This window comes from Carcharhinus amblyrhynchos, chromosome 3, assembly GCF_965287045.1.
Source record: "Carcharhinus amblyrhynchos chromosome 3, sCarAmb.v2.hapA, whole genome shotgun sequence".
In the NCBI taxonomy this organism is placed as follows: Eukaryota; Metazoa; Chordata; class Chondrichthyes; order Carcharhiniformes; family Carcharhinidae; genus Carcharhinus; species Carcharhinus amblyrhynchos.
Genome location: NC_137326.1, coordinates 14,949,466 through 15,201,243, shown reverse-complemented (window position 1 = coordinate 15,201,243; position 251,778 = coordinate 14,949,466). Strand labels below are relative to the sequence as shown.

The 251,778-nt window shown below is 41.5% G+C and overlaps 3 protein-coding genes across 10 annotated transcripts in view; 2 read left to right on the top strand and 1 right to left on the bottom strand.

Annotated features, from left to right (window-relative positions):
* The window catches only part of LOC145336014 (putative peptidyl-tRNA hydrolase 2), an 18,543-nt gene extending 15,280 nt beyond the window's left edge, over nucleotides 1-3,263 (top strand). For both annotated transcript variants that reach the window (XM_080181716.1, XM_080181715.1), the window contains exons 6-7: nucleotides 1,352-1,466; nucleotides 2,331-3,263. In XM_080181716.1, the coding sequence (XP_080037842.1) occupies nucleotides 1,352-1,466; nucleotides 2,331-2,417 (202 nt within the window). In that variant the 3' untranslated portion in view covers nucleotides 2,418-3,263. The remainder of the gene's footprint in view (nucleotides 1-1,351; nucleotides 1,467-2,330) is intronic.
* A 5,406-nt stretch (nucleotides 3,264-8,669) lies between these two features.
* On the top strand, nucleotides 8,670-149,574 carry setd5 (SET domain containing 5). 7 transcript variants are annotated; one of them, XM_080181687.1, is made up of 28 exons: nucleotides 8,670-9,099; nucleotides 33,632-33,716; nucleotides 34,060-34,082; nucleotides 50,890-50,946; nucleotides 51,870-51,968; nucleotides 55,769-55,947; nucleotides 72,833-72,938; nucleotides 76,449-76,660; nucleotides 77,128-77,186; nucleotides 80,590-80,777; nucleotides 85,817-85,855; nucleotides 87,910-88,152; nucleotides 88,611-88,759; nucleotides 89,370-89,487; nucleotides 92,707-92,816; nucleotides 93,761-94,010; nucleotides 97,685-97,780; nucleotides 101,520-101,765; nucleotides 105,861-106,169; nucleotides 108,259-108,501; nucleotides 110,612-110,753; nucleotides 112,749-112,999; nucleotides 119,568-119,624; nucleotides 128,650-129,207; nucleotides 134,338-134,681; nucleotides 137,894-138,069; nucleotides 141,322-141,431; nucleotides 147,717-149,574. In XM_080181687.1, the coding sequence occupies exons 6-28, from the start codon at nucleotides 55,877-55,879 to the stop codon at nucleotides 148,359-148,361; spliced, it is 4,722 nt and encodes a 1,573-aa protein (XP_080037813.1). In that variant the 5' UTR covers nucleotides 8,670-9,099; nucleotides 33,632-33,716; nucleotides 34,060-34,082; nucleotides 50,890-50,946; nucleotides 51,870-51,968; nucleotides 55,769-55,876; the 3' UTR covers nucleotides 148,362-149,574. The 7 variants fall into 7 exon arrangements, with proteins under 7 accessions (XP_080037813.1, XP_080037834.1, XP_080037828.1 ...); XM_080181708.1 differs by lacking the exon at nucleotides 33,632-33,716; XM_080181702.1 differs by lacking the exons at nucleotides 33,632-33,716; nucleotides 34,060-34,082.
* Nucleotides 149,575-170,790: 21,216 nt separating this feature from the next.
* Nucleotides 170,791-177,212, bottom strand: LOC145341340 (SCO-spondin-like). Its single transcript, XM_080186256.1, has 3 exons — nucleotides 176,891-177,212; nucleotides 173,381-173,480; nucleotides 170,791-171,115 (listed from the first exon to the last, which is right to left on the bottom strand). Exons 1-3 carry the CDS (start codon nucleotides 177,003-177,005, stop codon nucleotides 170,995-170,997), a joined length of 336 nt encoding a protein of 111 aa, XP_080042382.1. The 5' UTR covers nucleotides 177,006-177,212; the 3' UTR covers nucleotides 170,791-170,994.
* Between the last annotated feature and the right edge of the window lie 74,566 nt (nucleotides 177,213-251,778).

Sequence of the window (251,778 nt, the reverse complement as noted above, 5' to 3'; positions counted from 1 at the left end):
CAGAGAGAAGCAGTTGTTTTTCCCTTTCCCGCTTGTAATTTTGAGTATAGCTATATTTCAGTGACCTGTTAACTGCCTCAAACTGAAGGGATGTTATTGCTTTATTGTCATTTTCTTTGCTTGCAAGGAAGGAAATCTGATTTACTAACACTATGATATGTTGATATCACTGCATCAACCACACAAATATAGCTTGCTTTCTAGCAATGGGAGTGATGCGTGAGTGGGACATGAGGTTATTGAAAAGTAGGAAATCTAACTTTCTCCATAGTTAGAGGCCTAATAAAATTGCATTGTCAGACATTATACATGTCAAAACTATGTTCCTGAAATTTCACTAGTGTGATTATGCAGAATTGTTTTTCTTCTGAAAGAGAATTTTACCCCAATTGTTTTGAAATAAATACTGCTGAAGTATCTTTACATTTTTGAGAGATGCCCTGGAGCTGCAGAAAACAAAAAATTGACCTCACACTTGTCTGCTGGGCTTGTTTATATCCTAATTGCTCGATAGTAAATTGAGACAATGTGAATAGTATAACATATGGGGACTTAGAACTTTATTTTCTTCTTGAGGTTTTTCTTTACACTCAAGTGATGTTTATTCTTTCCACGGATGGCTATATAAGCCAGAACTTGAATTTTGTTTTGCTCTATGCTCTGTGTATAAAATGAACGAGTGAAGACATAAAAGTAAAGTTTATTTATTAGTCACAAGGCTTACATTAACACTGCAATGAAGTTACTGTGAAATTCCCCTAGTTGCTATACTCTGGTGCCTACTTGGGTCAATGCACCTAACCAGTATGTCTTTCAGATTGTGGGAGAAAACCAGAGCACCCAGGGGAAACCTTGGGGAGAATGTGCACACTCTGCACAGTGACCCAAGCTGGGAATCAAACTCTGGTCTGTGGTGCTGTGAGGCAACAGTGCTGATCACTGTGTCACTGTGCCACCCTATAAAAAAGGAGCTTGACATTCGCCAAAAGGCCCAGGACACACTGCCATGCTTGACTCTAGCCAAAAGGCTAAGGATGCACTACCACGCTTGATCATAAACAAATTGCCGAGATGCGATCTGACATATTGGCTTTAGTATTACTGAAAATAGTAGGAAAGGAACAAAAGTATATAAGTGACTATCATTGCATCTGGACAAAATTTATTTTTCCTTTCCAGGTCAATTCCTTTCAAGGCTATGGGCCAAATGCTGGCAAGTGGGATTAGGTGGGCAGATCAGGACCTTTCATGCATCGCTGCAGACTCAATGGGCGAAAGGGCCTCTTCCGCACTGTAGTATTCTGTGACTCTTGCTTTTAGCTCCTTGTATCAGTTTGTTCTGTTTTCCCAGAGGTAAGAAGATTGTGTTGAAGGGGCAGAATGTTGAACACATCTTGGAGTTACAAGAACAGGCTTGTCGATTGAAGCTACCAAACTATCTGGTAAAGGATGCTGGAAAAACCCAGGTAAACAATTTTGTTTCTTTCATTGGGTTATACGGTAAACCTTCTCCCCATTTGGAATCATAAATGTTAATTTTAGGGTTATACACAGAAATTTCTCAGTGAGTTATTCTGTCATTTCTAATACATAATGCAGAATGTTTCCTTGTGCTAGTGGCTCTCCATGTCACCCAAGTGGCTATTCTAGATTTATGGGTTTGGACAGGAAATGTGGGATGCTGACTTAACCATAGGTTGCAAAAGAGCTCAGCTCCTGTATAAACATAAAGCATCCAGAGGGTCATCAGCAATTAGGTAGGATCTGTGGCTTGCCGCTCTAAAATTCTGGGAAATTAGATAGTAAATGCGGGGCTGCATGACAAATTCCAACTACTTCAGTATAAACCTGGAACGTTGCTGATCACTGTATCTCCGTACTGCATCACACACTGATCAATCACTGTAGACACCAACTACTGAACCAGACAGACCCCAATAAGTTTTAAATTTGATTACCAGCCTTATTGTGAAATAATGGATTTCAACTAGGGTGGCTGTTACTTATGGTACAGATATCATAGGATTCGAGAGAGGAATTCAGCAAAAGTTATTTTGGCTATCCTACAACCTCTGCTAAAGTTTGCTTCTGTAGTCTGAGTAAGTCCAGAGTTAAGGCTCAGCTGTGACATTTTTTCTGCCAGTGAAAAAGCCTGCTGATACTTACTATCTAGGCAAATATAAAAAAAGGTCACTCTGATGAGATACCAGAAAGATTTGGGACACTAAAATCCTAGTTTATTTGGGAAGGGAGAAAATTGTAAGTAGAAAGCATTTTTAGCACCTTGGCATAAACCTACAACTAATAATTTTCTTGTTTTCTCAAATCAGATTGCAGCTGGATCACGCACAGTCCTGGCAATTATGGGTGAGGAGACACTAGTCAATCAAGTTACTGGAAATCTTCAGCTCTTGTGACACAAGCAACCAGTATTAGCTTTTATAAAGGAGTTAACTGTTGGAAGCAGTAATGAACTAAAATATACAGTATGACATGCACTGGATGCCTACTGGGTATAAATATACCAAATTTGTGCTGACATACAATTGTATTTCTGATTTTAAGTATTTTTATTACTGCTGTGTTTGCTTCAAATTTCAAAGGTTAAAATGCTACCTCCCCAACAACATGGTAATGACTATCAGTTTAATGATGATCTGTCTGTCTGAATGTGCATCAGTCCTTGACAAGATGTCCAATGGAATGCCACATGGGGCCAAGGCACATTTGTAAGTGACGGAGAAGAAGCTGACTGGGATTGTCCTTTAACAGCAGTCAATAACAGATTAATGTTACAGCTTTCCAGTCATCTGCATATATGATCTTCACGATCCCTTCATGCTGGAACTGGATGTATTATGAGCAGTAGTCCAAAGATGTGTGAGAAGAAATGAATTGTATAAAATGACCCAAATGAAAAGCTTTCTCCCAAAATATAGACACTTGAGTCCAAATTCTGCTTATCTGGGAGAGTAAGCATGAAATGCAGTGTTTATTGACCAATGGCTATATTCTGTAGTCCAGTTATTACACGAATTAGCTGTGCCATTCAGGTCAGATTCTTAAATTCTGCCATGAGATATTGTCTGATGAGATTGGCCAAGAATTGAATGTATGCATCAGAAATCAGATTAGAGCTGAAGCCATTATTTGATACTGACAAGTTCAATAATATAACTTTGTATTAGATTTATTTCTTTGAAACTATGTACTTGACAAAGTGTAAGTTACAAATTAAAGCCTATTTGAGTGGTTTTACTTCATTAACCTGTACTTTGTTCTGATGGGGAAGACACTTACAAGAGATGAGAATGCAGGCAATGCCATATTATGACTTGTTTTACACGTTTGCTTATCACAAATCATTGGGGCAGAGATTGGATTATCTGTGCCAGTTCTTTGAAATTTTAGGCAAAATTTCCAACTGCACTGGTCCAAGCAGCTGTGCTCCAACCCAGTGGGGTTAAGTTGCAACTTTGGGAGCAGCTACAAGTCATTCATCATTTTCACAACTTTGAGACTGGTAAAGTACTAATCTAAATACTTTGAAACCATTTTGGAATCCTACTCAGATCAAATAGCAGAAAAAGGATGATTTTGGTAATAACTTGTCACTTTGTAGCAGTGGTATCCATTGCATGATTAAGTACTGATTTAAAGGAGAGATTCCATGACATTCAAGTAAAACTGCTTTAGGAGCTTGCCTGCAGTTTCTCACAGCCAGATCTCAATTTTGTCACTGCAGCTAAGATAAATCAGTGAGTAAAATATGAAATTAAATGGCTTCATCTAGTAAAATGAATAAAAAATTGTGATTAATTCAAGCCACGTTGCTAGGAGTGACTAAAGCATCTACTTACCTCTGTTAGAAAATTGTGTAGCATTGTTGGGAAGAAAATGCAACTGAGGGGCGTTTGTGGTATTCTTTTTATCTTAAGTTTGAATCAACAAGGAAGTCCTTGTTGCAAACAAGAGCTTTATGATTGAATAATGTAAAGCTGTCTGTACTCTGATACTTTTATCTTTGATGCAGCATGTGACTGTTTAATACTACGAGGGAACATGTACTGGCAAGAACTAAACCTAGGACTGGCTGGTGTGAACTGGTCTTGCACCTGGAATTGCATTTACTTGTGTGTTTATGCAATAACTGTGGTGTTCTGTACCTTTTGTTAGTGGCGATTTTTCTTGCCTCGCTATTGTACGTTAATAAGAGTAATACTTTTACCACAAATAACGTTTCTAATGGAAACAATATCAGTGGAAGGATCTGCTGGCCATGTCTATTCATGTTTGGGCAGTCTTCTGTGACTCAAAGCTCTAAAGCTCGGTTGCCATGGCACTATTGTGGAGTTCAGACTCAGCTATTGTGCTCCAGTGTCGTGCAAAGCTCGACAACGTGAAGCTGGCAAAACTGGCTGCACTGTGCGCTGCAGTCCTAACACACATTGCATCTTCGGACTCTTCTCACAATCATATTGAGAGATTGGAACAGAGAACCATTTTTTTTTCTGCAGATGAGAATGGGATGGGCATGGCGGTGAAATCTGATAGTCCAGACAACACCCTGCATTTTCAGAATCCCAAGAGTGGAGTATCTTGCTATTTCTTGCGGTTTGATGCACCTACAAAGAAGGGAGATGAGAATCTTAGCATTAAATTGTATTTGGCTGTACACATTTAAATAGAGATTGTATGTCTACTTTTCATTAAGTCTGCAAAACCAATTTCTGAGAGAATTGATAAAACAGTACTGGGAGAAATTCCAAATATGTAGCATTGTTTGAAAAACAATGCCGCAAGAAACGACTCCTATAAGAAAAAACGTAAGGAGAGAGGATAGAATGGTTAACTATCAAATCAACTTTTTTTTTAGATGTAGTATATTCCAATCGTTATTAGTTGATTTGCTACATAATCATTGCTTTACTATTTAAAAGTCACATAGCCAGGAAATTGCAAAACACATTGCAACATCAGGGGAGTGGTAAGAACGGAATTTGATTTTCCCATTCTCAGCCTTTAGAACGTATCATCAGCCAACTAGCTCATAGAATCCTACAGTGCAGAAAGAGGCCCTTCGGCCCACCAAGTCTGCACCAACCACAATCCCACCCAGGCCCTACCCCCATATCCCTACATATTTTACTTGCTAATCCGTTTAACCTAAGCATCCTAGTACTCTAAGGGCAATTTTAACATGGCCAAGCAACCTAACCCGCACATCTGTGGACTGTGGGAGGAAACCCACGCAGACACGAGGAGAACGTACAAACTCTACACAGACTAGGATTTCAAGCTTGCGATATCCAAACGATTCCAAGTTCCATAGTGTGTCGGGAGACCTATGCTTCAAGAGGGTGTAAATGCGAACCGAATAAAGGCAGAACAACAAATTCTTGATGTCTGATATCACTTTCAGTTCCTTATGAAGACGTTTGGTGTGAAACTAGAAAGAAAGCGTAATGGTCAGTTTAAAAAAAACACGATTCATTTTTAGACTGAGGTTTACAGCATGGAAACAGGCCCTTCTGCCCAACTTGTCTATGCCGCCCTTTGTTTTAAACCCCAAAGCTAGTCCTAATTGCATTTAGAGTCAAAGTTATTAGCTAAAATCTATAAATGATTTTATTGAAAAGTCATTTAGGACACAGGAGGCTATTTGCGTCATCGAGAAAACATTTTGCATTAAAACATTTTTACATGTGATCAATCAGCTATTCTGGCTTTTGAGTATCCTGCCTCAACTTTGGTCGGCATTGCTTCAATATTACCGCAGTGAAGTTATATTTTGCCAAGAGAATTCCATGTTTTTGAAGTCATTGGGTCAGATGAATTACAAAACGTGTGAAAGAACTTCTTGGTAATTTTTGGTGCCAATTTCTGTAGCATCATGGGGCCTATTTGCAACTTTTTTTTACAATGTGGAACAGTCGTATCTATTATGTTTTCCAGTACTCATAAGACAGCAAATGATTACTGGAAATAGAATGATACACCAATGCATTGGGAACATTAATTTGTAAAAGACAACAATGAGTTCATTGCAATAGCAAATTCGTCTTTGAGGTCTGCTACTGTCTGCGGAATACACTGCTGTAGTTATATGCCATTCTAGAGAAGCAAGTGGGACTTTAAACATACAATTTTCAGTGAACGTCTATTTCTCCTAAGAATTGGATCTATAGCTCACGTAAATGGTTAAACTATTTATTTTCCTTTAAGATTCTATAAAATCAAATTACTGGTTTGATACTACATTATTCTAAGCAAGCTTACAGTACGTAAATGTTGTGGGATATCGTGGTTAGCCCATTTGTAATGGTGCGACTACCATAAAATCTTCTTTCTCCAAGTTGTCTAGATAATAAAAGCAGTAAATTCTAGGAACTCAGCAAGACTGGCAGCAGCTGGACTGAATCTTTCATTAGCACTTCCTCTTTGTGAAGGCTGGGGACCAGGTAAGTTGCCAACCACTGATTAAAAAATATTCCTCCTGTAAGAAAAGTTACACTGAAAGATCATAAACATTAACTTTCCTTCTCCACAGATGCTGCTAGACATTTCCAGCGTTCATTTTGCTTTTGTACTTCGACAATAATTTGGTAACCGGTATTGTTCTGAGCCTAAGAACTTTAGGTTTGAAGTTTATTAGTGTCACAAGTAGGCTTATATTAACACTGCAATGAAGTTATTGTAAAAATCCCCTAGTCGCCACGCTCTGGTGTTTGTTCAAGTACATTGAGGGAAAATTTAGTATGCCCAATGCATCTATCCGGCACGTTTTTGGACTGTGGGCGGAAACCCATGCAGACTCAGGGAGAACATGCAGCCTACACACAGCCTTAAAGTAACTGTTTTCCGAAATAACTTGATTTCCATCTTCCGGATTTGAAAGCTTGGAGCTCAATCTAATTTAAAATCAAAGTATAGTTCCTAAATTCTGGAGGTTTCTGCTCCTTCTGCCACGAATGGGGTCAGCCAGCCATCCAACTGCTCGTATCAACTCACGTATTCTTCCTGTAGCAAAACGCACAACCAGTATGGAAAAAAATCCTGAGGTAACAAATAAGGAGTGAAGCTGAGCTCAGTCTAATGGAATAATCTTCTCGGGAGACTATCAAACGCACTTTTCCCCTAATTTCTATCTTTATCCGCGCCCAGTATCTTTTCCCAATTTATTCTTTTGCTAACCCTGTCCCTTTATTATGCAGTAGGTTGAATAATAGGGGAGTACATATATTGCATGCGTGCCAGAGAACTTGAGACTAGACCCAGTGGATTTTCAGAGAAGTGACAAAGAATCAATCACGTAACCGGAAGGCTGACTGAAGAGCATGTTGTTTTGGCAGATGAGGGGGAAGGGAGGTTGCTGGAAGCCTGGCTTTGGGTTTTTTTTTGGAAGGCGGGGGGGTGGGGAAGGGAGGTTGTTGGCAGCCGCGCTTTTGGGTGTTGGTCAAAAATTAGATCACTCGATGAATGAACCAAGCGGACATGACGAACTTCTGGAACCTTCTCTCTTCCACCCCCCCCCCCCAAACCTCACTGAAAGAGAAAAAAGAAACCACCCAAGTTTGACCCTCATTTTGTTTTTTTTAAAAAAAGGTTACGAACTAAAATAATCCAGCACGGAGGGAAAAAAACCCTTACAGACCAGATAGAAACAACGGTAGCGGCTCAGGTTCCTTCTCGAAAGATCGACCTGAGGTGGGGCGCCCGCCATTTTGTCCGGGAAAAATAAGAGATTAAAAAACGTTCAGCCCGCGCTTATCAACCGATTTCTCGACGCTAATCCGACATAATATGCATGATTTCAGAAGTGCATTTTTTTAATCGAACCTTTTCAGTACCATGCAAAAAAAAGCCAACAAAGCGCCGTGAAATCTGCGGTCCGCGCTACCACAAAGCGATATCGATCAGGTTTTTTATTTTATTTTTCTCAAAATAAGTTTGACAATCCACAACAAATAAAAGCGCTCAAAAAATTCCGTCGGTGACTTGAGAGAGACAAAAAAAAGGTTTTGTTTCGGTTACGGAAAAATCCACCAGACAGACGTGTCGTTAACCATGTCCTTCCCGCCGCACTCCCTCGCCGTCTCTGTGTCGTGGCTCAGCTTCCACACTAGCCCCACCACTCGAACAAGCTGCACCTCCCCCCCTCCTCGGAGAAAAGACAGGCGTGGCCTGATTGACAGGCCGGCTACCCCTTGACTGACATTTCGTTTAACCAATCGGAGCGGCAAGGGGGCAACCTGGGCGGGGAATCGATTTCGAATGTGCCAATGGAGGTGGAAGGAGGGGGAGGGACCCGTCTGGGTCTGGAAGCTCCGCCTCCCCTTCCCCGCCACCCACACACACACACACACACATTCCTGGGCGGGAGGGGGAGGGGAAGGTAACCCCGCCCACCATGACCAGCCCCTGCGCCTCCACACACACACACTCTCCTCTCCCGGGGAACAGGGATGCTAGCCACGCCCACGCGGGCAACCCCTGCGCGCGGGCATGGTGAACCCCGTGTCTTTTGTCAGGGCGGCCCGCCATTTCCCAGCGTCTTGGAGGTGGGGGAGGGGCAGCAGCGGTGGCGGCGGCGGCGAAGGAGGAGGCGCTCAGACTGTGGGGCCAGTGCTGCTGAGCAGGAGACGGCCCAGTTGCAAACAGAGTCAATTGTCACCCTTACACCCAATGTTTACCTGAGGAGGAGGAGGGAGGGGGTGAAGAAAAGTCCCAAAATAACAACAGACCTTACCCTGCCTGTCTTCCCATCGGGCCACTTTTTTTTTTGGAAACTCTATTTGGTAATTCGTGAGCTTTATCAACAAAACTCCCCTTTTCTGCCAGCACAACCCTCTCCTCCCCCCCACCCATCCTTTTTGCTTTTCCCCACCCCTTGCAACGTCAGGCTCGGTCGATGTGCTCAGGAAAGCCCTAGGCTCTGTTTTAGGCCTGGTTTGATGTTTTTTTTGAGGAAAAGTAAGCAACACACAAAAAAAATAAACACACAAGAAAAGAGTGGGAGTGAGAGAGAGGAAAAAAAAGGATCACTAGAAGAGGGGAGAAGGCAGCCCTATTCAGAAACGATTATTGAGAGAAAAACCGGTGAGTTTTCCTGTTTATAATCGGGTTGCCAGGGAGTTTTGATGGTTTTATTGGTGTTGGTGATGGTGTTTACATGATGAACACTGCGCACTTTGAAAACCTGGGATCATTTATAAACCGATTTTCAAGCATCCCTTTTCCATATGCACCTTTGGATAATTGCATTTGAGAGATGAGCAAGTAGGCAAATATGTGGGATTTCTGTAGACCTCTTCCACCTCATGTAACTTGTTCATCTCTGGCATTTTCTTCATTAGAATAACATGACAAGGAAAAAAATCTAGAGAGGTCGGGCCCCATGGTAGCACTGCAGCTGGGAGGCATTATCCAATCCTTGAGTTGGTGCTCAGCTATTTCTCTCTCCCTCAAAAAATCATCTGCATTCAACGTCCTTGATTACCATAATGCTAAAAAAAGTCTAAGCACTATGTCAAAGTATTATGATGCAAATATATATACAGAATTAGCTAAGCATTTTTCAACACATTGGATCACCATGAAAACATTTTTGAAGTTATGTTGTATCACAGTCATTAGAAAATGAGATGGAATCTTGGATTTTGCTATTCTATAATGCCCAAATATGATTCTGGCATACAATTGTTGGTCTCCAGCTTGCAAAATCAATGATGCTCCAGTAGGAAAGTGGCAGTTATGAAGATTTCCGCACGTAGGTTTTGTTGTGTTTGGGGCATCTATAGGAATCGATTATTATTGATTGTTTTGAAGGTATTAAGCAAAATTTATTTTACGAAAATCTTGGTGAAAAAATGTAGCTCAAGAGGACTTGGCCTCTACCACATGGTCCAGGGATGAATTGTGTTGTAGCTGTTGTTATTTGCTTTAGTCTGCCTAGGTTAAATTTCATTGCAGAGCTTCACGATGAATTCAAAGTTAGTTTTCGCTGGGATTCATCACAGGCTTTAAGAAGCCATATTGGGACGATAGCACATATGTTTGGTTGTGGAGAAAATGAAAGTGCTTTCGTTGACCTAGGCGGATGAGATCTCAGATCATAAATTCATAGCCTGAGTTTTAATGGAATTGAAATGTTTTAATATTTAGTACCAGAACATTTTCTGTTTATTCGTCCAACTTCTAAAACTTATAACATTATGTTTTAATTAGTAAGCACCCTTTATTTTTGTTTATCCCTATAAGTTTGGGAATTATTAACCCTTTAAAACTAAACAAAAACTTCACCCGAGAATCATAGTAACATTATAAATGTAATTTATGATGTGATGATAGTCCTATACCTTCCTTTATACCTATGTTTCTATGAGGCTTCACAATAAATTGCTGTAAATTCATCGCTTCACCGCATCACCAGGAAGCCAGATCTTGTGTCTTAAAAGAACGATCTCCAGACCAATAAGCTAGATTGCCAGCCCTAACTTTGTATCTAAAATACTGCTTTAAGCACAGATTTGTTTTAAGTAGTGAATTGCATAATAACTTCATTTTCTTCCCGTGTAAAATAATCCTGATAATCCATACCCCTAAACTCTGACCCAGTTATTTACCCTTAAATCTGCACAGAGGTAACTTGTGCTGTGGGTGTGTGTGTGTGTGTGTGTGAGCGAGAAGGGGTGGGGGGAAGGGTTGGTAGTCTGCTCTTACTGTGTGTTGGTTTTGTCTGAAGGTTTTTTAAGGTTGGTCTTCGAATGGTTATTTGAAAGTTATTTGATTTTAATATCGAATGTTTGGACATTCTTTCAGTAATAATCGAAAGGTAAGAATGTGGATTAACACGAGAGATTTAACGTGGAACCGTGCTTATTTTTACAGTGAATATCATCAAGATCTGTCAAAGATTTCGATTAATTCTGTTTTTTGTGCATTAACTTCCAAAGCTATATCTAATGTATTGTTTTATTTAAAGTAATTTAATCCATATTAGCTGTCGGGAATGCATAAAATCGATAATCAGGACTTTGCGTTTAGTCACAGAATTCAAAAAGACAGAAAACAGGTTAATGTTGTGATCTTATGGTAGAACTAGTTTTAAGTTCGGGAGATTCCTGCTTTGTACTGGGACAAGCTTGCTAAATTCGGCGTTAGCGGAAATTGAGTCTGAGGCTTTGAAGTTGGGGCAAGGCCCGGTATGTCTGGGAAGCCAGGAGTGCACTTCAGGGGCCTCACTCAGATATTTGGCGCGGAACTGTCGATACAACTCTTGGATTGGTCTTCTGTTTCCTTGGATAAGGGTGGTAAAAGTGGTTTTGTTGCGTTTATTTTGCTATATAGAGGTCAGTGGTGAATTCTCCCATATTGTATTTTTAATGAGAAAGGGGGGGAGGGGTAGAGCGACCACGTACTGCATACTGAAATAGAAATGCTCCCTATATTGAATAAAATAATTTGTCTGCTTCTGGTGCATTTTAACTGTCTTGGAACTACATTGAAGTTTTAAGATGACTAAACTGAAACTGGTGATTAATTTTCATAAGGACGAGTCCGAGAATTCCTGTACAAGAGGAGTGGGGGAGGGGACTGATTTTTAAATCCAGCTTCATCAGTCCCAGCTCTTCGATGGATCCAAACACTGGCTTTATCAAAAATGTTTTTATTTGCTGATTGAAGATTTTGAGAAGGGGGGATTTTAAAGACGTAAATGATTCATACTTTTGGAGTTAAATGATCTTTTAAAATAGCTACTCTATGGTTTGCACTCTAAGGCTTTTCCAACCTGGATTGTGAAGCCAGAAGCTTTCAATCCGAGCAAGATTGCGAGATTTAGTATTAAGGTTCCTGTTCGATACGAGCAATGATACAGATCGTTCAGAGTCCCTAATGGATCAAAAGCTAATATCAATCATTTGTTGTTCCACATTTATGATTTGGATAAATGATTTACGTTTTGGTCAGAATTATTACAAACCTCGCTGTTCATTCGCTTCTTGATTTTTTTTTCAAAATTGTTGAACGTTCGTGAAATTTTAGCCTTTTTGATCCTGAACTAAGTTTAGAAAATGAATTGGAAGATAGATTGGGGTCTGATATGACTCAGTTAGATACTGTAAGCTTTAAAATTATAAATTGCACGTGTAAACATTTTGTAAACCAGCGATTGATCATTTATTAGTGATGTATTACATTATGGAAGATGAGAAAGTGCAAAAGAGACTCAAGTGAATGGCTTTGTGGCTACGGGACAATCCCTGTAGTTACTTCAATTGTGTTGCAATTTAGGATGTGGGGGAGGGGAAGCAGCGCCTGTGTAGAATGCCACTTCATTGATACACTGTAGTGAAGGTTGCGATGCATTTCTTCCAGTCACGGGTTCAATTTGCTCTCGGGACTAAAATATTTTGGCAGATTTGCATAGTTTAGGCAATGTTTTACAGTGGTAGGAAATCGATTTGAATGTGTAATTAATCACTATTGGTGAAATATTTTGAATGTGTTTCTGATCAGATTTCCTTTGTGGGTTGTTAACGCTTAAAGTGAACGTGTGAAGTTCTATGTTTATATATATATCTATATACACACACTAAAGAAAATAATATATTTTAACAAAGTTCCACAAGTAAATAGCTGCGTGGAGGAAACTGACTAATGCCTTCAGTGAAATTTGATCTTGCATAAAGTTCCCAAGAATATTAATGAATAGGCAGATGGTCGAGCTGTATTCGTCTGAGCGAAGACTTTGTTTGAATTTTGGGCACGCCAGTAAAAAATGTTGCATCTCCCAAACATCAAACCTGATAGAAAAATACATCTTCGCCATTTCAATGTGGAACAATGCAGTAAAATGACACAGTGCAAATTAAACGTTAGTTTTTTTTTAATTTGAACGTTAGTGAGCAGATTGTCGCATTGAACCCGAGGAAGTGGCTTTATGCATTTTGGGAGATGCGATTCGCAGATCAAGGCAGATTGCATAGCAGATATATTCTGAACGAAAAGCATTTCATTTTTATGCAAAAAGGGCAAGAGATTATAATGGGTCGTCGTTTTAAAACGATAGGCTACCAGATACATATGTTTTTGTGGGGCAACGATTCATTATCGGTAGCGGCCTACATCAAGCCTGGGGCTGGACTCGTGGATTACCCCAGCTTGGGTTACGCGGATGTTGGCTATCGAAGTTTATACAATTTGCGCCAATATTTCCATTAAGAGAACAGTTAAATGTTATAGATTTTGTTTGAAATCAGCATTATACAAGGTGGTTATACTGTTAAGGTCTTGCCTTTTATGATTAAGTTTTGTGACGGTTTCATTATAGGCTAAACATTGAAGAGTGAGAACTGGATATTACACAACATCATTGTACTGTAATAAACCCTAGTAGGCCTGTTGTGAAAATGGCTGCTGTTGCCTGTGATCTGGCTGCATAGGTGGCTTCTCTGTCCTGCAGCTGGCCTTCATTAAGTAAAGGACTTTGCTAAGAACCTTTTTTTTCTTGCAATGTCTACTTGCATGGTTGTATGGTATTTTTGAAATAAAATATGTAGATTTAGGAGGAATAGTTTCCTGGCTGTAAAGTTTTTTAAATTAAGTAGTATTGGTCAAGAAACTCAATATTACCTTGTACCTTATTAATTGCATTTTATTGGGGATGGATCGGAGGTTGAGGAGTTACGTGCTGCAAGTGCTTTCATTCTCCTAAGTGTGAATATTGTGTGCAAATCCAAACAGTAGTTACTTTGAGATTCGAAATAGTGAAGCCTTTTGTCTGCATGGAACGGAGTTTGGTGGAGGGAAAGGGAGGGGGTACAAAACAAATGGAAATTAAATATTCTGAAATTATACTGCAGTGTTATCCCCACAGCTGGCTCTTAATTGCTTTTTCATATTGTAATAACTGAAATTGCAGCAAAAGGATAATTACTGTTGTGGATCGTTTTTCCTTATGCGTGGAGCATTTCCGATTGACTGCTAATTTAATGGATAAAGTCTGGGGCGCAGTTTGAAAGGCTAGCAACGTTTGCTCAGAGGCAGGGCCAGTACCTCCACAACTGATATGTAACCTAAACACAAGGCAGCCATTTTCCTAATTTCAAATCACAAAAGATCACTACGAGATTACCTTTTTATTGCAAATAAGACGCACACTCTATATAAACTTTGTATAATTTTAATTGTAGGGTTAAACTTAAAAAATATTGTTAGTAAATTATTGACTATCGCGCTTAATAAACATGATAGTACTCATGGAAATGTTTCTAATGGGAAATCATTTTGACTCCCTGGGCAGTAGTTTGAGAAATGACTTTGTAATGGGTTGAAAGACATTTCGTATGAGTTTAGTCTTGTATCATGGCATGCTGACAGACCGCAGTTGTTATAATGTTAGGTAATTGGTTCAAGTTGCATTTCCTTCATTTCTCTACACGCATTTATGGCGAGATATGCGAACGAAGTTCTTTGGCCCCGTTTTCTTCAGGAGTTGCAGTGATTGCAATACGGATTACCCTTTTAGCAAGCAATGGACAGCTTACCTTTTTATTTTTTATTTTACACGTTTCAATAAACGTAAAAAGAAAGCAATAACCTTCCATAGCGAAATCATACAGGCTTCATTTTCTGATTAGGGGATTCTGGCAGATAATTTTGAAACATATCTTGTTTAAACATGGGTTCGACTGATACTGGCAGACCGGAAATCGTTGTTGGAACACTTGGAAGGCTTACTCCACGTATTCAAATAAGATCCGCAAACCTCTCCTTTTTTGGAGAACTTTCTACCCGACGATGTTTGTCTCGGTCAGACGTTTCGGGACCCATCTGTTGTAAAGTGTATAAGAGTACCTTTAAAATCGCAGTCTTTATAAAAAGTCGCTCCCTGGCTGCCCTCTTGCAGCTGGGAGAGTCATTTTAAGGTTTGTTGTCAGAGGTGCGTGTGTCTCCTATGGCGGATTGCCCGCCACCGCCCACCATTCGTGCTTGTCCAATATATTTGATAGAACTACCTTACCCGATGTGTCTCAGGCATTTTGAGAAACGAAGCTGACACGGTCAGAGGGGTAAAGAGGAGGAGGAGGAGGGGGGAACAGAAGAAGCTGCGGGGGGGACGAAGAGAAAACTCCTCCATTTCCAAGGCCTGCTAAATTAAATCGGCATGTCTCGAATATCACTGGCTGCTATCCTATAATGTATCTAATTAGCTACAAGAATAGGGAGATATTCAAAGGACAACAGGGGGGAAAGCTCTGGGCAGCCATGAATCAGGGACGCCATTTTTGACAGGGAAGCGTGCACGTACCCAGAATAGTTACAAAAAATAAAATCCGGTCTGACATTTTTTTAAGAGTGAGTGGGGGAAGGGAGGAGAGTGGGTGGTAGTGAACGCTGTTAATGCTTTGGATTTGCCAGTGCGATTGCAAGTCTAATGTGACATTGCAACCAAGGAAAGGAATGCAGGGCGTGCGATTGCTCAAACAGCCTGTGCCTCGAGGTGGATTAATGTGCTCCAAGAGATTGCATCATCCCCGCTCCCACTGGGCCTCTCAAACCTTTTCCAGCTGTAAAGTAGCCAAAAATAAACCAATTATGAAACTGCACAAACACAGGCTGCTGATTCTATTGTAAGCTTCTTGCAGCACGTAACAATGCATAAAGGAGTCGTTGCAGTCAGTGGTGCCCCCTCCACCCATAACTTATTATTTTTATACATTTTTCTTTTAAGAAGCCATCACTTTAAACAGTGGTCAGATTTATCTGCATATAAAATATTTGCCAGGAACCAATTAAAGATATACCGAGGTATCACTTGTGTGTAATTCACACTGATGCAGTTAGGGTGAATGCGCATTCACACGCTATCTATTGAAGTCGAAAGGAATCGCTCCAGTTTGCAGAGACAATGCTTTTGTCTCTTGCACTTCCCAAACACAGGCGGAGTTGGTGGAGAATCATTAACACACTGACAGCATTATGTTAGCGTGGTGACGTTCCGACACATGCGCACACAGCAGCAGTTAATTTTGTTACCATTAAAAAGTATTTCTTAAATCCTTCCTGAGAGGGAGGGAGTAACAATGTGTGGGTGGGGGAGGGGAAATATTTTTTAAAAAATTTTGCATGCCTTGAAATGCAGAAAACCATATTTATGCAGCATGGTTTGACATCGTTTGAAGCTCCAAGTGTGGAGATTGTTGTCATTGACTCTGTAGGGCCTTTTTCAGCATGGAAACCACTTAAAGCATGCCGTTGTGAGTACATCCTGAAAGGGTGCTGCGAAGTGTTAAAAATAAAATGAATTGCTAAAAAAAAAGTTCCTTTCATCTCTGCCATTGTGCACTATCTGCACTGCTAAAATGAGTGGCAGTTAGGATGCTTTCAGGCCCCTCCAGTTGCACTGTAAATGACAACTGCGAGATTGGAGAGGGCTCCAACTTGAATCAGCCTGTAGTTAAAAAAAATTCTGTTCCCCTGTTGTAGAATGTGCTAAGTTTGGAATTTAACACGGAACAGGTTTAGCTGTTTAAGGGTATTTATTTAACAACTAGTTTATTTACAGTACATAGTGGGTCACAAGGAAGGTACAACTCCCAACCAGGCTGCCTGTCTGCTAACTAGGATGTCTAGCGTATTACTGCCTGATGTCATTGCAACATCGTTATGTACTCAGATTACTCGCATAGCCATTCAGTTAGCCGTTTCTACTACATCTCCCCCCCTCCAAAAAAAATTAAACTATTTAGATTATATTTGTCACAGTCTTTATAGTGCCGAAGGAATCATTTATCTGATCGGATCTGCACTGGTTCTCCAAAAGAGCATTACATCTACTCCCGCCGCACCCCCGCCCCGCCTTATCCCTGTAAACTTGTACATTATTTTCAAATAGCAACTCAATTCCCTTTTGAATATTTCGATCAACCTACCTCCTCTCAGAAAGTCTGTTCCAGACTCCAACCACCCTCTGGGTGAAAAAAATCATTCCTCCCATCACTTTTACTCCTTTTGCCAATTATTTTGAATTTATGCCCTCCAGCTCTTGACACACTCTTGAGAGGGAACAGTTTCTCACTATTTAATGAATTCATGCTGGCTTTCCTTAATTATCCAGCACTTATTTAAGTGGCTATTAATTTTGCCTCAAATTATAGTTTCCAGAAGTTTCCCCACGGTTGAAGTCAAGCTGACTGGTCTGTAGTTGCTGGCTTTATCTTTGTACCCCTTTTTGCACAAGGGGGTAGAACATTTGTAATTCTTCAGTCCTCTGGTACCACTTGTATCTAAGGAAGACTGGAGAATTATCACTAGAGCCTCTGCAGTTTCCTCCCTCACTTCCTCAGTATGCTTGACTGCATCTCCGCTTGTCCTGGTACCTTGTCTATTTTAAGTAAAGAAAGCCTTTCTAACAGCACCTTCTCCAATTGTAAATTGTTCCAAGTATATCAATTAGCTTCACTCTCACTTTGGCCTGGGTGACATCTTCTTCCTTTGTAAAGCCAGATGTAAAATACTTGTTTAATATCTCTGCTGTATCTCCTCACTCCAAATGCAAGTCCCCCTTTTTATCAAAAGTTGGCCCTACTGTTTTATGCCCTTTTATTATTTAAATATTTATGGAAGACTTTGGAATTCCCTTTTATTTGAGTTGTTTTTGAACCATTTACACTAACCCCCTCCCCCATTCTGCAGCTTTAGGTTGAGTCTTAGGGGCACCATCACCATTCTTCCCAAGTGTTTCTTGGTGACTGCTGCGTGGGGTCGGAGATCTGGCATTAGGTTCTGGAGTGGGTCAACATGTCTAGTATTTTGACTATCTTCAGTCCACATCTCGTGAAAGTTGAAACCTTGCGGTCTGGTGGGTGTGAAGCTGATGAGGGCTTGTCTGTTACTTTGGACTATACTAATGGTATCTAGGTAAAATATCAGTGTGGGTGCTCTGCAGTAGTGAGAATGATGCCTTTGGTCTTTTGGTCTCCGATCCAGATTTGCTTGCCTAGACTTAAAGGTGGCAGAGCTTTCACTTTTTGTCTGGTATTGTACCATTGGTTTGTTTTCACCTGAGGTTTAATTCCTTCACTTGTGTTATGGCCAGTGGAGGTGACGTGAAGCTGCAGGTTCTAAAGTAATAGAGGGTATAACACCCTCACAGGCACGAACTGGTTCTCTGGAAGCAGAGAAATATATTTGTTTTTCAACTTCTCCAACCCTTGAAGTTTCACATCATGTCTTCCAACAGTGATCTCTGTAATACTCTGAGGCTTGGAAGGATAGTGATTGTTGTTGCACTGCTGACATTGCTGCCTGTTTCCAGTAATGCTGTTGCCGAGATGCCTGACAAAACATCATGCCCTCCCAGAATCGCGGTTGTCTTGGACTGTGTTCGTCATATAGCACCGACAATGGCCTAATGGACTGCTACCATGTTGCACAATGTGCTAAGTCTGGATTATAACAAGGAAGAGCTGTGGGTGTACCAGGGTCTTTACTTAAAAATTAGTTTGTTTATGCTGTCTCAAGTATATACGGAGTGGGTCACAGGAAAGAGACATCTCTCCTCGGAATTGCCTATCTGCTGCCTGGAGCTTATAGCACATAGCTAGCTGCCTGATGTTGGTGCTACATCATCATGTACATCATAGATTTGTATATTGATTCTGTTTTCCCAGTGGAAGTATTTTACTTTCTTGCTAATTGTCTTTTAGTGTTTTCAACAATTTCTGTTTTTGCAATTGTCAAAAATGGAAAAATTATATAACTTTGTCCACATAAAAATCACTTGCTTGTTTTTAATCAAAAATCTTGCAGTATGGTGTATGGTAAACCTGTATCAACTGCTGGTTTGCTGCCAGCTGAACTATTGTGTCCAGTGCTGGATGCCACACTTTAAGAAGCATGAAAACATTAGACAGGGTGCAGAAAAGTTTCACAAGAATGGTTTCAGGGATGAGCAACTTCAGTTGCATAGATACATTGGGAGAGGATGTTCAAAATCATACAGGAACTGGACAGAATGTATAGGGAGAAACTGCTCCAATGGTGAAGGGTTCAGAGCTAGAGGACATAAATTTAAAGTGATTAGCAAAAGAAGCAATGATGGCATGAGGAAAAATGTTTACCCATTGAGCGGTTAGGATTTGGGCAACACTTCCATGGTGGATGCATATTTCAGTCAAGACCTTCAAAAAAGATATAGCCAATTATCTGAAGATAAGACCACAGGGAAAAAAGAGGTGGGGGGAATGGCACTTTGGCATGGACACTCGCACCCAAATGACTTCCTCTTGTGCTGCAACTATTCTATAATAATAGATTGGCAAAGTTGAAAAGAAAGTACGATAAGAAAATAAATTTGGGTCTTGTTTGCAGCACTCAGCCTAGGTTTCAAAATCTGTACTTTGTAGCTGTAAGGAAGACAGACCGACACAAAAAAGGTCATTGATTTGAGGACCTGGAAAGGAATGAGACTGTGGTAATGCTGGGATTTGTCTTCATTGCAAAATATGACTCAGAGAAGGAATGAAAACTTATTGCACTAGTGAAGCTTCAAAGGAACGAGAGAGAAAGGATACATTGGCATTGGAGGGGGTGCAGAGGAGATTCACTAGGTTGATCCTGGAATTGAGAGAGTTGATTACAAGGAGAGACTGAGTAGACTGGGGCTATATTCCTTGGAATTCAGAAGAATGAGGGGAGATCTTATCGAAACATATAAGATTATGAATGGAATAGATAAGATAGAAGCAGGGAAGTTGTTTCCACTGGCAGGTAAAACTAGAACTAGGGGACGTTGACTCAAAATAAGGGGAAGCTGATTTAGGACTGAGTTGAGGAGTAACTTCACCCAAACGGTTGTGAATCTGTGGAATTCCCTGCCCAGTGAAGCAGTTGAGACTATCTCATTGAATGTTTTTAAGGCAAGGATAGATAAATTTTTGAACAGAAAAGGAATTAAGTGTTATGGTGAGAGGGTGGGTAAGCGAAGCTGATTCCACAGAAAAATCAGCCATGATCTTATTGAATAGTGGAGCAGGCTCGAGGGGCCAGATGGCCTACTCCTGTTCCTAGTTATTATGTTCTTATGAGAGAGGGAATTTCAATGGGGTACTGGTCATCGAATTTAAAAAAAGCAAAGATTTTGACAGAGGTTAGAAGCTAGAAATTGGAGAAGGATCCTCCGTTAGCTGATATCTACTTACTCCCTTTCCGTGAGCATGAGATAGATGTTGCAATAGTTTCCAGCCCCTGCTGGAGTAATATTCAGCAGTTGTTCTGTGGCTCCATATTGCATTATAAGTTAATATAGTTTGGAATAATTGTGGTTAGAGTTAGTTTCAGAATTTAAAAACCTCTGTACTTTTATGTGTTACTCATATGATTCCTGGTGATGTAAGTTATTTGGGCATTGCTGTAGCTTTAAGAAAATGTGTCACTACATCGAATGGACTAAGATGCTTCAAGTTTTATACTTCAATTATCTCTCATTCTTCTAAATTCCAGAGAATATAGCCCAATTTACTCAGGGTCTCATCATAAGATAACCCTTAGATCCTAGAGACCAGTTTTGTGAATCTTCGCAGTACCGTCCCCAATGCAAGCATATCCTTTCTTAAATATGTAAAATAAAATTGCACACAGGACTTTTGAAGCGGCCTTACCAAAAGTCTGTGCAACTGTAGCAAGACTTCTTTCTCCTTGTACTTCAATCCTCTTGCAATAAGGGCAGCATGCCATTTGCCTTCCTAATTGGTTGCTGCGCCTGCATCTAACATTCTGTGTTCCTTTTACCAGCACACCCAAATCTCTAATCATCAACACTTAGAATTTTCTCACCTTTTAAACTATATTCTGCATTTTTTTCTTGTCACCAAAGTGAATACTTCATATTTCCTCCTATTGTATTCCATCTGCAGTTTTGATACCCAATCATTTAACCTATATCACTTTGCAGCCTCTTTGTGTCCTCCGCACAGCTTATCTTTCCACTTAGCTTGGTATCATCAGCAAACATGGATACATTATTCGCTGTCACTTCATCTAAGTCATAATATAGATTGTAAATAGCTGAGGCCCAGCACTGATCCTTGTGGCACTCCACTGATCACTGCTTGGCAACTTCGAAAAGCCCAGTAAATGTACCCAGTCTCTGTTTTTTACTGGTTCGTCGATTCATTAGTTATTACACTCTGATGGTATGTGTGGATTTAAAATTAGTAAACTTCTGAACACAGAACATCTTTTTATGTTCTATTTTTCATACAAAATGTTTTAAATGTGTTGGATACAGTTTGATAGGTTTGCAGAAGTCTTTGTAGTCATACATTAACTGTAAGATTTGTAGAACGATTTAGAAATATGCATTAAAGGTTACAAGTTGTCTCTACGCTTGCTGATACACAGGTCTCTGTCCAACACTTGACTGATGCTGGATGTGGATCATAATTCTCTTTCATCACTGTTTAGGTACTGCACTTTTTCCACAAGAAAATACAGCTGTTAAATTACTTCTCTTCAAACAAATTGTTCCATTGGTTGCTGTCAAGAGAACTCTGGAGCACAACTGAAAGTCTTTACTCTATTTGTTTGTGTCATGTGATATACAGGCCTTGTGCAGCCTGAAGATAAATCTGATTGACTCACTGGCAGTTTCTATGTGGATAGCTTCAATGTGGGGTCCTGAGGTTTGCTGCCTGTACTTCATCCAGTTCACTTCAGATTGCAGCTGGCTACATATGACATTTCTGATATTAGTGTGAACTCGCATAGTACAAAAGCAGCTTGAAATTTCAGCCCACAGCCTTGCTGAGAAGACCTGTTCATTATATCATAGAATCTGTACAGTGCAGAAGGAGGCCATTTGAGTCTGTACCACCTTTCCAGAAGAGCATCTTACCCAGGCCCAACCTCCTGCCCCATCTCCATAACCCCATAATCATCCAACCAACACATTTTTGGGCTCTATAAGAGGCAACTCAGCATGGGCAATCCACCTAACCCTGTACATTTTTGGAGTGTGGGAAGAAACCAGAGCACCTGGGGGAAATTCTACACACATGTGGAGAATGTGCAAACACCACACAGATAGTCACTCAGTGCTGGAATTGAACCTGTGTCCCTGATGCTATGAGACAGCAATGCTAACCAGTGTACCACCATGCTACCCATGTACTATATATGTGTATTAAAACTGGATTTTTGGCAGTTTTAGTGAATTCAGTAACTTTGCATTGCAGTTGCTGTGGTATATGTGAGATCAGGTATTAGCTACACAAGTAGTTTTCTGAAGTTCATATAAATGTAGTTACAGTGAAATCTCAGATGACTCAAAATTTGGTTATTTCAAAGTCATCAATGATTCCAGCTGACAGAATAGCAAACCCAATGTTTTGCCAGCTCCACGCTGGTAACTCCGTATTGTCCAAACTTGTCTAAGTTTGTCATATGACTGTGTCGATTATTCAGGGTGGAGTCAGACCACACAAGCTCAAAATCCTAGAGTGCTGTGCATGACATTTGAAATTAATGTTTCCCTGTGAAAGGACATGCAAAGCCTTCAAGTATGGCTAAATCAGAAATTGGTTCCATTAAGAACAAGGAGGAACAGGCTGAGGCCAACCAGTCTAATGAGGAGGCACTTTTCATTCATCTGTGGGCATGGAAATTTCAGTAGAGAGAATCATGGAAACTTATGAGATGGATGATGCTGTATGCTGCAGGACAGGAAAGATAGATGACGTAGGTGCAGTGCATTTTTCAACTGTGATGTCAGAGGAGGCTGATGACCCTGATGAGTCCACAAATGTCTGAGCAGAAGAAGATTAGAGTTTTTCCAGAGTTAACTACTGACATTTTTCAATGCAAAACTTTGTTTTTTGACAAGGTTAGGCCATTGTAAGGCATGAACAAGTTGAATAAGGATTTTTTGCACATCTACCACTTCACTGTGTTTTCTTTTGGCATTTAAACCTGTTGGTTTTGACACAGACCATGTTTGTGGGCATATTGGATTACATAGAGATACACTCATATGGGAATGAGGTCTCCTTAGCTATCAAGAAGCTCCGCTTAACATGAGTTTGTGGACGGATCCTTGAGAATTTGACTCAGAAGGAGTTATTTTATGATGGGTGTGTAGTTGTGTGGTGCTAGAGGAAACTGTGAGGTTAATGGGTAAATCAAAAATTTTCCTGGTCCTCCACGTGATAGTTAACCCTGGATTTGAACATATGCAGCTAGGGATGGAGTTCTGCTGTTGATGATGTATAAAATAATATTGCAGCCCCCCGTCATTAATCAATATTTTTTACTCACATTTGTATTTTTCAACACAAACTGGGTACTTTGCTCCTCCATCCATCTTGGTCATGTCTTTTGACTATTTTAGATGATGGATTTGCCATAGAAGGGTATCTTCTATTACTGGTTAACTTTGTGTTGAGTTCAGTGGAGCCACATGTTACGTAGCGAGCCATTTGGCCGAAGTCCATGCCTGTACTTGAGCTCCTTGAACAATTGAAACCTTCTCCCATCTGTCCTCATTCAAATCTACCATTGTAACTCAACAATTTATTTACTTTTCCCTCATTTGCATGTCTAGCTTCCCCAGTTATACAGTTTGCTTCAACCACTCCCTGTACGTTGCAGCTTGCTAAACCATATTAGTTAATTCCATCATTGGTTGTAGATATTGGGGAACATTGAAGTTCAGTGACAAAGAGGTTTCAACTCTTATTTATTTTTTCAGCAATATCTGCCATTACTTGTTTATTATTTACCAAACCAAGGAGCTGCATGTGTATAACAGAAGTTATCTTATTACCATTGTTAGGAGCAGAGACTTGACAAAACTGAAGGTGTACAGAATTTTGTAACCTCGCCTTAGGAGATGATTAATTATTTTACAAATTTTTAAGAGCTTGCCGCTCTTTATATTGAATATTTCACAATTTCTACAATCCAGATCAGCTGTACTAGTCACTATATCACATTAGTTTGCTGAATTTTTTTTGATCTTGTTAATTTTAAATCGTTTCATTCCCAAAATGTCAAATAGTTGTGTATATGTAAAGTAAAAGCAGCATAAATAGAAATCTTATGCAGCATTATTCTGACTAGAAGTTTTCAAATTGTGTGTTGATGAAAGTTTAACCCTACCTTTAACATTCAGATGAGGAAAGACCTAGTGTTTTATTACCACTGTGCTTATATCAGAGTTTCAGGTGAACAGCAAGTGTACAATTTCATTTGACCATCTTCATATGGTGTTAAGTAACATAATTGGAAATCAATCAAAATATCAGATTGGATACTTATTTCTTGTTTTCTCTTTTCTCTTAATATATTACAATGTACAGATGAGGAAGAGTTAGGGAAGTGTCTGGTGTTGGTACATATCCTTTCAGTGTTTAGCATGCAAGATAATTTCTATATTGAAGGCTCATCCCAATGGTATGTTCTCCCTTGTAGGGAGCATGTCTGTGAGCATTTACCAGGAACACTTATCTGAATTTCACCAGGATTTACTTTGCCAAACTGTCTTTCGACCAGCTGCTGGATTGCTGCAGCAGTCATCATTTCTAAAAATAGGGTCGTATACTTTGCCTTAGAGAGGATGCATTGGGTTTCATTTTATTTTGCTGGTAAATGGAAACATTACTTTGTGGAAGGCTCTGAAGTCCCCGAAGTAAAATGTGAATTGATTGTTCACTATATATCGTTTAGCTGCGATTTTAAATATTATTTTACTCTTTGAAGTATTGGAATCAGTTGGTATGTTTTAAATTCTGCTTGGGCCTCAGTTTAGTATGAATTTATTCTTCAAATTTTAGATATGATTTCTCCCTTCCCCTTCAAAATATGTTACCCTTTTTACATCACCATCGGTACAATTGAGTGTGTGGCAAACAAAATATGGTGTGAAATTTGTGTCTCTGTGCTGTTGCTTTAAGCTATCTGTTAGAGATGTAGGAGAGTGGAAAGGATTTTTTTGTGGTACCTAGTGAGGATTAGGTGTAGCATGGCCTGGCATTTTGCTTTGTGGGACATTGCTTAGCATCAAGCTAATGCCTTGATCAAATTCACCTAACAATTAAATGACTGACCATTAATTTGAAGTGCACAATATTGCTTTGAGTATGGAAAACTGAAAGTGATCTCTGGCTACCTGTAGCATGGCTGGTATCTTTTAAAATGAATGAATTTCATTCATTGTTACGGAAGTCATTGTAAGTAGGTCGGTCACACATGTCCAATGCAAAGCCTCAGTTTTTCAATAAAATAATATATACCAATTGTGCTTTTATACCTGCCCTAATGGTTAGCAAACTGTTGGAAAATAATGTTTAATGGAATTGCCTCGGTTGATTAAACTACCTCTTATTAACATTTTTTTCTAAAGGGTATGACCTGTTTGTTTTCCATTTGTACCAATTGCCTGGGTGGCATGGGGGCATAATGGTTAGCATTGCTGCCAGACAGCACACAGGGACCCTGGTTTGATTCCCAGCTTGGGCTACTGTCTATTGGAATTTACACGTTCTTCCTGTGTCTGCTTGGTTAGGTGCATTGGCTATACTAAATTCTCCCCCATTGTACCCAAACAAGTACTGGAGTGTGGTGACTAAGGGACTTTTCTCAGTAACTTCATTGCATGTAAGCCTACTTGTGACACTAATAAATACATAAATTTTAAACTTTAAAAAGCATTGACCGATTTCAGATATTGTTTATTGAATAGATGCACATACATGCACACACACAACACAACTCTTAAGAGAAATTTATAATTGCTTTGAGAAATTTTCACTGAAGAGTTTAAACTACGAGAAGTTTAGAGTAGCAAAAACAAACCTGTGGCTCATAAAAAGTAAAATCTTTGTTCTCTTTCAAGTGGGTCAATTTCAGGAGCTTCCATATCCAAAAGCATCAACAGTAACGCCATTTCATATTAAGCTTGAAATCCTGAAGAAGGTCTCTATGAGGATGCCTTCAAAAGTAGAATAGCTAAGCAGCCTTCATTAATTAAAATGGGAACGCAGCCAGTAACAATCAAAAATTGAATAAATTGGTTTAAATCATATAATATGGGCCACATCAGTTAACTTATTGTATTCTTGGGATGGGGTGGGAAAGTAGAAGAGCTTGTTTTTCATACCGAGGAACCTAGGGTTGGCAGTAAAATACAGACATTTGTTTCATGCAAACAAAAATACATACCAGTGGTATCCATTTGGGTACAATTATCGTTATGTAACAGGTATATAGATTTGCTATATAATTCCAGTTATCTGAGAAAATAGTCATCAGCTGGATGCAAAGTGCATAGACCACAAGTAATTTAGGAAGTGGGCATAATTCATGACTTGGTTTGCTTTTGTCTTCACGGACACTTGTTGTTATCACAAGGGCTCCCTATGTGAAGATTTGACACAGGTTGTCCTTGTCCAGTTCAAAGTTTTTTTAAAAGTGTTCCATCTACAACTTAGTTTATGTTCTGAAGTACCAGAGAAGATAGATTATTTATATGCCTATCTTTTATCCATTCTTCACGCTGGTTAGTTAGCAAGGAAAAGTCTAAGGAGTCAGTTAATGAGGAAAAGTCTAAAGAATTAAGAAATGTTGGCCGTACTGGATGTCTTGAGGAGAGACGCGCTATTGGTGAGTGTATTCACCCAATTTTGTCAATGCATTTCAATGATAAAAACATGGAGACATTTCCAATTCATGTTCTGGTATACATAATCTAAAAGATTTTCCTAGTTTTGTACTTTTGCTGCTCAGCGTTAAATGTTGAACTTTATGTTGCGGTGGAAAAATGTTTCTTTCAATTTCTAAGGCCTTTTGCAATTGGAGGCTGCTTAGATGCTCACCAGTGAGTCCGAGGGGTCCCATGTGAAGTCTCAAATAGGGGCTATATGGTAGTGGGGATGGGTTGTGCTGTGATCAGGGGCACAACCTTTTCTGAGGTCAGTTGTAATGATGGCTGATATTAGATATATTCTGTCAACACTGGTTGACTTGTCAAAGTGACCATTCTTAATATGGGATCCTAGGGCATCAATGTCAGCCGCTTATACAGCCCATTGATCATTGTGGCTAAGCCTTCACTTATCCACATGCAAATTTTGATCTGGAGTCAGAAAATTAATCGAAAATTTGACCAATTACCTGCTCCCTAACTGGGAGGAGTATTGCTCTGTTCTGTTGTCATAGAGCCATTTCTGGCACAGAAGGAGGCCAGTTGATCTATTGAGCCCATGCTGGCTGTATGAAACAATTCAGTCAGTCCTGTTCCCCTGCTGTACCCTGGGAACCCGTTAAGCTTTATTTTTCAAGTGCCCATCCAATTTCCTTTTGAAATCATTGATTGTTTTTTCTCAGCCTCGTGGGCAGTGAGTTCCAGACCATTACCACTTTCTCCAATAAAAAGTTCATGGTCACAGTCCCCTTGCATCTCTTACCCAAAATCTTTAATATCTTTCCCCAAGTCTTTGTACCATCAACTAAAGGAAACAGCTTTTCCTTATCTACTTTATCCAAACCTGTCGTATCCTTGTATCAATCAAATCTCCCCTCAATTTCCTTTGATCCAAGAACAACCCCAGCTTCAGCCTAACTTTGAAGTTAAAATCCCCCATCTCTTGAATCAGTCAAGTAAATTTCTTGTGCAATTTGTTCAAGAACCCATGCATTCTTCCTAAAGTGTAATAACTAGAATTGAATACAATACTCTAGTTGTAACCTAACCAGAACTTTATATAAAGTTTCAGCATAACTTCTGTATTTTTTTACCCAGTGCCGTTTTTATGAAGCCCAAGATCCCGTGCGGTTCATGAGCCACTCTCTCAGTATGGCCTACCAGCTTCAAAGATCAATGCACACGCACCCACAGCTCCCTCTTTTCTTACAGTAGGGAAACAGATGACATCGGCAAAGCATACCACGTGACTCAAAATGTTCCCAGATGCTTCATGTGCGACAAATCATTATGATGTTAAACCAAGGTGCTGTTTGTCTAAAACGTACCATAGCAATTATTTTGAGTAGTGCAGGGAATTTTTGTATTTCCCTGCCTAACATTCATTGCACAACTGTCAATACTCAAACAGAATAGCTGGTCATTCATTTCGTTGACATTTGTGAGGCCTTCCTGTGCTGGAGATGACTGCCATATTCCACAGTGAAAGTGCTTCAAAAATGATCCTATAACATGACTGTATTGGAGTCACGATGAATACTTGTGAGAGCAGTTGATTGTGGGGAGCAGAGAATACTGAGTTGGATACCCCAGGGTACAATGTTGGGACAAGTATTATTTCTAATTTCTGTAAATGACTTGGATTAATCTGATTGGATTTACTATTGTCACATGTTTTTGTATACAGTGAAAAGTATTGTTTCTTGCATGCCATATAGACAAAGCGCCCCATTCATAGAGTACATTGGGGAGAAGGAAAGGAGAGGGTGCAGAATGTAGTGTTACAGTCATAGCTAGGGTATAGAGAAAGATCAACTTAATATAAGGTAGGTCCATTCAGAAGTCTGATGGCAGCAGGGAAGAAGCTGTTCTTGAGTTGCCTGGTATGTGATCTCAGACTTCTCCCGATGGAAGAAGGTGGAAGAAAGGATGACGGGTGCGCAGAGTCCTTAATTATGCTGTCTGTTTTTCCAAGACAGTGGGAAGTATCGACAGAATCAGTGATTGGGAGGCTGGTTTGCATGATGGACCGGGCTACATTCACAGTCTTTTGTAGTTTCTTGTGGTCTTGGTTAGAGCAGGAGCTGTGCTACATCCAGAAAGGATGCTTTCTATAGTGCATCTGTAAAAATTGCTGAGTCAAACTTTATGAAAATTGATCAAATTTGCAGCAGGTACCAAACAAGAACATGTTGTGGTTTTAGAGAAGACAGCTCATAAAATGAAGTATCAGTTGAACAAAATATATACATCAACAACAATGGCAGAGAAGCATCATATGCACAGGTACTTCATTGCAGTGTTAATGCAAGCCGACTTGTGACACAAATAAAATTAACTTAAACTAGAAAGCAAAAATGGGAGAAACACATAATCAGTGATTGATGTTGAGCTAACTATGGAACAGAGATACCTAGAGGACTAAGATATAGGCAAAACTATACTTTGAGTATAGTGGTGAGAGACTGCATTCAAAAAAGTACTTCACTGGCTGTAAAGTGCTTCAAGAGGTCCTGTGGTTGTGAAAGGTTCAAAACAAATGAAGTTCCCTTATAAAAGGGTGATGTTTCAGCTCCAAGGCTGTGCATTGAAAAGCCATGAAGTTGAACCCTATTGTCAGTAATTGACTTAACCAATACCTCTAACGCAGATTATTTGGTCATTAAGACATTATTGCTTTTGGGAGCCTGCTGTGCACAAATTGGCTGTCGCATTTCTGACATTACAACAACGAATACACTTCAAAAGTACTTCATTGGCTGTTAGTTGTTTTAGAATATCCTGAGGTCGTGAAAGCTGTAAATGCAAAGTCTTTTTTCACTTGAGACCGTGACTGCTACTATTTAAATACAAATCTGTTCTACTTTTATCTTACTTTGTAGTGCAATAACTATTGTTGAATAGATGGCACACCAACATTGTGCACAGTGATTCCAGAAAGAGCAATGAGATTAGTTCAGTTCACCTGTTTTTGGTGGTGGTGGTTGAGCGAAGAATATTGACAATGCTTGGGAAACCACCTCATCTTTGAATAGTACTGTGGAATCATTAGCATTCCCAGAACTGACACATGGGCCCTACATATTGTGCCTCATACAGGGGATAATGCCCTTGGGTACAGTGCTCAGTTTAAATTGCATGAAGTGTCAACCCAGTTATGAGCTTTGCCCCTTCTGAGGTAAACAGTATATAGATTCAACCTATAACCTGGAGAAGGTTCATTTAGACTTGAAACATTAACTCTATTTCTCTCTCAACAAATGCTGCCAGACCTGCTGAGTCTATCTAGTTTCTCTGTTCTTACAACCTATAACCTCTCTTGTAGGTAGTCTGGTGCTGCTCGCTGTCTGTACCAGCAGATTCCTGGGGAAGTCCCTGTTGATTTTAATAATTGTTTAAATATTATTGTTAGGTACTGATGAAAACTGTCAGGGCGGTGAATTATTAATGATAATCAGGGATGATTCAGCACCAACCATGCATCTCATTCAACATCCTTTAAATAGGATCACATAGAATCCCTGGTGCAGAAGGAGCGATTGGGCCCATCCAGCTTGCACCGACAACAAGCCCACCAGGCCCTATCCCCGCAACCCCACGTGTTTACCCTGCTTAGCTCCCTGACTCTAAGGGGCAATTTAGCATGGCCAATCTGCCTAACCCACACATCTTTGGAATGTGGGAGGAAACAAGCATCCAAAAGAAATCCATGCAGACACAGGGAGAAAATGCAAACTCAGAACAGGCAGTGACCCAAGCCTGGAATCGAACTCGGGTCCCTGGCACTGTGAGGCAGCACTGCTAACCACTGCGCCACCGTGCCACCCCTGTTAGGTAAAGAATTTTTCTCAGAGAGGGTGTTTTCTGATGCTAAAGCCTTCAGATGTCGAGCAATATGCACGATTTAACCCAAAGCACCCAGCAAACATTCCACTTTCGAAATGAAAAATGACTTGCATGTATCTGAGCCTTTCAGAACCTCGACTTCCTAATCTGTTTTCCATCCAATCAGCTTCTTTTTGACACGAATCATCAATAAGAAATCTGACAGCCAATTTGTATACACCAGATTGTCACCAACAGCATTGTGATAATGTGATTGAAGCATCTCTGAAGAGGTCAAACGTTCAATTCATAGTCCCTGTCCTGTGATGACCAAAATGGAGAAGATTCATTTGGAAGACGCCAAACATATTGAGAGACTTAGGGTGGGATTTTATGGCTGTGTTTGCCCCGAAAATCCTGCCTGAGGTCAATGGACCTTTCCATGCTCCGCCTCACCTGTTCTGATGCCCATAGCGGACAGAATGGGAAAATTCACCCCTTAGTCGGAAATAAGCAGTATTAAAGTTGAGTCTTTGGAAACAACACACTAACCTCTAAACAACTCAACTGCCATACTCTTCAAGTACCTCCTTCCCTACATATGGCAGAGTCTGCAGATTGTGCAGTGGTTTATCAACCATTTCAGAAGCCATTGAATAGTAATGAAAACAGTTTATTCATGATCCTGAGAGACTGCCTAAGAATGACCAGATAATTTGTTCTTCAATGGTGTTGATTGAGAAATAAATATTGGCTAGTATAGTGGAGGGAATTTGCCTGCTCTCCTTCAGAATAGCACCAATGGATTTTTAATGCCCACCTTGGAAAGCAGGTGGTTTAATATGGTGGTTAATATGGTGGTGTTTGAAAAACAGCACCTCTCTTGGCACTATCTGGAGTTTCAGCCTAGACCTTGTGATCCAATCTGTGTGGGAGACTTGAACCCACAGCCTTGCGATTCAGGAGCAAGAGTATGACTGACTGAACTATGGTTGACACCTAAAAATAGGTAATCCTTTTCACAGAGTTGCTACAGACATTGTTTATCTATTATTACCAAATTAGACTTATCCAAATAGCTGATACATTTCTGCAATAGGGCAAACTACATTTGAAATTTAATTTTCGTAAGTAGTTATCCTTAAGTGAGTACATTATATTACTGATATCGTGAAATAAGATTTTTGCAGGTAAAGGTGAGACTTCTTGTGGCCAAAGTGGCACCAATACATTTTCAGAGTTTGTGTTCCAATGGCAAATAGTTCTTTATATTGCTCAATTCTGTAGTTAAATTTATTAATTCCAAATTACTCCCTGAATTAATGTGAAAAAACCCCATAAACCAGTTTAATTTGGAATATAGTGACTTAAGTGTTTTATTTGGTTATCCTTGGAGAAATTTCCTGTATGTGGGTGATTGGGATCATAGCATGATAGTCAGTTAAATGGGCATGCTATGGTCCAGTCACAGGTAACTGCATTTAGAGTGATCAGTGATAGACAGGTTTGGCTTCAGTAATTGTACTGCAACAAAATGTACAAAAAACAGTCTTAATATCTGTACCGGGTTGTACAGATATAAAATAGTTTTGTTTATGAGGAGAGTAACACTAAAGTGACGCAAACGTCACTGGTGGAGGAGAGAATAATAGTCGTTGTTAATGGTGGTTCAATTTTGGACCTCGTGTTGTGGAAAATTCTGAGTGCTGAAGTGGGGGCACCAGTTTCTTTTGGGTTGCATGGTGGCACAGTGGTTAGTACTGTTGCCTCACAGTGCTAAGGATCCGGGTTCGAATCCAGCTCCATTCACTCTCTGTGCGGAATTGGCACGTTCTCCCTGTGTCTGTGTGGTTTTCCTTTGAATGCTCCAGTTTCCTCCTACAGTCCAAAAGACTTGTTGGTTAGGTGCATTGGCCAGGCTAAATTCTCCCTCAGTGTACCCGAACAGGCACCAGAGTATGGCAACTAGGGGATTTTCACAGTAACTTCATTGCAGCGTTAATGTAAGCTTACTTATGACACCGATAAATAAACTTCAAATTTGCTTTTCACCTAGCAGCATGCTAATTATGCATTCTGAGATTTGCTGTGGAACCATGGGAGTAATAAGCAAAGGACCCTAGACAAAAGAAACACTCGGGGCATTTTACAGCTGAGATGAGTGTTTGAAAGCAAAGTATTTGTCTTAGAACAGGAATTTGCCATAGCTAACGATTTAAGAAATGTACTGAATGCTATCTGTATTTAATTTTCTACTAAATTATAGAACCTGCACAATTTCATCACTTGTCTTAAACTATTGAAAAACTAATCTTTCAATAAGAATATTTCAAATTCATTGATCCAGCAGAAACTTCTAAGTTGCAGTTTCCCAATAGGCATTACATAAGGAAAATAATTTGGTTCTGGTAAGCTCTTGGGAGCGTTCTGAAAATGGATCATTAAACTGTATTTTGCATTAACTCCCAGGCTGCGATGGCAACTACTTCCCATGAAGCTGATTACACTTGTTCCAATTATAAAATTCAGTCAGAAATCTACTCAGTTTTAGGTTTCTAAATGTGGCCTGATCAACAATGCTGTCAGCTTCAAGTTAACTACAGCATTAATGTTTTTGGTCACTGCCATTGACTGAGGGTGAGAGGACACACTTTGCAATATTTTCAGGTAGCGCGAATTGTTATTGGCTGTTCTACTGCAAGTTCACACCAGAGTCTTCAGCACTAAAATCTAAGCTGGCATTTTGCTGCAGAATTGGCTGGGGTGGGGAGTGGGGGGGTGGGGGTGGGAGGGTAGTGGTGGTGGTGATGGTGATGGTGAAAGAGATACACTGTTGGAGGTGCTGACTTGAGATGAGGTGTTAAACTGAGGACCTATCCACTCTGGTAAATGTTTTGAAGACAAGCAGGGAAGTTATGTCTATTCTTCTGTGCAATATTCGTCCCTCAATCAACATCAGGAAAACAGGTTCTCTTGTCATTATCTCATTACTGTTTGTGGGAGCTTGCAGCAGGGACTGTACTTCAGGAGTTATAAAGCACTCAGGGACATCTTGATGTAATGAAATGTGTTATCTAAATGCAAGTCTTTTGTTACTTCTAGCAAAGTACTTGTTTTCTTGTACTACGAAAAGAGCCCCACACTGACAACACAGCTTTTTTGAACTATATGGGAGGCATCCAGGATGGTAAGTAAAGGGAATTTCCAGTAACTAAGAATATACTGAGACAGCAATAGTGTTCTCTAGCTTGGATCTATGCAGGATACAACTTTGGATAATATTTGAAAATGGGAGTCCTGCTGTATTAATAAATACTATGAAACAGATGGGTTCAGATCATTTATAAAGTTTGCAGCTTAATAAAGCCTTATTGGATGGAGAAAGCTTGGTTTTGGGGCCTACATTTCTAAGCATTAGTTGGTTTGTCTGGATTCTTCACAGATGGGGAATCAGATATAATTGTAATTTATGTTTTGATTGTTTGGCTCTTGAAAGCACAGCTGAACCAAACTTTGCTTTCTTCCTCCAGGGGCAGAAACTCGCTGGCATATGGTAAGGTTTCAACTCTCAGGAGTTAACAATTCAATGTCTTGGTGTTAGGCCTACAGCTATATCTCTGTTATTGTGTGGAATGTCATCTATTTATTCCTATTTAAATAGTGTCTTCAAATCAACAATGTTTTTCAGAATTTGTGTGCCAATTATTTCAACCTTTATTCCTCCTCAAGTGTGGGATTTGGTCTGTACCATATAGTATTTAAGTTGGTAAAAAGCTAAATGGTTATTCTTTATCAAATTCCCATCTGCGGTTTGAACCTTGCTGTGAACAAGGTAATGTGTAAATGACCTATGTTTACACTCATATCCACACATAAAATTACTGAAATTTATGGCTACTTTACCTTGGTTGGCTTGTACTTGGGTAACCTGTTTTATTGGAAATATTATCAGTTTAATTTATCTCAAGGTCACAATAATGAAATTTCGTTGCTACACATGTTTTCTGTTGAGAAGATGCAGGCAGTATCTTCTCCATGCATTTTAGCTTTCCTCATAGAACAGTTTTAAGGAATTATATGCTTTTTAGCCTAACCCATCAGTAGATAAAGTCTAGTGTATTGGATAATAGGATTCTTGCTAGCAAGGAATAGTAGAAAAGGTGAGGCCATTTTAACAACTTCGGGAGCCTGTATTCAGCTGGGGATTTCTAGCATAAAATGACACAAGTATGGCAGCTACCTGGAATACCATAGGGCTTTTACTGTCTTGATTTCACAATTTTGGCTGACGAGTACTTCAGTGTTACAAAACTGCAAACTGGTCACAACCTCCTTCAGTATCCCAATCCATATTCTGCATTACCCTGTTATAGGCTTGTTTCTGGATCAAATTAAAATATGTTAGATTACCTACTGTTGCCTGTTGCCTGTGGCCTGGCCTATTTCCACACCTCGAGGGCCCCTCAATTCCTTTTAGATCTTATGCTGTATTTAAAACTTCAGATTGATGGAGAGATTATTGATGAGCAGTCTGAAACTAGGGAGAATAGCTTTAAGAATAATAGGTCTCCCTTTTGAGATGGAGATGAGGATTTTTTTTCTCTCTCAGTGGCTTGTTAACATGTGGAATTCTCTTCCCCAGAAAGTGGTGGGGGTTGGATCATTGAATTTATTCAAAGCGAGTTAAATTATTTTTTTGATAGACAAGGGAGTCAGGAGCAAACAAGGAAATGGAATTGCAACCATAAATAGATCAGCTACGATATTATCGAATGTTAGAGTTGGATTGAAGAGCCAAATGGCCTATCCTTGCCCTTAGGTTTTGTTGGTTCAAGGTGCCTGTCCTTATTTGATGATTCTACTTTCTCATTTAAGAACATAAGAACATAAGAAATAGGAGCAGGAGTAGGCCATCTAGCCCTTCGAGCCTGCCCCGCCATTCAATAAGATCATGGCTGATCTGTCGTGGCTCAGTTCCACTTTCCCGCCCTCTCCCCATAACCCTTAATCCCCTCTCTTATTAGAAACTGAAGTTACATAAATAAGAAAATTAATTCGATGCATAACCTGGGATCCCAGAACCTTGGGCAGGGTGTGTGATGTTATCAGATTTCTGTCCAGCATCAAAACTACTTCAGAAAATGTTGGAAATTCTTAGCAGATCCAACAGCAATCTGAGGAGAGAGAACAGAGCTAATGTTACACATCTGGATGAACCTTCAAAACATTAGCTCTGTTCTCTCTCCACAGCTGCTGTCAGACTTGCTGAGATTTTCCAGCATTTTCTGTTTCTGTTTCAGATTCCAGCATCCATAGTATTTTGCTTTTATCAAAACTATTTATTTGACTAAACAGATGTTATTTTTGTTGCTGTTTCCAGTGTAAAAAGAGGCATTTTCTGGAATCATAGCATTGTTTCCTTTGGTTTGTTGACATTGTGATAGGGCAGAGCATCTTCGGGAGTGTCAATATTGACAAGATTGTCAAAAACAAAAGTTTTGAAATTATTCATCTGAAGATAATAGAACCACTTCTATCTAATTAATAAAACAATAGTAGTTTGAGTTAGTGTAGATGAGAAGGATGTTGTGGTGTACCTTCTCTGGTGAGGCAAAAAAAACTGCATTAGTCATCTGACCTTCATTTGTGGATTTGTGCTCTTATCCAAGGCGTAGCCACTCTTGCCATTGACCTATCTTCTGTGGTCACCTTTTGTAAGCTATTGTCACGATAATGGTTCAATTCAAAGCTAATACATTTTATCAGTTGATTGAGTTCCTACTGCTGATTATTTCCTGCTAATCTGTGGCAGTGATTGTGAAGTGTTAATTGACTAATGCTGGTAAAATAGAAACATGATGTGGAGATGCTGGCATTGGACTGGGGTAAACACAGTAAGAAGTCTCTCAACACCAGATTAAAGTCCAACAGGTTTATTTGAAAGTAAATGCCACAAGCTTTCGGAACACTGTTCCCTCTGAATAGCAGATTAGATGTAAAGACTCGCATTCTAATCAGTATTCTGTGAACTGTGTGTGTCTTTATATGACCCGTTTCTGATCAGAACTCTCCACTCACCTGACGAAGGAACAGCGTTCCGAAAGCTTATGGTGTTTACTATCAAATAAACCTGTTGGACTTTAACCTGGTGTTGTGAGATTTCTTACTCAGATCGAAACATACCAGGAGGGGTCTTTCTGTACCATTGTGTTGTGGCTTCTCCCTGACTTGAACTTTTTGTTAAAATGGACCAGCTTACAGACACATTTTTGTAAAATCAAAACATTGGCTCTATTCTCTCTCCACACATGCTGTTAAACCTGTTGAGATTTTCCAGCATTTTCTGTTTTTGTTTTACATAATTTTGTATATGTTCAGCATGTGCACTGATTAGGTTACTGAACTGAAACTATAATGTTATGGCGGCTGATATTCACGCTTCAAACTTGTAGAAAAGTTGTAGAGTTGGAATGTGATTAAGAGTAATTTTATTTATGGAATGCATTATAATTGACCAAGGAACAGAATAAAATATTTAAAATTTGTGACAATTTGCACTGTTTTAGCTTTAAATTGGAACTCGGGTAAAAATAGGATTTGTGTCTAAGCTATCCAATTTAATGTAGACTTTAAGGCATGCATCTAAAAATGGTTTAGAATTCCTGGGCGCTTATGTTTGTAGGAAATTGTTATCTGATACCTAATTCAGGCAAGCTATGTAGTGCTCAAGTAAATTGTTGTTGGAAGGCTGACCAGCCTGTTCGGCTTATTAAACTTCGTCAGCATGCCACGAGAATTGTAATTGTTCCCATTTGCTAAACCACTTGCTTGATGGGTACAGTGACCTTGTGTAGACAAGCAAGTGAAGCTTACAATGCTGTGTGCCATCACCTCAACTGATTTAAAGGCTCACCTGTTGCTTTCCATGTGTTTAGACACCTAGGTGATCTGAAGAAAAGTGTCTAAGTCATATTATGGTGTATACTCGTCAGGAATAAGTAAATTTCTTGAGTAGCTTTTAATACAACTTACTTAACTGGAAACATTTATGTGCTATTTGCATTGCGCACATATTGCTATTTCTAGAAGTTTAATCAGTTTTTTTTACTTGCAGGACTAAAAATATTTATGAATGGGGATCTCATTTACTGCTTTTTTAAAAACTGCATTAATATAGTGCATTGTTCATACTCAGGACAACTCGAAGCACTTTATAGCCAGTGAATACCCAGTCAGTCTTTATCCTTTGCGCTATCCATGTCCATTTCTCTCAAATGCCCATCCAGCTTTCTTTTGAAATTATTAATGGTCTCCATTTCTGTCACCCTGCTAGGCAGAATGTTCCAGGTCATGACTACCTGCTGTGTTCAAAATAAATTCTTCTTGACATAGTCCCTGCGTCTCTTGCACAAAACGTTAAAACTGTGTCCCCAATCAAGATTTGTAGTGCAAAATAATTATGATCAAAATTAAAATTCTCTGTCTGAAGCCATTATGTTGATTAGGGGATGAAAAAGTGCACTTATATAATGGGTATCAAGGATCAAGTCTCTGAACTATACCGCTACATTTGCCGTACCATAAATCACTGCAGTTATGCCTGTGATTGTGAAAGCCATTTTGCAAAGAAGAAGGAGGTGAAGGAATTTGAACTACATTTTACAATTTTAAAGGGGATACAGGAACAGAGAGCGGGGGGTCACAAACACAAACTGTCGGAAATGCTGAACAAGTTGCTAAAAACTCCTCTGCACAGACTATAAAAACAAGGAAGTTGTGCTAAACCTGTATAAATCACTGGTTAGACCTTAGCTGGAGTATTATGTTCAGTTTTGGGCATTATGCTTTGGGAAGGCTTTGGAGAAGATGTAGAGAAGATTGAATTGAATGGGTTCCAGGAATGAAGGACTTGAGTTTTAATGAAATACTGGTGAAGGTGGGGTTGTTCTGCTTAGAGCTGAGAGATTAAAGTACAAGTACCAGACAATGACCATTTTCAACAAGACGGGATCAAATATTATCCCTTGACATTCAATGCCATCACCATCACTGAATCCTCTATTATCGACATCCTGAGAGCTTCTGTTGATCAGAAACAGAATTGGACTAGACATATGAATACTGTGGCTAAAAGCAGGTCCTGCAGTAAGTGACTCACCTGCTGACTCCCCAAAGCTTGTCCATCATTTTACCAGGCACAAGTCCGGAGTGTAATGGAATACTCGCCAGTTGCTTGGATGAATGCAGCTCCAACATCATTGCAGAAGCTGGACACCATTTAGAACAAAGCAGCCCACTTGATTGCTACCCTTGCACAAACGTTCAACCCCCCCACCACTGATGAATGGTGGCAGCTACATGTACCATCTACAAGATGCATTGCAGGAACTCAACAATTCTCCTAATACAGCACCTTCCAAGCCCAAGACCACTACCATCTAGAAGGACAAAGACAGCAGACACATGGGAACACCACCATCTGAAAGATTCCCTCCCAGCCAATCACCATCGTGATTTGGAAATACATTACTGTTCCTTCACTGTTGCTGGGTTGGAACTCCTTCCCTAACAGCCTTGTATGTACCTACACCCCAGGGACTGCAGTGATTTAAGAAGGCAGCTCATCACCTCCTTCTCAAGGGCAACTGGGGGTGGGCAATAAATGCTGGGCCGACCAGTGATGCCCACAGGCTGGAATGCATTCTTAAAAAGGGGGCTTGAGACTATAATCTTCCAACTCAGTTGCAAGTGTTCCCATAGTAGTCAGGCTGACAGGCATTTGTAGTTCAGGTAAAGTGTTAAATCGAGTGCCATAGGATATAACAATAGTGTGATACAATCTGAAGAAAAGCAAGGAGTATTCTGTTCTGGGCAACCCAACATCATTAACAGATTATCTGACCGTTATGACATTGTTGTTTGTGGATTATATTAGGTGCAATTTGACTATTGTGTTTCCCTCTTTTATAACAGTGAGCAAATTTTAAGAGTATCAAACCTTTTGGATACATTAAGCCCATGGAGGTGTTGTAAAACCCAGAAATCACTTGGTGAAGGATAATACGGGAGTCTGTCTACTTCATATTTAGAGTGAAATATTACAAGCTTATCTCTCCCAATTCAATCACACATTTTCACTAAGCGCCTCCTTACTGTATATGAAGTCAAGTGAAACCCCTATTTATTCTTCCATGGGATGTGGGTGTCATTGACAAAGCCAGCATTTGGTGCCCATTCCTAATTGCCCTTGAACTGAATTGCTTGCTAGGCCATTTTAGAGGGTAGTTGAGAGTCAGTCACATTGCTGGAGTCACATGAAGATCAGATCAGGTATGGACCTCAGATTTATTTACCTAAAGGCCAGTAGTGAGCTTGGTGGGTTTTTAATAACAGTCAGTGATAGCTGTCATGGTTACCATTATTGACACTTCTTTAATATTCCAGATTTTTAAAAAAATTATTTAAATTCCACCAGCTACCAGAGTGAGATTTGAACCCATGTTCCTAAACTTGGGCCTTTCCATTCCAAAACCAATTACAATAAATCTAAAAAACTGAGGGAAAAATTAAAGTGGCAGCTCCTTAAAGGGATATGACTTAAACAAAAATACTCCAGTGATATTATCACTATGCCACCATCTGCCCCCTAATTAATGCCTTCCGCCTCTATATCATGAAATCTCTACAGTGCAGAAGAGCCATTCAGACAGAGTATCTTTATTGTGGCTAATCCATCCTGTATGTACATCTGTCCTCCCACACTCCAGATATGTGTGGGTTAGGCGGATTGGCCATGCTAAATTGCCCCTTTGTGTCTGGGAGACTGGCTAGGGTAAATGTGTGGGGTTATGGGGATAGGGGCTAGGTGAGATTGTGGTCGGTGCAGACTCAGTGGGCTGAAAGGCCTCCTGCACTGGAAGATTCTATGAGCTTAGGACACTAAAGGACAACTTAACATGGTCAATCCATGTACTTTGCACATCTTTGGATATAATTAGACACAATTGATGGATAACTATTAGAAGGTGCTGAAACATAGAAGCCCTTATCCTTTTCCTATCCATCTCTTTCCTCTCTCTCCAACCCTACACCAGGGAATTGCAGAAACATGGGGTTTTGCTTGAGGTTCAATGGTTTCTTAAGGTTAATCATCAAATCTTTTATAAATGTCTCAATTAAATCATTTGTTAGCTACGTTAACAGGAAGCAAAACACATGCTCCATTTTTGCACTTTCAAAGTATATTTAGGCTATATGGTCACTGATTGTTTTAAAAATTATTAAGTCTCATTGATTTGACAAGACCTGAGCTTGATCGCCAGGATACCCTGAATTTTTACCTGTTAGAACTGACAGGAGCTGAGTCAATTTTTCAAAAAGAAAATTTACCCTTTGGCAAGTTGACATTGCCATGATTAAGCATGCTCATTCTTAATATATAGGAGTATTAATGGCACTGTTGGCATACCAATACATCACATGGACTGTAGCAGTTCAAGGTGGCAGCTTCTCAAGGACCATTAGGGTTAGACAATAAATGCTGGCCTAGCCTATGATGTCCATATTCCATGAATGAATGAATAAATAAAAAGGGTTGAAATAGCAGTGGATCATTAATAGCATCTCTGCAGTTTGGACATAGAGTATTCAATATTCATTACTTTAAGGAAAACAACAACACAAAATCATATGTTGTACACAATAATCTAAAACTATCTGATTAGTGAATATGAACAGGCAAATTATTACCATGTTTAACTGACACAAATGATTGATTGTGTTCCAGGTTGCATTTTCCTTCCCAATCGCTTTCTCAGTATGAACCAGACTTTATGAAAATGTTTCCAACCCATAGGTGAGGTTAAAACTCTCCATCCTATCTATCACCAAGACTCCCACAACATTACTACTTCCAATATTTCAGCCCCTCCATGCCTCCAAAAATAACAATGCTTTGATTTCTTCTGCAGTTAATTTCATTAATGTCCTCCTTTGTGACCTTTCATGTTCTATTCTCTGTGTACCAAATTCTTGTTAAGTTCTGCTGGCTCTTGGCTTCATGTCCTAGCACACACATTCAAAATCCTGATCTTCCAATCCATTGTGGCCTTGTCCAAAGCAATCTTGTATCCTTCATGGTGAATTCAGTTCTCCTGTGCTGCAGACTGTGACAATTTGTGCATTTCCCCCCCATTCTGTTCACCATATTTGTAATGGCAAAATCTTTGGCCTCCTTGACTCTATGGAATTTCCTGCACAAGCCTCTCTCGCCTGCTGTAAACCTTCTCAAAAAACATTTCCTTGAACGAGCTTTCCTTGTACCCCTTCTGAATCATTCATTCCACTCCCCAGTTTATCCTGTTTACCTTGATCTTTGTGAAGTGCTTGGCATAATTCGCATATTAATAGCATTAGATTATTCACATGCTGTCTGTTCTGAAACAATGACGAGACACAGTCTCGATGATACATTTCCAAAGATGTGTGGGTTAGGTGGATTTGGATTGGCCATGCTAAATTGCCCTTTTGTGTTGGGGGACTAGCTAGGGTAAATGCATGGGGTTATGGGGATAGGGCCTGGGTGGGATTATGCTCGGTGCAGACTCGATTGTCCCAATGGTGGCCTCCTGCACTGTAGGATTCTATGATTCTGTGACGTTACAAAAATACCATATCATATTATTCAGTAGGGTAAAAATGATTGCAGAAGATATATTCTTGTTTGTAGCATTTGGGGCTTGGAGCTGGAACCCTCTTTCCTTTAAATTTTTGTCATCCTGAGACTAATGACGTTGGTGTTCAAAAAAATTACAATTCAGCAAGTCACCATTTTGGACCCTTGGCCAAATTACAATTTTTAAATTCAAGGCTAGGTGGTGATTGTTGGCAGGCTATTTAGTTATTTGATTTGATTTATTATTGTCACATGTATTATTAGTATACAGTGAAAGGTATTGTTTCTTGTACCCTATACAGACAAAGCATACTATACATACAGAGGGAAAGGAGAGAGTGCAGAATGTAATATTATAGTCATAACTAGGGTGTAGAGAAAGATCAACTTAATGCGACGTAAGTCCATTCAGAAGTCTGATGGCAACACAGAAGAAGCTGTTTTTGACTCAGTTGGTATGTGTCCTCAGACTTTTGTATCTTTTTCCCGATGGAAGAAGATAGAACAGAGTATGTCTAGTATGCGGGGGCTTTTGATTATGCTGGCTGCTTTTCTGAGGCAGCAGGAAGTATAGACAGTGTCAATAGATGGGAGGCTAGTTTGACTAATGGACTGGGTTTAGTTCATGACCCCTTGTAGTTTATTATGGCTATAGAGCGGGAGCCATACCAAGCTGTGTTATAACCAGAAAGAACGTTTTCTGTGGTGCATCTGTAGAAGTTGGTTAGAGTTGTAGCAGACGTGCCAAATTTCCTTAGTCTCCTGAGAAAGTAGAGGTGTTAGTGGGCTTTCTTAACTGTAGCACCCGTATGGAGGGACCAGGACAGGTTGTTGGTGATCTGGACACCTAAAAACCTGAAGCTCTCGACCATTTCTACTTAACTCTTATTGATGTAAACAGGAGCATGCCCTCCGCTACGCTTCCTGAAGCTGATGACTATTTTCTTTTTGTTGACATTGAGGGAGAGATTATTGTCATTGCTCCAATTCACCAGATTCTCTATCTCTTTATTGTATTGTGTCTCATCATTGTTTGAGATCTGACCCACAATAGTTTGGCCACAACCCAAACTTGAAAATCGAGTTGGAGAATTTGGCCATTAAGGCAGAGGTGTATAGGAAGTATCGTAAAGAGCTAAGGGCACACACAGCCTTGCAGAGCACTGTTGTTGAGGATGATCACAGAGGAGGTGTTGTTGCTTATCTTTATTGATTGTGGCCTGTGGGTTAGGAAGTTCAGAATCCTGTTGCAAAGGGAGGAGCCGAGCCCCAGGCCACATAGTTTGGAGATGAGTCTCGTGGAAATAATGGTGTTAAAGGCTGAGCTATAGTCTATGAATAGGAGTCTGATATAGGTGTCTTTGTTATCTAGGTGTTCCAGGGTTGAGTGTAGGGCCAGGGAGATGGCATTTGCTGTGGACCTGTTGCATCAATAGGTCAAACTCTGCACGGTTTCAATTGAACCTTAGGCTTTGAGGTTGCATGGCCTAGTTGTAGTCTACATGTATCAAATAGCCTACTAAGAATTTCTTTGCTGGGTTCTAACAAAACAAATTTTGGACTCGTTGCTTTTGAGCTGAAAGCAGTGATGTTTAAAGTTCCATCAAATTGCGAAGGGACTACCTTAAAGAAGTTAAAGCTTCTTGTAACATCTATGAGCTATTAAACGTAATGATTCCATGTGCAGTTTGAGAGCAGGATCTAGTGGTGGAACATCATACACATCAGTGTTTCCATTTTGAACAAGCGTCACTCTTCACCTTTCACTTTATGACTGGGCTGTTTTGTAAGGCAATCTTTATAACCATATAGGGATAATAAATTGTATTTTTGATGGTATCTTCTTTTTGAGCATTGTCCCAGTTAAAATTATCACTAAGCTATTTGGTTGTGTGTTAGTACAGTAGCTAATTTTCAATGATGGTACATTATTGATTTGACAAAAATAATTTATCATTTTATGGTCCTGATCCAAGACAGTTCATAATCTTGATGTCCTATTTGGCCCTCAGCTTCTAACTCAAGATCCTCTCCTTGTCAGTGCCCACTTTTCTAACATCTCCTTAGTCCCCTCAGCTCATCTGCTGAATCCATATCTGTGCCTTTGTTACCCCTGGACTTGACTATTCCATTGCTCTACTGGCTGGATTCCAAGTTTCCACCCATCATAAACGAGCTTATCCTTAATTCTGCAACTAGCATCCTAACTCACAACAAGTCCTGTTGATCTATGACCGCTGTGCTCGCTGATCTATTTTGCACCTGCTTCAGCAACACATCAAAATTTAAACTTGTCATCCTTGTTTTCAAATCCCTCTTTGTCTTGCCTGCTCCCCATTTCTGTAACCTCCCTTTGCCCTTCAAACTTTGTATATATCCACACTCCTCCAACTCTGCCATCTGTAGCATCTCTGGTTATCTTTGTTCCAGTAATTATGGCTATGCCTTCAACTGCTTATATTTTAAGCTCTGAATTCCCCGCTTATTCCTATAAACAGGGGTCACAGTCTGAGGATTCGGGGTAGACCATTTAGGACAGAGATGGGGAGACATTTCTTTACCCAAAGAGTGGTGAGTCTATGGAATTCATTCCCACAGGAAATAGTTGATGCCAAAATATTGAATATATTTGAGAGGCGGCTAGATACAGCACTTGGGCTGAATGAGATCAAAGGTTGTGGGGAGAAAGCAGGGTTAGGTTATTGAGTTGGACAGTGATAGATGGCAGAACAGGTTCGAAGGGCCAAATGGCCACCTCCTGATCCTATCTTCTATGTTTGCTCTCCACTTCTCTACCTGTTTTTCTCCTCATTTAAGACATATCTCCGTATGTGGCTCAAATTTTGGTGTCAAATTTTGTTTCATAAAGCTCCTATGAAGCAGCTTGAGGTGCTTTAGTATGTTAGAGGCGTTACATAAATGCAAGTTGTTGTTGGTATTTTGTGGTGGTGTGGGAGTGAGTGGAGGAGAAAATTAACTAAGTGGTCCTGTTCTGCTGGAGGAACAGGTGGTTGGTTGTGTTTTTGTGGTTATAATGATCAAAATGCAAGGTTAACGATTGATATCTATTGGAATAGAGGAGTTCCCAGAGGATTTTGAAACTATATTGCCATTCTCTGTTTTTGGCTCACATACTGAAACTGTTGCTCGGATACTGCTATTCTTTGCCTCAGTTCCATTCAATCTGTATTTTGTTGCACTTTCATTCCAATGTTACATAATAGGCGCTCTTTCTTCTTATTCAGCCATTAAACATTTAGAATAGATTCTTTTCCCAACTGCCGCCATTCTGTTTTAACGTTCTGACATTGCCCCATCGTCATCATTACCTTGCCACAGTCGTTATGAAGTGCATCTGAAGGGAAATTCTAAGTTTCTACTGTCAGTTTATCTATATCTCTGCGGCAGAGAGACCTCAAAGTACTTTCTGCTAAGCTGCTCCTTTGACCTGTGTATCACTGCTTGTAACAGTGGACCTGAAAAGAGCTTGCTGTTGAACTGTGCCTTTCTCATCTGTACCATTGTGCCTGCATAATTCCATACTATGCATATTAAATAAGGAATTTGCTTGAAAATGTTACTTCTACAACGTGATGTAGAGCAATATTTTGATATTGAATGTCAAGGCTTGTGGATTTTAAAATCAATGTACTGCAGTAGGATCTGGACCAGAAGTAGCAGCTGTTGTTTTGTCACAATCGTACGTGATGAGCATAAGGTTTGTAGATTAGATCTGAGATTAAAAGGGGCTGTGTAAGTGAGAGCCATAAAGATCAACCCCTCTATAAACTGGTGCTAGTCCAGTGTGCGTGTTAGAGACAGCATTTAGAAGCGTGTGCACATAGTCAGAAAATTGTTAACTTGGTAAGAAAGCGGTAGGTGATATGATTTACAAATTTATCAAACAGGTTTCAGAATTGAATGACCAGATCGATGCCTCCAGCTCCTCTTTCTGTCATAGTTTGATTTGCCCATGGAGGCTCCTCTGTTCACTCCACTTGAAGGCTGTCAATCATTTCCGTAACAGAAGTAGTGATAGTGAAGCATTTTTCTGGAGGCTTATTTTTACTCTTGCTGGATTTCCGACAGTCTTTGATAAACTGTTCAGTGCGCTAGTTCAGTAGTGCCCCACCTGGTTATGTTTCCTGTTATGGTTTACTGTCTCTGTAATATGTTTTGCCACCTGATTCTCAGTGCAGATTGTTTTGCTTGATATTTCAGTATTTTGTGAAATTAGTTCTTTTATGACTATAAAAATGTTAGCTTTGCAAGAACATGGAGCAGGGGTTGACTATTTGGCCCCGCATGCCTATCCCACCATTCAATAAGACCAAGGCTGATCTAATCCACTTTCCTGTCTGCCCTGCATAACCCTTTGCTCCCTTGTTAATTAAAAATCGATTTAACTCGGCCTTCAATGTATTCAGCGACCTAGACTCCACGGCTCCCTGGGGAAGAGAATTCCACAGACTAACAACCTTCTGAGAGAAAGAAAAATCTCCTCATTTCAGTCTTTAATGCGAGACTCCTAATTTTTAAACTTAGTTCTAGCCTTGCCTATAAAGGGAAACATCCTCTCAGCATCCAATCTATTAAGACTCCTTAGAATTTATATGTTTCAATAAGATCGCCTCTCATTCTTCTAAACTTCATTGGATACATACTCAACCTCTTCAGCCTAAGAATCAGTCAAGTGAACCTTCTCTGAACTGCTTCTTATATATTCAGTCGTGGGACATGGGTGTCACTGGCTTGCCAGAATTTTTTTGCCCATCCCTAGTTGCCCTTGGAGGGCAGTTGAGAGTCAACAACACTGCTGTGGCTCTGGAGTCACACACAGGTCAGGCAAGAAAGGCAGCTTTCTTTCCCTGATGGACGTTAGCGAACCAGATGGGTTTTTCCGACAATTGTCAATGGTTTCATAGTCACCAGTGCATTCCGAATTCCAGGTATTTTTTAATGAATTCAAATTCCACCATCTGCCATGAGGGGATTCGAACCCAGCTCCTCAGAATATTAGCTGAGTTTCTGGGTTAATGGGTTAGTGACAATACCACTAGGCCATCACCTCCTTTCTGATGCAGTTATATCCTTAAGTAAGGCAACCAAAGTACTCCAGATGTAGTCTTAACAATTTCTATTTTCCGCTTCAACAAAATATATATTTGAAGAGTTTAAGCTAAAGGGAATAAGTACTTAAAATTAAGATTAATATATGTAATATAAAAACTGAATGTCACCCTTCTTTTGGGCAAGGAATAATAGAATGGTCCCAAAACAGAAGGAGACCATTCAGCCTGTTGCTGAGCAAGAGCAGCTCAAATCGATCAGAATCTTTTTAATTTGTCTTCTGTTAAGAAGCACATAGCCTTCTGTGTCTCACATCCAACGCCGGAATCTCCATATCTCACTTTGCAACACATTTCATACAACTATTGTGAAATAAGTGAAGGATTTTTCAATTTCTTATAAATCCTTCCTTGATTGTTCATTCTATAAACTATTCAATATCTTTGTGCAAATCCTCTAAGAAGCAGATTGTTGTTATCTCCAAAATGAAAGTTTGCCTTGGTGGATAATGCTTTTGTCATTCAGTAACCCTCTCTGCAACCCAAAGGCACTGATGCAAACACCGAAGCTTCTGCTGTCATCAGCTTGCTGAATGCAAACTAGAGATTTTGGGATTTTCCTGATGTGTATGACCACGAAAGTCAGTGATGAATTTATCTGTTGAACTTTGTTGGATGAACTGATCCTGTGTTTCTTTCATCTGAAGTGACCCTCAGGACATTCTGAGCTACATTTTGGAATGGCTGGAATTCTTCAACCTCACTCACAACTGAGATTCTCTAGTCCTGCTGCTGTGAATGGAGTTTTGGCTCAGAGATGAACTTTTTCTTCTCGGCGGCAGCAGCGGCAGTATAAGACCAGAGAATTCTGGCAATAGCTTTGGTCTCCAAATTCAATGGAGGAAATTCCTGCTCATCCAATACTGAATGTCTTGACAATTGTCTTGTGCTGGCTGAATTGCATTGACTCCCAGTCAAGTCGTGCCTTGATGATGTATAGCCTGTATCAATTTCTAGAAAACCACTCATCACAATTTGGAACTGACCAGACTTATTCTTGCTAACCTAATAGTTGAAGAAACATTTATTTCAAGCTTGGGAGTGAAGATGCTTGTAGAATCCTAACCCATATATGGTTTCAATTTGTAGTTGTAATGTATTTGAAGTTAGGGTATCAAGTCCTCCATCTTTGGATGTGACCTTGGGCATTGGCTATGTTTGTTCACAAAAGAACAATTCATGCATAAGAACTAGGATCCGTGCTGATGGATCTTAAATGAACCTCTGTAGTTTTCTGGCCAATTCATAATCTCATGGCTGTGACAGAACATTCTTGAGGTAGTAACTTTCTGTGCATATTTTTAATGAAGTAATCAATTTTTTAAATGATTTTATATACCATTAGAATTGCCTAGGATTGAAGAAGTGCCACTGTGACAATGCTCTTTTCAAAGTGGGTTGAAGAATGAAATTCTGGGTCTGTCTGCTGTTTGCAGCTGACTGATTTTAAAAAGAACAAGAATTGGATACTAAATTCTTAACTTAGAAGGTCCTGACCCATTGCCTCCACAGTGTTGCTCTATCGGTACGCAATGTGTGTGTGTGTGTGTGTGGTGGAGTTCAATTCACTTAAAAACCTTTCTGACATCAGGAAATAGCTGTTCTTGTATAGGAAATTATGGATATGAACCTGGGTTATGTTACATGGAAATATTCAGTGCACCACCAGACCTGGAAAGATGAAAGCATGTATTAAAGAAGTGCAGTATACATTGCCAAGTTTAGTTGGAAACGTTAGCTGTCTTTTTCTTTTGGTCAGGATTCTATTGATCCACATTCATATGGCACAGAAAGAGACCATTTGGCCCCTTCTCTCTCTGCCAGGTCTTTGCAAGATCACCCAATTAGTCCTCTCTGCTATTTGATCAAAAGTACAGTCATGAATTATTAAACAAAATATATGTTTGTAAATGTTATTGTTAAACTCACCCCACCAAATGGTGTCCTGTGGATCAGGCTTAGTAAGTTTCTGTATGAAACATGGAGGGGTTACCACTCCAACTTGCTATTAGACAGATGGAAAAAAAAGACTTGGCTAAATCATTTACAAGTCTGCAGTTCAGAGGTGTACTGAAAATTAATCTGACAGTTGTAAGGATTTGTCTGTCAGTGTTTTCCTATATTTTTGTGTGGGTTCTCACCAATAGAGTTTTGGTTGTGCAGTTTCTGACTAAAGCTTGGTGCTAAATCCATGTATGAGGGTTTCAACAGCAGATGAACTGAGGTGGGGCAGAGTCAGAGCATGCTACAGAGCAGAAATGGATGGGTCTTAGTGGTAGTATGGGTGTGTGGTTGGAAGCTCATCTTAGTGTGAAATGTGGCACACTTTAGTTCAGCCTCAAATAGTTGCCATGGAGCAAGATGAAGTCAGTAGTTGGGGAATGGTGTTTGTGGAGAACACCAAACACAATGGGATTCTCTGGTCTGACTGCAGTGAATGGAGTTTTGGCTGAATGCCAAATCCTCTGTTCTCGTAGGCAGCAGTGGCAGGGCTTACAAGATCAGAGAATTCTGGCCAATAGCTTTGGTCTTCCCCATATTTAGTGGAGGAAATTCCTGCTCGTCCACATTATTGAACTTCTGACAATCACACTTGACTTCCATTCTCACTTTAAAATTCTCACTCTTATTTTTAACTCTCACCATGTCATCACTCCTTCCCCACTTCTGTGATTTCCTCCAGCCCAACAACCCTTTCAGGTATCTGTTTCTCAAACTCTAGTCTCTTGAGTATATCCAGTTTTAGTTGGTCTGCCATCTGCCATCACCTGCCAAGGCCATAAGTCCAAAATTGTTCTCTCCCTTTCTTTAAGTTGCTCTTTAAATATTGACCTTTTTCATTTAAGTTTTTGGTCATCTGCTCTTTTACCTCGTGCTGTGGCTCAGTGTCAAATTTTGTCCCATGACACTCCTACAAAGCAGCTCTATAAGTTTTATTTTACTAAAGGTGTAAGTATGAGTTGTTATAATTTATTAAGGGTTTTGGTCCCTACTGGTAAAGCAAAGTCTCATTTTTCTTGAATTATTTGTAGACGAGGAGCTGTGGATAATTAAATTTTCTGGGTAATTGAGCAGAAACTAGATAATGAATGCACCTGTGCATCCACGTAGGTGGGAAGCTGATCAGTCTGCTCACAGATTTACAGGCCAGGAGATGGAAAATAGAACTCCTTCAGATGTGACAAGTATGACAGCTTGCACTGTAAAATAAATGAAACAGCTGCTGCTTTGGTTTTTTTCTGCTCACATCAGCTTGGAAGATTCCACTTCCTATTGATTATAAGGTAGATGAGTTTGTACTTCCCTTTACCTGAAACCAAAAATTTCTGTGTGAAATGAAGCGACAAAAATATTTTTGATCAGTTGTTTTCATTGATTAAATAAAACATTCTGTGGAAGGGCATGTGATACAACTGTAGTGCCAATTTTTTTAATGCAGTTGAGAAAAGTGTGCATTGTTTTGACTGAATTAAACCCATATCCTTTTAAAGAGCATAAATTGATTTTATTTACTTTGCTATTTGCAAGTGATTAGGCTAATGTCCTCTCTCAACTAGGCTGGTTTCGTTGATCTCCATCCTCCCCCAGGACAATATACAGTGACAGATGTGCTGGTGAGTTGGTTGTGTTGGTTTCTTACAGCCTGTCAACATAGAGATGCAATAAGCGGATGGGATGTGTGGGTAGTATCTTGAAGGCTAAGCTGCTATTTAATCGAGGCAAAATGATGGATCTGGACATGTTCCAGGAATGGCTCCACTCTGAGAGTTAGTTGTAAGCACTATCCAAACTGTTGAACTCCATCACTTGCATTTTGACTTGCTTTTATGTTTTCTATACATTATTCCAAACAATGTAGATAATTAAATGTTGTAATTTAATACCATTCAATGTGATAGTGGTTTGTTCAAACAAAATTAATTATTTAAACGTGTAGAATGTATTTTTAAACTAAAAATGGTGCTTCCTGTAATTTTGGAGGAGTTATTTCCCTGGTCGTCTTTAGTGCATCCCTTTCCCCAACAACTTGCAGGGATTTAAAATTTTTACTTCCTCATTCTCCCAACTGAGAGGGATTGCAGGCAACTATTCACACAGCTTTGTAATTAATTGCTAGATGGTGTGTGAGAGAATTTTAAGGTACAGTAACCTTTCCCCCCACCTTCCTCCCTTACTATTTTCTGATTACCTGACTGAAGGATTGAGACCTGTGTGGGAGTTGAAGTCATAAACTTGAGTTAAGCTTACAGCCTCAGGCCCCCAAATCTTGGAACATATTGGCTGATAGCCACACCACAAGACCTCTGAGCATTTTACCAGTGTCTGTAGAATACTGCTGTTTTTTACCATCTGTAACTGATGTTGCAGCTTCCTCTAGTGGCAGAAATATGTAATATTTCTTATTCAATTGACTTCCCATATGTTAACATTTTTACTGTAGGTGCTTTCCCTGGACCGGTGGAATTGCAAGTTCTATTTTTTGGTTACCTGCTAATACGCTTAATAAACAGCAGCTCATTTCAATTATGTTTTCCAGACAGTATACGTTACCTACCAAACAGCAGTGACTACATTTCAAAATAACTCATTGGTTGTGAAGCGTTTTGGGATGTTCAGAGGACATGAAAGGCAATATGTAAATTAAAATTCTTTTTTTCTTTGCCTAGCTATTAAAAGAATCAAGTATGCATGACTACAGTACTGTTACTGATCCTGCGATAGCTTCTCCTAACTTACGCACATTTGTTACATCTGCAGACCTTCCAGGATCTATTTTTGCACTTGCTCCGCTCCCGCCTCAATTGCTCATCCACATTTTGTTTGTCAGCAACACCATCCAAAAACTCATCAACGCCTGTCTTGACAAGTCCACTACCTTTGCTCATGTCTGACATCTAGTATCAGATAAGCAGACATTTATTTCAGTTAAATATTGGGAAGATCACAGCCATCATTACCAGCCTGTAGGCCCACCATAAGATCTATTCACTAGTTGCCAATTCCACCACCGCCCCTTCCCCTGGTCACTATCAGAGGTGGCACAAAACTGTTACAACTCTCTATTTGATCCAGACCCGAGCTTCTGACAAATTCTTCACCACTCCTTCTGCTTTCCTGCCTCGACAGTTCTATTCCTGAAACTCCTAAGCATGCTTTTGTTAACTCCAGACTCGAATGTTCTAGTATTGTCACAGTTGGCCACCAGTCTTCCATGATCTTGAGCTTATCAAAAACTCTGCTGCCCGTATCCTAACTCATTCATCAATCAACCTCTGTAATCACTGACCTACATTGATTCCTGGTCTGTAAGTATTTTGATTTTAATCATCTCACTCTTTTGTTCACGTCTTTCCTTGGTCCCGCCCCTCAGTATCTCTGTGACGCCTTACAGCTGTATAATCCTCCAAGAACTCTGTTCCTTCATTTCTGGCCTGTTATGCATCCTGAACTTCCTTTGCAGCACTGTTAACAGCTGCGTAGGGCCAAAACTCTGGAATTCCCTCTCTAAGCCTCTATATATATCTCTCTCTGTCCTCTAAGACACTCCTTAAAACCTACCCTTTAAGCAAGCAATCGGCCATCTCACTTGACACTGTCAAATTTCTTTGTGAGCGTGCTTCTATGAAGCACCTTGGAACATTTCACTATATAAATGCGGGTTGTGATTTGTTGCGTGATGTGAGTTGATCAATGAAAATTTGACCAATTGGCATTCAGTTTCCCAATATTTAAATTAATGTATATTTAAAAACAAACTATACCATATTAGGAGGTATTTGATTCTGAGGAGGCAGCTTAGAAACTAGAAAATTTATTGGACTAAATAAATAAGATGGCTGTAACAGTGTAAAGTGCAGAAAAAAGGATGAAATAAATAGGAGAAAAATAATTTGTGTTTATGAGGCTTATGTTCAGGATCCCACAAAACATTTTGCATCTAATTATTTACCTTCCAGGTGTTGCAGCATTCCATTTACCCATGGCAAGCTCCAGTGTATAGAAAAATAGATGAATGATGCATTAATTAATATTTTAATGGTTTTGGTTGTGGCAAGAAATGTTGACCAGGACACTGAGACCTCTCTGGTTTTCTTTAAATAGTACTACAAATTTTTTTTTACACTGATGCAAACAGACAGGTGTACTCCATGAGTAGTGTTGATCTAGCTGAGGATTAAGTTAAAAGACTGTGGATGCTCACCACAGTCAGTCACTCCAGTACGTTATGAGGAACAACATTCGAAACACTAACTGGAATGTTGAAGTATATAAAACAATCAGAGTAATAGAAGTAATATTTGATTTTCTGTTCAGCTACACTTTGCTGTACTATCCCCATATCCTTTAATTCCCACCCATTTCCAAAAAGCTATTGATCTCTCTCTTGAATATACTTGATGCTTGAGCATCCTCATCTCTACTCAGTAGACAATTTCAAAGATTCATATCCCTTTGAATGAAGAAATAGGTCCTCATCTCAGCTGTACATGACTGATCCCTTATACTGCGACTGTGATCCCTAGTTGTAGGTTGCCCGGCTAGGGAAAACACCATAGCAACATCTACCCTGTTAAGCCCTTTCAGCATTTTATATACTTCAGTGCAATCAACTCTTATTCTTCTAAACTCTAGGAAATAGAGGCCTACTGTGTGCAATCCCCTCATCACAGGTGTCAAATTAAGTAGCCTTTACTGCACTCTGTCAAAGGCGAGTATGTGCTTCTTGAAGTAAAAGAGACTAAAACTGTATCCACTACTCCAGGTGTAGGCTTGAAGGAAATCATATTTACTCTTATACACCAATTCCTTTGTAATAAATGTGAACATGCCATGTGTTAAAACTATAAAATGCCCTGTCATGCTTTGAATATTGCATTCAGTTCTGGCCACTCAGTGAAAAACATTCAAGTCACGGAGACATTTTACAGAAGATTAGAGACATTTTGAGCATGTACCTGATTCCTGTGGGGTTGGGCTTGGTGGGGGAGTAGTGAGGAATGGCATTTCAGCCTTGAAAGAGATGCCTGAGGAGTTGACCTGACAGTCATAGCAAAAATCGCATAGAAAAGACAAATCTGGAAAACTGCCACAAACCTAAAACATGAGATTTGGACAGAGGAGGACAAGTTCAAACTAGTAAAAGACAAATTTCAGATTTTGTGAAGGAGTTCATGACATCAAAGTATGATCAACACATAAGAGTTATCAAGGCAAAAATCTTTGAATCTTTTGAGAAGTTATGTCAACATCCAAAGATGTGTGGGTTAGGTTGATTGAACATGCTAAATTAACCATTAGTATCCCAGAATGTGATAGGTTAGAGGGATTAGCCGGGTAACTAAGCGGGGATAGGGCCTGGCTGGGATTATTGTCGGTGCAGACTCGATGGGCCAAATGGCTTCCTTCTGCACTGTACGGTTTCGATGATTCTATGATAATAAGAACTTTCACACAGTTTCTGGTCAGAGTGGTTACGTTTCTTGACTTAAATAAGCAAAATAATGATGTAAAATGAATTGTTTTTTTATCACAAACATAAAAATTTAATCAATGGTGTATGTTTGTGCATACACTTGTGTTGAGTAGAGAAATTGGAGAACTTCATGTTTCTTAAGCTGTTTTCTGCTTAGACTGTATTTGGTCACCACAGTTGCCTCATAGTACAAATATTGGGGTAACATCATTCATTTGTTACATACTCCTGGCTTTAAATACTTCATTAGTTTAGAAAGATCTTTAACGCATCACAAAGTACCACGTTTGGCCATTTAACAGCTATAAGAAAATTGTGTGGGATTATTTTGAGGGAATGATTGGTGAAAAATTTAATTTGCTCCGCTTGCATCAAGTTAAAGTCTATAAATTGACATTTGTGCTGCAAACACTTGAAACTTACACAACCATTTGATTTGTTTCTAAAATTTTAGATAACACATTGTTCAGGGTATCTTAGCAACAGAAAACTGTATGTAAAACAATAAAACCTGCTCTACACAGTAGTCCACTTTGATATATTGAGCATTGTTGATAGACAAGCCATTGTAACCACTGTTATGTTACTACATCAGTTATGGTGTTTCTCAGTGCACCAGCTAACAGTAGAACACGCACTATCTGTGATGCTGTCTGTGTAAGAGAACTGGACAAACTCTTCTTGCTCCAAAATTTATATTTAGATTTTCAAAGACTCTTTGTAAATCAGCTATGAAAGTGTGAAAGCTGAAATATGGAGTGCTACAATATGGCTGTATGCTATTTGTAATTAATGTTGTAGTTGTGTTTGTGGCATTGTTATTTTGCTCAAAAATGCTCATTGGCGTTAACTTGCACACCTCACTGTACAGTGCCTGAATAACGTGACTGAGAATTTGATCTGTGTAAAATCTTTAATTTATATTAATTTAACTTTGTTTTCAATCTCCCTCTCTTTTGCAGTTTCCCTCATGTCCATGATCTACACACAACACTGTGGCTGCTGGGCCTCGGTGTGGTCAGGCACTGTGCTTCGGACTCCGTGATAAACACAACTTGGTGTTGGACGTCATGAGCATAGTAATTCCACTGGGAGTTACTACACCAGATACTTCATACTCTGATATGGCTGCTGGTTCAGAGTGAGTACTATACAGACATCAGGGGATGCTAGTTTTGGTGGGGTGGGTGGTTTGAAGGGGGTGGTGGGGAAATTGTTTTTTTGTTGTGAGTGAAGAGATGAATATTTGCCAATGGATGCACTTTAAAGCAGTACCTTCAGGTAGGCCCTCCAGTAGCACTATATTTAAGACCCTGAAGAACATATTATGGGACTTTAAACTGGAATATTTCTTTTCATGCAGATTGAAATGTTTTCTATAACCACCATGATGTTTTACTTGTGTTGTTGTACCACGTAAATCAAATAATTTGTAATACATGTTATTTGATTTCTCTTAACTTCTGCTTTTCCCCATTGACCAACCTTCTTCCCACAACCCAAAGCAGCCTTTCCTGCTTAACTTATGTAGTTACTGGTTATCTGAATATTTACCTATTTAAAGGTATTGAAAGTTGGCAGCTGAATAACACAGCATGCTTTAGGCCCAAAACTATCGTTAGCAGCACTACAATAAGTCAACCAGTATATATTAGAAGTAATAGTGCAAACATGCAGTATACTATCCAGAACCAACTCTGCTCTCACCAGCCTTCCCTCCTGGCCTCAACAACAAGAGCAGCTCTGCCTGTTGCAGATGCTGTACTTTGGCATACCCTAATGACAGGAACCTAACCTCTAATATTGCTGTTCAACCAGAACGTTTTGTACACTTCAACATCCTACTTCATCCAAGTGGTGCACTCCATTCCCAAGTCCGATTTCCTGCATAGTTGCATAAACCCTTTCCCATGTCCCATTCCTTGTCCAACTAATTTACATGCTGACCCATATCTTGGCTTTCTCTTTAATTAAAACAAATGAGATCTACTAGCATACATTTCTTTACAGCTAAATTGTATGTACAGTACCGTTTTATTCACTATAAAGGAAGATTGGCAGTTAGAATCCGAAGTTGTAATATATTGGTTTGGGGGGGGAAGCAGTACATAATAATCAGCGAGAGGTTTCCTTGCCCATGTTTGACTGATGTCATGAGACTTCCTGAGTCAGTGTTGAGGGCCATTCCCAATGGGCTGCGTACACTGTGCTGTCAGCTCTGCTGGGTCTGTCCTGCTAGTGGACAGGACACCTCCAAGGTTGGTGATGGTGAGCTCTGGTATATTATCTGTAAGTTATGATTCCCTGAGTATGACAATATCAGCCTGTTGCTTAACCAGTCCATGAGACAGCTCCCCAATATTGGCATAAGCCTCCAGTTGTTAGTGAGGACGACATTACAGGGCCACCAGGGCTGAATTTGCCATTGTTTCCAGTATCCGATTTGATGGTTAGATGTCCATTCAGTTTCATTCCTTATTGATTTTAGTGGTTTGTTACAACTGAGTGGCATTTAAGAGTCAACCACATTGCTCTGAGTCTGGAGTCACATATAGGCCAGACCACGTAAGGATGACAGATTTACTTCCCTAAAGGACATTAGTGAACCAAATAGATTACTATGCCAATCATTTTTGGATTATTAGGTGAAAATACCACTACGCCACTGCCTCCCCACAGTGATGGAAAGAACAATGTTAGCAAGTGGCATATGCTCAGCAATAACGTGGTCACTGATGCTCAGTAGGGTGCCGCTAGGCCACTCGGCTCCTAACTTCAATACAGCATTGGTTCAAACCTGGAAAAAGAGCTGAACTCTAGAAGTGAGGCGAAAGTGACTGCTTTTGACATCAAGGCAGCATTTGATTGAGTGTGGTATCAAGGAACCTGAGTAAAACTGGAATCAGTGGGAATTGGGGAAAATTCTCTGCTGGTTGGAATCATACCAAATGTTTATGGTTGTCGGAAAATGTTTATGGTTGTTGGAGGTTAATCACCTAAGTTCCAGGGCGTTGCTGCAGGAGTTCCTCAGGATTATGTCCTAGGTACAACCATCTGCAGCTGCTTCATTAATGAACTTCCTTCCATCATGAGGTCAGAAGAAGGGAAGTTCGCTGATGATTGCACAATGTTCAGCACCATTCCTGACTCCTCAGATACTGAAGCAGTCTGTTTTCAAATGCAGCAAGCCCTGGGCAGTATCCAGGCTGGGACTGACAAGTGGCAAGTAACATCCACACCACACAAATGCCAGGCAATCTAAACAAGAGAGAATCTAACCATCGTCCCATGATGTTCAATGACGTTGCCATCGCTGAATCGTCCCCTATCAACATACCTTTGACCAGAAACTGAACTGGACTGACCATAGAAATACTGTGACTACAAGAGGAGCTCAGAAGCCAGAAATCTTGCAGCAAGTAATTCATCTCGAGATTCCACAAAGCCTGTCCACCACCTACAAGGCACAAGTCAGGATGGAATACTCTGCACTTACCTGGATGAGTGCTCCAACAACACACTCAAGAAGCTCAACACCATCTAGGACAAAGCAGCCTGCCTGATTGGCACCCCTTCCACAAACTTTCACTCCCTTCACCATTGACGCACAGTGGCAGCAGTGTGTACCATCTGCAAGATGCATGGCAGGAACTTACCAAAGCTCCTGAAACAGCACCTTCCAAACCCATGAACACTACCAACTAAAAGGAAATGGGCAGCAGACACATGGGAATACCACCATCTGGAATTTCCCCTCCGAGCCTCTCACCATCCTGACTTGGAAATATATTGCCGTTCTTTCACCATCACTGGGTCAGAATCTTGGAACTCCCTCCTAACAGCACTGTGAGTGTACCTACACCACATGGACTGCAGTGGTTCAAGAATGCAACTGGACAGTTAACCACGTGGAGGCATAATGGTTAGCACTGCTGCCTCACAGCGCCAGGGACCTGGGTTCAGTTCCTGGCTTGGGTCACTGTCTGTGCAGAGTCTGCACGCTCTCCCCATGTGGGTTTCCTCCGGGTGCTCCGGTTTCCTCCCAAGTTCGAAAGACTTGCTGGTTAGGTGGATTAGCAATGCTAAGTTCTCCCTCAGTGTACCTAAACAGTCGCCGGAGTATAGTAACGTCATTGCAATATTAATGTAAACCCACTTGTGACACTAATAAATAAACCTTAAATACCACCTTCTCTAGGGGAATTAGGGATGGGCAATAAATGCTGACCCAGCAAGTAATGTCCACACCATGAATAGATAAAAGGAAAAGTAATATAACTGTTCAAAACTAGATGCTATGCTTAAACCTATGAAAAACATCTGTACATCTGAACCTTTCCCTCATCTTTCATCTTTTATATTCAGCTTTTGTGTGAACAGAAGGTTTTTGAACACACATTCTTTCCCTCAAAAATTATAGGTTGCTTAAGAAATTAATGCATTTTTCCCTGTGCAACCTGAATCTGAAAATAACCCAACTGATGACATGTAAAGATGCTAGCTGTAAAGGTCCTTCCTGATGGGAAGCAGTAATGACCACCAGCAAAAGGTTTGAATTGCATAAAAAGGTTTGCAGCTTGTCAACAATAATCAGCATTGCTGCCTCACAGAGTCAGGGACCTGGGTTCAATTCTGTCCTCTGGTGACTGTCTGTGTGGAGTTTACATGTTCTCCCCATGTCTGCTTGGGTTTCCTTCAGATGCTCTGGTTTCCTCCTACAGTCTGAAGATGTGTGGGTTAGGTTGATTGGCCATGCTAAATTGCCCCTTGGTGTCAGAGGATTAGCAGGGTAAATATGTGGAGTTACATGGAAAGGGCCTGGTTGGGATTGTTGTGGGTGCGGGCTGGATGGGCGAAATGGTCTCCTGCACTCTAGGGATTCTGTGATTCTTATCTTGGAAAAACTCTCCCACCAAGCAGAACCAAAATTAAAATTCTCATCACCTTGTCAACTATTTTGAATTTCCTCCAAGTAGAAAATGAAAACTTGGCTGTTGATCACCTTGTATTAAAACAATTTGGTATGGCTGTTTTAGGTGGGAGAGAATATTGCTATAGTTACAATAACTGAAGTCTGTGTTTCTTCTCAGCTTAATTTTTCCCCCAGTGATCCTGACTACACCCTCTTTAGTAAATACAAACAGCGCTCAGATATTGGTGGGTATGGCACATCCTTTTGTATTCACTGTGGCAAACTCTGTACCTGAAGTAATATGATCATTTCATCCCCAATTATTATTGGTTGTATTCAAATGTATTATCAAGTGCTTCAAAGAAAGGAGTGGCTGTTCTCACTGCAAAGTAAATATGCCAGGATCTTGTTTAGTTTGGGGGAAATAGTTTTAACTTGAATCAGTACTAAAGATACACAAGTCTGAGCTCACATACCAACCAACTCAAGAACAGCTCCTTCCCTGCTGCTGTTTTGAACGGACTTACCTTGCATTAAGTTGATCTTTCTCTACACACTAGCTATGACTGTCACACTACATTCTGCACTCTCTCGTTTCCTTCTGTATAAATGGTATGTTTTGTCTGCGTAGCACGCAAGAAACAATAGTTTTCACTGTATGTTAATACATGTGACAATAATAAATCAAAAAGTTTAGATCAGTTTGCTTTTAATCAGGAACTTGGACTAAGTTGGTATAAGGTGACCAATTACAGTCAGTGTCAAGTGCTTGCATGTGAGAGATGTATAAGAATGGTGCTCTGGCTACATTATTCAGCAGTCAGTCTCATTGGCTTCAGTATTTTGTATTTGGGGTGATGAGTGGTGTTTGTATTTGGGGTACTGAGTTGACAATCTTGATTTTCTAGTACTCAGTTAGTTTGTACTCTGCTACCCAAGGGTTGCTTGGCCAGGCTTGTTATTTTGCCTTTGCGTGCAAAACCTTGGCAGAGTTCCTGACTCTCATCTGGTGCCCTTTCATCTGGAGAGCAGTGTTTGAAATCTCTGTTTTTGGACTTTTCCTCACATATGTGCATTATCCAAAAATGCTTTCTGGAAACTTTTCAGTGAATTTTATGTTGACTGTTATGGTGTTGTGCAACTTATAGAATCACAAGATCTTTAGAGCATAGAAGAAGACCATTTGACGTATTGTTTCTGTGCTGGCTGTCTGAAGGAGCAACTCATCTATTGCCTTCTCCATGTTGCCCTGTGCATTAGAAGCATGGGAAATAGGAACACAGATATGTTATTTGGTCCTTTGGGCCTGCTGCGCTATTCAGTATGATCATGGCTGATCCTCCATCTCAATGCCATACTCCTGCTCTCTCTCCATATTGTTAACGTCTTTAGTGTCTAGAAATCTGTTTCCTTCTTAAATATATTCAATGACTTGGCTTCAGTTTTCTGCAGTAGAGAATTGCACAGGCTCACCTCCCTTTAAGTAAGAAATTTATCCTCCTTCCTCTCCTAAATGGTCTATCCTATTTCCTGAGACTATGACCCCATGTTCTAGACCCTCCAGCCAGAAGGCAACATTTCTGCATCCGGTCTGTCCATCCCTATCAGAAGTTTATACGTTTCAATGAGATTCACCCCCCGCCCCCTCATTCTTCTAAATTCCAATGAATACAGGCTTAGTCGACTGAAATCTCTCCTCATTCAACAATTCTGCCATCTCGGGAAAGTCTGGTGAACCTTCACTGCACTGCCTCTAGGTAAGGAGTTCAAAACTGCAGAGTACTCCAGGTGTGGTTTCTCCAAGACCTTGTATGGTTGCAGTAAGACATCCTTGCCTCTGTACTCAAATCCTCTTGCGATGTTTTTCAGATAATCATCCAATTCCCTCTTGAATGTCTCATTGAATTTGTCTCTACCATACTCCCAGGCAGTGCATTCCAGATGCTAACCACACACTGTGTGAAAATGGTTTTCCTCATGTTACCATTGCTTCTTTTGTCAATTTCCTTAAATCCGCAATCTTAACTCTTGTATACAAATATCTGCATTTTTGTTTGAAAGAAGAATGCCATATTTTTGCATGGGGCTGATGGGATAGAATTAACAAGAATATTTACTTTGTGTTGGTATGTCTTTTGCGTAAGTAGACCCTGTGACAATGTACATGAAACAATAGGAGGCAAGTTTGCAACATTTATTTGAACTGTTAATTATTGCTCCCTTTTGATGGTGCTCCTCAGTCTGCTTTGAGGCATGCTATACAGTAGGTATATGAGAGGGGCTATTACCAGGTCAGAAACTGTGCTATTGTAGAACAATACGTTGAATCGTGCTCGAGTTCAGCTTCAGGGACCTGTCGTCTTTTCTGTAATCACCTGCCTGAGTCCTAAAAGCACTCTGGGGACAATTGCAATTCTTGAGGAAATCTTGTGAGAGGGAGAAACATAAGATTAGGATCGGCTCAGACAACAGCCTGGAGTGGGAGAGGAAGACTGGGGGAGGGTGGGGAAGGTGGGGGGGTGGTGCCTGCTTGTTGTTTCATTTTAGAAAATCAGCTAATATGCATTAGTCAGGCTGAGTAATAGCTTTGGACTCCAGGAATTGACGCAAGAGAATTTTGGCTGTTAATCCCATCTGATTAATTATGCCAGGCTTGGGTCTTGTCCATTAATTCCCTGCCACAGGGGAATCTACCATTTCTTTGTTGATGACAACAAACCTCATTTAAATAACAGTATCTGCGTGGCTGTAATAATTAAATGCTGGGCACTTGATGGACTGTTGTACATCTGCGCAGATTAGATAGAACGGTGCCTGAGACTCTTCTAAACATTGGAGAGCACAAGCTCAACTTATTCAGGCTCCCATCATAAGGCAGTTCTCTCATCCAGCAACTAATCTAGTGAAGTTTTGCTGTACTGCTTCCAATAACTCCATGAATCCTTATCTTCTATATTAACCTTTTGTGTGGCACTATATTGAAAACCTTTTGGAAGTCCAAGTGTGCCACATCTACTGGCTCCCCTTTATCTATTCTGCTAGCCGCATCCTCAAAAATCAAATAAAGTTGTCAGATACGATTTCCCTTCATAAACTCCAGGTTTATTGTCTGATCATAATATGATTTCCTAAGTGCATTGGTTAAGATTCGTTAATAGATTCCAGTAATTTTGTAACAATTTGATGTCAGTTCTGTAATTTCATGTTTTTTTATTTTTCTTGAATAGCAGTCTGACATTTGTTAACTTCCTATTTATTGAGATTGTTCTAGAATCTAGGGAATTTTGGAAACCATAACCAGTGCATCCACTATCTATCTCTGCAGCTACCTCTTTTGAAATCCTAGGCTGTATGCCATGAGGCATTGGGGATTTGTTGGCATTTTAATTTCTTAAGCTTCTTATAGAATTTCTACAGTGCAGAAGGAAGCCATTTAGCCTATCAGCCTTGCACCGACAACAATCCCACCCAGACTCTACCTCCATAATCCCATATATTTACCCTGCTAATCCCTTTAATATTAAGGGTCAATTTAATATGACCAATCAACCTAACCCACACACTTTTGGAGTGTGGGAGGAAACCCATGCAGATGGGGGGGGAGAACATGCAAACTCCACGCAGACAGTGACCCAGGGCCGGAATTGAACATAGGTCCCTGGCATTGTGAGGCAGCAGTGCTAACCGCTGTGCCACTGATATTAATTACTTTAAGTTTGTCACTTTAATTCATCCTTTGGTTTTCCTTTGTTCTGGTATGCAATTGTGTCTTCCACTGTGAAGACAGACACAAAATATTTGTCAAAATCTCACCATTTCCACATTCCCCATGACAATGTCTTCTGCCTTCTTCGAAGTTACCAGTGTTACTTTGGCTATGTTTTTCCTTTTTATCTGCTTATGAAAACAGATTGTAAAAGTTTTTCCATTCTTAACTAGATTATCCTGTTATACCTTTTCCCTCTTAGTGGACATTTTGGTGACCCTTTGCTGGTTTCTAAAACTTTTCAATCATTAAACTTACTTACAACTCATCAGGTCTATACCTGGCTTCTCTGGTGCTAATTAGTCAAACCCATTCCTTTGCTCTATCCCAGTAGCACTGCAAGTTATTTTTCTTCAAGTTGCTTACTTTGCAATTTATTCTGCGCAACATAGTGAGCCTCTTTCACGATGATCTTTTGTTCTTTTAATGGAATGTATTTTTGTTGAACATTTTGGATCATTTCTTCAAATATTTCCCACTGTTTACTTATCTCCACATCTTTTAGTTTATTCAGTCAGCCTTAACCAGCTCTCACCTTATATATGCAAGTGGCCTTTTCTAAATTTAAGATACTTGTTTTTGACTGTAATGTGCCTCTTTCAAACTTAATATGGAATTCAGTTGTATGAAGAACCTCAATGTTTTGTTTGCTTTTATGTTCTTACTTTCAAAGAATTATTTAACCTTAATTCTCCTGCCAAAATGCTCTACCAGGCACCAATCAATATTGAAATTTGTTTCCATCTTCATGCTTATTCTGCAAGATTATTAAACTTTATTATAATTTATTGTAATCTTCATCGGTTCCAATTTGGTGTTTGTTGTAAATTTTGAAATTATACCTGTCTCTCGAGCCCAAATCACTTTTGCAAATGACAAACAATATTAGCCCTAATATTGATACTTTGTAACACCACCACGATGATGGTCAAGAGCTTCAAGTTCCTAGGTGTTCAGATCACCAACAACCTGTCCTGATCCCTGTATGCCGACACTATAGTTAAGAAAGTCCACCAATGTCTCTACTTTCTCAGAAGGCTAAGGAAATTCAGCATGTCCACTACGACTCACCAATTTTTACAGATGCACCATCGAAAGCATCCTTTCCAGATGTATCACAACTTGGTATGGCTCCTGCTCTGACCCAAGACCGCAAGAAACTACAAAGGATTGTGAACGTAGCCCTGTCCATCACGCAAAGCAGCCTTCCATCTATTGACTCCTGCTGCCAGGGGAAAGGAGCCAACATAATCAAGGAGCCCACGCACCCCGGGCATACTCTCTTCCTCTTCCTTCTGTCAGAAAAAGATTCAAAAGTCTGAAAACACGTACCGGCCGACTTGAACAAGTTCTCCCCTGCTGCCACCGGACTTCTGAATGGCCCTGTCATATATTAAGCTGATCTTTCTCTTTACACTACTGTATCTGTGATACTATACTGCAACTTATCATTTCCTTCTCCCCTATGTACTCTGGATGGTATGTTTTGTCTCTACAGCATGCAGGAAACAATATTTTTCAATCTATCCCAATGCATGTGACAATAATAAATAAAATTGAATCAAATTCCACCTTTGCCCATCCTGATTAACCATCTGTAATCTCAACTCTTTTTTGCTACTTATTCCCTGGCTCCGTGTGCTCTGAACATAGTCATGAATCTGCTAGGCAATATGTTAGTGAAGAACTTTTGGAAATAAGCGCTAATTGAAGGCCTCTTGAAGATCCAAGTATATTGCATGTACTATTTACTATTTGCTCTTTCTGATATTACCTCATAGTTTCAATAAAATCGTTCTTGTATGATTTTACCTTTTGAAATCTGTTCTCATGTCTTATATATTGTAATTTTAAAATTGACTGGTAAGGCAGCAATCATTATTGACCAATGAAAAGCCTATGCATTTTTGTATTTAGTCATTCAAGGGATGTGGGCGTCACTGGCTAGGTCAGTATGTGTCTGAGCACTAGTGCCCCAGAGGCTTAGCCTTTCATGCCAGTTCACTGCTGACAGCTGTTGTCTCCTGGATCAAGATCTTCCCAGTGGGACAGGTGAGCATGCATTGCCAATATGCCTCTCATTGGATGGCCATCTTGCAATTTTTTGCCTCTCCCTCAAGTTGTGTGTCCCCTTTTCCTGCAAGGAAAGTCATGAATGCAAGTGAGAAGAGCAGTATTTGTGGATGGTGGTGGTGAGGAATGAGTATGCCATAGCACAAGATGAGAGTGACGATTGGCTGTCAAGATGATCGTAGATGTCCCTAGGAAGAATGGAATGAGTACAGTTGCATGGTGTGTAGTTCTGAGGAGTGTCAGGAGAATGCTGAGCAAGTCAGAGGGGGATCGGGCACCTGTAAGTGTTATGCTACTCACCATTCCCACTTCCCTGAGGTCCTTGATCCACTTGTGCACTTGTTTGCAGGCTGGAGGGTCTATACTCCTGCTGATTTCCTTGGCCTCTTCATGCACATTTACTCGATTTGAGAGGGTTGTGACTTCCTGCCATCCTTGGGGGAATATAAGCTCACTTCAGTCTTTCAGATCCTGCAGCAGGGCCTCCAGAGATGAATGAGGTTCCCAGGGAGATCGGGAGCATGGGGATAGTCTTTCCAGTAACCCCTCCCTGTGGTTCCTGCAACCTCGGGCATCCATATGTAGTTCCGCCATTCTGGACTTTTCAATGGGAAATTTTTCCTTTGACAGATTTGGTGTTTCACCCAAGCCAACCTCGCTGATTGGGCAGGAAACCTGGAAGCAGAAAGCTAATGCTGGCGCTCAGTTAAAGAACCATAATTAAGCCCACAGCAGATTCCAGCGGGTTCCTGACCTGCCATATGTTCCTCTGCTTCAACTTGGACTATCGTTTGAAAACTCTGCCCTTTGAGTTTGTATTTTGTGAGATTTGATACTGGAATTTAGATCGATTTGTGTTGGTGAGTATCTGCTCCTGTAACTAATACTTTGCTGAAGGCAAGTCCATTAGGCAGACACACTGGTTGTTATTACAACATGAATTGTCCAGATAAGACCCAGAGCTTCATGTTTTCACTATTCCTATAAAAAGTCTTTTGACAAATCGTGTTAGATAAGATCCTATTATAGGGCTTGGCAACCTTGTGACTGGAGCTTCTTTTTTTGACAATTTCTGTAAATTAGTGTGATACAGAACAAAATCAAATTTTACACTTCTCTCTTCCTACTGTGCCTGCCAGTGAAAGCCAGATCAAGAGCTAGGGGGAACAGGCGAGCAAGTGGAATTGAGACCAGGATAACGTCAGCCTTGATCATGTTAAATGGTGGAGCGGGGTCAAGGGCTCAATTGCCTATTCCCACTCCTAATTCCTATAACTGGGCTTTTTACTTTACTGGAGTTTTTATGCATTTTTGATCATGGAACTAGATTCTCACAAGATGTTGGTGACATTGGTGGAATGGTATTAATCTATAAACTCATGGTCCCCACAAAAGAGATAAATAAGATCCAAGCTGACAAGATGCGGCCTTGCACCCTATTTTGCGCTTGATCTTAGTGCAGGGGCTGAGAAATTGCTGTAATTACTGGAGATGGGGCAAAAGATTTGTGCACAACAAGGTCTGAGACAGGTGAATCTTACTTTGTTTCAGTGACATAGACTGAGGGCTAAATATCATTCAGGACATTGAACTCCCCTATTCGTTTTCAAATGTGCTTCTGGATATTGTACTTCCACCTGAGAGGCCAGGCCAGATCTTTAACATCTCAAATGTTGTACCTCCGATGGTGCAGCGTGCCCCCAGTACTGCAGTGGAATGAGCTGCGATTTTATGTTCATGTCCTGGAGCGGCATTTGACCCACAACCTTCTTCCTGACTCTAAGATGCAAGGATGTACGTGAAGAAATAGTGAATAATCGTTTTCCTTCAACTCTGTTTATAATTTATAATAACATAATGCTTAGTTAATGGATGGCACAGTGGTTAGCATTGCTACCTCGCAGCGTCAGGGACCCAGTTTCAATTCTGGCTTTGGGTGACTGTGTGGAGTTTGCACATTCTCCCTGTGTCCACATGGGTTTCCTCTGGGTGCTCCGATTTATTTCCACAGTTGAACGGTTTGCGGGTCAGGTTGGTTGGCCATGCTAAATTGTTAGGTGTCAGGGAGATTAGTGGGGTAAGTACGTAGAGTTACGGGAATAGGAACTGGGTGGGATTGTTGTTGGTGCAGACTCAATGGGCCAAATGGTCTCCTTCTGCACTGTACGGATTCTATGAATTCACATGAAACAAAACCTGTGTCGTTCTCAGATGTTTTAATTTGTCAGATTGCCCTGCCCTGTTCTGGTGCACCTGATGATCCAGGCTAACAAATGAGTTGCTGCCACCTACTGGCAGAGTGAAAGATACATCATTTGAATAGAAGTATTCTTAATTTCCAGATTGATCTGATATTTCTGCCCAACACCTATAAAATTGAGTTAGCTGGTTTATGGGTAAACAACCTGGCTGATTGTGACCTGAATCTGACTAGCAGTACACTGTTCTGATTACAGAATAGCATGAAAGGGGAATTTCACAGTAACTTCATTGCAGTGTTAACGTAAGCCCTACTTGTGACTAATAAATAAACTTTAAAAAAAAGAATGGTCAGAAAACATGGAATATCCACATTTAAAGAGTCTTAACTTGTGCATGTAAACTGTAGGAAATACATTAATGCAGTGTGTTCTTTTATGAAGAACACACAGCATTAATACTTAACTTTGGTCTTTCTTCTGTACAGTCCCTGGTGAAAAGAATGATTAACTCCCTAAATAGCCAGGAGAATAAATGCCTAGGGCTTAAAATGGATGAGGAAGGATCAAAGGGTTTGTCTTGGCTGAGTTTGCACTTAGGTGACAGTTGCTTTTTAGACAATACATTTTTGTAAAGATTTCTTCCCTATTTGAAATACCTCACCTGAAATTGGGAACTTGCCACATGGACAATCACAGACACATGAGGGAATAATTCAGATGGCATGAGGGAAGGTTAAACCTATGCTCACCTGACAGTTAGAAGTCAGCCTCGTAGGAGGAATTTTTTGCTAAAGTCTCCCATGAAGACCTGAATTAACCTGTTGAATAAGCCTGGTGGGCAACATTGAACTTCATGTTTTACATGTCAAAGTTTTACATAGATGCCATGTTCAAGGCAGATGCCTGCCATATATTTATATTTAATGGGGAAATCTGAGTTTTGATGCAGCAAAGTTGAAGAATTACTGGAGGTTGGGGTATGAGAACACTCGCCTAAATCCAGCACTCAGTGTTGTCAAGCAGGGCTGCAATCAGTCGCTGCTAAATTTCCACACATCATTGGCCAGCCCATCTGTCAGCATGGTATAATATCAGTTTAGATTATAGTTAGCTGCAGTTTGTATTTACATAGTGCCATTAACACAGTATAATGTCATGACGTGCATCATGTAGAGTGGTGCCTTAATGGAGGAGAGAGGAGCAAAAATGTTTTGGGTGGGATTCCAAATCTTGGGGCTTAGCCTTCTAAAGGTATGACTGCCAATGGATGGCAAAATGAAATTGTGAGTACTGATGAGACCAAAGTTAGAAGAATGCAAAGTTTTTGTAGGACGTTACCAGAGAAGGAGGTGCAAGATCATGTGTGCAGTTCTACTCACCATATTACAGGAAAGGCATAATTGTTCTGGAGGGAGTACAGAGGAGATTTACAAGAATATTGCCAAGGCTTGAAAATTGCAGCTCTGAGGAAAGATTGGATAGGCTCGTTCCTTAGAACAGAGGAGACTAAGTTAGATAGAGTGGACAGGAAAGACCTGTTTCCCCGAGCTGAGGGGTCAATTACCAGAAGACATAGATTTAAGGTAGTTGTTAGAAGGATTAAAGGGGACATGAGGAAAATACTTTTCACCAAGAGAGTGGTGGGTATTTGGAAATCACTGTCTGAACTGGTAGTTGAGACTGAAATGCTCAACTCATTTCAACACTTCAGGATCTGCACCCAAAGTGCTGTAACTTGCAAGCTTATAGACCGAATGTTGGAAAGTGAGACTAAAACAAGCAGCTTGTTCCTTTTTCTCTGATTTTTATGGCAGACATCATGGGCCGAATGACTTACATAACTTTTGATAATTTTTATATGGTTTTGTGGAGAGATTTTTAACATAAGGATGAGAATTTCAAATTTATGGGTTACTTGATCAGGATCCAAGGTGGTTAGCAAGCACAGAGATGATGAGTGAAAGGCAGATAGTGCACGTCAGGATACAGGCAACAGACCTTTGGGTGAGTTCAAATTTGTAGAAGGTGGAGGACTTGCCAGGAGAACATTAAACTAATGGAATCTGGAGCAAACAGAAACATTCAGCAGTAGATGGGATGGAATAGGTGCAAAGATGGGCAAGATTAAGGAAACTGAAACAGGCAGTCTTGGTGAAGCAAAGATTATGGGATGTAGCTCAGGGTCAAATTGGATTGATAATATTGTAGAAAGTTTTTTTCAGAATTAGACAGTAGTCAGGGATGGGGTATGGAATTGTTAGCTTGGGAGCAACATTTGGGATGGGTGGAAAGGGTCAGTGAAAGACATTTTCTGTCTTTGTTTGGGTAAGTATTTGGTATCCAGTCGTGGATATCAGGTAAACAGCGTGACAAATTAGATGCAGTGGAGTGAACAAGAGAAACGTTGACTGGGATAGAGCTCCTGTTGTCAAATAAATGTGGAATCCCATGATATGCTTTCAGATGCTGCCACCAGGAGGGGGTATGGTACGGGGGGGGGGGGGGGGGGGGGGGGCAGCGTGTAAACAAGAAATAGGATTAAGACATCAGTGTATTCACCTAGCTAAGTAAATACTAGGAAGTCCTGTAATGATGCTTAGACTTGATGTTTAAGCTTAAACTCCTCCAAATACCCTTGCCTGCATGGTTGGAGGGAGTGGGGTTATTGAACATTGGCTGGAATTTTACCACCTGCCCGCCACAGGAATCGGAGCAGGCGAGGGGCAGACAATGGGAAGAGCCATTGACCTTGGTTGGCATTTTACGTTTTTGGAATGAGCGATGCCGTAAAATTCCACCCATTGCGTTTTGACATATTTTGCCTAACTTCTTGGACTTGGGTAAAATGGGGTCCGATACAGGGGAGAGGATAGGTTGTGACTTCGTATCAGATGAACATTAACTCTACCTGATTCCAGCATCCGCAGTATTTTGCCTTTATAAACTCTGTATGTATTATTCAGTAGATTATTTTGGAGACCATTAGACTGAGTGAATGGTTTCCGCAAATGTCAGATAGGTAAAAAGCCTAGCCTTCTTCTTAGTTCTTGTGAACTTGCACTTAATAGAGTTGAGCTGTCAGCTTCTGCTTTGATGTGTTGCAACTTGTGTATGTGCAGAATTTGTGTTCTACTCTTGGGATTCATATTGTAATGTGTATAGGGAGGGAAAGAGGTTTGTTTTCTGTTTAAATTAGGTTGCTTTTAGTGGTGGTTACTAATGGGTCGCACATTCAACATGCAGAAGCAGCAGCTTTCCAGTGTTACTGTTTTCTGTAATCTGAGTTGTGGGGTGAATGAGGATTAAAAGCACGTGAAAAGGTTCATTGAAACAGGACATTGTGATCAGGAAGAAAAATGCCACATTTTATTTTGTTGTTGGTGACCTCTGCTGGTGTGATATAGAATAGAATTTTTCCAGTATATGACATTGTGGAGAGTATTCTTGTTTCTGCCTTTCTGTGTACGTAACAGGAGAGGGGAGTGTGATGCCACTGTACATTTAAGAAGTTTTTTTTTAAATCATGGTGTCTGCAGTTTGTCAGTCAGCCTTCGTTGTAGTACTGGCTGCCTGCTTTTATTGCTGCTTAAACGTTTTAAATGGAGTTTTGTTTACTTTTACTCTGGGAGTTTATGACATTTTCATATGTTTGGGGAAGAACGATTGACAGGCTGGATGACAAGAGTTCTTACTTTCAGTTTTGGGCTGCTGGCTGCTATTTTAGTTAGAAGGTATTTTACTTCAGGCTGGATGCAGTGTTCTGTCTCTTTCTCCCTGATGTTTTGGAGAGGAGTTCTGACTTCAAGTTTGTCTGTGTGTGTCAAGAAAGCTGCAGAACCCAGCCAAGGGACCAAGTTCCAGCATCATGTGAGCATTCTTTTTTCAGTGCTAAACCTGTGGTAGATATTTGTTTATTGGATTTGTTTGATTGGAACAGAATTATCCATTAGTGTTTATACAGTGTCATTTTTTTCTCTTGTTTGTAATTTGCATTAGCTATTGTTATATGTCAGCTGTACTTCCAAATAAACTTTGATAAAATCTGCCTAGTGGGTCATTTGAATCATACCTGAAGTGAAGCATCTCATGCTTACCCTAGTCAAATTCAAAGTGCAAAACTAATGATCCAGTATTTCATAATTATCCAGTATTTTACATTTCATAAAATACTTTGAAGTTTCTGACCTGGATTATGACAGGAGTATTGAAAGTCTGTAATAATATTTGACTGTCAGCCTGCTCCCCGTTACAGTGAAAATATGTGTATTTTTGTTGTTCCCTTCAAAACCTCAGAATGTCAGAAAGCACTTTAAAGTCGTTAAAGTACTTTGAAGTGTAGTTATTGTTGTAGGAAAACTATGGCAATGAAACAGATACTGTGTTATTAGCAATGTTGGTTGATTGATCAATATTGACCAAGAGACAGAGGAAACCTTCCCTGTTTTTCTTTGACTAGTGCTATGGATTAATTTCACATTCACCTAAATTAACTTTTCTTTAATGTCTCATTTACAAGATGGTATATCTGATGCACTGAAATGTGAGTCTAGATTGTTCTCAAGTCTACAACCTTTGAATGCTAACACTGAGGCAGGAGAAATATTTTAACATATAAGTAAGGGGTATAGTAGCATAGTGGTTATGTTACTGGACTAGTAAGCCTGAGCTAATGATCAGAAGGTGAGTTTACATCCCACCACTATTGGAAATTTAAAATAATTGAATCCAATTAGTTTTGAATAAAAAAGCTAGCCACAGCATTAGTGTGTGGTAAAATAAAATCCATTTGGTTCACTAATGTCCTTTAGGGAAGGAAATCTGCCATTCTTACCCAGTCCGACCCACACCGATGGTTGACTCTGAGCTATTGTCTGAAATTGCTAGAAACCTGCTCAGTTGTATTCAAGAAGGTGACTTAATTACCACCTTGAGGGCAGTTAGGCTTGGGAAAATAAGTGCCAATCTTATTAGCTGGAGGAAAACTCCATTTGATGTCCATAGGATTAAGTATTGGTAAGAAAAATGAAACTTCATGAGAGTTGTAAGCAAATTGTTTTTTGAATTTTTTTTGTAGCCCAGAGTCGGTGGAAGCTAGTCCTGCAGTTGCTGAGAAGAACAGCTACCCAAATCACAACTATGGGAGTGCACAACATCACGGGTATAGAGGTCTGCCATATGCAGTAAGTATACAAGTTCTATTTCACTCAACACTATGTATATCCTGTCTGGTTGTGCTAACAAATTGTAATTGATTCGATAAAAAGAAAAAATTTTTCAGATGCATGAAAGTACATCGCTTCTCAAACAGCCAGGTGAATATTTATGTTCCAGAGCTCGACATGTGAAGTAGTAGGGGTGTGAATTGGGAAAAGGTAGTAAATGAGATTACAAAATACTTAAAAGGGAGGAAATGAGAAGTAGGAATTAAGGGGAAATGAGGAGTAGGAGTTAAGGGGAGCATCTCAGACTGGTTAGTATTGGGTTGCAGTGTCCCACAGGATTCTGCTTTGTTTAAGTTCATTTAATAGTGTAACAAGTAGGCTTATATTAATTAACATTGCAATGAAGTTACAGTGAATATCCCCTAGTCCCCACACTCCAGCGCCTGTTTGTGTACAGTGAGGGAGAATTTAGCATGGCCAATGCACCTAACCATAATGTCTTTCAGACTGTGGAAAGAAACCAGAGTACCCAGAGGAAACCCACACAGACCTGGGGAGAACATGCAGACTCCGCACAGACAGTGACCCAAGCCGGGAATCAAACCCAGGTCCCTGGCACTGTGAGGTAGCAGGACTAACCACTGTGCCACCATGCCGCCCAATTAGTATGGGCCCTATGTGCATGGAAACTTTAATGCAAGTGCTCATGTCATGCAACCCAGGAACCAGAGGAACTAAGAAATCAGAATTGATTTAAAAACTGGAATTGGCTAATAAGTTGTGTAACTTTGGGGATGAATAATGAGCAAATAGTTGAGGGAATTATAGCTGATTAACATTAGGGAGAACAATTGCAGAAACTAAACTAAGGATCCATCTGTAAAATTATTCAGTCTAAAATACAGCATTGTGATGAATAGTGGTCATGGTTGTATTGGGGATTAACCAAAGAAAGATATTTGAATTTTAGTTAGCGATAAATTTAATGAAAAGCGAATCTCTATTTAGGTTAGCATCTAAAAACCTGGTTTAATTATTTTGTAATTCAGGATTTGCTGCTTTTTTTCCTGAGGAACATACCCAATGAATTTATTGCATTACACCAAATACCTTGCCATTTGAACCAAAGCACAGTTGTAATATTGTAATCACTTAGGAAAGCATCAAAATCTCACACTATCTGTATCCCACACACTTGTTTTTTTTTTCAGGAGTACATTAATATAGATGTCGTTAATATAGATATGGTACACTAATATAGATACAGTGCAAGTATTTGCACCTTATATTTAATATTTCAAGTCACAGAAGGATATAACGTAAAAGAACACTATTTGGCCCATTGTGCTTCTGGCAGTTTTTTGAATGGACTTTTCAATCGTCCAACTCCCTGCTCTTTCCCCATACCATCAGGTAATGTATTTTTCTTTTTAAGGATTTATCCTGTTCCATTTTGCAGAAGAGTAGGTGCAATCAACTGGGCCAAGCTTGAATTGCATCTTATAATCCTTAGTAATAAAAGAATGATCGAAGGGAAGTGGCTGTATCTATACTGACATTTATTATATCACCCTGTTTAATGCTAGGTATTCCATGTGTCTTTCAGTAGTTCATTTCGATCTTCGTTTAATGTGTAAATTTTAAGGAACTGTGAGGGGGAAGAAACATTGAGGTGTGTTAGTGGTACCAAGTTGAAGAGCATGAAATCATACCGAATGGAATTGTTGGACATATTTTCTTTGAAATTCACTAAGAAAGTAGACCTTTGTGCTCTTTCCTTAAGTGCACATCCTGCCCTAACCCATCCCATTTCTTGCAGAGAAATTGGTAAAGATGCAGAAAAAGAACAGTAATTCTTGTCCTGTTTTCTGAGCTATTTGGTATGATACATAATAATAACAGCAAAATACTGTGGGTGCTAGAATCTGAAACAAAAATAGAACCTGCTGGAAACTCAGCAGGTCTGATAGCATTTGTGGAGAGAGAATAGAGTCAGATCTTCCTGACCCGCAGAGGCCACATAAATAGCACAAGATCAGGAAGGCACTATAAATTGGAATTTGCAGTCAAAAACCCTAAATGGTTTACTTTCCTGTCTTCATTCCTGCTCTTTATTGGAAAATGAAAATCCAGCCCTCTTACTGTCTACAGATGCTGTCAGATCTGCAAAATATTCCCAGCCTTTTCTGTTATAGTAAAATTATTTACTTGTCACTGGCTATGTCTATGTAACAGTGCTATTGTGCCACAAGCAGTTGACTGATTTCTAGTCCACTATGTTTTACACCTTCAGGATCTGTTTTTATTAGTTCCATACTTGGGACAATAATAAAAACATTCCTAATTGCTACTGAAAATGTACTGTGCTGCATAGTTTTGATGGCTGCTTTTGTCATGAAACAAAATGCTTTTACTCGTATCTGAAGATTATGCTTGCATCTCAAGACCCCAGAACGCTTTGTACCTGATCATGCAGTTTTGGTTTTGTTAAAGGAAGGATAGCTGTGGGTCTTAATTTTTTCCAGCTAAAGTACTATATTCATATGAAGATGAGTCTATATCACATTCAAGATCATTTTAATGCTGCATTCCAAACATTTCATCTGTACAATCTGTTAGCTTTTATAACTAGTCAACTCTAGCATACTTGGTAATGAGGCACCTGCAAGTTTTACCACAGGATAATTTCCGACTGGTGAGTTTTCCTCTTGGCTGAGATACTATTTTCAGGAATACTTGGGGAGTAGTTTAAATATTTTCACATGTCTCTTAGCATCAAATTACAAACAAGCCATTGCACTTATTGTTGAGTCATTGCCTACTCTCAGGAGGTATAAGGGAATAGGGGCCCAAATAAGCAGTTCCTTTAAGCTTGTAGGGAATAGAAATCTCAAAGGAAAAAATTAAAAACAGGTGCTGTGTTGTAGTTAGAACTGGAAATACTTGGGAATGAAGAGTAATTCAGTCAAGCTGCTTTCAGAGTTGCTGATTGTTAACTGTGTAAAGTGTAGATGTAACTTCCTTTCAAGGGATGGAGTTTGATTGTAATATATTGAACCTATCTTCCTATCCAACTTCAGCAGACCAAGACAGAACCTGCTGTACTTTACCATCTAATTTGGAACCACAAAATTCTTCGATTCAAATCAAGGAATATTTCAAACTAGTCTTCAAAGTGAAGACTAGTTACAGGGAGTGAAATCTTTCCCAACCTCAGTGTTGGATTACTCTGCACTCTGGATAAAACAGTTGACCTTAGAAATGGTTAATGTGAAGTTCTAAGTTTGATAGTTGTTTCTTAAATGAGTGAGGAAATGTCAACACGCGTTGTAAAGAAAATTGCAAATGATTGTATATTGACTAATATTTGCAAATAAGAAATTGGTTAATATTGTTGCTGTAATAAGATTTTTTATTCACTGAAATAAAAAGCCAACTGTTGAAAACTAGTTGTCTCAATGCTTCTTCATGTATTTTTAAAATCTGTGTCACTATGTGTCCTCATGGTCTTTATTATTGTGTTCTAAGGACCACAACTATGGTGCTCCACCACCTCCAACACCCCCAGCCTCACCACCTCCACAGACCATCATTGCCCGAGTAGAGTTGAATAGACTACGTTGCCAGCGATATGATGATAATTCTGAGGATAGTGAAAGTTCGTCTGAGGATGAGAACATTCCCTGGTGTCATTGTAGCTTAACTCAGGATGGTTTTATTATCGCTTGTGAGAACTGCAGGTATGAAGTGGCACTGAATGTTGAGGGTTTGTTTTTGTAGGGGTGGGGATATATCATTGGTTTGGCATAAACTGCATGGTGTTAATTCGCTGATGGGACACCTCCCTATAAAGAAGATTATCAGTAAAAGCCAGTTTGACTGCAGTTTCGTTAGTGTTTGCAATTAGTTGTTTTACGTTTGCAAACAGTATTCAGCATGATCCATGGAATATGTTCAGGGTTATTTTTGGTTTTTAAAAAAATCTTTTAAAAATCCCTAAATTGTAGTACTACTTAATGAAAAATCATGGTAGTACTAAATGGCCATTTTTTTTTCAATTTACTTTTACGTGGTAAAGTAGGACTAGATTTCTGAACAGTCTGCCCTAATCCTTTGAGAGGAGCTGAATCAATATCGGTTTAAATTCTTCATTACACATTTGGTCCTCAGTAATTCATTGTGTTGTAATCTGTGTTGATATTCACAGGGGACTGGATAGGCGGAAGGTCATCAGACTCCAGCGCAGGAAGCAGGAGAATGTGTCTGGTAAGGGGAAAAATTTTGCAGACATTTCTTTCTGTTTTCATTTTATTATTAGCTACAATGGAGTACAATTATGGTGATTTGTCAGTAATGTTAATGTCTTTTCACTGCTGCTGTATTTGGATTTTTATTTTGAAAGACGGTTAGTAATCTCTAAAAGACTTGCTAGGAAGTATTGCTGGGGCACCATTGTGTGATAAAAGTTGAGCTAAATCAGTGGATCTTAGCAATAGTGTCAAGCCTTTGCACTGCTGAGGGTATTTAACTCTTTCACAATAACCATTACAATCATACATTTTATTAAAAATAATTTGTTCCCATTCCAAGCAATTTTATACAGTTCTGAAGCTTATTGAATATATTCTTTTTTTCCAATATTTAACTGTTGTTCATCTCTAAAGCTTGTTTCTCTGTCACAATTGTTAATTGTTCAATTTGGATGACATCACAGATGAGCAAAAATGCAAAATGCATTGATTCACCCTGTAAACTGTGGCACCTTTCAAAAAAAAGGTTGATAAAGACTAACGAATAAACACTCCACTAAGTTTAGTGTCGCACATGCTACAAGATCTCGAGCTTGAGATCCTCTCCGTGTGATTATAGCTGATCTCAAGAAGGACAACAGTCGGGGCATTATTGTTGCCCTTGATGTCCTTGAGCAGGAAAGGATTACAAATTAGCCAGTGCAGTTGTAGATATGCATGAGCTCTAAAGTTGGAGTCCACAATGGACATCTGAAGTTAGAGACAGCAGATTGCAAGGTAATTGAAAATAAGGAGTGTATCTCTTAATCTGTAAATTGAGGGATACAAATCTAAAACATATCCAGAGATAATGTAAAGCACTAAAATATTCAAGTATTGTAATATATAAATTTTTGTACTGATTGATGGTTTTCAAAAATCCAAAAATGTTTCTACTTTGATTGCATTTAATAAGTGAAGAAAAGGAAATTAAACACATGCAATAGTTCCTGGGTGCCTGAACTCCTGTAACTTCAAAAGGAAGCATGATGGTTGAAATAGTACCAGGAACAACTTTGGTTGTTTGGCTAATCCATTTCAATATTGGGAAAGGGTTGAAATGGACTTGTAAAATCAGGAGCAGTTGGATTAGATTGGAACAGTTGAGAGGCATGATCAAGCGATTGAAATGAGGGTAATTTTCAGTGAATTCAGACTGACAACGTATTTGCTTTGTTACTCGTGAAATTGGAAGCCCCAGAATTGGAGTGTTGGGTGTGTTATCTGTGTATTGCCTTGCCTTCAGTTATTTTGTGGAATAAATCCATAAGATATGTATTCTCCCTTCTACTTTAGGACAGATAACGCCATTGCAATTAGAGTGAAGGTATAACTGATTAATGTGCACTTGAGGCCAAAAGCGCAAATTAAAGTTGTCGGAATTAAAAGGGATTCATACTTAATACCCAGTGGTTACAGCAAGCCCTTTTTGGGACACAATGGAGATCAACACATTCCAATGTCGAGGCATTAATTTACAGTTTTAAACAGATCCATCCATACAGTCAGGTTTCTGCCCTGCCAGAGTCCTGAAACAGCTCTTATCAGTCACAAGTAACATCCTATGTAATTGTGACAAAGGTAAACTACCCCTCCGCATCTTTCTCAATCTATCTGCAGCCTTTGACATGAACCGACCACAGCACTTTTCTCCAACACCACTCCACTATCATCCAACTGGGTGGAACTGCTGTCGCCTGTTTTTGTTCTTATCTATTTAATTGTAACCAGAGTATCACTTGCAGTGGCTTCTCTTCACACCCCTGCACTACAACATCTGGTGTCTCGCTGCGTCCTTATCATCCCTCCCCCCCTTCCTATTTTTCAGCTGCACGCAACCCCCTGGAGACATTGTCTAACTGCATATCTGACATTCAATACTGGATGAGCAGAAGTTTCCCCAGTTAAGTATTGGGAAGAGTGAAACCATTGATTTTGGACCTTGCACCAAATTCCATCTGCTAAGTAGTCCAAGTATTTTTAATCTTGGTATCATACATGATCTCGGGCTGAGCCTCTGACCACATAGTTGCGCCATCACGAGGACCTTGTTTCCAAATGCCTCCTACCTATTTCTGTAGTCTCCTCCAATGGCACAACCCTCCAGAATATCTGTGCACATCATCAGTATCCGTACCTTCAGTCGTAGAGACCCTAAGCTCTGAAACTCCTTCGTTACATCACTCCAAGTCTCTACTTCATTTTCCTCTTTTAAGATCTTCCTTAACACTGAGGTCTTTTATAATGCTCATGTGGAGTGCCTTAGGATGTTTTATTATGTTAAGATTCAATACAAAGTTAAGTAGTTGATAAGCTACAGAACAGAGAAACATGTATAATCTTACTTCTTATTCAGCTTCTTTAGATAAATTGGTGTTAGGCTCATGCCAGCGTTATGTCCATTCGTACAAATCAATATGTTTTCTCCTTGTTTTTCTGCTCTGTGTTGTTGATTGAAATCCTCATTCATTTATTCTCCAAAGTACCTTATTCCCCAAAGTACTGGTAATCAAAGTACTAGTGGGTGGCATGGTGGCACAGTTAGCGCTATTACCTCAGAGCGCCAGAGATCCGAGTTCAATTCCTGTCTGTGCAGATTCTGCACGTTCTCCCCATGTCTCTGTGGGTTTCCTTTGGGTGCTCTGATTTCTCCCCATAGTCTGAAAAACATGCTGGTTAGGTGCATTGGCCAAGCTAAATTCTCCCTTAGTGCACCTGAACAGGTGTTGGACTATGGCAATTAGGGGATTTTCACATTAACTTCATTACAGTGTTAATGTTACAACGTTATGGTTCAGGTCAGAAAATCCAAAGTGTTTTATAAAGCCCGCCTTGATCATAAACTTTGCATCTTGAATTTGGCTAGGATAAACATGATAGGCTTCCCTTCAGTCATGATTCAAATCACCCATTAGGGAGCTTTTGTCAAACAAAGTTTATTGAAGAATATAGTTAACATATAAATTTTCTCACATCATGTAATAGGCATAATTTTTTCATAACAGATATTCTCAACTGTGCATTTTTCAGCTCTCCACAGTTTGGTTTACATTTACTTTTGCTCTTGGTAAAACAATTGGCAAACCACAATTTATTCTTACACATATTGTTGTTAATACTTGATATTGAAATAGAGAAAAGAAAGTTTATTATATCTGCTTATCCAGGGAACTTTTGCATTTGTGACAGCTGATTTAACTCACTGATACAATGTCTGTCTTGTCCTGTTGCTGCATTGTATTATTGAATATTTGGGGGATAATTTTCTTTGAGTCCCTTCATGTCCGGTTAAGGCAATGAGGCAGACAAATTTCCCAGGAAATTCACTCGATTTACTTAACTCCATGCTGAGTGAATTCACCTTTTCCCTGAACTCACAGGTGGAGATAGCAGCGCAACTGAGAGCGGGGACGAGGAAGTCTCGCCCTCAACAGTGTCATACACCGCAACACAACACACACCCACCAGCATTACGCTCACAGTCAACCGAGTGAAGAGAACAAAGGCAAAGAAGAGAAAGAGAAGCACGGAGAAAGCAAGAAATGCCCCCAAAGCCAAAAAAATAAAGGTAGGTATTTCAAAAAGAACTTCTCTGCCTGGAGTGCAAATTCAAAGTTTTGGGAGAGTTTTATTTTTCTAAGGCTTCAAAATAGTTATTATTGCAACTTGAACATTTGAAAATGGAATACATAACTTCAGAGCAGCACAAGATGTAATTTTTATATTTACTTGAAGCATAAGTTTTTAAATTGACATTATGGAAATGTAATGTTGTGGCTATAACAGAGACCTGGCTCAGAGAAGGGCAGGAATGTGTATTAAACATTCTTGGAATCAAAGTGTTCAAGAAAGATAGGAAATGGGGGCGCAGGGGTGGCAATATTGATGGAAGAAAACATTGCTGGAGGAAAAAGGGATGAGCCAGAGGAGTCAAGGACCAAATCTATTTAACTATAGGTAAGGATCAAAAATGGTATACTATTGCTCATTGTAGTCTACAAGCCACAAACAAGTGCTTAAGCCGCAAAGGAACAAATTTGCAAGGAAATTATATGAATTGTAATTAGATGAAATGGGGGAAATTCGATGAAATGGGGGAGACCCCCTCCCCCATTATAACTATCTGAATATAGTCTGGGATAATAATGATATGAAGGGCAGAGAGGGGCAAGAGTTCCTAGAGTAAGTTCAGGAAAATTTTCTGCAGGATATTTTCAGTCTGATGAGAAAAGTTCTTGAGAATGTGGCAGGCCAAGTGGGATCAAGCATCAGTAGGGGAACATTTAAGGAACAATAATCATTGTGTCATAAGTTTTAGGTTGGCTCATGGAAAAGGATGAGGAGCAATTCAGAGTTAAGAGTAATTAACTAGGGAAAGCCAGCTTCATTGAGGCAAGAGTGGATCTGCACCAGGTAGACTGGAATAAAACGTTAGCAGAAAAACTACCTAAACAACGGGCTACTGTCAAAAAATAAATGGTTTGGACACAGTCAAGATATACATTCTCAAAAGGGAAAGGTGGAGCAAACAAATCCAGAGCTCTTTAGATGAAAAAGGCAATAGAAATTAAGATAAGGGAAAAAAAAGATACATGTGACAGATGTCTTAAGGGGATGCAGGGGCAGAGGGACCTGGATGTATAGTGCTTAGATCATTGAAGGCGTTGGGACAGGTGGAGAAAGCAGTTAAAGCATATAGCATCCTGAGCTTTATTAGAAACATAGAAAATAAGAGTGGGAGTAGGCCATTCGACCCTTTGGTGCTGCTCTGCCATTCAGTATATCATGGCAGATCCTCGAGAGGGTCATTGAGTACAAGAGCAAAGAGGTTATGCAAAACTTAGACAAGACACTAGACCTCAACTGTACTATTGTGCAGAGTTCCAGGCACCACATGATAGGAATCATGCAAATGCATTGGAGAGGGTGCAGGGGATATTTACAAGAGTGGTTCCAGGGATGAGAAACATCAGTTATGAGGATAGATTGGGACTTTCAGAGAAGGTGGCTAAGAGGAGATTTGATAGAGATGCTCAAAATTTTGAGGGCACTGGCCAACATAAATAGGGATATATTGTTCCTGCTTGTAAAAGCATCAAGAACAAGGGGACATAGAATTAAAGTGATTGGCTGCCTCCTGCACTATAATGATTCTATGAATAGGCCAAGAATGGATGTCACCCAAAGAAATTGGAATCAAAGGTTGGCAGGCTAAATTGTAAAATGGCTGCCTTTAAAGAAGAGAGAGTTCGTGTCAGTTGAGGTATATTCCATGAAGGGGAAAAGTAGAGCAAGCAAAACCATAACACCCTGGACAGCAGAAGTATAGGGATTAAGATGAAGAAGAAAAGTCTGCTCATGAGAGGTGGATAATACAACAGAGAATAGGTTGAATATAGAAGATTAAAAGGTTAATCAAAAAAAGCAAGGAAGAGATTCAAAGGTAGTATGAAAAGGGCAGCTAACACAAAAGGGAATCCAACAGCCAATCACGTGCATAGAAGTAGTAAGAGGGTGTTAAAAGGAGGAGTGGGACTAAAACATGGAGGCGGGGGCATGGCTGAGGTAATAAATGAATACTTTGTATCTGTCTTTACCAAAGAAGAAGATGCTGGCAGGTCATGTTAATAGAGGATTTAATTCGGATGCTAGAAGGGCTTAGATTGATAAAATGGAGGTAATGGATAGACTGTCTGTACTTAAAGCTGAGAAGGCAGGAATGGATGAAATGCATCTGAGAATACTGAGGAAATTGAGAGTGGAAATTGCAGAAGCATTGGCCATAATATTCCAAGGTTCCTTAGATTCAGGAATGGTCCCACAATTGAAGAATGCAAAATGTTACACCTTTGTTCAAAAAAAAAGGTGGAAAGTTAACCCCGGCAACCTCAGGCCAGTCTAACCTCAATAGTGAGAAAACATTGAGAAATGATTATTTGGGACAAAATTAATCCACTTGGGCAAATGCATGAGTTAATGAAAGCCATTAAGGGTAAATTATGTTCAACTAACTTCTTTGATGAGGTTAATGCTGTTGACGTGTGTATGGCTTCTTCAACCACACCTTCCAAACTTGCAACCTCTACTACCTGACCATTTCTTCACTGTCACTGGGTCAAAATGCTGGAACTCCCCAATATATCTTTGGGTGTTTCCCACAGCACATGGACTGCAGCGGTTCAAGAAGGCAGCACGCCACCACCGTCTCAATGAGGAATGGACAATAAATGCTGGCATAGCCAGCAATGCTCGCATCCCACGAACAGATAAAGTACATGGATTTTTAAAAGGCATTTGATAAAGAGCAACAAAGTTAGAGCTCACGAATAAAGGGGATAGTAGAAATATGAATACTAAATTCAGAGTGACAGAAACAGAGAGAAATGGTTACTGGGTATGTTTGGGACTGGAGGAAGATTTATAGTGTGGAGTTCCTCAGAGGACGGTGTTACGATCCTTGCTCTTTATTATATATAGACCTAGATCTTGATGTGCACGACATCATTTCCAAATTTGCTGACAGTACAAAACTTGGAACTGTTATGAATTGTGAGGAGGATAGTGTTGAATTTTAAAAGGAACGTAGACAGGTTGGTGAAATGGTCCAATAAATGACAGATGAAATATGAAGTGATTAATTTAGGAAGAATGTAGAGAGGCAATATAAATTGAAGGAGCAGGGGGTCCTTTTTTAAAATTCATTCAAGGAATGCAGGTGTCACTGGCTGAGCCAGCATTTGTTGCCCTTCTCTAATTGCCCTTCAACTGGGTGATTGCTAGAGTATTTAATAGTTAACTACATTACGGTGAATCTGGAGTCACATGTAGGCCAGACCATGTATGGATGGCAGATTTTCTTACCTAAGGGACATTAGTGAACTAGAGTTTTACACCAGTGAACAGATTTTTTTTGTTGAATTAAAATTTCACTGTCTGCCATGATAGGATTTGACATGGGTCCCCAGATTATTGCCCTTGTCTCTGGGTTGTTAGTCCAGTGACAGTGCCACTATGCCTGGTATCGGAGGGTATAGATATATAAATCATTGAAGTTGGCCTGAAAGTTTGAGTGCCTCTAATAAAGCATACAGCATCCGCGGCTTTATTAATAGGCCATACGAATACAAAAACAAGAAAGTTGCGTTAAACTTATATAAAACACAGGCCTGGTCTCACAGTATTGACTGTGTCCAATTCTGGACACCCCACTTCAGGTAGGATATGAAAATAATAGTGAGAGTGCAGAAAAGATTCACAAGATGATTCTCAAGATGAGGAACATCTGTTATGTGGATAGATTGGAGAAGTTGGAGCAGTTTCCTTGGAGAAGAGAAGCTTGAAAAGAGATTTGATAGTGGTATTCAAAAGTTATGAGGGTTCTGCTTAGCGTGGATAGGGAAAAATGTTTTCCTTACTAGTGGAAGAATCAGTAGCAAGAGGGTACAGATTTAAGGTAATTGGCAAAAGGAGCAGTGACAACATGAGGAAATCTTTTCCATGCATTGAATGGTTAGGATCTTTAATACATTGCATGAAAGGAATTCAAGAGAATATTGGATTATTACCTGAAAAGGAAGAATTCACTAGGTGAATTGCCCCTTAGAGAGCCTGCACAGACACAACAGATGAACGGCTTCCTCCTGTGATTCTGCCTGTAGAGCCCTTGACAGTTCCCAAGGAGATTCCAGGGGATTGGCAAGATTTTGTGCAGCTGGGGCCAAGCCTGCTGTGTTTCACAATTCTGTGTTCTGTGTTTTGTTCTATATCTGATGACTGATTAGCATGTAATTTTTGTAACTGTATGCTGACAAAGGAACATGTCTGTAATGATAGCTTTTCCTTTAAAAGCTGATGATATTTTTACAAGTGGAGGCAAGGTGTCTGCTCTGTGTCAGATTTGCATGGGATTTCCCCCCGTGTAGCAACATTTGAAAATTCATCACTTACAAAGCAAATTTGGAACATTAAATTTAATTGAAGATTGCAGGATGCATTGTCAGCAGATTTCCCTTCTACCGTGTGGTGGAGAGAAATACCTATTCTAGGTTTGCCATAATAAATTGTATCTGCATATACTGGGCAGGGAAGATTGGTGGTGTGGACAGGGTGGGGTGGGGGTTTGTTTGGGATGTTATTTTCAGCAGATTTTCCCTGCAGATTGAAGACATGAAGTAAATGATTATTCTGCCTCTTCTTCCAGGTACCATTGTAGAAAACACAATTCACTGGAGCATACCAGAAACAAAGCTTTGGTATATAGTTATTTTGTTAAATTCCATTAAGAAGCTGTTTAAGAGAACTTGCTTTGTTCACTCTCGATTTTATCTAAAAGTGGTTATGATTATTTCTCCGTGAAGGAGCTTGTACCCTATAAATGCAGTTATCTTTATATCTCCATGGCGAATTTAGTTGGGAGAGGAGTTGAGGCCTAATGTGGATGAACTCCCATGAAAACATAGGTTCTTGGTTGATTCCCCAAGGTTTGCTTTTATTTTGAAAAGCATTCCTGGGTTTGAGAGGCTTAAATTACATTGGATAATTAACGAGCACAAGCAGAGCTGATTAAGTGGTTCCACAATAATTTTTCTATGATTTTGTTGTTTGTAGGCCTTTCGAGAAGGATCCAGAAGATCCATGAGGATGAAGGTATGGGTTGAGAGAGAGTTTTACATTTATTTCAAAATGGCCAATCTTGGCTAAGTAAAAGTTTCTGCTGTAATTTTCAGATTTGGGATTGAGGGCAGGATTTTCTAGCCACACTCGTCCCAAGGCAGTGGTCCTTTGCGTGGCCTGTGTCCTGCCCGCTACGATTACCGTGGTGCACGGGACGGGAAGATTCCACCCAGCATCTCCATTCGAGCTCTTCTGGGCTGGAACTTCCATTCGTTGCTATTGCACACAGTTCTTAAATTGCTGGTTGATCTGTAAATATCTAATTTGCAGAGTTTTCTTTTGTTGGCTTCAGATGTAACATCCTTTCTTCCAAAATTCCATTTAGCCACTGACAGTCCCCTCTGTCCCAAGCTTTGATAGGCCATGACAGTCCTTTGTTGCTTTTTAATTAGATTGAAGCGGTTGTCCAAATCTACAGCGAAGTCCTATTTTGTTTTCGAAAGCCTTTCTAAATGTGAGTTGATCTGTAATTATACTTTCTCCTTTTTGTTTCGCAAAAGGTCTATACTCCATCAATAATTAAACACATCATCTTCTTCAGGCTTCACAACAGTACAAGCTCAGAATCTTCAGTCTTTGTTTCATTTCATAATCAACAGACTTTTAAAGCCTAAAGCTTTGAGGTTAATCATTACTTATTGGTTGACTTATTTTATTTTTCTTCAAACTCTCCCAAAATTGTTTTTTCCATGTATTTTTAATTTGATTTTTTTGAGAACTTTTCAACAAAATACTGATAATGTTAGAATGCCCAGTGAGTGGGCAGATCCTGTGCTGCTTGGCTTTTGCCAAGACAGGTTTTGAGCCAGCCGCTCAGAGATGTATAAAAATGACTTGTCTGCCTGCTTTCTTCCTGTCACTGGGGGCGTTAAATGAAGTGGGAAGCTTGCCTGAGCTCAGTTGCTTCATTGACTTATGTGGGTGAGATCAGACTGTGGGAATCACAAGTCTGACTTCTAGTTCCTTCACTTCCTTGCGCAGTGTTTATTATTGATACAGTCTTGGTTATTGATGCAATGTTCACCCAAGTCCCAAATGTTTGGAATCTTAAACATGAATGTGTAAATGCAAGCACATCTGCCAAGCACAAGATTCAAAATGGAATGATTGATATTGGACAAGCAGATTTATAAATCTTTTTATAAAGGTTTAGCTGTTCCAAACAAAATAATTTATATTGAACATCAACAGTTTGGTCATAGCCATTATTTTTAATTTTCTGTCTTGAAAAATTTGAGGTGCTGAAATAAAAAAGATAAAGAGATTTGATTAAAAAGCTTGGACAGAATGAACGAAGAACTGTTTCCTCCAATTAAGGAGTCAGTGAGAAAGGCCTTCAAATTAAAATTGTCATTAAGACAATGAGCAGAGAAATTGGGGGAAAAATATTTATGTAGAGTTTACACAGCTGAAAACTATATCAAAAGGGTAATTGAAGCTGAGATTTGCATTTCCTTCAGAGAAAATTGGATAGAAATTTAATGAAGAGGATGACGTAAGTTTATGAGGAGCAAGAAGAGATAGGCTGTTGGGTTAATTATGGATTATTCTAGCAAAGAGCTGGCAAGGACACAGTGAGAAAGTTGGTATATACTGTGCTGTAAACTTTGGTGGTTTAACCTTGTTCCTTCGGTCAGAAATCAGATCAGTTGAGGCTGGTAGACTTTTCCGTAATAGACCAGGGGCTGGATTCCCCAACCTCCCTTGCAGCTGGGATTCTCCCGTCCCGCTGGAGTGAACGGAGATATGGTAGGGCATGAATAGTCGGAGAATTCCAGCCCAGGTTTCCTTCAAGAAGTATTCCATGTTGCACTGTAGAGTGGAAATGTTCACATTGGGATGGGGGAGGGGAATTTAACATTATCATTTTTCTGAGAAACTCTACTCGCACTCTAAGTGGAGTAATATTCTGGAACCAGATGCAAAAATACTGGGAGAGTTTGAAGGACCTACATTATTGTTGACAATGATCTTTCCATTTGGGAAGCAGACTTAGTTTGTTCAATGTTGCTGATTTTTACATTTAGAACTCATTATCAGAGGCTCACGCGTTGGATGAAAATACAGCAGAGGGTTGGGAGAACCGGATACGCCTTTGGACCGATCAGTACGAGGAATCCTTTGCAAATCAATACAGTGCGGATGTACAGAACCTTTTAGAATTGTATCGGTTAACCATGAAAGACTCTGTGGGAAAAAATGTGGTGCTGGACACTATTAATAAAACTGAACTGGCCTGTAACAACACAATTCTTGGCTCTCAGATGCAGGTAAGTGGTAATATCTCAATTGTGTTCAATTATATGCAGGTGGATGGCATCAATTGGTGAACACAAATAAACAGACACTTACTAAAACTTTGGGGTGGTTTTGTTAGAAGGTGTATGCTTCACTGTAAAGAAATATAAAATAGGAAAGATTGGCTCCAATTGCATCTGTTATCAACAACCTTTCTGGAATAGAACAGTCAGAATTAACTTAAATTATCTACTGCCAATTCAGGAGTATAGTCAAGAGTGGATCTACTAGATAGTTCTCATGTGCTGTGCGTTTTAACCTGTAATGCTGTCTTTAATTTTCTAAACTAAAATGTAGCTATTTAGTCTATTTAAAGTTATTTTTTTCTCAGTTATACCTTATGTTGTAAAGTCAATTAAACCAGCAGGCTAGTCCACATTAGTAGTAAAATAGTAGCCTTTTTATCTATGTATTTTCTTCCTGTTGATAGCTGCAGCTTGGTAAAGTCACAAGAGTTCAGCGGCATCGCAAAATTTTGCGAGCAGCTAGAGACCTAACACCGGACATACTTATTATTGAATATCGTGGTAAAGTGATGCTAAGGCAGCAGTTTGAAGTTAATGGACATTTCTTTAAAAGGTAGGATTGCGTTGAGTCTGAGCCTCTGGTTGCTCCAATAATGGTAACTTTTGTGGTTTTTGACCTTCCCAAAATGGAGCCACTTTTGAGGATGTCAAGGCAATTTAAGCTAAAAAGAAGTTTCTTTCTGAGGTCAAGTGTGAACCACATCCCCACAACTCACTGGTCATGTTGATAGCACTATAGTGGCTAATGCACTACGTAATATGATTTATTCTCTGGCCTGTGTTGATTAATTTTTCAGTAAGAGGAATGAAAATGCATTATGCTTAGCTTTAGTACTTTGATTAATTCTGCATCTTGCTCCTGATCTTCATGTGGTTGACACTGTGAATGTGTTGATGCTGGATCAGACTAGAATCATAGAATCCTTGCAGTGCAGAAAGAGGCCAGTTGGTTCAGTGAGCTTGCACTGACAACAAACTCACCTGGACCCATCCCCGTAACCCCACATATTTACCCTGCTAACCTCCCTGCTTAACTGCTGAGTTTTCTCAACAGTTCTTGGTTTTAATGCATTTATTGAGCACACGTGAAGGACTTCTGGTTTGGTAAAATAACTTCCAATTCAGAGTTAAGGAATCTTATTTGTCACCTTCGTGCATTACAGACCCTATCCCTTTGTGCTCTTCTACTCAAAATTCAATGAAGTGGAGATGTGCGTTGATGCTAGAACGTTTGGGAATGATGCACGGTTTATTAGGAGGTCCTGTGCTCCCAATGCAGAGGTCAGTTTTTTCTAATTTTAAGTGTGTTTCTACCAGTTCAACTGTATATATTATGATAATTAATTGAAATAATTTTTCAAGAAGTGATTAAAAATTAACTATGCCTATCATGGTGCTGTGATTGTGAATAAAAATGTTCATTTGCATTGCTATACAAATACCTTCTTAAATATACACATTGTTGTCATGTGTTACTGTTTATTCACAATATTTGCAGGGCTATATATTAAGACGTTAAATTATGAGGCAACCCGATATAAAGATTATTTTGCCCATAATCGATCTACTGGACCAAATTGAATACTTCTAAAATAATAATGTTAGCATTTAATGAATATATTAATTTATTATCTGAATGAATTGAATCCCTAAAACCCATTTATTGAGTTGAGAAAAAATAAGAATTCTTTGACTTGACTACTGAGAATGGATGTTACTGTTGTCAATTTAATGGGGCAAATTTGGCTAGAATCAGCACAGAATGAACACCTCATATAGTGGTTAAAGTACAGAATAAAGATAACCAATATCAATTTATGTACAGTGTTGGCAATTTGCACTCGACCTGACTCCACAATATTGTCATGATATCCCGAACAGATGCCAAAAAGCCATTCGCACGTTTTTCACTAATGTAACTCTGAGAATTTTCTAGTTTATTTGGACAATTAGTTATAGAAGCATAGGTCTTTAAATAGACAGCTTTGACATTAGTATCAGAATGATTAAGTTAAAAATTCTTTGCTGTGATGTGGAGCAGACTTCCTGACCTAAGCACCTTGCTGTCTTTCCTTGCTTCCCCAAAATGCGAGACAATGAAGCAGCTATGTTCTGTACCTACAAAAATATACCTCTTCCCACTTCTTGTTTGGGTTTCCCTCTGCCTCAGAAAAGCAGCCAGTATAATCAAGGACCCCATGCACCCCGAACATACTCTCTTCCACTTCTTCCACCAGAAAAAAGATACAAAAGTCTGAGATCACTTACCAACTTACTCAAGAACAGCTTCTTCCCCGCTGCCATCAAACTTTTGAATGGGCCTACCTTAAATTAAGCTGATCTTTCTCAACACCCTGGTGATGATTATAACACCCTCTCCTTTCCTTCTTCCCTATGTTCTCAATGTACGGTATGCTTTGTTTGCATAGTGCTGTATCACTGTATCCCAATACATGTGACAAAAATAAATCAAATTCTCTTTCTCGGTTCCCCCCTGGAAAACTTGAGTAGACTTTGCAAGTGCCACTGTGTCTGCTGGAGGAGACAGAAGAATAGGCCACAATTTTCCTTTAGAATTGAGCTTGTCCCTTTGACAGCACAGCCAATGATTTCCTATAAAGGATGTCAACTGATGTAGTAGGAGATCTGTACTAGTCCATGGGAGTGTTACAGGTTTTGAGCCTGCAGGTCTTTGGTATGGTAATGTTAGTCACATTCATAAGCAATATGAGTGTTATAGACTCTTGACAGTTGCCATATCCCCAGCATCTATATGCAGTATCTTGTACGATTGGGCCGAAGGGCCTGTTTCCATACTGCATATCTCTTTGACTCTAATTCGAGATGAAATATATGTTGACCTTGCCAGGGACACCCACTTCCTATTAAAAAAAAGTATTTTTCAAAAAGTATGTCCTGGGGTGTAACAGAAAGAACCTCCAGCAATCCAAACTGATATTGTAGCTTTCATGTTTGATAAAACATGCTTTGCCAATGTTTCTGATGGCAGACTGAAATCCTGTAGTTAGATGGGGCCTGCTGCACATTTTAAGCTATTTTGTTTTGCAGACAACAAACCTGAATAACAGATGAAAAACATCTTGGTTTAATTAACTCAATGGAAGAAAACATTAAGCAAAACAATCTTCTTTAGCAGTCTTGATTAACTTTTCATGAGCAACCTTTGAATGGATCAGCTCAGGGCTTGAGATGAATAAATTTGCACTTTTGCTAAGGCCAGGCTTTCTCCCCAGACCTAATTAGTTGGTTGGCTGAATGCTCCATGTCTCTTTTTCACATAGTTTTGAGTGTTTACAAGAAGTAGGAGTGCAGGACCTGCAATTCCTTCTCCATTCAGTAGGCTGCTCAAGTCGAAACAATTAACCCCACCTTTTGAAAGCATATTCACGGCAGATGTTTTATACTGAGCTCACACATATAGAAACATCCCCACATTAGGTGCCAATGTTCACTGGAATCTCTAAATCTCAATGTGTACTGTTATATGTATCTAACCCTTTAACAGCCTCATTTAATTCAGTGTTGGCATTTTTATCATAAATTGTTCTAAGATTCTGCAGAAACAGCATAATCAGAATGCCAAAATCATCAAAGTAAGATCTTTTCAAATCTGCTGCATTTGGTTGAAGTTAAAAGCAAATTACTGTGGATGCTGGAATCTGAAACCAAAAAAAGAAATGCTGGAAAATCTCAGTGGGTCTGGCAGCATCTATAAGGAGAGAAGAAAGCTGACATTTCGAGTCCAGATGACTCTTTCGTTGAAGTTGATTGGTTTTATATCTGTGTCACAGAATAAGCCAAGAAATCTGCTCGTGTTTACATTATACATTCCTCTTTTATTTCTGAATCCTTTTTCTAAACGCAAAAGCATTTATTTTGTGGCTGTCTTTCCATAATTAAGAGGCTATAATTCCTGAATTATCCTTGCTGCTTCTTTTGTTCCTTCCCAGTGCATCAGTGTCTTTCCTTCCAGTAAACTTTCCATAAATTCCTAGATGTGCAACATTTCTTTCAATATTAAAATAGTATGTTTTGAAATAAATATTACCTTCACCATTAAAGTTACTCTGATGTCCTTCCCTAACTGTTTCACCCTCGTTATTTAGGTTTACTTGAAATACAATTTTACTAAGTTGTAAAATACAAAAGTTTATAATTTTTGATTGTATATTTTTGCCCCTGCATTTGGGTTCATTTGCTGTAAGATACTGTTCTTAACTAGTGTTAACTAGTGTTCTTAACAGATTGTACATTTTTTTAATGCTGCAGTCACATAAATTTTGTTAGTGTTCCTTTCAGCTAGAATTAGAGCCCTTATTTATATTGTCCTATGTTGGCAACCCTTTGGCACAATTCTGCTAGCTAAAAAAAGACTGTACAAAACCGCGATGGCAGCAAGTGAGATAAATTGGGTTTGACCTATTTAAGAATCATAAAAGAAAAAGAAGCTAGCTACAACTTGCATACTATTTCCCCTAGGTTCGGCACATGATCGCTGATGGGATGATCCACCTTTGTATATACGCCATCACAAACATCCCAAAGGACAGTGAGGTGACCATTGGCTTTGACTATGAATACAGCAGCTGGTAAGTCAGATCATCTTTCTTACAGGAGTTCTCAAGATACATGATACTTTTTTTTCTGAACCAACCACTGTTGTAGAACAAAAACTTAGTGGTTACATTTTTGCCTTTTTAGCAGGTCTAGCTAATGATGGCTGGTGCAAATAGGGGTTCAAGACTACATTATTTAAATCAAATAAGGGAAAGGTTGGATTGGATGGGCAAGGGGTGGGATAGGCAGGACACAAGGCAAGAGGGCTAGGGGAAGGAAAAAGGAAACACTTAGAATCTTCTCTGTGAGGGACAGAGAATTTGGCAGGCTGGAGAGGGACTGGGACAAGGAAGAATAGATGTGTGAAAATCTTTCTGGGTGGGGATAACTCTAAAGTTTTGGTTAAATTGTTAGGGATTGTTCAATGGCCAAAAAAGAGATGCAGGGGATTGGGGTCAAAGAGGTAATGATGATTCTTTGTTGGTACCTGCTGGTCTCAAATGTACTGGCCCTGGACTTCCTCAGATCTACTTGACCATCTAAATTCTGCAAACCTTCCTGGAGCTAGGAATTCTCTCTTGGATGGGAAGTATTCTCGGGCAGGGTGAATATTCATTTGAATGTCTGCATGCTTTGACTAGTGCATTTCATTACCTGCAAGCAGTACACCTGTTTTTACATGGTGTAAACTGAATATGTTGAATGTCCAAGGCAGCAGAACAGCTGCTATTTGAGAGCAGGATGAGTTAGCAATCAGAGTTAGTACTTAGTTGGCATCTCTTGATTTACACAGGAGCTCTTTTACACCTTCACATGCAAATAGGAGTCGCGTACTCTTCCTGTGCGTTTCACATCTTTGTCAACTTATGCAAATGAGGAAAGCTGGTTGAATATACTGTCTAGTCAGGAATTTTAATATCAGAATGAAACTGAAAGGCTTCATTTAACAAAGTTTGTATTATTCACTTCATTGCAGTAAATATAAAGTAGACTGTGCCTGCCACAAGGGGAACCAGAATTGTCCAGTACAGAAACATAACCAGGGATCAATGGAGCCCCCAGTAGGTGCGGAGACGCGACGGAGAAAAGCCAGGCGGAAAGAATGGGAGATGGAGTCAGAGATCAATCAGGCCTCTGATGAAAACAGCAACCAGCAACAAGAGGAGCCAGCAGAACCCAAAGACCAACCAGAGTTATCTGCACAAAACCCAGCAAGTGACAGTGAGGTATGCATGCACACACATTAAGACAACTTCCATACTAGAGTTTACTCCAAATACATGTGAAACATTTGATTTGTTAGTTTATATCTTTGCCTACTTGTACCCTGCATCCAAGTCATAGAATCCCTACAGTGCAGAAGGAGACCATTCAGCCCATCAAGTTTACACCGACCACAATCCCACCCAATCCACATAACCACACATAATTACCCTGCTAATTCCCATGACACTAAGGGGCAGCTTAGCACGGTGAGTCAGCCTAACTCATGCATCTGTGGACTGAGAGAGGAAACTGGAAACCGAGAGGAAACCCACACTAACACAGGGAGAATGTGCAAACTTCACACAGACAGTGGTCTGAGCCTGCAGTTGGCGCTGTGAGGCAGCAGTGCTAACCATTGTGCCACCGTGCCGCTCAGTGGTAAACTAAATCATGTTTTTTTACTTCAATTAAAAGAGCAATGAGAGTGGCCAGGGCAGTATAATATACCATCAATGTTAGAAAGAGTGAAAGGTATTTTTACACAAAGATAAAATATTTTGATAAAGGCAAGAAATTCAAAACATTAAAGTACAATAAATTTAATGTACATAAGTTTTATGATTATCACAGAATCCTGTTTCAAAATTGGAACGTAATTTGGGTGGCATGGTGGCACAGTGGTTAGCATGGCTACCTCACAGTGCCAGGGACCTGGGTTCAATTCCAGCCTCGGGTGACTGTCTGTGTGGAGTTTGCATGTTCTCCCCGTGTCTGCGTGGGTTTCCTCCGGGTACTTTGGTTTCCTCCCACACTCCAAAGATGTGCAGGTTAGGTTGATTGACCATGCTAAATTGGGTCTTAGATTCAGGGTGACTAGCAGGATGAATATGTGGGGTTACGGGGATGGTGCCTGGGTGGAATTGTTATTGGTGCAGACTTAATGGGCCGAATGGCTTCCTCCTGCACTGTAGCGATTCTGTGAATAACATTCTCATATTTTCAGCTTACAGTTGTTTTGAACTAAACATCCTATCATTTCCCTCAGGAGGAGGCATCACATAAATACATTGCTTGTATCAATGGTCCACTCAGCTAATGTATATACATAATAAAAATAAAACTAGATTATAATCCATTTTTGTTAAAATTAGTTGATGTCCTACTCTCTCCACTGACCATGGAAGGCTTCAAGTGCACCTGTGAACACTGCATCATCTATCCTGGATCAGTTGGGCGTTATAAGGTTGCAAATGAGAGGCAAGTAGTCTGAGCAAAATTGCCCACAAATCCATAAGGCTGTTCTCCAATCTGCCTGCCCCTTGTGCACCGAAAATCAGGAGCATTGGATTAAAATTCAACTAAAAGCTGGGGAGCAGTCCTCTTAAATAATGAAAGAAGGCCTGCAACTTCTGACATTGCTATTAAACGTTGAGCTCAACAATAGACAAGGAGTCTGGATATCTGGAAAGTGGACAGCAAGATGCTTTGCCAATCCAAGTCTGGAGGAAAATGAGTGAAAGAAAATAGAGCAAGTGCAGCAATAAATGATTGGACGTCCCTTCATGCAGAATGGAATTCCCTCTCTGAGAAGGCTGAAGTTGTAACCTGATTCCTGAGGAACATTTTGGGATCTTATTCCATTCAAATTGTATAACTCCAAGTGTTTGAGCCTTGGCACTCCAAATTCAGGGCTGTGTTTAGCACTTGAATGATTTTGGTTCTACATTCAGGCAGCTAATACCTCGAGAAATGTGGAAATGTGCAACCTGGACGTGATTGCCTAACTATTCTCCCTGACTTAGAGACCAAGAGCCCATCGCCCCCTTCCATCCCAGAAGAAGTCAATTAAGTGATTTGGATCTTAGCAATAAATTCAGTGGGAGGGATCAATGTGACAAATCTCAATATAGTGGTTGCAAGTTGATTTATGACCAGCACCCCATTTGAATTTGCTTGTCAGGGCAACCCTTCTGTATTTTTCCATGGCAAAGTAATAAAACCCTTTACAAAAACGTGTAATATGATGTTCATAGAATCTTAGAATTCTACAGTGCAGAAAGAGGCCCTTTGGCCCATTGAGTCTGCACTAACTACAATCCCACCCAGACCCTATCCCCATAACCTGTAGCATTTACCCTAGCTTGTCCCCTGACACTAAGGGGCAATTTAGCATGGCCAATCAGCCTAACCCGTACATCTTTGGACTGTGGGAGGAAACTGGAGCACCCAGAGAAAACTCACAGAGACGGGGAGAATGTGCAAACTCCACACAGACAGTGACCCAAGCCAGGAATCGAATACAGGTCCCTGGTGCTATGTTGCAGTAGTGCTAACCATTATGCCATAGTGCTGCCCCCACTATGTTGCAATAACTGTGTTACCCCAGTCATAACCTTAATTATGTCTTTATGAATTTATTTGAATATCTATTGCCCCTCATGCATCTAAAATACAATGGCAGAATTTTCTGCATCATTAGTTGTTGTAACCAACTTTGCCGCACTGCACAGTATACTGTTCCAATCTGATGCATCAAAAGGTCGCATTTCTATCAAGCAAAGATTGAAAGAAAGCTGTTATCCTTATCCATCATTTTTTAACCCTGCTTTGTTCAGTTAGTGAGAATTGTTTTTATTTTGCATTTTTCAGCAACTCCTGTGATATTCCATACCAACTCAAAAAAAATTTGCCAAACAGTGGGTCTGGATGAAGGCATGTTGCTCAATGTTGAAACACCTTCAGAATGATTGAACTAACATTCAACATTTACAGCAAATTTAAATAAAAATCCAACAATACCAATAGGGTGACATGATGGCACAGTGGTTAGCACTGAAGCCTCACAGCGCCAGGGACCTGGGTTCGATTTCTGGCTTGGGTCACTGTCTGTGTGGAGTTTGCACATTCTCCTTGTGTCTGCATGAGTTTCCTCTGGGTTCTCCGGTTTCCTCCCACAGTCCAAAGATGTGCGAATTAGGTGGATTGGCTATGCTAAATTGCCCCTTAGCGTCGGGGGACTAGCTAAGGTAAATGCATAGAGTTATGGGGATAGGGGACCTGGTGGGACTTGGCAGACTTGATGGACCGAATGGCCTCCTTCTGCACTATAGGGCTTCTAGGATCCTACCACATATCTGAATAATATTGGAATCACAGTATTTATGGATTCAACGTCAGAAAAATCTGATCAGTCTGATTAATTATGCAGAAATTGGTCGTATAAGTCTGATCATAGATCAGATTTATGGGCATGTGTACCCTGTGGAGGGAAATAGCAAAATCTGTTGTTTTATCCTGAGTGTTAGAGTACACGGTGCAAGAGTTTGCAACAGAAAGTAGTTTTTCTGGGGTTTCAAAAGAATGCGTAACTTAATAGCAATACATTTTAAAATTAGTCTTCACTTGTCTAAGTGTGAGCAATTACATTGATTTTGTTCTTTCATCTGCTATTGGTGAGATAAGGAAATAGTTGGCTTCAAGTAAAGCTTAATTTTGCAGGTGGTTGAAATGTTTTATGATGTCACAAGGAAGGGCTGTGACATAAGTGACGTCATTATGGGCATTAAAATATTAGTTTCTGTTTCACAGGTGGCATTGAGCGACATCATGTCAATGCTGCCATTGTGGTGCTGTCATAGCCATAGTTTTTACATACAACACTACTCACTGTATTGACTTCATTTTCTTTAAACAGGAAGGGCCCGGGGAAGGAGAGCGAATAAAAGTAGAAGAAGAAAACGAGGAGTCGGAAATGGATGAACAGCTCCGTGCATTAGCACAAAGTAAACTGGTAAGGGACAGAATCATAATGTGGAGGTGAAGATTTTCTTAGCTGCTAGATGTCATGTACATTGTTAGTACAAACTTAGCAGTCCAATGCAGCAGAACAAGGAAAAACAGGCATGGGGAGGAAAATAGTGCCCTTGTGTTGTGAAGCCATGTGTGAGAAAAGTGTTGGAAGTCATGACGCTTTCCCAAATATGATAGTCAACAGCCGTGGGGAAAGAAAGATCAGAGTGCCTGTACAGAGAGATGCATTTGGGAGAGAGAAAAATGGATGTATACAGTGGAGACAGTCATTGAATGGAGGAAGAGGAAAATAGATGTATTTGCATGGGGAAGCAACTTATCAATAGGAAAAACAGCGAAAACCAAAGGTGATGATCCCTAACGTTACTGGAAAAGTTTTCTGTGAGGACTGTCCTTTTGAATAGCTTCAGCAGGTTCGCAGAGCAGGTTAATGAGTGGATGTCTTTACTCAGCTGAAACAATGTCTGGGGGAAGGGAGTAGAGCACTTGCAAAAGGCAATGCTGTTTGGGAGAGAACCACAAAGTACCAATAGATGAGGGATCTTACCCTCTTTATATGTATATACATTATGTATCCATGTTGGCACTGACAATGGGATATGCATGTTCCTGCAGTAAGCTGGTTAGATGGTTATTTTTATCAGTGGGTCAATTTCAAAATATATTTTAATACTGGTTGTTAGTGAATTGGTCTCAGCTAAGTAAGCAAAACAGGGCTGTCATCCAAATTGCCACTAATCTACCAAATAGAACTGATGCTTATTTTTCCAACTCATTGGAAAACCCAGAACCTTACAGCTTGGGTAAAGATGATCTGATGAACCCATTTCTCTTTTTATTTGTTCTTAACATATGTGCCACACAGGGGCTATATTAATTACTTATTCCTAGTTGTCTTGAGGAAGTGGTCACTTCAGAGACATTAAAAATCTGCCATGTATTGTTAGACTTGAGTTGTGCCCTTTTTCTCTAAAGGATGTGATTGTGATGATGCATAAGCTTTCATGGTTATTTGTTTCCCCTGATCTTAAACCATACAAAGCCAGATATTTTGAATTTGGTTTCACTGCTACTGAACCTTTGAACTCGCAGTCTATTGATGTGCAAGTCCAGAACCACAGCATCATGCTGCAATACCATGGTTGTATTCAGCAAGCAGTGTCATCTCTCCTTGCCTACTCCCTTTTTAATCCCTCACTTGTATTTAACATAATCCAGCCCAGCTCTTCTTTATTCATGTTGTGTGTGGCTTGCATAATAATTCAGTCCATTCTGCTCTTGCCAATAGAACCTTGAACTGCTGTTAGCATGGAATAACACTTCCTTCTGCTGCATGAATGGATGACACATGATTGTCTGTTTGAGAAGTAAATACATCTTGCCACTCTGTTATTATACTGTTACATTGCAATCATGTTGTACTTTTCCAAGTGATTATTAATTGTCCCCACAGGATCTCATTCTAGTTTCTAGCTGAACTTATCTGCTTAGTTCAGAGGCAAAATAATGCAGATATGGAAAATCCAGAAATACTCAACAGATCAGGAGACAAGTAGGTTTTGAAATAGATCTGTCTAGTTGCTGATTTTCTTTCCAGAGAACTCTCTTTCCCAGTTAAGGACATTTTAAAAAAAAGTTGAGTTTTGATAGCGTAGATAGAAACTTTTCCCACAGACAGGAGGGCTGGTAACCAAAGGACATAGGTTTAAGGTAATTGGCAAAAATCCAAGGAGTAGATCTTTTGTTTTGCAGCGTGTTATGATTTGGAATGCATCACGTGAAAGGGTGCAATAGTAACTTTCAAAAGGAAATTGAATCTTTGCTTGTTAAAGAGAAATTTGTAGGATGATGGGGCAAGGACAAGGAAGTTAAGCTGATTAATTGGCAGGACACAATGAACCTGACCAGCTGCCTTCAGTGCTGTATGATTCTATGAATTTATTTTCTATTCCTCTCATAGATTTCCTCGTGACAGTCATTATTCCCTACAGTGAACCTATGAGTAGCTAACCTATTGTTAAATCTCAACTGATTGCCTCTCCGTTCCATCCTTTGGGAAAGCATCTTCTACTGATAGTGTGACTAAAGTTGGAAACTCACCAAATGGGGAATTGCCCTCCAAGGTCTATTCAACTCTATTCTGGCAAAGGTATTAATTAGGTTCAGTAATATCAGGCAGGATAGGTACAGATCATTAAAGCATCATTAGTTCCTTTGTAAACTTGTGTGTTGTATCTAAACCCGAGGAAGATTAACAATTACATCTCAACTCCTGTGTACAGGAGTGATTTGCTTGGGGCAAGCAGCATCTGTTCAATATTGTGTATATGAAGATGTGTTACATTCCAACAGGGTACATCAGTATATAATAAAATTGGAGTGATATACCTTTAAAACTGATTACCATATATGCTGATCTGATGCATCCTGTAACACAAACAATATATAAAAGATTGATAGCTATTGCTTGGTCAAAATACTCTTCTGTCATTTCACACCATGAAAATTCAGAACCGGTGTCATGATTTAAACATCCCTCTTGGTGATATAGCAGTGCTGTAAAGTTGCACATTGTTGTGCCAACACAAGATCCAATCTGCATGTATTAATTCAATAAGTGAAAGTGTACTGAAGGATGTAATGCACAAGGATCGAGCAACTAACCAGTGTAGTTTTTAATTCCAGTTTATGGTTTATTTGAATGGTACAGCTTTATAAGATACTGTCAACAACCAGTGTATTCCTCATATGTTAGGTTAGGGTTTTTAACCAGGCTGATTTGAAATGCCTGTTTGATGACCATTCCTTTTTTGCATGGTCTTCCTACATTTGACCCTATCACCATTTCCTTTCCCATCCGTCTTAATAAAAACTGCTCTGACCATACAACCTTGTGCTTGTAACTTTTACTGTACATGTCAAGTGAGAAACGTTTAATTTTTGATGAATTTGAACATGATAGTTTCAAGAGAGCTCATCAAGATCACAAGAGCTCATCTAGGTTGCAAAATCCAACAGAGAGCCCAGAATTCGATCTCCAGTACAATCTTGTATCTCCTAAAATCTTGAAGTACTGAGAATTTGATCTGGATGGAGAATTTACCAGCTGAGAGCACCATGTTGGACAGAACACAGAGTGCTTGCCACCTGGAAGCGCCAGTGTGGAAGGAACACAATGCGCTTGCCACTTGGGAGTGCCGGTGTCGATGGATATGGCGCATTAACCTCTTGAGAACCTGCATGGAAAAAAGAGGGAGCTTTACTCCTCAGAAGCTTGTCGTTGTTTGGAATTAGCACAGTATTACTGTTTAAAGTCTGAAATATACCATCCTTTAGGCCAGCTAAACAAAATAAACCCAGCAGTTCAGTGGGTGTGCATGCTGTTTCAGGTTGGGAGGGGGAGGAAATATTTTTACCTGCTTTGAGAGTACTTTGTCTTTGTTGCAGCCACGGTAACTAGTATTGATCTAGACAAATGTAGTGGCATAGTGATCGAAAGTAATAACAAAAGGGAAGTAGAAAGGATGCAGAGTATTGTAGCAGTAATCTCGGGTGCTCATGATGGTTCTATCAAGATAAACAGTTTGACCTGTAGGAACCGAACAGTATATTTGTCCATGGAGAGGTATGGGAAGAAATAAGTTGTTGAGGGTAAGATTTTGATCCTCAGAGTGGTTTGTTTATGCTTTTTTGTTTTCTTTGACGCTCATTGTTCACAGTCGCGGGAGCAACGGAAGATGGAAGCCATCATGCAGGTATTTGAGAACTTAGAGAAGAGAAAGAAAAGGCGTGAACAGGTGGTTGAGCGTGGTGCTAGTCAGCCTGGTGTCGATGTCAACCCGGAGACCCCAACCACAGATGTGGAAGAGGTGAAACTGGAGCCTGCAGCAGAAGAACCGCCGCCCAGTGGGGCAAAAACGCCACAGCTTGCTGGGGTAAACACACGGCGAACTTCACAGCTAGGGGTAAGCAGAGAATTTAAACGGCAAGTGGGCAAAGAAGCATGAGAAAACCTATTAGTGTTGCTGCTGCAACATTGAGCAGAGAAGGTTAGGAATTTCTTGGTGCTAATTGTCTAGCCGTGAAGTTCTGTGCTTCCGTGAGTATGGGTTTTGCTCAGATACCTGCAGTTTGGGAGTGGACAAGGTAACTTTGCTCCATGATCTGTGGTTTGGAGTTTAGCCTATTGAAATTGAAGATGCTTGGTAAGATGATCAGTGGGCCTTGCTTCTCATCTTTTCACCAGAGGTAAGGCAGTAATTTCATCATCAGTCTAATCCATACTGAAAGGGAGTGAAACCTTTTGTCAAGCTATCATGATGTGACATGTTTCTTGCAACAAATTCTTGAGGGAAAAGGAAATGGCTGAGGAAACATGCCACTTCCCTGTGGAAAAATATATTTCTTCATCTCACATCTTGCACCCTCTGCTAGATTTGAGCTGGCACCTGGTGGAAAATGGCCCAATGTATGCTCACTTCACGGTGTAAGGATAATTGTTTGAAAAATGGCCAACAAAACGAGAGTATCTGTTTAATTAAAACAAACATCCAAAATAAAATAACTTGGAGAAATTTGCTACCTGCTTCACATTCAGGGAAACTTTCTGATTAATGTTTAAAGTGCAATTCCAAACCTTTCAATACCATGTAGTGGATACGATGGCCTACTGGTATTATTGCTAGACTATTAATCCAGCAACTCAGCTAACGTTCTGGGGAACCGAGTTCAAATCCCTCCACGTCAGATGGTGAAATTTGAATTCAATTAAAAAATATATCTGGAATTAAGAATCTACTGATGACCTGAAACCATTGTCGATTGTTGGAAAAACCTATCTGGTTCACTAATGTCCTTTAGGGAAGGAAATCTGCCATCCTTTCCCTGTTTGACCTACACATGATTCCAGAGCCACAGCAAAATGGTTACTCTGAACTGCCCTCCAAGGGCAACTAGGGATGGGCAACAAATGCTGGCCAGCCAACAATGCCCATATCCCACAAATTAATTTAAAAAAAAATCAAAAGGGTCAAGCAGAGATCTACTTGAGTTATGTTTGTAGCTGGTGATATTCAGCACTATTTAGAAATTAGGGGTTGTCCTTTCAGGACAAATGAGTTTTTTTTCTCTGAGGGTTGTGTGATTTTGGAACTCTCCCTCAGAAGCTGGCAGAGGCAGTAAATATTTTTAAGACAGAGTAGATTGATTCTTGCTAGGTAAGGGAATCAAACATTTTAGGGGGCTGATGGGAATGTGGAATTTGAAACAGAACAAAATCAGCTATGAGCTTATTGAATGGTGGTGCAGGCTCTAGAGGCTGAATAGCCTACTTTCTGCTCCTATTTCATATGCTCATAAATCGAGGGAATACAGTTCAAATCCACTACATCTTTTCTAACGTGGCAATACCACTATCTCAGAAATCACACTAGGGCAGTCCCTCAAAAGCAAGTATACATATAATTCCACAATGGTACACTTGAGAGTTTTTTCCCGCCTGTTTGATGCTGTATAACTACAAAGCTGAAAAAGAATAACTTTTTATTCAGAGCTTCCCTCTCACTGAGGAGGCTCCAAAGCAATTTGCATCCAGCATCCTGCTTTGAAAACTCTGCTCACATTGCGACAGCTGTGGCAAGGCACACCTCAACAGCTCGGACAGTGCACAACAGTTCAACTGTGTACCAGGTTTTCTTGAAATCCACCTGTTAGTTATGAGATGCAGTTTACAGGCAAACTGACTAATGGACAAAACCATTACCTCCACCCACCCTCCTTGAAGGATGTAAAAGTGGAAGTTTATTATGAATGAAGTAATCATTGAGAGTCTTTGTGCTGTAGCTGTTCATCTTGAAAGGCAGTTCAAAAGCAAATTTGATTTTTGACTTTGACAGCTTACAGTTGAAAATTTGATTGCATATTTGTCACTAGTAATGCAGACAAATTATTTTTCAGAATTTAACTTTTGCTATTTGCATACAGGACTTCAAAAAGAAAAAGTTTAAAGTAGCATTTGGTTTGTGCAGTATCCATTAACTGCCACTGGAGGTAGCTGTTGCATGTTTCTAAAGGATATACTGCATAATGCTGGTTGACAGCAGCTTATAACCTCTGTTTTAGGATTGATTTTAAGTCTCAGCATCTGTGAAGATGATGTGTTTGATCTTTTGCATTAACAACACCAGTACTCCTGCATTAACATACACTCATAGTGGGGGGGGGGGGATCTAAGTTTACTTGCACCTACTAAAGAAACTGGATAAAATGAAAAGGTTTTATAACATCTGTTGAGAGTGATCTACATCTGGGCAAACAACTTGTGAGATTACACAACAAAAAACACCAGCTAGGAATCCACCCCACAACTCCCTCCCCCCAGCCTGTCCTGAACTGTAAAACTTGTAATAAAAGCAAAATACTGCAGATGGTGGAAACCTGAAATAAGAACAAAATGATGGATAAACTCAGCAGATCTGGCACATCTGTGGAGAGAGAAACACAGATAATGTTTTGAGTCCATTTGACCCTTCTACACTGTGGACTCAAAACATTCACTGTTTATCACTGAGGGCCAGAATGGGATTTGTGGTGGCAAGATCTCACCCTGCTGGTGACGTAACTGATGAATCACCATCAATTTGAATACATTTAAATGTTCTTTACTGGCATACATGGTGCCATTGCTTCCAGGTTGTCAGCATTTTCTGCCCTGCTGGCAGGAATCACTATTGCTTCCCAAAAATGGAAACCAGTCTTGATGATCTCTCCGGGGGCTCGGAAGTGAGTATGGTTCCCTGGGTAGTAAAGTTCATGGCTGAGCAGTGCCCTGGTTCAGCCAGGTTAGCAGTGCCAGGAGCGAGGCCACCAGAGAACCCCATTGGGCTGATCCAAATATTGATGGGGGGAGGGTTCCTCTTGTCTCCCAGGGTCCCGATATTTGTGTGGGGGTGAGTGTCCTTTACTTTGCCTTGCTGCAAGAATGCTGGTGCAAAACACAACCCCCCCGCTTCTTTTTGACAAAATGTCTGAAAACCTGAGTGAAAATCTTGTCTGTTTCTGGGGAGAAACATGCCAGTTTTCAGTCAGAACCTGACATTTTGCCAGCTTTAAAGAAACTTTCCTTCGTCTTCATGTTCTCCCAGATGAGGGATATTTGGAGTAGAGTTTTAAAGTTTATTCATTAGTCAAAGTAAGGTTTACATTAACATTGCAATGAAGTTACTGTGAAATTCCCCTAGTCGCCATATTCCACCGCCGGTTCAGGTCAGTGCACCTAACCAGCATGTCTTTCAGGCTGTGGGAGAAAACTGGAGCACCTGGAGGAAACCCATGCAGTCACGTGGAAAACTTGCAAACTCCATATCGACAGTAACCCAAGCCGGGAATGGAACCTGGATCCCTGGCGCTGTGAGGCAGTGGTGTTAACCACTGTGTGCTCATTTGTGCAAAAGAACTAGTTGATGTGTCCAACAGACAGGTTCCTGGTCAGCTGTACTTCTATTCCCTGTATCATCCATCTTAGACCCTTTTGAATACAATTGTAAACTGCGAAAAAATAATGGGATTTCAATTTATGTTGATTGTTTTCTTCCCTGAATCCCATTTATCTGTGTTGGCTTCAAATCCAAATCTCAGAAATGAGGTTATTATTTCTTGGTTAGCTTACACTAAATTAGCATTTGAACTTTGGCCACATAACACAATAAATTGAACTGGTTCGGACAAAAGCAGTTTAGGGAACATTGAGTCTGTGTTCCTAATTTACTGCAGTGCAATAGGGAAGAAATAAATGAGATGATGTGACTTAACCGGACTGTTCTTCGATTGGTGGTGTGGGCCTGGATAAGGTGCTGTTTCAGAGAGACAGTGTAGACTCGATGGGTTGAATGGCCTCTTTCTGCATTGTAGGGATTCCATGCTTGGCAGTAATTGGTACAGTATCTAGATTCAACAATTTCAGTTTTTTAAATGAGATTGATTAGAGGTTAATTTTTGGATTATAGAATGTACACAGTTTACTTGAAGAATCTTTGTTTAATGATCTCACGTCTTTAACATAGGAGCAAGTCCCAGAGAAGCCTGCTAAACCTCCTGCATCAAAACCAACAAAGCCCAGACCCAAAAATCGGTTCTCACGCTATCGCTCCAGTTCAGCACAGCGACTACGTCGACAGCGGCAAGCAAGCAGCCAGTCAGAACCAGCACCAGTTGTAGCAGTCGAGGAGGGAGCAACAGGGGCTGTTGTGACAGACTCCACATCTACGGAAGGCGTGGCAAGTGTAGGAACCCCAGGAGTTGAGATTACATCAGGATCTATAATTGCCTCCCAACCAAATCGAACCAACCTCAAATATCCTAAAACTAAAAGGGTAAGTGTGCGCGTAAATGTGACCTGGCTGATCTTCCTTTACTATCACTGATACAAGAAATCTAAACTGGACTGCTTGATCATGATGTGAGAGACCACAGAGATTCATGGTTTCCAGATATAGAGAAAACTACATTCCCTCGTTTCTGACAGTTACACGCGTTTAAATGAATCACAAAGCACTGCCACCACCCCCAAAACCTATTGTGTTACAACAGCAAATATCTATTATTTGGTCCAAGAACTCTTCATTGTGAGCCCAGTGAGCCTGGCATTGAAGAAATTTGATTACCAAATTGATTTGTAGCAATTATATGGGACTTATCTGAATGGTATTTATTTAATCATCTGATAAGCATTAATACCTAAGCTCTGTCATAGTGTTTTACTATGAGTGCAGACAATTGTCTTTGTGTTGGATGGAGTTTTTAAGGGTTCTGAAGGGGTTATTGTTGTAAATTCTCCTTCAACTTTCTTGTATTTTACTATGACCCTGGATCCTTGGTGGAGACTATAGTAACTAGTGGAATCCCAGTCTTGGGTGTAAGTTTCCAACTTTCCTGACATTTCCTGGTGGTGAGGCCTACATTAAACAATGTGGCCTCTGTATTGTTATGATGGAAGATGTGTTACTTTTTCTCACCCTTAAGAAACATTGGTGCCACAGGTTCTTTCTGTTTTAAATTCACTTAAACTTGCAGCATTTCTTTAATCCTAGCTGTTACTGAAGAATTCCTTCATGTTAGTTATTGGAGTTTTAAAAAGTTTTCCCCTTAGCAATAGCACCCAGTGGGCTGGCTAAATAGGCTGAGGATTGGACTTCCACCTCTCAGTGGACAGGGTTATGGAGGACAGACAGAGTAGGGTGGTTCCAATGCAGATAGCTTACCCCTGATAGATGTTCTCACTCAATGTCCTCCGCTCCACTTGCTTTTTAAGACCCTTTTCAAGAATCAGGGTGGCACGGTAGCACAGTGGTTAGCACTGCTGCTTCACAGCTCCAGGGTCCTGGGTTCGGTTCCCAGCTCAGGTCACTGTCTGTGTGGAGTTTGCACATTCTCCTCGTGTCTGTGTGGGTTTCCTCCAGGTGCTCCAGTTTCCTCCCTCAGTCCAAAGATGTGCGGGTTAGGTTAATTGGCCATCCTAAGAAATTGCCCCTTAGTGTCTAGGGATGCGTAGGTGAGAGGGATTAGTGGGTGTAGTATGTAGGGATATGGGGAAGGGCCTGGGTGGGATTGTGTTCGGTGCAGACTTGATGGGCCGAAGGCCTCTTTCTGCACTGTCTGGTTCTAACCCCATTCAAAAATGGCCTTCACACATTGGCCAGCATTTTATGGCAGTGGAGGTGTTTGTAGAATCCATACAGTGCAGAAGGAGGCCACTTGGCTCATCAAGTCTGCACCAACAGCAATCCCACCCATGCTTTAACCCCATAACCCCACATTTTCACCCTGCTAATCCCTCTGACACTGAGGGGCAATATAGCATGGCCAATCAGCCTAACCCACACATCATTGGAGTGTGGGAGAAAACCCACGCAGACATAGGGAGAACGTGCAGACTCCACACAGATGGTCACCCAGGTCCCTCCTGCTGTGAGACAGCAGTGCTAACCACTGTGCCACCGTGCAGTCGATTGAGGCCCTTAATTGCCAATTAATTGGCTAGTTAAGGCCTCAATAGGCCAAAGGGCTGGCAGCCTAGGGGGTCACTGCTTCCCTCCACGTGGGGAATAGGTAAGGGATTGGTGGGAAGGAAGTAGGCTGGATAAATCTATCTCACTGGAAACAGCAAGATGCAGAATCCATCGCCATGTAAATCTCTATCGAGTGAAATCTTATAATCCTTTCTTATAGGTTACTACAAAAAGTTAAGAAAGTTGATGATCTTAAGGCTAACAAAACTTCCTTATATTTAACTGGAATCAGATGCTTTTTAGATACTTAATTAGATTTAATTTCATAATTCAGTGCCTGTCAGTTTAAATATAATGGTGACAGGATTTATGGCACAATCTGGGCAAGCCAGGAACTTAAACATTTGCATGGAATTGCTGTGACTTGCTAACTTTTTCCCATCTTTTGGTTCAGTATTTGGTTACAGAGTGGTTAAATGACAAGATTGAACGATCGGACTGCCCATATGACCGACCATTACGCATCACAACAGATCCGACTGTGTTGGCAACAACACTGAACATGCTGCCAGGCCTGAGCCACAGCCCCCACATTTGCACAACCCCTAAACACTACATCCGCTTTGGTTCTCCCTTCACCCCTGAAAGGCGGAGACAGAGAGTTGTGTGCGACGGCAACTATGGATCTTGCAAAAAGGTAAGCATGTACGCCATCTTTGCATCTTACACAACTTACAAACATAGAATGTTCGGGAAGAAGGTTATTTGCTCACTTGTGAGCACACTGGAAACTTAACATGGGACCTGTTGTGCCACATGAAGTGTATTATCAGGGAGCTTTATAAATGTTTGATATGAAGTTAACATACTAGATGTTAGATTATAAATCTTTGAAGATTAGTTACTCATAAACTGCAGGCCAGTGGAAAAACATTGTATTCCGGGATCCTTCGTGGCATCACTGGGTATTTGAACCAATTATCTTGGCCTTCACTTGTCCTGGTAACGTGCCAGGATGGGTCAGTTTTCTCTTCTTTTATAGAATTCCAGAGTTGCCATCCAACTTTTCGTTGCAATTTTCGCTTCTTCTCCCAGTGCCCAAATTGAGTAAGCAGGTCGTAATACTTTCTGGTGGAACTTATCATCCACAGATCCGGGAGATGTAGGATCACAAATGGGGGAATTCGTTCGAATGTCTGAAGCCTTGTAGGGGTTTGGATGAGCATGTGGTGTCCACCATATTCACTCAAGGCCTTTAATGGCGAGTGGGCACCACAGGACACTAGCTGTCCTATTGATGAAGATCGCGCAAGTTAGTCAACATTTTCCACATGTTCATTAAATATCAATGGTTAAAGGGTTGGGAGAGACTTCACTCAGTTTGTAATTTTCTGCTGGGCTATTGCAAATCTATCAATAGAAAATTAACTAGAACTAAATACAGTCATTCACATGATGCAAAATGTTTCATTTTAAAAGAGGAGTTCTCATTTGGTTCAACATTTTTAAATTAAGATCTGGTTGGATTTACAGTGACCCATCTTTAAATTTCTTTGCTTGTGAGTTAGAGGTCAAGATTGCCACAACAGGATGGGGAGCTCCCTAAGAAATGGTATTAACTTTTGAAGATTGCAGTGTAAAATTAGAGACCTGTGAAATAAACGTGGATATCATGTTGCCTTTCTTCGTCGCTAACAGAGTGTTTGACATCATCATAAATCCAATACTGGTTCATCATACTACTCATCAGGCCCTTTGAAAAGGCTTGGCATTGTCAGGTTCTGAAGAAATATGTTAACAAATGAATTTGTTTGCCAGCTTGTGTGATGGAATCTCACCCCTGCAATTTTTGTTTTGTATGATTATCAATGACTGGTATAGAGCCGTAAGAGGACAATCTTACCAAAAAGATTTTAAGTGCCAAATGAGCATGAAAGTGGGAGAGCTCCAGACCCATTTTGTAAATCTTATGACACTTTGAAAGAAAATGAGGCAAAGTTTGATTCTCACCAGTAGGGGGAGTGGATGGAGTCTGTTCAGCCGAGAAGCTAGCTGCTGACTGCCATTGCACATGCTTCTGTTCTCTCCCCACTCCATTCAACCCCAGGATGATCGCTGCGATCCCTGATTGTGAATTGTGCAGCTCCCTATGCACTGCCTCCCTACAGACCCCACCCTCTTCAGGTCCCAACCCATCCCCTTAGGCCCTGACCGGTGGGCACTGGCCGCCCCTGCCTCCAGACTCTCAATGGCCTGTGGTTGCACCAGCGAGTCCATCACATCACATCCCCATTGGTGGGGGACCACACTTGATTCTCATTAGTGAGGACCTCCTCCAGTGACGCTGTTAAGGCATGTGAGCCCAAACGATTGCATCCCAGGCTCACTAATAGTGTTCATATAACCTTATAAATACATAAATTACATAATGCTGATTACGATGGCGATTCAGTGCCGGTGTCATTGCGAGACTTACTAGCTCACAAAGCCAATCAACTGGCGTGACGAGCCAGTATGATCGCCCTATAGAGTTTTACAGCATGGAGAGAGGTCCTTTGGACCACCGTGATGTGCTTTCAATTTTATTTATATTTCTGTGTGGTGCATGTATCTTAATAATGCCATGTTCACACAGAAAGTAGTGTGATAGAAATGTGCAGAGTTAGAACATAGAACACTACAGCACAAACAGGCCCTTCGGCCCACTAGTTGCGCCGATCACTTGTATACCTACTAAGCCATAGACCTATCTAATAGAACATAGTTGTTAATCTATGTTGAATAATTAATCTGTTAATTCTCTTCAGCGGTGGATAAAACAGGCAATGGATGAAGCTATGGTACAAACTCCCCATGAACCAGATAAAGAACAAGAAACACCACCCTTATACCAAAGCAGTGACAGCAACAATGTTCCTGACATACCTGACAGTGTCGTTGCTTCTACAGGTAGGTGGAAAATATAACTATTTTTTCACCATATAGCGCAAAGCCAGTCAGCATACATTCCACACAGTTCAGGCATCTAATTGTCAATATGCCTATCTGCCTGTTGTTTCCAGAAGATACAAATAAGTATCCAAGGAAGACCTCTTTATGATTTTTCCTTCTTCACTTGCAAAGAAAAGGTTGAAATTAAGAACTGTATGGTGGACCAAGGTGTGACCCCAGACCAACATCACAACCATCAAATAGTCATTCTTTATATGCCAATCAGTTATTATTGGCAAAGCTATCTGATTACATTAGGCATTAAAACAATATGGAGGCCATTCTCTCCAAAAAATTCTAAGTGTCAAATTCGTGTGGAAACAAGTAAATCACGCTTTTTTTTCAGCAGAAAATTTTCAAAATGAATCTCCCACAGTGTGCACTGGTGACTGCACTAGCGTGAATCACTCCAAAAGCTGGAGGCAGGGTCTATTTGTGCTGAGCGGGCCACTGCTGATCCTCTTTTAAATATTGCCCACAGTTCTATGTAGTCAATATTTTTAATCAGTTGATCTCCCTAGACTCCATCCTGATTGCCTCAAAGTTCAATTTTATTCCTAATCTATATTTCTCGATCATTATCTTAAACATTACTCTATCATGATCACTACTTCCTAGATGTTCTGTCACACTTAACTTATTTATTTTAGTTTATTTCTCATTGCTAGCAGAGCTTATTCTCTTGTTAGAATTCTTACGTATTAGGTCAGATAGAGTCTTGAATTCACTGTAAATACTCTACTTCCATGATAATTCTGTGTTTGTATCATTTCATATATTTTGCCTACATATTGTTCCTTCCACTTCCTTTTACTTATTTGGTGTTCTGTAGTGTGAGCAATTCCTTCCTATGCATTGTCTTAATTTAAATGGGTTCTGTGTTGTTATATTTTTCATGATACAGCTATCCTGTTGTTTCTGATGAACAGTATTATTTCAAAATCCTTGTTTCAACTCCAAATGTAAGAAATCCAGCGATATCTGGATATGTTGAAGCGCCCATGATAGGTCAGATTGCGAACATGGGATAAACGCAACTAGTCGCTCGTACTGAATCAAATGGGTCCTTCTGTTTTTACTAACTTGTCTGAATAATATTCATCCAATTTAATATTGATCAAAACATTGAATTAGTATTATTAAAATATTAATTAATTAAATATTAATTATTAAAATATTAATGGGTGGCATGAAAGCACAGTGGTTAGCACTGCTGCCTCTCAGCTCCAGGGATCTGGGTTCAAATCCCAGCTTGGGTCACTGTCTGTGTGGAGTTTGCACGTTCTCCCCATGTCTGCGTGGGTTTCCTCTGGGTGCTCCCGTTTCCTCCCACACTCCAAAGGTGCATTTGCTAAATTTATGGGATGCGTAGATTAGAGGGATCAGTGGGGTAAATATCTGGGGTTACAGGAATAGAGCCTAGGTGGGATTGTGGTCAGTGCAGACTTGATAAACCAAATGGTCTTGTTCTGTACTCTATGGTTTCTATGTAAAGGGCATCATTTTGAAAATTACTGAGGTCAACTTAGAATAGCAACATTTAAGAAGCATTTGGATGGGATGGATGAGAAAGGATTAGAGGAGAATGGGCCAAATGGGGGCAGTTAGGACTAGCTGGGAGGGCACCATGGTCAGCATGGACCAGTTGGGTCAAAGGGCCTGTTTCCATGCTGTATTTCTCAATGACTCTATATCTTTGTAAACCTCTATCCAAAACACAATAGAACAGAGTCTGATTTTCCTTTAATAAGCAGGCAAGTGACAAGCATGTTAATCTGTATTCTATATATCTGGAAAAATACACTGGATCTTTATAGAAATAACTCAGAACCATTGATAGACCCTGCACTGGAAAAACAGATTCTGCTGTCTTAAAATGTTCACAGGCTACTTAACTTGTTTAAAATGTACCTGTTTGCAGTTTGATTGTTTGATAACTTCTCTGTATTGTAGAGTTGATAGCGCCTCTGAAGAAGCGAAAGGCCCGGTATCTGTCAAACGTGAGTGTGGCTGATTTGCCTGGGCCTTGTAGTCCACTATCAGCGCCTGCATCTGTCACAGATACGGTTATGTCCAGTCCAACGGTAATGACGCCTTGCACCTTGTTTCCTGGAGAAGAGGAGAAGAAAAATGGATATAACGTAGTTTACTCTCCCCTTCACTCCCATGCTGCTAGCCGATGTAATACCCCACTACAGTTTGAGGTAAATATATCTATAAAGGGACTGTTTTCTACGCTTACAATGCAAATTAATTTTTTGGTGTATCTCAGTAAATAAAACAGTTCAACTTTTTAAAAATTCGTTCATGAGACATTGATGTCACTGGCTAAGCCAGCATTTGTTGTCCATTCCTAACTGCCCTTGAACTGAGTGGTTTGCTAGGCCATCTCAGGGGACATTTAAGAGTCCACCACATTGCAGCGGGTCTGGAGTCATATGTAGGCCAGACCAGGTAAGGGTAACAGATTTCCTTCCCGGAAGGCCATTAGTGAACCAGATAGGTTTTTACTACAATCAACAATGGGTTCATGGTCTTTATTGGACTTATAATTCCAGGTTCTTGTTGAATTCAAATTTCACCATCTGCCAGAATGGGATTCAAATCCTGAACCCCAGAGGATCACCTTGGGTCTCTGGGTTACTAGCACAGTGACAATATCACTTCACCACTGCCTCTCCTTGTTTGACAAAATTATGCAGTTTTGGAAAATAATTTATATGTAAGTAGGTGGACCAAGGTTTAATGCTAGCTGAACAAACATACACTTTGACACCAGCAAAACCTACCTCTTTGCTTTCAAAATAGAAGATCTTTAATATATTGATTCTTACTGTTTTTTTTTTAATTGGATTGCTCAGGCATGAGAAGAGTTATTTGTTTCAAAATGAAGATTAATTTTGATGTGCCAATAGTTTCAAAGCCTAGAGATCGTATGTTATATATAGTTATGCAATACATTCATACATTGCATGAATGTATTTGTCTTAGAACTGAGCTAGCACTATGACAGCAAACATTTGTGTTTCGATTTGTGTCTGGGGCGAAGCATGTATACATGCAATTGCGGTAGCACTCCCAAGCACTTGGGCACTAATAGTGCAAAACAAATGTGTCTTTGTCTTTTAGCTATGTTCTTAATCTTGACAACAGTAAACACCTGTCTTAATTAATTAACAGTTTAGTTGCACCTGACAAATGCATTGCAGAGAGGCAAGTTGATCATAAACAACAAAACAACCTTTTGGATTATTTGTCTTAATTTAATGTTAAATGGCTAACAGTCAAAATGAATTGAGTCAAATAAGGGAGAAAAAAAATCAAATGTTTTGCTGCCCTTTATCTTATAATGTGTGTCTAAATATAGGAGTTTAACCATTGGAACAGTTTTTAAATACTTTAATGTCAACAAGAATGTCCTGACGATGTTGGAATTTTTAGGTGTTAGACATTAAATTCTAAAACGCACTGGGGACAGATTTCAGTTTTTCTTTATTGATAACATTGGTTTGTAATTTTTTTGACAATAGTAAATAACAAATATTTCCCCTGTTGTTTCATTCAGGGTATGGTTAAATCTATAAACTGCATAGATTATTTAAAATAAACTCAAAATGTTAAGCTGTCAAGACTGTGTGACATGTTTCTAAGATTTAAAAAGCTGCAGTTGCTTTCCCAACAAAATCACACATCCGTGCAGTTTCCTTTTAACTGCACATCTGCCATCCCCTCCCTGTGTCCCACCTCTAATTCTTCCCCCTCCCAAGAAAAAGCTGTGCCCCAAAGTTCAACCAGTGTTCAAAGTTTTACTGACTGACATAGATTTGGCTATTAAAGATGAATGCGAGTCTTCTGAAGTATGAATTCTAAATTGCACCAATAAAAGGAAATGGCGATCGACTAAACCTTCCGTTCACTTTAGTATTGGAAGTATACAACGTTAGCATTACTCTTGCATAATAATACAAACGTTTATATTTTTTGTAATGCAGTTGTTGTATCTTTACTCCATGTATCAGGATCTTTGGAGGTAAACAAGAAATGAGAGTGGAAAAGACTTAGAAGTCAGTTTGACAAAACCTGTTGTGTGCTTGCAATGTATTTCTTCAATTTGATTAATCTTTCAGAATTTCTTCTCCAACCTAGTCCCAATTTACCTTTTGACACGCCATTTGCTCCCACCTGCATGCCTGGTGGTCCAAAGGCATAGAATCACTTACCTAGTCGATTAATTTACTTCAATGTCTCCCTGTGGGGAGGAAGCTCAAAGCTTCATTCGACATGTCTCCAGTTGATGTGACCAAGATCTGAGATGCCGTGTGTGTAGGATTACAGGTGTGATTGCATGTTACTTGCTCTGCTGCTGTTTCAAGTCACGTGGCCACCTCAATTACCAGAAGATTTTCAGCCAGCTCCTAATATGTATGAGAATAATTTTCTATCAATATCTTGACAATCAACATTATAAGCTGGCATATAGAAAAGGAACAAAGAACAGTTTTTAGTGTAAAGTAACGCTGAACTATACCTTAAAACGGAAGTGTTTTATTATTTCAGAAATGCTACTGTTCTCATCTAATATTAATGGCTTTTTGATCCACTGTATGATTTTTAGAATTTAAGTTTTCATTTTTGTTCAATGAACATAACAGCTCCCCAATTATAATCTGACATTAAAGCTGTTAGGAGCTATTTCCTAATTTCTAACCATTACACACTAACTGACATTTCAAATTCTGGCACAGTGGAAGAGGTCTCTGAGAATATAGTTCAAGATGCAAGGAAGCTGATAATCAGTATATGAAAAATTAAGATAGTTCTCAGTTTGAGTGATCATCTTCTCCATATTCTCATAGGAAGAAAGAACTTCTGCTGAGTAAGTCCTTTCGCATCCTCAGCACAACTCAATGTTTGTGCTACATGTCTAATGAATGGGTTTTAAGCAGGTTTATGCAGGCGAATGTGGTAACCAGTTTGTACACAAAATATTACAAATGTTCATGTTAATCAGTCTCAGTGGTTTTTGTTGAAGCATAGGTGTTGACCTCTGCAGATGTTGCTTTGAGAGCTATTATATCTACCTAAAGAGGTGAAGGAGGTCTTGGTTTTAATGCATCCTCTGAAAGATAACCTGTCATTTCCTCAGTCCAATACTGCGTCATGCTACACTGCCTGTATTTGCCTGCAGTGGCTTGAACATACTAAGTTCTGACTTGAAGACAAGAATGCTTGGCTGAGGTGTGGCCAGAGGCCTATCAATTGTGCTCTTCCAATCCTTAGTGTTTTGTAATAAACTAAAGAAGAACTCTGCATCCACAAAGTAATTCTCCAATGTTGAGCTGTAGCCTAAAAGTGGAATGTACTCTCAAAAATTAATTGGAAATTATAGGGTCATTATGTTCTTAAACCTTCCCCCTTTTTTAGTAAAGCAAATTGTAACAATCTGTTGGTACGTAAGGCATGATAGAAAATTGGCAGCAAATGTTACTTTCTGATCTCAGTGACAGGGAGCTGTGGCCAGTTATCCTCCCATACTGGATAGACCCTGCCAATTTCAAATATCTCCCAAGCAATTTGTGACAAATGCCATTGGCAAAAGCCTGAGAATAGAAATGATCCAATTTCTCCCTTTTATCTTTTGAAGATGTTGATTTCTTGCCAAAATATATTTTCGCTTGTGCATCATTCATTTGTGAGCTTTGGCATTACAGTTCTGTTCAGGATATCTAGCAATGAAAGAGGGAAAAGCAGTCAGGTTTCCCACCCATGATTGCTATGCAGTGAGCCAAGAAGTCTGCTAGTACTCACTATCTAGGTTCACACACTACAGTGTGCTTCTGATACAGCATGAGCCACCCATGTTCTTAGGGGAAGATTTGCATAAAATGAACCCCAGAATTCATGTCATCAAAATCTTTCAAATTCAATGTAGTAATTAACTTTGTAAGATGATGTAGAATAGTTAGATTAATTCCATGTAAAATGTCATTGGCTGTTGATGTGCTCTAAGAGTCTCAATTCCAGAAATCAATGCAAAACTGTTCTTGGGTTTGCCACTAATTAGTACTTGAGTGTTTGGTGCTTAGAATGTTCAGTTTTTAATATTTGGCATATTAAAATTTGCAGTCTGGTGGGCTCTAATCTGAAGGAGCTACTGTCTTCATTAACTAATGTTAAGAGTTGTTTTTTCTAAGCAACACATAATGAGGAGATGATCACTGCAGGTAGGCTTTTTTCTCCTTTAGGATGTCATTCCTCATTCCGATAGCACAGGTCATGTGTTATCTCTCCACTAATGGCTTTTGATTTCCAGGTTGCCAGTTGCGGCTATTCCTATTTCTGGCATGAACCACCGAACATGATTTTCCATCACGTCCCTATTAAGGTTTACTCAATGTGCCCCCAACTTTGTTACAGCCTCTAATTTTAATGACAGTACATAATATATTTATGGTATATGTAACACACATCATGTATTTAATAGTTATGTGTGTATTTTTCTGAGAGGTTCTAATACAATGCTTCCTCAGTTCACAGTTTCATTTTGCTTTGAAAAAGTTTGAGTTTAAAAAAAAGGTGTCAAACTTGTGGAGTTTGTACTTTGCAACTGGTTTCAGAGAATTTTGGTTTAAACTTTTCTTGACAGTGTAACTCAATTATTTCCATTTGCTGAGTAGACCCTTGATCTTTGTTGATATTTCAATTTTGAAAATTGTTCCATAGGGTATATTTGCTTAGGTTCTCACATGGGCCAACCAAAACACTTTACAAACTTAACTAATATTCTTGCATCGTGTGGGTTTTTATCATAAATCAGTTAGTGTTAACAGAACATTCTAAGCTTCATAAATCAAAATGACCTTCAAAATACCCTTTTAATAGTGCAATGAGGTCAAAATAAAGAGAACATACAAGACCAATTGAACTAGTTTGGAACACTTTGTCTTATTATTACTTAAGTTTTTGCTATGTTTGTACGTGCAATGTTTGCGTTAAATACTTTTATTCTGCAGTTTGAGAAAGATGAAGCAATAGGTTAGTACCTGGAACATCCTGGCAGGAAGATAGCGTTCAATTTCTATAACATGTATATTGGACTAGAATGGATCTTAATATTCAAGTGCACCTCATCTTGAAAACATTATCCCATCTGCTGAAAAGTTTATTGGGGAAGAATGTTGAAAGATCAAATGTTTCTCAGATCTGTGCCTCCTTTTAGAAATTAATTGCATTCTTCAAGGAGCAGAGCTATGTGGATATTAAAAGTTCCAGCATTTGTCTTTACAATGTTGCCTCTCCCAGTTCCATTTGATATTGCTTCTTGTTTTTTCAAATACTATAAGCATCAATTTGAATTAGTTCTGAACTAATAAAGGGTGCACTCTTGAGGCTGGAAAACATTTTGTAAATGTGTTACTGCATTGCAGAGTGAGCCAGCCAAAACACATCACTAATGGCTGTAAAAAGAATGGTATGATTGAAATGGTAACAGGTCTTATTTTACAGAATATGTTTATAATTGCCTCAGACAACTCTTAAGACAAATGAGGCACGTTATAGTGATGTCTGAGCCTGAGAAAAATTCTTGGCATTGTGGCTTTCCCAGTATATTACCGAGCCTGGGAACATATGGCTTTAATCTGGCAATTGTGCACATCCAGCTTCTGACTTGCTTGCCACAACAGACTCTATGGGGTCTGCATATTGACACATTGCCATTTTTAATCTTCTAATGCTTCCTCATAGACCAAGAAACACTTCAGTTTAGTTTTGCATTGTCATTTTATTTTAATAAAGCCTAACATTAAGCCACAAGTTATTGTTTTATTCTTGTTGTGCTTTGGTTTACAAACAAACATGGAGAAAAGGGTTTTATTTTGAGCTGTAATGGAAAAGGAATAAAATGAAGCAGTATCTTCCTCATTAAGCTGCAGCATGGGAGAGTTGAACTTGATTACCGATGGTTATTTAAGTTTTGTTTTCTACTAAAGTACACACTTGCATGATGATTTGGATCGTGCCATTTTGACCAGCTGCCCTAATTATTTTGTTGAGAGGCTGTTTTCACGGCTGTTGTCTTTATCCCTTGAGCTCTAAATTCTGTCTTTAAGCTTGTGTGTTTGTGCTCAATGCCCTATATGTCAACTCTCGCCATCTTTTTGGTTGCTCCACTATATATAGTAAATTGCTGTTGTCAAATCATATCTTGGCACAGTAGTGGATCAGCAACTGCAAGTCTACCAACTACTGTGATGTATGGAAGTGAGTATAGAGGATGTGGAGTCAAGCCCTTCAGGCTTGGGCACCAGTCACAACTCTACTTTCGTAACCTCTGAAATGAATTGTTGTTTTTATAATTCCTTCACCAGGAGGGAAGGGTCAGCTGAGGAAAACTGGCTGATCTTTTTGTTTGGGGAACAGTGTGAGAAAAAGGACTTAATAAGAAATAATATTCATGAATGTTCAGATTGTAAATCATTTTTAACTGATCTAGCATTTGATTTTTAAATGGGAGTGTTTTAGATTCTAAAAATTGGTCCTTTTTAGAATTTAGCTGTGTAGTGCAAATTGTCAAATCGTACAGTCACTGGTATAATTATTTGTGCATTTAACATTATCTAGTCATTTGAATTTGTATAAAATACAATTTTTTTCCCCTTGAGTTTGTTTGTAACTAAATCAGTTTTACAATAAAAGACTGTGGCTTTCTCTTGCTTTTGCTTACCCAACTTGTGAGTAGAGTTCTAATAACATGCTTTTCCCTTCTCTTAGAACATTTCCTCTCCTGAGAGTTCCCCAGTGCATAGGCCTGAGCCGTTTTCACCGGAGGTAGTTATCCCAGTATCTCACTTAGATTAGAAAAGCTGAAATAAGCCTTGTGACATCTTTCTCTCTCTGTTTTTCTGTGATTCCTACCCTGTCTTTTTACTGCATGATTCTCATTGTGATCCATCCAGTTGAATTTATGCATGTCTGATTTAAGTCATTAATCTTGCCAAAATTTGATTCAGAATTGAGAACAAAATAGCAAGAATCCCCGTTGGGGGTTGAGGGGGAAGAGAGAGAGAGAGAGAGAGAGAGAGAGTGAGACAAGGTTTGGAGTCACGAATCTGTCTGTGTATCTGATGAGGAAACAAAGCAAACCCATCCAAACTTAAAATAGGGATTATGAAACCAGAGTATAAAATAGCTTTTGGCAAAATTATTATACAAATTGACTAGACATTACATTTGATAAGGGTTAGTCAAGCCTTTGAAATTGTTACAACATGGTTCTTATCAATACTTCTGGCCTGTTGGATTCATTAGAAGTTTCTCATAAAGATTTATCTCTTGATTTATGCCCTGTTACAGGGTCTCTTGTTCATATTGAAAGAAAAATTTGGAATGGAATTTTAAAAACATAATCATTCATTGCTGTTGAAAAACTTATGCTGGAACTCCTGAATTTCCTGAAATGACCCTCAGTGTAGGCCAAGTATGGCTGTAGTAGTTCTGATACTGGTAAAATCCACTGCAAACAATTATTTCCACCTCAGTTGAATTTAACTTATGGAATTATTTATTGAAGCTTCATTAAAACAAATTCTATTTCATTATGTTTTGTCCTGTATCTCCTCCACTCATGGTTGATTAGCTTCAGTTGGCTAAGATGAGAGGTCACACGACACCAGGTTATAGACCAACAGGTTTACTTGAAATCACAAAAGGAGCACCGCTGCAAAAGCTTGTGATTTCAAATAAACCTGTTGGACTATAACCTGGTGTCGTGCGACCTCTCATCCTGTTCACCCCAGTTCAACACCGGCATCTCCACATCACTTGGCTAAGATATCTCACTGATATTTCACTATATCACAGCAATTTTCAGATGTCGTGTGAAAATGACATATGTAGTCATCTACATATTGAATCATCCAGAATCTCAGGACCTTTACAGTGAAGATGTTGAGGCTATTCCACCCATTAAGTCTGCACTAACTTTCTGAAAGCGCAATCTATATAGTCCCACTCACCTGCCTTATCCCATAAGAATTTCCTGCTTATGTCTCACAATACATAAATATGATTTGATGGTACATGCAAGAGAAAAGAAATGACCAGGTTTAATTAGAAATTGTTTTTAATGCCTCACTCCTGAAATTAAGTTTCCATGTGTTATACAAGTAGGAATATTCCTGATGATTGCCATGATGAGGTTTTATAGCTCCTTTTTGTAAAATGTAGTAGCCTGATATAATATGATAGTTTGCACCATGGAGGTCAACTCTGTTAACCATCACCTGGTGTGGCTCAGGGACCCTGCTCTCTGTCATATTTGCTGTCAGGGAAGATTATGGGCTGAGAAGGCACACTGTTCACAGGCCCCTGATTTCTCTGGGCTATACCCTTGGCCAGCTCTTTCAGCTCCCTTCTACATAGTCTGCCTCCAAAGATCATAGCCAACAGCGACCATCTCTGAAATCAGTGTCAATTTCTGTTATCCTTCATATCTTTCTTGCAGTTGTCTTATACTGGAGGAATGTACAGAAGGTCTCTGCCCTTCATGGGAACATAGGTCTCATCTTCGGTGAAGAGCAGCAGTAAGCCATTTGGCACTTCAAGCCTGATCCACCATTCAGTAAGATCATGGCTGATACTGGTTGTGATCTCAACTGCACTTTCCTGCCTGACCCAGTAACCCTTGACACCCTCATCTATCAAAAATCTGACTTTGCTTTGAATAAACTCAGCCTCCACTGCTCCCTGGGAGAAAGAATTCCTCATACTAACAGCCCCCTGAGAAAAAAGGTTTCTTCTCAACTCAGCTTTAAAAGGGAGGCCTTTTCTTAAACTGCCCTACTTCTAGTCTCCCCATGAGTGGAAATTTATTCCTGATATCTATCCTGTCAAGTCCCCCAAGAATCTTGAGATCATCTCTGTAAACTTCAATGAAAATGGGCCCAACTTGTTCAACTTTTCTTCATTGGATAAGCCCTTCATCCCAGGAATGAGTCAAGTGAACTTTCTCTGAACTACTTCTAATGCAGTTATATACTTTCTCAAATAAAGAGACCAGAACTATATAAACTATTCCAGATGAAATTTTTTCAGAGGTCTGAGAGTGTCTGGAACGAGTAGCCAGAGGTAGTAGTAGAGGTGGGTATAATTTTGTCTTTTTAAAAGCATTTGGACAGTTACATGGGTAAGATTGGTATAGAGGCTACGGGCCAAACGAGGGCAATTGGAACTAGCCTAATGGGGAAAACTGGGCGGCATGGACAAGTTGGACCAAAGTGCCTGTTTCCATTCTATAAACCTCAATGACAATGACTATATGGTCTTACCAATGCCCTGTATGTTACAGTAAAACTTCCCTACTTTTATATCCCATTCCGTTTGCAGTAAACACCAGCATTACGTTTGCCTTCCTAATCACTTGTTGTACCTGCATACTAACTTTGTGATTCATGTTCCAAAACTTCTCTGTACCACCGAGTTCTGCAATTCTCTTCATTTAAATAGTAAGCCACTTTTCCATTCACCCTGTCAAAATAAACAAGTTCACATTTTCCCACATTATACTTCCTCTGCCAATATCCCTTTGCAGCCTCCCTACTTCCTCTTGACAACCTAACTTTGGGCTTACCTTGGTGTCATCAGCAAATTTAGCTACCATACATTTGCTCCCTTCATCTAAATCGCTGGTGGTAGATTGTAAATGGCATGTGGCACTTCGCTAATTACACTTTGCCGACCCAAAAACTACCCATTTATCCCCACTCTCTCCTTCCTGTTAGTTAACCAATCCTTTATCCATGCTACTATGTTAACACCAACATCACATGCCCTTATTTGGTGCAGTAACCTTTGATATGATATCTTATGAAATGCCTTTTCAAAATCTGAGTATATCACATCTACAGATTTCCCCTTTATCCACCTTGATTGTTATTTCCTCAAAAAACTCCACGAAATTAATGAAATATCCAACATGTTCCTCAATGTGGAATATTAGTGCAGCTTTGTCAACGTGGAGCAATTTCCTGATGAGTACTTGACACACCTTTGTCTTGGATTGCAGGCGAGCAAAGCTGAACAGCTATCTGTCAGTTCTGATTGTGCCTGCATGGGTTACCTGTAGGTGCTCTGGTTTCCTCCCACTATCCAAAGGTGTGAGGGTTGGGTGAATTAGCCATAATAAATGAATGGGTTGCGGGGATAGGGCAGAGGGCAAGGCCTGGGTGCGATGCTTTTTTGGAGAATTGGTGCAGACTTGATAGGTTGAATGACCTTTCTGTGTTAAGGATTCTAGGCTCTCAGTGAAACTGGAGTGTCCTGCCCAGGGCATAAGTCTGGGTAAATGTTATAGAGACCCCGGATTGCCAAAATGTCAGGGTCCCCTCCTTGATCTTCCACAATAGGAATGCAGAGCAAATGGTTAGGCAATAGCTTGGTTTCAAAAAGATGTCACATTTATGCATCTGCCCCCTTTGGGTTCTGCTCCAGGTTTTTTGTCAGGATTTACTCCCTTATCCTCCAGTTCTCTTGATGTATCCACAAGGCAGTGCAGCTATTCATCCACTGATGGCAGTTTGGTTCATTTGTGGTAGATATGCCAAATGTGCAAGTCTCTCCCTGTCATTACCCAGCCTTTCCATCTGAAAACCCTGAGTTGTGCCTCCTCATAGTGACATACAGGAACAAGATTTCACATGGTCCCAGATTGAAACTCCAGAGGAACTTGGAGGAGGCTTGGTCTCAGATTTGTAGAATGGAAGTGACATATTACCACTGAAAAGTTGTAGTGGCTCTTAAAATATGAGATGTCTAATTATCTTAAAACCTTAATTGCTAACATTTGTAATGAATCTGGTTGAGCAGTCCAGATTCATTAAATTTACAGATTGTCCTCAATTAACATTCCTGTATTTACCCAACAGTAATAATTCTTGTATTAATTCTTTAGTGCCAGGCCCCTTCACTATCCCAGCTGCTTTTGCTCCACAGTACCTTGGCTGAAGCAGCTTTGGTGTAATTTTCCCATTGTACATTGTAGTTGCTTGGCAGCACAGAACATATGCCTTGTTTGGTATTTGCTGCTGTCATCCTATAACTAGTAATATAAATTAAAACTGAGTGGCACATAGTATTCAAGGTCACCCAGAACAACCCCTTTGTGTACTGCTTTAAGCTAGACAAGTCAAACAGACCTCCAAGAAAATGAGGTAAATTTACACTGGATAGTAAATGGAATATTATAAAGCTTCGCAAAGTGCAGAAAATCCATGTTATTATAGTGAGTTTGAAAAGTGATGTGAACAGACTTGAATAGACAAGCAACTGATCCAAAGATCTTCAGTGACCAAGCTCTCTGCTTAGTGTGTCTTTGCTCAGCACAATTTGTCTATGCTGTTTGTAGATGGGGTACTGCAGCTCCATAAGCCATTTAAACACAGTGACATGACCTTGTTAACACTAACTGAAACCATTAATTTTTCACACGGTTATACCATGCTGCTAAAAATTATCAATCAAACAGAACTTGCCTTCAACCATACAGAAATATTTTGGAGCTGAGGAGTCAGTAGTAACCTCACCTAATTGAATCCCCTTGTTTGTTTCCTCCGCTCCTGTAGCTTTCACACACAAAAAGAAATGAATGGTTATGTTAAAATATTCCATGTAGTGTGATATTCTGCAGTTTTTAAGCAACATTTTCACAATCTGATACTGAAGCAAAGATGCTACCGGTCTCATTTGTGTGGTGATAAATCTGGTTCTTAATCTTTGATGCACAGACAGATTCTCTGTTCTTGAAATGGGTGTTAGTTAATTAACATGCTGCTTTGTGAATGAGAATTGGGCTCAGCTGTCTCAATTCTCAGCTGTCACCTACATTAATTGATCTTTTTCTGAGTGTGTGAGGTGTAACCATTTTGATTGTAAAAGCCAATCCAAGCCTGCCTAACATTTAAAATGTTAACCATTCACCAGTGGATGCAGTGTTTACTGCAGACCAATCATTTTCACAGATGAGATGCAAGGGGTTTGTTGAAGAGCAGGACAACAATAACGAGTAATAATGAAACAACAAGAGATTTTTGTAGCTGGACTATTTTGTACTTTAGGCTGTTACTTGGGAAATAACTGCAAGTCAGGAAAATACATTTTTTTGTTTTTTGAATATAAGATTTAAACATGGTTCAAAAATTTGACTAGCAGCCATTTTCAGGACCTATAACTGGTTTAAAAGTACAGATTCCACATGAAGCTAATTAATTTTTTAAGGTACCTTTATGTTTCGAAATGGCCTAATTTCATCTTGCTCTGTGGAGAGAAGAGACCCAGTTTTTCTTGGCTCTTTGAAGCTGCTGCCACATTCGCTGGCTGTGTCCCTACTCAGCACTGGACAAAAATCTGAATAGAGGAGAGTAGTAATGATTGACCATTATTTGCAGCACTTTCTTGAAACTGGTGTTCCAGTCTGAAGGTGATAAATTACCTGGTGACAAGTGCCTTGCTTCAGCCCCCAGACACTGAATGAGTAACAAGGTTCCTGGAAAGTGCACATTCAACCAGAAAGCATTCTGTTCTCATGATATATTTCTCATTTGTTCTGAGCATTCTTAACATGTCAGCTCCACCATAAAAATTATATTGTCACAAATATGTTTATATTTTATATTTTTATTTGTATTTGCAAATCTGTTCAGGAACAGTGCATGATTGAGTCCAGTTTCTGAATAAATACTTGGTAAAAGTTGGTCTTGATCCGAGGACTGTGTTGCAGTCTCTGTATCGTTTTAAAGTAAGTTACGCTTTCCCAATTCTGCTGAAGAGGTAACAAAACAACCAGTTGTAGAGGTAGTATTAGCTAGTCTCCTTTCCTCCTACCCTTTTGGATTCAGGTTTCTAAAGTAAGTGGCGTAAATGTTGATACTTTCACTGTGTCTGGTACTTGGCTTGAGACCAGGAGACCAAATTAAACCTTGTTGAGCAAGCAGTCAGGGTACTTACATTCCAGTTGGAAAAGTGTCATATTTGTGCCCAAGGAATGCCAGTTCCTCAGATTAACTTGCATGTGCTGGAGTTGGCTTTGGCAACTGAAGCTAACCGGGCAGCTGCACACTACGTTATTTGAACCTTTTATTTTTATATGTCTGATGTTCATTTGACTTTGCTTCTGAAGGAAAATTAAGTTAAATCTGGAGGAAACAGCAAAGATTTTTTGTTCTTTGAAGTCCAGGTGCTTCAGCACACACCAGACACAGGTGTTCAGTTATTTTTAATATAAAATAGTATTCCTTCCCAGTGGACTGATGGTGGCTGCTAGTTAAGTCAAAAGGAATTTGGTTTATGGCAGGGCTTAACATTTTTCTATGTGATCTAGCTGTTTTCATCACTTTTAATTTCCCTGTGGAATTTGAGACATTAAAGTATAGGGGCTACCTTACTTTCAGTACATTGTAGAAATGACAATTTTGAAATAGTGTTCCCTGTTCTTTCAGTAATTCAAAGAGACACATGATTGTGAAGCCATGGCTAAGTGGGGTGGGGATGTGCTTTGTACATTCAAGCTCGTGATCTCTTGCTCTGTCTTATGGCTTCTGCCAGTCACAAAGCCAGGCTCAGGGTTGAAAATAGATCAGGACTGATCACTGGAGTGAGGACACGAATGTTTATGTTCTGTAATTAAATGTTACTCCAAGCATTCAGTGACTTAATTGTAAAGCTAGGAAGAAAATGTCATTGACTTTGCTGAGTTTCTACCTATCAGAAACTATAGGCAAAACATAGCTGCTATAAAATTAGTAAATTAAAATTAAAAAATTCTTTCAGTTTTATCATTTGTTGTCCTTAACACTGGTACAAAAATTATCAAGTGAATCAAGGCCACTGGTATGGGTTGAAATGTTACATCTAAGCAGATAATTATTTCAATGGATTATTTATCAGTGAAACATAGAAACCCCTTGTGTCTGATTCTGTGAATGACATGCATTAAAACTGCCGTTACACTAACATAATGGAGGTGACTAGCAAAGCATCAAATTACGTATTTTCTGAATAAGGAACGTACCAAGGCATTTATATAATTTTTGCGTGATGCTCTTTATCAATATAGCATTGACAGCATTAAAATGTATTGCATACATAAAGCTTTTCAGAGTGTTTCTAGACTGTAGGTTGGAAAAAGATGGAACGAAAGATTCAAGCCTGACGACGGGAGCAGTTGACTGTGCCGCTTCTGTTATGACCTCAGCCATCTAAATTTGAAAGCTTCACGTTAATTACAGTGCAGATCCAGCAGCGCATGCTTGCTCACAACATGCGTATCAAGGGGTTTTCAATTTCAATATGTTTTAATTTTAAAGGGTTTTGGGTTCTTGGGTTCTTGCTTAACCAGTTTAGGAAAATTTTGAAGTTTCTTGAGCTAAAAGCCTTGATTTTTTTCAGTGAAATTTGGCTAGCGATTGTGATTCAAAGAAATCAGTGCAAATCTTTATACATTTAAAGTATTTTTATAATTTTCTTTATTTTTGCATTTAAGGGCAGTTTGGATCTGTTCACAATCATTCAATAATTAGAAGAGGTGGTTCTTACCTCTTAGGGTCACCTTTAAGATTCTTACCCTTAAGGGGATTTTCACAGTAACTTCATTGTAGTGTTAATGTAAGCCTACTTCTGACTAATAAGCTTTAAGCTTTACATTTTGTAAGAAAGTATGGGAGTAATGGTCCATTGTATAAATGCTACTTTCTTGATAATTAGCCTTTCAGTGAAAAATCTTACTTTTTCTGATGCCCCATGATGAAGATAGTTATTATTTGAGCACTAATATACAATAGCCTCCTAGATCACCAGATTATCAATTTTTCTCCTGCTATGTTGAAGTTTTATGGCATCGACCAACCTATGTTAATTTTCCTTCTAAAAGCGTTGTGTTTGGTACACAATAATTCAATGCGTGGGAGGTGGGCAGCATTCTGACCAGTCAAGCATTGATCCACAGTAGTGAATCTAACACAGTCAAGTATTGTACATCCAAAAAAATATTATTACCCTAAGTTATAGAACCCCATGACTTTCCTGTTGAATGCTGAAGGTATGACTGACAGTGGTGCTGGGGTTTTGTTTTATTGTTTTTCAGTTAAAAAAAACTTCCCTCCAGCTCTGATTAGTTTCAGAGACTGACTTTGGTGATCTACGGAGTGTAAGCCCAAAACACGATACCCAATCTTTCACTTGTTGCTTTGACATCAGTCTATTCGCCCATTCAACTGAAGATTCAATTTTTGTACAAGTATTTTGCAAAGGAGGAGAGAAAGTTTTGTTTAGTTTAATGTGTGCACATATTTGTGTAAATGTTAAATAAAGTAGACATCAACGTGGAATATAGATAAGTACATTTTCAGACAGCAAGCTCTTAAAGAGCTTTGTCTGGTAGATATTTAATCCAGATGTTGTGGAAGAATTTGGTAGAGTTATGGGATAGAATGCTGCCTAAAACCACATCTGCCTACATTTAAAATAAAATCTTAAAATACTCAGAACTTTGGTGCCGGGTAGAGGTGGGCAGTCATTGGTGCACTATAAATTTATCCGGAAGTTAGCGAGAGAAATGTTCCAAATCAAGATATGTTCGAGATTATAAATGGATTATATACCCAGGCTAAAGATTTAATATGGATTTAATGTGTTTCGTTATAATCTATTGATCAGGAACATATTAAAACGACTGTGCTGGTATTTAAACAGAAGCAGAGTTCAGTCAACTGTCTCGCGCGAAACTAAAGTTTCTTTTCAATCCCCTCATCAGGCTCTCGTTTTAATTGTCACTAACAAATAGTTCCTGCTTCTGTCATTTCAGCCGCCTCTGAGAGCGGATAATGACCAGTCTAGGACTGGCTTCTCAGATCTCTCCCTTCATCCTGACTCGGACACTACCACACTCCGGGTTACAGCGGTCACTGATGGGCCGTTGTCAGACTGTGCTGCTCAACCTCCTTGTTCTGCATTAACATTCCCCAGTGAAACTGAAACGGGGCTTACAGGGAGGAACGGTGATGGTCTCTCATCCCTGAAAAACACAGAACAAACCTTCAGGACAGAGTTTAATTTAATATACGCCTGTTCGCCTTTGAACTCCAATCTCCGAGACCTCACTCCAACACACAGACTAGAGGGACCATACAGAGGGCTAGAGAACAGAGCCAATTACATCAGCGAGAGGAAATCTTCACATTCAGAGCGAGGATTTGGAGAACCTGTGTACATGAGTCCATCTGGGGACTCTTGCTTTAACAGGCAAAGCCAAGGACTCTTATCGGAGACACTGCAAGGAGCCATGTCCCCTCAAGCAGACCGGCAGCCTTTGTATTTTGAAGGAAATACAACACCTCAGCAAAACCCACCACAGAAGAAGAAGGCAAGTAACCAAATTAATTATATCTTGATTATTGTGCTAAAATGCTATGGATGTAGCTCACATCGGATAATCTTTTTTTGTGTGGTGAATATATTTAAACTAGTTACAATAGTCATTTCAAGACTGGACCAAGTCTGATGTTTACACAGGTTAAAAAAGGGAAAAACTAGATAAATTGAAGAGTAGTTACCTAGCATAGCAAAATTTGTTTTTTTTTAGAAGCCTGAAGATTGTAAGAGAAAGGAGACTGAATGACGGAAAGAGTTCCAATGTTTTGAGGTACTGAGAAAGAGGAAGTAAATTAGATTTGAAAATGTTGGACTAGACCTTTTGCGCTCATGAGCCCATGATCTTTGTCCTATTCACTATCAGGTGTGAAAAGCCATAGCCCTGCAAGCACAAGTCCTGGTTTTAGTGTTGCAGTAGAGAGGAAGATTTAATTTCCACTTATGGAAGAACAAGAGAGGAACATTAGAATCATAGAATCCTGCAGTGCAGGAGGAGACTGTTCAGTCCATCGAGTCTGCTCTGACTACAATCCCAACCAGGCTGTATCCTTATAACCCCAGTACCCTATGCCTTTATCCTAGCTAGTCCCCCGACACTAAGAGGCAATTTATGGCCAATCCACCTAACCCGCATATCTTTAGACTGAGAGAGGAAACCGGAGCACCCAGAGGAAACATACGCAGACTCGGGAATAACGTGCGAACTCCACACAGTGATCCAAGCCAGGAATTGAATTCGGGTCCCTGGCATAGTGAGGCAGCAGTGCTAAGTACTGTGCCACCATGCCGCCCCAAAATAACATTTTTAAAAATTTTACAAAAGAAGCGAAAAGTGGTTCTTTAGGGCTGATTTTTAAAAATGCTTTAAGAGACCTCAATGATGTAACTCGTTCATTAAAGTTAAAACATTCTGAACCACAAGCCTTTTTCCATCATACATCAGAGTGAGTAACAATATTATTAAGCATGGTAGTGTTGCGTGCTTCACCAGCAATGAACATATTTGGGCTTACTGGGCAAGAGAGAGAGCACCTCAATGTGTATTAGTCTGCTAAATTAAACCTCCTTCTTCTAGCTTTGAAATTTAATTCTGAAGGAAGCAACAAAATGTGAAACCTTTTCCATTTAATCAAAGAATCCTATGTGCAGAAGGAGGCCATTCAGCCCATTGAGTCTGCACTGACCATATTCCCAGGCTGTATCCCCATATTCCCATGCATTTACCCTGGCTAGTCCCCCTGACAGTAAAAGGCAATTTAGCATGGCCAATCCATCTAACTAACACATCTTGGATTGTGGGAGGAAACTGGAGCACCCAGAGGAAACCCATGAGAGAACGAGCAAACTCCACACATACAGTGACCCAAAGTCGGGAATCAAACCCAGGTCCCTGGCACTATCAGGCAGCAGTGCTAACCACTGTGCTGTCCTTATTACATGTTAAATGCTAAGTATCAATGACCATGTAGTAATGATTGACTTTCAGTAATGACTTGCGTATGAACAATTTACTGAATGGTTCTCTTGTATACAGAAGCATATACCAACAAGTCTGGTGTGAATGGTCACTCATTGTCAATATTCAAATAAACATTCCTTTTACATTTAAGTGTGAGGTTAAGTAATTTTATCAGATCAAGGTCATATCTCCTATTTCATCAATTACCTCACCCCATCCTCACACTTATTTGCTCTTTCTGCTTCCCATCTGCCCTCTTTAGATCAACAGATCCATCAAACCTGCCCAAACCTTAATGATGACTGAAGTACCTTGAGTGGACAGTGTGGCCTCAGAGCTGCATTATCGCTTGAGAGAGGCAAGAATAAGTGGTAGGGGTGGGTGAAACCAGGTCAATAAGGAAATCGATAATATGGAATGTTCCTCTGACCACCTCAAGTGATCGTAACCAGTCTGTGCGATCACTTTTTCAGCCAAGTGTTTATGTAAACCTTCCGTCTGACTTGATTTCTGCTTCAGTCAACAGCTCGTCCAGCTCACTTTGCCAGAGACAGCCAACATCCACTACGCGAGTGGATGCTATAAAAACAGAAAATGTTGGAAATGCTAAACGGGCCTGGCAGCACCTGTGGAGAAAGAAACAGTCAATGTTTCAGATCTGTGATCTTTCATCTAAACTGAGTATTTCCAGCATTTTCTGTTTTTATTTCAGAGCTTCAGCGCCCACAGTATTTTGCTTTTATATTTCAGATGTACCCTGTCACAGGGAGGAAGGAGGGAAAGTGAGTATTTCCACAGAAATAATATTGGGCCAAATCTTGCTGGAAAAGTAACCTTGTATTACCAATGCACATCTTAAATGATGTGCAAAAGCCAAATCTATCTCTTTCCCTGGCCACTGAGACTAAACCAGTCCATTCACAAATATTCCGTCCCATTTGACCGTGAGGTGAGTTTCCAACCCCATATCTTCTTCACTGCCAAGACCACATCCTTCTACTTCTATAACATCTCTTGTCTCGATCCCAACTTCAGCTCATCTGTTGCTGAAACCCTGTGCTTATTCCCAGGCCAACTATACTTTGATTTAAAAAATTCTCATCGTTGTTTACAAATTCCTCCATGGTGTTGGGCTTCCCTTTCTCTATCTACTTCTAACCTTCCAAGATCTCTGAGCTTTCCAATTAATTCCAGTTTAATTACTGCGCCATTGGTGGTCATGCCTTAACTACCAAAGTTCTAAATTTTGGGATTTCCTGTATCTCTCCAGCTTTCTTTACTGCTTTAACATGCTATCTCTTTGACCAAGCTTTGGCTAACCCACCATAATATCTCCGTACATGTCCCCGGTGTCATTTTGTTTGATAACGGTCCTGTGAAGCACGTCTGGATCTTTCACCACATTGAAGGCGCTATATAAGTGCAGTTTGCTTTTATATGTCACAAGATGACCTGATCTGACAAGTTTTAGCCCAGTATCTTAGCCCTTTATTGTCAAGCAATTGATTTATAGCTTTTACTTTAAGTAGAGGAAGAAGGATCAGGCATACTATGTGATCTAAGAATAAACAGTACATCATGATAATAGCACAGTACATCACACTAAAAAGGAAGAGTATGAGTATCTTTACAAGTATGAAAAGTAATGAATACTAATTCAGTGACACATTGTTGTGCACTTTCTCAGGAAGGAGGAATTAATTTAGTATTTTACAGATTGGAGTACTTAGTGCATGAATGTGCTATTGCTGGTAAATGCTAAGTCTCTTGAAAACATGATGAAGTTATTACAGTAACCTATTCATCTGTCAGGAACTGCTTGCCATTCCAGTGGCTATAATACATTTCTGAATGTACCTAGTAAAGCAACAAAAAAGAATGTGGAATTCTCCTGAAACCGAACTCTTCCACGGCCATCTGAGAATGAATATGTTATTTGTGCTGATTTTGGCTGTTTCGAGAAGAAATTGTAGGGCTGTATGATGTTTGGAAGTCCTTCCTACCCAAATGATCCAGACAGTGCTTTGAATTACCTATTGGAAATAACTAAAATTCTACTTTTAAAATCAAGAAAATATTTTTTTATTATATGCTTGCATTTGACAGACTAACCTCCTGGGCCTCAAGTATGCACCATCTCCAGCTAAACGATACCATCAGACAAGAGATACACATAGAGTAGAAGTTCATAAAATCCCGACAGTGCAGAAGCGGTCATTCGGCCCATTGAGTCTGCATCGACCACAATCCCACCCAAACCTTATTCCTGTAATTCCACATATTTACCCTGCTAATCCCCCGACACCAGGGTCAATTTACAATGGCCAATCAACCTAACCCGCACATTTTTAGACTGTGGGAGGAAACCGGAGCACCCAGAGGAAACCCATGCAGACATGGGGAGAACGTGCAAACTCCACACAGAGAGTGACCCAAGGCCAGAGTTGAAAGCGGGTCCCTGGCACAGTGAGGCAGCAGTGCTAACCACTGTGCCGTCCCCCCGCCCCTGTGCCAAATGTCTGGAAAAAAATACAGAGAAGATCAATAATGCATGTCCTCAATTTAAAGGGGATTTGCTGTAAGGAAAGTTTAAGAAGAGTTTGAGCTTTGCAGTCTGGCAAGAAGGTGCTAGGGGAGGGTTGTAAGGAGAGTCACAGGATCTCTTTAAAATGCAGTAAATATTAAATGAAACAGATGGGGCACATTTATAATATATTTCAGAGTGAGGGAAATCGTGCTGAGGGGATGATTGGAAATTCATGAGAAATGCATTTTTAAAATGTACAGGAAGAACAAGTTTATTGACAGTGTTTGAAGAACTACATGGGAGCAATGGGACAAATGCCCTTGGTTGTTTCCCTTTTCTGTAGGGAATGTTTTTAGCACTCCCAGATCATAATCACAGAAATCATCAGTAAGTTACTGTGTTGTAAAGTAGAAACTTGAACTTGTACCTTACTAGGTTCACTCAGAATGTGCCAAATGATTTTTTAAATGCATGCTGTGGCATTTATGGTATGCAAAATAAATTTTAATTTAAGGAAAACTGATTTGTCCTTATAATAGTATCTTATGGTGTGCTTGGTATTATCTCAAAATATTTCATGTTTAGGGCATTATTTTGAAGTGCAGGAATTAGTAATGCCAGAAAATGGGGTGAGATCTTGAAAGCAGCAATATGATGTATAACCAGCCAATCTGTTACTGATGGTAATGGGTTGCAGGAGGATTGTTGGGGTAGTGCCAGTAAACCTTCAACATTCACCTGAAGCACCAATGTGGACAGCTGGGATCTTGATTTAAAGTTTCAATCAATCAATGGCATCTTTGACAAAGTACAAAGCATCTTAGCACTGTACTGGACTGTCAGTTTTGATTGTTCCTGGAATGGGACTTGAACTTCTTCCCACCCTATGTAGAGCCTTCTGATTCAAAAATGGGTGCTAAACCAAGGTGAAAATGCATGGGATTCAGACTCTTGATTCTGATGCCTAATGTAGCCCATAATATTTCCTACACCTAGACATTTACGATGTTATTCCAGTGGTTGAGATGATGTACTTGGATAACCATATAAACCTTGCACCTTTCCTTACACTGTGGAAATGTTCTGGAAGTTTAAAAAAGGGGATTCTTGGGTCTCATCTTGCGTTTGTTTTCAAGGTATCCTTGCTGGAATATCGAAAACGACAGCAGGAGGCAAGAGAAAGTAGCTGCAAATCAGACAGCCTAAGCTCAGATCCTTCCAAAACACCCAATTCTATGGGCACTCCAACCAGGCGAGGTAGCGATGGCTCTTCTGCACAAACTGCAACCAATGGTGATTCCACTGCCATGTCTCGATCATCACAGAGATCATCATCACCCTCGAGTGGTTTTTCATCACCAGTGCACCCATCAATGCCTCAGGTTGAAGATGTCAGTCCCACGGATTCTGCCAGCAGCAAGAATGCATCTCTGTCTACAGCGGCCAGCAACAGAAATCGAGACAGCATGAGCACGAGGTGGTAAGTAAACTGGTTAACTGAAGCCAATTTACTACTATCAGAAGGATGATTTAGTGATTGCATTTTAAATTTGCTAAAGGTCTAAATGAATGTTGGCCTGTAGCTTGTAAAATTTACACATGATCATTTTCTTTATGAGACCATTCCAGTGGAAAATGTGCTTATTTCTCAAGTGCAATTAGAGATGGGCAATAAATGCTGACCTAGCCTGCAACATCCATATCCCATAAAAAAAGAATTTTTAAGTATTTGTTTTTTAAGGTTCACTAAATTACTTTTCTAAGTCTATTTTCCCCGCATCTTCCGCTGGAGACCAGTATTAGAATAAAAGTGTCTTACTGCAATTAGAAAGCACCTTGGTGAGATCGCACCTAGAGTAGCGTGTGCAGTTTTGGTCTCCTTGCCATCTCGGGAGAGCAACAAAGGTTCACCAGGCTAATTCCTGGGTTGGAGGATTGTTCTGTGAGGAAAGATTAGATAAACGGGGCCTTTATTCTCTGGAGCTTAGAAGAATGGGAAGCGATCTCATTCAAACATACAAAATTCTTACAGAGCTCAACAGCGTACATGCAGGAAGGGGCATTTTCCTGTGACTGGGAGAGAGTTTAGAACCAGGGACATCATCTTAGAATAAGGGACAGGCCATTTCAGATTGTGATGAGGAACGTCTTCAATCAGAGGGCAAAGAATCTTTGGAATTCTCTGCCGGGGCTTGGATGTGGAGGCTCAGTTGTTGAGTTTATTGAAGACGGATCAGTAGATATCTATATATTAAAAACTTCAAGGGACCTGGGGATTGTGCAGAAGAATGGTATTGAAATAGAAGATGAGCTATGATCTCATTGAATGCCAGCATAGGCTTGAAAGGCTGAATGGCCTACTCTTCTATTTCTTATTTTCTTCAGGCATTGACTCAGCATGGTTGAACTTGCCTTTCCTTCACCAAAGGGCAAAGAAACCAATTAGAATTCTATTTATTTTGAGAGAAACTAACTCAGCACAAATCAGAGATCCAGACTGGAACCTTCTGGCCTGTTATGGTGAAAAAAAAATGAGCCATAAAATGTTTGGCTCCAGCTGTAATAATCATTGTCTCTCCACGGTGCAGGAGGTTGGAGAACTGCTGCTTGTAATGAAATGCAACTCAGGGTGCAGCCATTACCTATTCTTTTATCTCAGTGTTTCTTAAATATGCAGTTTCCAGCTCGGTCAGTTTAATTGTAATTGACGAACACATAAGGAAAGAGATGAAATTAGGTCACAACTAATTTGGAAATGTCTGCACTCATCTTTTTGCACTCTAATTCGTTTTGGGTTTGTAAAGAGGAGGCCATGACTGACGCATCTACTTTAAATTTTTGAAGAGATGGCCAAAGAAGAATGCCTATGGATGTTTTTTATACAGATTTCCAGAAAGCCTTTCCTAACGTCTCTCAAAGTTGAAGCTCACGTAATTGAACACAACCTACTGACATAGTTAGGAAGATGGTTGAATGGCAAGAGACAGAGAGTAGGGGTAATAGGTAGGCATTAATTGGCGGAACGTGACTCATGATGTCCCTCAAGGATCTACGTTGAAGCCTCGACTATCATATTTATTAATGACTTAGATGAAGGGACGGTAAGTTCTATATTCAGGTTTGCAAATAACACAGAAATAAATGACATTATTAGCAGAGTAGACGGAAGCATAAAATTACAAAGATGCTAATGAAGTGAATGAGCAAATTGATTTCAGCTCATCCAAATGCAAGGTCCTCTACTTAGGACAAAGAGGGGAGAACAGGGTACTTTCTAAATGGTGAATAGGTGAAAACAGTTGAGGTCCAAACAGACATGAAGGTTTGGATATGTAGGTGATTAAAATATCATGAATAAGTTCAGAACATAAGCCAAAAGGCTAATGGTATGCTGACCTTTCTATCTAGAGGACTACCTTGCACAGACATAGATGTTATTCTATAACTATAGACATACAAAGCCATGATATGATCAAATCTGATGTACGGAGGGTAATTTTGGACACCACATCATGGTAAGGAAATATTGACCTTTGAGGGAGTCAGCATTGATTTCCCAAAATGATAACTGTGCTCCAAGGGTTAAGCTAGAAGGGAAGATTATGTAAACTTAAGGTTTGATTTGCTGGAGTTTAGAAGATTGTAGGGTGATTGCAATGAAATTCAAAAGATTATAAAGAACAGATAGTATAGATAGAGAAGCTATTTCCGCTGGTTGAGGGTGTATAGGACAAAGGGGTATACGCTAAGACTTAAAGCTAGGCCTTTCAAGAGTGAAAATAAGAAATACTTCCTCACAGGGTGGTAGAAGTTTAAAACACCCTTCTATAAACGACAGTTGATGCTAAATCTAATTAATTTTAAATCTGCGACTGATTGATCTTTGTTGAGTAAAGGTATTAAATTAGGGATGTGGATCAAGGGAATGGTATATGGAGTTAGATCGCGTATCAGCCATGACTTCAATAGTGGCAGAACAGGCTAGGGCCCTATTGGCCTACAGTTTGTGTTTCTAAAGTAAGTTAGATATAATGTTAAACACTTGCTATGAAAAAAGAGCCAATAATGTATAATCATTCATATTTCTAGCTATTAATTATCCAGTCAATTCATGTGTAGAATATCACGCCTCATAGTCATAAGGTACACAGTTCATTCCCAATGAGGTTGATTTGGTTAAGCAGATTAACATTGTCTGTTTAGTAAAAGTTTGGATGTAAGACATTCTTTTCCTTCTACGTGCCAAGTCACCTCTCTTAGGAATGAGGGGAAAGTCATCACAACGTGTAGAGTGGCTGGCACAGTGGTTAGCACTGCTACCTCATGTTGCCAGTCTGATTCCCAGCTTGGGTCACTGTCTGTGTAGAGTCTGCACGTTCTCCCCATATCTGCGTGGGTTTCCTCCGGATGCTCCAGTTTCCTCCCACAGTCCGAAAGACATGCTGGTTAGATGCATTGGCCATGCTAAGTTCTCCCTCAGTGTACCCTGACAGGCACCAGTGTGGTGACTAAGGGATTTTCACAGTAACTTCATTGCAGCGTTAATGTAAGCCTACGTGACACCAATAAATAAACTTTCAGAATGGGAATGGGATCGGGTAGCTGGACCTCCAAACAGAGGATAGGGAAAAGGAAAGGAAAATGATTTGGAAAAGAAGCATTTTTTTTTGTGCATGTCTTTTTGCGTTTCAGGATGGTTCCTACATCGGTAGAACGATTACGAGAGAATCCAGGCATGTTGGAACGTGTTCTCAGGAGGGCGGAAATTGGAACTATGAAGCGAACGGGGGATGATAGAAGTACATTGGACCGTGTTCTGCGGAGAATAGAAACTGGTGCAGTGGACTCTGGCAGGGAGAAGGATGCAGGTGTGAAATGAATGGATTTAAATTCACGTTCTGATATCTCAAAATCTATTTTGGTAGATGAATGTCAAAACTTCTCCCACACTCGAGTGTTCAATTGCATAGGGCTACACCTTTTTAATTGTGCCTTTGAGTATTTTGCCTCTGCTAAATTATAAAGATTTGTTTTTTTTCCAAAAGCATAGCCACGTAATTGGAATATTATCTTTGCCATCAGTACCAACACTCCAGCTTGTTAGCATAGATGAATAAACGTCTCCCTGCAGCAAAGCTCTGTGATCTCAGTGTATTCACAAGAAATGCCATTAATAGGCTCATGTGAATTCTTCCACATTAGAATCCCTACACTAGCAAAGGAGGCCATTCGGCCCATCAGCCGCAATCCCATCCAGGCCCCATTCCTGTAACAACACACATTTATCCTGCTGAACCCTCACACACTAGGGTCAATTTAGCATGGCTGATCAACTTAGCCTGCACATCTTTGGACTGTGGGAGGAAACTGGAGCACCCGGAGGAAACCCATGCAGACACGGGGAGAATGTGCAAACTCCATGCAGTGACCGAGGCCAGAATTGAACCCTGGTGCTATGAGGCAGCAGTGCTAACCACCATGCCACCTTTCGGATCTCCCTAAATGCAAAATTGTGCCGAATTTTGGGAACTTTTGTGCTGTGATTTATGAGCACTGGGTACTTCATAGAATCATAGAAACCCCACAGTGCAGAAAGAGGCCATTTGGCCCGTCGAGTCTGCACCGATTACAATCCCAGCCAGGCCCCACTCTCATATCCCTACATATTTACCTGCTAATCCCTCTAACTGATGCATCTCAGGACACTAAGAGGCAATTTTCGCATGGCCAGTCAACCTAACCCACACACCTTTGGACTGTGGGAGGAAACTAGAGCACCCGGAGGAAACCCATGCGGACATGAGGAGAATGTGCAAACTTGTCAGAATATTTGTTGCTGGTTTTGATTACGGGACAAAACTCTCATTGCTAATGAAGGGGCTGCTTGTTTTATTTTGTTTCTTTTTTATAAAAGAAGTATAAAATAAGTACTTTGGCGAGGAGGCTGTGAACAATATGTTGCTTGGGATTTCTAATCTATTGAAGATCCACGAGTGAGATGGTATGATGTGAGCTGAATGCAGAACTTAATGACTGAGGGGATTTTGAACCTATTTCTTAGCACATTTTAGTATCTCTTTTTCTGGGGAGAGGAGGACTAAAAATAAAGCTGACCTCTAAAACCCTGCTCACGCCGAGTGGCCACATTGGCACAAATTGAATGACGCTCTCTGCCGAGGATTTTCTAATTTTATGTAATTGTAAATAATTGATCCTGTCACCCATGCTTCTCAAGTTAACATCCCTGATTGTAAAATCTATAATGGCAAAACTGCCTTAAAGCTGACCTATTCTATGTGTAATATTTTTACTGTTTTTTATTTGTTCATGGGATGTGGAAATTGCCAGCAAGATTAACATTTATTGATCACTAGATGCTCTAGGTGGAGAAGATGGTGATGAGCCACCTTTTTGAACTGCCAGTCTGTTTTTATGTTGTTCATTCATGGGATGTGGCAACACTGACAATTATTGACTATTCTAATTGTCCTTAAGAAGGTGGTCTTGGTCGGTATGCCCGCAGAACTTTTAGGGAGAGAGTCCCAGGATGAAGTGACACTATTTGGCCTTTCCTTCATAGTTGTTGGGTCCAAGCCTTAGAACTCCCTCAAACAGCAATGTGGGTATAGCTATGCCATGCGTGCCGAGCTCACCATCACCTTCTCAAAGGTGACTAGGGATGGACAGTAAATGCTGATCTTAGCAGTGACACACGTCCCAGGAGCAATTTTTTTTTAATTGACCCAGCAACAGTGAAAGTAATAATTTCAAGTCAGGTTGATATATGACTTGGAGAGGAACTTGCAGATAGTGGTGATCCCAGGTACATGCTGCTTTTGTTCTTCTAGATGATAAAGGTCACGAGTTTGTAAAATTCTGTTTTGGTGAATTGCTATAAAGCATCTTGTAGATGGTGTACGCAACTATTGCTGTATGTCAATGGTGAGGGTGAGTGAATATTTAAGATAGTGGATGGGATACCAGTCAAGCGGGCTGCTTTGCCCTCCAAACTGCCCTTATAACCACAGTACTTATGTACTTGCCCAGTTTAGTTTCTGGTCAGTGTAACTGTCCCTGCTCAGGAGGTTCATGCTGAGGGATTCACCTATGGAAATGTCAAGAGGAGATGCTTAGATTCTCTCTTGTTTAAGTTATAGCTGCTACTTGTGTGATGCAAATGTTAGTTGCCATCTATCTGACTAAACCTGAATTTGTCCAAATCTAGTTATTTGTGAGTATGGATTGCATCATTATTCAGGAGATGCAAATGGATCTGAACACTGAATTCATTAGTGAACATCCCCACTTCTTGTCCATGTTTGTCTCAAAGCTGTCATGATATCACTAGCCAAGTGACAACTCAAACTAAGCATCAGTGACACATTATTCTTGAGTGGGTGCTGCTTGATAGCATTGCAGTCAATACTTTCCATCAGCTCACTTATAATTGAGTGTAGACAGCAGAGACGGTGATTGAGCGGATTGGTGTGTTTTGCTTCTTGTGAATGCATCATATCTAAGAATTTAAGACTTCATCAGATTGATGCCAGTAGCTATACTGGCGCAGTATGGATAGCGGTGCAGCTGGTTCTGGAGCTTAGGTCTTCAATATAAATAATATAGAAAGTCCAATAGTCCAGAAAAAGTGGGATTGACAATGTGGTGAGCCTGATACCTTTTGCTGCCGTTTCTGCTTTTGTTGTTCAGCTGAAGGGTGGAATCTATGCCCCTGTTCACAGCCTGTATTAATGGACTACTCCAATTAAGGTGGATAGCAACTGTGCCAGTGGGGAGATATGCAAAGAAACAGGTGAATGTTAAAATTAATTTCAATTCTTTTGGTGTTGAATTTTGTTGAATGGACCTTTACAGGCCAGCAGTTGGCATTTCAGAGCCATCAGTATCACATATGAGTCTGAAGGTGATGCCCACCATGTCCCATATGCAAAGCCAGTAAAGATTGGTATTATTACAGTGTCCAGAGCACTGTTTCATAAAACATGAAATGGGAAGGACAGTCGAGTCTTTCAGCAGTTTGTTGTTAACTTGTATGCTTTCTATTGAGACAGACAGTATAATTGTTAGCCCTTGTGACATTTCTGTTAATAATACTTTTTCAGATGCTGCAAATGGTGATGGACCAGAGATACATGGCCCAGCGCGCACCAAGGTTTCTCCTATTCATAGTCCCCAGAGATATGGTCACAGTCCCTCCAGATATAATCATCAGGTAAATAAGCCTTTCAATGCTTAAACAAGTCTTACAAATTGTGTAATTGAACCAAAAAGGGCTGCAGAATGGAAGGAAGCTACTTAACTTATTGGGAGGCGATTTTACCATCACGTTGCACCCGATTTTGGGCGCGACATGGTGGTAAAGTGGGGCGCGAACTGGCACCATTTTACAGGTACCGGATTTCCGATGCAGTCAGCGCCTCGCCGAAAATGGGCAAGAGGCAGGTTAATGTATTTAAATTTATTTTAGTGCTGTTTTACATTTGCTTTGCGAGCTAGGCGCTCAGTCATCTGGGCTCACCCCACTTTATGACCTCGCTGGGAAGGGTTCTCGGCGGTGTGAAGTGTATATGTTCCCCATGAACGGGGAGCAATCGACTTGGCCTCACCAGTGGAAGTGGAGGCCATTGAGGCCCCCGAGGGAGGCTGAAGGCAAGGGGATAGTGTCCCTTGGGCAGTGCTAGTCTGGCATCTGGGCAATGCCCACCAGGCAGTGCCAGTTGGGCGAGCAAATGGGTAGGAGTGGGGAAGGGGCCCTGCTGCCACTCTGCAGGGATCAGTAGGGAGAGGGTCAGAGAGAGACCCCACTGCCACTCTGCAGGGATCCATTGGGAGAGGGAGCCCGCTGCCACTCTGCAGGGATTGGTGAGGGAAGGAAGGGAAAGGGAGCCCGCTGTCACTCTGCAGGGATCGGTGAGGGAAAGGAGAGAGAGGGGGCCTACTGCTACTCTGCAGCAATCCATGGGGTGGGGTCAGTGGGTCCACGATCGGTGGGGGAGGGTGGGGCCTACAATTGTTCTGGGTGGCAGTGGGGGGTCGGCGGAGACTTTGTCTTGGGCCGTAGGCCCTGTGATTGAGGGGGAGGTTGGGGGGGTGCTGCTTCAGGCTTTCTCTTTTCTGTCAGACCCCTGCTACTGCTAATGCGCATGTGCAACATCAGAGGCCTGCCGCATATGCATTACCTCCCTCTGCAGGCTTTTGGGTGCGCTAAGCCCCAAAACTGGCTTGCTCAGAATTTTTTAGGCAGAGTGTGCATGGAGGGTCTGAAAACTCGCTTACTACTGATCCAAAGAAAGCAGCCCACAAAGATCTTGTGATCTCCTTAGTATTGATTTTCCCTTTCCTAATGTCAGTTTCAATTTGATGCCAAGTCAAGGTGCTCTGCAGGCTTTCAATAACAGTGAGCCACATCTGATAGAGTAACCAGGCAATCACACTGAAGCATTCTCACAGACAGCAAGCCAGGACAGAAAATGCACTAAATTTATTTTAATTGTAATTAAAATTTATCAGAGAAGATTAAATTATTTGGACATGCACATTGGATTAAGACAGAAGCTGAAATATAAACGCAAATCATATTAACAAAATTAAAGGAGAAATTTGACATGCCATAAATAAAAGTAGCCTTTCAGGGACAGTGATGCTATTCATTAGCACACTGTTTAAAAAACCGATTTCCTCTTAGTAAAAAAAAAACTTTCTCAAGGGTTTTTACAGCAAGACTACAAGTGTAAAGGACAAGTTATCGTCAGTTTGGTGGTTTCTACATTGCAGTCACAGGCCCTTTAATAGCACACCGTATGGATAAGAATAAACTCACTGATAGCAACTTCTGGATTTCTAGGATTAACTGATTTAACGTGTAAACTTCTAAAGTTTCACCAGTATCACCATCACAATCCTGAGGATCTGTGACAACCCACATAATGTGCTCCACATGCATCACAGTGTTTCTTTGCAGTGCCACCTCCATTTATTTAACGGATTAAATACTCGCCTGATGAAGGGGCAGCACTCCGAAAGCTTGTGCAACCGAATTGTTGGACTTGAACCTGGTGTTGCGAGACTTCTTACTGTGCCCACCTCAGCCAGCATCTCCACATCATCTTAACTGATTAAGACAATGGATAGTGTTTGCCTGAACCTCCATTCTTGCAAGGGTCAAAGTCTGCTTGTTCACCTTCACACAATGTCAATTATAGAATGTGTCATTCACTTAACAGTCATGGCCAGGAAGCTTTAGACCAGACGTTTCTTCAACGCAGCCTCTGAAATGGGAAAACTCCCTCCCTTATTCATAGGCACACAAGATAGGAATGGAAGTAGACCATACAACCCATCGAGCCTGTTCCACCATTCAGTACGATCATGGCTGATCTTGAATGTCAACTTCACTTTGTCACCGGCTCTTTATCCTCACCTCAGTCCTAAATGATCAACCCCTTACCCCGAGACTGTGCCCCAGTCTCTTAGATTCTCCAGCTAAGGAAAACAGTCTCTCAGTCTACTCTGTCAAGCTCCCTCAGAATCTTGTATATTTCAATGTTACGTGCCTCATCCTTCTAAATTCTAGATAATATAGGCCCAACAAAGTCAGCCTTTCATTTTAAGACAACACTCTGCCCCACTAGGTGGGTTCCACAGTGAACCTTAGCTGTAATATCTCCAATGTCACTATATCCTTCATTAAATATGGAAACCAAAATAGCATAAAGTATTCCAAATGTGGACAGACCATGGGCAGATTTCTCCCAGGACCACGCCAGTGGGTTCAGTGGCAGGTGGCAGAGTGGGAATTCGATGGGAGTCCACAAATCAGTTTCATGGCAGTGTAAATTTACCATGGGATCTTCCACTGGTGCCCGACTTGGCAGAGCGGGAAATCTGCTGGTGGCCAGTGTGAAACTGATTTGCATCCCACTATTGAGATACAGATGAAGGCCTGACTGAAACCTCACCCCATGTCAATTCTCCATGGCGGGAAAACACACCAGTCCAGAAGTTGGGACTTACCTGAAGAAATCCTGGGGCTGTCTCCAGAGTTTGGGGTGGAGGCTGCCAGGGACCCTGGACTCCTGAACACTACTGCAGTGGGTGGGAGAGAATATTTATTAAGTGGATCTTCCAACTTCCGTGTCACCAGGAAGGCCCACCTTCCAGCCTCCAGAGTGTTTCTGGAGATCCATCATCTTTCTTCAATTGTAGGTCAGTGCTGTTAGACACATTTACAATATGGCACCCAGACATAATGGCAGGACTCACGCCATCATGCTTTCTCCACCACAGAATTTGGTGTTAAACCCCTGGCTGCATAATTAATGAGGTTGAGATAAGAAGATACGGTGTGATTTCCCACCATCATCTTCAGCAGGATACATGTTACGTTTCTGGTCCCCATGGGACTTAGTTCCAGATAGGAGAATTCCACCCTTTATTTCTGTACTCCAAGCTCCTTTCAGTAAAGGCCATTATGCTATTATCTTCCTCATTGCTTGATGTACCTGAATGTTAACTTTGTGTTCTTTGTACAAACACACCTGAAGTCTCTCTGAATATCAATATTTATAAGTTTTATACCTTTTAACAAATATTCTGTTTTTCTTTCTGACTGTCAAACTCTCACTTCCCCACATTATACCCCATCTGCCAGCCTGTTTCCCACTTAATTAACCTGTCTCTAATTCTTTGCAACCTCTCTATGTCCTCCTCACAGCATACAATTGTACTGTCAGCAAACTTGGAGACATTGCTCTATCTCTGTCAAAGTCAGTAATGCTGCTATATCATTCCCAACTTCACAATCTTGTGTATCAATCTTTTTTGTAACACATTATCTGTGGCCTTTTGGAAATGCAGGTATACTACATCTACTGGTTCCTCTTTATCTACCCTACTGGTTGCATTCTCAATTACTTTAATAAATTTGTCAAACAGGATTTTCCAATCTCGTTGGAGTTTAGAAGAATGAGGGGAGATCTCATTGAGACGTATAAGATGATGAATGGGATGGATAGGATAGAGGTGGAGAGACTCTTCCCGCTCAAAAAAGACAGTAGGACTAGGGGGCACAGCCTCAAGATAAAGGGGGGGCGGTTTAGAACGGAGTTGAGGAGGAACTTCTTCACTCAAAGGGTGGTGAATCTCTGGAATTCTCTGCCCGTTGAAGTGGTGGAGGCTGCCTCGCTAAATATTTTTAAGACGCGGGTTGATGGGTTTTTGATAAGAGAGGGGATTAAGGGTTATGGGGAGAGGGCGGGAAGGTGGAACTGAGCCACGACAGATCAGCCATGATCTTATTGAATGGCGGGGCAGGCTCGAAGGGCGAGATGGCCTACTCCTGCTCCTATTTCTTATGTTCTTATGTTCGACAATGTTGACTTTTAATCATTCCATGCTTTTCTAACTGCATTGTTAAGACTTCATTAATAATATTATCTTTGTGGTTCTGCTTTTTAATTTGGCCCCTAGCTGCTCATGCTCCCTTAGCAAAATCAGTTTTTTAGTTCCGCTTACTTCATTGGCACAACATGCATCACGACAACTAGAACTGCCCCTCCCAGTCCAAGTTTTGACATGGAGATGCCAGTGTTATACTGGGGTGGGCACAGTAAGAAGTCTCATAACATCAGATTAAAGTCAGGCAGGTTTATTTGGTGTCACGAGCTTTCGGAGCACTGCTCCTTCATCAGGTGATCCAAGTTTCTGTGTACCCCAGAGGTGAAGCTCTTAATTCAAGCACTTAGCAGGCAATGCAGCCTTCGGGACTCATGCTCTTGGCTGCAGAGAACTATGTATCCCCTTAACTATATTGTCCTGTACAATAATCATACTTCTTCATACTATCCACTCTTGATTGGCTGCCTGCATGATGCTATGGTTAGTTTGCACATACACCTGCAGTCCCTGCACTCACGTACACATGCTGCAAGAACCCCTAACATGCTGGACAATCGCAGCGGCTGGGACTCCTCTACAGCTAGTTTCTAGGTCCCCCTACCTGCCTCGCTGGCAGTCAAACCCACCTGTCCCTGACCATGGATCAAATGAGAAGTACCTCACCGAAGGAGTGAGACTGCCTCCTGGAACAACATTTCCAGGTAACTTTCTGATGCGTTGCAGTGTGGTCCTCAGGGCAAATGCAATTGCCATGGATCATGCTCATATCCACAGCTTCCATGTACTGCAGCTGCAATACATCAAATGCCTGCCATCTTTATTTTGTGTCTTATTTAACTAAGATTTCACATTCAGGAATACCACTCTGCTGTTATCTGTAGCTATATTATGCAGTTTAACTGCTTAAGCTATAATTTTAATGCAATACTTGTATCCTTATATCCCCCCAGTAGTGCTGCCACCTTCCCCTCTCATTTAGAGACAGAAAATATTAAACTCACCACCAAATAAATGCCGTTAAACATTCATCAACTACTGGAAGCAGCACCTTCATCTTCCTGTGTACTGAATTGCCAAGTTAGCACTTGTTCCTGGTTGTACTTGGACCTTGTTGTTTCCACTCTGTGCTCCTAGACATTTGTGATTTGCAGGGTAGTGAATTGCATCAAGCATCATACTCCAGTTGTTCCATTTCTACCCAGTGGTTTTCGGTCCTTAGATTCTTGAACAGCCTGTATAAAAGTAATTCCACTGTTTATGGGGCGTCACAGTGGCACAATCATTAGCACTGCTGCCTCACAGCGCCAGGGACCCAAGTTCAGTTCCTGGCTTGGGCCACTATCTGTGTGGAGTTTGCACATTTTCCCTTTGTCTGTGTGGGTTTCCTCCAGGTGCTCCGGTTTCCTCCCACAGTCCAAAGATGTGCGGGTTAGGTGGATTGGCCATGCTAAAAAATTGCCCCTTAGTGTTAGGGTGACTAGCTAGGGTAAATGCGTGGAGTTGTGGGGTAGGACTTGGGTGGGATTGTGGTTGTGCAGATTTGATGGGCCAAATTATAGGATTCTATGATCTATAACCTATACTCATAATAGCCCTTTTCCACTGCAACAAGGATTTTTAATTTTAAACTTATTAAAAAGTATACAAAATGCTTCAGACAAGGAGTGTGTATTCGAAAATACACTTCATGTTCTGGCATTTCTCAGAGCAATGAATTTCATTATTGTTAGCTCAGGAGAGAGTTTGTTACCCTGTCTTGACAGGCCTGCCTCACGTGTCACATTGAAACAGCTTTCCCTTAAATGAATTGTGGCTCTCCTGAAAATTATTCAGATGGCAGCCAATGCAGTAGCTGACACAAGTTATTTCTCCTACTTCTGCTGCATTAAAATAACTGTTCAGATGCAGCCTAGGAACATAGTGGAAGCTACTATTCAGTGATAAGATGAATCTGAACAAAGAATATGAGTAATTAATGTGATAATCCAAAGGAATGCATTTTCTGTCTCAATGTATGCTTTTAAATTATACACAGAGTAGAATGTGTTGTTACATTTAAAATATTTATAAATATTCTCTAAAATGAATGGATTTTGATCAGCTTTTACAGGCACAGTCTGAGGGACATCCATCTGAACCTCATGTAGTTCCGCAACAAGGCATGTCCCCCTACAGAACGCACAGCTCCTCGAGTGTTCCCGTGACTCACACGCAAGGACACATATACAGATCTTCATCCCATACCCTGGGGCAAAGTGGATCTCAGAGTCAACTAGATTCCAGCCTCACAACTGCTCCCCTTTCCACACTCTACTCAAGCCCAGTTCATTCAGCATCTGTTGATACCTCTGTGGTCCAGTATGTAGGGAATTCTGGATACTATAGTGGTCAGCAGCATTCTGGAAGTGTTTTGCATACATTGAACAGCACTCAACAAAAGACTAATTCTGGAAGTACTCCTTCTACAGCTGCTAGCCCACTACAAAGCACCACAAAAAGTATAACAACTGACTCCACTCTTACCCAGAACCTGAGCACCATAAATTCTACTGTTTCACAGACTGCAAGGCCGTCACAGTCGGGTTCATGGACATTAAGCTCAGCAAATTCGGGGCAACCACTTCACTCTGGAGCGAAGATTACCACAGCATCAAGTTCTCAGCACTACCGAAATTCTGGGTTAACCCAGTACCAACCTCCACAGGTCCAAGGTGCAAATGTAAGAACGCAATCAAGCACGTACTAGACTATGGACATACTATATGATCATGTTGGAGATGTTTACCAGGATGCATAACTCATCAATGTGTGTCTATATAGGCCACCAGCATATGTACCTATTGTGGCATAAACAACTTTGAAGTATGGACCTCATGTTCTGGAGATGGTTGGGCCTAAACCAGCATTTACTAGAACCCCCTTCATACTGTACAAAATCCTGTATAAAAACAAAAATAAGAGTTAAGAATTGTGTACCTATTGGTAAGGTACATTTTAAGCTTATAATTCAGATAAATATTGTTTAGGCTTTTTTCCTCCAGTTTATTTTAAATAAACTAGTCATGTGCAGTAAGACTTTTTTTTAAATCAAAAAGAAAGCATTTGTAGCGTCCAAACTATAAGGCACAAGGGAAGGAATGATCGGGTGGGGCGAGTTTCTGTCGACAACCATTCCACGTGCCAGCTTCTGACATGCATACTGTAATATCCTGGAGTAGAAGATTTTATTTATCTAATTTTATATATAACCATTCTAGGCTAGCTATTACCTTACCCACACAGCGGAGTTTAATCCACGGTGCTGCAGAGTTTTTATTTTACACCTGATGCTGTGAGTCCCCTGGTGTTGAGGCGCAGGAGTGGGAAAAAATGTTGTATTTCAGTGACTGTTACAATCTCAAAAGTTTTTTTTTAATTTGAAATCTTAAATTCAGGTGTTTGTTCAACTGAAGGGAGGAATGGTCTCCATTTTGAAAGATGTAACATGTGACAAATACAAGTTTAAACAAGTGATGCAGTCTTGCTGCATATTGTATAATGAAAGTTTAATACTGTTCTTTTATTCAGAACACTCTGTATATACCACAACTACTTGTTATCCTCAGAGGATTTAGTTGCCTGACTTTGCATTATGTACATTGATAATTTTTTTTGTGTATAATTTCTCTGCACCTTTTATCCTCTTTATTTTCTTTTTTTTCAACAACAGCTTTCAATCTCTCACTGGGCGTCTCCGTGTGCAGTCTTTTTTTTTTCGATGTGCGATGTGCATGAGGCGAGTTTGTTCCTGAATGTCGCTGTTGACTGAGTTGCACATCATTTACAATCAAGGAGAAATTTAAAAAAAATAAAAAATAAAACGGTAGCCTTGCTTTCTAAACATGTACAGTCAACCCCTCCTGTGGAGTGTACAAAAATAAAACAGTTCATTTCTGCACAATTCTCGCTCCATATTTTTATATCTGCACATATATTACCCAAGAGCATGGCTGAGATTAGAAACCCAATGTGTGGAATATTGTTCACAAAGCTGTATTCCTGTAACTACGTTACACTTTGGTCATGATGTGGAGATGCCAGTGTTGGACTGGGATGAGCACAGTAAGAAGTCTCAAACTTCAGGAGCGCTGCTCTTTCATCAGGTCAGTCACCTGAGGAAGAAGCAGTGCTCTAAAAGCTCATTCTACCAGATAAACGTATTGGACTTTAACCTGGTGTTGTGAGACATCTTACAGTTATATTATGGTGTCATCCTGCTTTCGTCTTGGAGTGGTTGCAGTAAGTCTGCTGCACTTTCTACACTTGCATTTGTGCAACACAGTGTAATACCTGTAGTATATCAGCAGCTTGTCCAAATTGAGTGATCTTGTTTCCACAATCAACTTAAGATGAAGATGAGCTTTTAAAAGAAAAAGAAGTACTTACCTGCAGATCGCTATACATTTAATTTTAAAAAATAATTTCACTGATGCTTTGACTGGGGTATATTTTATAGATTGAATAATGACATACCATAACTTATAGAAATGATTTAAACATAAAATCTTAACTAAATATCGATAAAGTATTTTGCGGTAGCTTTGCAGACTCGATAGTTTGTTTTGATCTAACTTATGTCTGACATTCTGTGTTCTTGTCACAAATATGTTTGTATGGCAATGATTTGGTATGTTACATAGTCTGATCCTATATATTGCAGGTCTCTCAGTGTAGAGACCAGGTTTATATTTTGAATTTTTTTGATCAGGGAATTAAAGTCAGTCAGAGTTTCCTTATGAATCACAAACTTCCATGGATAAGCTGTAGGCAATCATATATTTTGCATCATGTGAATTTTGATTCATGATTATTACTAATTTTGTTTTAGATTGAATTTATGATAATCTACAAATGATGAAATACTTTCCATGCGTATTTGTTCTTCGAAATAAGACAGTGTTGCCATCTCATGCTTTGGGTTGAATCACAAAGGGAGACCTCTGTTTGAAAAATATGTCTTTGCACTGTCCTTTATATTTAATGATCTCCTTTCCATTGTGTATGAAATGTACCATTTTCCTCTCCCTTTCCTCTCATAATTCTGACTGCAGAAGCAGAAAAGGTTTGTTTTCCCTGTTTCGCACTTTTGTCTTTGCTATAAATCGGTGCATTAATGAAAATAATATTGCATTTATACTTAACAAAATGTTTCAAAACTATTTCACAAAGTGAGGTGTTTTTGAAGGTCATTAGCTCCTGTGGTGGTTATTTAATTTCATGGTTAACAGTTGTAGCCATTTTAGAAGTGTAATGTCAGCTAATGTTATTAGCATCTCAGTTTTGACTCACTAAAGCATTTGCTGATTGGTTCAGCTTCAGTTGACAATCTTTCCCTCCAGTCAATGGTAATTCTCAGTGTAAACCTTGATTAAGCCTCATATACTGTTCTCACTTACTTATACCCATGACAAGTGGCAAAAATTGAACTGTAACATCTTATGACTTTCAAAAGTATGAAAGCTGCTTAAAGCTTATGATACGCACTGGCCTTCAATGGAACGTGACATTAATAAATTAGTATGTCCAGGTGATTCTTCCAGGTTCAGATAGCTGTTGTGCTCCATTTCAGCCAAGAAGCACTTGAACTTTAGCTCAAATAATGAACTAAGTATAAGCAGGGAGCATAACTAGGGGAGCTCCAGGAAACTGCAACAACTGAGCAAAATTTTATCTCGTAAAATCCCCTGGGGTTCACACCCCCTTCCCCCAACCCGAAGTTTCTCTCAAAACTATTCCAGCGGTAGCCGACACTTTATGAAGTTTAGTGTAATTTTTACACTGAAAGCAAATCATGTTTGACTCTGCTACTTTGTTTGATTTCAGGCACTGACTACTAAAGCTTTCATTACCATTACTTGTAGGAGAATGAACTGAGAAACCTCTTGGACCTTTTGTTGAAGAGGGTCTGGCTCAAATTGCTCAGTGACAAGGACTGATGGGCACCCGTGGCCTCCTTGGCCACAGGAGGGGTGGGACAGTGGCAGAGGCAGCACAGTGGTTAGCACTGCTGCCTCACAGTGCCAGGGACCCAAATTCGATTCCCGGCTTGGGTCACTGTCTGTGCGGAGTCTGGACGTTCTCCTCTGTATCTGCAAGGGTTTCCTTTGGGTGCTCTGGTTTCTTCCCGCAGTCCAAAAATGAGCTGGTTAGGTGTATTGGGCCATGCTAAATTCTCCCTCAGTGTACCCAAACAGGCGCTGGAATGTGGCAACTAGGAGATTTTAAACAGTAACTTCATTGCATTGTTAATATAAGCCTATTTGTAACTAATTTCTCTGGGAGGCAAGAGAGGTGATTGCGGAGCCTCTGGCTCTGATCTTCAGGTCGTCGTTGGTCTCTGGTATAGTACCGGAAGATTGGAGGACAGCAAATGTTGTCCCATTGTTTAAGAAGGGGAGCAGAGACTTCCCTGGGAATTATAGACCGGTGAGTCTTACTTCTGTGGTGGGTAAGGTTTTGGAAAGGATTATTAGAGACAGGATTTATAGTTATTTGGAGAGTAATGAATTGATTAGAGACAGTCAGCATGGTTTTGTAGCGGGTAGGTCGTGCCTTACTAACCTTATCGAGTTCTTTGAGAAAGTGACCAAAGAGGTGGATAGGGGTAAGGCAGTTGACGTGGTGTATATGGATTTTAGTAAGGCGTTTGATAAGGTTCACCATGGTAGGCTTCTGCAGAAAATGCAGATGTATGGGATTGGGGGTGATCTAGGTAATTGGATCAGGAATTGGCTAGCAGATAGGAGACAGAGGGTGGTGGTTGATGGTAAATATTCGTCATGGAGTTCGGTTACGAGTGGTGTGCCTCAGGGATCTGTTTTGGGGCCACTGCTGTTTGTAATTTTTATTAATGATCTGGATGAGGGTATAGTTGGGTGGATTAGTAAGTTTGCTGATGACACCAAAGTCGGAGGTGTGGTAGATTGTGAGGAAGGGTGTCATAGTTTGCAGGGTGACTTAGAAAGGTTGCAGAGCTGGGCCGCGAGGTGGCGGATGGAGTTTAATGTGGAGAAGTGTGAGGTAATTCATTTCGGTAGGAATAACAGATGTGTTGAGTATAGGGCTAACGGGAGGACTTTGAATAGTGTGGAGGAGCAGAGGGATCTAGGTGTATGTGTACATAGATCCCTGAAAGTTGGGAATCAAGTAGATAAGGTTGTTAAGAAGGCATACGGTGTCTTGGCGTTTATTGGTAGGGGGATTGAATTTAGGAGTCGCAGCGTCATGATGCAACTGTACACAACTCTGGTGCGGCCGCACTTGGAGTATTGTGTGCAGTTCTGGTCCCCACATTACAGGAAGGATGTAGAGGCTTTGGAGAGGGTGCAGAGGAGGTTTACCAGGATGTTGCCTGGTATGGAGGGGAGATCCTATGAGGAGAGACTGAGAGATTTGGGGTTGTTTTCGCTGGAAAGAAGGCGGCTAAGAGGGGACCTTATTGAAACATATAAGATGATTAGAGGTTTAGACAGGGTGGATAGTGATAGCCTTTTTCCTAGGATGGAGAAAGCTAGCACGAGGGGGCACGGCTTTAAATTAAGGGGGGGTAGTTATAGGACTGATGTCAGGGGTAGGTTCTTTACCCAGAGGGTGGTGAGGGACTGGAATGCCCTGCCAGCTGCAGTTGTAAATGCGCCTAGTTTGGGGGCGTTTAAGAGATCTGTGGATAGGTTTATGGACGAAATGGGATTGGTTTAGATTAGTGGGTTAGTGTTTTTTTTTAAAAGCTGGTCGGCGCAACATCGTGGGCCGAAGGGCCTGTTCTGCGCTGTAATGTTCTATGTTCTATGTTAATAAATTAACTTCAACTTTGAAAGTTGAGAACCTGTTAAGCTGTTGAAGACACTTGTTTTCTAACTAAGCGATGTCTGAAAGCAGATTCCCTGTGCAAGCTGAAGATACAAAATTAAATTTTCAGAACACCAGTTTGGAGTCTTTTCAAGACTGACACCTGATTTGGAGAGTGCCGTAACTCAGAGGGGGGAAGGGTTCCAAGAACAGAAGGTTTAAAAAAAATCAGGGTTATATGAGGGGAGCAGTGACACAGGTTAGTGAGGGGGAACTTGACTGTTATAGTGTGACAGGTCAGGGCAGAAAACATAAGCAAAAATATGCGACATAGAAGCAAATCCAGAGTTGGAAGCAACTAAGAACAAAACGATGTGCTTTATCTGAATGCATGAAGCATTTTTTTTTAATTAATTCATGAGACATGGGCGTTGCTGGCTGGCCAGCATTTATTTTGCATCCCTAGTTGCCCAAGTACAATTGAGAGTCAACCACATTGCTGTGGCTGTGGAGTCACATGTAGGCCAGACCAAATAAGGATGGCAGATTTCCTTCCCTAAAGGACATTAGTGAACCAGATGGGACAGATGATTTGCCACAAGGTAGATGAGTTGATAGCGCAGATTGCAAGATGTGAGTAGAATGTATTAGCTATCACAGAAATGTAGTTGCAGCGTGACCAGGGCTAAGTGTTCGACATTCCACATATACTTGTTTTCTTGTGTAAAGTATTTCTTCTTAGTTTGTTGAGATAATTAGCTGTGTTTTTCCTAGTTGTCCTCCAGCACTTTCCACTGTTGCCACACTGAGGAGATGTGCTGAGGAAGTTCCAGTAACTTATAGCAGAACCATAGTTTTGGACCGCATGTTGAGGTGTCAGCCTCTTTGAGGTCACACTCACACCTTGGTTACTGATATATCCAATCAGTGTTGTATGTCCCCATGGGATAATGCTAAATTCGGATGAGTTTTGAGTAAGGAAATATCATCTTTATATTTAAAGTTTAGAAAGCGACCTCAGTGGAGTGCGAGAGTTTGGTGAGGTAATGGAAATTTAAAATAGCTGTTTCTAAAAATGTACCATTGTTTATCTTTAATGTTGAACTACAAGTACTGTTAAATTTGATAAATATCATCCAGGGGCCTGCGCAGGGAGATAGAAGCTATCAACAAGCGGCAGCTGTAATGGTTGATTGAGGAAATTGACTTGAACTGGTCTCTGGTGTACCTGGGTTCAGCTAGATGCTTTGTCCAGAACATATAATTTCAGACATTCTTAATGCAGCCAGCATTGGAGTGCAACCTTGATGGAATATGATAGTTTTATGTGAGGGGGAGATATGAGCTACTTCTTTGCTTTGTCTAACTTTATCACCCTGTAGGAATTGTTTCTTGCTTTATTCCAGGGGAAGAAGTGAGCTGTTCAGTGAACATCTGGTAAGTGGTCAAAATCCATTCCATTCCAATGGTTTAAAATAGTACAGGAATTTGTGATTAAGATTAATAAATATATAAGGTGTAAAATAATTGAATACACTGATTGAATCACATAAGTATGGCAGGACAGATGATATGTCATGACTGCAGCATGCAAGAGCTTCTGGGTACCAGTGTGATCCAAGGCAAGTATGTCTGCAGTAAGTGTCTGCAGCTTGCGAAATTTTGGCTCAGTAATTCAACAGGAGGCTGAGCTGCAGACACTGTAACACATAAGAACATAAGAAATAGGAGCAGGAGTAGGCCATGTAGCCCTTTGAGCCTGCCCCGCCATTCAATAAGATCATGGCTGATCTGTCGTGCCTCAGTTCCACATTCCCGCCCTCTCCCCATAACCCTTAATCCCCTCTCTTATCAAAAACCCATCAACCCGCGTCTTAAAAATATTTAGCAAGGTAGCCTCCACCACTTCAACGGGCAGAGAATTCCAGAGATTCCCCACCCTTTGAGTGAAGAAGTTCCTCCTCAACTCCGTTCTAAACCGCCCCCCCTTTATCTTGAGGCTGTGCCCCCTAGTCCTACTATCCTTTCGGAGCGGGAAGAGTCTCTCCACCTCTATCCTATCCATCCCATGAGGCCGCAGCTGGAGTACTGTGTGCAGTTTTGGGCGCCGTACTTACGCAAGGATATTTTGGCCTTGGAGGGAGTGCAGAGGAGGTTTACTAGGCTGATGCCGGAGTTGAGGGGGTTGAGCTATGAGGAGAGGCTGAATAGATTAGGCTTGTACTCGTTAGAGTTTAGAAGAATGAGGGGAGATCTCATTGAGACGTATAAGATGATGAATGGGATGGATAGGATAGAGGTGGAGAGACTCTTCCCACTCAGAAAGGATAGTAGGACTAGGGGGCATAGCCTCAAGATAAAGGGGGGGCGGTTTAGAACAGAGTTGAGGAGGAACTTCTTCACTCAAAGGGTGGTGAATCTCTGGAATTCTCTGCCCGTTGAAGTGGTGGAGGCTGCCTCGCTAAATATTTTTAAGACGCGGGTTGATGGGTTTTTGATAAGAGAGGGGATTAAGGGTTATGGGGAGAGGGCGGGAAAGTGGAACTGAGCCACGACAGATCAGCCATGATCTTATTGAATGGTGGGGCAGGCTCGAAGGGCTAGTTGGCCTACTCCTGCTCCTATTTCTTATGTTCTTATACATCTCAATGAGATCTCCCCTCATTCTTCTAAACTCTAACGAGTACAAGCCTAGTTTATTCAGCCTCTCCTCATAGCTCAACCCCCTCAACTCCGGCATCAGCCTAGTAAACCTCCTCTGCACTCCCTCCAAGGCCAAAATATCCTTGCGTAAGTACGGTGCCCAAAACTGCACACAGTACTCCAGCTGCGGCCTCACCAATGCCTTATACAGCCGCAGCATGACCTCCCTACTTTTATATTCAATCCCCCTCGCTATGAAGGCCAGCATCCCATTCGCCTTCCTGACCACCTGCTGCACCTGCAAGCTGGGTTTTTGCGACTCATGCACAAGGACCCCGAGGTCCCTCTGCACCGTCACCTGCTGCAGTTTTTCGCCACGTAAGTAATAGTCCTTCCTACCATTATTCCTATCAAAGTGGACCACCTCGCACTTGCCAACATTAAATTCCATTTGCCAGTTCCTGGCCCATTCGCCCAGCCTATCTAGATCCTTCTGTAGACTCTCCACACCTTCCGCACAATTTGCCTTTCCACCAATCTTGGTGTCATCAGCAAATTTCGACACCATACACTCGGTTCCCTCCTCCAGATCATCTATATAAATGGTAAATAGCTGAGGCCCCAGCACCGACCCCTGGGGCACTCCACTAGTCACCAACCGCCAATCTGAATAGCACCCATTGACCCCCACTCTCTGCCTCTTATTTGACAACCAATCCTCTATCCATGCTAACACCCTACCCCCAACTCCATGTCCCCTGACCTTCTGCAATAACCTCTTGTGAGGTACCTTGTCAAACGCCTTCTGAAAATCCAGACAGACCACATCCACCGGCTCTCCTCTATCCACCGCCCTAGACACATCTTCATATCCAGAAGGTTGAGAGTTACACGGGCGCTTTGTACTAGGAGGTGATCACACCCTCAGGATAGGGGCTTCTGATTTGGAAGATAGTCAATAAAAGAAGGGTGTGACTGGAGCTAAGGCAGGGAAAGGGACTTAGAGGGCTGGAGTGTCAGCAGCAGCAATTGTCTCAACAGGTTTGAGATTCAGCTTGTTTGGATGAGATTGGGGACTGCAGGGTGAATAGCTGACTTTGGTACAGGAAGCCATTCAAGTGGGCAGAGAACAAAGGAATGTAATGGTAATAGGGACAGACAGTTTGGTGAGGCAGGGTGGACACTTTTTTTGCAGCAAAGAGAGAGCCCAGACTGTTGTGTTGCCTGGTTCCGGTGTTTGGGAAATTTGCTCAGTGTTGGAGAGAAACTTACGACCGGTGGGGGAGGGTCCAGTGACTGTGTTCCAACAACATAGGCAAGGCAAGTAAGGAGGTTCTGCACAAGCTGTATGAGGAGCCAGACAACAAGTTGAGAAGCAGAAGCTCAAAGGAAATTCTGAATTATTATGTGGGCCGTGTGCAAATTGCCATTGGGCAAATGAGATTAGGGGAAATAAATATGTGGTTCAAACACCAGTGCAGGAAAGGTGGATTTTGGTTCGTGGGGCCATTGGCATCATATTGAGGGACGTGAGATCTGTACCACTGTGTCGGTCTACATCTGAACCATGCTGAGGCTGGTGTTCTAGCAAGCCGCTTAACTAGGGAAATAGGGTTTTAAACTAAGTAGTGGGGGTAACAGATCAAAGAGAAAAGGCAAGAGAGAAGGGGACTAATATGAGTAATGATAGACTGTGAAGGGAAGGGACAAACAGTGCAATCTTAGAGTAACTCGACAGAAAAGGGGAGACACTACAAAAATAAAAGAAAGACAAAACTATTCAGGAAGGGTAGGGGGTTTTAGTTAGGTTTGGTACCTCCTGTTCGAAACAAAAGGGTGACCTGATAGCATGTTAAAAATTAGTAAGTACAATCGGAAAGCCATTACAGAGACATGGCTTTGATTTGATTTATTACTGTCACGTATTGGTATACAGTGAAAAGTATTGTTTCTTGTGTGCTACACAGACAAAGCATACCGTCTGTAGACTTTTGTATCTTTTTCCTGATGGAAGAAGATGGAAGAGAGAATGTCCGGGGTGGGTGGGATCCTTGATTACGCTGGCTGCTTTTCTGAGGCAGAGGAAGTGTAGATGGGGTCAATGGATGGGAGACTGGTTTGCATGATGGACTGGGCTACGTTCACAACCCTTTATAGTTTCTTGCGGTCTTGGTCAGAACAGGGGCCATACCAAGCTGTGATACAACCTGAAAGAATGCTTTCTATGGTGCATCTGTAAAAATTAGTGAGAGTTGCAGTAGATGTGTCGAATTCCTGTAGTCTCTTGAGAAAGCAGAGGCGTTGATAGGCTTTCTTAACTATAGCGTTGATGTGGAGGGACCAGGACAGGTTGTTGGTGATTTGGATACTTCGGAACTTGAAGCTCTCAACCATTTCCACTTCATCCTCATTGATGACTACAGGATGACATAGATTGGGGCCTGAATATTGAAGGATACATAACATTTAGGAAGGACTGGAAGTAAGGAAAAGATGGAGAAGTGTCTTTGTTAATTAATGATGGTGTTAGCAAATTAGTGAGGAATAACCTAATTTCAGGAAACCAGGATGTAGAAGCGGTTTGAGATGAGAAATGATAAAGGCAAGAAATCACTTGTGGGAGTGGTATACAACTCCCTGCAGTGTAACTACATGATAGTACAGAGTATGAAAGAAGAGATAATGGGAGTTTGTCAGAAAGATACGGTGATAATCAATGGGGCTTAATATCTACATATAGACCTTGGATGGCAGGGGCTCAACCATCCCCAGATAGTTCTTAGAACAGCACATTCTAGGGTTGACCAGAGAGTGGGCTATAGTACATTTGGTATTGTAGAATCATAGGATCTTTATACTACAGAAGGAGCCATTCGGCCCGTCGAGTCTGTACTGTCCACAATCCCACCCAGGCCCTATTCCCGTAACCCCACACTTCTATCCTGCTACTCCCTCTGACACTAGGGTCAATTTCATGATCAATCAACCTAACCTGCATATCTTTGGAACTGTGTGAGGAAACCAGAGCACCCGGAGGAAACACACGCGAACACGGGAAGAAAGTGCAAACTCCACACAGACAGTGATACAAGACTGGAATTGAACCCGGGTCTCTGGCGCTGTGAGGCAGCAGTGCTAACCACTGCGCCACAATGCCACCCATAACTATAACGGCCAAAAAAAAGTTGCTTACCTCATACTGAAGGCACAGCTACATGGCAGCGATCATAATGTTGAATTTTGCATTCAGTTTCAGAAAAGGATGAGGACATCATAAATAAGGGAAACTAGGAGGGCATGAATACGGAGCTAGCTAAAGAGAACTAGCAGTATGTCTATCAGATGCAGTGGCAGACATTTACAGAAATATTACATTCCAATATGGGTATATTCCAATGAGAAAGAAAAATTCCAAGGAGAGAAATCACCATCCATGGTTAACTCGGCACGTGGGCAGCATGGTGACAGTGCTGCTTCACAGCGCCAGGGACCCAGGTTCAATTCCCAGCTTGGATACTGTCTGTGCGGAGCCTACATGTTCTGTCCGTGTCTGTGTGGGTTTCCTCTGGGTGCTCCGGTTTCCTCCCACAGTCCAAAAGATGTGCTGATTAGGTGTGTTGGCCGTGCTAAATTTTCCCTCAGTGCACCCGAGCAGGTGCAGGAGTGTGGCGATTAGGAGATTTTCACAGTGACTTCATTGCACTGTTAATGTAAGCCTCCTTGTGACACAAATAAACTTACCACCCATCTTTGTCACAGTGGTTAGTCCTGCTGCCTCACAGCGCCAAGGTCGCACGTTCACTTCCGGCCTTGGGTCACTGTCTGTGTGGACTTTGCGCATTGTCCCCATGTCTGCCTGGGTTTCCTCCCACACTCCAAAGATGTGCGGTTGGCCATGCTAAATTGATCCTAGTATTAGAGGGATTAGCAAACACATGGGGTTATGGGAATAGGGCTTGGATGAAATTGTGGCCAGTACAGACTCAATGGGCTGAAGGGCCTCCCTCGGTACGGTAGGAATTCTATGATCTTTGCATAATTATACAAGTAAGTCAGATTAGGCTAGAACAGCAAAGAATGACAAAGTGATTAATGGGGGAAAGATAGAAATATGAAGACAGAGTTTCTATTCATATTTAAATAAGAAAGGAGTTAACAAAGTGAGCTTTGGTCCTATAGAAAGTGCCTGATGAACTGATAATGGAAAGTAGGGAGATGGTGGATGAATTGAACAGGTATTTTGCATCAGAATTCACTATGGAGGTACAAGTAACACCCAAGAAGTAGCTATAAATCAGGAAATGAAGGGAAGACTCAATCACCAGATAAGTGTTATTGACCAAATTATTGGGGCTGTGGGCTGACAAATCCCTGAGTGTGGATGGACTTCATCTTAGAGTTTTGAAAGAAGCGGGTGAGGAGACAATTGGTGCTTTGGTTCCAAATTTCCCCAGATTTGGGAAAGGTTCCATTAGAAAATGGCAAATCCTTTAAGTCAAAAAGAGGAGGAAGCAAAGCAAGATAGAAGCTTTTTCCAAGGGTGGAAGAGTCAATTACTAGGAGGCACAGGTTTAAGGTGCGAGGGCAAGATTTAAAGGAGATGTACAGGATGGATTTTTTACAGAGAGTAGTGGGTGCCTGGAACTCGTTGCCAGGGGAGGTAGTGGAAGCGGATTCAGTCATGACTTTTAAGGGGCATCTTGACAAGTACATGAATAGGATGGGAATAGAGGGATATGGTCCCCAGAATGGTTGGGGGTTTAGTTAAGTTGGGCAGCATGGTCAGCACAGGCTTGGAGGGTTGAAAGGCTTGTTCCTGTGCTATAATTTTCTTTGTTCTTTAGTTTCTTGAACAAAGAGGAACAAAGACCAGTTTGCCTAACATCTATCATGGGGAAAAGGTTAGAGGCTATTGTTAAAGCTGTTATAACAGGACACTTAGAAAAATTCAAGGCAATCAGGCAGAGTAAACACAGTTTTGTGAGAGGAAAGTCAACGCTTAAACAATTTATTGGAATTCTTTGAAGATCGATAAAGGGGAACTGGTAAATGTACTGAGATTTCCAGAAGGCTTTTGATAATGTGCCACATCAAAGGTTATTGTGGAAAATAGAAGCTTGTAATGTTGGGGGTGGATCAGTTTGCATGGATAAAAGATTAGCTGACAGGAGACAGAGTCGGTATAAATGGGTCTTTTTCTGGTTAGCTGTTGGATGTAATGAGTGATGTGTCACAGGGATCAGTGCTGGGTTCTCAATTTTTTATCATTTATACCAATGACTTGGATGAAGGGACCAAAAAAATGGTTGCAATATTTGCTGATGACACAAAGATGGAAAAGTAAATTGTGAAGATGACAACAATGAGGGTACAAAGGGACATAAATTAAGACATAAATTAAAAGTTCTGGCAAAAACGAGAATAATGTGGCAAGATGTGAAAGTGTCCTCTTTGGCAAGAAGAATATAATAGAAACTTATTGGGCAGGATTTTCCAACTGCAATCACCCGAGGTTAATGGACTTTTGCATAGTCTGGAAAATTCCCCAATTATCTAGATGGTGAGAGGTTGCAGAGCTCTGAGATTCAGAGGAATCTGGGTGCCCTGGTGCGTGAATCATAATACAGGTGCAACAAGTAAATAGGAAAGCTAATAGAATGCTCTCATATATTGTGAGGGGAATTAATTGTAAAAGTAAAGAGGTTATGCTTTTTTACATGTCACTGGTGGGAACACATCTGGAACACTACAGCATTGGTCTCCTTATTTAAGGAAAGATGTCAATGCATTGAAACCAGTTCAAAGAAGGTTTACTAGTCTAATACTTGGAAAGGATGAGTTGTCTTATGAGGAAAGGTTGGTCAGATTAGACTTGTATCCACTAGAGTTTAGAAGAAGAAGAGATGATTTGATTGAAACCTTTAAGATCCTGAGGGGTCTTGACAGGTTGATATAGGGAGAATGTTCCTTCATGTGGGAGAGTCTAGATTTATGGGTCAGTTTAAAAATAAGAGGTGCTCGTTTAAGACAGAAATAAGCAGAAATCTTTTCTTTGAAGTCCTTGAGTCTTTGACATTCTCTTCCTCAAACTGAGTCTTTAAATTCTTTTAAGGGTTTTTTATTAACAAGGGGGTGAAAGGTTATTGGGGTAGATAGGAATGTGGGGTTGAGGTTACAGTCGGATCAGCATGACCTTATTGAAAGGGGGAGCAGGCTCAAGGGCTGAGTGGTCTGCTGCTGCTCCTGATGTGTACGTATGAATTTCTTTCAAAGATAAATATTCTATAAAGCAATAACTTGTGAAATAGACCATCCAAGGAGATAAGATGCTATACATTTTTAGAGAGGAAAACATTTTGTAGTGGCGTGTATTGAAATAATAGAGAAAAAATGATGTACAAAGTCTGACTTGGAATGCTTATCTTTCTAGACATTATCATGGTTCTAAAAAAAATTGAGGGCAGGGATTAGCTCAAGCATGCCTACTCATCATCCTCGATAAACATAATTTCTTGGGGTTTAACTGATTGCCTCAGAAAATCAGAGAATCTCCAGATTTTTTTCCCCTGAAGTTGGCTGCCATCTTTTTTATCCCTTTGCCTCTGCTGGGATTTTCCATTGCTATCAGTTAGAGGGGATATACTATCATACAATGAATGATCTTTACTCACTTTTTCATCTGTTTGTAATTGTGAGGAAGACCAGAATCTATGTAGTTAATCAAGTGGACTAACATTGGAATTCTTACCCCAAATACCATCAATGACAAAAATCATTCAACTATTATCCTGCCCTTTGCCATTCCCTCACCTCTCTCTGTCCCCCAACTTTCAGAAAAACTAAAACCCTTCTCAAATGTCTCATAACTTCTCAATGGCCAATGCTGTATCCTTATTGTAACGTACTGAAATATCTTGCATATAACCTATGCAATATAAATGCAAGTTGTTTAAAGATATATCTATTTGGATAGGGCAATAATAAGATGTCAGCGTTCACATTCCTCTTATTAGCTTAAATAACATTCTCTGTCCAATTTTTTCATCTGTTAGTGAGACTTCGTTCACTTTTAGAAATCTCTTGATTTGAGATTCATAAATCACTGAATCCTAATGAGTCAGAAATACTCCAAGAAATACAGTCAAGTCTCAAATCCTGGTGTTCAAAACTGGAATCTGAAAACAAGGCATTTTTAGAATGCACCATACTTCAATTTCCACTGAATAAAAAACTTACCTGGACAATTCAGCGAGGCACTGCATTGGTGTGGCGCCTAACTAGTTAGCCTACTTCACAGCATCAGGGATCCAGTTCAATTCCTGGCTTGGGTCACTGTCTGTGTGGAGTCTTTTTGTTCTCCCCGTGTCTGTGTGGGCTTCCTCCGGGTGCCCTAGTTTCCTTCCATAGATTGAAAGATGTGTTGGTTAGGTGCATTGGCCATGCTAAATTCTCCCTCAGTGGCGACGAGAGGATTTTCACAGTAACTTCATTGCAGTGTTAACGTAAGACTACTTGTGACACTAACAAATAAACTGAACTTTTTTCACTTATGCACTGGTCTATTCCTGTGCTGAGAGCAACTCTTGACCCCACCTGACTGGGCTTCACCTGAAACCTGGCCAGATCTGAAATCCAGTTTTGACCAACTGTCCCTGTAGCCACAATCACCATGATATTGAAACCTGGGGATGCTGAGAAGAGTTGCAAGACTGATACTAGCTTCAGGGGAATGATGTAGGAAGGAAAATCAGAAAAGCATGAGCTTTTCAACCTTTACATGATTTAAAAGTAATATCTTAGAAATATAAAATAGAAAATTAACATAAATGCAAAACCATGCTTCAAATTATATGAGTGCACCAAGACAAGGAAGCACGGGTTAATGGTAATTATTTTTTAAAGAAACTTTGGACTAATATTAGGAAGTTCTTCAGGAAGTAATTGTTGTGGATTGAATTTTCAAATTCTGTAAATTGCAGTCTGGTGACACTCCATATCTTGTGGCATTTATGGTTATAGAACCATTCAGTGCACAACATAGAAGGAAGGCATTCAGCCTTTGCTAAGTTTTATATTCCATTTCCCTTTCTCCATATCTTAATATTCATTTTCACATTATCCAATTTATTTTAAATTATTTTATAGTCTGCTTCCATAGTCATTTGCAGTAATGCATTTCATTGCATATTCTAAAAGCATTGTGATTTTTTTTAAAATACTCCCCTTCAGCTTTTTAGTAATAATCCTGTCTATGCCCTTTTTACTGTGCCTCCAATCAATGGAAGCAATCTTTCACTACTTATCCTTCTGCAACCTTTCATGATCTTGAAAGCCTTGATTTGATCTCTTCTATTCCAGCGGAGAAAGAAAATAAACATTTATTCATATCTGTAATCTCCTACTCTCGATATTCTATTCAATTTAGACTAGTTTTCCCATGACTCTAATATCCTTCAAGTAATTAGAACCAGAACAAGTTGCTGCATTACTTCAAAGAGCTCTGCATTTCCTTGTTGGAGTGGAAATTAGTGCACAAAAGTTGGGTGGGATTTTAAGTAGTATTAAATTTAAAGAAGAGGTGGATTGATTTTAACTAGTAAGGGTTTGAAGGGCTATGGTGTATGGGCATATAAGTGGAGTTAAGGCAAAAGCGAGATAAACCATGATCATATTAAATGACGGAGAAAGGGGCTGAATTGCCTATTCCTACTCCTAGTTCTTGTGGATATTATGGAATCTCCTCTCTGAAACTTCTGTCATTTCAGTTCTTTGGAAGTGGGTTTAAACTGGGATTGGTAGTGGGACAGAAATGAGGGCAAATTCAGGAAACAAGAAATGGAGAATTAGTGAGTGACTCTTACAGACAGAAAGAGAGTAAAAAGTCTGACAACACCAGGTTTAAGTCCAACCGATTTATTTGATAGTAAACTCACAAGCTTTCGAGGTTAAGCCCTTCTTCAGGTGAATGGAGGGTAAACCTGGTGTTGTCAGACTTTTTACTGTGTTTACCCCAGTCCAACGCTGGCATATCCACAGAAAGAGCACAGGTTAAACAGTGTACAAACACAGGAATTTGTCAGTGTTAAAAGGTATTCATGTAAATGTAAGAGATATAGCAAATAAAGCCAATGACCTAAGATATACACATGGCAGCAGCAAAAATGGCAGCTCAACATCCCTGGGATATAGAGTTTTCAGGCAGGATAAGGAGGGTGATTTAAAAAAAAAGGTGGAGGGTGATTAAAAAAAAGCTGGCATTATTGGTTAAAGAATTAATTGCAGCTGAGAGAAGGGATGATGTACCAAATGAAGCATCAAAGGAGGCCATATGTGTCAGGTTCATTTTTCAGAGATTCTTACATACTTGATGCAAGAACAAGCCACTGATCTGTATAAGAAAACCCAATCCTTTATTTTCAAGCAAGTACAAGCTCTTTGGAGCATCGCTTTACTAACTTAGAATAGTGTTCTGAGCTTAGCCGAGCAATACTACCTCGAACGGAGGGGAGTCTCCCCTTTATACTCTTTTTACAGCTATTAGTCACGTACACACACAGTATAACTTCACCCAAATCACATGCTTAGCAACAGCAAAAGTAAGTACAAATACAATAAGTGAGTGAAAATATGTCAAAAACCCACCTCTCCAGTTGCCATCGAAACTGTAAGTCCACCATTGCTCCAGTGTGAGATAGCAACTGTTCTCGTATATATCTTGGGACGTTACTTTGCCCATAAAGTGCATGTTATCTCCTTCAAACAAGGACAGCATTTAGCCAAGTCCAGCCTAGACTGATTTAATAAAGCAAAAGTTTCATTATATTTCGTTATTTACAAGGCCAGGGTGACAGTTCAGAATAAGGGGGGGTATGCATTGATATCAGCACAGGTTTATAACCTGTGCTGCAGATGAAACTGCATCTTCAAACAAGATGTAGTTAATCACAGCTTTAAGCTAATGAAGACTTTTTACTTTATCTTAAAGCAACCAGCTGCGTTTGCAATTTTGCAGGATCTCAGCTTGCAAAACCTTTTTACAAATGGCCAACATCTCATATGAGTTTGGCTCAGAAATAAAAAAGGGGCAGCTACATTACCAAGAGCATACCAAAGACCATAAATAATGAAAGGGAGTTGGCTGAGTGGATATGTAGACAGATTTCTGAGTGCCAGAACAATAGGGTAATAATTGTTGATGACTTACCTATCCTCATATCAACTGGGGTATGAACAGTGCGAAGTGCGAGGAGGGTGCAAAATTCTTGAATGGCTTTCAAGAGAACTTTATTAGCCATCATCTAAAAGTCTAATGAGAATGGTCACAATTCTAGATTTGGTCTTGGGGAATGAAGTGTGGTCAGTGGATGAAATAGCAGTGGGGTCCATTTTGAAGATAGTGACCAGAATATAGTTAGACTTAGCATCATTATGGAAAATGGCAAATACAAGTAAAAGTTTTAAATTGGGGAAGGCATGTTTTACAAAGCTAAAAGTTGAACTGGCAAAAGTGGACTGGATACAGCTATTAGAAGGAAAAACTGTGTCAAATGAGTGGAGGTATTCAAAGGCAAAATTCTGCAGGCACAGTGTAGACATGTCCCCACAAATAAAAGGGTGACACTGTCAAATCTAGAACATGCCCGATTACCCAGAAGCATGCAGACCATGATAAAGCAGAAAACAAATGTGTATGACAGTCACAAAATAGTTAATAATGTGGAAAGCCTAGAGGAGTGTAGAAAGTACAGGTGTGAAGTTAAAATGAAAATTAGGAAAGAAAAGAGAGGATACAAAGATTCTGGTTGGTAAAATCAAAGAAAATCCTAAGATATTTTAGCAATACACTTTTAGAGATGCAAATAGTAACTTGGGGGTTTATTTGGAAGATGTGGGCAGGGTTCTCATTGAGTACTTTGTCTTGGTTGTTAAGAACCTCACTGATGTTTAATGTGAGGGTATTCCAAATCCCAAAAGGGAAATTTGGAACACCCATTATTTTTCAATTTTGTATAATGTGAAGAAACACAGTGAGGCAAGTTTCAACCTTGCAATTGTTCAAATGAAAAACGTTTATTAAACTATAAAACACACAAGAAAAACCACCATATAGAACAAAAATTACACTTAACGACAGTAATGGCTAAATATACAGTTGATTTAAATTAACCACATGGTGGCCTAATGGTGAGCACTGCTGCCTTGCAGCGCCAGAGACCCGAGTTCAATTCCTGGCTTGGGTCACTGTCTGTACGGAGACTGCACATTCTCACCATGTGTGCAAGGGTTTCCTCTGGATGCTCCAGTTTCCTCCCACAGTCCAAAATACTTGCTGGTTAGGTGTATTGGGCATGCTAAATTCTCCCTCAGTGTACCCGAACAGGCGCTGGAGTTTGGTGACTAGGGGATCGTCATAGTAACTTCACTTCAGTGTTAATGTAAGCCTACGAATAAATAAACTTGAACTCCAAGATTATACTTCCCCAAACAACAACCCCTAAATTTTAACACCATGAACCAAATCCAGCAATAATTACCACATGACCTGTATCTTTCGGGAAATTTTCTTCTGGTTTAGAGTAGAAAATACCTAGATTTTAAACAGTAGCTTCCATGCAACAACTTGGGGGAAAAAGTTCAGCTTCCAGTTGGTGTGGCTGTGATCTTTTTCACCCTTGCACTTTTCTCCTCCTACAGGACCAACTCTGTCCCTGATCTACTATTTATCTTTTTTGATATTGTCTTATCTGAACAACTTGTCTTAAAAATCCCTACTATTATTTCTTACATGAGCTCCTCTCTTTTAGCATATAAGTGCATCATTCATTCTTATTTCTCTTTTTGAACTTCTACCTTTTGTATCTTTAACTCTTGCAATTCTATGTCCTATTGTTCTCCATTTCATTTAGGTAAATATCTATTTACCCTGTTACTATGCTGATCTGCATATCAAAGCTCTCAGCACAGCTGAATCCTTATCAGTTTCCTTTTATACAATTCTTGTATCTTCATTTTTATCCCAATTTCTTGACACTGTCTTCACTAATTAGAATGACGACATTATCCCTCGCTGTAAAGAGGAAGAGTATGAAATTTTCAATATGATAAGCATAGTGAGAATGAAGGGAATGCATCCTTGGATGTGGATAAATCACCAGGGCCAGATAGATTGTATCCCATGATGTTGAAGGAAGTGGGGAGGAAATAGTGGATGTGCTGAGGATCATTTCCCAAATCTCACTAAATAAACGTACCAGAGGATAAGGGGTCTGCAAATGTTGTACTATTATTTAAAAAGTGTGCGAGGGATAGGCCAAAAACCAATAGACCAATCAGTGTGACTCCAGTGATGAGAAAATTATTGGAAACAATCCTGAGACGTCACTTATAAAAGCATAGATTGGTCAGGGATTGTCAGCATGGTTTTGCTAACTGAAGATTGTGCATTATTAACTTAATGGATTTTTTTGAGAAAGTAACATGGAGGATTGATGAGGACAGTGCAGTGAATGTTGTCTACATGGATTTTAGTAAGGTGTTTGGTCCCACATGACTGGTCAGGAAAGAGATTTCATGGGATACAGGGATGGTAACAATTTGGCTCCAAAATTGGCTCAGTGACAGGAAACAAAGAGTGATGGCCAATGGATGTTTTTTGTGTATGGAAAATGGTTTCCACTTCTGCTCCACAGGGATCAGGGTTTCTTACTGTTTGTTGTATATATTCATGATTTAGACTTAAATGTGGGAGGCATGATTGGAAAATTTGCAGTTGGCACAAACATTGGCCATGCAGTTGTTAGTGAAGAGGATAGCTAAAGGGAATCAAAATTCTAAGTCAACTTAAAAAAAACACACGTTGTCAAATTGAGGACATTTCGTGTCACTTTACTTTAAATGTAGTCCCATATGTGGGCTAACAAAATCACCCAAATAGCAATCAGAATGGTTGTGATTGACTCAAGAATAACAAAAGTATTATTTTTGAAAGTTATTTATTAAAAAATCAATAATATTTCTTTATATTAAATATTTTTGCTAAATTTCACTCCCCATTTAGGAATTTGTCACAGTACCCAAACAATACAAAAGGTTGATAAATTGTATAAAAACATGAGTATATAAAATACACTATAGTACATAACTAATCTAGTTACAGTATAAAACAGTCAATACATGTCTAGTTATTGGAAACATTGAAACCAAAATACATTCCTGCCTGAGCCGCAAACCTGGAATAAAGTAATTCATTATTTTGATACCTTTATTAGGACTATTTTAAAATTTAATTTAAATTAGACCTGACGATGTATCGAGGCTACAGAATTATTTTGCTACTGGTTGAGCACAACTCAAAACAGGTACCACTTTATGTCCAATATAAAATAAAAGGGCTGTTTTGGAGAAGGGTTAGTTTAATTTTTAGATGAAAAAATAATCTGCTACAAATCAGCTGTAACATTTCATTGTGCAGGAGATTCTACTGTGTGTGGACAAGTTTTTAAGCGTTGCATCTAATCAGTTTGTTCAGCAACTTTTGTTGTGTCCATCTCTGGGATAATAGATGTTATTTGGGATACATGGATTGATTGAGAACTCATTTAAAGAGCCTGTTTTTCTCTGTGCAGAGTTACCATTACTGAGATTCATTATACTCGAAAGTTCAAAGTAAATAAAACTTTTTTTTGCCTTTTTTCAAAGCACTCACTGTTTTGTAAGCTAACCAGGAGACTTGGAATTAAGTCTACATTTGATCTTCAAATTAATTCCAAAGAAAATTTCTAATAAAAATTTAGAAACAAAGATTGAGAATAAATGACAAAAATCACTTCAGTATCTGTTCATCTGATAGATCAACATGCACTCAAAGCAGTAGGAATGCTGAATGTTCTTTCACATGGCAGCTCTCTGTACAAGCTCAAATATGTAGTGATTTGTTTGTTCTATTGCTTCTGGAACTTAGCACAGAAAATAGCTGACTGAGATTATTTTTGGTGGGGGGAGGGGAGGTGGGAAAGACAATAAATTATCTCATGTTTCTTCATCCTGAGTTCCTATATCTTATCATTGAGAGAATGAAATGATAGACAATTACTGAAGCCTTATTATAACTAACTTCTTTCCAGAATTAGCCGAATTTCAGGCGCATGGTCAACAGAACTCTTCAGATTTGGAGTATTGTGCGCAGTTCTGGTCGCCTCACTATAGGAAAGATGTAGAAGCTATTGAAAGGGTGCAGAGGAGATTTACAAGGATGTTGCCTGGACTGGGAGGCATGCCTTATGAAGTTAGGTTGAGGGAGCTGGGACTCTTTTCCCTGGAGAGACGAAGGTTGAGAGGCGACCTGATAGAAGTTTACAAAATGTTGAGAGGAATAGATAAGGTGGACTCTCAGAGGCTATTTCCCCGGTTTGAAATGGTCGCTACGAGAGGACACAGATTTAAGGTGCGGGGAGGGAGGTTCAGAAGTGATGTTAGGGGTAAGTTTTTCACTCGGAGGGTGGTGAGTGAATGGAATCGGCTGCCGTCAGTGGTGGTGGAGGCGAACTCGCTGGGGTCTTTTAAAAGACTTCTGGATGAGTATATGGGGTTTAATGAGATTGAGGGTTATAGATAGGTCTGTAGGTTGGTAGGTGATGTGGTCGGCGCAACTTGTGGGCCGAAGGGCCTGTTTGTGCTGTAGTGTTCTATGTTCTATGTTTAACTACTTCAATCAATTTCCAGATATTTGCAGAGACAATATTTGAATACTCATCTTAATGTCATCTGTACAATGTAGTCTCTATCATCCTTGTCAAATATATTCATATTAACGTTTTTACTTCTGGATCCTATAAAGAATCTTGTCATTTCTTTAATAGTGCACAGCCAAGGATGGGATAGGAGGACTAAATGCCTGAACGGACTAGGGTTCAGCCAACCCAGCTGTACGCACGACACTCTTTTTCTGGCTGAGAGCGATACACGATCCGGTAACCGCAATCCATCTGGACAGGCTTACATTTCTTAGGCCACGAGGTTGGTCTCATTGGTCTGCACAGAGAAAAACAGGCTCTTTAAATGAGTTTTCAATCAATCCATGTATCCCAAATAACATCGAATCAAAAGCAAAATAACAGACTTAAGACATCTGCTTAAATTTGTTGCTTTATTTAACTGACCAAAAAAAGAGTATTACAATGTCAGTAAGTCTTCATTGTGTTAGCTTGCAACTTAGCTATCAATTATATAGTTATCTCTAAAGGGGCGGCACAGTGGTACTGCTGCCTCACAGCACCAGGGACCCGGTTCAATTCCAGCCTCAGGTGACTGTCTGTGTGGAGTTTGCACGTTCTTCCCGTGTTTGTATGGGTTTCCTCCCACAGTTCAGAGATGTGCAGGTTAGATTGATTGGCCATGCTAAATTGTGTTCCATAATGTGTAGATTAGAGGGGTAAATATATGGGCATTACGGGGTTGGGGTCTGGGTGGGATGCTCTGTTGGAGACTCAGTGCAGACTCAATGGACCGAATGGCCTGCTTCTGCACATTAGGAAGTTTATGATTCTGTAAGTAGAATGTAGACACCAAGTTGAGGAAATAACATTTACTTAAAAGGTATACAAGCCAAGCCATAGCTACAGAATTGGAGAACTGCACTTCAGGTGAAAGGATTTTTTTTGGCTGGTTAGGGAGTGGGGATGAAAGCTTTGCTTTATTGATAAAACACCAGAGGTCGGATTGGGTGGAGCTGTAAAATCCTGGCCTGCGGCTAAATCTAATAAAAACGAGAATGGGATTTCAGCAGTGGGACTGAGGTGGAAGATGGTTATAGAATAGGATGCAGGATGTCTAACTCAGCTTGGAATTGTGCAGCATGCCAACAATAATTAGCCTCGCATCATCCAGTTTAACCCAATTGAGTGGCTTGGGACAGGAATGGAACAGAGTTTATAGCGAGTGTCAACGATTACAGTATTGGTCCACAAATCAAATTAAATGTGCAAAGTACGGTTCCAGAATCACTTCCCTGGTTGGCTTTTATATCCAATATTCCAAAAGGTTTTTTCCCCTCTGAATGTTAGGAAAATAAAGTTCAAGAATGTAAGAAATATTGTAACCGCAACTTCCACAGCTGGAGAGAGAAAATCTACTAGGGTTCTGGGGATAAAGGCATCACTGGCTGAAATACATTTGTTGCCTTGAAAGGCTGCCACTTTACTTTTTATCATGGCTACTTCAGAGAACAGTTAAGAGTCAGCCATGGGACTCGAGCACGTCAGCCAGACCAGGTAAGAAATATTGGTTTCTTTCTCCATAAGGGCATTAAAGAACCTGTTCGTTTTATTTTAAAACAACAGATAAGTTTTTTAAAATAGAATCCCTCCTATTTGCAGAAGGTGGCCATTCGGTCCATCCAGCCTCCCTTGATAACAATTCCATCCAAGGCCCTATCCTCGTAACCCCATATATTTATCCTGCTAATTTCCCTGACACTAAGGGGCAATTTAGCATGGCCAATCAACATAACCTGTACTCTTTGGAAGGAAACTGGAGCACCCGGAAGAAACCCACACAGACATGGGGAGAATGTGCAAACTCCACACAAACAGCTACCCAAGGCCAAAACTGAACCCAGGACCCTGGTACTGGGAGACCACTGTGCTACCGTACTGCCCTACTTCATGGTCATTTCACTGATGTTTTTCAAATTCCCTGACTGCCATTCTCGAGATTACTAAGCCAGTGAGAATCCCGATGCTACCATATCCCACTTTGAAATATAGAAGTAGAGGTAACTGAACAAATTCAAGTTTGATGTTGTCAGTTTAATCACACATTGCTGTTTGCTGAATGGATGAGTCTGCAAGAAAAAAAAACAAATTGCAGAACTTCCAGGGAACTGGGAAAATTAAAATGGGGAGGGGCTTATATGAGGGCGCCATGGTGATTAGCACTGCTGCCCCACAGCGTTAGGGACCCAGTTTCAATTCGTGGCTTGGGTCACTGTACGGAGTTTGCATGTTCTCCCTGTGTCAGCGTGGGTTTCCTCTGCATGGTCCAGTTTTCTCTCAGTCCGAAAGACGTGCTGGTTAGGTGCATTGACCATGCTAAATTCTCCCTCAGTGTACCCGAACAGGTGCCGGAGTATGGTGGCTAGGGGATTTTCAGAGTAACTTCATTGCAGCATTAAAGTAAGCCTATGTGAGCCTAGTAAATATACTTTAAATCCTGAACTATCATTTGGAAAGAAGCTGGGACATTCAAAAATGTAAAAGAAAAATAATAGTAAACGATGTAAAAGTTAAATACACTCACGTGACACAGAAGTAACCTCCCTCTATACAGTAACACTTGTCACAGCCTCTTTGAAACTTCTGACCTGGTTTGAAAATCTTGTCCTTGTGTTTGCATTTTCCTGCAAGCAGAGAATATTGACGTTAACATTGAAGTTGGTTAATCAACCTGCACTGGTCAAGATTAAACCTATTATACAGTATTGGCCTTGCCTAGTTGTATATGTTCATAGATTTGGAGTACGAGCATGAAGGTTACACTGAACTTACACGAGGCACCAGTTTGACTTCAGCTGGAATATTGCACACAGTTCTGGACACCATACTGTAGGAAGGATGTAAATACACTGGAGAGTGTAGAAAAAGTTTACAAGAATGGTTCCAGGGATGAAGAACTTCAGTTCTGGGGCTAGACTGAAGAGACTGGGACTGTTCTCTTTGGAGAGAAGGAGGCTAATAGGAGATTTGATAGAAATGTTGAAAATCATGATGGGGCTGGACAGAGTAGAGATACTGTTCCTACTCGTAGAAGGCTCGAGAATGAAAAGGCGCTGATTTAGTGATTTGCAAAAGAAGCAAATGTGATTTTTTTTGCCCCCACACAGTGAGTGGTTTGGGATCTGGAGTGTACTACTGGAAGTGTGGTGAAGGTTCAATCGAGGCATTTGAGAGAGCATTACATGAGTATTTGAATAGAAACAATGCGCAAGGGTAGGAGAATAGGCAGGAGAATGGCACTAAATCATGATGCTCATTTGGAGAGCGGCTGCAGACACGATGAGCCAAATGCTGTCTTTTGCACCATAACAATTATGTAAATGTTGAGAATGGTTCTCTAGAACCACTCATTTCACACTGTTTGCTATAGTCCGGGATGGCAAAGTAAATGTACAGTACAGGAGTAACACAAGTTCAGGTTTTGGAGCACTAACAACAGTGGTGTTTTCTCCCTGCTATAGATGCCCCCAACCTGGAGAAGTGAGTCTTAATAACTTGGATATTTGCCCTTTTCATTAGGAAAATGGGATAAAACATTTTCCTTGGTTGAACCAGTATCAGGATAGCTAATTTAGTTGGCGTTCACCCTGTGCTGCACCACAACAGGATTCAGTGACATGTTGGTATGTGTTGGGTGACATCATAAAAGCTCATGATTAACTTTTAGAAGAAGGTGATTCTTTCACATTTCAACAAGTCATTATTACTTGATTAAATATAATAATACAGCATAGGATTTCACAGCACCTTGCCTTTCAATCCTCCCCCCAGCACAGATGAAGTGTTAAATTTAAGTTTATTTATTAGTGTCGCAAGTAGGCTGACATTAACACTGCAACGAAGTTACTGTGAAAATCCCAAGTCGCCACACTCCAGTGCCTGTTCGGGTACAACGAGGATGCATTTAGCATGGCCAATGCACCTAACCAGCATGTCTTTCAGACATTGACAGGAAACTACAGCACCTGGAAGAAACCTATGCAGACATGGAGAGAACGTATAGACTCCTCACAGACAGTGACCCAAGCCAGGAACCGAACCTGGGCTCTGGCGAAGGGTCATATAGACTCAAAACATTGGCTCTACTTTGTCTCCACAGATGCTGTCAGTTCTGCTGAGATTTTCCAGCATTTTTCTGTTTTTGTTAGATCCCAGCGTCAGCAGTAATTTGCATTTATAACTGAACCGGGGTCCCTGGCGCTGTGAGGCAGCAGTGTTGCCACCGTGCTGTCCATTCTGCATATTGTGATGAGTTACCCCTCATTCTTAAAAGGGGTGACTTGGCACGTAGAAGGGAAAAAAATCTTACAGCCAAACTTCTACTGAATAGACAATGTTAATCTGCTTAGCCAAATCAACCACGTTGGAGATGAATGGTGTACTTTAGGAGGTGTGATATTCTACACATGCTAATCACTGTGGCACAGTGCAGCCTCCAGAGAGGGCTGTGTTGAATGTGTGGAAAACTAGTCGGAATGGTCTAGGGATTTGGAAAAAAAATCATTCTCAATATTTTAACTCCCACATTTGCAGAGAGCTGGACCACTTTCATTATCGAAAATTTGCAATGTGATTGCATTATTGAGCTGAAGAAGGATTTCTGCCTGCCTTCTAGCAATGAGGCACATTATATTCACATGTGCAAGATCAACATGGTTTCAATCAACCGTGAGATCATTCCCCACTCCGAGGGGAACTCCTCCTGCGGGAGCCATTTCTTAATCATACCTCATCATTCAGTGAAAGTTGGGTAATTCAAATCCTGATCTTGGCAATGAGAATCAGCACTGAATATATAACTGTGGGACCCCATTCCTACAATTAATTGTGTGTTTTTAAATACAGTCTTACCATGCCTCTGTTTGCAGTCCCACTGTCACTGCACTCCCTATTCCTAAACTAAAGATTGTTTACTTCTGAAATGGCAATGGTGTAATTAGAGCAAGCACACACACACACACACACACACACACACTTTATTCCCTCAATCCACAGTGTGGGGTGAAATGGCAAACTAGAAATGACTGAATCTGAAATGAAGGGAATCAGTGCTAAGATGCACAGCATGGGGTGAGTTACTATATTTCAGCCCAGTAAGAAGTTTCACAATAGTGCATTGTCTTGGACGACATGGTGGCACAATGGTTAGCACTGCTGCCTCACAGTGCCAGAGAACCAGGTTCAATTCCAGCCTCTGTTCACTGTCTGTGCAGAGTTTGCACGTTCTTCCCGTTTCTGCGTTAGGTTTGTTCTGGTGCTCTGGTTTCCTCCCACAATTCAAGGATGTGGGTTCAGTTGATTGGCCATGCTAAATTGCCACTTAGTGGGATTAGCAGGTAAGTATGTGGGATTACAGGAATGGTGGGTTTTTGGTTGGTGCAGGCTCAATGGGCCGAATGGCCTCCTCTTGCACTGCATCTCTGAGCTCTAACTTGTCCTTGGAGACTGACAATGCAGTTTCAGCATTCTACTTCATTATTAGGTGGTTAAATGTATTTGTAATCTCTTGAGTACATGCATCCATTACTCATCATTTCCAATATGTACAGTCAGTGTAATTCGATGTGTGTGCTATCTGTGTCTGGCCTCTCCTAACACACATTCCGGTAAAGATAAATCCTCTCGCGTTCCTTTGGGGACTAGAGGCGGACGCTAATGCTTCAATTCCACTCCAATGTGGTGCTTTCAGCTCAAGCTACTTTAGTTTTACGGTATAAAGACATGCACTTGTGCTGATTAACCTGACCTGACGAGCAAGACGATGTCTAGACCATCTGTATAGAAATGCCGAGCTTCCCAAAGGGTGCAATGTCGATAGAAACTGAGCACCCACATTGCCCGAGATGGGGTCAGCTACAAGATCAACAATGATCCAACAGGCAGGGAAACGTCCTTGTTACACTGGACAAACCTTCCCCTCATAAACTCCATACATTCCTCCCGTTCTGTGCTTCAGCCCAAGTCAATACTTCAAGCCTGACAACATACAGAGATTGCCCCGTGCAATATGCACACAGAGCGGCATCTTCCTTACCTAGACCCCGATAGACCGCTGCCTCCGAGTAGCTGGACGCCCAGAGCAGGACTAAGACCGTGCAGAGCACTGCAAAGACGGCCAGCCGATGCCAGGAAGAGCCTGAGGACACCATGGTGTAGATTCAGCCGAGAGAGACTGGACTGAGCGGCAGACCAGTGTAACTGGCTTTATATAGAGGCACCTATATACAGGCAGCCCCCTCCGCACCCTCCAAGGTACTCAAATCTCTTGTAAGAATCGGTGCCAGGAAAAGTCATTTCCTCCCTGGTGTATTTTGCTGGAGCTCGCACTGGCTGCTTTAATCATTGTAAACACACTCAAGCTTGCAGCTGTCTCCCTCCGCATAGCGCCAGCTTCCCAAAGGCCAAATATTGATTCAGTTTCACATTGCCAGGAATCTGCAACATTTCCCGCCACTGCCAGCCAGAAGCGTCGCTGCATCCATGGCAACAAGCTCCGCCCCTTTTCCCCAGCAACACAAACAGTGAAACCCAGAGCACCCTTTTGCTCATAGAATTAGGTTGATTGGTCATGCTAACTTGCCCCTTAGTATCCCAAGATGTGCGGGTAAGGTGGATTGGCCATGCTAACTTGCCCCTTAGTGTCCCAAGATGGTTAGCACTGTTGTCTCACAGCTCCAGGGATCTAGGTTCAATTACCAGTTTAGGTCACTGTCTGTGTGGAGTTTGCACGTTCCCCCCGTGTCTACATGGGTTTCCTCTGGGTGTTTGGTTTCCTCCCGCAAGTCCAAAGATGTGTAAGTTAGTTGATAGGCCATGCTAAATTGCCCCTTAGTGTCCCAGAATGTGTATGTTATAAAGGGATTAACAGTGTAAGTACATGAAGTTTCAAGGATAGAGCCTTGGTGGGATTGTTGTTGGTGCAGATTCAGATGAGCTGAATGGCCTCCTTCTGAACTATAGACTTTCTATGATTCGATGTGGAGGTTTAGGACTATTAGCGGGGCAAGTGTTAACTATGGCAGGGTTACAGGATACGGCCTGGCTAAGGTTAAAAACAAGGTGAGTTTGTGCAGACCAGATGGGCCTAATGGCGACCTTGTAGGGATTCTGTGAAAAGCACAGGGGGAGGTTATTCAGCTGGTCATGCCTGCACTGGCTCTCCGAGTGAGAAACTTGCCCAGTCCCATTCCCCTGCCTTCTCCCAATTAAACCCCGCACATTCCTTCTTTTCAGATAACAGCCTAAATCCCTTTTGAATGCTTCAGTTGAACCTGCCCCACCATCAGTGGCTGGAGATAGAATCATAGAAGCCCTACAGTGCAGAAAGAGGCCCTTCAGCCCATTGAATCTGCACTGAACACAATCCCACCCAGGCCCTACCCCCATATCCCTATATATTATACCCACTAATCCCTCTAACCTACGCATCCCTGGACATTAAGGGGCAACTTCTTAGCATGGCCAATCAACCTAACCTACACATCTTTGGACTGTGGGAGGAAACCAGCATACCCGGAGGAAACCCACACAGACACGAGGAGAACGCGCAAACTCCACACAGACAGTGACCCAAGCCGGGAATTGAACCCAGGACCTTGGAGCTGTGAAGCAGCAGTGCTGACCACTGTGCTACCATGCCGCCCAATCCACCTAATTCTGTGAGCAAAGGAGTGATTGGTCCTCTGGGTTTCATGTTTGGCTGCCTGAAAAATATTTCCTTGTATGACATAGGACAGTTAGCATGGCTTTGTGAGTGGAAAATCATGTCTCACAAATTTGAGTTTTTTGAAGGGATAACCAAGAAGGTAGATGAGGGCAGTGCAGTTGATGTTGTCTACATGGACTTTAGCAAGGCCTTTGACAAGGTACCGCATGTTGTTGCATAAGGTTAAATCTCATGGGATCCAGGGTGAGGTATCTAAATGGATACAAAATTGGCTTCTTGACAGAAACCAGAGGGTGGTTGTAGAGGGTTGTTTTTCATACTGGAGGCCTGTGACCAGCGGTGTGCCTCAGAGATCAGTGCTGGGTCTACTGTTATCTGTCATTTATATTAATGATTTGGATGAGAATATAGGAGGCGTAGTTAGTAAGTTTGTAGATGACACCAAGATTGGTGGCATAGTGGACAGTGAGGAAAGTTATCTCCAATTGCAATGGGATCTTGATCAATTGGGCCAGTGGGCTGACAAATGGCAGATGGAGTTTAATTTAGACAGAAACGAGATAATGCATTTTGGTAGATTGAACCAGGGCAGGACTTACTCAGTTATTGGTCAGGTGTTGGGGAGAGTTACAGAACAAAGAGATCCAGGGGTACATAGCTCCTTGAAAGTGGAGTCACAGATGGACAGAGTGATAAAGAAGGCATTCGGCATGCTTGATTTCATCAGTAAAACATTGAATACAGGAGTTGGGACATCTTGTTGAAGTTGTACAAGACATTGGTAAGACCACACTTGGAATACTGTATATAGTTCTGGTTACCCTATTATAGAAAGTGTATTATTAACTAGAAAGAGTGCAGAAAAGATTTACTACGATGCTACCGGGACTTAATGGTTTGAGTTATAGGAGAGGCTGGGTAGACTGGGACTTTTTTCTCTACAGCGTAGGAGGCTGAGGGGTGATCTTATAGAGGTCTATAAAATAATGAGGGGCACAGATCAGCTAGATAGTCAATATCTTTTCCCAGAGATAGGGGAGTTTAAAACTAGAGGGCGTAGGTTTAAGGTGAGAGGGAAGAGATACAAAAGTGTTTAGAGGGGCAATTTTTTCACACAGAGGGTGGAGAGTAACTGAAACAAGCTGCCAGAGGTAGTAGTAGAGGTGGTACAATTTTGTCTTTTAAAAAGCATTTGGATAGTTACATGGATACGATGGGTGTAAAGGGATATGGATCAAATGCGGGGAATTGGGATTAGTTTAGGGTTTAGAAAAAAGGGCGGCATGGACAAGTTGGGCCAAAGGGCCTGTTTCCATGCTGTAAACCTGTATGACTCTATAACTATTGCTTCTTTCAATAATTACTTTAAATCGGTGTCTCCCTCCATCAGGGAGGTGATGGTGTTGTGGTATTGTCACTGGATTAATAATCCAGAAACCCAATGAAATACCCTGGGGATTCCATGCTAAATGATAGAATTTGAATTCAATAAAAATCTGAAATTATAATGATAAAACCATTGTCATTTGTTATAAAAACCCAGCTGGTTCTCTCATGTTCTTTAGGGAAGTATATCTGCCACCCTGCATGTGACTCCAGATCCACAGTAATGTGGTCGACTGTTAAATGGCTTAACAAGTCATTCAGTTCAAGGGCAATTAGGGATGGGCAATAAATACTGGCCCAACCAGCAACACCCACATCCCATGCATGAATTAGAAAAAAACGAGTGAGAATGGTTTCTCTCTCCCTATCTATTCTGACAAAACATTTCCTGATTTTGACTACCTCTATTAAATCTCCTTCAAAAGAACACCAAATTTGCAAATCAGAATAATGCCCATGTTCCCCAATCTTGGTGTCCCTTATACATGAAGCTACAGGTAACTAATTTAAAAGGGAATTTAAAAGTCTTTTATAAGTATATAAATAGTAAAAGGAGGAGGAGGGTAAAGTTTATTAATTAGTCACAAGTAAGGCTTACATTAACACTGCAATGAAGCTACTGTGAAATTCCCCTCATTGCCACAGTCCAGCACCTGTTCGGGTCAACGCACCTAACCAGCATGTCTTTCAGACTGTGGGAGGAAACCGGAGTACCCGGAGGAAACCCATGCAGACACGGGGAGAACGTACAAACTCCACACAGACAGTGACCCAAGCTGGGAATCGAACCTAGGTCTCTAGCGCTGTGAAGCAGCAGCGCTAACCACCCCGTGGGTTAAATCCTAATAGAGGTTCAGGAACACAACTGGTAACATGGTTTCACAGCAGCAGGGAGGCCTTGCTACAATTATACAGCATGTTAAATTCCTAAAGTACTGTATACTGTCTTTGTGCCTTTACTTGAGGCGTGATATACTTGGCTGATTCCAGGGGTGGAGAGGCTCTTTTATGAGGAATAGTTCAATAGGTTAGGCCTCAACTCATTGAAGTTTGAACAATCTTATTGAAACACACAAGATTCACGTGGGGTTGATGCTGAGAGGCTGTTTCCCCACCTGAGGGGAGTCTAGAGCTGGGAACAGATTATAAAAATAAAGGGTGTCCTATTTAAGATGTAAACCACTTCCACAGGGAGCAGTGAAGGTGAAGTTGTTGAATATATTCAACCCTGAGCTACACAGGTTTTTGATCCACAAGTGAGAAGAGGGTAGTGGGGGACAGACAAGAACATAGAGTTAAAGGAATAATCAGACCTTGAGCTTATTGAATGGCAGAGCAGGGTCAATGGGCCAAACAACCCACTCCTGCTCCTATCTTTAATGATCTTAATTGAATCACAGACTTTGATCAGTCCATTAAAAATATTGTCATGTCCAAGGAATAATTACCATTTTTTCTCTTCCTCTTTTCCTCTATCTCATTCTTACTGATGCATTGTTTCTGATTGCCTGCATTGTTGGTATTAACCTTTCATGTCTATTGCGGCACAGTTCTGTGGAATTTGTGAAGAATTCTGAGTGACAAGTATTGCATTACATTCCTGACTTTTACCTTGTAGATGGTGGACAAGCTTTGGGGAGTCAGGAGGTGAGTTATTCCCCACAGAATTGCCAGCCTCTGACCTGCTTCCACACCCATAATCTTTCATATGACTGGTCCATTTCAGTCTCTGGTCTACAGTAACTCTGGTATGTTAATAGTTATAGATTCAGTGATGGTAATGATACTGAATTTCAAGGATTGGATTCTCTCTTGTTGAAGATGGTCTGGCACAAATGTTACTTGTCACTTGTCAGCCCAAGCCTGAAGGTTGTCTAGGTCTTGCTGCATTGGGAACAATCTGCTTCCAGTCAACTCATCCTTTTGTTCCTGACTTTCCAACCAGTGGAAATGTTCATTCGCTATTTATCTTCTCAAAATCTTTCACCAGTCTGAAAACTTCAATTGCATTCCCCTTTAACCACTTACATTCCAGTGGAAAAAATATCAATTTTTTTCACACTTTCACAATTACAAACTCTCAGTCATGATATGATTCGGATAAGTTTTTACTGTACACTTTCCATGACTCTAACATCCTTACCCAGAATGTGGTGACCCAAACTGTGTGCAATATTCCAACTGTGGCCTAACCAATATCTTGTACAAATTCAACATCATTTGAAGATTACATTTATTTTTCTTCATGGCTTTTTTAACCCATTGTTCTGAATGTTCCTAAGAGAACCCACAGCTATATTGAAGCCCTTTGCAGGGTGCCCCACAATGGACTGCAGGTCTGTGAAGCAGTCAAATGGCACTGCTCAGAGGCAGCCAATGTAACCCTCCGCTGCCAATTACCCCCTCCGTGGCTGGTGTGCTCCTCCACGGCTGTCATTCCATGCAGGCTGAATACTTTCCATTGATTCCAATAATTGTCATGGTTCAAAATTCCTAGTCATGCAACACAGGGCTTCCTTTGGCTCATGTACCCAGCTGTGGAATGAATTCATGAAGAAAGAGAGAGAATGGTTAAAGGGAAGGAAGTCTCTGGCCTAAACCAACCTGTTAACTCAGCTGTCTGACAAGGAAGGCAGTCATGTTATGGATCTGGCTCTATGCCACATGAGAACCTGAATTAAGCAATGGTGATCTTAGCAGCCATTTGTGCTGACAAGTTGCATGGTTTTAGCTGCTTAAACTTCATCGTATCCTTGCATTCACTTGACAATCCCTAAACTTCAACTCTTGGCCCTGACTCTTGTGAATTATGATGTGGAGATGCCAGTGTTCGACTGGTGTAAACACAATAAGAAGTCGCACAACACCAGGTTAAAGTCCAACAAGTTTATTTGGTAGCAAAAGCCACTGCTCCTTTGTCAGGTAAGAATGTTCTCTTCCAGTTGGGGAATACTTCAGCAGTCATGGGCATTCGACCTCTGATCTTTGGGTAAGCGTTCTCCAAGGCGGCCTTCATGACGCACGACAATGCAGAGTCACAGAGCGGAGACTGATAGCCAAGTTCCGCACACATGAGGACGGCCTCAACCGGGATCTTGGGTTCATGTCACACTATCTGTAACCCACACGACTTGCCTGGGCTTGTAAAATCTCACTAACTGTCCTGTCTGGGGACAATACACATCTCTGTAACCTGTGCTTAACCCTCTCCCACTCATATTATCTGTACCTTTAAAACTTGATTACCTGTAAAGACTTGCATTTGAACCATTATTTTGTAAATTGAGTTTGTGTCTTTATATGCCCTGTTTGTGAACAGGACTCCCACTTATCTGACGAAGGAACAGCGCTCTGAAAGCTAGTGGCTTTTGCTACCAAATAAACCTGTTGGACTTTAACTTGGTGTTGAGAGACTTCTTCCCATGAACTAGCCAGGGCTGTTACATACTTCAGATTAGGCGGATAGTAATTGTGCCCATGTAGGATTCTCACTGGCCTGATTTGGAGATTGCTAAACATTATGATCAATTTTTCTGCACTGTTACACACCTAGATGACCATACAGAAGAAAACCCAACACTGAAAAGATGTTATTCTTTGAGCAGACTTTCATTTGTACCTTTTCACTTCAGATGTTTTAGCTACCACTCAGCACTTCCCTTGCCAAGCACCAAGCAGACAAAACAACACATAGATAACCTGCTTTAGGAACTTCCTTATGTCCTTTCTGTCAATGATAAGACATAGCTTGATTGATGCCATGCAGTAAGACTTTTCTGCCAATAATCCCTAACTTTTATTTTGTGGAGGGAGATCTGGGAAGGCGATGGTCTAGTGGCATTATCCCTATACTATTAATCCAGAAACTCAGCCAATGTTCTGGGACCCAGGTTCTAATCCCATCACAGCAGATGGTGGAATTTAAATTCAATAAAAATAACTGGAATTAAGAATCTACTGACGACCGTGAAACCATTGTCAATTGTCAGAAAAACCCATCTGGTTCACTGATGACCTTTAGGGAAGGAAATCTGCTGTCCTTATCTGTAAACAGTAAAGTTTATTTGTTAGTCACAAATAAGCTTACATTCACACTGCAGTGAAGCTACTGTGAAAATGCCCTAGTTGCCACACTCTGGCACCTGTTCGGGTACACTGAGGGAAAATTTAGCATAGCGAATGCATCTAACCAGCACGTCTTTGGACTGTGGGAGGAAATGTCAGGGCTAACAGAGGAGATGTCAGGGGTACAGAGGAGATATCAGGGGTAAGTTTTTCACTCAGAGGGTGGTGAGTGAATGGAATCGGCTGCCGTCGGTGGTGGTAGAGGCGAACTCGCTGGGGTCTTTCAAGAGACTTCTGGATGAGTGCATGTGATTTAATGGGATTGAGAGTTATAGATAGTTCTATGGCCTGGTAGGTATGGAAATGATCGGCGCAACTTGTGGGCCGAAGGGCCTGTTTGTGCTGTAGTGTTCTATGTTCTATGAAACTGGAACACCCAAAGTGAAACCCATGCAGACACTGGGAGAACATGCAAACTCCACAGAGACCCAAACCAGGAATTGAACCTGGGTCCGTGGCGCTGAGAGGCAGCAGTGCTAACCACTGTGCCATTCTGCCACCTGGTCTGGCCCACATGTGACTTCACAGCCACAGCAATGTGGTTGACTCTCAGCTGCCCTGAGGCAAAAAGGGATGGGCGGTAGATGCTGGCCAGCCAGTGACACCCATGTCCCATGAATACATTTTTAAGATATCAGTTTTGCAATGAGTCGAGCCTCCGGGAAGTCTTGGGCAACTATGTATTTCCCTTCTGTGCAAAGGCTGAATTGAAATATTCAGCAAGGCTGAGTGATAAGTTGCCCTGGAGCTTTGACTTCCTGACCTTGCATTAACAGGTGAACACCTGAAATGTAACATTCTAGAAGTTGTTAAACGCCTTCGAGAAGACACAAAAGTTCGGAGGATAACTTTACCAGTTATCCAGGAAATATGCCCATGGTAAGTGTAGTATGGTGCACTGTGGCGGACTTTGATCAGGAGTGGGCAAACAGGTAAGCATTGTAAGTGGCTACATTCCTGCACAGTACACGGCAATGAACAGCATGTCTCAATTCTCACTGAAAACACTCAGACATCCTCCTACCGGCCACAGGATGAGAGAACAGGAACAGTCTGTGCTCATTCACACACAGACAAAATAAACGGAGAAACTCAAGAGCCACAAAAATCCCAGCTATTCCTTCTCACAAAGGCCACCTCGCTTTCCAAAAAAAAAGTTGTTTTCCAAAAAGATAAAATTAGAAACGGTTCCAGGCGAATTCATTCTACTGACTCATGCCAGGGTGTTTCTTTACTCACGGACAATCCCTCAAATAAGACTTTTACTCCCGTCCTCGCTACGGGGGTGCGTCTGACAGGGGACCTTGTTATTCCATATATGCAGTCGCAAAGGCTGTGGGATTGAACGGAGACAACAGGGAAGATTTGAAAACACAGTGAATCATTCTCATGAGTAAGATGTTCAAAACCTGCTTGTCATTGTGGCTTTGTGAGCTAATGGAGCAGAGTGGCCTCATCACACGCTGAGGATACTGTCGATGATGGTGTTAAACAAAAACAGAAAATGCTGGGAAATCTCAGCAGGTCTGACAGCATCTCTGGAGAGAGAATAGAGTCACCGTTCCGAGTCCAGATGAGTCTTTGTTCAAGCTTCCCCAGACGCTGGCTCTATTCTCTCTCTACAGATGCCGTCAGACCTGCTGAGATTTTCCAGCATTTTCCCTTTTTGTTTCAGATTCCAGCATCCTCTGTATTTATCTTAGTGTTAAACTCAAGGCTGATTTGTTGAATGGATAACACCAATGAGTGAGTTATACCAACTTCCATCACCAGTAAAATATAAACACTATATTTAATACATTTTTTCTTAAACAGGATGACATTTATTTATGGGTAAAATAATATCTAGCTCAAAGTCTTAGGTGCAGACTCTTCCAGGCCTGGTCAAAGATCTCATACATCCAAATGGTCATCTCATTTGTCTCTTTTTAAATACAGGCAGATCCTGCCATGTTTTCCACTTCTGCTTGGTTACAAGTCACAATCAGTTTATTGCGTTAGTGACTTTTGGTCAGTTGCAAAAAATTTCAAGCTTTTAAAGTTTAAATTTTATTTATTAGTGTCACAAGCAGGCCTACATTGACAATGCAATGAAGTTACTGTGAAGATCCCCTAGTTGCCTCACTCTGGTACCTGTTCAGGTACACCGAGGGAAAATATAGCATGGCCAATGTGCAGATACGATGGAATGTGGGAGGAAACTGGAACACCCCAGAGAAAACCCACACAGACACAGGGAGAATGAGCAGACTCCGCACAGACAGTGACCCAAGGTCAGGAATCGAACCCAGCCTCTGGCACTGTGAGACAATAGTGCTAACCACTGTGCCACCCCAAGGGATTAGAGTGTGGGGGTAATGTTGATACAATTGTGTAAGGATTTGTGAGACAATACTTAAGAGTGGTCAGCATGGTGGCACAGTGGTTAGCTCGGCTACCTCCCTGTGCTAGGGACCCATGTTCGATTTCAGCCTTGGGTGACTGTGTGGAGTTTGCACCTTCTCCCCAGGTCTGCTTGGGTTTCCATCGGGTGCTCTGGTTTCCTCCCACACTCCAAATCTTTGCAGGTTAGGCCATGCTAACTTGCCCCTAAGTGTCACAAATATGCGTAGGTTAGGTGGATTAACCATGGTAAATGTGGGGGTTGCGGGGATAAGGGGGAGAGAAGGGCATGGTGGGATGATGTCTTGGCGAGTTGGGCTAATTGGCCTCTTTCTGCACTGTAGGGATTCTATGGATGTGATGTACAGTTCTGGCCTCTCTAGCTAAGGAAGGATATGTTTATTTTATAGGGAGTGCAAAGTATCTTTATTAGACTGCCTCGTGGGTTGAGGAATTTTCCCCTGGCTGGGACATCCAGAACTAAAGATCATAATCCCAGAAAGAGAGTTTGGCCATTTAGAATCAAAAAGCTGGGAAATTTCTACACAAAGAAAGGGGACATGAGGAAAATCTTTTTTAACAGAAAGGGTTGTGGGTGCCTGGAATTCGCTGCCGAGCTGATTGTGGAGGCAGAGACCCTAAACTTTTAAAAGGTACCCGGATCTGCACCTTATGTGCTGTAAATTACATGACAATGGAGCAGGTGCAAGAAGGTAGGATTAGAAAGGGTACCCCAGGATGGTGTGGACAAGATGGGCTAAATAGCTTCCTCCTGCACTGCAACTTTTGTATGGTTCAATGGTTCTCAAAGGTTGCAAGCCATTTGGAATTCTGTATCTGAGGGAGTTCAGCTGTTGAGTATATTCAAGTCAAAAATCAATTGACTTTTGGATATTATGGGGACCAGGAGAAATGGGGATAGTGTGTGAGGTGGAGTTGAGATAGATCAGTCACAATTTTATTGAATGACAGCAGACTCAAAGGACAGTTTGTCCTTCTTCTGTTCCTATATCTTATTGTCCCATCTGATGTTCTGATAGGGTTGCTAAACCTCTGGCCTGAGAATCTACTGCAATTGGTATTAATCTCCCCTAGTGACCAAAGAAAGTCATCCTGGACGCTTAAAAATAACATTACAATCAAATGGAACTGACTTAGCAACCACTAAGACAGAGAAGAAATTGGAACTGGTGTCAAGAGGCATGGCCACCTGGTCACATCACGTCAAGTGTGGCACTGCCCGATCAAATACAAAACTTAAACTGGGGAATAAAAATGTATGGAAGGCTCTGACTGGAAATTTAGCGGGCTGCACTGGGATTGATGGGATTTAAATTTCATTGAGGGATTGAGCAGCAAGCATTCATAGAATCCCAACAGTGTGGAAGGAGGATAGTCAGCCTATCATGTTTGCAATGACTCTCCGACAGAGCATCTTACCCCAGCTCTATCCCCATATCCCCACATATTTACCCCACTAATCCCCCTAACCTACACATTTTTGGACACTAAGGGACAATTTAACACAGCTAATCCAAGCAACCTGCACATCTTTGGAGTGTGGGAGGAAACCGGAGCATCTGAAGGAAACCCACACAGACACGGGGAGAATGTGCAGATGCCGCACAGTAAGTGACTCAAGCTGGGAATCAAACCCAGGTTCCTGGCGCTGTGAGGCAGCAATGCTAACCACTGTGCCACCGTGAAAGTCAGTGTGGGCTTTTCCTCTCTCGCGCCCCCTGGGAACGTACTTACGTCACACTGCTGGCTTTCAGTTACATGGCTTCCTCTGAGTGCGTTCAGTCGGAGTTGGCAATCCCAGGTTCCAATGAAGGGTCTCCAGCTCGGACAGTCATTTGCTCTTTTAGAGTCTGTGGGCCATCCCTACTCTGCTTTTCAGCAAGTTCAGCTTTTATTTCCACTTTCTTTCCTCTTACCTGCACATCTGCTGTTCAACCATTCCACATGCAAATATTTCACTTCACTGACAAAATGATCTCTATTCCTGCGTTGTGTAGCTACAGAATAAAGAGTACATTTTTTGGTTCCAAGTGGTTTTTATGGTCCACTTCTTTCTGTGCGAGAAATTTGTGGGTTGCTATTTTGGAATTCTTAAGTGCAGTCATAGCGAGTGTGTTGCCATGACTACTGTATACATGTGTCTAAATTCCATTTACTTTCAATTAGCAATAACTCTTTGGATGGTTGCTCTGCTGGGATTATTTGTCACATCCATGGGATAAATTCCAAATCTGCTCTGTATGGTGTCTGCATGGTGCTGTGTATTTCTTATAGAATCCCTACAGTGCAGCAGGAGGCCATTTGGCCCATCAAGTCTGCATTGACTCTCCAACAGAGCATCTTACCCAGGCCCATCCTACACCCTATCACTGTAACCCCATGGTTTTATTCCACTAATCTCCCTAATCTACAAATCTTGGGGCACTAAGGGACAATTTAGCATGCCAATCCACCTAACCCACACATCTTTGGGCTGTACTATATACCTGTACTGTACATTGCATGCTGTACTTGCTGGTACCAAGTTGCCCACTATAGGCATTGCTATTTGGCCTGTGCTTACAAAATCCTATTAACTGTCCAGGCTTAAGACAATTCAAATCTCTTTAATCTGTGATTATCTCTCTCTCTCCACTTGCAATGTCTGTACCTGTAAAGACTTGTTACCTGCAATCCAACCATTATCTTGCAATTGAGCCTTTGTCTATACATGCCACGTTTGTGAAATCTGCCTCTCCACTCTTCTGATGAAGTAGCAGTGCTCCAAAAGCTCGTGATTCCAAATAAACCTGTTGGACTTTAACCTGGTGTTGTAAGACTTCTTACAAAGCATTCTTTCTGGTGTATCACAGCTTGGTATGTCTCCTGCACTGCCCAAGACCACAAGGAACTACAAAAGGTCGTGAATGTAGCCCAATCCATCAAGCAAACCAGCCTCCTATCCATTGACTCTGTCTACACTTCCCACAGCCTCGGCAAAGCAGCCAGTATAATTAAGGACCCCACGCATCCCAGACATTCTCTCTTCCATCTTCTTCCTTTGGAAAAAAGATACAAAAGTCTGAGATCATGTAACCAACCAACTCAAGAACAGCTTCTTCCCTGCTGCTGTTAGACTTTTGAATGGGCTTATCTTGCACTAAGTTGATCTTTCTCTACAGCCTGGCTATGACTGTAACACTGCATTCTGCTTGTTTTCTTCTCTATGAACAGTCTGTTTTGTCTGTATAGTGCCCGAGAAACAATACTTTTCATTGTATGTGACAATAATAAATCAAATCAAATCATCCCAGTCCAACACCAGCATCTCACATCAATACATTATCAAGTAATAAAGATATTTGTACAAGACTAGACGGAAACAGGAAATGTTTAAAATATAATTGTTAACAATATAAAGACAAATTCATTAGCTTCAGAGACAATAATGCCTTTAAAAGTATTTCAAAAAAATATTTTTCACTCTCCACTGCAGTGTTTCCTTTACTGATTAAATCAGCTCTCCCTCCCCAGTGCAATCACTTCCTGTTAACTGTCCAGAAACATCCCACTGGTTGAAAAGCAGCTTTGTATTTAGTGGACACAAACAGCAACAGGCTTCTGTGCCCACAGAACATTCCAGACTCTTTAGTGATGTCTCAGTGAAAGGTCATTTCACACCGCAGTAATCTCTGAGAATGCCGAAGGTACAGGTCAGTCAAACTGACCAACAAGAGTCGCAAATCTTTGACCACAAAGAGTGACTCACTGTCGCTGATGGAGTGCTGGTGGTTTTACCCTTTGGTTAAGATGTTAAACCAGTCCTACCTGACTCACCTTCTGGTTCAGGTGGACGTTGAAGATCCACATTCCTCTCTTCTTAATTTGAAATTGCAATAGAGAACCAAAAAAAACCAAAGAAAAGTACAGCACAGGAACAGGGGCTTCGACCCTCCAAGCCTGTGTCAGTCATGGTGCCATAACTAAACTACAAAAAAACCTTCTGCCCTTGCTCAGTCTGCATCCCTCTATTTCCTCCCTATTCATGTTCCCATTCACCCACCACTCTCGGCATGAAAATCTTCCCCCGCACGTCTCCCTTAAACTTTCCCCCTCTCACCTTGAACCTGTGCCCCCTTGTAATTGGGAAAAAGCCTCTGACCATCCACCCTGTCTCTGCCTCTCATAATTCTGTGGACCGCGATCCGATCTCCCCTCAGCCTCCGTCTTTCCAGTGGGAAAAACCTTGGTTTATTCAACCTCTCCTCATAATCAACACCCTCGAGACCTGACTCCCTAGGGGGGAAGTGATGGCCTGGTGGTATTATAACATAAGAACATAAGAAATAGGAGCAGGAGTAGGCCATCTAGCCCTTCGAGCCTGCCCCGCCATTCAATAAGATCATGGCTGATCTGTCGTGGCTCAGTTCCACTTTCCCGCCCTCTCCCCATAACCCTCAATCCCTTCTCTTATCAAAAACCCATCAACCCGCTTCTTAAAAATATTTAGCGAGGCAGCCTCCACCACTTCAACGGGCAGAGAATTCCAGAGATTCACCACCCTTTGAGTGAAGAAGTTCCTCCTCAACTCCGTTCTAAACCGCCTCCCCTTTATCTTGAGGCTGTGCCCCCTAGTCCTACTGTCTTTTTTGAGCGGGAAGAGTCTCTCCACCTCTATCCTATCCATCCCATTCATCATCTTATACGTCTCAATGAGATCTCCCCTCATTCTTCTAAACTCTAACGAGTACAAGCCTAGTTTATTCAGCCTCTCCTCATAGCTCAATCCCCTCAACTCCGGTATCAGCCTAGTAAACCTCCTCTGCACTCCCTCCAGGGCCAAAATATCCTTGCGCAGGTGCAGCGCCCAAAACTGCACACAGTACTCCAGCTGCGGCCTCACCAATGCCCTATACAGCTGCAGCAAGACCTCCCTACTTTTATATTCAATCCCCCTCGCTATGAAGGCCAGCATCCCATTCGCCTTCCTGACCACCTGCTGCACCTGCAAGCTGGGTTTTTGCGACTCATGCACAAGGACCCCGAGGTCCCTCTGCACCGTCGCCTGCTGCAGTTTTTCGCCACGTAAGTAATAGTCCTTCCTACCATTCTTCCTACCAAAGTGGACCACCTCACACTTGCCAACATTAAATTCCATTTGCCATTTCCTGGCCCATTCGCCCAGCCTATCTAGATCCTTCTGCAGACTCTCCACACCCTCCGCACAATTTGCCGTTCCCCCAATCTTGGTGTCATCAGCAAATTTCAACACCCTGCACTCGGTTCCCTCCTCCAGATCATCTATATAAATGGTAAATAGCTGAGGCCCCAGCACTGACCCCTGGGGCACCCCACTAGTCACCATCCGCCAATCCGAATAGCACCCATTGACCCACTAGGCTATTAGTCCAGAAACTCAGCTGATGTTCTGAGGACTGGGGTTCGAATCCTGCCAGGGTAGGTGGTGGAATTTGAATTCAATAAAAATGATCTGGAATTAAGAATCTACAGATGACCATGAAACTGTTGTCGATGGTCGGAAAAAAACCCATCTGGTTCACTAATGTCCTTAAGGGAAGGAAATCTGTTGTTTTTACCCAGTCTGAACTACATAGAGTCAAGGGCACATGTCACATGGGGTCAAGGCAACCAGGAATGGACAATAAATGCTGGCCAGCTAGTGGTGCCCATGTCCCATGAGCAAATAAAAAAAACCCCATCCTGGTGAACCTTCTTTGCACTCTCTCCAAAGCTTCTACAGTATTGTGATGACTGGAACTGTATGTATATATAATCACTCAGCCCAATACTGATATTTCACTTTATTGTGCTATTTGGAGAAACACTGGAGAAAAAATGAAAATAAAAATTACAAGGATGTTACCAGAATTGACAGATTACTAGTATAGGTAAATATTGAACAGGTTGGGGCGTTTCTCTTTAAAAAAAGAGTAAAACGTAGAGACCTGAAAAATGATTTTTAAATGATGAAAGTGTCAGACAGGGGAAAGGTGGAGGGAAAGTTTCTACTTGTGGGGAGAATCCAGTACTTGTGACTGTAAACAGAAAATAGTAACTAAGAAATCCAGTGAGGAAACAAGTAAGTTCTTTACTTAGGGAATGGTTAGCATATGGAACTCATCACCACAGGAAGTGGTTGAGGCAAATAGCTCGGATACTTTTGGGGGAAGCTAGATGACTACATGAGAGAAAAAGCAATAGAAAGATAAGCTGCAGGGTCGAGATGAGATAAATGGAATATAAACACAGACTGGGCCAAAAGGTTTCTATGCTGTGTATTCTCTATAAATTATTGGCTAATTCAAGTTATTTAGAAACAAAAAATTATAAGGGATAGAATGCTTTGAAAAAGAGCAAGGATCTCTCCTGATGTAGTTGACATTTCCCCCTTAGACCCTGTTAACACTGGTCATTTTTAGCATTTTTATCTGTATGAAACATGGTTTCAATGTTTGCCTCAGTTACAAAATTGCTGCGTTGCAGTGTAGTTTCATTATATGTGAAGCATTTTGAGACATTTCTGTATTGTCACGGGATTCTGTATAAATCTATTTCTTCTAATCTGAATTGCCCATTTTTTTTCTGGTGGGGCCCCTCCCCCAGAATGTCTTGGCCCTGTAAGGTGCTGTGAGTGTGAACTGATGATGGTGCAATGAGGACAGTTAAAATTTATTCATTAATGTCACAAGTAGGCTCATATTAACACTGCAATGAAGTTACAGTGAAAATCCCCTTGTTGCCACACTCTGGCACCTGTTTGCGTACACTGGGGGAGAATTTAGCACAGCCAGTGCACTTAACCAGCTCATGGGAGGAAACCGGAACACCTGGATGAAACCCACGCAGACACAGGGAGAATGTGCAGGCTCTGCACAGACAGTGACACAAGCCGGGAATTGAAAGACAATGACACAAGCTGGGAATCACACCCAAGTCTTTGGCACTGTGAGGCAGCAGTGCTAACCACTGTGCCACTCCTCGGCATTTCTGACTTCAGTGAATGATGGGATGAACAGCAGTGGTTCCCCTTGTAGGGAAATCTGGGGGAGGGAGGGAGGGAGGTGGGGAGGCAGGTTGAGAACCAATGAACTTCATTGAGTGCAAAACAGAGGAAGTGCAGAAAGTGGAATAAAAGTAGAGTCAGATCAGATACAAAGAACGAGAAAAAAGGACAGCGAGAGAAAGGTTGCATTAAGTGAGAGAGGGGAAAAGAAGAGATTGGGAGGAAAAGTAAGGAAATCTGACAAAATGTTGAATTTAACCTTTTAAAAATCTCTAACCTGTCAGAATGAAACTCCAGAGTTTAAATGGTTCATTTTTCTGGGCTGGGAAGGTTGGTTGGCTTTGAAGGAACATAACTCCCCTCAAATATTGAAGAAAGAAGTTGACAAAGTACCTCACAAGAGGTTATTGCAGAAGGTCAAGGGACATGGAGTTGGGGTAGGGTGTTAGCGTGGATAGAGGATTGGTTGTCAAATAGGAGGCAGAGAGTGGGGGTCAACGGGTGCTATTCGGATTGGCGGATGGTGACTAGTGGAGTGCCCCAGGGGTCGGTGCTGGGGCCTCAGCTTTTTACCATTTATATAGATGATCTGGAGGAGGGATCCGAGTGTATGGTGTCGAAATTTGCTGATGACACCAAGATTGGTGGAACGGCAAATTGTGCGGAAGGTGTGGAGAGTCTGCAGAAGGATCTAGATAGGCTGGGCGAATGGGCCAGGAACTGGCAAATGGAATTTAATGTTGGCAAGTGTGAGGTGGTCCACTTTGGGAGGAAGAATGGTAGGAAGGACTATTACTTACGGGGCGAAAAACTGCAGCAGGCGACGGTGCAGAGGGACCTCGGGGTCCTTGTGCATGAGTCGCAAAAACCCAGCTTGCAGGTGCAGCAGGTGGTCAGGAAGGCGAATGGGATGCTGGCCTTCATAGCGAGGGGGATTGAATATAAAAGTAGGGAGGTCTTGCTGCAGCTGTATAGGGCATTGGTGAGGCCGCAGCTGGAGTACTGTGTGCAGTTTTGGGCGCCGCACCTGTGCAAAGATATTTTGGCCTTGGAGGGAGTGCAGAGGAGGTTTACTAGGCTGATACCGGAGTTGAGGGGGTTGAGCTATGAGGAGAGGCTGAATAAACTGGGCTTGTACTCATTAGAGTTTAGAAGAATGAGGGGAGATCTCATTGAGACGTATAAGATGATGAATGGGATGGATAGGATAGAGGTGGAGAGACTCTTCCCGCTCAAAAAAGACAGTAGGACTAGGGGGCATAGCCTCAAGATAAAGGGGGGGCGGTTTAGAACGGAGTTGAGGAGGAACTTCTTCACTCAAAAGGTGGTGAATCTCTGGAATTCTCTGCCCGTTGAAGTGGTGGAGGCTGCCTCGCTAAATATTTTTAAGACGCGGGTTGATGGGCTTTTGATAAGAGAGGGGATTAAGGGTTATGGGGAGAGGGCGGGAAAGTGGAACTGAGCAGCGACAGATCAGCCATGATCTTATTGAATGGCGGGGCAGGCTTGAAGGGCTAGATGGCCTACTCCTGCTCCTATTTCTTATGTTCTTATGTTTAATAGAAGCTTTAACTTAATGGGAATTTGTTATTGTGTAAAGGGGGCAATTTTGTGAAACTCGAGGGGAAGTTGAGGACTAGTTGTCACTTTTCAGAGTTGTGCCAATTGTCTGGCAGGTTGTGGGGATTCTCTTCCTAGCTGCAAGTTTCAATGGCTAATCTCCACTTTATTCAGAGTGCATGCAGCAAAAGTCAGGCAGCAACATCTGAGCCATTGGATATGCAGTTGCAATTCCAGGAAGAGAACACCAGGGGGCATGCAATGTACATATAACACGAATGGATACAGAGCAGAGCTGATCAGGGGGTGACACAATTCTGAAGATTCATTTAGTCCTGAAGTGCCACAAGAGGGAGATCCCAACAGTATTATTGGTTAATTAGTAACATTTTTAAATGACCTCTCCAACCCTGCGTTCTCCCATATATTCAATATAAATTAATCGGATTAGGTCATATGGTCAGTAACAGTTTGAATAGATGCTCACCTGTATTTACAATCAGTACCCGATGAGAGAGCTTGAGTTAATGAATGGCAATGTGATAATAACAAAAATAAGGTCATTTCTCAGTGAATAATCGAGACATGGTGGCACAGTGCTTAGCACAGATGCCTCACAGCACCAGGGACCCGGGTTCGATTCCTAGCTTGGGTCACTGTCTGTGTGGAGTCTGCACATTCTCCTCATGTCTGTGTGGGTTTCATCCGAGTGCTCCGGTTTCCTCCCACAATCTGATGCTGGTTAGGTGTATTGGCCGTGCTGAATTCTCCCTAGTGTACCCGAACAGGCACCGCAGTGTGGTGGCTAGGGGATTTTCACAGTAACTTCATTGCAGCGTAAGGCTACTTGTGACACTAATAAATAAACTTTAAAAACAACTGTGGGATCTATGTTCTTTTAACACGCAAGTTTAGTCCAATTAATGTCACTGTCTGAACCAGCACCTGCTTCTCAGTCCCTGTTCATCTATTGTCCTGCTGCTTTTAGTGTGAACTGAACTCTGAGGGCCCTGGACAGGGGTGGATGTGAAGAGGATGCTTCTCTTCATGAGGAAATGGTGATGGGGTCAGAGTAAGGGCTCGGCCATTTAAGAGAGAGATGAGGAAGAACTTTTTCTCTCCGAGGGCAGATAATCTTTGGATTTATCTCGGCGGGCAGGCAATGGAGGCTGAGCCATTGGATTTATTCAGGGCTGGGTTAGGCAGATTCTTACTCCAGTAGGGAGTCATCGGTTATGGAGGTCAGGCAGGAGAGTGGCAGTAAGGCTATGATCGAACTAACCATGAACACATTGAATGGCGGAGCAGGCTCAAGGGGCTGAATGGTTTCCTCCTACTCCTATATCTTATGTTTTAAGTTCCTATGAATCACCAGAGCAGAATCATAGAATGATTACAGGGCTGAAGGAGGTCATTCAGCCCCTTGTGTCTGTGCTAGCCCTCTGGAGCAGAAATGAATTACCAGAGTAGAATGATTACAGGGCCGAAGGTGGTCATTCTGCCCGTCTTGCCTTTGGTAGCCCTCTGCAGGAGCAATGAATTACTGGAGTGGAATCATAGAATGATTATAGGACCAAGGTTGGTTGTTCACCCCATCGTGTCTGTGCTAGCCCTAGCAGACGGAATTCACCCACTACCACTTTTCCTTTACGGAAAATGTGAAACCAACTCGTTACACACTCCTGAACATTGGCTTTTAATGGGCAGCAGCCTTGTCCTCAATGGAGAACAACTCCAGCTTTGTCTTTTCACAAGTAGGGGTTGTGTTTCTTTTTCTCAAAGTGGAAGCCAGAGTTAAATGGCTGCTTGGAGTAATGCCAGGAGATCCAGCAGAGAGGGGGAGAGGAAGACTGAACAGGCCAGCTCACTGCAGGCTAGTGGCGCTCTCTGCTGGCCTAGCACTGATGGTTCAAGAGGCTGTAAAATGGGGCTTGGAACGGACTTTCATGCAGAGTCGTGAGACTTCACTCTTTGTCCGTGTTTCAGCCAAAGGTTGGAATGAGATCAAGAGCTGAGTGACCCAAACTGAGCATCCGTCAACAGGTTTGTGCTGATATCTCGGAGGATTGTGGGATCGGAGGTGGTCACCAGGCTGGGGGAGGGAAAAGACCACAAAGAGATTTGAAAACAAGGAAGAGAATTTTGAAATGAAGATGCTGTTTGGCTGGGAGCCAATTTCAGTCAGTGAGTGCAGGGGTGAGAGGGGAAATGGGACTTGCTGTAAGTTAGGAAATGGATAGCAGAGTTTTAGATGGTGTCAAGTTTACTGAATGTTAAAACATGGAAAAGTCCATGACAATAGTTGAGTCTAGAGGTGGCGAAGGCATGAGTGAGGGTTTCAGCAGCAGGGGAGATGAGACGGGGTGATGTCAGGTATGTTATGGAGGTGGAATAGGCAGTCTTCATGAAGGCATGGATATGAGATCAGAAGCTCATCACAGGATCAAACATGATGCCAAGTTTGCAAACAGACTGGCTTAATCGCAGACTGTTGCCAGGGAGAGGGATGGAGTCGGTAGCTAGGTAACAGAGTTTATAGGGGGGACTGAAGACAATGGCTTCAGTCTTTCCAACATTTAATTGGAGGAAATTTCTGCTCTTCCAACACTGGATGTCAGATAAACGATCTGATTATTTGGCAATAGTGGAGGCATCGAGAGAGGTGGTGGTGAGGTGGATCCTGGCATCCTCAACATGCATGTAAAAACTAGCACCGAACTTTCAGATGGTGCCACTGAGGTGCAGCATGTAGGTGAGAAATCGGTGAGGCCAAAGATAGACCCTTACAGGACAGCAGCAGGAATGGTGCAGAAGCAGGAAGAGATGCCATTGCAAACGATTCTCTACCTTTAGCTGAATAGGTAAGAATGGAACCAGGTCAGAGTGATCCTACCCAGATGGGCAGCAGGCATTGGAGGAAGATACTGTGGTTAAATGTGTCAAAGACTGCAAACAGATCGAGAAAGATAAGAAGCCAAAGTTGACCTTTTTCACACGTATGATGTCGCTGAATTGTCCGAGTGTAGCTGGAGGCCATTTGGCCCATTGTATCAGCACCAGCTCGCTGAGCAATTCACTTTTGTGCCATCCCCCTGCCTTCGCTCTGTAACCCTGCACATTCTTCCTTTTCAGAGAACAAGCTAATTCCCTCCCGAATGCTTCACCTGAATCTGCCTCAACCCACTTTGTTCCTTTGATAAGAGCTGTTTTGATAAAGGGGCAGAGGCAGAAAGCTGATTGGAGGGGTTCAGACATGGAGTGCCATGAAGGATACGCACGGTGTTGGGCAGCGACAACAAATTTGTGAAGCTTTGAGAGGCTGAAGATGGTTTGGTAATTTGCAAGGATGGTGGGGTCAAGGACAGTTTTTTTTTGAGCTGGATGTGGGGGATAATTGCAGACAACACCCAAAGACAAGGAACTACCAACAACATTGGCTAAGATGGGGATCAGAGGAAAATTTGGGTGGCCAGGACTTTAGTAGGTACAGAGCCAAGGGAACAAGAGGCGGGTCTCATAGACAACATGAGCTTGGAGAGGGCATGAGGAGAGAGAATGGAGAAAGGTGTGAGTTCAGGGCTAGGGGAGGAGGGGGAAGCATCGAAGGGTATTTGTTAGGTGACTCAGTGTAAGAAGGGACCTACAGATCCAGACGAGGGAAAAGCGATATATATTTGAAACAGGAAGATACAGATCTATGGGGAAGACAGTAGAGCAGTGTGAGTGACAGTCCCCTTTTCTATTGGAAACTGAACAAGTGGCAGTGGCAATAATTCAGTTGAAGGACATTGAGCATCAAAATCGTGAGAGCAATGGTCAGCTGATATGTGAATAGGGTGGGACCAGCCCATCAATGCATCGTATTCATCAGAGCACTGATTGTATTGGGGAAGTATTTGCTAATCAGGATGACACATGGGCTTTACATCAAAGGTAAAGCCTTTGCGATAACTGATGATGCAGAAGCGTTCTTTTTCACCTATCCGATGCTGAAGATCTCCTGGGAATATTTGCTGTTGCAAGGCATGGAAAAACAGATATTCCCTTGGCACTAACTCGTTTCATTCTGATAGGAAAATATCCCAGCTGGATGTTTACAAAATACCCATAATGATCTAAATGCTTAAAAACTCAATGGAAATCATTAGCTATTAGAATGATGATAAAGGATTTGAAGCATGGAAGATTTTTTTACTAAATACATTTAATTTATTGTTTACTCAGCAGATCCCTTGGGTCACTGACTGTGTGGAGTTTGTACGTTCTCCTCGTGCCTGAATTAGTTTCCTCTGGGTGCTCTGGTTTCCTCCCACAATCCATAGATGCACAGATTGGGTGGATTGGTCACTGCCCCTTAGTGTCCAAAGATGTGTAGCGTGGGGGGATTGGCCATGCTAAATTGCCCCTTAGTGTCCAAAGATGTGTAGCTTAGGGGGATTGGCCATGCTAAATTGCCTCTTAGTGTCCAAAGATATGTTGGTTAGGGGGATTGGCCATGCTAAATTGCCCCTTAGTGTCCAAAGATGTGTAGCGTGGGGGATTGGCCATGCTAAATTGCCCCTTAGTGTCCAAAGATGAGCAGGTTAGATGGATTATCCATGGTAAACATGTATGGTGGTATAAGGATAGGACGGGGGAGAGAGCTTGGGTAAGATGCTTTGCCAGAGAGTCGGTGCAGACTCAATGGGCTGGGGATTCTACAACTGTTCAAAGTGCCGAACAAAATATTTGATTATTGATTTGTCTTAAGTTTTGCATTCTGCATAAAATTGAAAGGCATCGAGTCAGTAGTACTGAAATAATATTGGAAAAATGGCTCTCTAGTGGGCAACTCCAATCCTCACGTTCCTGAAGGAAATACTCTATTGCAGAACAGTTATAAATTAATGTTTCCATATGTCACAGATACAATTTGTGTGCTCCCTTTCATTGCCTGTGATCAGTATATTAGTGTGTAAAAGATGGGTGTCTTCTTAACCTCACAGTGATTGTCCCAATTTAAATAATCCCAGAAGCAAGCTTTTCATGAGTCTTTTAACAAAATAATCAAGCAGTTGTCTCGGATGTTATAATGTGACGTTGCACTCACAAGGCTCACACAAAGATTGGATACAGGTTAAATTACACAATCACATTGTAATTATCAATTATAATTATCTCAGTCTTTTTCAGTGGTAGACCTGCAGTTTCTTAGATGAGTTGATGTTTTATTTGTAGCGAAGGTCCCGTAAATCAGAGGATTCTCAGTCAGCTGCAAGGCTTCTTGTCATCAGATTTCCAGGAGGTTGGTTGTCAGGTGAAGTTGGAACAGGTTGGGGGGGTATTCTTCTGCGAGAGTATTGTTGTTTATTAACTTGACTGGATGACTTGCAGCTGGTTTGATGGAACTCCAACTGAAGGATAGCATCTGTCTTTTACTTTAAAGGCAGGCGGCAAAATGGTTTCCTCACCATGTGACATATGTAAAAAGTTCAAAAACCTTTTTTCAATAAAGAGAGTGTTGTGTTGATTACACAACCTGTGATGTTTGATGTTTTGAAATTCATCCAGTCTAGTTTAGATGAGGGGGCCATCATAATACAATGGAAGGTCAAATGCGATCTATTCACATTCATCTAACACATGTTGGGTTTTGATGTTTTTATCCTGGGTGAAACAGGAGGATGAGGCATCTGGAATTCTATGGTTCTTTAGTTGTTGGCCCACCCTTCAACAGAGGAATGTGTGAATTCCCAGAGAGAGGTGACTGCACATATTTAATTAGGTATTTGCTTGAGACTCAGGATTGCCTGGAGCTCAAAATGTCAAACGGTCACATGATTTGTAGCAGCCATTTTATAATCTGTTTGCGTTCAAAATTGTTAAATATTGACTGAATAATTTTAATTTGATTTATTATTGTCACATGTATTGGTATGCAATGAAAAGTACTATTTCTTGCATGCTATACAGACAAAACATATTGTACATTGAGAAGGAAAAGAGACAATGTAGAATGTAGTGTTACAGTCATAGTCAGGGTGTAGAGAAAGATCAACTTAATATGGGGTATGGTTTGCATGATGGACTAGGCTTCATTTATGACCCTTTGTAGTTTCTTGTGATCTTGGACAGCCACTGACTGCACTTCCTGCTGCCTTGGCAAAGCAGCCAGCATAATTAAGGACCCCACGCACTCCGGACATTGTCTCTTCCACATTCTTCAGTTGGGAAAATGATACAGAAGTATCAACCAACTCAAGAACAGCATCTTCCCTGCTGCTGACAGACTTTTAAATGGACTTAGCTTGTATTAAGTTGATCTACACCCTAGCTATGAGTGTAACACTACAATCTGCACTCTCCCCTTTCCTTCTCTATGAATGGTATGTTTTGTCTGTGTAGAGCTCAAGAAACAATACTTTTCACTGTATGTTAATACATGTGACAATAATAAATCAAATCAAGTCAAATCAAATCAGGAGCCGCACCAAGCTGTGATACAACCAGAAAGGATGCTTTCTGTGCTGCATCTGTAAAAATTGGTGAGAGTTGTAGCTGACATGACAAATTTCCTTGGTCTTCTGAGAAAGTAGAGGGTTGGTAGGCTTTCTTAACTATATTGTTGATGTGGGGGAACCAGGACAGGTTGTTGGTAATCTGGACACTTAATAACTAGAAGCTCGCGAACATTTCTACTTCGTCCCCATTGATGTAGACAGGGGCATGCCCTCCACTATGCTTCCTGAAGCTGATGACATTCTCCTTTGTTTTGTTGACATTGAGGGGGAGATTATTGTTATCGCACCAGTTGACCAGATTCTATATATATATATTACATATATATATTACATATATATGTATTATATATATGTATGTATGACACATACATACTATACTGGAACATAGCACACATCAATGCAGAGTCGAGAGATAGTTTACCCGTAATTCCACCACGTAAAGAATTCTTGATCTTGGTTTTATCAGGGTATGTGCAGTTCACTGTACCCTTACAAGGAATTTTTGAAAGCATGGCCTGGTCATGGGTATTTTCAGCAGGGCTAGGAGTGTACAAGTGAGTACAAATATTGCCCAATACTTAACCCTAAAATGAGATAATCCAAGAGTATGGTAATAGGACCCATTTGAAATCAGAGCTAGACACTTGTATCTTTCACACATACCCGCAAGTGCACTTCCCCAATCTTTTCAAAGTTGGTCCAAGAAAATACTAGATACAGAAGGCCAGTTGTTCAGATAATAAGTAATTCTACCAGTAAATGAGCATATGGTGCAAGTCTTAGACAGATGCACGTAATCCGATCAATGTGACGTGTCTTTGCATAATAATGCAAAATAATGAACACACTATGATTCCTCACATTAGTGAGTCATCTTGCTTGACCTCAATAAAATGATTTTTAATTACTCTCCTGTATTCTAACCATTTGTTTTACTCATTCATGTGATGTGGACATCACTGGCTGGACCAGCATTTGTTGCCTATCCCTAATTGCCCTCTAAGTGGCTTGCTGGGCCATTTCAGAGGGCAGTAAAGAGTCAAACACATTGCTGTGAGTCTGGAATAGACCAGTTAAGGACAACAAATTTACTCCCGTAAAGAACATCAGTGAACTAGATGGTCTTTTACAACAATTGACAATAGTTGTCATGCTCACCATTTGTGAGACTATCTTTATAATTCCAGATTTTCATGAATTGAGCTTAGATTCCACTAGCTGCCATGGTGAGATTTGAACCCATTTCCCCAGAGGATTAATCGGGTCCTCTGGATGACTAGTCCAGTTACATTATTACCACTATATCCTCATCTCTTTGCTGGTGAAAGCTTGTTCTAGCAAACACATATTGGTGTGTGTCTGCCATTGCCTTTAATATTCGTGTGTTCACAGTCAGAGTTGTCTTTGAAGGGTTTTCTTTATCCTTCCTGGAATGTTGGATATTTGCGAGCTGGCGGGGGAGAGAGTTTTCAGCATTCTATGCACAGTGTCCATCTAGTCCAGCAAAGTTGATATTGTAAGAGATTTGCCTCAGTGCTTGTGGGGCTGGCTTTAAGAACACCAATGTTTGCATGATGGTCTTCCCATTCAGTCCAGAAGTTGGGATTTACTGGTAGAACTTCTCGAGTGCTCTCAAGTCTCACTGATACAGAGTCCAGGTCTCACTGCCACACAGGAGATCGGTGACAACAACTGCTCTGACCCTGTGGCAGTCTTTGGTGCCAAGCATTCATTACTGTGGTTCATAGAAGGCTGAATGTACCCTGGAGAGTGGGGTGGCATTGACATTACATTGGGAGGAGCTGGCTACCAATTGTTCAAAATGGAAACAGCTTAGCCGTCAAGCTTTTGGGTCATCCAGACTCAAAACGTTGGCTCTATTCTCTCTCCACAGAGGCTGTCAAACCTGCAGAGATTTACCAGCATTTTCCGTTTTTGTTTCAGATTCCAGCATCCACAGTATTTTGTGTTTATCTTAGAGGTTGGAGCAGTCTTGTCATTTCTCTGTTAGTTTAACAACCTGAGTGCCTCCAATAAATGTTACTACTTACGAATACACCTTTATCAGAACTAATAAACTTCACTACTTTAATAAAACATTCTCACACTCAATAAACCTTAATGTAATAATGGACCTTATTTTAACAAAAGATACTCCAATTACCGCTCTCATTTCCTGAAGTATCATGCCCTGAGCTTTCTGAATGTGGGGTTTGACTGGCTCTGGTTGGAGATAATGGATAACTGTTTGTAGTCTCAATCCTGGACTCACTCTAAAGAAGTTCACCAGGATGCTGCTTGCTCTCGAGCATGTTGACTATGAGGAGAGGTTGAATAAATTAGGATTGTTTTCACTGGAAAGACGGAGGCTGAGGAGAGACCTGATAGAGGCCTACAAAACTATGAGGGGCATAGGCAGGGTGGGTAGTCAGAAACTTGTTCCCAGGGTGAAAGTGTCAATTACAAGGAGGCACAGGTTCAAGGTGAGAGGGGGAAAGTTTAAGGGAGATGTGGAGAAAAAGATTTCATGCAGAGAGTGGTGGGTGCCTAGAAATCGCTACCAGAGGAGGTGGAAACAGGCACATTTGGCAACATCTAAGCAGCATCTAGATGGGTACGTGAATAGGGAGGGAATAAAGGGATCCAGACTGAATAAGGCCAGATGATTTCTTTTTCGTTTAGTAAGGGCATCATGATGAGCATGGGCTTGGAGTGCTGATATTTCTCTACACTTTGACTGTGACTGTAACACTACAATTTGCAGTTTCTTCTTTCCTTCTCTATGAATGGTACGCTTTGTCTGTTTGGCGCCCAAGAAACAGTGCTTTTCACTGTATACTAATACATGGAACAGTAATAAATCAAAGGCCATTCCTGTGCTGCACTTTTCTTTGTTTTTTCCCGCAGCTCAATTTGATGTGATTTGATTTTATTGTCACATGTATTAGTATACAGCAAAAAGTTTGTTTCTCGCGCACTATACAGACAAAACACACCATTCATTAACTTGACTCTCACTATCTCTGCGGTTTATAGTCCCTTTCTTGGTCTCACCATTTCCACAAGTGTTTTGCCTCATGTTACCTTCTCACTGATGTTATTTTCCCTTTCTTTTTTGAGAGCTGTTCAGTTTTCCTTCATCAATGTTGTTCCTCTGCTTGGCTTAACCACCAGTCTGTATGAAATGGTTCTGTGCATCCAGCCCCATCACTTTGCTACCAATCTGTAATGTTCAATTCTATCAGACAGGGAACATTGTAACAGCAACTTGGCGAATGTGATGAACTTTTGATGACATCCTTTCAAAGCACACACAACATGGAATGCAATATTTCATTAAAAAAGTACAAAGAAAGTCACCACATAGCTTGAGTAGCCGAATAATCCTTAGTGCCCCCACAACAATCTGAATGCAAGCTCAGTAACAGGTATCAGTAACATGTAACCTAATGGGATTAATTAACTGTAATTGGCTATTTCTAATGAATGAAATGATGTGCAAAACTTATATTTAAAAACACATTATTGCCGAGGTTAGTGAAGCTTCAAATCAGCTACGTTTAAATTAAACATTGTGTAACCCAATGAAAACCACACTTAGTATTTACATTTTAAATTAATCTTTTGCTCAATTGATAACACTTCCTGTAGCCTATCAACTGCTTATAAAGTTTAAGTTTATTTATTAGTGTCGCAAGTAGGCTTACACTAACACTGCAATGAAGTTACTGCGAAAATCCCCAAGTCACCACAATCCGGTGCATGTTCGGGTACACTGAGGGAGAATTTAGCATGGCCGATGCACCTAACCAGCATGTCTTTCGGACTGTGGGAGGAAACTGGAGCATCCGGAGGAAACCCATGCAGTGCGCAGACAGTGACTCGAGGCCGGAATCGAACCCTGGGTCCCTGACGCTGACAGTGCAGACCACTGTGCCACTGTATGTATTTTTGTAAGCCATGTTTTGAGGTTTTATCTTTATCCAGTAGAAGTTTTATTCTATCCAATATTTTGATATTTTGTTTCTTATCTCTTGTGCTATTAAAACCTGATGATTTTAGGATATGTTGATGTGGTTTCTAGGATGACTTACCTGAAGTGACAGCTAATTGAGGGGGTTGAACCGGAGCTGAGGGGGTTGAACTATGAGGAGAGGCTGAATAAACTAGGCTTGTACTCGTTAGAGTTTAGAAGAATGAGGGGAGATCTCATTGAGACGTATAAGATGATGAATGGGATGGATAGGATAGAGGTGGAGAGGCTCTTCCCGCTCAGAAAGGACAGTAGGACTAGGGGGCACAGCCTCAAGATAAAGGGGGGGCGGTTTAGAACGGAGCTGAGGAGGAACTTCTTCACTCAAAGGGTGGTGAATCTCTGGAATTCTCTGCCCGTTGAAGTGGTGGAGGCTGCCTTGCTAAATATATTTAAGACGCGGGTTGATAGGTTTTTGATAGGCAAGGGGATTAAGGGGTATGGGGAGAGGGCGGGAATGTGGAACTGAGACACGACAGATCAGCCATGATCTTATTGAATGGCGGGGCAGGCTCGAAGGGCTAGATGGCCTACTCCTGCTCCTATTTCTTATGTTCTTATGTTCTTAATTGCCAAGATCCTTATTGGTTTTTCTTCAATTGCTTGTCTTCTCTTTGATGACAGTATCCTGGTGAAAGGACAATTTGGTGCCTGCTGTTTGCTGTGCTTTGGCTTGTGAAAGGTCCCTTTATACAGCTTTCTCGTTTCTTCCATGTGGATAAGAAAATGAGCTGCTTCATCTCCCTCTTGGCCTGACCTGGACCAAACCTGAACCTTGAGTGGACAGCACAAAGCCATGGGTCGGATTTTCCGACCCTTCCAACTAGTGCATGTCTTCCAGTCTTGCCGATGGTGACCACCTACGGCGGGTTCCCCAGAGGTGGGGTGGGCAAGACATACAAAATAGCATGGACTTCAGTGAGCTTCTTCAGTGTCTAGTCTGTGTTATCCACTAGCTATTTCTCTGTAACTCTATCAGATCTGACTTATTCATTTCTATCTATCTAATTGTGCCATCAGTTCATCCATTGTTTCAAATGCTATGTGCACTCTGATACAGAGGCTGGAACGTTTTGGTCATTCACACCGCTGAGATTCTCTGCTCCCATTGGCAGCGCACCGCGGGTTCCTGCCAGCATGGGTGACATCATGGGAATTCCCAGTGACAACGCTGGGATCAATGATAGTGAACAATGTGCCACCTCCCACCAACAGGAAACACGAGACCGGGAGGCCTTTAAGGTTGGATCTTTCATTAACTTTGTAGCACCAAGCCTCATAGTGACTGTACAGAAACTCCTTCCTCACCCTGTCTGTCAATGGTATCTATATAGACTACAACATCAGGATCCTTCCCCCTCCCACACCACATTCCTCTCCAGCCAGGAGCAGATGTCCTGAACCCTGGCACTGAACAGGCAACACAGCCCCCGGTGCAACAGATAACAGGTAACAGTGTTAATCCCCTTACTAAACTGTCCCCTACTATGATAACATTCTTATGTGCTTCCCCCTTTTGAATGACATCCTGCATCACAGTGCCTTGGTCAGTCAGATCATCCCCACTCTCATCCAAACAAGCTGAAAAACTTCAACCTGTTGGACAATTGCAGAGACTGACACTCCTGCCCTCCTTGTCCCCTTGTTCATATGCCTATCAAGATAAGTCTTAAATGTGGCTAATATAACTGCCTCAACCACCTCACTTGGCAGTGCATTCCAGGTCCTCATCATCCTTTGTGTAAAACATCCGCACATCTTTGGACAATAAGGGACAATTTAGCATGGCCAATCCACTTAACCTACACATCTCAGCTGCTCTCACACCCTCCTGTCCCAAACCACTTTCCAAACCAAAAAATCCTATCTGAAGGAGTGCGACTGCCTCCTAAAACAAAGTGTTCAGGTAACTCTCTCCCTCCCTGATGTGTCTCAGTGTCTGCAGCTCAGCCTCCAGCTCAATGACTCCGAGTCGAAACTCCTCAAGCTGCAAACACTTACTGCAGATGTGCCTGCCCTAGATATCCACGAACTCCCACATGCCTTGGCACATCACACCCATCCTGCCATACTTATGAGATTTAATAACTTAATTATTTTATCCAACTATTTATTTTCTTTTAACTGTTTACTAATCTTATCACAAACTCCAGAACTATTTTAAACTGGACCGTAATTTATAAAAGGGTGCAGGTCACATTAAGAGTTGATCACACGATTTGATGGTGATGTCATTAGGGAGTGTTTCAGACTGTTTTACTTTCAGATTTGTATTCTGATGCAGAGCAGAGAGTAGCTTTTCAATAAAACCTGTTGTGTGTTACTTTGAATCTATGTGTGCAAACCAAATCTTTTCTTTTTCTGTTAAAATCCACAACCCCCTAGATGTAACATAGACCTTGACCACTTACAAAGAACAAACAACAGTACAGCACAGGAACAGGCTCTTTGGCCCTCCAATCCTGCGCTGATCACGTTGTCCTATCTCGATCAACCGCTTATATCCCTCTATTCCCCATTTGTTCATATGCCTATCAAGATAAGCCTTAAATGTGGCTAATGTAACTGCCTCAACCACCTCACTTGGCAGTGCATTCCAGGCCCTCACCACCCTTTGTGTAAAAAAAAAACTACTTCCGCACATCTCCATGGAACCTTTTCCACCTTATCTTGAACTTATGCCCCCTTGTAATTGTCATTCCCTGGGAATAAGCTTCCAACTGTTCACCCTATCCCTACCTCTCATAATTTTATAAACTTCTATTAGGTCACCCCCTCAAACTCCATCATTCCAGGGAGAACAATCCCAGTTTATTCCATCTCTCATCATAGCTAATACCCTCCATACCAGGCACCATCCTGATAAACATTTTCTTGGTACCCTCTCCAATGCCTCCACATCCTTCTGATAGTGTGGTGATGAGAATTGGACACAGTATTCCAAATATAGCCTAACCAGCGTTTTATACAACTGGAACATAATTTGCCCATTTTTATACTCGATGCCCTGTCCAATGAAGGCAAGCATGCCATATGCTTTCTTCATTACCTTTTCCACTTGTGCTGCCACTTTTACGGATCCATGGACTGGTACTCCCAGATCTCTGTGTCTATGTTCCTGATGGTTCTGCCATTTATTGTATAACTCCTACTTGAATTGGATCTGCCAAAATGCATCACCTTCCATCTGTGCAGATTGGACAAATCAGACTTATGGTTATTTATCAGATACTCACCAATAGCTCACTTCCTCGCCTGTACATCAGCAGATACCAATTTCTATAGGGTGAAAACATTATGTAAAAAAAAGAATTACCACCCTCCCCTCTTTACCAAACTCCCTCTTCTCACCAAGCTTCCACACTCTGTCTGAAGTCACACAGTGAGGAATGTTTGAATTGATATGCTCTGTGCAAAGGGATTAGCTGAGCCCAAGTACAGCAGAGACCTATTCAAGTCAGTTTCCTTAATTAATTCTTTCAGTTGCTGTCAGTGGATAGCTTCTATCTCTCCGCTTAGGCCCCTGGAAGAAACTTAGTTAAACAAGACTTGCAGTTAATTGTTAAACACAAATACAAACAATATTAGATTTTTAGAAAGATATTTGAAATTTCCCTGCTCACAAAACGTTCACACTATCCAACGTCATACTCGATCAAAAGAGCTGAACTCCAGAGGTGAGATGAGAGTGACTACCCTTGACATCAAGGCCACATTTGACCGAGTGTGGCATCAAGGAGCCTTAGCAAGTTTGGAGTAAATGGGAATCAGAGGGAAAACTCTCTGCAGGTTGGAGTCATGTCTGGCACAAAGGAAAATGGCTGTTGGAGGTCAATCATCTCAGTTCCAGGACATCACTGCAGGAGTTCTTCAGGGTAGTGTCCGAGACCCAGCCATCTTCAGCTGCTCCATCAATGACCTTCCCTCGTTATAAGATCAGAAGTGGGGATGTTCACTGATAATAGCACAATTTTCAGCACCATTTGTGACTCCTTAGATACTGGAGTAGTCCATGTCCAAATGCGTCAAGGCTCGGGCAATATTCAGGGCTGTCAAGTAGCAAGTAACATCATGCCATGCAGTGCCAGACAATGACTGTCTCCAACAAGGGAGAATCTAACCATTTCTCTTTTGACATCCAATGGCATTACCATCACTGAATCTCCCAACATCAATGTCCAAGGGTTACCAGAAATTTAACTGGACTATCCATATAAATACGACTTGCCTGACTCCCCAGAATCAGATTTGGGGGCATACACCAAAAAAACAGTGGGCAATCCCTCTCGGAAGTTCCCAAATAAGGGTTTACATGGCAATTGTCCTGAAGTGCTAACTAGGACAATTGTACTGGGAACAATCTGATGTATGTACATATTTTCATTCATTTGGACCAAGGCTTTAATGAAATCAGGAGCTGAGAAATTGGTTAATCAGCTTGAGGAGGCATTGCTCCATATCAAGCATGGGGCAAACCAGGAGGCTGTTTCCCAGGAACTGTCATGATTGTCAATCAATCAAAAGTGATAATCCCTGAAAGGGTCAGCACCAACAAACAAGGAGAAACTGTAAAGTTAAAGGAAACTTCACTCAAGAGGTCTATGATCAGACAAATATATTGCTATCTCATTTTCTTCAACCATTCCTGAGTCTTCAACAATTGAAAGAGCGAATAAGTGCTGCCTTCTTAAAGGGGCAGCTGTAATAAACTATAATCAAATCCAAAACTTTAAAGGAAACGAACAAATCAAATTAAATAACATTTCCCAGGGATTTGACACTCTCCGTTGCCCACTGCAGGTCTCAAGAATATTGTTGTCTCCTGGTCCAGGGATTCCCAGGTGCAGACATGGCCACGAATGACAGGCTGGCACTTAGATTGAACAAGCCACTGGCCATTCCCTTCCGCTGATTGTGATAAAGTGCTAAACTGCACTGCGATAACCTGACACCGCGAGTTCTGCTCCTCGGGTACTACAACAGATAATCCGCAGTAAGCCTCAAGTCTCTTTTATGGGAAATGTCAATGTTTGTATAATTAAATGTTAATGCTTCGGAAATATGCCTGTCTTCCTATTCAGGCAAATTTAAACAGTGGTCTGCGTAAAACAATTTAAATTAACCTTTAGAATCTAATTAGGCTTCATTCTTGATAAAGACCCTTAATGAAACTGCAACAGAATGCAAAGAAAAAAGTAGCAGACTGACCAAGAGTAGTGAATGCCTCTTTAAAAGAAGAAGATTTCAATGGGTTTCTGAGCTCAACAAACTGAGAGATGTTAGTGGTGAGTTTAAGAGCGGAAAACCTTAGCCACGCTCACATTGCTCAGTTGTTCCACTGGGTCTTCCGGTGGTCATTTTCCATTTGGAGAAGCAAGGAGAGTTCAGACAGAAATAAAGGCAGGTCCACACCTTCATGTAACACATTATATTTTATCTTTCATTGTTAGTTTATTTATCAATGTCACAAGTAAACTTACATTAACACTGCAATGAAGTTACTGTGAAAATCCCCTAGTCGCCACACTCCAGTGCCTGTTCAGGTACACTGAGGGAGAATTTAGCATGGCCAATGCATCTATCCAGCACAAAATAAAAGCAAATTACTGTGGTTGCTGGAATCTGAAACCAAAAGAGAAAATGCTGGAAAATCTCAGCAGATAATAAGAACATAAGAACATAAGAAATAGGAGCAGGAGTAGGCCATCTAGCCCTTCGAGCCTGCCCCGCCATTCAATAAGATCATGGCTGATCTGTTGTGGCTCAGTTCCACTTTCCCGCCCTCTCCCCATAACCCTTAATCCCCTCTCTTATCAAGAACCCATCAACCCGCTTCTTAAAAATATTTAGCGAGGCAGCCTCCACCACTTCAACGGGCAGAGAATTCCAGAGATTCACCACCCTTTGAGTGAAGAAGTTCCTCCTCAACTCCGTTCTAAACCGCCTCCCCTTTATCTTGAGGCTGTGCCCCCTAGTCCTACTGTCTTTTTTGAGCGGGAAGAGTCTCTCCACCTCTATCCTATCCATCCCATTCATCATTTTATACGTCTCAATGAGATCTCCCCTCATTCTTCTAAACTCTAACGAGTACAAGCCTAGTTTATTCAGCCTCTCCTCATAGCTCAATCCCCTCAACTCCGGTATCAGCCTAGTAAACCTCCTCTGCACTCCCTCCAGGGCCAAAATATCCTTGCGCAGGTGCGGCGCCCAAAACTGCACACAGTACTCCAGCTGCGGCCTCACCAATGCCCTATACAGCTGCAGCAAGACCTCCCTACTTTTATATTCAATCCCCCTCGCTATGAAGGCCAGCATCCCATTTGCCTTCCTGACCACCTGCTGCACCTGCAAGCTGGGTTTTTGCGACTCATGCACAAGGACCCCGAGGTCCCTCTGCACCGTCGCCTGCTGCAGTTTTTCGCCACGTAAGTAATAGTCCTTCCTACCATTCTTCCTACCAAAGTGGACCACCTCACACTTGCCAACATTAAATTCCATTTGCCATTTCCTGGCCCATTCGCCCAGCCTATCTAGATCCTTCTGCAGACTCTCCACACCCTCCGCACAATTTGCCGTTCCCCCAATCTTGGTGTCATCAGCAAATTTCGACACCCTGCACTCGGTTCCCTCCTCCAGATCATCTATATAAATGGTAAATAGCTGAGGCCCCAGCACCGACCCCTGGGGCACCCCACTAGTCACCAACCGCCAATCCGAATAGCACCCATTGACCCCCACTCTCTGCCTCCTATTTGACAACCAATCCTCTATCCACGCTAACACCCTACCCCCAACTCCATGTCCCCTGACCTTCTGCAATAACCTCTTGTGAGGTACCTTGTCAAACTGATAAGATAAAGCTGACAAAGCTTTACCTGGACTCAAAATGTCAGCCCTTTTCTCTCCGTATAGATGCTGCCAGATCTGCTGAAATTTTCCAGCATTTTCTCTTTTGGTTTCAGACACCTAACCAACACGTCTTTCAGACTGTGGGATGAAACCGGAGGAAACCCACGCAGACACAGGGGGAATGTGCAAACTCCACACAGTCACCCAAGCAGAGACCTGGGTTCGGCTCCCCACTTGGGTGACTGCCTGTGTGCAGTTTGCATGTTGTCCCCGTGTGAACGACCATGCCGCCCTTAGTCTCCTTCTTTGAAGAAAAGATATAATTGTGTTATGAAGCAGTTCAAGGAAGGTTCACTCGACTCATTCCTGGAAGGAGAGGCTTATCTTATGGAGAAAGATTCGGCCTATACCCATCAGAGTTTAGATGAATGAGAGATGATCTTACTGAAACATTTAAGATCCTGAGGCAATTTGATAGGGTGGATGCCAGGAGGATGTTTCCACTTATGGGAAAGACTAGGACCTGGGGACACAGTCTATGAGATCTACTATTTTAGCCGGGATCAGAAGAAATGTTTCTCCTTCAAGGATTGTTAATATCTGAAATCCTTTTCCCCAGAAAGCGGTGGAGCCTGGATCAAAGAATGTGTTCAAGGCAGAGATGGACAGATCTTTGATAGACTAAAAGGTCAATGGTTCTGGGTGACAGACAGCAAAGTGGAGTTGAGACAACAACCAGATCATCCATGATCTTATTGAATGGCAGCACAGCCTTGAAGGGCTAAATGGCCCACTTCTGCTCCCAAGTCCTGTGTTCCTATGTTACATGTTTGAGGCAATGAACCTTCGGCCCAAGTAGCAAAACTGAGGCCATGAAAGTGACCCACCACCCCATCATGCAGTCGTTTTGTAGACAAGACCCAATACTGTGATCGCTTTTCCGCTTGCTGTGAAGGTGCCATTGAAATTTTGTGCAACCACATCCTTTCAAGGCACCACCGGTAATGCTTAGCTCAAATTTTGATCCATCGTTGCATTAAACAGGTTGTAGAAGCTTTGTTTGTGGAAGACTTTGGTCCTTTTCCGGAGAGAATGGAGATGATAGCATCACAGAGAGAAAATAATATGTTTACCAGCTATCTGGCTCCACTAAATTGCAGGCCTTGAATGGCGGCACAGAGGATGCCATCAGGGCTTCTAACAACCACCCTTGGACTAAAAGAAAAGGACCTTATTCTAGCGATGTTAAGGTTTACATGAACAAAACAATGCAGGTGAACACCCAGGAAGCTGGCATAATGCCTTCATTTAGTTCCATTATCAGTACCAACAATTATTCTCATTAATTTATCCCTAGAGCTCTCTTGGGTGTGAGTGAGGAACCACTAAGCAGTGACTGCAAGGAAGTGCAGCAAGGTTTATATTTCTATTTAAATTCTGGTAGAACAGTACAACTGACACTGCAAAAGAAAGTCTGCAGACAAGACAGAGAGAGTGGGGTATTACAGAACTGCAAATTATTGGCATGTACATAAGAGAGGGGAACACATTCAGCCATCGTGTTGATGGGGATAAAAATCTCAAGGTGTGGTCAGAAGCAGGTCTAGCGCTGTCTTGGTGAAAAGTGAAATCAAAACATCTTGAAAGACTTTTTTCTTGGTCCCAGTGACAAATAATCAAAGTTTCTGCAGTTGGGCTTAAAGGTCCCTCATTCCAAACAACGTGAACTGTCCCATCTCCTTCTGATAAACCCTATTCTGAATGATTTATCTTGAACTGTGAATCTAGAACTACAGCCAATGATCTTTGATTTGATTTGATTTATTATTGATATTATTATTACCTCTTTAACCTGTGCTTATTCCTCTCTCCACTCACATTATCTGTACCTGTAAAACTTGATTAACTGTAAAGACTCGCATTCCAACCAATATCTTGCAATTGTGTCTTTGTCTATATATGCCGTGTTTGTGAAACCTACCTCTCCACTCACCTGATGAAGGGGCAGTGCTCTGAAAGCTTGTGATGCCAAATAAACTTGCTGGACTTTAACCTGGTGTTGTGAGACTTCTTACTGTGCTTCATTATTGTCACATGTATTAGGATATAGAGAAAAATATTGTTTCTTGTGCTGTACAGACGAAGCACACTGTTCAGTGTTCATAGGACAGCAGGAAAGGAGAGGGTGCAGAATGTAGTGCTCCAGTTATAGCAGAGAAAAAATAATTTAATATAAGGTAGGTCCATTCAAAAGTCTGATGGCAGCAGGGAAGAAGCTGTTCTTGAGTCGATTGGTACTTGACCTCAGAATTTTGCATCTTTTTCCCAATGGAAGAAGGTGGAAGAGAGAATGTCCAGGGTCCATGGGGGCTTGATTATGATGACTGCTTTTCGAGGCGGTGGTAAGTATAGACAGAGTCAATGGATGGGAGGCTGGTTTGCGTGATCGATTGGAGTATGTTCACAACCCTTTGTAATTTCTTGCAGTCTAGATCAGAGCAGGAGCCATACCAAGCTGTGATACAACCAGAAAGAATGCTTTCTATGGTGCGTCTGTAAATGTTGGCGAGAGTTGTAGTGAACATTTGACATAAATGATGTCCATGGGAGGTCGGTGGGCAGATAGCACGAAGGGCTATTACAAACTTAAACAGAAAATGCTGCAAAACCTCAGCAGGTCTGGCAGCATCTGTGGTAGGAGAACAGGGCTAACGTTTCAAGTCTGGATGACTCTTTGTCAGGGTTGAAGCCAATAGATAATAAGCTGAGATTTATACAGTTGTGGGGTGCATTGATTTTGGAAAAGCAGCTTCAAGGCAAATTTTCAGATCAACGCAACACAGATCATCAGTTGTGAACTGCAAAAAATAAGGCAAGGAATTACAGAGCCCTGTGTTTACACAAAGAGCATTTCTATTACTCCAGGGTATTTTTTTTTAAGTTGCTGAGTTTATAATGACCCATTGACCGTGTAAGATGTTTAATTTTGTTCTGCATTTGATTTGTAAATGTTCCATGTTTCTTGCCATCTGGTGATATCTGGGCTACTGGGATGACCACACTCTGTGAATTTAGTTTTGAGCAAAATAGCCGGCGAGAATTAGCAGATGATGAAAGCAGAAATTCTGATCATTCTCTTTCCACTTTATTGGTAATCTTCATTTTATGGGACTCCTTCATGGAGTCCTCTGTTAATCCGTTCTATTTAGCAATTTGTGAAGCTCAATAAATCTCTATTTGAGCTGACAAACCATTAAAGAGAAATCACCATTACCCTCGGTTAAAAATTTTGAGCTTATTTTATTTTGGTGTAATTTGCAAATCTAATAGAAATGATTAATGCATCCATCTCATTGAGTTTTTTTTAAAATAATGATTATATTATATCAACATATGAACCATGAGCAGGAGTAGGCCACTCAGCCCCTCGAGCCTGCTCCCCCCTTCAATTAGATCATGGCCGTTCTGATTGTAACTTCAACCCCACATTCCTGTCTATCCCCAATAATCTCTCACCCCCTTGTTTATCAAGAATCTGTCTAGTTCAGTCTTAGGAATAGTCAAAGACTGCTTCCGTCGCCTCTTGAGGAAGAGTGTTCAAAAGACTCACAAGCCTCTGTTATTTGTCACAAGAATTGAGTCTCATTTCTTCAAGTATTAATTGTTGTTGGAGATGAATGATATACTCGTCATCTCTGTCTTAAATGAATTAATGTCTTCAGTGGTTAGTCTCACAGTGCCAGGGACCCACTTTCGATTCCCAGTTTGAGTGACTGTCTATGTAAAGTTTGTATGTTCTCCCCGTGTCTGCGTGGGTCTCCTCCAGGTGCTGTGTTTCCTCCCACAGTCTGAAAGACATGCAGGTTAGGTGTGTTGGCCATGCTAAATTCACCCTCAGTGTACCTGAACAGGCACAGGAGTGTGACGACTAGGGGATTTTCACAGTAACTTCATTGCAGTGTTAATGTAAGATTATTTGTGACACTAATAAATAAACTTTAAAACTTTAACTCCCAACTTAAAACAAAACCTTTATTTTTAAACAATGACCCCCTCATTCTAGATTCTCTGACAAAGCCTGCCCAAAATCTACAAGGCACAAGTCAGGAGTATGTTGGAAAACTCTGCAATGATCTGAATGAGTGTGGTTCCAACAAGATTCAAGAAGCTCAACTCCCTTCATGAAGCAGCCTGCTTGATCAACACCCCCATCCACCATCTTACATATTCACTCCCAACACAACCGGCACACAGTAATAGCAATATGTACCATCTACAGATCATAGAATCCCTACAGTGCAGAGCCATTAGGCCCTTTGTGTCTGCACCAACCACAATCCTACTCAGGTCTTATCCCCATAACCCCATGCATTTACCCTAGCTAGTCCCCCTGATACTAGGGGGCAATTTAGCATGGCCAATCCACCTGACCTGCACATCTTTAGATTGTGGGAGGAAACCGGAGCACCTGGAGGAAACCCACACAGACACAGGGAGAACGTGCAAACTCCACACAGACAGTAACCCAAGCTGGGAATTGAACCCAGGTCCCTGGTGCTGTGAGGCAGCAGTGCTAACCACTGTGCCACCATGCAACAACTCTCCATGCCTCCTTTGACAGCACCTCCCAAACCCAGAGCCCTCAAAATCCAACAGAACAGGAGCAGCAGGTACACGGGAAAACCAAGTTCCCCTCCAAGTAACACACCATCCTGACTTGGAGGTATATCGCTGTTCCTTGATTATTGATGGGTCAAAACCCTGTAACTCCCTCACTGGCAGCACTGTGGATGTACCTACATAACCTGACCTGAAGTTGTTCAAGAAGGTGAGTAACCACCACCTTCTGAAGGGCAGTTAGGGATGGGCAACGAATATTGACCTAGCCAGCAATATGCATATTCCATGAAAATTCCTATTATCTCGAGAAGAAGTCACGTGAATTTTTGCTGCACTCCCTCTCAGTCAAGTATGATGTTCCATTGGCCAGGAGACCAAAGTTGCGTGCAGTAATCCATTTGCCCCTCAACAATGTCAGAACCAACAGTTATAAACAGTTGCTACACTTCCTGCCGCTTGGTGTTTGGATAGTTGGAAAGCAATAACGACAAGGGCAGGTGCCAGAAGATTCTTTATCAGAAAAACTGAGGCAATTTTAGTTTTTTTAAAATTTAAAACCAAGAAGGAAGCTTTGAAAAAAAAACGGGCAGGTATTTTATGACAGCAGTGCATGTTTTCCTACTGAGAGGTTTAGCCTCTATTTAGAATTCATGTGAAACATTATCAACTTCATTACGTAAAGGGAGGTTTGTGTAAGAACGCAAAGAAAACAAAGCAAGATTTGCATTTATATAGCACCTTTCATAGAATCCCTACACTACAGAAAGAGGCCATTCGGCCCATCGAGTCTGCACCGAACACAATCCCATCCAGGCCCTACCCCCATATCTTACCCACCAATCCCTCTAACCTACACATCTCAGGACACTAAGGGGCAATTTTAGCGTGGCCAATCAACCTAACCCACACATCTTTGGACTGTGGGAAGAAACCCATGCAGATACGAGGAGAATGTGCAAACTCCGCACAGACAGTGGCCCAAGACGGAAATCGAACCCAGGTCCCTGGAGCTGTGAAGCAGCAATGCTAACCAGTGCTACGGTGCCACCCACGGACCTCAGGATAACCCAAAGTGCTTTACAACAAGCTAATAGAAATCATAGAACCCTGACAGTGCAGAAACTGGCCATTCGACCCATCAGGTCTGCACTGACCCTCCAACAGAGCATCTTATCCAAACCCACCTGTGCCCTAGCCCCATAACCCATGCATTTACCCCCACTAATCCCCTAACTTACACGAGGGGCAATTTAGCATGGGTCAAGCCATGTAAGTACTTTTTGGTATGTAATTGCTATTGTAATGTCAGAAACAGTAAAGCACAGAGTGAAATAGGGAGAAGGGATCCTTCTGAGTTTGTCCTTATGCAGAGCTTACTTTTCCCTGGGTGGTGATTTAAAATTTGTGATATTCTGCTGATATATTTTCAAGAAATTTGTTGCAAGTTTAACGATTACGCAGAAAAAGTCTGGTTCCAAATGACAAGGGGAAAACTGGATGCCTAAAAGGGTAATTAGCACTGACACCATTAGTACTTTGCAAATGTATCTTGCCTCACTGAATATGTGTTAATGGTCTAGCAATAAAAGGCATATGTGACAAGTGATCCAATAAGTGTGAATCGCAGAGAAAAGAGTGAGCTCTTCATTGGAAAATGAGAAGGCAAATCAAGATATATTTTCTTCAAATAAAATGTTCGTCACTTGCGTGTCCATGTGCATATTTCTCCCCTTTGTTTTCTCCTTTTAAATTGCTTCATTTGTAACATTCCCTGATTCTGATACAGCTCTGTGTACCTGGATGTATTCAAGAGGCAGCTAGATATAGCGCTTGGGGCAAATGGGATCAAAGGTGAAGGGGAGAAAGCAGGATTAGTCTATTGAGTTGGACAATCAGCCATGATCGTGATGAATGGCAGAGCAGGCTCGAAGGGCCGAATGGCCTCCTCCTGCTCCTATCTCTATGTTTCCATGAAATATTAACCCTCCTGGTCTCTCCACCCAATCCGCTCACTGTTCCCAGCATTTTGTATATGCATTACAGTTAATGTTCAGTTCTGTGCAGCTAATGTTATGTTAACGTGCAGTTCGATCCTGGGCGGCATGGTGGCACAGTGGTTAGCACCGCTGCCTCGCAGCACCAGGGACCCGGGTTCAATTCCCAGCTTGCAGGATACTTACAGGATACCGAGAGGTCTGGATAGAGTGGACGTGGCGAGGATGTTTCCACTAATAGGAAAAACTAGAACCAGAGGGCTCAAACTTAGGCTAAAAGGATGATCCTTTAAAACAGAGATCAGGAGGAATTTCTTCAGCCTTAGAGTGGTGAATCTGTGGGAGTCTTTGCCGCAGAAGGCTGTGGAGGCTAGGTCATTGAGTGTCTTTAAGACAGAGATAGATAGATTCTTGAATAGTAAGGGGATCAGGAGTTATGGGGAAAAGGCAGAAAAATGGGAATGAGAAAAATATCAGCCATGATTGAATGGCGGAGCAGACTCGATGGGCCGAGTGGCCTAATTCTCCTCCTATGTCTTATGGTCTTATGGCTTGGCTGATTGTCAGTGCGGAGGTCTGTACGTTCTTCCTGTGTCTCCGTGGGTTTCCTCCAGGTGCTCCGGTTTCCTCCCACAGTCTGAAAGAAAGATGTGCTGGTGAGATGTATTGGCCATGCTAAATTCTTCCTCAGCGTATCCAAACAGAGACCGGAATGTGACGACTAGGTGATTTTCACAGTAACTTCATTGCAGTGTTAATGTCAGTTTACTTATGACACTAATAAATAACTTTAAACTTAAACTTAAGAGTGAAAGATGAATCCTTTGCAGCAGTGGTTTTGAATACTGACAGAGCGTTGGTTCTATCAACTTTGGTGGTTTGGTCTAACCTCACTCTTATGACAGAAGTACCATGGATTTTGAACCTTCTAGTCACAGAAATAGGAACAATTTTGGAAAACTATCTTTTGTGTTCACATGTCTTAATAGAAATCGTAGAGTCATAGAAGGTTACAGCATGGAAACAGGCCCTTTGGCCCAACTTGTCTATGCAGCCCTTTTTTTAACCCTTAGCTAGCCCCAATTGCCCACATTTTGCCCATATTCCTTTATACCCATCTTATCCATGTAACTATCTAAATGCTTTTTAAAAGACAAAATTGTACACGCCTCTACTACTCCTGGCAGCTTGTTCCAGACACTCACCACTCTCTGTGTGAAAAAATTGCCCCTCTGGGCACTTCTGCATCTCTCCCCTCTCACCTTAAACTTATGCCCTCTTGTTTTAGACTCCCCTACCTTTGGGAACAGATATTGACTATATACCTTATATATGCCTCTCATTATTTTATTGACCTCTATAAGATCACTTCTCAGCCTCCTACACTCCAGAGAAAAAAGTCCAGTCTATCCAGCCTCTGCTTCTTACTCAAACCATCAAGTCCCAGTAGCATCCTAGTAAATCTTTTCTGCACTCTTTCTAGTTTAATAATATCCTTTCTATAATAGGGTGACCAGAATTGTACACCGGGACTAGTTGGTAATTCTGATGAAATAGTGTGTTACCACACTACTGTAGGGCAATTTGGTAAAACATTTTACTTGGTTAATACATAAACGGCACATAAAATTTATGACTCAATGATAAAATTCCGGTGGGTAAAATTCATGTTGCTCCCAACCATCTCAACCTTTCTTCAAGTTTCCCCTTCTGCTAATACAACGTGCACTGCTGGCACCACTGTACTAAAATATAAGAACATGTTGAAAGTATGTTTGTGCAAATAATATTTTCCTTTTGAATTTTACCCCTTCGATTTTAGTTCCAGAGGAAGTGGAAGGCGATGGCCCTAATGGTATTATCGCTAGATTATTAATCCAGGAACACAGTTAATGTTCTGTGGACCCAGGTTCAAATCCAGTCATGGCAGATGTTGGAATTTGAATTCAATAAATAATATCTGAATTAAGAATCTACTGATGACCATGAAACCATTGTCAATTGTCATACAGAAAAAAAACCCGTTGTGTTTATTAGTGCCCCTTAGGGAAAGAAATCTGCTGTCCTTACCTGGTCTGATCAACATGTGACTCCAGAGCTACAGCAATGTGATTGACTGTCAACTGCTCTCCAAGGGTTACTAGGGATGGGCAATAAATGCTGGCCAGTCATCGACACCCATGTCCCGTGAATGAATAATAAAAAAGGGGGTGATTAACAGTGTTGATAGAAGAAAAGAGAAACAAATGACCTATAAAACACTGAAATAATAACAGATGTTGCAAATACACAGCAGACCAGTCAACATCTGTAAAGAGAAAAGTTCACTTAAGCATAAGATGGTGATAGTCTGTCTTATTGAGCCTCCACTGTTGGCAAGGAGAGACGTGTGGTCTATTGTGGATCAGAGTGCTTATATACAACCTGCAATGTTCCCTTTTAAGCATAATGTGCAATTGTTTCACAGGTCAAAGATTCTATTAAATGTACCAATCTAAATTCAGCCAGCTGAGACCTTTCCCCCAGTAACCTCGATAGAGTTTATTTTGAAATATCCCCAGATATTTCTATTCAGAAAATCATACAGTGCAGGAGAGGTCCTTTAGTCCATCATGTGTAAATCGCCGGACCTCCCATCTAATCCTATTTACCAGCACTTGGCTGAACAGGATCATAGAGTGCAGAAGAGGCCCTTTGGCTAATGAAAGGCACAGTTTGAAATTCCATCGATTGTTTGGGATGTGGGAATACTTGATGATTGTTGTTGCAGTGAGAGCAGCTCAGTGATTGTCGGCCAGTGACGCAGGGAGACTGCAACTGTCTCTGAAACTCTTTCCATGCATCAAGACCTCCTGGGTCTATGGCAAGGCAAAAATGTCAAGCCAATTGATTTGGTGTCTGCAGGAGGAGTGTTATGAATTTTGGGGGTATAGCCCCTTTAAGGGAACAGGTCAGGTGATGCTGGGTGAGGGGTAATCTGCCCCGGACATGCTCTGAGTGGACAGTGTGGAGTGAGTAAGGCGGGCAGCACAGTGTTTAGCACTGCTGCCTCACAGCGCCAGGGACCTGGGTTCAATTCCTGGCTTGGGTCACTGTCTGGGTGCAGTCTGCCCATTCTCCCTGTGTCTGCGTGGATTTTTTCCAGGTGCTCCAGTTTCCTCCCACAGTCCAAAGGTGTCATGATATGGAGTTGCCGGTGTTGGACTGGAGTAGGCGCAGTAAGTAGTCTCACAACACCAGGTTAAAGTCCGACGGGCTTATTTGGTAGCACAAACTATTGGAGCGTAGCTCCTTCATCAGGTGAGTGCCCACTCGGAGCAGCACTCTGAAAGCTCATGCTGCCAAATAAACTGTTGGAATTTAACCTGGTGTTGTAAGACTATTTACAGTCTAAACATTTGCAGGTTAGGTGGATTGGCCATGCCAAATTGCCCCTTAGTGTCAGGGGGACTAGCTAGAATAATTGCATGGAGTTATGGGGATAAGGCTTGGGTGGGATTGTGGTTGGTGCAGACTCGATGGGCTGAATGGCCTCCTTCTGCACTGTAGGATTCTAAGGGTGCAGAAAATGCCTGTGTTCCCAGGTGCCTGTCTGTGGAGTGGATTCTTGAGGATACAGCTCAGTAGGAAAGAATCTAACAGAGAGGAAAATAGGAAAAATAAAATAGAGAATTGTCTGAAGAAAAATTGGTACTGACACAAGGCACAGCAAGACAAGAAACAAGGGGAAAAAAGGAGGAGACTAAATGATTGCTAGGTAGAAAAAATAAACAGTGGCCAATTTTTAGTGGTAAAAGCCTTTTCACTTTCCATAAAGGATGGGTGACTTTTCCTCCATGAAGATGCTGTTCTGAAAGAAAACCGCAGGAGTCTTCAGAGTCAGCTGAGAGAGCTCTGCGTCAAATAACTCCAGCCACCTCCTCAACTTTTGATTTGAGATCACAGGCAGCAATTGTATGGTCCTCTTCTGCTTAATGGAACTAGACCAGCAACTCAATGGTTTACAAGTTCAAACCCTACCGTAGCAAATTGTGAAATTGAATTCAACAAATCCGGCAGTTTGTGGTTTAGCACCGAAGGAAAGGGATTGAGAAAATTAAACCTGTCACAAAGTGTGGCCTCTGCCTGATTCCCAGTTCCACATTATGTGGCTTCCCCTCAACATTATCAGGGGCAGCGTGGGATTGGCAGTAAATACCGGTGTTCCCAGTCGCAGGAACAACAAAACCGTTGCATTGATGGAAGACTTTTATTAAAGGGGAGGCCAGTATCGTGATGACATCAACATTAAGTGATGGCATAAGGGCATTTACATAAGAACGTAAGAACATAAGAAATAGGAGCAGGAGTAGGCCATCCGGCCCTTCGAGCCTGCCCCACCATTCAATAAGATCATGGCTGATCTGTCGTGGCTCAGTTCCACATTCCCGCCCTCTCCCCATAACCCTTAATCCCCTCGCTTATCAAAAACCCATCAACCCCCGTCTTAAAAATATTTAGCGAGGCAGCCTCCACCACTTCAACGGGCAGAGAATTCCAGAGATTCACCACCCTTTGAGTGAAGAAGTTCCTTCTCAACTCCGTTCTAAACCGCGCCCCCCTTTATCTTGAGGCTGTGCCCCCTAGTCCTACTGCCCTTTCTGAGCGGGAAGAGCCTCTCCACCTCTATCCTATCCATCCCATTCATCATCTTATACGTCTCAATGAGATCTCCCCTCATTCTTCTAAACTCTAACGAGTACAAGCCTAGTTTATTCAGCCTCTCCTCATAGCTCAACCCCCTCAACTCCGGTATCAGCCTAGTAAACCTCCTCTGCACTCCCTCCAAGGCCAAAATATCCTTGCGTAAGTGCGGCGACCAAAACTGCACACAGTACTCCAGCTGCGGCCTCACCAATGCCCTATACAGTTGCAGCAAGTCCTCCCTACTTTTATATTCAATCCCCCTCGCTATGAAGGCCAGCATCCCATTTGCCTTCCTGACCACCTGCTGCACCTGCAGGCTGGGTTTTTGCGACTCATGCACAAGGACCCCGAGGTCCCTCTGCACCGTCGCCTGCTGCAGTTTTTCGCCCCGTAAGTAATAGTCCTTCCTACCATTATTCCTACCAAAGTGGACCACCTCGCACTTGCCAACATTAAATTCCATTTGCCAGTTCCTGGCCCATTCGCCCAGCCTATCTAGATCCTTCTGCAGACTCTCCACACCCTCCGGTTTCCAGATAGGAGAAGCATGAAAAAATATAAAATTATTAGTTGAGGAAAAGGACGCTGGACTTTACTCCATCTGTTTTTCCTGATTTGAGCAGTGAAGGGACGGCTGATGTTCATTTCCAGGTGGGAAAAGAGAATTATGAAGATGGTCGGTAAATATTAGAACAAAGAACAAAGAAAAGTACAGCACTTGCACAGGCCCTTCGGCCCTCCAAGCACGTGCCAACCATGATGCCATAACTAAAAAAAACTTCCGTCTTTACTCATTCCGTACCCCTTTATTCCCTCCCTATTCATGTCCCCATCCAGATGCCTCTTAAATGTTGCTAATGTGCCTGCTTCCACCACCTCCTCAGGCAGCATATCCCAGGCACCCACCACTCTGTGTGGAAAACTTCCCCTGCACATCTCCCTTAAACTTTCCCCCTCTCACCTTGAAGCTGTGCCCCCTTGTAATTGACATCTCCACCCTGGGAAAAAGCCTCTATCCACCCTGTCTAAGCCTCTCATAATTTTGTAGACCTCTCTCAGGTCTCCCCTCAGCCTCCGTCTTTCCAGTGAAAACAATCCCAGTTTATTCAACCTCTCCTCGTAGCCAACACCCTCGAGACCAGGCAATATCCTGGTGAACCTTCTTTGAGCTCTCTCCAGTTTGTGTGGGTTGTTCTAGAGAGATCTTGTTCACAACCAATTCAATGGCTGCCCGGGAAAATGAGACTCATGTTGCTCCTGTAAGATGGAAAAGTCAAGAGAAATGATGAGGAGGCGGGGTGTGGCACATCAGATGTACAAAAGCAAAAGGACTCAAAAATCGTCGTGGTATGAAGTGGTTTCTTTATTTAACATCATTCCAACTACACAGAAGCTAAAAATTGCATTGCTTATATTTAACATTGTTTTGTTAAACTAATATACCTAAAAGATGAAAATTTGCTTGAATTAATGACACAATTATTTCTCCTGAAATGATCAAAAACTCTTGTACATATAGATTTTTTTTTCAAACTACAGACTTATTTTCAGATACAGCACAGTAACTGTGGTAAAAAAAAACAAGAGATTTACAGCTTTACCCAGTATCAAGAGGAAATCGTAATAAACATCTAGTCAAATGACTGGTCAGTCAGAGGGCTTGTTGGTTCTTAATGCTGGAGTCACAGATTCTTTGATATCGTATAAGTGTGACTATTAAGGGAGTTGATTAGTTGCAGTCAATCATTGGTTGGTTAATCAATATTTACAGTCGATGTTATGATATAAATAGGGAAGCCTGAATATGGGAGAGCCAATCCAGTGATATCTTATCCTGGCCAAGTCTGGAGAATTCTGGTTCTGCTTGGGAATCTGAATAAGAATGAATTTGGATAGCCCTCTGATACTAAAAAAAAAGCTAATTACATTCTCCTCCTGGGTTATTCACTGCCACTCCCTATCACATGAGAGGCAGCATTTCACTTCAAGCAGATGTCTTAGTTTCTTTTCTCTTAACACATTTGAATCTTGCAGTGGTATTTTGCAATGTGCAACAGTCCCCGAATTTCTGCCTTCGCTCCTTCAACCAGGAAGGATATGATGGTTGGGCCATTGTAGCTTTTTAACACTCTACTTACTCTTTCAGGTACCAGTGATTGATTGGTCTGGGCAATGGGGCTTCTAGTCTCTCCGTTTTAATCTTGAGTTTATAGAGCCTGCGTGGCCAATAAAGTCCTCTAAATTCCATCTTTCCTTCTTTGGCAGAGAGAGTAGAAAGGTTGGGAGTTCGGCTTTTGTGCTGCATGTTTGCTCCTACAGTTGTGTGCAAGATATGTGAGAAAGCCTGAGCAACGAAGTCCCTTAAAGTTGCATTGTATCTTGAAGTAAGGACGAACACGAAAGACTGGACCATGAATACTTATGTCCATATGCCAACCTTTAACCCGCAGAACAGGATGGCAAACTGATTGACAAATGTGGTACAATGGGGGACAGTGAGCGTAGCACTTGTACTGGGTGAGACTGTTCATAACAGTTGTACCCACTGTTTCCCTACTCCCCCAACAATGCAGCATCTAACAGCCCAGCTGAGATGTGACAAAGCAACAATGAAACGCAAGAAGCTGTTAGCTTAGTAACTGCAGATGATGCTAAACACTGCAAAAGCCTACTTAACGGAACCAATGGAAGCACACTCAATGGACAAAGAGATGACTCAGTATCTATATAACCAGAATTTTGAACACCTGTGCATTTGAATTGGACTTTTAATGTACCACTAATACCACTTCCTTGACATGTTAATGCAGATTGTCACCATTAAAGGATCTTGCTGGGTGAGGTGCGTCACACTGACAGCAAATAATGTGAGTTTGGTGGAAAATAACTTCAAGGCTAAAAAATGGCACAATGTTGACCTTTGTTCTTAAAATAAAACTGAAACTATATTTTAATTCACTCTGCAGTAGGATAAAGCACTGCCTTGCTTTCAGATTTGGCTAATTTGCTGATCCAGATAATGTACTTATTATGTTTGCTAGTGCTGCTTTCTTGAGTCAAAAAAAATTGAAAGGAAAAGATTAACGAATTATGTCGAAGGAATAAGATGGCAAAATCTGTACAAAAATTCATTTCTTTCCCTTGCTCCTTAGTTCTATAATTGTTACACGTCATAGTGCACAGTGGTTAGCACTGCTGGCTCACAGCGCCAGGGACCTGGGTTTGATACCCAGCTTGGGTCACTGTCTGTGCGGAGTCTGCACGTTCTCCCCATGTTTGTGTGGGTTAATGGTGCTCCTATTTACTCCCACTCTCCGAAAGATGTGCTGGTTGGATGCGTTGGCCATGCTAAATTCTCCCTCAGTGTACGCGAACAGGCACTGGAGTGTAGTGACTAGGAGATTTTCACAGTAACTTCATTGCAGTGTCAATGTAAGCCCACTTGTGCCACTAATAAATAAACATTAAATGAGTGTTCAGGGCGGGACTTAAATAGGTTTGATTCTTTTGGATCTATGTCTGCAGCAGTGAAATAATGGATTAGTCAATGTTTGTAATTCTGACCTTAGACATTGTTTTAAAGAAATGATTGATGGGTTGGTAACAATTCTGTCTAAATGTTTCAGTATATATTTTAAAAAATCAGCACTGTCATCACTTCCTCCCACAGATGAGGAGAATCATGGATATTCACATATTAATATTTGCTGTAGAGCCTTGTACAGATGCACAGCAGCAGACACCATCATAGTAATATCAAAATAATATGAAAGGCAAACTTTTCAGTGTTCATTTAGTCCGATGGATTTATATTCCGCAATTTGGAGAACAATTTTAGTTTATAGCAAACATGCCAAAATGGTGGCTCATCCAAAAGTGTGTGGGTTAGGTTGATTGGCTATGCTAAATTGACCCTAGTGTCAGGGGGATTAGCAGGATAAATATGTGGGGTTACGGAGATGGGTGGGATTGTGCAGACTTGATGGGCTGAATGCCCTCCTTCTGCACTGTAGGGATTCTATTTCTTTTATGCTTTGTGATACACTTGGAAATTACCTGATGCCACCGTGCCACCCGACAGAGTCCGCTGGGTGGCATGGTGGCACAGTGCTTAGCGCTGCTGTCTCACAGCGCCAGGGACCTGGGGTTCAATTCCTGGATTGGGTCACTGTCTGTTAGGAGCCTGTACATTCTCCCTGTGTCTGTGTGGGTTTTCTCCGGGTGCTCCAGTTTCCTCCCACAATCCGAGAAATGTGCTGGTTAGGTGCATTGGCTATGCTAAATTGCCCTGAGTGTCAGGAGGATTAGTTAGGATAAATGCATTGGTTTATGGGGATAAGGCCTGGGTGGGATTGTGGTCGGTGCTGACTTGATGGGCCGAATGGCCTCTTTCTGCATTGCTGGATTCTAGCTATCAGTATGTGCCTGGAATCATCTGTCAATTCCAACAGAAGTGTTGAAATTTCATGTTATTGCAAAAATGTTGTTGAACAAATGGAATATTTTCAAATGAATTATGACAGAGTAACTGGCTGCCTCTTCAGTGTAATTGTCAGGGTAGCTGTTTACTTGTGAACACAATCAATAGTGATTCCACTGCAATCGATAGTTCCAGTCGCCAGTGGGATACATGGCAAATATGATGGTGCCCTGCTCATTAAGTTTCCGTGTCAATTTTATACAGACCGCTAAATGCTGGCTTTATACTGTACTGAGGCCATTTGGCCCATCAAGTCTATACCGACCACAATCCCACCAAGGCCCTATTCTCGTTACCCCTCACATTTATCCTGCTAATCCCCCTGACACTAGGCCCGATTTAGCATGGCCAATCAACCTAACCTGCACATCTTTGGACTGTGAGAGGAAACCCGAGGACCCGGAGGAAACCCACGCAGACACGGGGAGAAAGTGCAAACTTCACACAGGCAGTGACCGAGGCCAGAATTGAGCCCGGGTCCTTGGCGCTGTGAGGCAGCAGTGCTAAGCACTGTGCCAATGCTGTAGTGCGATGAAGCAGCTGTGTCACACAGGCCTCCATCCCTTCTCAGTAACTTTGAGGGGTTGCGAGACTAAATGTTAGTCACAGCACAGTGTCCGTCCCAGTAAACACTGGGATTGCAATGCTGCAGTGATAATTGGATGGGGTGCGAAAGTACTTGATTCCTCTACTTGCCTGGGTGTGAGCAGCACACTTTGCAATGCTCACTGAGGAATAATACTTGTTGGACTAAGGCAGCCGAGAGGCAAATCCCAAGCCAAATGGGCACACTCGGGCAGGTCACTGCGAGTTCAAAGATGTGTCGTTTTCATTTACTGTCTATCTCACAGACCCAGCTTTTACAAAGTTAAATCCTCACTAAGAACGAGCTTTTCCTCATAGATAAAACCATTGCTCACTACAGTGTAAATTATTGTGCACCAGATTAAATATACATTATCAGATTCTGTTTAAGGTCTATTTTCTGTACATGATTCTAGTTAAGGGGCTTATGAACCTGACCTTTTCATTCCACAATGCCTTGATTGCAAAGAAAAACAGTAAACACTAGAACTACTCAGCAGGCCAGCCAGTGGACTCTGTCTATACTTCCCGCTGCCTCAGGAAAGCAGCCAGCATAATCAAGGACCCCATGCACCCTGGACATTCTCTCTTCCACCTTTATCCGTCAGGAAAAAGATGCAAAAGTCTGAGGTCACATATCAACCAACTCAAGAACAGCTTCTTCCATGCTGCCAACAGACTTTTGAATGGATCTAAATTAAGTTGAGCTTTCTCTTCACCCTAACTATGGCTATAACACTACATTCTGCACGGTTGCTCAGTGGTTAGCACTGCTGCCTCACAGCATCAGGGACCCAAGTTCAATTCCGTGGGTCGCTGTCTGTGTGGGATTTACACTTTCACCCCATGTCTGCGTGGGCTCCCTCTGGGTGCTCCGGTTTCCTCCCACAGTCCAAAGATATGTGGGTTAGGCTGATTGGTCATGCTAAATTGCCCCTAGTGTTGGGGGATTAGCAGGGTAAATGGATGGGGTTATGGGAATCAAGCCTGGGTGGAATTGTGGTCAGTACAGACTTGATGGGCCGAATGGCCTCCCTCTGTACTGTAGGGATTCTGTCATTCCTTTCCTTCTCCCCTATGTACTGTATGAACAGTATGCTTTGTCCAAATAGTGTGCAAGAAATAATATTTTCCACTGTCACAATAATAAATCAAATCAAATCAGTATTTGTGGCGAGGAAGAGAGTTAAAGACCAGAACTTTCCAGTGTTCATGCCAATGGGATCTTCCAGTCCTGCACGGCAGTGAGGGTGTATTTAACAGAAATCCTCACTGGCAATGGTAGGACCAGAAGGCCCCACCTCCAGCCAATGGTGGGTCACCTCTCGCTGTGGCAAAACACACAGTGGGTTACTCGGTAAATCCTGGCCAACGTTTCACTACAATGAATAGTCATCGACCTGAAAGGGAACTGTTTCATTCCTCATGTTCTGACTGGCCCACTGACTATTTCAGGCATTTTCTGTTCTGATTTGAGATTTCCACCTTCCGCAGCATTTTGATTTTACCTTCCACACACCAATCCATGAATATAAACATAAAGAAGGATTGGTGATGAATCCTTTCCCCAACCATTTGAGTCTCTAGTCAGTCTTTTCGTACCTACATAGCAGCATCTAGAAATCATCCAGGCCTCTAGAGGTAGAAGCACAGAACAGAATGAAAATATTTCTCTCTGAGGGCGACGTTATTCTTGAGATACGTTCCCCTTTAGATCAATATTGTCAACAATAAACTGAGATGGGCCTCATGAAATTTCCATTATATCTAGAAATCAATGGCTGTACCAAGACTTCAAATAAAGCAATGAACTGTTAGGCTTGAATTTATGTCAACTGATGGAGTGAATTTTTACTTGTGGGTGGGAAACATTGGCCTCCTTTTCCATCAGATTTTAATCTCGAAGGCATCATGTCACGATGGCAGTAATAGTCATTGATAGAAATCTACCACTGCAGTGCAACAATATATTCCCAGCTTCTTGCTTCAAAAGCTCCCACAATATGGAGGTAAAGCCCTGTGTGTGTAATGGAGTTTTTCAATCTTGTACTGGAGAGTCAGTGCAGACTCAATGGGCCAAATGGCCTCCTTCTCCTCTGTAGTGAATCAACGATTCTCGCAGTGACCCAGGATAGCCAAATAATTAGGCCCATGCAACGGAAGTAGCCTTGACTGACATGTATTACTCTGAAACAAATTACTAGACATAAATAATCTTACATGGTATTTTGGATTTTAATAAGCAACTGAGGGACACAAATTCCTACTGCTGGCAAACTTCCACTTACAGCATGGTAAGGTACCCTGAGTAGGTGTGCCATGGTAGCAGTGAATGGAATGAAAAGCATGCTATGATTTGACCTTGTATAATTAAAAATAGAATACATTATGATTCCTGAATACAAGAAAATTCTGCTGAAACAAGAGTAATAACAGTTGAAAATGTCTTCACACACGTGAATATATCACTGAGGGATTTTAACTTTGGTCAGTCAATTCAGTGTTAACTAGCTCTTGGAAAGACTGACCGATGTGTTAAAGGAGCCAGCATTCTACTTAATAAGGTTACACTAACATTTCATGCTTGCTGTTTTTAAAATATACAGCAAACAAAATCAAAAGGAAAGTGCTTGGTGATGTATCTTGTAGGTATGAAAATATAATTTATTGGTTCCACTGATATTTCTCCACGTGAGGATTATATAAAAAGTTTCTCCTGCCGCGTTTCCCTCAGAATCTTGTCTGGATATTATTCAGCTAAGCCCTCGCTAACTAGAGCGGGATCACTCACCTTTCCTTCAGCAGGCTGGTGTTATTAACAAGTTAGTCAGTGCAGGGGCTCCAAACAGCATGTGGTTTCACAAATGTATGGTTCTCTGATTCAATGATTTTCATGTAGTGAGGTGTGATATCTACACTGTGCTGAGTCCTAGGTCCAGGCATTGCTGACGTGTATTTTGTAGTATCTTCATTGTGTGAAGATACTAATTCTCAATTCTGAATATTGTCTCAGGCACACATGCATTCAATGATAATTGATATTCTCACACTGTGAACATATCGTCATGCCTAAAACAGTATGGACAGCACGGTGGCACAGTGGTTAGCAATGCTGCCTCATTGCGCCAGGGACCCAGGTTCAATTCTGACCTCGGGTCACTGTCTCAACATGTGGAGTTTACACATTTATCCCTGTGTCTGTGTGGGTTTGCTCCGGTTTCCTCCCACAGTCATAAAGATGTATGGGTTAGGTGGATTGGCCATGTTAAATTGCCCCTTAGTGTCAGGGGGACTGGGTAGGGTAAATACGTGGGGTTATGGAGATAGGTCCTGGATGGGATCATTCTTGGTGCTGGCATGATGGGCCAAATGGCCTCTTTTTGTGCTGAAGGGATTCTATGATTCTATGAATACTTCAGCTCTTATCAATTTGAAAGTACTTTGACAAAATTTCAGGTGCCTTTATATTTTCACAAGCTCTATTATTGGATAGGAAGAAAAGTATCTTTAAGATGATTGGTGAAGCTCTTTTGGTCACAGTCTGAATGAGTTAATAGTCACACAAGCTTAAAAAAAATCACATGGGCTGAAAAACAAATATCTTCTTATCAGAGCCTTCACAGACAGACAGCAAGGTCACTGGTCTGGCAAAGCACATAAATCAGACATCTGTAACTGGAAAATGAGAGTGGTCCACAGATATAGAAACGATGTACAATGAAGTTTTCATACTGATTGAAATTATAATGAAGCAAGCATCAAGTGATTGTGATTGGTTTGTGCTAATTACTTGTAATTGATTTTGAAAACTTTAAGTGCCTTTGTATCTTGGAATACACCACTCTGGCTAGCTACAGGGATGTGAACTACAGCTTCCCAGTCTCCTTGTTATAACTTGCATTAAAACAGCTGTTTAAGAAAATGCCTTGACAAAGGGTCAGCTGGACTTGAAACGTCAGTTCTTTTCTCTCCTTACAGATGCTGCCAGACCCGCTGAGATTTTCCAGCATTTTCTCTTTAAGTTTCAGATTCCTGCATCTGCAATCATTTACTTTTATTTATTAGGAGAATTCTTACTGGCTACTCGAAGGGTAAAGTTGTGATCAATTAAAAGGCTCACATCAAAGCCTGCAACACAGTCATTTCTAGGGCAACCCTGACGAAGCTGTTTAAAATAGGACGTGGATTAATTTAAACCCACCTCGCCTTGTTCACTTTTATGATGTATGGTTATTTATGCACCTCTTAGGGCTACATTACTCCCTGCATTGACTATGGATCTGGCATTCGGTGAACTGAGATTGAAGCTTTGCCCTTAAACACACAAATAGGTCTAATTTGTGGAGCAGGCTGCTGAAGTAAATGGATATCCATTTCTAGCTGTAGCTGTTCAGCCAGCAGCCAGTTTGTCAGCTTTCAGCTGGACTAGTCTCAGGTAAAGTGTTTTGCCCCCTTCTAATGTGGACATTCATAATGAAAGAGCTATTATCCTGGAATTGAAGTCATTTGACTTTTGTTACTCGCAAGAAATCTTTCTTGAGTTCTTGGTATATTGTATTAGGCAATCAACATAATCAATGTGGGGAGGCAGTGCGTAATGATATTGTCACTGGACCAGTAATCCAGGGTATTGTTTTGGGGCCTCGGGTTCGAATCCCACTATGGCAGATGGTGAAATTTGAATTCAATAAAAATTTGGAATTAAAAGTCTAATGATGACCAGAAAACCATTATCAGTTGTTGTAAAAACCCCATCTGGTTCACTAGTGTCCTTTAGGGAAGTAATTCTGCCACCCTTAACTGGAATGGCCTACATGTGACTCCAGACCCACAGCAATGTGGTTGATTCTTAACTGCCCTCAGGGATGGGCAATCGATACTGGCCCAGCCAGCAACACCCACATCCCATGAATGAATGAAAGAAAACATCGTGACTGTTTAAGAACAGTGAGGACTAAATCAGAAAGGCCTGAAAGTGGTCATCAGGGTCACGTGCACCATTAACCCACAGCTGTTGACTGCAGGTCAACTGTATTTGCACACTTCTGGATCTGACAGTGATGGAGATCCATGTTGCAGCTCCCATTGCAGACCGGACAACAAGTTGGGTCTTCTAGGTTCAGAGCTGCTCAAGGTCACCGCCGAAAGCCATCTGCAGATTCCTCCAGTGAATGTCAACAGCCCTCTGCTAGCCCTGCTGTGGCCATTCGGGTAGCACTGTGTAGAAGTTCTAGAACAGGCAATAATACAAAGAAGACAGGCACTAAGGGAATGCAGAAGGTCATAATGGTCAGTCTGAGAGAGAAGCTGAAGTCATGGAGTTATAGAATCCTTGCAGTGCAGAAGGAGGATTAGGCCGGCACTGACAACAATTCCATACAACCCTATCCCTGCAACCCTTTACATTTACCCTGCTGCACCCCGCTCCCCCCCAACCCCCTTACACTAAGAGGCAATTTAACATGAGCAAACGATCTAACCTGCACATCTTTGGGCTGTGGGAGGAAACCAGAGCACCTGGTGGAAACTCATGCAGATATGAGGAGAACGTGCAGACTCCACACAGACAGTGACCCAAGCAGGGAATCGAATCTGGGTCCCTGGCACTGTGAAGCAGCAGTGCTAACCATTGTGCCACCGTGCCACCCTAATGGAGGACTGTCGATGATTAGGGGATGAGGGTTGTGTTTACAGGCGCCACACTCAGTTTCTCATGGACTGCCTGGGCAGCAAGGTCTAGGTGTTTATTTTCCCTTCTCTTCTTCTTCCTTTTCCTTCCCCACCTCGTGCTCCTCAGCTGCGCGTCGTAAAGCTGGTGGTAATGGCTCTCCCCAGATAATGGTGAGGTCATGCAGCATACAGCAGACTGTGATAAATCTTGAGACCCATTCTGCTGAATACTGGAGGATTCCTCCAGAGCAGTCCATGCAGCAGACGTGTTTTGTCAATGGACCAACACCACTGCTATATCAGCAACAATGGTCCCTGTCACCCAATTGAGTTTAAAGTTTTCAAGTTTATTTGTTAGTGTCACAAGTCGGCTCACATTAACACTGCAATGAAGTTGCTGTGAAATCCCCTAGTCATCACACTCTGGTGCCTGTTCGGTTACACTGACAGAGAATTGAGTATGGACAATGCATCTAGCCAAAATGTCTTTTGGACTGTGGGAGGAAACCAGAGTACCCGAAGGAAACCCGTGCAGACATAGGGAGAACGTTCAGTCTCCACACAGGCAGTGACCCAAGCCAGGAATTGAGTCCAGGTCCTGTGAGGCAGAAGTGCTAACCATTTGCCACCTTCCATTTGTTGTAATGGCTCAGCTGTAGCTGGCACAATGGACTACCACAAAATAAATGCACCATGACTGCTGCCAGGACACTGGGCATTGCCCTGCCTGATTCAATGCCTGTGATCACACACTAGCTGGATATTGAGTGAATGGAACATCTTTCAGTTCCAGTATAATGAAGAGTTGGCATACTGTGTGCGCAAAGCAATGTCCATGCAGTCAATAGCATCCAGCCCCATGGGAAGTCTGCATGAAGCCATGTATCCACCCTGTCTGCCTGTTGCTGGTAAGAGATAATGAAATTATAAAGAGTCTCACTGTTGTAACTTACTGACTCTCAGAGGCTTCCTCACTGAGACTCAGTTAGGAGAATTGCTTCCTGAGCACCTTGGGCAATATCACTTCCTGCTGGGAGCCCTTCTCCCTCCTTCTCCTCCTCCCTCTTCCAGCAGCTTCTCCTGCTCTGTGTGGACTCTGCTTATCCTCTAAACCATAGCATGTTCCAAGGGGAATAGCCACTAATGCACATATATCTGGGAGCAACTGGTTTGTGCAAAAGCCTTGAAGTCAGCAAAAAACTCCTTCAACACCTGCCACAGCGCAGAATATAGTAACTTGAAACAATTATAAAAAGAACCAACACTTGTGGAATCATAACAGTAAGAATAAATCAACTCAGCAACTAACATGTAAGTAAGTTATAGAATCACAGAATCCCTACAGTGCAGAAGAGATCATTCAGCTCACTGAGTCGGCATTGACTTTCTGACAGAGTATCTTCACCAGGCCCTTTTTCCCACCTGTAACCCCACAGAGCATCTTATGCAGGCCCATCCCTGCCTGTAATTCAATGCATTTACCATGGCTAATCCCCCTAACGCACACATCATGAAACAATTTAGCATGGGCAATCACCCTAATCCTAACCCACACATCTTTGGACTGTGGGAAGAAACCGGAGCACCCAGAGAAAATTCACACAGACACGGGAAGAACATGCAAATTCCACACAGACAGCTACCCGAGGCCGGGATTGAACCTGGATCCCTGGTGCTGTGAGGCAGCGATGCTAACTACTGTGCCACCATGTCGCCCAGTCTGTGTCTGTGGAAACAAAAGGGGCAATTAAAAAATGATAGTCTAGAGTCTAGACTGTAACTCAAAGTCACTTCCTGTAACTTGAAAATATTGGTTAAGTTCAGGTTCCTTCTTCTTGAATTCCTGAAGAGTTTGCTCTGTATTAGGGATGTGGAGTATGGAGTAGAGGTATAGATAGGGACGCAGGTTGGACAAGGAGGTAAAGGGGCTGGAGCTAGCCGTCGAAACTGCAATCTGTATATAATTCACCTTGGAGCAGTTATGTGTCATTTACTTCTTTGTTGAAATAAAGAAATTAGAAAGAAAACATGTTGAATGATCAATTAGCATTCACAATGGTGCCAGTTCTACTCCTATGATACACAGACCAGTCGATCTCCAGAACTGCTTCCTCCCAGAACCAAATTATGAATGAATTTTAGCACCAAACATTAAGGCCCAAGTGAGTGCCAATTTGCACAGCAAGGAAGCCAATCCGCATGTCTAAGTAATAATGCTCTCTCAATACTAGCACTGGGGAGAGGGATGGAGTGGATTGGGAAGGGGGAGGTGTGATATTAAGGAGTTGTTTTAAGGGTTGAGGGGTATGAATGAAGTCCTTTCAGCCTCTCTGAAGCAGGTTAAAATTTGGGCCCTTTCTGGGGTGGAGGGGGTGGGTGTCTGAGTCTGGTTCACCATGGTTTGGGCCAAATGTGTGACACAGTCTCAGAGTAAAGGGACATACGACCCTTTAGAACTGAGATGAGGAGGAATTTCTTCAGGTGGTGAACCTGTGGAATTCATTGCCACAGATGACTGTGGAGGCCAAGCCATCGGGTGGGATTTTCCAGCTGCATTCACCCCAAGGACGGAAATTCCCACCCGAGATCAACGGACTTTGTTTGGTTTGCCCCCCTGCCCGCTACAATTCTCATGCGGGCGGGAGGGAAAAATTCTGCCTGGGAGTGTATTTAAGAAGTCTCACAACATCAGGTTAAAATCCAACAGGTTTATTTGGAATCATGAGCTTTCGGAGCACTGCTCCTTCATCAGGTGAGTCACCTGCTGGAGGGGCAGCGCTCCAAAAGCTCGTGATTCCAAATAAACCTGTTGAACTTTAGCCTGGTGTTGTGAGACTTCTTACTGTGCTTAGCCCAGTCCAATGCCGGCATCTCCACATCATGAGAGTATTTAAGACAGAGATAGATAGGCTCTTGATTGGTAAGGGGATCAAAAGTTACAGTGGGGAATGGGGTTGAGAAACATATCAGGCATGATTGAATGGTGGAGCAGCTGAATGGCCTCATTCTGCCCCCATCTCTTATGTTGTCAGACAGTGGATTCCACTGGCAATGAAATCGGTTGGAAGAAAGCCAGTGAAAGCAATGCAGAGACATGTAGCATTTTCCTGGGTGTTATTCACAGACACACATCGAGATAGCTGTATAACCAAAGCAGATTACAGCAGCATCCCGTATCGCCCAATGCACCTCGGAAGAGGATAAGCAAGTCATCTGGAACGCAAGCACCAATGATGAACCCTGCCCAGACCAATTCAGTTCTTTTGAGTGATAGGATGACCAGTACCAACCTCGCCCTGAAGAGCAGTTTGAACCCAGGAGCAGACGGAGTTTATAAAGCAGTCTGAGTGTAGTTTTTTAAAAACTGAAAATGCCTGCACGGTCTGTCCACTGTGTTCCTGATATATAACAGATGATCCTACTCTGAAGCTTTCCGGCATGTAGCAACTTTTTTTGTTAAAATTCTTTGTACATGTGCCACTATATCCTATCTTACCCTGTATTCAGTAGAATTTACATTATATAATTTCATCATTTTTTTTTAAACTTTGTACAGAAAAATATCAAATCAACTTTACAGTCTTGTAGTCAAAGTACAACAAAGTACAGAATCTGATACCAACACTGTGCTGTGTACAAAGGTTGTATGCACCTGGTGTCTGCGGAGTTGATCCTGATGGGTGAATACATACTGTTTAATCCAGGGTCCTTGCAGTGTAGTACATCACTCGCTGTTGTGTGGAGAATGTCCCAGTGGAAGGATTTCTCAAAAGCAGCAATTTTGTACATCCTTGCAGAGGAGGGGGCATGGCAGTCTTTGCAGATGTAAATTATTTTTTTTTGTTGTTTTTTTTTCCCTTGTGTCATTTTTTTTTTCCCGTTTTGTTTCTGCTTTCAGTAAAAAGGTCAGTACTGTTGTGTTGGTGCGGCGCTTAAAGGCTTCTTTAATCTCAGTGATGTTGGCAAGTAATGAGGCGTCTGCAACACTGGGCTTCAATCTGAGGAGAGAGGAAGGAGAAAACCGAATTAAAGATCAGGTTTCACCCTCGCCGCAGGAGACAAGCTCGGTGCTTTCATACCACATTTGGATGAGAGGCCACAGTTCCATAGCAAAATCCCTACGGTGCAGAAGTAGGCCATTCGGCTCATCGAGTCTGCACCGACCACAATCCCACCCAGGCTCTATCCCCATAAGAATCAGAGAATCCTACACTGCAGAAAGAGGCCACTCAGCCCATCAAGTCTGCACAGACCACAGCACCCAGCCAAGCCCCATCCCCATGCACTTACCCTACCTAGTCTCCCTGACACTAAGGGGCAATTTCACATGGCCAATCCACCTAACTTGCACCTCTTTGTGCTGTGGGAGGAATCCGGAGCACCCAGAGGAAACCCAAGCAGAATGTGCAAACTCCACACAGACAAGATGGGAATCGAACTCAGGGCCATGGCACTGTGAGGCAGCAGTGCTAACCACTGTGCCACCCTTAATGGTGCGCTAATAGTTTCAGATGGGCCTGCTTTTGGATCCATCGAGGCCGCCCTCCCATGGTGGTCCCTTGGCACAATTCTATTAATCCTGGTGGTCAGGTGGTTGGGATTTGGTACTCTTACTGCTGTGGCCTGGGTTCGGATCCCAGTCAGGGAGGCGGGTTTACAGCTCACAGTAAAGGGCACAATTACACATGCATCTGTGAACTGCACAATAGACAGAGAGAACTATCAGTCACCTCCACCCCATATATTGCGCACCTCCTCACATGATTGCCATCCCTTGGCTGATTGCTGGTTGCAGAGTGTACAACTTCACCCCCCTACCCAATTCCAGGGTGCACAGCTTATCCCCCATCACCTCCCCGCAGGCCCCATCTAGCTCCTGCCTCCAACCCTTAGGCCTTGCCCCTTCAGGCCCCATCCCCTTGGCACTGCACGGTGCCCAGTGGGCATTGCCAGTGTGCCTGGCTGGCACTACCAAGGTGCCCAGTGGACAGTGCCAGGATCCCAGGCTGGCACTGCCAGGATTCCACAACCCAATGGGTGCTGCCCTCTGCCCCCCTGGCCTCAATCTGCCTTGATGGCCTCCAGTCCTACCTGCAAGGCCATCAGGTTAGGTGATCCTCACCAGTGAGGACCTTCATGATTGCGTCTCAGGTTCACTAAGAATATTAAAATCCAAATTTAAATGGATCTCGCTGGAAATCCGGTCTCAGTAAGATTGCGTGAGGTAAGAAATTAGGCGCGAACCCGATTTTTTCAGCTCTCACGCAATCTACTGGCTCATCACCAGAAACAGACTATCGCACTGTCACATTACCGTTGTATCATAAATATTTCATTTTTGCACTCTTACCATCGGACTAACTTGTCCAGAAGATGGACAATTGAGCTCAGAGCCAGAATGTTTAGTCTTACCTCACATCAGATCCTCTGAACAGCAGGAAGCAGAACAAAAAACACTGGTAAAAATTTAAACAGGAATCACAGGAAAAAAGATCCATTGCAGAAGTCTTAATCTCATATTGAATAAACCAGTGACATTCATACTTTACATAATCTGCCACACTCATGAAATAAAGTTCTCATTTGCATATCTGGTTCAGAAATTCAATCCAAAATTCTGTTGAATTATGTTTTAATTTTTTTACTGCAGCAAAGTTAATCGTGCCGAGGTTCAGGAAGAGACTGGGTAAACAGAATCTCTGTAGGTATACCCTTCTCGTCTTATTGATTTAGTTTTCCTCTAATCTTTCCCTATTGTGTACCATTAACTGGATGGCTGTGATCTCAACCTCTGCCAAAGCAACTCTGTAGTGTGGGCTTTCTTGAAGGAGGTTTATGGCTTCTGATGGTTCCCATTTTCACTTTCCCCTGACACCAAACACAGAGCGAACTGTCGCTCCTCAAATTAAAGGAAGCTAAAATTACAAATCTCTTCTGCTACTTAAGAATTTGTAATGAATTTCTCTTCACGACACCCAAGAAGTGTGAACTGCGTAATGAGTCCTAGCCACACTTGCTTCCTTCACTAAAAGGGTACTCCAAAAGAACTGCTTCATGTTTTTATCGTCAGACCTTGTTAGTGTTTCCTGCCAAAGTCTACTAATTTTAGCTCACTCAAAATGAAGGTATGATGATGGAAATTTGAGATATGAGTTCATTAGGACAATGAACCAAGGGACTTGCAATCGAACGGTCCATCACCTCCCCGTAGGCCCCATCTAGCGCCTGCCTCCAACCCTTAGGCCTTGCCCCTTCAGGCCCCACCCCCTTGGCACTGCACAGTGCCCAGTGGGCATTGCCAGTGTGCCTGGCTGGCACTACCAAGGTGCCCAGTGGACAGTGCCAGGACAACAGGCTGACAATGCCAGGATTCCATGACCCAATGGGTGCTGCCCCCTGCCCCCCTGGCCTCAATCTGCCCTGATGGCCTCCAGTCCTACCTGCAAAACCATGAGGCCAGGTGATCCTCACCAGTGAGGACCTTCATGATTACGTCTAGGGCTCACTAATAATATTAAAATCCAAATTTAAATGGATCTCGCTGGAAATGCAGTCTTGGTAAGATTGCGTGAGGTGAGAAATTAGGCGCAACAGAACAATGTTTTTTTAAATGTAATTGCATGAATTTTTGTGTACATCTGGGTTCTGCGTACACTGAAATCACTGAACTCTGCCTCAAACAATAGTATTATACTGGTACATAAATTTGACTATTTCCTACATTCGCAGCCCTTCACACCAATCTATCCCAGTGAATTACTAATGCAACTTGCCAATTGCAAATTAGATGCAGCTATTTTCTTTGCAATGGTCTTGTGTCCACCATCGATTTGCTTCAATTCGATGGGCAGAGATTGAATTCAAACCCAGGTTCCACGATTAAAGAAAACTGTGTGCAGAATGTAGTGTTACAGTTATAGCTAGGGTGTAAAGATCAACTTATTGCAAGATTAGTCCATTCAAAAGTCTGACGAAGAAACTGTCCTTGAGTCAGTTGGTACGTGACCTCAGACTTTTGTACTTTTTTCCTGAAGGAAGAAGGCAGAAAAGAGAATGCCCGGGGTGGGTGGGGTCCTTAATTATGCTGGTTGCTTTGTAGAGGCAGTGGGAAGTGTAGATAGAGTCAATGGATGGGAGGCTGGTTTGAGTGATGGATTGGGCTACACTCACGACCTTTTGTAGTTCCTTGCGGTCTTGGGCAGAGCAGGAGCCGTCCCAAGCTGTGATACAAGCAGAAAGAATGCACCATAGAAAGAGTTCTTTCTACTTGTATCACAGCTTGGGATGGCTCCTGCTCCGCCCAAGACTGTAAGAAACTACAAGGGGTCGTGAACGTAGCCCAGACTGTCAAGGAAACCAGCCTCCCATCATTGACTCTGTTCACACTTCCTGCTGCCTTGGAAAAGCAGCCAACTAATCAAGGACTCCACTCACCCCGGACGTATTCTCTTCCACCTTCTTCCATGTGGGAAAAAGATACAAAAGCCTGAAGTCACATACCAACTAACTCAAGAACAGCTTCCTCCCTGCTGCCATCAGACTTTTAAATGTACTTAAAACTTATATTAAGTTGATCTCTCTCTAAACTCATCTGCAACTGCAACACTATATTCTGCACCCATTTCTTTCCTTCTCCCCTAGGTACTCTATGAACAGTGTGTTTTGTTTGTATTGCGCACAACTCTTCTACTTTCTCAGAAGACTAAGGAAATTTGGCATAGAACTCTCACCAACGTTTACAGATGCACTATAGGAAGCATTCTTTCTGGTTGTATCACAGCGTGGATGGCTCCTGCTCTGCCCAAAACTGCAAGGAACTACGAAAGGTCGTGAATGTAGCTCAAACCATCATGCAAACGAGCCTCCCATTCATTGACTCTGTCTACACTTCCCACTGCGTTGGCAAAGCAGCCGGCATAACTAAGGACCCCACGCACCCCGGACATTCTCTCTTCCACCTTCTTCCATCGGGATAAAGGTACAAAAGTCTGAGGTCATGTACCAACAGTTTCTTCCTTGCTGCTGTCAGACTGTTGAATGGACTTACTTTGCATTAAGCTGATCTTTCTCTACATCCTAGCTATGACCATAACACTACATTCTGCACTCTCTCATTTCCTTCTCTATGAACGGTATGCTTTGTATGTATCGCAAGCAAGAAAAAATACTTTTCGCTGTATGTTAATACATGTAACAATAATAAATCAAATCAAATCAACTGGTTTCCAACATATGGGCACCAGTCATTTTTATCTCCACTTATTTGACCCACCAAATATTTTTATCAAAAGTAAACTCATATCTTTGCTGAACAAGATACAACATTGAAAGGAGAAAGAAACAATAAACAGATTATTAGACCGGGAAGCATCAGAACAACTGATGGTTGGGCTGGGCAAAAATCCCACTTGGCCCAAGGTCACATCTGGAAGCCTCCCCTCTCCTCCCCCACTCCCCCCACTCACCCTCCTCCCCCACTCCCCCTCCCTCTCCTCCCCCATTCCCCCTCCCCCCACTCCCTCTCCTCCCCCAATCTCCCTCTCACTACTCCCCCTCAATCCATTTTCAGGTCTGCGCATCACTTAACATTCCCCCACTGAGCTGGAGCTGGCAAAAACAACAGTGACTCATTAGTGTCAGACCTGAGAATGCTGACTGGCCTCTGCACCGAATCAGGTCAGGGGTTTGTTCAAGGGTGCGGGCTGGGAGGAGAGGGCACAGTGGGGGCTAATTCTGAGGCAATCAGTGAGAATGGAAGATTTTTGCGAGCCCCAGAAATCTTCTCTTTTCAGCCCATTTGATGGACCGCTCAACGTCTGGTAAGATGCAGCACACCCTCCATGTGCTCTGAAGCATGACGATGAAAAATGACTTGGGCATACCAGTACAGATTAAAGCAGCCTCCTGCCTATCCTATCTGTGACTTTTTAATGCCCATTGAAAAGCCAACCCACACACAGTTGGACAAACAGGTGTCCAAGGTTCGCAACAGGTTTTCCTCCATTGATCACCCACCTGTTTTTCAGGAAAGAAACAGGCAGTGTGCAGTTCACAATCTAAAGTTTACTTAATTTATTAAAGTTTATTTATTAATCACAAGTAGGCTTACATAAAAACTGCAATGAAGATATTGTGAAAATCCCCTAGTCGCCACGCTCCAGCACCCGTTTAGGTACACTGAGGGAGAATTTAGCAGGGCCAATGATCTAACCAGCACGTCTTTCGGACTGTGGGAGGAAACTGCAGCACCCGGAGGAAACCCACAAAGACACAGGGAGAACACATAGAGTCCACACAGACAGTGACCCAAGCCAGGAATTGAACCCAGGTCCCTGGCGCTGTGAGGCAGCAGTGCTAAGAACTTTGCCACCATGTGACCCTCTAGAATCTCTCTCTAGAATGGATTTTCAGCGATCACATTATCACATTACAATTCGACCTAACGTAGTTTGTTACCCTTTGATATCTATGACCATCAAGGCTAATTTAAATGCTCGTGGTCAGGATGGTTCTTTGAGTTGATATGTGACTTTTATATCTAATATGGATTGCCAACAATGTTAGAAGATTCCCTCCCCCTCCAATCTTCTTACATTGAAATCAACATCAATCACACAGCATTTATTCAAGCTGGTTGTTATCTAGGAATGATTGTATTGAAGGCACAACCGGCTAATCTCATTGTTTCTTTGTTGTCACAATCTGTCAATTGTTCATCCTCAGTACCCGTGCACAATATCAAAATCTCAAAAAGCTGACAGGTGCTGAAAGACCAACAACTCAAAAACTGCCTGAATCTACATGTTTATAGACAGGCAAGCAAGGGCTGAGAATGCAGCAGGTCTGAGACTGGCCGGAATCTTAGGTATAGGTTTGTTCAACATTTTTGATCAATAGCAACTTGTGCGACCAGCACTGACAATTTCCACTTAACAGCTAAGGCCTATTATCTTGAAGAACCTTCAGAGAGAAAAAAACCAAAATTCATATAGTGAAGCCAAAATGTGACACAGCTTGGTATGGCTCCTGCTCTGCCCAAGATCACAAGGAACCACAAAATGTCATGAATGTAGCCCAATCCATCATGCAAACCAGCTTTCCATCATTGACTGTATCTACACTTCCCACTGCCTTGGCAAAGCAGCCAGCATAATTAAGGACCCCACGCAACCCGGACATTCTCTCTTCCACCTTCTTCCTTCGGGAAAAGGATACAAAAGTCTGAGGTCACGGACCAATCAACTCAAGAACAACTTCTTCCCTGCTGCTGTCAGACTTTTGAATGGACTTACCTCGCATTAAGTAGATCTTTCTCTACACCCTAGCTATGACTGTAACAATACATTCTGCACTCTCTCATTTCCTTCTCTATGAACGGTATATTTTGTCCGTATAGTGCACAAGAAGCAATACTTTTCACTATATGTTAATACATGTGACAATAATAAATCAAATCAAATCAAAATTTATTTGGATAGGGCAGCATGGTGGCACAATGGTTAGCTCTGCTGCCTCACAGCGCCAGGGGCCCAGGTTCAATTCCAGCCTTGGGTGCCTGTCTGTGTGTTTGCATGTTCTCGCCTTGTCTGTGTGGGTTTCCTCCGGGTGCTCCGGTTTCCTCCCACACTCCAAAGATGTGCAGGTTAGGTTGATTGGCCATGCCAAATTGCCCCTTAGGGTCAAGGGGATTAGCGGAGTAAATACACGGGGCTACAAGGATAAAGCCTGGGTGGTATTGTCAGTGTAGGCTCAATGGCTGAATATCCTCCTTCTGCACTGAAGAGATTCTATAATTCTGTGATAGATAAATGGATGGGAAAGATTTAGAGGGATATGGGCAAAAAGCTGGTAAATGGGACTTATTCAGCTTAGGAAACTTGGTTGGCCGAAGGGCCTGTTTCCGTGCTGTATACCTCTATGACTCTACGAGTTATGTCTTTCCATTCTCTTGAGGCCTATAGGCATTAGGCCTGTGAATATGGACTGCAACCTAGAATTGTGTAAGAGTATGACAAACATGTTATAAGTTGCAAGGTGTACAGAAAGAATAATAAAGCAGTAACTCTCCTGCTTGCAATGTGATACATGTTGCAACAGATGAAGTCATGAGTAAACATGCTTAAAGTTAATACTCAGTTTGTATCTGGATACAACGGACTGGTAATTGTATTTCTACTTCTGATACCAAATGTCATCTTGCACTGAAGCAAGTGACCTTTCTCCTCACCTTAATCCAAGAATTAGAATGTCAGCCACTCAATGCTGAGTCATATGTAACCCTTGCCCTACAAATGAACCGATATCTGAGGAAAGATGTACTGGGCACTGGAAGCAGTCCAGAGAGGGTTCATTATGTTGATCCCAGGTATTGAGGAATTTTGGAATCATGGAATCCCTGCAGTGTAGAAGGAGGCCATTCAGCCCATCAAGTCTGCACCGACCACAATCCCACCTATCTCCATAACCCCATGCATTTACCCTAGCTAGTTCCCCTGTCACTAAGGGGCAATTTATCATGGCCAATCCATCTAACCCGCACATCTTTGGACTGTGAGAGGAAAGCGGAGCACCCGGAGGAAATGCACGCAGACCCGGGAGAACATGCGAGCTCCATACAGACAGTGACTCGAGCTGGGAATCGAACCCGGGTCCTTGGTGCTGTGAGGCAGCACTGCTAACCACTGTGCCACCATGCTAGCCCCACGAGGAGAGGTTGAGTAGATCGGGCCTCTACTCATTAGAGTTTAGAAGAATGAGAAAAGATGTTATTGAGAACAAAGAACAGTACAACGCTGGAACAGGCCCTTTGGCCCTCTAAGCTTGTGACGATCATGATGCCCTTACTAAACTAAAAAAAATTCTGCCCTCACTCTGTCCTTCGGCCCAACTTGTCCATGCCAACCAATTTTCCTAAACTGAATTAGTCCCATTTGCTAGCTTCCTATTCATGTACCCATCCAGATGCCTCTTAAATGTTGCTAATATGTATACTCCCACCTCCTCATCTGGAAGTGTGAACTAGGCACCCACCATGTGAGGAATTCCTCTGCACATTTCCCTTAAACTTTTCCCCTCTCACAGGTTCCTCCTTGAACCTGTGCCCTCTTGTAATTGACACGTCCACCCTGGGGAAAAAGGTCTCTGGTAATCCACCCTGTCTATGCCTTTCATAATTTTGTAGATACATTAAATTCTTAGGGAGCTTGACAGGGTAGATGCTGAGAGGTTGGCCGTGATTCTCCTATTGTGACCCTGGCACTACGGGGTGGGAGATGTTTGTTCCGGAATTTGTGCATGCGCCAGGAATGCATGTGTATCTCCCAGATCCGGCAAATAGTTGCCAGTCAGACCGTGCTGGAAACTGGCAGGTAATTCATTTAAATCTGTTTCAAATGAATTTTAAATATACTTTCAATCCAATTATTGGGAACTTTAGGGTCTCGATTGAATCTCCCATCCTGCCTGGAGTACTTCATTCCAGCGGGGTTCAGAATACCTCCCCATGTTTGGGGAACTAGCGGGAGATCCCACCGGGGCAATCGGGGCCCCCCAGGGAGTCGGACAGTGGGAGGGGAGGTGCCCCTGGACACCCTGGCACAGCCAGCCTGTGCCCCTGGCACAGCCTGATGGGCAAAGGGCCCATGCCTGGGGAGCACCTAGGCACTGCCCACCGAGCATTGGGAAGTGCCAAGGGAGTGAGGGCTATGGGCACTTGATGGGGTTGGGGTGGGGGGGGTCCCACTGCCACTCTGCTGACAGGATCGGTCTGAGATGGAGAGAGGGCAGTGATTGGGGCAGGCTGGGGGGGTGGGGTGTTGGTCTGCTGGAGGGGGGGGGGCCTGCCTCCAGGGGGTGGGGGGGCTCAGCAGCGGGGGGGTTCTGTTGGCTGTTGGGGGTGACGGGGGTGGGGGGATTACCATTGCTGGAGGGCGGTGGTGGGCTGGACATTGGAGTGCTCTGGGACATAGAACAATATAACACTACAGCACAGAAACAGGCCCTTTGGCCCCTCTTGTCTGTGCTGAACCGTTTTTCTGCCTAGTCCCACTGACCTGCACCTGGACCATATCCCTCCACACCCCTCTCATCCATGTACCTGTCCAAGTTTTTCTTAAATGTTAAAAGTGAGCTTGCATTTACCACTTTATCTGGCAGCTCATTCCACACTCCCACCATTCTCTGTGTGAAGAACCCCCCCCTAATATTCCCTTTGAACTTTTCCCTCTTCACACTTAACCCATACCCTGTAGTTTTTTTCTCCTCTAGCCTAAGTGCAAAAAGCCTGCTTGCATTCACACTATCTATACCCATCATAATTTTATACACCTCTATCAAATCTCCCCTCATTCTTCTACGCTCCAGGGGAATAAAATCCTAACCTATTCAACCTTTCTCTGTAACTCAGTTTCTCGGTCCCGGCAACATCCTCGTAGACCTTCTCTGCACTCTTTCAACCTGATTAACATCCTTCCTGTAATTAGGTGACCTAAACTGCACACAGTACTCTAAATTTGACCTCACCAATGTCCTATACAACTTCACCATAACATTCCAACTCTTATACTCAATACTTTGATTTATAAAGGCCAATGTTCCAAAAGCACTCTTTACAACCCGTGACGCAACTTTTAGGGAATTATGTATCTAATTCTGATCTAATCTAACATGGGGGAGGGTCAGGGCTGGTCCGGGAATTACTGTGGGGGCTGTTATTGGACTAAGGGTGGGGAGGGGTTTGGAGGAGTTGGAGGGGCAGCGGGGGTCCTGGGCTTGCCAGCGATCGCACATGCGCAGAGTTCCAGAACTGTCAAACTCCGGCATGAATAGGCCCCGCCCCCACCCCAGGTTTTTAACGAGATTCACGACTGGGACTTCTGCAATACACAGAGTACGGAGATTCAGGTGAGAAGTTGAACTGACAAAACAGTCGGGATCTCGAACAGTTTTCCCGCCAATTCCACACTGGTGGGAGAATCGTGGCCGTTGTTTCCCCTTGTGGGAGAGACCAGGTCCAGAGGGCATAACCTTAGAGTAAGGGGTCACCCAGATATGAGGAGGAATTTCTTCTCTCGGAGGGTGGTGGTTCTATGAATTCTTTCCAGAAAAGGCTGGGTTGTTACATATGTTTAAGGCTGAGACAGAGTTTTAGTCAGTAAGGGAATCAAGGGTTCATGGGGACAAGGCAGGAAAGTGGAGTTGAGGATTATATCAGAGCAGTCATGAATGATGGGCAGGCCAAGTGGCTCACTTCTGCTCCTAATGGTCCTTATGGTCTATGTTGATACATATCACCTCCCCCCTTCCCCACTCCAGGCTCTGAGCTTTGCAATGAAATGGTCCACAATAACAAAACATCCCTGATGCTGGGATGCTTTCCTGAAACTAAATCCTCCAGGATTGTCTTCTTTCACCTTGACACAATCCGAAATAGATCTCTTTCAGGTACTACACTGACAAGAGCTATGCTCAGTGTCAGCAACTAGGTGCCACAATACCAATCAACTTTTAACAAAGAAGTTACAAACTGAACTCTTTGCGACTGTAACATAATTCCCCACCCTCCTCATCCTTCCTAACTTGCCTGGAGCCTTTAACATTGTTCCAGATACCATTCTCCTCCAATACCTCTCCACCGTTGTCCATCTGGGGATAATTGACGGTAGTTTCATGGTCACCATTAATGAGCTCTCACTGCCTGAATTCTTATCAATCAAATGATAGCCAGAGTATCACCTGCAATATCCGCTCTTCCTGCTCCTGTAAAGTTATTTCTGATGTTCCTCCAAAGATCTATCCTTGGCTCTTCCTATTTCTCATCTACATGCTGCTATTCAGCAAAATCATCTGAAAACACAGGGTGGAATTTTTCCGCCTGCCCGTCATGGGGATGGGAGAGGTTGGGAGGGATCGTGCAAAGGTCATTTGACCTTGGGTGGGATTTTTCTGTTCTGGGGGTGAACACAGCCGGAAAATGCAATTCACAATGTCAGACTTCAAGCAATACCAGATCTACCACACCACTGTCCACCTCAACCCCTCCAAATTGTTGGCCTGAATTTTCACAATGATGGAGAGAGCAGAAGTGGGGGAGGAAGCCAAAATACAGGAGCCTCACTCCTGAACGTGGCACCTATCATTTTTGCAGGAATCAGGAATGAGCCTGGGATCAGGATCTGTGCCTATGAGTGTCAATTTCAATCTCAATTTCTGGAGCTCTTTCTCCCATGTCTGGTTAGCAGACTCAGGAAAAGTCCCATTCCAAGGAATGAAAATTCAGGCTTGTTTGTCTGACATCCAGTACTGGATGAACAGAAATTTCCTTCAATTAGGTATTTTATTTACTCTCAGCATGGATCTGCCCATAATGGAAATTGGGTGAGTTTCAAGTAGTTTTAGGCTCTGTGTAGTTGTGATCTTTGGTCCTTGACACAAACTCTGTTCATTAGCCACTGAATCTATGTCTTTCCTTGGGAACTGTCAGGTCGAACCAGACTATTTGCAACCTCAGTGTCATATTTGTCGCTGAGATAATTAATTTGCATTTCAGTGACATCATGGCAGTGTCAGAGGCCAGCGGGACATGAATCCAAAGCTGGTGGAATTTAAATTCAACGTATTAATAAAAATCTGGAATTAAAAGCCAGTCTCAGTAATGGTGACCATAAAACTACTAACAATTGCCACATAAATCAGTCTGGTTCACTTGTGTCCTTTCGGGAAGTTGGTGGCATTTGGTATTATTGCTAGACTATAAATCCAGAAAATCTGCTAATGTTCTGGGGACCTGAGTTCTAATCCCACCACAGCAGATAGTAAGATTTGAATTAAATTTAAAGAAAAGAGGTATTAAGAATCTATAGATGATCATGAAACAATTATCAGAGAATATGGGGGGGCGATTTTCATGCAGAAAGTGGTGGGTGCGTGGAATGCACTGCCAAAAGAGGTGGTGGAAGCAGGCATTGTGGCAACATTTAAGAGGCATCTGGATGGGTACATGAATAGGAAGGAACTGACTAAGGGGTCAAGGTGTTTTGTTTTTGGTCAGCGTATCATGATTGGCAAAGGCTTGAAGGGCTGAAGAATCTGTTCCTGTGCTGTACTTTTCTTTGTTCTTCTTTGAACTTACTAAAGGGAAACACTGCACTGGCTGCAGCACTGTTATTCAGTGCAGGGAACACACTAAGATGGCTGTTGCACTCTTATTGGGTAGCATTTTATTGCTCTGTACTCTGTACTCTTATCGATAGTCACAGGTGAGGTGCCTGAAGATTGGAGAGTGGCAAATGGTGTGCCTTTGTTTAAAACGGGCTGCAGGGAAAGCCTGGGAACTACAGGCCAGTGAGCCTCACGTCTGCGGTGGGTAAATGTTTGGAAGGTATTTTGAGAGACAGGATCTATAGGCATTTAGAAATGTAAAGACTGATTTGGAACAGTCAGCATGGCTTTGTGAGTGGAAAATCATGTCTCACAAATTTAATTGAGTTTTTTGAAGGGGTAACCAAGTAGGTAGACGAGGGCAGTGCAGTTGGTGTTGTCTACATGGACTTTAGCAAGGCCTTTGACAATGTACCACAAGGTCGTTGTTGCATAAAGTTAAATCTCACGAGATGCAGGGCGAGGTATCTAATTAGATATAAAATTGGCTTGAGGGTGGCTGTAGAGGGTTGTTCTTCAAGTTGTAGGCCTGTGACGAGCGCTGTGCCTCAGGGATCAATGCTGGACCCACTGTTATTTGTCATTTATATTAATGATTTGGATGAGAATATAGGAGGCGTAGTTAGTAAGTTTGCAGATGACACCAAGATTGGTGGCATAATGGACAGTGAAGAAAGTTACCTCTAATTGCAATGGAATCTTGATCAATTAGGCCAGTGGGCTGATGAATGGCAGATGGAGTTTAATTTAGACGTATGTGAGGTGATGCATTTTGGTAGATTGAATCAGGGCAGGATTTCCTCAGTTAATGGTAGGCTGTTGGGGAGAATTACAGAACAAAGAGATCTAGGGGTACATGTTCATAGCTCCTTGAAAGTGGAATCACAGGTGGACAGAATGGTGAAGAAGGCATTTGGCATGCTTGGTTTCATCGTTCAGAACATTGAATACAGGAGTTGGGACGTCTTGTTGAAGTTGTACAAGACATTGGTAAGGCCACAATCAGAATACTGTATGCAATTCTGGTCACCCTATTGTAGAAAGGACATTATTAAACTAGAAAGACTGCAGGAAAGTTTTACTAGGATGCTACCAGGACTTGATGGATTGAGTTATAAGGAAAGGCTGAATAGACTGGGACTTTTATGTCTGGAGCATAGGAGGCTGAGGGGTGATCTTATAGGAATCTATAAAATAATGAGGG

Coding starts and splice junctions, on each gene's coding strand:
- setd5 (XM_080181713.1), top strand. CDS start 55,877: ATGAGCATAGTAATTCCACTGGGAGTTACTACACCAGATACTTCATAC. Junction 101,766..105,860: donor GGCGAACTTCACAGCTAGGG/GTAAGCAGAGAA, acceptor TCTTTAACATAG/GAGCAAGTCCCAGAGAAGCC. Junction 113,000..119,567: donor ATACCCCACTACAGTTTGAG/GTAAATATATCT, acceptor CCCTTCTCTTAG/AACATTTCCTCTCCTGAGAG.
- LOC145341340 (XM_080186256.1), bottom strand. CDS start 177,005: ATGGTGTCCTCAGGCTCTTCCTGGCATCGGCTGGCCGTCTTTGCAGTG. Junction 173,481..176,890: donor AGCGGTCTATCGGGGTCTAG/GTAAGGAAGATG, acceptor CTCTGCTTGCAG/GAAAATGCAAACACAAGGAC. Junction 171,116..173,380: donor GGAGGTTACTTCTGTGTCAC/GTGAGTGTATTT, acceptor TTCTCTGTGCAG/ACCAATGAGACCAACCTCGT.